Source organism: Esox lucius, chromosome 11 (genome assembly GCF_011004845.1).
Source record: "Esox lucius isolate fEsoLuc1 chromosome 11, fEsoLuc1.pri, whole genome shotgun sequence".
NCBI lineage: Eukaryota > Metazoa > Chordata > Actinopteri > Esociformes > Esocidae > Esox > Esox lucius.
In genome coordinates, this window is record NC_047579.1 from 32,874,711 (window position 1) to 33,110,436 (window position 235,726).

The 235,726-nt window shown below is 41.3% G+C and overlaps 4 protein-coding genes across 7 annotated transcripts; 2 read left to right on the forward strand and 2 right to left on the reverse strand.

Annotated features, from left to right (window-relative positions):
• The first annotated feature begins 2,521 nt into the window (after positions 1 to 2,521).
• Positions 2,522 to 41,843, forward strand: cyth3b (cytohesin 3b). The gene is made up of 13 exons (XM_010897392.4): positions 2,522 to 2,896; positions 23,368 to 23,450; positions 23,640 to 23,704; positions 24,530 to 24,596; positions 24,981 to 25,099; positions 25,971 to 26,051; positions 26,196 to 26,308; positions 31,742 to 31,890; positions 32,912 to 33,023; positions 37,208 to 37,284; positions 37,593 to 37,664; positions 40,066 to 40,220; positions 41,394 to 41,843. Exons 1-13 carry the CDS (start codon positions 2,878 to 2,880, stop codon positions 41,464 to 41,466), a joined length of 1,185 nt encoding a protein of 394 aa, XP_010895694.1. The 5' UTR covers positions 2,522 to 2,877; the 3' UTR covers positions 41,467 to 41,843.
• Positions 41,844 to 52,069: 10,226 nt separating this feature from the next.
• cacng5b (calcium channel, voltage-dependent, gamma subunit 5b) lies at positions 52,070 to 64,823 on the reverse strand. Of its 3 annotated transcripts, XM_020050689.2 has the most exons (9): positions 64,540 to 64,823; positions 64,216 to 64,300; positions 60,523 to 60,670; positions 59,069 to 59,335; positions 56,581 to 56,667; positions 55,628 to 55,768; positions 55,093 to 55,238; positions 52,831 to 53,130; positions 52,070 to 52,717 (listed from the first exon to the last, which is right to left on the reverse strand). In XM_020050689.2, exons 4-8 carry the CDS (start codon positions 59,289 to 59,291, stop codon positions 52,870 to 52,872), a joined length of 858 nt encoding a protein of 285 aa, XP_019906248.1. In that variant the 5' UTR covers positions 59,292 to 59,335; positions 60,523 to 60,670; positions 64,216 to 64,300; positions 64,540 to 64,823; the 3' UTR covers positions 52,070 to 52,717; positions 52,831 to 52,869. The 3 variants fall into 3 exon arrangements, with proteins under 3 accessions (XP_019906248.1, XP_019906249.1, XP_012991283.1); XM_020050690.2 differs by lacking the exon at positions 64,216 to 64,300 and having other exon boundaries at positions 60,627 to 60,670; XM_013135829.3 differs by lacking the exon at positions 64,216 to 64,300.
• Positions 64,824 to 66,422: 1,599 nt separating this feature from the next.
• Positions 66,423 to 230,089, reverse strand: si:ch73-374l24.1 (protein kinase C alpha type). Of its 2 annotated transcripts, XM_010897389.4 has the most exons (18): positions 229,778 to 230,089; positions 228,754 to 228,785; positions 167,747 to 167,829; positions 116,325 to 116,436; positions 108,749 to 108,877; positions 95,108 to 95,264; positions 94,886 to 95,020; positions 92,572 to 92,665; positions 91,049 to 91,075; positions 83,536 to 83,682; positions 82,917 to 83,090; positions 78,824 to 78,915; positions 78,471 to 78,533; positions 76,257 to 76,395; positions 72,452 to 72,532; positions 72,104 to 72,211; positions 71,270 to 71,410; positions 66,423 to 69,453 (listed from the first exon to the last, which is right to left on the reverse strand). In XM_010897389.4, the coding sequence occupies exons 1-18, from the start codon at positions 229,942 to 229,944 to the stop codon at positions 69,286 to 69,288; spliced, it is 2,049 nt and encodes a 682-aa protein (XP_010895691.1). In that variant the 5' UTR covers positions 229,945 to 230,089; the 3' UTR covers positions 66,423 to 69,285. The 2 variants fall into 2 exon arrangements, with proteins under 2 accessions (XP_010895691.1, XP_010895692.1); XM_010897390.4 differs by lacking the exon at positions 91,049 to 91,075.
• LOC105026132 (golgin subfamily A member 6-like protein 6) lies at positions 221,049 to 223,326 on the forward strand. The gene is made up of 3 exons (XM_013135857.4): positions 221,049 to 221,156; positions 221,240 to 221,298; positions 221,446 to 223,326. The coding sequence occupies exons 1-3, from the start codon at positions 221,134 to 221,136 to the stop codon at positions 223,011 to 223,013; spliced, it is 1,650 nt and encodes a 549-aa protein (XP_012991311.3). The 5' UTR covers positions 221,049 to 221,133; the 3' UTR covers positions 223,014 to 223,326.
• Positions 230,090 to 235,726: the final 5,637 nt, after the last annotated feature.

The window sequence follows — 235,726 nt, forward strand, 5'->3', positions numbered from 1 at the left end:
TACTTTGTGTCAGGCAGGTGTTCTGTTTATTCCAGGTTGTAACTTCATGGTCCTGATAAAACTCTCTAAGCCTATTTCCGGTTTCAGTGGCTGAGGTGTTAAAAGTTTAATACAGAGTGTTTTAGTATAGCTGACTGACTTAACTGTAGAAAATAAACAACTTGAGAAATACGTAATAAGAATCAAAGACTATGTTGATTGTGTATATATCAGCAGAATTTAGGTTGACTTCCTGGGTAAGCAAAGCGTTAAGTGTCTGCTATGAGATCCAAAGAAACCATCCCAACCAGAATTTACGGGACCTCACTGGATCATTCTAGATTGATCATTTTCTGGTTTAGGTAGTATTCTCATGATAACCAAGTAATGTCATGCTGATATATGTTTGGACAGCAAAGGAATTCTAGTAGAAAGATGGTTTCTGAGTAAAAGATATATTCCCTACTCTCTTGCACTTTCACACACAGTAGTATTTATTCCCTTACATTTCCATGTTCAAAAATAAATAACACTATGTAGGCTATTGAAAAATCTGCTGGGTGTTTTATGAATCCTATTCATTTCAGTTTACTGAAAGATTTTTCATTAGAGCTTGAATATGAGTTTGTTTATATAATTGCCTCTGTGCAAATAAAGTGGCATTACATCCTGGAACGTTTTTGTAAGAGATGTCAATGAATAAACAAATAAAAGAATGAATGAATACATTAAAACATCTGTTCATTTTTGACCCCTGGAGTAATGTGTACAGGAAGTGAGACCCCCTTTTTTCTCTGAAGAGGCCGGAATGCTATAATTGAAACCGTGTGTTTTTTAGAATCACAGGCACAGAATGTACGCATGTTTGAGAGAGAGTGTGTGATTTGTGTTTGCGTGTGCCTTTTCCTGCCGTCAGCCTACACGTCGGCTAATACTCGCTGCTTATGTGTTTGTTTTTCGTCTTGGCATCGGATACCAATTGACTTGTACATACTGTAGCACTATTGCATGGCTGCTGTCTCCATGGCATACTTATTTACTGTTTTGTTGTTCCTTGATGAAGCAGAGATACTGCAATATAGCCTAAATTGGAGAGGATAACATGCAAGCTACACACACACGCACACCCGCACATACACACACACACACACACACACACACACACACACACACACACACAACCAGCATTGGGTGTGTTGGGTCTATTGTCGAGAAACTGGCACACTGACTGCTTCTAGACAGGCAGCTTCATTCAAATCAGTTTTTCTGTCATTGATGTATTGACCAATAATACCAGCTCTGAAAAACGTTATAGCTAGGAGGCCTTTTCCAGTGTGCAGAATATGCACTGCAGATGGTAGACAGCCTACAAGGCCATTAAATGACAATTTACATCATCATATCCCAGTCTACTCATGAGTGCACTTGCCCTTTCTTTTATTAGACCAGAACTTAAAATAGAAATCCAGTTTTGACGGGGATTCTACCGAAGGAAAGTGTATGGGGCAAAAACGATGTAATTGGACTGCAGCCATAAACTTGTGTCTCTTGAGTGAGACTAGCTGTTATAACATGAGCTGTAATATTAATTAATGTGACATCCAGATGGTTCAATATATCAAGTCATTTATGCCTCACCTATCAAAGTGTTAGATCATGATTCATGATTTTATGTCACTATTTTTTGTGCCTGGCTTTTGTTTCCAGCTAGTTATCACCCATTTAGCCATGACACAGCCTCCTCAACTCAGAGAGAACGTAATCTTGGAAGATGTTGGAATTTCCATAAACGGACAATAAGAACATCAAGACTGATCAGGACCATTACTGAAACATATCTAGACGCAGACGTAAGTACACAAGTTTCAAAAACAATGTATGTGAACGTGTCTATAAAGGACGAGTGAAAACCACATAACTACTGGATTTAACTGATGAATTAGGTCCCCTTAATCCTTTTTTACTCACCAAAGGCTTTTACAAAGAAAACGCAGGCCTGCTTCCAAAAATTGTCTGAAAATATATAGTCCTGTGATTATTTTTCATGTTTTTATTGCTATTGGATCGGCTAAGCTGTGCGTGATAATGTGCGATTTTACTGGAGGTGTGCGTAGGCCATAAATAGTAGAAACATTTTATTGAGATTTTTCTCTCGTAACGTAAGTAGACTAATGTCGATAGTTCATCTGCGCAACTTCATACTTTTGTGAGAAACAATGTACTTAGAAAAGAAAAATGTTTCTATAGCTGGATAATGGTGAATTATAATGGGAGAACCACACATGTAGAATAGAATAGTCATATAAAACTCAGGTAGACTCCAAAAGGAGAAGCGGCAGGGAATGGATACAACTGTAGACAATGTAGACATTATTTCATATTTAGGCCTCTATTCAACTTTACCTAATCACTGAACTGGGGATTTTACTGAATAGTTAAATAGATTCATTTCTCCAAACATACAAACGCAAACCATCACTGGGACAACCCTCTTGTGTCACGTGAGTACAGGGAGGGACCGAGAATTATGACGTACAGTGAATCCTGCCTGTCGGTCTAGCGAAGACGCGGTGCTCGGATGGGATAGCCTACTCTACAGATACTAGTGGAGCGAAGGCAGGCGTATTTGCCGGATAATACAGCCCCTGATCACTACAGTGGAAAAAAAGACGTCGGCGGTTTGTATGAAATACGCAGATGACGGATGTTCAACCTTTTGATTCCAGCATTGATGTGCAGAATATGCTGCAAAACAATTTGCGGCATTTGAGACAACCTGTCTAAAGAGGCACCCTACAAATGAAAACGCACATTGCCATCATTTAGTCCATATTCATACAAGACGTTTCCGCTATTTTAACTCGTGTTTTTTGGACATTTGTGTTTCCCCCTACAGCCATGGACGAAGACAATCAAGGTAGGGGTTATCCATTTTACACGTAGGCTATGCATGTGTAATATTTCAAGTGTCGATATGTTGTGTGCAATGTGATCATTTCTGGGGTAGGCTACAGCAGGACCTAAAGCCGGTTTAGATGAAAACAGTCTGGTTAACACTGCATGCCAATAATTATCGCTGCATATTGTGATATTTTACACTCTAAATATAGTCATGATGTTGCTACTTGCTGTTGAAATTAATAAGGGTTGACATTAGAGGATAGAGAAGAAACTGAAAAGACACGTTAAATCACAGAGAATTAGAGACATTTAGAATGCATATAATTTTTGTCCTTTCCTTATTATAACCTTTTATCAGTCTGTATTAAAAGATACAGTGTTATGTTTACCTACACTTGTGGATGGTGTACAGTGGCTCCGTTCTGAGCATGTTTCATGGTTGCATGAAAAGTAGGCTAAAACACAACCGTCAGTCATCACATAGCTGAGGTGTATTGTGTTAATGCAGAATGTATGGATATGGATTGACCTATATTCCGGGTAATGAAACAAATGTAACTGGACTGTTCATGTCCAGTGCATGGTGCCTTTATAAATGTTTAAGACCACAGTCACAAGGCCAGGCTCCACACTCACTAATTCCAAGCAAGTGCAACAGGTAATTCCATAGTTAGGGGATGTAAAATATGCCTTCAGGATAGTCTGTGAGGCAAATCTCTCTATAAAAAGTTCTGACATGGTGGAACAGTTCTATGACTAGCTTGTTTCATGCATGTGGATACACACGCACCTGTAAGCACAACAGGCTCGGTGGACTTCCATTGTAAAGACCTGTGGTCCTAGTCCACACTCCCGTCCCATCCTTTGAGAAACACTGATCTGCATCTCTTGCTTGGCCCCTCTGCTGGGTGATTAGATGGTGTGTGTGGTAGTGCAAAGTGTGGGAAGAGGGGGCACAGTACTCTCTTTGTGCAACTTTAAAAGTGCCTCCCCTCCAGTGGTGGGTTGCAGACGTCAGCAGCACCGACACATCACAGACATACAAATGGTCCTGTGATGCCAACCAGAGATAACTGACTGTTACACCCCCCACAACCCTCCATCCCCTTTTCCCCTCCTGTCCGGCTGTCTGCCCTGACTGAGATACACACCACGGATGGACAGATAGATCATGATCAGGAATGATAAGAGAGAGGTGTGTTTGTGTGTGTGTGTGTGTGAGATGCAGGCTATGCTGCTGAATAATCTGGAATAGCACATGAATATGTCCTGGAAGGGTACAGGCAGCAGCAGCACATGCCAGTCAAACCAGACAGTTGATGAGAGCGGGGGAGAGGACAGAAACCATAAGGCTTATTCCCCTGCATGCTGTGAGCTTGGCTTGAGTTAGGACACATGCAGGGAGACATCATTGTTTCGTGTCATCAGCGGTCTTCTCACCCAAGACCCACAGTGTAGACGCCCGACAGAACAAGAGCTCACCAGCGTCACCAAGGAGCGAGAGCCCAGAGGGGCAGTGATCAGGCTGGGTAGCGGAGCTGGGACACTTGTCTATGGCACGCTGGGCCTTGGGCCTTGTACAGGAGTCCCACTGGGCCACTGTGATCAATGCTGCTGGCGTCAGAGAGAGAAAGACTTGGAGAGGAAAGGATGGAAAGAGATAATAACAATGAATTCATACTTAGACATTGTTTTAACACTGTATTTAGCTAATCATTTGATATTTGAAATGCTTTTATCATTTGAAACCTTTGTTAGATTTTTCTAAGCATTTCAATAGATGTCCTTTGTTGTTGATATTTTGGGCATTTTCTGCTTTACTGAAAGAGAAATGAGGAGAGAATGGGCTGAAATGGCAGTGGTATACTATGTGTACGAAAGGCAGCAACTTCGACCAATGGAGCACCCGAGACCACATGTTGGCTCAGACTTTTTAATTATTTTCCTCCCCATTTGAATAATTATTTTTTAAATGTAACTAATATTTCCGATGCCAATATGGACTTTTGAATGGAAATTGAATAGAATTTCCTAGGAGGAGGCCAAAGAGAAGCATTAAGGGATGGTATGGAATCAGTGAAAGAGAGGAAGAGGGTTTTGTAAGGAGACGTGGAGCGTGCAGAGGAACACATATCGCTGCTGAATCAATTCCTAACTGTTCTGTGAAGATTAGCTGTTAGTGGATAGTAGCAGTGATGAGCTGTTCTCCTGTCTCACAAATCATTCTCCATCCTAGGATTCATATTTTCTTTTTCTGTCACACATATATTAAACGTATTCAATTAAATAATACATAAAACAGATTCTCATGGATATTGCCTATAACCTATTAAGTCAAAATACCTGTAAAATTTTCAAAGATTGGTTAATTGAAAGATGTATTGGAGAAAAACATTTTTAGTCTTTATTATCAGTGTCGTATCTACTAATTTAACACAGTTTGGGTGTGTGTGCATGTTTGTGTGTGTAAACACAGATTTGTCATTGGATGTGCCCATGTGCCAGGTCAGTTACGGCATGCAGGTCTCAGCTGAGGAGAGGAGAGACACTATCCATCTCTGAGACATATTTCATTAAGCTGAGATGGCTTCCTGTGTTTGTGTCCCTAGCTCATTGTTTACTATCCTTCATCAGCACTAACGAATAATTGGACATTGAGCATATGCTAAACTCAGCCATTATGAATCAGCCAGTATTAATTTGACCTTGCAAACTGTGCCCTCTGATCAAAGCACATTCAGGATGGAAGCCAAGTAGAGGAAGCAACAACAGACTATTGAAATGCACGCCCCTTCCGTCCCAGACCAATTTTTTGTCTGCTTCTATACATGGCAGAATGGTTTCAGGCACAGAATGTGATCGTTGTTTGGTTACGTTTGGTCTTTGTCAGAAATGGTGCGTCTCTGGACCTCCAGTGTTTATTAAAGACCCGCCCTCTGTGAAGTGGCTGATAAAAGCACAACTGGAGTTTTCATGGGTTATGGTTAAATGACTATACGAGCTCTCCACATTTTCGAGCAGCTCATGCTTAGCTGGCCATACGGAGCACAGAGCTTACATTGTACTAATCTGCCGTTCATTCAGATGTGCACTGCACTGAAGAAGTATACCACGCTAGTGTGGCTCCAAGTTACCAGAGCAGTCTTATCCTAAAAAGTTTATGGATTTCAATGGGACAGTCTTAATTCACGCTAGTAGACACAACACCTTATAGGCTGAGGCATTCAAACCAGCAAACGTTTACCGGCCTACCACTCTAACCTCTAATGTTATTTTCTATGGGTCGGACTACGCTGGGCAATATGGGCAAACCTGATATAAACCTGATATATTCTAATTTATTTCCTTAACACAATACTAATAATAATACAATAAAAATAAGCTTTCCACCAGTTACATTGGAATTCATAACATTCTGTTGACTTAGTTTGGGGTGTTTATATTCTCTCTTACTCCTTCTGCCTCTTTCTCTCTGTCACCTTCTATTTCTTTTAGTTTGGCTGTCATTTCCATTCACTGATGTATACATCAATATATATCTCATACATTGATTGGAGGACAGGAACATTCCAATATCAGTGCCCGTTGATTTATATCTCCATCTCTGCTGGTTTTTTGGCTCTCAAGCTCTCCTTCTTGTGTGATTCAGCCCAGAATGAGTCAACTCTGACAGGGGGATTTTGCTCTGAGTTGTAACTGATGTATTTTTCTCACCATCTCAATGCCCTGTTGGCTATATAACACACACTAGCCTGTTTGGGACTTGCTCTGTCTGATCATACTGTTGAAGTGGAAACAGCGCATAGTGAAGAGGAATTGGGAATCAGGAAGGGATTGAACTGAGGGAGGGAATGGAATGAGAGAAGTGGCCACAGAGCCATTAAGTCTAATAATAGGTCCACACACTGGTCATGTAACACCCACAAGTCCTGTAACACAAACTGGCCCCTGTAAAACCTGCTGGTCCAGTGAAACCCACTGGTCTCGTAACACCCTCTGGTTCAGTTACACCCACTTGTCCTATAACACCCATTGGACTGGTAACACCCACTGGTCCCATATCACACACTGGCTCCTTTAACACCTCCTGGTCCAGTAAAACCCACTAGTCTCGTAACACCCTCTGGTTCAGTTTCACCCACTTGTCCTGTAATACCCACTGGTCCGGTAACACCCACTGGACCCGTAACACACACTGGCCCCTGTAACACCTCCTGGTCCACTAAAGCCCACTGGTCTCGTAACACCTTCTGGTTCAGTTACACCTGCTTGTCCTGTAACACCCACTGGTCCCGTAACACACACTGGTCCCGAAAATCCACTGTTCCCATTACAAACACTGAACCCGTAAAACCCACTTGTTCCGTAACACCCAATTGTCCCGTAACCCAAACCGATCCTGAAACACGCACTGGTCCCATACTACCATCGCCAAAATAACTGACAAAAAATAAAATATAATGGAGTGCGACGGTAACCATAAAAGCTTTATTCAACAGATCAATCTAGTTGAAATTAGCAGGATGTTTCTAACAAAATCAATCAGTTAATATACTGCCTTTTTCAACAGAGGCTAAATGTTATCCACTTCACAATACTGATGGAAGGTGCTAATTACTGTTGTTTGATACGTCTGTGGCCCTTTACTCCCTTGTTGTTCAGTTACACTACATGGGAGTTGGAGTTTTTGGACTGTTTGATGGAAGCTGTCTCAGTTCCTGCCTGTAAGGAATGAAGAGAGTTTGGAGGGTGCATGTTGCTGCATAAATACACCCTGAATTCTGGGGTGCCTGGGAGACTGCAGACGGCACATGGGTTTCATTTTCAAATCCTCCTGGACCTCTGCACTGTTTTCTCAGCCTTAAAAATGTATAAAAAATGGTCTGACAACTGGTTCCAAGTGAGTGGGACGTGCATGGCAGGAACTGTTGCATCCCAGTGTTAAAGCACGCAGAGGTTCTCAATAACAGCTATGATTGGTCTCCTCTCTCAGGTCCCTTTTCCTGCCTGGTTGATCGACGGGGCTGTGTAGCCAAGGCTCACACATGAAAGTGGGACTGCATAGATTAGAAACAGACACAAGCCGTCCTCCATAGGTACGGGGATGAGGGTGCTCAGTGTGTGTGGCAGTGGGATGCTGGAGGCCTGATGGGATTTTTCTCCTCCCGTGCCAAAAGCCAAAGTGAGAGCGTGATAGGACTCCCAGGAGTCCCGGGTCATGTGTTCAGAATCATTTTCGGTGGAAAAGAACAGGCCCGGGTCTAGTCTCGGCTTTGTCTGCCCTCAAGTTCAAGGTTTTGTGCATGTGTGTTTGTGTGTGTGTGTGTGTGTGTGTGAGTGAGTGCATTTGTCTGTGTGTGAACGGGGACGCAACTGTGCTAGCGTGTGCTGTCTGTCTGTGTGCTCATAAGGCATATGCGTTTGTGTGCTGAGGAGAGGGCAGGAAAGGCAGGGCTGGATTGGTAATGGAAGGGAGCGTGGAGCTGCTGTCGCTGCTGAAGATGCAGGAAAAAGGTGCATCCCCCCTCAGCCACTACAGCCAGCCTCCCTCCAAACACACGGGATCCTATAACCCCTTGGTTTCCTCCTGCTAAATTTGTCCTTCATAAAGACTGGAGGGGGTGGCCAGAGCTTGAGGTCGATTTCAATCCGTCACGCAGCTCTAGCCTTCTGACCGAGGTCTTTAATAAGTGTTGCTCTTACAGAGAGGCCGGTGTTGGGTGGAACAGACAGTAAGACTTTGCTTCTTTCTGTAAAACGCTAATGGCCTGTTTCTTCTCATACAGCGTTTTATATACCGACCGTTGGTTTTGAGCTTACAGCATAGATGAAAGACATTTGGGCGCGACAGATGACATTGGACGTTTCTGGAGACCTGGACCCTTCTGTCTCTTGGGCCCTATGCCGTCACAGATCTGCGCACACTGCTTTCCTGTTGTACTGTAAGGCGCATTAGTCGTGAGGGATCCGAAGTGTCAGCCGGTGCTGTCTAACTGTTGTAGGGGCCCCAGTCATATTACAGTAGCTTTGCTGACACGTGGCTGGGTCTGTCACACCGATGGGCTTCACGGTACCCATATAACAAACAAGAGATACTCCGGATGACCTGCTTGTCTGTGTGTGAGGGTTCTGTATAAATACTGATTGTGTTTGTGTGTTCAGAGCAAAGGGAATGCCGCAGTCACAGTGTTATGCTCAGCCAAAGTTGTCCGGTGGTAGAGGGCCAAGCCCAGCTGTGGGAATCTCACACTTTCCCACTTCCGCGAACCGGGATGAGATTGTGGTTATCGTGTGTGTGTGTGTGTGTCTGTGTATTAGTGTGCTCGCCATGTGTTGTGGAGACAGAGAGGATTCATCTCTGTTTAGGCAAGTGGAGGAGTTCCGCTCTGGAGGGATATGTGACAGTTAAGGGTCAGGGGCCAGAGCCGCTGGCTATTACTTGGCTATATCCCACTGGGGTTGTGGCCGGAACTGACACACCAGCATACAGGATACAGACATGACAAAAGAGATGCACACGAGACGAAGGAGAAATTGCTAATACATGCCCAGATTATGGTTGTTTATCAATTCCAAGTACGCTAAGAACGTACTTGTGTCCTTGAGAAGAACGTTCTTGCCAAGCGTCCTTGCGAGAATGGTCTTGCAAGATTGCGAGGACAGAAAACGAGCCTATCTGGATTAAGATGTATATGTATTTGCCTATTGCGCAATACCCCTCCACTCTGAGGGCTGTAACCTCCTCAGTGGTCCCTGAATAAAATATGAATGTAAAGATGAACGGCAGAAGTTTGTATGGAGACTATAGCCATAATCATATGATGCTTGACATTTGTATATGACATTTTCTGGAGAGTGAAAATCAACTGCAATTCTAAAAAAGCAATTGCGCAATAGTTCACATGCATCTCAATCCAGATAGGCGCGTTCTCTGTCTTCGCAATCTTGCAAGACCGTTCTCTCAAGGACGCTTGGCTAGAACGTTCTTCTCAAGGACACAAGTACGTTCTTAGCGTGGACTTTTAAATAAAATCTCTTGAATACAAATACAAACAGGAAAAACATATTATAAATATGTATATTTATTTATATATTAAATTAACCAACTGAATTTGATCATCCACGTTCCACAAAGTACTTTTATTTTAAAGGCATATTTCTTAATCTTTCCCTTTATATCTCCATAGAAATGTTGCTATTTATTAATTGCGTTTACAGCCCTAGACTGCCAATAACCTGTAGATGAAAGTGACGTGGGTATCAGGTGGATTTAGATTTGTACAGCCAGTGGAAACATCTAAAAAAACACCTATCAGTGCCAAATAGGTTAAGATACTGCTGCGTCTACCATAGTAAACTACAGTAAGATGCTGGGGCACACTACACCGTCTGCTCTACAAAGGCACCCTACAACATGCACCGCTGATCAGAAAACAGCGTGGCCACTGGATCCAGGCTCTTCAAGAGGTCATAAAACAGCTCTGGGGTCAGTGACTGTGGATTTGAATGCGAACTGCTGCTGAACCACCAATGAAGGGGTAGAGGTTGTCATTTACTACCAATCCTCAAGTCACTTAGGGCCAGACTTAAGAGGGGCGGGGGGAGACAGAAAACAACTCCATTGTGGTTGAAACAAGTAGATGGAAGTAGAAATGCACTACAATCTCTGGTACAATCTCAGTCTTTGCTCTCCACTTAAGGTGGGTTATGATGGAGTTAGCAATACAGTGGTGGATGACTGTCCCCATGGGAGAATGTAGTCATCTGTTGTAAGGTTCAGAAACCTCATCCAACCACTTTTATTAGGGGTTAGTATTACCGGAGTAAAGAGCTAAGAGAGCCCCCACAAATGTTAGCAGGGCCTCTCTTAGAACCCTTTTTAAGAAGCCCCGCAGTCCTCTAGGGTGAGTCACTCAGGAAATAACTGGAGTGTCTCTTGCACTGGCCGGCTTTCTGATACGAAGGCCCTGATGAGGCAAACAGGACAGAGCTGATGGCTGAGGAGGCCGCACTGAAAGACTGAGCTGTTTATATTGGGTTCTGGTAGTCCAGACAGCGCATCTGGAAAAGAGCAGGACGTAGGGAGAGATACACTAGCTGCCAAGTAGGACTCCACTGCTGTTGCCTGCTCTCTTGTTCAGGGAGAGAGGAGTGGGCAGACATAGGACAGATGAAGGAAGTAGAGCTGGGATGACTTTATCACAGGGAATATGTGGCTGTTTGAGTTCACAGTCTGGCATTTCTTTGGATTTGTTTATATAAAAGGTTTTCAAAATTGGCCTTTATTAATTTCTCTGGAAAATTCTCTGGAATATGTGAAGGCTTGGAGGAGTGTACTCGCAATATCTTTATCAGGCAGTGCAGCCAAACACTGATTTAGTTGGAGTGGCATTTAATAAACGCGGCTACAGTTGTGAGGCTGTTGGTAATCCTTGTGTTGTCTGACGATATTAAAAATAAACATTGAACCACAGACTTTGAGAAAATCACCATCTAATCCAATTGATGCCATTTTCAGATTTCAGAATATTTAATATAAATGTTACATGGATTAAATCTGCCGAAGAGATAATGAAGAGGACCCTACGACCATAACCTTACATTATCCATGTACAAATACATCTATTAATGAAGTTCTTCTATTGCATTCAAATATCCTAAACTCATGTCACATCCAGCTGCAAGTGACCCAGTTTGAGCTAAATATTGGGGTGGCCAGATGTTGAAGAGAGACTGTCCCTGTCCTTGTCCATCTGGTCATGCTTCTGACCTGGACTAGGTTTAATATATTCTGGACTCAGCCTACATTTAATTATTATAACTTGTACTCTTAATGTTCACCTGGCACAGCCAGAAGAGTACTGGTCACCCCTCTGAGCCAGGTTCCTCTGTAGTTTTCTTCATACATTTCGGCCTTCTTAGGGAGTTTTTCTTAGCCACTGAAATTCAACACTGTTGTTGTTTGCTCCTTGGGGTTACATGCTGACTGTTTTGTAAAAGCACTTTGTGACAACTGCTGTTGTAAAAAGGGCTTTATAAATACATTTGATTAATTGACTAATTGACATTCATGCAAAATACCATAGGATGCTGGAAACAAAAAGAAACATCTTGTTTGAAAATATCTAAATGGGCGGAACTATCAAATGGCTGATGTTTAGTTCAGTAATACTGGACACATTTATTACATAAACAGTATCTATGATTTGAAAATGAACTGCCTGGTTTTTCTGACTGATTCACTAAGCTAGGAGGGTGAAAGGAACAAGTGTTCAAATACGTGGTGGTTTTGTGGCACTCAGTTCAAGACTTTAAGGTGTGACTGTTCTCCGTAAGGCTCTTATGATAATTTGCAGGCATTTAGGGTACAATTTATGTCTTGTTTTTTTTTTTAACAATGAAGTGGTTGAAATAGTGTAGACAGTTTTTTTCCAGGGTCTGAACAAACACTTTTATTGTTAATGTCTTTCAAGGATTTATATCCATTCAAAGTTTGTCAAAACTGCTGTTAACTGCAATATTATATTTGCAGTTTATTTCTCCTTCTGCCTGATGATATCTTTGGAGGCAGAAAATCTAGTGGAAACAATTTACAGCGGCTAGAAAAAATATATTTTTCCTAGCAAAGCCCAGATGTTGATAATTACCATTTTCTATTCACCTTGGAAACAACTGTACCTCCATATTTCTTAAAAATGTGTATTTTATTATTGCTGTAATATCAGGCTCAACTGTTAAAGGTTGCAGTTGAGCCCTCTCAGTGTAATTCTCCTGTATATACAGCTCCAGAAAAAATTAAGAGTCCACTGCAACTTTTTCTTTCCTTTCTAAAAAAGTCGATAAGGAAGGTTTTGAGTGAGGAACAGAAGGGTTCAAATTAAGAGACCACTGCAAATTGAACACTTCTGTTCCTCACTCAAAACTTTCCTTTTCCAATTTTTTGGAAAGGAAAGAAAAGGGTGCATTTTTTTCCGGAGCTGTATATATAAAATAATTATCTAATTTTCACTTCAGTTAATACTTCACCAGTCCATCTCACCAATACACCTGGCACTACCAAATCAATCTGCAGTATTTTCACACTGAGCTGTAAATGATCCAGCCATAAAAACTCTTATGAAACATTTGCAATGATATTTGCTTCTCTACAGCCACTCCAATATAATAATAATAGTAATAATAATGGTAATAATAATATTAACAGTAATATAGTGACCTTTTGAACCTGACCACGGTTTCTCTGGTAAACGTGGGCATGTTCATCGATGTCTGTAGAATCTCATTCACATAATGGCTTTTCCAAGCCGGTGACCCTTCGGGGGGAGGGGCTGAGGCTTGATTCTGTGTGAGTGTATTCCAGCCTGAGAGATGATATGGAGTGACAGAAGTTAAAGTGGAGATTAAAAGAGAGCCTGCTTCTCTGTCCACACACCCTGAGGCGCTCTTCACCCTGTGTGTAATTCCCAGGACAGCATTTTGATGTAGCAATGAGTCCAGACGCTATTGTCCTTGTGAGAAGATCTCGCTATCGCTGCGTTCCTCGGACATCAGCTGGTCCATTTTTTCGAGCTGTCAGGCTGGCATAGTCCAGAAAACCCAAGTAGACCATCCTGTCATAGACGCCATTCATATTTCATTTCGCCCTTTCCTTCATGGAAAACCATTAGTCATTCTTAAATTCTTGCAAATCCCCAAACAATGCAATGGAGATGCTTCAACAGTCAATCTAATGCATTAGGGACCTAAACCAGAGAGATGAGCGGAACACATCCAGGCTGAACTCTGTCATGGCTCAGGTGACTGGGCTAGTGGCCGATCTGTGTTTGGATCAGGATTAGGACACAGAGCTGATAGGTTGTTCAATGCTCTTCGATTTAGTAAAAAAAAACAGGGCAGCACAATGAGGTACTAAAATGTACCTCAAAACATAGTTCTTTGTCCTATATACTTATCAATTACAAATAATATGTTTGATTAAGTTCTTTTGTTGTTACTTTTGCCAGTTTTGACTGAGCTGCTCTTGGTTGTATCTGTAGTGTCTTGTGGTAAATGCTGCAGTATTTTTAATCAAGGGTGATGTAGCTGATGATGTTGACCTTGGGATCTCCGTTAGGGAACTGAGGTTCTTTCCCCTTCCTGTCCTTGCTCAGCCAAAATCACATATCGTTTGGTCTGACACAGACAAAAGTTTTATTTTATTTAGACTAAGACAAATATTAAGTATTGTATATTTTGTATTATTTTGTATATAAACACAAGTAATTTTAGCAGACGTCTAAACTGTGTTTTGAACAGGTAATGGTAGTAGACATCTATACTATGTTTTGAACAGGTAACAGTAGTAGACATCTAAACTGTGTTTTGAAAAGGTAATGGTAGTAGACATCTAAACTGTGTTTTGAACAGGTAATGGTAGTAGACATCTAAACTGTGTTTTGAACAGGTAATGGTAGTAGACATCTAAACTGTGTTTTGAACAGGTAATGGTAGTAGACATCTAAACTGTGTTTTGAACAGGTAATGGTAGTAGACATCTAAACTGTGTTTTGAACAGGTAATGGTAGTAGACATCTAAACTGTGTTTTGAACAGGTAATGGTAGTAGACATCAAAACTGTTTTTGAACAGGTAACAGTAGTAGTCCTATAAACTGTGTTTTGTAGAGAATGGTAGTACATATCTCAACTGTGTTTTGTAGAGAATGGTAGTACATATCTCAACTGTGTTTTGTAGAGAATGGTTGTAGATGTGCTGGTGTCCCTTTAAGTCAATGCAGTGTGTAGTGAAGAAGGGGCCCAAGTTGTGATCATGTCCTGCCAGGCAGCTTCCCTTCTGGAAGTTTTTCCTTGGGAAATGGGACTTGGGCCCAGCAGGGTGGTGCATTCATGATAAGATACGATGGCCCCTTAATGGGAGACAGATGGCAAGGGTATTTTAAAGGAGAATGCATTTGTCACAACTGGAAAAAATGTAAACTCTTGCAAATGTGCAATAAATACAAAATTGACTGGGAGGGATACATTCACAACATACATGATTGGGTGATTTCCCCATTCATTAAGTAGGAAGTGAGACGTGAAAGGAAGATCAAGAATAATCTAAGGCAACCCTACTGCAGTCAGCAACAGTTCTTAAGAAGAGATAAAGAAACAAGGGTCTCTGCTGCCAAAACAACCAATCTAACACATTTTGTAGGAAGACAGTTACACATGACAACAAATTACAGCTGTGTATTCATCTCCACAATGGAAGGGAATATTTTTTTTGCATTAAAGAGGCCTATTTCTTATAGTTTGATATCAATAAGTAATTGTGGCTGGTGCAGTTTGCTGTCAAGGTAGGTTTAGGCTTACAGGGGGAGTGATTGTGTTTCCAGCATCTGATGTTTTTTGATAATGAAACAGCTATGTTGTGATTTATTCGTTTTGATGTTGAAATCGCTGTTCATTTGGGACAGTTTGGATCACAGAAATCTCGGAAATGACAGCAAACATTCTAAGTAAGAGACTTGTGTTGATGCAATCAGACATTTTCATCCAAGATGAAAGCAAGAATGACATTTCACAAAACATGAAATGTATAGTATATTGTATTTTTATGAATAGCAACAAATCATAATAACCAGGTCCATCTAATAAAGTACATTTTTATAAGTAAATTATTTGAAATCAACCTTATTATGGCTAGCATCTGCATAATGTATTCATATGTGAACCATGGTAATGACATCTTGATTCCTATTGTTAGCAAAATCACATCAAGGGCAGAATTTCTAATTAAATATTAATTTAAAACAGACTTCCCTTGAAAGAGTGGGTTTCATGCAATTTGTTTTGGTATTTGACAGCCTATCTTTGCAACCTACACTACCGTTCAAAAGTTTGGGGTCAAATTTAAATTAAAATTGATCAGCTATACAGACTGACCATTGTACCTGAAAATGGCAGATTTTCAAAGGAATATCTACATAGGCCTGCTATCAGCAACTGTCAGTCCTGTGTTCCAATGGCCAAGTGTGTTTGCTAATCCATGTTTGTTATTTTAAAAGGCAAATTGATCATTAGAAAACCCTTTTCCAATGATGTTAGTACAGTTGAAAACTGTTGTGCTGATTAAAGAAGCAATAAAATTGGCCTTCAGATTAGTTGAGTATCTGGAGCATCCGCAATTGGGGTTTCGATTACAGGCTCAAAATGGCAAGAAACAAAGAACTTTCTTCTTAAACATGTCAGTCTATTCTTGTTCTGTGAAATAAAGGCTATTCCATGAGAGAAATTTTACAACTGTGCATGAGGGCAAATACATTAGCGTGTCTGGTTTGAGAAACCGATGCCAGACAGGTCTTCAACTGGTATGGACAGACAAATCTAAGTTTGAGGTGTTCAGATCACAAAGAAAAACATTTGTGAGATGCAGACCAAATGAAAAGAAGCTGGAGGAGTGTTTGACGCCATCTGTCAAGCATGGTGGAGGCAGTGTGATGGTCTGGGGGTGCTTTGCTGATGGTAAAGTGGGAGATTTGTGCAGGGTAAACAGGATCTTGAAGAAAGAAGGCTATCACTCCATATTGCAACACCATGCCCTCTGGACGGCGCTTGAGTGGAGCCAATTTCCTCCTACAATAGAACAATGACCAAAAGCACAGCTCCAAACAATTAAATAACTATTTAGGAAAGAAGCAGTCAGCTGATATTCTGTCTATAATGGACTGGCAAGCACAGTCACCAGATCTCAACCCCGTTGAGCTGTTGTGGGTGCAGCTTGACTGTATGGTACGTAAGTGACCATCAAGCCAATCCAACCTGTGGGAGGTGCTTCAGGAAGCATGGGCTGAAATATATTCAGATTACCAAAACAAATTGACAACTCGAATGCCAAAGGTCTGTTGTAATTGCTTCAAAGGAAGGATTTATGATTGAAAATAATTATTTCTGACCAATTACAATGTTTCCTTTTCATTTTGCTTTATTTCCTATTCAAACTCATTTCATGTATGTTTTCATGGAAAACAAGGAAATTTGATCCCAAACTTTTGAACTTTGATGTGTATTGCAAGTCCCGTAAAATTAGCTACAGTGCAATTTACAATTACAATTTGCATTTCCTTAATCTGAGAGCTGTAACCCACTTGGGAAAGAGAAATTCAGGAAAAAGGTCAAATGACTTTAGGTTGTCTCGTGGGTGAGACAATAGACTTTTAAGTTTTTTCCCCAGTAATGAGACCCACTACAACAACATGTTTTTCAGGTCAGATGACTTTAGCAGACTGGCTGATAGGCTTTGCAGGTCCAGTTTCCCCTGAGGGGAAACTAGTGAGAAGTTGTTGTCTTCATTCAAACAGTTGAGAGGGCAAATAAGTGAAAGAATTAAAGAGGTGCACCAATGCAGGAAAGAAGGAGGGAGGGAGAGAGCAAGAGGGAGAGGAAGGACGACCAAGCAGTTGAGCGACAGAGTGAGATAGAGGTCACACTCACAAGGAGAATAAACAAGTTGTTTATCTTAGAGTCTGTTGAAATACATCTGCATCATACGCTTTGTGATGATGATGGAAATTCCCTTTAGCCATTTGTCTAAACAGTAGAATGCTTACGAGAAAGAGTCATGAATGCTTCATGACTGGCATTAAATGGAGCCAATGGCAATATCAGAGAGATGCGAACGTGCTAATGAGAGATACTGTGGCTATGGTTAGCGCATGATTTTATCACCTAAAGTATTTCTGTAGTATGCTTTGGCGAGGGTGGGGTCTGAGTATACAAGTATTTAGAGGTATAATAGACAAAGTGAAACAACTTCCAACCTCCTTTGATCAGACAACCGTGCTGGAGAGGGTTATGTTCTAAACTCTGGTTTCTGATAGTGGAACCATTTAGCTTTCTTTTGCATCAATACAGTATTTACTAGGTCTAATTGTGAAACATTTTGGCATCTGATTATTCTGTAAATTATAATTCTACGTATTTAAATTTAAATTGAAGCAGGCATGCAGCAGACAGATTCAAGCTGCTCAGGTCCTAAGAGTCTGACTAGTAGAAGTCATAGTAGCAGTCGTAGAAGTTGTAATAATCTTATAGGTGACATCCACCGGATGCTTCAGCCCTTTTGTTTGGTTGGGCTGGGGGATTTAGTCTTAAGGACTATTTAACCGTGAGGGTTTAAAACTGTAGTGCAGTATGGCCTCCAGTAGAACCTCCCGAAAGAACGCAAAGTCTTTCAAAGTTTCAGAAAATGGAAGGGGTGAGAGAATGAAAGGTTGAAAAACAAAGAAAGAAAAGTAATGATTTATAAAAGAATAATAATATGTTGAAGAGGGAGAGAACAAAATAAAGAGAGGAATACAGGGAGGGGAGTAGAATGAAAGAGAGTATGAGAGATATCTGGCTAGACTGCCTAGACTGGCTGGTTTGGGCCAGAGGAATGTGGCTTATTTCCTACAGTGATCTGTCAGGAGGCAATGACTGACTTAGAGAGGCTGTTAAGTGTGTGTGTGTGTGTGTGTGTGTGTGTGTGTGCGTGTGCGATCATCTGTGATGTATTTAAAGAGGGAATACACCACATTGTACCTGTACCTGCGATTGAAACACAAGCCAGCTACAAACAGTGAACATTATCATTTTTGTCAATAGGTCATTCTTTTACTCAAAGAATGACATACAGTGCCTTTGGAAATTATTCAGATCCTTTCATCTTCTGGACAATTTCTTATAGACTTAATTTATAATTGATTAAATATTTTTAATATTTTCTTTTGCCATCACTCTAAACAAAGTACCCCATATTGACATAAATGGGGAACCCATAAGCGAAAACACTGTAAAAAAAAATTGTGCTAATGTATGAAAAAAATAAAAATGTATTCAGACTCTGCCATGACACCAAGAAGATCCCTGGGTAGGGAGATCCTCAAGAACCTAACTGCCACTTCAGGGTTTTTCTCCAGAGATGCGAGAATCTGCCAGAACGACAACCATATCTGCAGAACTTCATCAACCAGGCCTTTGTTAGCGTGGCTAGAAGGAAACCACTCCGGAGTAAAAGGCAAATTACAATGCTGCCTGATGAACAAACGACAAAGGAAAAATATTCTCTGGTCTGACTAAAATCAAACAGTTTCACTTGAATGCAAGCCCTGCATCAGGTGAAAAGAAGATATTGCTCATAATTTGGGTAATACCATCACAATGGTGAAGCCTGATGGTGAAAGCATCTTCTTAGTAGCAACAACTGGGAAACTGGTCCTGATTGTGGGAAAGATAAACAGAGCAAAAAACACATCTGCCATTGAAGAGAACCTGAACCAGAGCGCACAGGACCTTGGGCAAAGATTCAGGCAAAGATTCAGGCAAAGATTCAGGCAAGGATTCAGTTTGAGTGGCCCAGCCAAAGACTGGATTTCTGATCCCCCATTGTGCAGTTGTGGGGGTTCTGAAGATTGCAGTTCACCGACACTCCCCATCCAATCTGATAGGGCAGAACTGACCCTGGTGAGGGCCCTTAAGCATCCACAACAGTCTCTGGGGCCCTGCTGAAAATGTCATGAAATGTCTTAACCAACAGGGTACAGTTCACATTGGCACGTACAGCTCTGGAAAGAAAGAGACCACTGCACCTTTTTCTTTGCTTTTCAAAAAAGTTGAAAAGGAAAGTTTTGAGTGAGGAACAGAAGCCATCAATTTGCAGTGGTCTCTTAATTTTAACTCTTCTGTTCCTCACTCAAAACCTTCCTTTTCGACTTTTTCGGAAAGGACAGAAAAAGGTGCAGTGGTCTCTTAATTTTTTCCGGAGCTGTGTATTTCAGGCTTTGTCTTCCTTGACAGACTTATATAACTTACATCATTTACCAATGATCAGCTGTGTTGTTACATGTCTCTCTGTGATTATAATAACACCATGAAGTAACTATGGACCGGGCTGGTGGAAGTGGCCCTAAATTACTTGTGAGAGAACTTCATTCAACCCAGCCCATGTTTGTGTGGTTACTGTTGTTACGGGTGGACCACAGTCAATGGGCCTAATCAGTGCCGACATCCTCTCTCTATTGTCACAGTGCAGATCTGGAGAAAACCAGGAAATGGTTTTGCTGGCCTTATTTGTCAGTTGTTCCCATGCCTTTCTGTCACAGTGTCCAGTAGATCGCCCGTGATGGAATGGACAACTTTGGTTATTGGTAGAGTTTACATTACTCTTTATCTCTCTTACCCTTAATCGAGAGTTAGGATTAAAGTTAAGGTCATTTGTGTAGGTAAGGTTGGTAGTTTACAGGCTGTTTGTGTTAATCCTTGGAATTTTTATGTTCAAGTGCGATTCCACTGTGATTCCATTGTTGTTGTCATAGTCAGTTACTATAGACTCCATATGTCTATATTTGGCCTCAGAGCAATGAAATCATGTTACAATCCAACATGTCTGCCCCTCTCATCGATCTCTGTCTGTGGTCAGGTGAAGGGATCATTATGCATGGGCAGCTTTTGTATTCCCACACGCTGCCAAAGAGACTTGAAATGAGTTACACTCAATTGAGTTAGAGCTCTAAATTAGGGATTTTGTCAATAATGGTCTGTTTTCGTGCCTTATTCTGATCTCTGTCTCTTCCGCTGTCCATGTCAGTAACTGTCTAAGAGAAAACCTAAGGACTTGTTTTCATTACCAGAGAGAGAATAAAATGCTTGATAGATTTGTCTTGGTTTGCATAATAATTTCGTTAGCGTTTGAATTTATACCGCATGTTCGAGATGTTCTATGCAGGATTATGGCTGTCAATCGCAGGAAAATCAAGCAATATACGTGAGCACTGCACAGAAACTTGATACTGTGCTGACACAATTGTCTTCACACTTGCAAACCGCTGGGTGGACTCTATCGAAATTGTCTTGAGCTATTGATATCTGTTTATTTACAAAACAAAATACTTTTGCATCTCGAGTCTTCATCGATATTGCTTGTAAAATGTAGCATAATGTAAACAATGTAAATACCCTTTTATGTGTAAGAGCTCAGATCTTCACCGATTGCGATAAAGACTTAATAACCGGTAAACACTGTAAAAAGCATTTCAGGTCAAGAGGAATTCGTTGCTCAAATTGGGTTGAAATAAATATTTTTCAACATGGCTGAAAGCATTGAAGCTGAAATCTCCTGCTGACATTTGGAGTTAGAAGCTGAATGCATGTAAGTGATTATTTTCCAAGTGAAGAGAATGTCCCACGATGGTGTGTGGCTACTGGTCAGTGTAAGTGTTTACAATGCAGCAGTAAGTTCCTTAGTGACCACTTTGTTGCAGTAGTACTCTGACTATGGTCAGACAGGGGTGTCTAACCTCTCCTACCAGAGACCTCCAGGTTGACCCCTTAAGGTTATGTTATTCTGGCTGGTCGTAGCAGGGAGGAAGCCAGACCCACATGCTGGAGGGCACAAATCCAATGTCATCCTGTTACGAGGCGTGTCTGTTTGTATGCGTTTGTGTGTGTGCAGACATGCATTGCCGTGTGTTTTCTCAACTGTAGTATTTGCAGTATGTTGTAAAGTACCTGTAGGTACAGGTACCTTTAGATTGATTAAATGGAGCTATATGAATACAATCCATTATCATACATAGAAGTAAGACCATAAGCAGTCCAATTCCCCACATCCTTTCCTTCTTCTCTTAATAACATGAACAAATAGAGTGGTATTGGTAATCCATAGTGGTATTGGTATCCCTCCGCCTAATATGGATTTCTCAACTCCGTTTCTACAACTCAAACTCAGTAGTTGACTCCAGTCTCCGCTGTCCTGCCCTTTGTGCTCCCACCCAGCCACGCACGCACGCATGCACAAACATGCACATGTACCTGCGCAAACATGCTGTATAGCCTACACTGGCAGTTCATCCACAATGAGGATATCAGATTACCCAGTGTTTCCATATGCCCAAGCGGATGCATAGCCACACTGCAGGGGCGATTGTCACTGAAGGCGGCAGCCATCAATCCCAGACAATTTGTCTCTTTCTTTTGGGTGAGTGGGCTCTTTGACGCAGAGTGTGTGGGAGGACACTCTGCTTTCTGCATTTGAGAAGGAAGTAGCCTGCAGTGTCGATCTGTCCTACAGTAACAGGCTTTATAGGCCTTGTTAAAGAGCCAGAGAACAGAATGAAACACTCTCCCTCTCTTTGCTCTCGCTCTCTCTGATTGTCTTGCGGTCATGGTATCATCTTGTGTTTCTGTCTTCCTCTTCCCCTCTAGAACTCTCCTCTCCGCTCTCTTTCTTCCCTCTATCTTCATTCGTCTCTCTGAACGGGTCCACACCGGATGCTCGTTTGGCTCTGGTCGGCTGTCGGTTGGCGATACGTGTGACACGCCGTGATGCCGTCCCCTCTTAATGGTGTGTCTCCACCAGGGGCTAGTCTACCACTGTTGACAGCTGAAGGAAGGGGAGTGAGTGACAGACAGGGCCAAGAGAGAAGAAGCTGTATCGTAAAGCTGCTTAGCTCTATGATTCAGTTGGGATTTGATTACCCCCCCCCCCCCCCCCCAAGCTGTAGGATAGATTGCTAGAGCTGGCGAGGCGAACAGGCGTAGAAAAGCACAATCTGCCACGGCTCTGAATGGGAATATGACCTATTTCCTGTGAGCCCGAGCCTCGGCGCCTGCCTGTTTTTCAGACGCGTAGTTGTCGGCTGGTTTGTCGGTGGCGGTGTGATGTAAGGGGGCAGGGGGGCGGCCCACAGAGAGTGGTCTGGTTTGAAAGGTGGACGTACGTGATGCAAATAAACCGAGAGATAAGTGGCAGGGACCTTTGAGCTTCCTTATTGAATAGAATATGTTTGATTTATGACTGTGGGCTCAGTTCATACAGGACATTAAAACATGTCTGTTATGTGTTACGTGTGTGTGTGTGTGTGTGCGTGTGTGTGTGCGTGGGTGTGTGTGCGCGTTTGTGTGTGCGATTGGATGTGAAGGCAGTTGGCGTACGGCCCGAGTATCTGTGGTACTTATTTCCAAATGAGGAAGCAGACTTTATTTTAGTAAAATATTTGACGATACTCGTTTCACCAGATGTTCAGTGATGGTGTGGGTGTTCACATGCTTTATTGTGTTTGTCATTTTGTGTGTGTGTGTGTGTGTATGTGTGTCTGTGTGTGTGTGTGTATGTGTGTGTTGTAATAAATGGAGGAGTTTTCTAGTGAAAGTCATGCATGTGAATATTAGGGACCTAACCACTGATAAAGGGCCAGATAAACAAAATTAAGAGACCACTGCACCTTTTTCTTTCCTAGTTTTCCAAATTTTTTCCAGTGCTATATGTTCCCTAATGGTTTGGGTTAGGATTGGAGCTAGTGTAATCTGTACCAAGATCTCTGGTATATATCTATGTTATGTTAAAATGAATGAGGTATGCAGACGTTGGTCATTCTAACTAGTTGTTTATGGGAGTGTCTGACTGGCTATGTGACCGAGGGGATGTTTATCCCATACATACATCTCTCAGTACATCTTTCTGTTTGCAGTACCTGAAGACATCTCCTTGGACGAAAGAGATGAGCTGTCAAACATACGACGCAGGAAAAAAGAACTCCTGGATGACATTGAGGTGAGCGTGAATCAGTTCAAAAGATGGATTTGATCTATGGACATCGAGCAGCCTTTATACTTTTGTTGACGTGACATTATCTTGTTAACAATTTGATTGGACTCTGACCACTGGAATTGAATCATTGTAAGTGCAATAATGTACTGGCACATTTAACCCAGTGAATTCTCCCTCTGAACCTCTTGGCAGCGGTTGAAGTTTGAGATTGCAGAAGTGATGACTGAGATCGAGCAGCTAACCTGTGTGGGGGAGAGGTGAGTCATACTCTTCTCCTCTCTCCTCCATCCAGTGTATGTTAATCCATCTTTGTTTGTAAAGCACATCCCCGCCCACTCAGCCAAACATTTGCTAAACGTTTCAGTAACGGTCATATTCAGGGTCTGACACCTGATTGGCTGTTCAGGGCTGGTTGCTGATAGTGTGGAGAGCTTGTGTTTGTGTGGATTTAGTGGTTGTGTCTCACGTGCAGCTGGGTAGGGCGGGTCTGTCTATTTTGGGCACACCTGGAGAGAACACACAGCATAGTATACACACAGAAATTGGTATGGTATTTGTTCACCATAACACCAATCTGGTTTGGATTAAATAAGAGTTGACTTTCTCACTATTAATCAGTTAGTAGGTGCACAACACAACAAAGTTTATTTTGCAAATCCAATTGGAAAGATATGGCTAAATAATGGTTTTCTGTAACCCCATCGTGAAACTGCATTTCACACATTCAGTGTCCTGGACTAACACATTCAGTGTCCTGGACTAACACATTCAGTGTCCTGGACTAACACATTCAGTGTCCTGGACTAACACATTTAGTATCCTGGACTAACACATTTAGTATCCTGGACTAACACATTCAGTATCCTGGACTAACACATTCAGTGTCCTGGACTAACACATTCAGTGTCCTGGACTAACACATTCAGTGTCCTGGACTAACACATTCAGTGTCCTGGACTAACAGTCTAGAATTACACAAACCTGACAGTTGACCTGATGAACAAATACAGGCGTGAGTTGTTGATAATGCCACACCTGTTCCAGGGAAATGATGGACACATCTCTGCTCTGTGCAATTACAGTAAAACAACCCAGAGAAACAAACAGATCGCCATGGGAAGAAAGAAGTTCAACATGGACCCCAAAAAGGTTTGTCGAAATCCATGCTAAATACATCAATCCACTTGCACTGATGTTAATTAGGGGTTAGTTGCTCTTTATTTTTAATGTTTTAGGATAACAATGAAAAACATATATATCTTTTTTTTTTATACAATAACAGATATAAACTTAAGCCTCTGGCAGTGAGAAATAGGTAATACTATAAACTCTGGCCACCACATGAAACATCTGATCTGCCCATGATATCTGTAGAAATAAGTTATTGGATGGCTCTCAGCCCTCTTTCAGAAATAGTTGCAAATCCCCCCCCAAAAAAACGGTGCAACCTGCAGATGAAAATAGTCGCATGTGTATATTTGTGAGAATCTGTGTAGCTAGAAGAGCCAACAAAACAGCTTGCGTGTCTTCTAGGGGATCCAGTTCCTGTTGGAGAATGACCTTCTCCAGCACACTCCCGAGGACATAGCCCAGTTCCTTTACAAAGGGGAGGGCCTCAACAAAACTGTCATAGGAGACTACTTAGGAGAGAGGTAACACACTTGTCTTTCTGACCTTCTTTCTCTGACCCCTTTTCTGCCTCTCTCTCACTGTCTGTCCGTCTGTCTCTCTGTCTGTCTCTCACTTTCCTGTTTCTTTCCCTACTGTATCTGTCTCTTTCTTCAAGTCTCACTGTCTTCCTCTTTCCCTCTTCTGCCTCTTTCTGTTCCCCTCCTGTTTTCTCCTCTACTCAGTCCATCTGAGTGAGGTTTTCTCTGTGCATCTGTGTAAGCCTCAGGAAATTGATTGTCTGGATTTTCAGAGTAAAGCGGTGACAGTAGACATGGTGAGACATGGTGCCATGCAGATAAAACACAGACCAATTGTTAAATGGGCCACTTTGCAGGGATGTGACTGAAAAACAGCACTTGTGGTTTGTAACTCCACATAGCAACGGACATTGCAGATAAACATTTAGACTAGCTTGGCTGGAGCTTTCTTCCACATTCTTGAAGGATGTTGTGGTATTCACATTTTTGTTAACAGAGAAGGCATTATTATTCACTGAACCTTTCTATGCAATAACGGTTTGAAAATGTCATCTAAAGAAAAAGGGCGGAAGATGGCTTAAAAGGTGGTCATTCCTGATATACATTTACAAGTAATTCTGTTGGCGCTCCTATCCAGAACAAATTAGTGAATACGTTTTCATACTGGCCCGCTGTGGGAATCGAACCCAGGGCCCAGGTGTTATGACCATCGTGCTCTCATCATATGAAAACTCACCTCACAATTACTAAAGAGATTTAAAGAAACGTTGCTTTACCTTTAATATTTCCATTTTGGAAGTGCCTGAATGTACTTGTACTGAGCATTTCCTGGCATGAATATGTAAAGGTGACATAAGTTCCTAATCTTTCCAAGGGATGACTTCAATCTCAAAGTTCTGCAGGCGTTTGTAGACCTTCATGAGTTTGCAGATCTCAACCTCGTACAAGCTTTAAGGTGATTACTACACTTCCCGCTGTTCAATTGAACATTTATCATTGAGTTCATGTACAGTTAACTCATTTCATGATGCCTGGTTTTACTGTGTTCTCTCTTTCACTCTCTCTATTTTGCTATTTCTCTCGTTCTCTGCTGCTGTAGGCAGTTTCTGTGGAGCTTCAGACTACCTGGCGAGGCACAGAAGATTGATCGTATGATGGAGGCCTTTGCCTCGCGGTACTGCTCGTGCAACCCTGGCGTCTTCCAGTCCACAGGTACACACACGTACTGTACACGCACACACGTGTTCACAGTACATATTGATGTCCCCCATTTAAATAACGTAGCTTTTTAAATGGGGACATCAAATGTATTCCCCTTAGAAATCAATCAACATAAATCAAACCATAACCCCAAAAACCTAACCATAAACCTAACCCTAAACCTAACTCCTAAAGTCAAATTTCTAACCGCAATATATTTTACGTCTAACACTTAAAGATGCATTCTTTGAATTCTGGCCACTGGTGGTAAAAGTGGTGCTGTTGAGCAAAATAAAGTCTAAAGAATTGGGTTACATTTTATTGCCCGATTTCATTAAAACTGCATGCTTTTAAGCTAATAATTTCATGGCTGGTGTATGATTTTGATTGCACATACAATGGATATAAAAAGTCTACACACCCCTGTTAAAATGCCAGGTTTTTGTGAAAAGAATGAAACAAAGATAAATCATGTCAGAAAATTTTCCACTTTTAATGTGACCACAAATAAAGTCCAGCTGTTCTAGTAGGATTTTCTTGACATTTTCTTAGTTGCATCTCAGAGCAAAAGCCATGGTCCGCAGATACCTTCCAAAGCATCTGAGGGATCTCATTGTTGACAGATAAAAAGACAAAATAATTTCCAAAGCATTAGATATACCATGAAACACAGTGAAGACCGTCATCATCAAGTTGAGAAAATATGGCACAACAGAGACATTACCACGGACTGGACGTCCCTCCAAAATTGATGAAAAGACAAGAAGAAAACTGGTCTGGGAGGCTTCCAAGAGGCCTACAGCAACATTAAAGGAACTTCAGGAATTTCTGGCAAGTACCAACTGTGTGCTACATGTGACAACAATCTCCCGTATTCTTCATATGAATGGACTATGGGGTAAGGTGGCAAGACAGAAGCCTTTTCTTACAAGCCCGGCTGAAGTTTGCAAAAACAAACATCAAATCCCCAAAAAGCACGTGGGAAAATGTTTTATGGTCTGATGAAACCAAGGTTGAACCTTTTGGCCATAATTCCAAAAGGCATGTTTGGCAAAAAAACAACACTGCGCATCAGCCAAAGAACACCATACCCACCGTGAAGCATGGTGGTGGCAGCATCATGCTTTGGGGCTGTTTTACTTCAGCTGGAACCAGGGCCTTAGTCAGGGTGGAGGGAATTATGATCAGTTCCAAATACCAGGCAATTTTGGCACAAAATGTTAGACATATTAAACATCCAACCCAAAATGAGGGAAAACAATTAAGGGAGCACTTAATCATCACAGTATAACACCAAGTCACTTTAACTTCAGGAATATCAATCTGTCCAGTTAGGAATCATTAGCGATTGTGAGTCAATGTCCCCTGTTTTGGGGCAAATGAAAGTGACAACAGGTGCACTGGAGAGGCAACAGCAAGACAACTCCCAAAAAAGGAATTGTTTTGCAGGTGGTGGCCTCAGACAATTGCTCTCTTCTTGTCCTTCCTGACTTATTCTTTAGTTTTTTATTTTGATAGTGTCCTTGTCACTACTGGTAGCATGAATCTGCAGCTCATTCCGGATGCACAGGTAGTCCAGCTCCTCCTGGATGGCACATCCATATGTGCCGTCGCAAGAAGGTTTGTTGTGTCTCCCAGTACAGTCTCAAGAGCATGGAGGAGAGGAGATACCAGGAGACAGAACTTTACACAAGGAGAGCTGTACAGGGCCGTAGAAGGGCCTCAACCCAGCATCAGGACCGGTATCTTTTCCTTTATGCGAGGAGGAACAGGAGGAGCACTGCCAAACCCCTACAAAATGACCTCTACTGGTGTGCTTGTTTCTGACCAAACTCTCAGAAACAGGCTGCATGATGGTGGCATGTGGGCCCGACGTCCTCTAGTGGGACCTGTGCTCACAGGCCAGCACCATGCAGCTTGATTGGCATTGGCCAGAGAACACCTGAATTTGCAGGTCCGCCACTGGTGCCCCATTCCCTTCACAGATGAGAGCAGGTTTACACTGAGCACATGTGACAGACATGAAAGAGTCTTTAGATGCCGTGGTGAACGTTATGTTATGTTTAGTCATTCTATAAGACCTTCATTGTATCCAAATCAACAATTTCTAGAAAAGGAAGTCATTTAAATACTGAAATGTGTAATCACTGTTAATCTGAACTTGACTTCGTCTGATGTTGCTGACAGACCTGCCGTTAACTGTTGCCTTGTCATCACTTGCATGGCTCCACTGATAATTAGATTGATTGCTGGTCAGTAACAAAGGGTTGTGAATGCTCTGTTAACACCTTGTCTGTCCCCTACCATGATAATATCCCCTACCTGTCAAGAGATTAATCAGCATTTTCTGCTAAGTTTGTCTAAATTCTGTCACCTTCACCCATGTCTTCCTTCTGTAAAAGGACCAGTTAAAGATACAGATAGACTTTTGCATTGAATAGAACAGAAACAATATTGTCTGTTATATAATATAGGGAGACATGTCAGCTTTCTGTTCTATGTGCAGCGCTGTGTGCCATGTCCCAGTAACCGGTGGGGAGTTGATCACCGATGGGTGGGCTTGGCCTCATGAATATGGATGTGTTGCAGTGGTGACACACCCATAGTTAGTTGTAGCAGTTCTGCTGGGTGCCTCTGGGGACTTGTCCTGACGTACAGGGTTCAAAAGGTCAGGAATTACAAGGCACATTGTGTGTGTGTGCGTGTGTATGTGTATGTGTGTGCATGTGCGTGAGGTCAGTGGAGGTAGTGGGTAGTAGAGAAATCATTTCAAAGTCATAGCACCATAGATGGGACTTGTGTGTCTTCAGGGAGACAGAGACAGATTTCTCATTAACTAGGCAGAGTAATACAAGTCCCTTCAACTAGACTGAGAAACAAAACCCCCACAAAGCTGCGGGGCGTGATGGTGTCTCCCCATCCACCCTAAAGCACTATGCACATCAGCTTTCTGCTGTGTTTACTAAGATGTTTAACACCTCACCGGAGACATGCTGCGTTCTGGCCTGCTACAAGTCCTCCATCATCATCCCAGTCCACTAGAAATCAAGGATCACAGGACTTAATGACTACAGATCCGTCGCCCTGACCTCTGTGGTTAGGAAGTCATTTGAGGTCCTGTCCCACCTCAAGACCATCACTGACCCTCTACTAGACCCACTGCAGTTTGCCTACAGAGCCAACGGGTCTGCGGACGATACGGTCAACATGGCTCTTCACTTCATCCTCCAGCATCTGGACTCCCCTGGAACTTATGCCAGAATCCTGTTTGTGGACTTCCGTTCCGCATTCAACACCATAATTCCCGCTCTTCTCCAAGACAAGCTCTCCCAACTGGGAGTGCCCGAGTCCACATGCAGGAGGATCACAACCTTCCTGTCCAACAGGAGGCAGCACTTGAGGCTCGGGAAGCACCTGTCTGACCCCCTGAGCACTGGCTCCCCTCAAGGCTGCGTCCTGTCCCCCCTACTCTTCTCCCTGTACACCAACAGCTGCACCTTCAGTCACCACTCTTGTTTTTGGATGACACCACCCTAATAGGACCTTTTTCTGATGGAGACAAGTCCGCCTACAGGTGGGAGACTGCCCATCTGGTGCACTGGTGCAGTCAGGACAATTTGGAGTTCAACGCCCTTAAGAAAGTGCAGATGATAGTGGACTTCAGTAGAAACACGGCTGCCCCCATTCACTCTGCATCATTCACTCTGCAGAGAGGGTGATTGGCTACAATCTGCCGTCTCTACACGACCTACACACCTCCAGGACAAGGAGCCGAGCGGCAATGATTGGTGCTGATCACTCTCACCCTGGAAATGGACTATTCAGAGCTCTCCCCTCTGGCAGAAGGCAGAGGTCTATCAGGATCAAAACTTCTCATCCCAAGAACAGTTTCTTTCCTACAGCAGTAGGCCTCATTAACATGCCCCTGGAACCAAACTGACTATAGCCCGCTCCCCTCATACACACACAACCCTCAACAGGACAAATCTATAACACCTTCCCACATTTCTTTTATTTCTTTTGTATAAATTGTTGCACCAAGGGCCAGAACAAATTCCTTGTTTGTTGTGAAACTCTTTCTGATTCTGTCATCCTATCAAACTATGCAGAGTAACACATACCTTCAACCTGACAGAGTAACACACATCCTATCACACTAGGCAGAGTAACATATGTCCCTTCAACTAAACTGAGCAACGCATGTCTGTTTAACTAGACAGAGTAACATACATCCCTTTAACTAGGCAGAGTAACATATGAACCCTTTAGCTAGACTGAGTAACACATAACCCTTCAACTAGACAGAGTAACACATTTCCCTTTAACTTGACAAAGTAACACACATCCTATCAAACTAGGCAGAGTAACACAGAGATAGAGAATTGTTACAATCTGACATCTTTGCCGGACTGCGTAAGTGGAGCTAGTCAAGAAGAGTGAATGTGTTTTACTGAGTGAGTGAGTACCTGACTGACTGAGTGACTGACTGTTAAATAGCGTAGTAGTTAGCGACACAGACTTCCACGTAGGCGACCGGCGTTCAAACCTTGCCATGGACAAAACCACTGCATAGATTTTAGCTAGCCATCTACAGTATTCTCTTTCTAATTTAAAGTGTTGAATGTAGTGTAGCGACCATGTTATACCTGTTGTTGGTTTGGATGTCAGGTAATGTAGGGAACTAGTTAAAAGAAAACTTGGAGTTTCAACTAATTGGTTTGACAATGCAGAAGTAAACAGACACCACATCTCTACACACGTATCATGAGCAACAACACCCGCTGTATAAATAGGGTACTGTCTGCCACATAGGAAACCATGGATCGAATCCAGCCCCATGCAACAACATCCTTTTCTTGTTTTACTTGTTTTGTGCTATCTGTGATCGTACCTAAACTATATGTCTTGTTTTGTCTGTAACTTTTCTGTTTGTTTTAATCATTGAAACAGAACTGTGTGTGTAGACATGTACACACAGGGCCCAGCTATAAAAGAGACCTTGGTCTCTGTCTGTGTTCCTTGTTGAAATAAAGGTTTAATAACACATGTCCCAGAGTAACACATGCAACACGTGCATTGCTTGGTTGGAGCTCCAAAAGGTCCTCACAAATCATAGAAACATAGATAGCTAGACACAAGACATCCCCCCCACCCCACAGAGCTGCAACGACATTCACATCCATTTCTCTGCTTTCAATATCAGTACATCACAGACTCTCAGCCATGCGTGGTGAACGTAGCTTTTACATTAGCATGTAGGTAGATCTGCCCAAATGTCTCATTACAGTACAGTGTTTTAAGCAAAGGATACTAGATCAGAACAAGTTTTTTATCCCGTCGGAAAACAATACTGAACACAGTACTGGCCACGCCTTCAATGGACGTGAGGTTTCTTGAAATGCAACATCCAGTAAAAAACTAACTGGTTTCTGCTTTCTTCCTCAGACACATGTTATGTCCTCTCCTTCGCCATCATCATGTTGAACACCAGCCTCCACAACCCCAACGTAAGAGACAAGCCTCCCGTAGAGAGATTCATCTCTATGAACAGAGGCATCAACGAGGGAGGAGACCTACCAGAGGAACTACTCAGGGTGTGTGTGTGTTTGGCCTGTGTAAATTAAAAGCTCTGCTCTCCAGTATTAAAGGTTATAGTGTAGCAACATGCTAGCTCATCTAAAATGTCTGTTCTCTCAGGCCATTTATGCTAATGATAACCATACAATCTGAAGAGTTTGTAGAGATAATCACACAGCCCTCAGCACAACCTGAGGACACATGTAGAAGCCTGCTTGCAGTTGGCTTGTTGTAAATTTTTCCCTTCAACAGTTCTAACAAATCTGATAGTCAAATCTGGAAGACTGTTTAGCACACAGTTTCAGCCCCAACGAATGAGCCCACCATCCATTTCTGAAGAAATCCTAAATAGAACCTTGTTCCTTAATGTTTTATGCACTGTTAATTTAAGGAGTGGGATGAATATTTGAAGATGCAGGTTTGTGTCATGAGCTGAACACTAACACTTTCCCTCCCCCTTTTTCCTATTACTGTTACCAACTCTCCCACACCCCCCTCTCTTTTTCTTTCTCTCTCTCTCTCCCCCACTCACTCTTCTCACTCCTCTTCTCTCTCCCTGTTTCTCTTCCACCTTTCTTTCTCACTTCCTCTCTCACTCTCTTACTCTCTTCTCTCTTTTCACCATTGTCTCTTCCTCTCCCCCCACTCCGGCTCTGTTTCTCCTCCTCTGTCTCTCCCCTCCCCTCACTCTGGCTCTCTACCTCCTCCTCTGTCTCTCCCCTCCACTCACTCTGGCTCTGTCTCTCTCCTTCCCCCTCTGTCTCACCTCTCCCCCCACTCTGGCTCTGTCTCTCCTCCTCTGTCTTTCTCCTCCTCTGTCTCTCCCCTCCCCTCACTCTGGCCGTCTCCCTCCTCCTCTGTCTCTCCTCTCCCCCCACTGTGGCTCTGTCTCTCCTCTTCTGTCTCTCTCCCTCCTCCTCTGTCTCTCCTCTCCCCCCACTGTGGCTCTGTCTCTACTCCTCTGTCTCTCTCTCTCCTCCTCTGTCTCTCCTCTCCCCTCACCCTGGCACTGTCTCTCTCCGTTTTTCTCCACTCCAGAATCTCTATGAGAGCATTAAGAGTGAACCTTTCAAGATCCCAGAGGATGATGGGAATGACCTGACACACACGTTCTTTAACCCAGACAGAGAGGGATGGCTGCTGAAATTAGGTTAGTGGAAATGACATCCCAATCCTAAAAAAACAATGCTTGCTTGACTCCAGTTCTTATGTATAGGTTCTCTTATTTGGACTGACCCATGCGTCTCCCCTTCCTGGAGTATACTATACTGCATATACTACACTGTCACTCAAGCAACAGGTTTTGCTTCATGACTCATGTCTCGAATGTGAATAGGGTTCTGTGTACTCAGGCAGTGGGCATGCAAAGTGTTGTGTTAATACCCTTTCTGCCTTTTTGTTTTCCGTTTATACATTCGAGAAGATATTGGAGTAGGATTTTCTTTTCCCTGTAGATTGTATGTGATGAGGTACATGTGAGGTCACTGTGAACTGATAATAACACTAAACGGAATGTCTTGGAGAGGGGTAGCCATGTGTCTATACACACAGTCGAACTGACCTGTTACCATGGTTGCAGCGTCACGTGAGTGAGCAGTGATCATCAGCTCTTGTGTTAAAACAACAGAAGCTGTGGAACTGACGGCGTGTCATAGCAACACTCAAAGACACTCCATTTTGGAATATTATATTGAACTCTCTCCTCTCCAAATGCAGTGGTTAAGTTTTCATTAATTCTACCATCTTCTTGCACTTGATGACAGTATCGTTTCCATGTTTTTTTCATGTGTGTTGTATTTGTTTCCATGTGTTTTTCATTGTTGTCCAGTTCCTCTGCCTCCCTACATTAACTCTGTGTGACGTGTTTCTAGGGGTTGTGTTTTGGGTTTGCCCGCTCACAGGCTACAGAGTAACATAACCATTTTTGATTGTTGTGCTTAATTCCTCACCTATGTGTCCATAATATACACAGTATCTCACAGAACTGAGTACACCCCTCACAGTTTTGTAAATATCTGATTATATCTATATATATATATGTATGTATGTATATATATATATATATATATATATATATATATATATATATATATATATATATATATATATATACACAGACACACGCACACACAGATGAATGAAGGCAGGCAACACACATGTAAACATATGCACGCACTCCATTCACACACATTCCACTTGAGCTAAGTAACGTCTCTGCAGTCTCACCAAACAGTGTATATGAATGCAAATAGCCTGTGTGCCTTATGAGCTAACAGTGATTATATTATAGTGCTCTTTGTCCTCCGGGCAGCTGAAGTTTTCTTGTAATAATTGTAAGTAGGCCACTAAAATAAAAGCTGAAGGGTATGAAAGAATAAGTGCCATTTATAGAGGATCACTCTGTGCATTAGGGACATTTTTAGAAAGGATTTTAAGGATTTAACCTCATGTACATTTCATTTTTGACTGTGCCACATGCTGCCCTTTGGCCGGGATTCCCATGCGTATTGGCAGAATCATCGTTGGGGTGGGGCAAGGCATCATTGGCAGCGATATCCCTGACTCATTGTGCTGTAGCAGTGTGGAGTTTATAGTATAGAGTTTGTGTTTCTCCGCTATGAGCTAGCCAATGAGATGGTCAGTGATGAGCCAGGTAGGAATGTGTGGACAAAACTCTCCCTAAAGAATGTTGTTAAGACAAAGCCAACTCACACACACCCAGGAAACCACTGGATACACAGTCAGCCACACATCATCCCGAGACATGTCTCACGTAGAGGGAACCTAAAACAACAAAAGGAATATTACTTGTGGTGAAGTTGTAAATATGAATTGGATGAAAGAACTCTGGTGATCACTCTGGTGCTTTTTATAGCGCCACCATTTGGCCAATAATTTCGTTCTGGGTGATACCCAGAGAATACTGAACATAATTATATAGGATCAATAATATAGGTTTCCAATGTATGAAGCCTTAGCGTGACGCTCTAAAGATTCCCCTCGTCCAGATCCACGTAAATAAATCCACAGGACCACCAACTATTTACTTTGACATAAGCAGTAATTAATACACACATATGGCCAATTTCTTAATCATTAATATTAGGGAGAATCACGAGAGAGGTTAAAAAACTGTGTGGCTCCACTCTCTTCTTGTCAGACTGCCCGCACATCACATCCCCCAAAAACCCACCTCGCGAGAGTATCAAAGAAAATTGAAGGTGAGTACTAGGACACAACAATAGCAATATCCTATTCCCAGAAGTAACAAATGTAAGATAAATGAGATTATAGGCATTCTAAATTATCCACATATTTTAGTGTGAGGAATAAAACAATTAAGTTACTACATACTGTAAACATGAACTGCAAATACATTAACCTGTAAATACTGTAAATATTCCTTCCGATTCCGAATAAACAAATTAACAGTGTAGTTACTATTGTTTAACTTACATAATTGAATCACAGTATTCACATTCTAGTTGGAGACTGCATTTAGGCCCCTACAATTACCTTATTTCATAGATGGACAATCTCTTAACATGCACCCATTGAAATGAAGCAATTTAATAATTCCATGGGAGACTGTATTTCTTTTTTTGTTTATTGTTTAAAAAAGTTAAATTCTATGTATTTTAAAATGAAGTAACCACATTTCACATCATGTTGGGGCACTTACTAGCTTTACTGTGGTTGTTGGCTTAGCAGTGCGGTCTCCTCTAGCAATTGTATGCTGGAGAAAACATCCTGATTGAGTGAAGCATTGTGATAAGAAGCAAAACGGCTTGGCAAGATAAGTCTCGGAAGACAATTGAACTGGGACTTGAGCAAACCTGCAACGTAGTTGTTTTGACAAGGCACAGCTGTCACAGTGAATTTGACGTGGGATTGGAGTAGTGGGCTCTCGCGTGTTACCTCTCTTTTCCATCTCTACTATTTCTACCTTGCACCTCTGTGCTTGTCTTTTTAGCTGAACCTCTGTATTGAGTTGCAATGGCCTGGGGGGTAACATCTTTGAAAATGATTTGAGCTGTGTGTTGACCCCCCCCCTCCCCTCCTTAGATGTGGTGCTTCTAAATGTAAGAACATTCTGCATGATTGCAGTGTGTGTGAATGAGTGTGTTTGTGTGCGTGTGTGTTTTTGTGTGTGTGTGTGTGTGTGTGTGTGTGTGCTGGTGTGCATGCTGTTTGTAGTATTCCTCCAAGGGTGCTTTAGGTGCCATGTTAGGTTCATATCAAGTGTGGTGTGTACCTTCCTCAGGAGTTCCAATGTTGTTTTACCCTGTTGCCTTTAAAAAAGGAATAAGCAAAGTTAGTAATAATTCAGGAGTTGTGTGTCATAATTTCCATAATATGAACTTTGAGGTAACTGTGAGAGATTGTGTAAATGTAACCAATCACATTGCTGAACCAATCTCATGATATAATTGCATCACCTCTCAACCAGTGCTGCTAAGTGCCAAAAGCACAGTTCTTAGGCCTTTGATCTATCTGTGTTTGTGTTGCTCTTTTCAATCGCACACGCAGGATTGACTGTTCTAGATGAAGTGTAACAACATATCTTTTTTATTTCAATAATTTGTTATATACATGGTACTTTGCAAAAGTCTTGGGCAGACTGATCCAATCACTTGAACCATTCTAAAAGCATTAATGCAATGAAACTAATGCAATGAAAACATTTCCTGTGTAACTCGTATCTTGTGAGACGGCTAGAAGAAATGTCATATACAAATTTGACGGTGCAAAAACCAGTCTGCATCTGATGAACAGTACTTAAAAATCAATTCCTTGAGGAACAGAAAGAACTCCAGTGAAGTGCTTGCTCACCATCGAGGTCACCTGGCACCAAAGTACTTCAGTAGGTTTTAACCATGAGAAGTGTCGTTGTCATCCAAAACATGGCCATCTTCGAAATAGACATATTTGCCATCTTCTGGTCTTGTTGGAGTGTCTCTGCTGTTCTTCATACAGTAGTATGGGGGTGGAGTTATTCCAAGACAGCCCACAACATGCCATTTTCAATGGGTGCTCAGAGATGCTGAGTGGGCAGAGCCAAGCATAAGCTAGCCAGATCCTATGGGAAACATTGGCACGTTTCAGGATGTTTCCATTTGAAAATGCCTGCTCTGAAGTGCGTGTGTAAAATGCCTTCATTTGCAACAATGCCATTCCAGTGCCCACCTCTTCCTGACGGGAGTGGAAATGATGATCTGATTCTTCAGATTCATACATCCGACGGGCCGTTTGTCTTCCTGTCAATCTGTGCTGTCATTCTGTAATACCATTGTGTCATCACTTCCTGTTTTCTCTTCCTATTTGCCTTCTCAGGGGGAAGAGTGAAGACCTGGAAGAGAAGGTGGTTCATCTTGACTGATAACTGCCTTTACTACTTTGAGTACACAACAGTAAGTGTGTGTGTGTGTGTGTGTGTGTTAGTGTTACTAAGAGCTCTTTATCATAGTACAATGTCTCTCCTCTCTAGTGGCTTTATTAGCAATCTGTCCTCTCCTACTCTTGTGTATCCCTACTGGACCATGTCATTATCTGTCTGTCCTCCTCGTTGGCTGATGGACACACTGTATGGTTACCTCAGAGAGAACCACACAGAGGAGACTGAATGTTATTAGTCGCTGTTACAGCCAATGAAACCATGTCTGTTTTTCTCTCTCCCTCTTTCTATTTCTCTCTGTGTCTCTGCCCCACACCCCTTCAGGATAAGGAGCCACGTGGGATCATCCCTTTAGAGAACCTCAGTATCAGAGAGGTGGAGGAACCCAGGAAACCAGTGAGAGATTCTCCATGAATAATCCATTATACTGCATCATATTCTTTCTTAATTACCCTATTATATTCCTTTTAGTGTGTGGTAATTAATACATCCCCAAGCAGAAAAAACAAGAGAAAGTCAAACGAAGGCCAGCAGTTTGTGACCTAATTGGGGTTAGAGTTGGGGTTACTGTTGGCCCGAACTAGAACTCGCTATCGTAATACCCACAGTCCTCTGCAAATACTACAGTACTACCCACTGTCTTCTACTAATACTACAGTACTACCCACTGTCTTCTACTAATACTACAGTACTACCTACTGTCTTCTACTAATACTGCAGTACTACCCACTGTCCTCTGCTAATACTACAGTACTATCCATTGTCCTCTGCTAATACTACAGTACTACCCACTGTCTTCTACTAATACTACAGTACTACCCACTGTCCTCTGCTAATACTACAGTACTACCCACTGTCTTCTACTAATACTACAGTACTACCCACTGTCTTCTACTAATACTACAGTACTACCCACTGTCTTCTACTAATACTACAGTACTACCTACTGTCTTCTACTAATACTGCAGTACTACCCACTGTCCTCTGCTAATACTACAGTACTATCCATTGTCCTCTGCTAATACTACAGTACTACCCACTGTCTTCTACTAATACTACAGTACTACCCACTGTCCTCTGCTAATACTACAGTACTACCCACTGTCTTCTACTAATACTACAGTACTACCCACTGTCTTCTACTAATACTACAGTACTACCCACTGTCCTCTGCTAATACTACAGTACTACCCACTGTCTTCTACTAATACTACAGTACTACCCACTGTCTTCTACTAATACTACAGTACTACCCACTGTCCTCTGCTAATACTACAGTACTACCCACTGTCTTCTACTAATACTACAGTACTACCCACTGTCTTCTACTAATACTACAGTACTACCCACTGTCCTCTGCTAATACTACAGTACTACCCACTGTCTTCTACTAATACTGCAATATTACCCGCAGACTTCTACTAATACTAAAATACTACCCACTGACATCTACTAATACTACTATACTACCCACTGACCTCTACTAATACTACAAAAATACTGACCTCTATTATTACTACAATACCACCCACTGAGCTCTGATATTACAACCCCATTTCCAAAAAATTTGGGATGCTGGGAAAAATGGAAATAAAAACAGAGTACAAATCATTTAAACCCTATATTCAATAGAAAGTAGTACAAAGACAACACATGATGCCAGCAACACATTTTAAAAAAGGTGGGACAGAGGCAACAAAAGACTGGAAAAGAAAACAAACATTGTGGAACATCTCAAAACTAATTGGCAACAAGTCAGTAACATAATTAGGTATATAGAAACAAGAAGTCTTTCAGAAGTAGAAATGAGGAGGGGTTCATCACTTTGTGGAAGACTGCTTGGGCAAATCGTGCAGCCATTTAAGAATAACGTTAAAATTGCAAAGAGTTTCATCTGGCCTCCACAAATGCAAGTTAAAACTCAGGCATGCAAAGAAGAAACCACACATAAACAACACCCTAAAACACAGGCGACTTCCCTAGGGTACGAGTTCATTTTGGATGGACTGAGGTTAATTGGAAAACCGTCCTGTAGTCTGACAAATCAAAATCAGGAATCAAAAGCTGAGATTCTTTTTGGAAATCATGGACGCCACGTCCTCCGGGCTAAAGAGGAGAGGGACCCCTTCTGGCTTGTTATCAGCAGAAAGTTCAAAAGCCATCATCCGGAATGGTATGGGGGTGCATGAGTGCACATGGCATTGGGTGACTTGCACATCGGTGAAGGCACAATAAATGCTGAACAATATATACAGGTTTTGGAGCAGCATATGCTGCCATCCAGATGACGTCTTTTTCAGGGAAGGCCTTGCTAGTTTTAGCACGACAATTCCAAACCACATTCTGCACGTATTACAACAGCACGGCTCTGTTATAACTTTTTTTAAACATGTTGCTGGTGTCAAATTCAAAATGGGCATGTATTTATCTCAAAACAGTAAAATGTCTCAGTTTCAGCATTTGCTATGTTGTCTTTTGTACTATTGTCTATTCAAAATATGGATTAAATTATTTGCACATCGTTGCATTCTGTTTTATTACATTTTACGAAGTGTCCCAGGGATGTACTACAATACCATGCACTGGCCCTGACCTGTACTGATATGCAATACAATCCACTGACTCTCTCACTCCTCCCCTGTTTTGAGCTCTTTGTACCCAACCCAGGGCATTCTAGGTTGTACTATAGACATAAGACTATCCTGATACATCTGATGACATTGATTATGACATTGATTGTTTCTCAGGCAGCTGGACCACCCTCTCACCACCATCTTGTCTCTTCCTACTTACTCAGAACTGCTTTGAGCTCTACAACCCCAACCACAAGGGTCAGGTGATCAAGGCGTGTAAGACTGAGGCGGATGGCCGGGTAGTTGAGGGCAACCACACAGTGTACAGGATATCAGCACCGACAACTGAGGAGAAAGAGGAGTGGATCAAATCTATCAAGTAAGAATCCATACTGCATACAAAGGGAGCCCAGCTGGATTCAAAACTGGTCCAGAGCCCTAGCACCTCCCCCCTGTAGCCACGGAGGCTAACCAGCACCGTACAGTGTGTGTGTGTGCGTGTGTCTGTGTCTGTTTTTGTGTGTGTGATTTTGTGTGTTATCTTCTCAAGAGAGAGGCAAGGAGGATTCAGCCAAGATGAAAGGGTTCTATGTAAATTGAATTTTCTCAGTAAAATAGGGATGGCCATACAGTATAGTCACGCTCCTTATCCTCTTATCTCTACGAAAGACTGACTTAGTTATTCATTTACTATAACAAAAAACTACTTTCAGGGCATTCTGTGTGCTTGTTGAATGCGATAGGAAATAATCAACATATAATTTAACTCAACATATCATAAAATTAAATTAGCTTTGCTCTAGCAAAATTTTACTAGTTGGTAGCGTGCATTACATTTTTTCTCTTGTTCCCGTTTAATTCTCTGATGAACTAATTTCAAATACGCAACCCCTGCATTTCTTTGGTTTTTCAGAAAATTAGGTTGAGTTAAATATCCAAAACTTAAAAAAGAAGAGAGGAATAGCTGTCATAGCTCAGAGACATAGTCATATATGGGCCACGATGTAAAGGGAAGGAGAGAGACTTCTCAGTGGGGGGTGGAGTCATTTTTGGTTTTGTGCTGGTGTTAACAGGATTTTACATCCGTGAAACAGAAACTGGGCTCTGTGGCGGAGCCAGAATGTCTTTCTGACTCATTTCGCTTTGTAGAGCATATCTTCTCTCCCAAAAAACGAGGGCTGAAGTGTTAATAATTCACAGTGCAATTGTTTTCCCAACACTCTATAAACCTGGAAAACTGCATCGAGGATGTGAGTATATGCTAGAATGAGAACACTTGGCAGAGTGCTTAAACAGGGAATCAGGGAAATGACATTCCACAGAATCTCAGGAAGAGATAGAACCGGAGGAAAGAAGAAAAAAGGGGGTAGGTAGGTTTTCTTCAGAAACCATGGAAACCGAACTAGGTCACTGAACAAACTTTTAGTTTTTTTTTGACGTGGTTAGTTATTAAGGCAGGGGTTGGTTGAAATGTGGCCACATCATTTACATATCAATGATGCCGACTCTTCCCTGGAGTATTATCATTTATCTTTTGTCCTTGGTGTTCCAGGGCGAGTATCAGCAGGGATCCCTTCTACGACATGTTGGCTACCAGGAAGAGACGGATTGCCAATAAGAAGTAAGAGGGGACATTCCTACCTGCCAAAATCCACACGCAAAAAAAACCCCACATCCCAGGACATCCCAAATTAGGAGAGCTGCCTCCCTGTGCGTATGAGTCCTCTTCCTCAGGTGGACTTTTGTCATGAAGTTAGGCAACCTGCCACCTACCCCTCCCTTCTCCTCTCCCCCCTGACTTCACTCCAATCCCATTGTTATCACCATTACGGACAGACTCCTGATGCTCCCACTCTACAGTCCATCTCACCCTGTACCAACCCGTTACTATGGAGACGGATGGTAGCCATAAAAGACAGCCGCCTGCCTCTTCAGGCGTTGGTAGAACTGACCCTCGGTGCTGGAGGTATTGAGGACAGGCTCCAGTCTTGACGACCCCCCCCCCCCCCCCCCCCCCCGCCCATGCTGGACGCATCCCCCAGCCCTGGCTGCACGAGCCGGCAGTGACAGAGTGATTCTACATGATGTCCCATGGACCAACACTGGACCAGCAGCACTAGAGACTACCAAGGGAAGCCAGTGGGATGAGGGAAACATTAAAACGCATTGGCCCTCTTTCTTTCTATCCACACACATTTGTTTTAGTATTTTTGTTGGGGTCCAGCCTGGGTGACCTGCATGTCTCACAGTGCAGGGAGAGTCCGTGTCTCACTGCCCGGGACAGGAGCCTATTTCAACCGCAACATGTGCAAATGTTTGGATTTTTATTTACTAGCTGTTTGCAAGCTTCCTCCTCAATTTTGGAAGTAAACCTGAAAGTTTGGCGGTGCTTTAGTTTGGTGAGGACTCGCGTCTCTTCTAGTCCTCAAAAGTGTTGTAAAACATGTGTGTTCGTGTGTGTGCATATGTGTCTAAGTATAAACATTCAGTGGCTTTGGAAAGTATTCCAAACCCTTCTCTTTCTCCATGTTTTGTTCTGTTACAGACTAACTTTATAATTGTTTTGCTTTATTTTTTGCCATCAATCCCCAAACAATAACCTGTAATGATAAAGTGAAATTTGTGCCGGTTAATTGAAAATGGAAAAACTGAAATATGTATTTACACATTTTGCCATGACACTTAAAATTGAGCTCAGATACATCCTGTGTCCTTGGATCAGCCTTGTGATGTCTTTAGAGCTTGATTGAAGTCCATCTGTGGGACATTAAATTGATTGGACCTGATTTAGAAAGGCATTACACTTCACAATGCATGTCAGAGCAGAAACCAATCCAGGAAGTCCTAGAAACTCCCTTAGCGTAGATATGGGGACGGTTATAAAAATGTACAAAAAATGTAAAAAAAAAAAAGTATAGAAGTTCCCAAGAGCACAGCAGGCTCCATCATTTGACATTCAAGATGTTTGGAACCACCAAAACTTTACATCCAGCAGTCTGGCCCGACCCAGAACCCAAAAAGACTATGCTTTTCTACCTGAGAGCATGAAGGAAAGAATTTCACATTTCTAAAAACAATGTTTAACTTTCTTGTTATTGTGTCGATTGGTGACCAGTGATATAAATTGAATTCATTAATTAAGTGTGGAGAAAGTGAAGGAGTCTGAATAACTATAATTCTCCAGACAAAAATTGTTGTTGTCCTCACAAGTCCCAGTAATATGTAGTAATGTGTTCAAACATCCACTTTCTTTTTTTCTCTCTTTGTGCCATTGCACTGCTATCTCTTCTTACCATCCCACTGGCTTTGATTAAATCAATGTATTTCTAGGAATATTTTGCATTTGCACGACCTGAAATGCACAACTGCCATTTTTCAGAACGTACCATATATATCTGTCTGTATAAACACTACAACGTTTGCGATGGCTTTTGTGTTTGCGTGCACAATTTCTATGCGCGTACATGTACACACGTTCGTGTGCGAAGTGAGGGGATATAATGCCATTCTAAGAGCAGATGCTTAACAGAGTGCGTGTCTCTGACATCCAATTTACCGACTGTTTTGTTTTATATTCATGTGGATAGAGAGATATGGCAGAAGGAGGAGAAAGGATTTGCGAGAGATGAAAGTGTTTAAGTGAGGAATACAGAGAGAGGAATGCAGTAATCTTAAATGAGTAGGACCAGGAGTTATTTTCACCATGTGACCTGACCCGGAAAACTCAGGGCCCTACACTCAGGGCCCTAAACATGATCAATGTCATCATCTCACAATGGTGCTGAACTCTTTTTCCAAGGTGCCATTGCAGCAATTCTGCTGCATCCGTCAAATACAAAGCTATAGGTTAAACTGAAATTAGGAAGAAAAAAACCTAGAACAACAACTGCGTTACAGTCTTGAGTCAGCTGGACTGATTTCATACATTGTGTGGAGCGCAGAATATTAAAATGTGCATACTTTTTATTTTGGTTGTGAATTATGTACATTACCAGTCCTAAGTTTGGACACATTGACCCATTCAAGTGAATTGCTAAGTGTGTCCGAGCTTTTGACTGGTACTGTAAGTGGCTATGCATACCTATATTAGGCCTACTTCTGGATTAAAAGTAACTTTTAACTGAATGTTTGTAATGCAACTGAACATACTTTGACCATGCTCTGTAGTCCAAAGTTAGGCTTGAATATACATTTGTGAAACAGCTCTATAGGGTACCAGTCATTTTAAGCTTTTCCTTCAGTGTCTCGAGGTCCAAATGTAGCGTGAGTTAGGGTCAGTTTAGTGATGTGACCCATATGATTTTTGTTACTACCTAAAACTCTTGCTTGATTTTTGTGTTCTCCTTTAATCTACCATCTTTTTTGTATTTATTTTCTTTGTGAAATAAATTCTATCCTTAACTGTTAAAACTATAGACTTAAGTTATGTATATGTAAATAATGTATAGGTATTTTTTGTTGTTGTATGCATACTCTGTAATTTGTTAAGCCTTTACTTTGCATCAGTTTGGGGTCTTCTGGACCCAAGCCTTCAACATTATCATTATCAGTGTAAAACCTGATGTCAGGAAAATTATATTTCCAGCAGGTATGTGGATGATGATGGTGAATTAGATGATAATGTTTATGATCAGCATACCAGTGGTAGTACTATTGATTATGTGAAGGACGATGTGGATAATGATGATAATCAAAGCGGTTTTGTCAAAAGGGTGACGTTGACCAATGAAGTATAATCCAGTGATTGTAAGATATGACTCCTGATCTCAGGGCAGAATATGACCTACTACTGCCCCACCATGGGGCTATATGTAGCTACGAAAACGTTTTCTATTTCTGTAAAAGCTTTTGTTCACATTGTACATAACATAAAACTGCATAAAGTATACATAAAGACTACAGACCTTTTGTGGCACATTCATTTATTATTTATTGAGCTTGACCTAGATATTTGCATATGGAATTTATTCTTCTTTGCATCAATAGATAATATCTTAAAATGTATATTTTATTAACTTTAGTGGGTCATGTAGCATATAGGTCATTTAATTCTTAGTTTGTGTTAATCATCTAAGTACCAACTGACTATGTGCATTTGTTTTTTTATTATGTTTTGAAAACGCATTGCATAGTACTGATAACTGAGAGAATACTGAGTGAATTACATCAATTTAAATAAGGTTTTTGTTAATTAAAAAACTGACAGGGATAATCTGCAGTTGGCGCAATTACAAGTGTTTTCCCAGCCAATATTTTTGTGTAAATAAAATAAGGAATATGAGAGTGGAGAGGATGAAAAGCTTCAAGTTTCTTGTCTTAAGTAGATACAGTGGATATAAAAAGTCTACACACCCCTGTTATAATGCCAGGTTCTTGGGATGTAAAAGAATGAGACAAAGATAAATCATGTCATAACGTTTTCCACCTTTAATGTGACCTATAACTTGAACCATTCAATTGAAAAACAAACTGAAATCTTTGACGGAGAAAAATAAAGGTAGGAGTCTATTAGCATGACACATCTTGACGTGGCAATATTTGCGCACTCTTCTTTGCAAAAGCGCTCCAAATCTGTCAGATTGCGAGGACATCTCCTGTGCACAGCCCTCTTATTGTGAAGCCATGCTTTTGTGGATTTGGATGTGTGCTTTGGGTCATTGTCATGCTGAAAGGTGAATTTCATCTTCAGCTTTCTATTGGACGCCGGAAGGTTTTGTGCCAAAATTGCCTGGTATTTGGAACTGATCATAATTCCCTCCACCCTGACTAAGGCCCCGGTTCCAGCTGAAGAAAAACAACCCCAAAGCATGATGCTGCCACCACCATGCTTCACGGTGGGTATGGTGTTCCTTGACTGATGCACAGTGTTGTTTTTTTGCCAAACATACCTTTTGGAATTATGGCCAAAAGGTTCAACCTTGGTTTCATCAGACCATAAAACATTTCCCACGTGCTTTTTGGGGATGTTTGTTTTTGCAAATTTCAGCCGGGCTTGTATGTTTTTCTTTGTAAGAAAATACTTCGGTCTTGCCACCTTACCCCATAGCCCATTCATATGAAGAATACAGGATATTGTTGTCACATGCAGCACACAGCCAGTACTTGCCAGAAATTCCTGCAGTTCCTTTAATGTTGCAGAAGGCCTCTTGGAAGCCTCCCTGACCAGTTTTCTTCTCGTCTTTTCATAAATTTTGGAGGGACGTCCAGTTCTTGGTAATGTCACTGTTGTGCCATATTTTCTCCACTTGGTGATGACTGTCTTCACTCTGTTCCATTGTATATCTAATGCTTTGGAAATTATTTTGTACCATTGTCATGACTGTCCTGATTGATAAGGGTACCATACCATACCATCTTCTTCCGCTTATCCGGGGCCGGGTCGCGGGGGCAGCAGTCTAAGCAGGGATGCCCAGACTTCCCTCTCCCCAGACACTTCCTCCAGCTCTTCCGGGGGGACACCGAGGCGTTCCCAGGCCAGCCGGGAGACATAGTCCCTCCAGCGTGTCCTAGGTCTTCCCCGGGGTCTCCTCCCGGTGGGACGGGACCAGAACACCCTCCCAGGAAGGCGTTCCGGAGGCATCCGAAACAGATGCCCAAGCCACCTCAGCTGACCCCTCTCGATGTGGAGGAGCAGCGGCTCTACTCTGAGCTCCTCCCGGGTGCCCGAGCTTCTTACCCTATCTCTAAGGGATCGCCCAGCCACCCTGCGGAGAAAGCTCATTTCGGCCGCCTGTATCCGGGATCTTGTCCTTTCAGTCATGACCCAAAGCTCATGACCATAGGTGAGAGTAGGAACGTAGATTGACCGGTAAATCGAGAGCTTCGCCTTGCGGCTCAGCTCTTTCTTCACCACGACAGAACGATACATCGACCGCATTACTGCAGAAGCTGCACCGATCCGTCTGTCAATCTCCCGTTCCTTCCTTCCCTCACTTGTGAACAGGACCCCTAGATACTTAAACTCCTCCACTTGAGGCAGGCACTCTCCACCAACCTGAAGTGGGCAAGCCACCCTTTTCCGACTGAGGACCATGGCCTCGGATTTGGAGGTACTGATTTTCATCCCCACCGCTTCACACTCGGCTGCAAACCGTCCAAGTGCATGCTAAAGGTCCTGGCTTGAAGGGGCCAACACGACAACATCATCCGCAAAGAGCAGAGACGAAATCGTGTGGTCCCCAAACCTGACACCCTCCGGCCCCTGGCTGTGCCTAGAAATTCTGTCCATAAAAATTACGAACAGAACCGGTGACAAAGGGCAGCCCTGCCGGAGTCCAACATGCACAGGGAACAAGTCTGACTTACTGCCGGCAATGCGGACCAAGCTCCTGCTTCGGTCGTACAGGGACCTGACAGCCCTTAGCAAGGGACCCAGGACCCCATATTCCCGAAGCACCCTCCACAGGATGCCGCGAGGGACACAGTCGAATGCCTTCTCCAAATCCACAAAACACATGTGGATTGGTTGGGCAAACTCCCATGAACCCTCCATCACCCTGTAGAGGGTATAGAGCTGGTCCAGTGTTCCACGGCCTGGACGAAAACCACACTGTTCCTCCTGAATCCGAGGTTCTACTATCGGCCGTATTCTCCTCTCCAGAACCCTGGCATAGACTTTCCCGGGGAGGCTGAGAAGTGTGATCCCCCTATAGTTGGAACACACCCTCCGGTCCCCCTTCTTAAAAAGAGGGACCACCACCCCGGTCTGCCATCCCAGAGGCACTGTCCCCGACTGCCACGCGATGTTGCACAGGCGTGTCAGCCAAGACAGCCCCACAACATCCAGAGACTTGAGGTACTCAGGGCGGATCTCATCCACCCCCGGTGCCTTGCCACCGAGGAGTTTCTTAACCACCTCTGTGACTTCAGCCCGGGTGATGGACGAGTCCACCTCTGAACCCTCATCCTCTGCTTCCTCAATGGAAGACGTGACGGCGGGATTGAGGAGATCCTCGAAGTACTCCTTCCACTGCCCGACGACATCCCCAGTTGAGGTCAACAGCTGCCCACCTCTACTGTAAACAGCGTTGGTAGGGCACTGTTTCCCTCTCCTGAGGCGCCGGATGGTTTGCCAGAATCTCTTCGAGGCCAGCCGATAGTCCTTCTCCATGGCCTCACCGAACTCCTCCCAGGCCCGAGTTTTTGCCTCCACAACCACCCGGGCTGCAGTCCGCTTGGCCTGTCGGTACCCGTCAGCTGCCTCAGGAGTCCCACAAGCCAACCAGGCCTGATAGGACTCCTTCTTCAGCTTGACGGCATCCCTTACTTCCGGTGTCCACCACCGGGTTCGGGGATTGCCGCCTCGACAGGCACCGGAGACCTTACGGCCACAGCTCCGAGCGGCCGCTTCGACAATGGCGGTGGAGAACATGGTCCACTCGGACTCAATATCTCCAGCCTCCCTCGGGATCCAGTCGAAGCTCTGCCGGAGGTGGGAGTTAAAGATCTCTCTGACAGGAGACTCTGCCAGACGTTCCCAGCAGACCCTTACAGTACGCTTGGGCCTGCCGAGTCTGTCCAGCTTCCTCCCCCGCCATCGGATCCAACTCACAACCAGGTGGTGATCAGTTGACAGCTCCGCCCCTCTCTTTACCCGAGTGTCCAAGACATACGGCCGCAGGTCAGATGAGACGACAACAAAGTCGATCATCGACCTGCGGCCTAGGGTGTCCTGGTGCCACGTGCACTGATGGACACCCTTATGCTTGAACATGGTGTTCGTTATGGACAAACTGTGACTAGCACAGAAGTCCAAGAACTGAACACCGCTCGGGTTCAGATCAGGGGGGCCGTTCCTCCCAATCACGCCTCTCCAGGTGTCACTGTCGTTGCCCACGTGGGCGTTGAAGTCCCCCAGTAGAACGATAGAGTCCCCAGTCGGAGCACTTTCCAGCACCCCTCCCAGAGACTCCAAGAAGGTAGGGTGTGCACACTTATGCAACCGGGTTATTGTAACTGGGTTATTGTATTTAAAATGTTTCCCCCTCGAAGATTTCAGTTTGTTTTTCAATTACATAGATCACATTATAGGTCACATTAAAAGTAGAAGTTCTGACATGATTTATCTTTGTCTCATTCTTTTACATCACAAAAACCTGGCATTTTAACAGGGGTGTATAGACTTTTTATATCCACTGTAGATAGTTGCACCACATTAAACTGAGTTTATTTCATTTAACCTTACAATTAGGAACAAATTGAAAGGAATAAATTTCACATTAAATGAATCAGAAATAACTTAATAATAAGACAATAACTAGGACATTAAAATTATGGTGATGGATTGAACGCTGATGCTAAATGTTGTAACGTTAGCAAGACTTTACATTGTACTTAAACCATAGTTTATTGACTATATGGCTTGTATTAAAGGGGCAATTAATTTAATAAAACTAACTTTCAAAATTCTGCATAGGTGAACAATTTCTGCCTAAAATGTCTTTGCCGTGCAAACAGTCAGCTCTGCTGAACTGTGTGTATACTACTAATAAACTGCTCAAACAGTTTTGTTACTATTTACAGTATTGACCGACCACTTTCTTATGATTTATTTCTAATGTATGCATTTCATTATACCGTTTATATCTGCTGTATCATGTGCATGTAAGTAATATATTTTATTTTGACTCTATAACCTTTTGCCCTGACGTTTTCTACTTTACAGTATGTAATGCAACACCGCCTCCCAATGTATTCTGACACGACGGTGAACGAGTGGGGACCCAAATGCGGACACAGAGGCAGAGGAGGGCGGTCCAAAGTGTTTATTGAACAAACAGGTAGTGGGCAGGCTCGTAGTGGTGGACAGGCAGGGGTCGTTATTGGAAGATCAGATGGTCGAAGGTACAGGAGAGGGCAGGCAGGCTCGTAGTGGGGGACAGGCAGTGTTCGTTGTCGGGCGGTCAGATGGTTGAAGGTACAGGAGAGGGCAGGCAGGCTCGTGGTGGGGGACAGGCAGTGTTTGTTGTCGGGCGGTCAGATGGTTGAAGGTACAGGAGAGGGCAGGCAGGCTCGTGGTGGGGGACAGGCAGTGTTTGTTGTCGGGCGGTCAGATGGTTGAAGGTACAGGAGAGGGCAGGCAGGCTCGTGGTGGGGGACAGGCAGTGTTCGTTGTCGGGCGGTCAGATGGTTGAAGGTACAGGAGAGGGCAGGCAGGCTCGTGGTGGGGGACAGGCAGTGTTCGTTGTCGGGTGGTCAGATGGTCGAAGGTACAGGAGAGGGCAGGCAGGCTCGTAATCCGAAAAACAGGCAAGGGTCATAATCCGGGGAATGGAAGGACAGGTAGAATGGATGATGCACACACAGAACGCTGGAAACGACTGAACAAGACAAGACGATCTGGCTGAACAGAGAACAGAGTTTAAATACACAGGGCTAATAGGGAACCGGGAACACCTGGTGAGGGGCGGGGACAAGACAACAGGTGAAACGCATCAGGGCGTGACATATTCACGCAAAATATATCGGACAATACATATGAAAACAGCTAATTCAAGTCTATCATGTCTAGAACTTGACCGTAGACAACATTTTCTATGGTCCACTTTTCAGTGGGAATTACCTTTTTGTTGCGTTGTTCCCTAGTTCAGAGAACCGGGGGTTAAACACACGAGCTCGAGAGGTGTTAACTCAACCCTACGGAAACATCTTGACATAGTCTCCTAGGACAACACGGAATACACGTTACCTATTCAGCCATCCCTGCTCCAGCCGAATGCCTACTGTGCGCTAGGTTGGAAGCTGTGACGTCAAGGCAATTAGACCTCACAAATGTTTTAGTGGGTGCCTACAGTAGCTCTCCACAGTGGGGATGTCAGCCACGGTCAGCCTTTCAGACATTACCCAGGACACTGCTACATCTCTGGAGGAAGGGTGCACTCTGCCAGGCACACGGCATGAAGACAGCCTCTGTAACTAAGTGAGCGTCCCTGTTTAGATAGCATCATAGCTTGAGATGATTTGGCAAAGGAGACAAAGCTGGTGGCACAAACGAGACCTTTGGGTTCGGGCCGTGAATGTGCGCAGGGACCACAAAGGCCCCGAGATATGTGACCTCTGTTGAACAAAAAAGGCAAAAAGTTTGACGGCTAGACATCTGTGAGACATGGACATTAGTTGCACTAGAGTGCGAAGTAGTTTGGAATCGCAGAGGCCAAATTCACTGCTGGAGGGGATGTACCAAAAAACTAGTGGCTGTGGTTGGAGACTTAGATGACCCCAAGATTCAACCAATTCTGCAATTGTCCAAATGTGATCACGGTCAGATTCGTTTTTTACCTTGTGGACCGTGAAGGTGGGGCAAAATACGTATAATTGTCTGGGAAAAATACGCTTTCTTTCATCACAGCTCCATTTGAATTGAACATATGAATCATTGCCCTAATGGTGGTGATGGGAATTTTCTGGCATGTCGTTTTTGTTTCATAAATAATGCCTAAAGTTCAACAATATTTTGTTTTATTTCACCCCACTGAAACTGGAAGCGAAGTATGACCACTGAAGAGTGCCCAATGACTCAAATTAACTTGAAAAATATATATCAGTGGTAAGATACTTCTAATAGAATTGGTTCATAATTTCTACAGATGTCAATAATCATGACAAATGATGGAACTTCGTTACCATTACCTTTGTTATTGTAAGATCAAGCTGATAAACAACAATGCCAATGCATTTTTACCAGGGGGCAAAACATTCTGAATGCACTAACTGTAAGTCACTCTGGATTAGAGATATAACAATAAATGTTATGTTATTGGTTAGCACAGGAATACAGTTTCAATATTATAATAGAAGTCAGCTTCTTTTACCAAAAAAAGAGCAAAACATATAAATATTACATGTACATTGAAATAAAAGATGGTAATCAAACCAATATAAAAAAAGGTGATATCAAAACCCTTTCAGGGACCACAGAACAAAAAATGCTTTTAAGCCTTGGTCAACCTCCAGTATTTGTTAACTGGTATCTTAAAAAACATTATTTTAAATTGAAGAGCATAGTCATGCAAATTATGAAAAAGACTAAATCTCCAGATCAATGTGCCCGCTGATAATTAGTCAAAAGGGAGAGAGATCTCTGAAGACATCCAGTCTGTGTAAGACCTGACATGTTATCAGATATTGCTTGGAGTTTTCTGAACAGACAGGGCTGTACTCCAAACTCACAAGTGTATTCATCTTCCAATCTTAATATTCTACATATATTGTTTAGTACAGTCTGTGTGAAGCTGCTCCTATGACACAGAAACAATGCATTTACAAGCCAAAGCACTAATTTACAATAGTTTGCTTTATTCATCCAATATACAACAGTTATAATGATGCAAGTAAAATAATCTGTCTCTAATTGCAAATACCATTGACTTTTCATGTTATTCATTTGGATACTTAAATATTAAATTTAATTTGGGGGTAGATTCTGTAAAACATGACATAAATAACCCCTTTATTGGCAGGTCCATGAGCCAGGCAAGGACACATATACACACTCAAAATATAAAATATACAAATGGTTTACATATACACATACACATTTAACAAACAATTTCAAACACTTGTAAATAGAGACCAGTGAAATAGTTCCAGTGAAGATCATCCAGTGAAGTATCCTGATTAGAGGACATTTGAATATAGTGAATACACCAGCACTTTACTGCCATCTGCAGGTAAGGTGTGGCACAGTAGCATCTACTGCATTGAGCAATCGTTGGTTGTAGTAGAAAAACATTGTCCGGGACACAACATTACAACGGGAGCAAACAACAAATAAATAGGTACACAGGTAAAGCTCCATTCATGAGGCCTTTAATCTCCAAAATAAATTTTACAAGGGAGGCTCTATCCATACCAAGAATGTTGCCCACGGGATCAGATCTAGGATCAGAACAGCATTCACCAAATGTCAGCTAAATCAACAACCACAAAAATACACACCGCTGACCTCAGTATCTAAAAGCAACATTATTCAACTTCCAATGATCACTTACCATTGACCCCTGACAACCTCCCCTGACCTGATGACCCCCTCAGCAGGGCGAGGAGGAGACTTGGTCGTAGTCAGGACACTGGAGCAGAGTGGGGTAGCTGGCACTCATCTGGAAGGAGGCTTCGCTGGAGATGTCGGAGGGGCTGCGTCCACGAGCCCAGGCCTCAGGGTGCAGAAACTGACTGGAGTGGTCAGAACCGTTACTGAGTCGTGGCCGGTAGAAACCAGGGCGATGAGGCTGGTACATCTCTTCGGCTGTGTAGCGTTTCATAAACAGGTAGACAGACATCACGCCAGCACTCTGGAGAGGGAGACACATACACACAAAGGAGAAAGACATGCAGACAGAGAGATTACAATTAATTTGAAATTCAGAGAGAGAAAGAGAAAAGCCTTATATGCAGCTGGTTCCAAAATGTAGCCTTTCTCCTGATCTTGTCCCCATTGTGATTGTTGACACATCTTTAGATGGATGTACAATGGCTTTCAAATGTCCTTTGGACTTTTTCACATTTTATTTTGTGAAAACATAAAATCCAAAAAGATTTAATCAGTGGGATTTTTGCCACTGATCAACACAAAAGAATCCATATTGTCAAAGTGAAAATAAAATCAGCAAATTGTTCTATATTAACAACCAATAATTGATTGCATCGTTATTCACCACCTTTTGCTATGGCACACCCAAATGAGCTGTGATGCAACCAACTGTCTTTAGAAGTAACATCATTATTTGAATGGAGTCCACAGCATTCAATGTAGGTGTTTCACATAATTACAGTTTAAATACATGTCTCTAGGTCCCACAGTTAGTACATTCTTAACAAAAACTACGTCAAGAAGATATAGATTCAAATGTAAATTCAAAGTACATTTGGATTAAGTATCTATAAAAGCACAATGTAGGCAGTGAATATCGCATAGAGCACAATAATGTTCTTTCTTAAGAAATTAAAAGAATATGGTACAAGTGTGAATCTGTCTGGAACAGGCTGTCCTCCTAAACTGAGTATCTGGGTGAACAGGCTGTCCTCCTAAACTGAGTATCTGGGTGAACAGGCCGTCCTCCTAAACTGAGTATCTGGGTGAACAGGCCGTCCTCCTAAACTGAGTATCTGGGTGAACAGGCTGTCCTCCTAAACTGAGTATCTGGGTGAACAGGCCGTCCTCCTAAACTGAGTATCTGGGTGAACAGGCTGTCCTCCTAAACTGAGTATCTGGGTGAACAGGCTGTCCTCATTAACTGAATATTTGAGCATCAGTCATGATGCCTTCGGCAACTCTAAAGGAGTTCTAGTCTTCCATGGATGAGCTGGGAGACACTGTGCATGCTGCAACAATAGCCTTGGCTATGGTCTTTATGGGATGGTAGCAAAATGAAATAAAATCACATCAAATCTCGGCTAGGGTTTGCAAGAAGGCATGCAGAGACTCAGGGACCAAGTGGTAGAACGTTCTATGGTCAGATGAGACCACAGTATAGCTTTTTGTGCTATGTGCTGTTTGGCATAAGGTTAACACCAAACATAACCCTGGAAACACCCTACCATGCATGGTGGTGGCAGCAGCATGCTATGGGGATGCTTCGCTGCATCAAGGTTTGGAAAGCTTGTGAAGGTAGAGGGGCTAAATGAATGCAGTCAAAGACTTCAGTCCAAATGAGAATACATGGAAAGTGTTGAAAATGTATGTTCACCAAAGGTCCCAATTCAACTTAACGGAGTTTGAGCAACTTTGCTGTGTCCAGTTGCACAAATCTGGTAGAGATTTATCCAAATAGTGTCATGGCTGTCATTGCTGCCAAACATACCTCTACCAAATATTGTTAGACCTTCAATACTCATTCTGCTGTTACATCTCTATTACTCATACAGCAGTTACACCTCCAATACTCATGCAGCAGTTACACCTATATTACTCAAACTTCAGTTACACCTCAATTAGTCAAACTGCAGTTACACCTCCAATACTCAAACTGCAGTTACACCTACAATAATTACGCTGCAGTTACACCTCCAGTACTCATACCTCCAATACCATGCAAAAATGTTGACAGTTGTAGATGATGAAAATACGCTTTATGATTTGATTGTGATTAGATCTTACAAGTGTCAACAGACAAAATCAGGATGAAGTTGGCATTATTGAGGATGAAGTTGGCATGTTTGAGGCAACAGGATGTGTGGGGAACCAGATATAGTACATAGAAAGATGTGATGGATCCAATTGTCAGTGTATACATTAACCTGACAGACATGTTTACCTCTGTCAGAAGGAAAGAGATTGCAGCAAAAGCGAAGGACCAGCCGTAACGATAGCTGAAGTGGGACCCACTGCTCTTTGTCCGGTTCAACATCTCATCATTAATACTGGAGATATACAACACCAGACCTACCACTAGAGCCAGGCCTGGCAGAGAAAGAGATTGGACAAAACTTTGGAGCATGAACACGGGTGAGAAAGACTGACTGAAAACTTAGTAAAACAGAGCTGAGAAACAAAGGGACAGTGAGTTGACAGACAGACATACTTGAAAGATAGAAGGACAGAATTGAAAGATAGAGAGAGTTAAGAATTTGAAGAACAAATAGACAGACATTCAACACAATCAGTTAAGAGTTAAAGGGACAAACAGGCTGAGTCGAGAGAAAAAGAGACATACAGAGAGAAAAAGAGACAGACACATAGTTAAGGAATAGCTGTACAGGTTTACAACAGCTGAAGCAGCATAGAAGCAGAGAGGGAAGGGGTAAGAATGAAAACTAGGAAGAGAAGGAAGAATTCTGTTAGAAGACTACCTGAGAGGATAAAGAAAATTCCAGAGACAAAGGCTAAGATGGTGCGTTGAGGTCGCACGTGCCCAATGTTGTTCAGCACAAAGCCAATGAACATGAAGAAAAGACTGACCATAGGGAAAGGAGTAGCTGAGCGAATCATCTCTGAAAAGGAAGAAGAAAGACAGAGAAAGAGGAGTATGTAGTAAGAGAACCAAAGAAAGAAAATGCAACACATACATTTCAGATTTTCACACTCTCTGCCTATGCTCTTATATAACTTCTTTACACTAAAAACAATCTTCTTTCCCACCAAAAGGCATCAACTATTATTATCTTAATATGAAAGATTTTCTGTAATGGAGTCTGTGTGCCCCATGATAAAGTGGGTTAGAGAACACGTCTTAGAAGAATTAAACCAAAAGGTCCAGGATCGTCAAATTTCAGGGAACACTTGCAATGCAGACTCAAAACAGCAGACCCGGATTTGGGGGATACACAAGTTAATGGATATACTGAAAAAATATCCGTTGGCTGTTAACTTTTACAGACCACGTTACAGAAGGATAGAATGATCTGGTCATTGACTGCTCCCTCCTGATAGGGTCATGTGAAAGGAACTCTGAAGACAGCAGTACTTAAACTTTTAGCATATAGAACTCTAATATATATATATATATATATATATATATTCATTTCTTCTCTTTCCCCCCCAAACAGCTTCCACTACAGGATTAAGAATGTTCAGGTAAGAAACCAGGAGAGGGCGCCAAATTGTGGCAGTGTATTCATTCTCAGTATAATGATCACCCACCCAGAACCGGGTGAATCACATACTCACAAAAAACAACGGTCATTACAACAAAAAGGCTGCACACTGAACCACTGTGTTGAGAAAAGAGAGAGAGGGAGGGAAATGCAGAGTCAAATGCAAAGTCCAACAGGAGGAAAATGCAAGGAGTTAAAGTAGAACTTACTGAGGACACTGACTGTGGACTCGGAGCTCAGTTGCACGTTCATGGGCATGACATATTCTATGGTGAAACAGCTACCTGCTTCTTCACCTATAAAAATAGAAGGGTTGGCGTGGTTGGATATAAAGAGAAAACTGTGGTTACAGAGAGGTCACAGACTAGCAGGTTCACAAAGTACTGGAACAATAAGGCATCTCAAAATCCATAGAGGTAACAGAGGATTTAAATAAATTATATAGGGAAATAAAGAGAAAGAAAAGCATTTATAAATGCACCTAAAATATGACATCGTTTCATATTTTCCTAGTTTCATATTTCAGTAAAAAGTATTTTATTTTCAAGAATTTCTCCCAAAACCATGTGTATCTCTCTAAAATGTAAATAGGGTGATAATATAAGCTTCATGTTTTTCAGTGCTTTCAAACTTAATGTAATCAAATGTGCACAGCTGTGTCCACAGAAGTTGACGATGACTATTGCATTAGTTAGGTTATGAACTGTGTATAATTAAGTAATAAGGCATGAGAGTGTGTGGTATATGGCCAATACACCACACAGAAGAACTGTTCTTACGCACAGCGCACCGCTCAGTAGTTTTCCTTCGGCTCTCCTTGCATTATGCACGTGGGTTTCATTGGCCAGACTAATTATGGAGTGTCTGAGCAACATACCAATTCTTTTTTAAACACATATTGACATTTCCACATTTTTTGACCCACTCTGGAAAACCCTAATGAATGGGGTTGATCATGATATTTAACCTAATTCAGCCTTCTGCAGAACACATTAGACAGATCCAATAATAAAGTGCTCTCTGACATCAGCAGCATTTGAGGCATGGTCGGAGTCACACTTGAACTGAGATATATGAGAGGAGCGCAAACTGACACTTACGTAAATCACACTGACTCACTATCACATCACTAACTCTCCATCTCAATACAGTATCTCTTACATTAAGTCCATACCCTCTCCTCTCTCCTCATCAACAAGCCCGTTCTCGGTCACTATCGCTTTCTATCTTTCTATCTCCCTCTTTCTCAGTTCATTTTCCATAAAACTCAAAGGGCTTATTTGGCATAAGAAAACAGATGTCGCCATTGCCCACAACAAGTTGCTGTCTTTCTGTATCTGTCTGTCCCTGTGTCAGTCTCTGCATCTGCTCTGACAGATTTAACGGCAAATTAGATCATCACCCAGTGGTAAGAGTTTGCCAGTGAATTGTGTGTACACTGTATTGTATGTGTGTGCATTTTTGTATTGTCAAGTTTTCAAATGCATGTGTGCGCATATAAAACAACTTTATGTAAGCCTAGGAAAAGACAGGGACCTAATACATGTTGTAAATGTAGCCATACCATGACACTGCTTTTAGATGTACCCTTAGCCATCTTGCACATCCACAAAGACAGGGACCTAATACATGTTGTAAATGTAGCCATACCATGACACTGCTTTTAGATGTTCCCTTAGCCATCTTGCACATCCACAAAGACAGGGACCTAATACATGTTGTAAATGTAGCCATACCATGACACTGCTTCTAAATGTACCCTTAGCCATCTTGCACATCCACAAAGACAGGGACCTAATACATGTTGTAAATGTAGCCATACCATGACACTGCTTCTAAATGTACCCTTAGCCATCTTGCACATCCACATCTTCACATCCCTACAGCCACAATAAGTAGCTAAAACTGTAGAGGTACAGAGAGGCACAGGAATTTATGTGCTTTGCCATCCAACTGTGTTGTTTTGCTAAAGTAAATTTAAATAGCAACAACAATATGTAATATTTTGAGATATGATTGATTATTGTGATCCAATGATCCAGTATTCTTTTATTCTTTTTTCATTACTTTCACCTTGTAACATACAGATTTCTTTTTTTTTTAAATATAGATATCCAATATATAGTACCAGTCAAATGTTGGACACACCCAATAACTTGAATGGGTTGTCCAAACATTTGACTGGTACAGTATCATTAAAGCGCTGCTTCATCGCAGAAACTCCAAACCTGCAACAGTTAATGTTGAGATATACGTCTTCCGAAGCCCATCCGATGCAGCACAGTCTAACCAGAGTCCTTACATACTGGAGAGAACGCACTCTACAGCCTTCTACCTTGATTGAGCTCCTATGTGCCCAGAGTGAAACATAGACAAAGCAAGGAAGCCATATTCGATTACTAACTAAGTAGGTTCCTGCTGATATCACAGAAAAGGTCCCTGACCCCAAAATGTTGTTGTTATTCATTGAATCATTTACCCTAAAATATGAAGAATAATTTGTGGCAATGGGACTTTTCCTAAAATATTTTTCTATTAATACTATTTACTATTATAATAATTTTTCAGCTTGAAAAAAAGTCACTTAATTGATACATGGGGCATGGCGAGGATGGATATCATTTAACCTCTGTTACAGGTACAGCTACTCTTTGTATGAAATTATGTGGCCCTGGATCAGTTGGAGACGCTGTTGACCTGCCAAGAAGCAGACTCTCCAGAGTCCAGAGTGCAGGGAGGTCCGTATGTCAGTGCTCTGGTTTTGGGGCAAGATGACCCCTTCCTCCATGTACAGCCAGTAGTCCGTAGAGACTGCAACTCCCAGAAGCCCAAGCCCACTCATCGCAAAAATACTGCTCATCAATGTCAGGGCCTTCCTGCCGCAAACACTCATGCTGGTAAGGTCTGAGGAGACCAGCATTAGCTGGGGGCGTTGCGTTTGAGGTTAGAGTTCAGGAGTCAGATCTGTGAAAAATATGACATACATACAGAGACTGGTGGCTACTGTCAATGAGGTGAAACAGATCTACTTAGTGCAACTGGTATTTACTGTCAATGGAGTGATACAGACCTACATAGTGAGACTGGTTTTTACTGTCAATGGGGTGACACAGACCTACATAGTGAGACTGGTTTTTACTGTCAATGGGGTGACACAAACATACATTGTGAGACCGGTTGTTATGGTCAATGAGGTGACACAGACCTACATAGTGAGACTTGTTGTTACTGTCAATGGGGTGACACAGACCTACATAGTGAGACTGGTTTTTACTGTCAATGGGGTGACAGACCTACATAGTGAGACTGGATTTTACTGTCAATGGGGTGAGACGGACCTACATAGTGAGACTTGTTTTCACTGTCAATGGGGTGACACGGACCTATATAGTGAGACATGTTTTCACTGTCAATGGGGTGACACAGACCTATATAGTGAGACTTGTTTTCACTGTCATTGGGGTGACACAGACCTAAAAAGTGAGACTTGTTGTTACTGTCAATGGGGTGACACAGACCTACATAGTGAGACTGGTTTTTACTGTCAATGGGGTAAAACAGATTTGTACAGAGGCTAACTAAACCCTCTAGAGGCCATTCCAACTGATGGTGCAACGATTGCCAGACGCTAGTGAAGTGGAATCCCATAAGGAACCACGTTACTTCTAAGCTTGTGGAATTTCACACAAAAAATTGATAGGCTTTGCATATGTTTACATCTGACTTTGAGACTAAACATTTACAAAACAAAATATGTCCTAAATGAAATTGATATTTATTTATTCTTAAACAATAGGAGGGATTTCTAAACTAGACAGTCATGCATGTTTTATTCATTAAAATTAGACTATTAAGTGCATAGTTCAAGTTGATGCATTTATTATACCCCAAACCACTCTGTGACATTGCCATCCCAACTCAAAGCCATAAATGTGTTTCCAAGACTTTACTTGTTGGTAGCTCAAATGTATAGGGTCCAACAGATTATTTGGTGATTTTTATCTATTTATCTATTTTTATCTACTTACTCTGATCCAACACCGCATTCCCCAAATACAAGTGTTTTCAAATGATGTTTCAAATTCTTTTTAATGGCATTTAAACATGACGTCCAGGGATGAATAGGGAAGGGTTTACTGTAGTGTCAGCACCTGCCCCAAAGAAGTTTTCCTTCTAATCCTCAGCCTCTCTCTTTCACCAGCCCCCGTCTCTCCCAGTAAAAACACAGATGATCACAATGCGAGACATCTTGCACCTGTCATGAAGAGGCGGCTGCGTGCTTCATGGAACTGGTATTCACTGTAAAGAGAAAGGCAGAACAAGGGAGAGGGTTGGGATTCAAATACAGACGCAAACCCATAAAGCAAGAAGAGCATCATGCTTTCACAAGACACGACAGATTATGTGCGGGTGGAAGAAAATAACTGTTTGAATAGTCAAAGGTAGACCCTGGGCGGCATCAAAGTGTTGAAGGTACACAGTGATATAAACAGTGGCCAGACACACATACAGACACCTACTGAACACAGATACTGACACCTTCTGAACACAGATATACACATAACTGCTGAACACAGACACTGACACCTAGTGAACACAGATATACACACAACAGCTGAACACAGATACTGACACCTTCTGAACACACATATACACATAACTGCTGAACACAGACACTGACACATACTGAACACAGATATACACACAACAGCTGAACACAGATACTGACACATACTGAACACAGATATACACACAACTGCTGAACATAGATAGACATCTGATGAACACTGAAATATATTCACATACTTAACACAGATACTTAAACCTGCTGAACACAGACTTTCAGACAGTGACTGAACACAGCCAGACATCTGCTGAACACAAACATAAAGACAAGTTCTTAACACAGACTCTTAAACCTGCTGAACACAGACCTGCAGACAGCGGCTGAACAAATGACAAACTATATAAAATAGATGATAAAATATTCAGAATAAGTCATGAATGTCCCTACAACTTTAGCTTGAAATAAACATACCTTTTAGGGTGCACAGTCTATTTAACAGATGCATTTCCCTATTTAGATTCCAAATCTCCCTGTCTATCTTCCTTGTAGACGTAAAGCTGCCTAAAAAAAAGCTACACTATCGGTTTTACTGTTTTATAAACTCATAGAACTACAAAATACGTTTTTCTCATCCACTGGAATGTTGAGGGGTGTTTCTTTAAAAATATACATCCAATCCCTTGATTTCTTACATAACTAAATATTTAATGTTTCCACTGTTCACAGTGCTGTGTCAAACTTGTTTGTCTGTTCAGTGCTTTTAACGGCTATGCTCAATGCACTGGCAGAGTACAAATAAGCAAACTTTGTGAACTGCAACATTTGAATCCTGAATGTTGATTGGCTGATAGCCATGGTTCATGAGACGGTATAATAAAGGTATGACATCACATCACTTTTTACTGCTCTAAGCAAAGCGCTGTGTCCAGGCACTCCAAATTACTTTGTGGTATATTGGTCATATACCACATCCCTTTGTGCCTTAATTTATACCTGGTTGCTTTGAATCATGAGCACTGATTAGCTGATAGCCATGGTATGCCATGGGTATAACATCACAGCATTTTTTACAGCTGTAATTGCATTACTGACCAGATTTGCTTGGGGTTTATTGTAAATTATCAAAATACCACAGTTAAGCGCTTTGTCCAGAGAATACCACAGCTAACAGCGCCTATGAACAGCTGTTAGCCTTGGTATGTTGGACATATACCAGAACCTGTTGTGCCTTATCTTAGAAAACATCTGTTTTAAACTCTTCTTTACAATCATGTGACACCTGGGTCACCTTAGCAAGAGTTCACAGTGACAATTTGAAATATTGGGGCAGTGAAGCTAGTTGCTAATTAAGCACTTTTACAGTAAACTATATAGGTTTAAACTAAATATCACATAGGCTTACTGAAAAACATTAACAATTAAAGGAATTGGTCACCTTTATATAGCCTACTTGGGATGTGGAAAGGCAATGTATTTTAAAATGGTAATCCTTCTATTTTACTAAAAGCTCAACTATCTTACTATTTAAGTTTCTTTCAGACTCTTGACCCAGTTACAGTCCAAAAAAACGGTCTTAAAATACATTTGAAATCTTAACACCTATTCCATCCTATATTCCCTCTCCAAATGCTCTCAGAGGCTACCTTCCAGAGCAGCCTATATTTATTCCTACCACATCTACACTCACCTAAAGAATTATTAGGAAAACCTGTTCAATTTCTCATTAATGCAATTATCCAATCAACCAATCACATGGCAGTTGCTTCAATGCATTTAGGTTTGTGGTCCTGGTTAAGACAATCTCCTGAACTCCAAACTGAATGTCAGAATGGGAAAGAAAGGTGATTTAAGCAATTTTGAGCGTGGCATGGTTGGAGTATTTCACAATCTGCTCAGTTACTGGGATTTTCACGCACAACCATTTCTAGGGTTTACAAAGAATGGTGTGAAAAGGGAAAAACATCCAGTATGCGTCAGTCCTGTGGGCGAAAATGCCTTGTTGATGCTAGAGGTCAGAGGAGAACGGGCCGACTGATTCAAGTTGATAGAAGAGCAACTTTGACTGAAATAACCACTCGTTACAACCAAGGTATGCAGCAAAGCATTTGTGAAGTCACAACACGCACAACCTTGAGACGGATGGGCTACAACAGCAGAAGACCCCACCGGGTACCACTCATCTCCACTACAAATAGGAAAAAGAGGCTACAATTTGCACGAGTTCACCAAAATTGGACAGTTGAAGACTGGAAGTTGTTGCCTGGTCTGATGAGTCTCGATTTCTGTTGAGACATTTAGATGGTAGAGTCAGAATTTGGCGTAAACAGAATGAGAACATGGATCCATCATGCCTTGTTATCACTGTGCAGGCTGCTGGTGGTGGTGTGGGGGATGTTTTCTTGGCACACTTTAGTGCCAATTGGGCATCATTTAAATGCCACGGCCTATCTAAGCATTGTTTCTGACCATGTCCATCCCTTTATGACCACCATGTACCCATCCTCTGCTGGCTACTTCCAGGAGGATAATGCACCATGTCACAAAGCTCAAATAATTTCAAATTGGTTTCTTGAACATGACAATGAGTTCACTGTACTGAAATGGCCCCCACAGTCACCAGATCTCAACCCAATAGAGCATCTTTGGGATGTGGTGGAACGGGAGCTTCGTGCCCTGGATGTGCATCCCACAAATCTCCATCAACTGCAAGATGCTATCCTATCAACATGGGCCAACATTTCTAAAGAATGCTTTCAGCACCTTGTTGAATCAATGCCACATAGAATTAAGGCAGTTCTGAAGGCGAAAGGGGGTCAAACACAGTATTAGTATGGTGTTCCTAATAATCCTTTAGGTGAGTGTATTCCTGAATTTTAACTCGACTTATTTTGAAGTCAACCTTGCAGTTCTATCGGAAGGAAGGACATCTGGATCTCCTTGACATTTCGCTCGTCCTTAGTTGGTTATGTTTAGGACTATACACGCAATCCAGAAAGTGTTTGTCCGCACAGCAGCATATAATATACATATTGTGCAGTTAGTTTAAAGTTGACGCGGCGAAAAGCAGCAGTAATATTCAAATTTCTCTCGCTCAATTTCTCTCTCTCTCTCTCTTTCTCTCTCTCACACACACAAACACAAATACACCCAGAAACGAAAAGAAAAAACTTCAAATTATACTGATCAGTGAAAATACAACGACCAGAAACAACGATTATATAAAACCGACCCACAAACAGTCCAATCAACTTTCAACAACACAATTGATATAGGCTACCAAATGATAATACCACTTAGTTAAAGCTGTATATCGAATGGTATTTCAGTCGTAGAGACAGCAAGAACAATAACTATCCATGGTCCTGAAATGAAATAAACATGCAATGTACTGGTCAACAATTCTTGCCACTATGATACATTTAGGCTATTACAGCTAAATTAATAATCTATGACTAGAAACATAGTCTGCGTACTCATACTGCGTACTCAATCAAAATATCTTTCATAAAATGCTTTATCAAATTCGAAGGGTAAAGAAAACGAAACTTAATGGTTAACTGGTTATTTCTAAACGAACCAAATAAACACACAGATCGCCTACCTTCAATCTGGGTGCGTTCGATGAGTCGTTGCCCACACTAGTTAGTTTTTCCAGTTGTGCCTTCAAGTGCGTTAACACCACAGGTTACACAGACATGTCAGACGCCGTAGCCCATATGCGCAGTCTTGCGCGGCATTGCACAGGCACTCGCTTGGAATGTAAGCTTGTCCAGAGCACAAGTAGGCTACCTCACTCACTCTCGACACTCCCGACAACAATGAAATCCCTAATCCACACCAGATTGTACTGTAGCTGCCATGCTCAGCTCAGAGGCTTTGGGCCATGGTGACTGATCTCACCCGTGGAATGCTCAGTTCCGCGCTTAAAAAGGTTGACAGAGACAGACAGACAGATAGAGATAGCGAGAGCATGAACCAATAACAAAGTATTTATAAAAGGGTGATGTAAATTAGCCACATGAATGTGCTCAGTTGCCTTGGTGAATTATAGACGCACTCCTATAGATGGCTAAGCGCAAATGTATAATGTTGTGTGTGACCATCAGACATAAGCCAAACATACACCAGCCTCAAAGTCAACAGTTAACGAGACTGGTGTTTTGCAGGTTAATGAAGCTGCCATGACCTGTCTGTTTCTCAAACTAGTGTGCAAAAAACCATAATCACAAAAGTGTTTTCTAATGATCAATTGGCCTTTTAAAATGATAACGTTGGATTAGCAAACACAACATGCTGATAATGGGCCTCTGAACCTATGTAGATATTCCATTGATTACCAGCCGTTTCCATTGACAACAGTCATTTACATTAACAATGTCAACACTGTATTTCTGATCAATTTGGTGTTATTTAAAAAAAGAAAAAAATCGAAAACGAGATTTCTAAGCGACCCCAAACTTTGGAAAAATTGTTTAATTAAATAATCATTCAAAAAAGCTACATTAAAATAATTTTTATTACACTTCATGCATTTTTTAAGATATTAGAACATTTCTGAAAACGAGTATGGTTTCTGCAAAAATTTATCAACCAATCAATCAAATTTGTAATGTCAAAGTGCTTATCCAGATACACAGCCTAAAGCCTAAAGATCAAGCCACAAAAAGAAACTGATGCAAAATGTAACTTCATCAGGAAGCTGTGTACAATATTTTTGTGTCAGCGCAGGCTGGGCATATGAATTATGATGCTTTCAGTGATACAAAGACTTCTACCATATCAATAACTGCCACACAAAAATGAGTTCCAAAGCAAGAGGCAGGGGTGGCAGCATAGCCTAGTGGTCAAGAGTGTTGATTCAGTGAATGAATGGTCACTAATTTCAATCCCTGAGTCAGCAAGATTAAAAACCTGGTTGTTTGGTTCCTTAAGCCTAATTGCTCCTAGGTCTTTGCTGTAACTATGAATGTATTAGTATACTGATCAGACCAAATTAGAAAAAATGACCCATAACAATTGAGGCCTACAGTTAAAAAGTGTTATGATGGCAGTAGTGATGAAGACATGCTGGTTTTCAGGTGTTTGTATAATGATTTTAAGGTTTAACAGGCAGATGACTGGGGCTGTGATAATACAGAAAACAACCTCAGGAATGGTAGCAGCCCAGTCAGAACAAACTGACTGTTGAAACGGTTAACAATTTTTGTTTTGTCAGTGGTGACTGTTTTCTCAAATTCCGGATGATTAAGAGGATTCATTTTAATATTTTAAAGATATGACAGCATTCCAGAACATTTCTGGGGTCAAAATCATTGGTAACAATTTGTCATTTGTAAAATCCTTCCCTTCCTGATAGACTGAAGAGTCATAGGGCCTTTTGGAAACAATAACAGATAGTTCTATTGGATTAGCTCAGATAAATAAACCTACAACAAAACAAATGTGCTTTCTACAGAAATGTAAACAAAGGCAACATAGGCAACAGACTGCATTTTTATAAGTTTATTCATACACAGTATCCTTCATACACAGGTAACAGAGAAACAAAGGAGAACTTGGCAAAGAAAAGCAAGGAGAGTGAAATTAAAAGAAACCACACCAAAACATGAATGTGTTGTGGGCCCTTTTGTGTCATGGTGATTAAAGTAAGGACTGTATGTTAAGATCATTCTTAAGAAACTTTCCAGATGATTTGCATACGTTTTTAGCCAGTTGTTCTGAAAGTAGCATTCAAAAGACAAAACCAGTTCCCTGTTAGCTGGAAGTAGAATTGGTAGGTGGCTGGCACATCGCTCATGCTTGAACTATATATTGATATCTCCAGACCAAAGTGGGAAGGTTTTAAATATGTTTATGAAATCAACAAAGTTCAGGAATGTCTCTTTAAATTACATTATTTGCAGGGTTTCTGCCCAAATCCCAGACATAGATTCTCAACATGAGACATGTCATTCACAGGGCTGACAAAGTAACTGGTTGGACTGCGTTTTCCACTATAATCTATGTAGAAAAGACAGTGCTATGTATATTCATCCAAAGCTTTGAAATAAGACAATATGTGTTCTGAAAATACTACGTAGCCTTTCTCATCTCAAATATTCTGTAAACATGAATTTCCTCTCACTTCTAGTTCCATTTGGTCCATACGAGACAATTTAAAAGTAGGATTAAATCAATGTAACAAATGAAACAGTAGTTATCCCCCATTTAACATTTACAGTAATTTCTAAACACTTGCTACAAATGCATTTGCTTTCCAAAAATAGGGTTATAGAAAGTCTTACAAAAGTGTGTCTAACAGATACTGAGTATGCGCAAGAATGTTTGTAATAGCCCAAAAAATCTGTCTGAGCAGGTTGAACCAGAATGACAATTCTGATGGCTCTGTCCATGCCTTTGACGTGAGTTCTGACTGAATATATGTCTTTCAGTGAACAGGGTTGAGACAGCAGACTGAACTTTAAGATAAACCAATGAAAAAGGGGAGAAGAGGACAACAGAAAAACATGTACATGGAGACAGGCGGTGTGTCTCATCTTGCGATGGTTGCTGGCATATGAATGTCATGCTCTATATCATGCCTTCTCTCATGCATCATGCCTTCTCTCATGCATCATGCCTTCTCTCATGCTTAGATCAGGCCGAACCCTCACATGCACAAAGTGAAAGCCAGAAAACACACTATAGCCGCTGAGAGAAGAGGAACCAATTCTAGGAATAAAATTAGGTGTAGGAGTGCATTCAATTAGGCACCACACACCACAGTCACACACATGTAGATACTGCATATTTCAATTGTAAAAAAAAACAGACGGTGGATAAATAGAGGAAATACATATCACAAGGTTTTGCTGATAACAAATCTACCAAAGATTCAGCCAAATGTTGTCTGTTTTTGGGATACCGATAGTCATCTAAACATATACATGTTTAACCAGTGGTAGTAAAAGCACATTCAGTGTGTTATAAAACCCGCAAATAATCACTTATTTGAAACAGCTCTTTCCATATTTACAAAATTGTCGACATATAGGGTAAACAAAACATTTCTCTGGACAGAAACATTAAAAACCAAACATACAGTATGTTTACTATGTAACAATCAAAAATAATTCATCTGAATTGTAGGACGTTCAAACAGAGAAATTACATAATAAACACATTTCCTAATACTTGGTTTTAGAATGATAAATATCATATCCCCTAGAAAATCAGCTAGCGCGTATTCATAGTCAGAAAATAACCATGCAACGAGTACTGCATTGTGCATATGGAAATAGTATTTTAAGTAGAACATTTGAGAAAGATTCCTTCATAAATATCAGTTCTAGATTTCTCACCCTCTGAAGAAGTCCAGAATACAAGTTGTTGCAAAACCCCATGCGGAACAGAACCCTCTACTCAATGTAGCTTTGCTTGTAGATTCTCCAACATCCTAGGTTAGACAGGTATATGAGTATTATGACGTTTTTGTAGACAATTGCTAACGGTTTGGCAAAAATGAATAACACTTCCAGAGAAACACTGTGTTGAGCTTAGTTTAGCATGCTGACACCATCAGAAGGGTTCACACATATTGCTACACCGAAAAAACATTATAGTTGACTATAGGAATTCAGATATAAACAGATACTGTAGATAATATATTTTCATATAGATATGCACTGTAATAAAATTTTATTTAATCTATTTTGGCACTCGTGTAATGGTAGACAATTTTATATCTCTAGGTACAGTATATAAATATAATATATAATGTGTGGCAGACAGTTTAGAAATGGCAGTACAGTATAGTAGGTACATTACAGAGAGAAAAGGAGAGACAGGACAGTAATACAAAGTGCCTCCCATAATGCATCATAGCTCATCATCACATGGCGACTGGAGGGAGTTCTCTATCAGAAGCAACACACTGAGGAATCCCACAGAAAACTTTCAGACAGGACTGCTGGGGGAGGTTATAGCGTAACCCAGTGGGACTAAAAAAGTACCATCTGTAACAATCAGTAAGTTCTGGAACTGTGGAAACCATGAAACCCAGTGGGTTATGGAAATAAGGAGTCCCATGTGGAAGAGTGCAGTTTATTTCACCCCTCACTGTAATGTAGCAGGCTTACTTCTAAAATCTATACGCCCGTAATTACTGCCATCGACAGCCTCCTTCCCTCACTCGGGTCAGTCATATTTCCAACCAAGATCGTTTGTTGTTTCCACAATTTTGCCAACTCAAGTCCATAGAATAAATGAAGTTAATATTAGCCTCTTCTACAAAGGGACAATGAGGGATGGATGGTTGATCCGGAAGGTTCCAGTCCCAGTCCACGTGGCTCTCGGTCTCCTCCTCTCCTCATACCACACTGTGCAGGAGGGAAGGGTGGACAAACTGTGTGTTGATGTAGGAGAAGCCAGCAAAGTCGCTCTGGTCGATGTTGGAGATCACTAGCTGGTCTGGGGGAGTCAACATGGGCTGGGTGCGCGTGAAGAACTTGTCAAAGTTTTCTGCCCCTTTGCCACCCTGTGTGTAAGGGTGGGACGGAACGGGAGAGACAGAACGGGAGGCAAAGAACGGGAGGGAAAGAACGGGAGGGAAAGAACGGGAGGGAAAGAACGGGAGAGACAGAACGGGAGGCAAAGAACGTGTTACTGTCATGTTTTGTGGGTTGATGTCTTTAACCCTAATGAGACCGTGCATCACTTGTGTTTCAATCTATTTAGTATACTATTATTTGATATTATTCAAATTACAAAAAAAGGATAGGAAGCATTTGTTTCAGCAACATTATACAGTAACAACACAGTTTTTACTGAAAATGTGTTAACTGAAATTTTCAAATAGCTTTGGATCTATCCAAACGCACTTTTCATGGCATGAAGGACACAGAGTATACCAACACAAGCTGGTCAGAGATTATTTTGCCTTGAAAATATAAGTTTACTTGCGGCTCAATTTTCTATTGCATCAATACATTTACATGCTAATTGTCAATGTGTTGAGTCATAGAGAGCGAAACTAAAAGTATTAGGTAGCAGGCTAGATGCATGTGACTGAAAAGTGTAACTTTGCACTAGGACATTTTCTTCATAAACTTTAGCAAATCCAAATATGGTTATGCTAAAAATTAACTACCCTTAATAAAAGAATCATGGGACAGGCAGACATACAATTCTGTGATGGCTATGATCTAATTCCCAAATTATTCTTCACAATACCCTCAGAACATATTGAAGTAGCTCCGTATCTACAGATGTAACCACTATCTAATCATACATTTGATGAACGTTCTGTTTGGTGTGATGGCTCTGACTCTTTTAGAGGGCTATTTTTAAAACTCTGTGACTATGCTGCACTGCTGGAGGCAGTGGGCAGTGAGAGAGGGCATGGCGGTGGGGTAACTAAGCCCCCTACGCCTGCTTACTCTTTGTAGCAACAGGAGGAGGCAGTGATGCTGGTGCAGAGGGAGGGACAGAGAAGGCTACATGGTGTCCGCAGCTGGGCTCTGGCAGTCTTTTAACCTCCCACACTGTGACAGGGCTGCTGGCTCTCAGAGCCACAAAGGGCAGTAGATAAATCGGAGACGTACACAAATGCAGACGCAATCAGACTGCTGTGTACCATCCAACCACCTACACTGACTCTGCTTAAAGGGCACTGACACCACACACGGACACACACTCAACCATACAGTCACACCACACACGGACACACACTCAACCATACAGTCACACCACACACGGACACACACTCAACCATACAGTCACACCACACGGACACACACTCAACCATACAGTCACACCACACACGGACACACACTCAACCATACAGTCACACCACACACGGACACACACTCAACCATACAGTCACACCACATGGACACACACTCAACCATACAGTCACACCACACACGGACACACACTCAACCATACAGTCACACCACACACGGACACACACTCAACCATACAGTCACACCACACGGACACACACTCAACCATACAGTCACACCACACACGGACACACACTCAACCATACAGTCACACCACACACGGACACACACTCAACCATACAGTCACACCACACGGACACACACTCAACCATACAGTCACACCACACGGACACACACTCAACCATACAGTCACACCACACACGGACACACACTCAACCATACGGTCACACCACACACGGACACACACTCCTACTGTGTTCTGTTGTTGTTATTACTTGTATCGTTGCAAATAACACTTCAAAAGTATTCATACAACCCCCACTCATGACTGAAAGTACACCTGTAGCACAGGCCTTTTATTCTGTTTATCACATACAGACACACACACACCGTTTTAGGCTTGAATGGCGGCTGGATTTCTCTGTTTGCTAGGCGGTCCCAGTCGATGCGTCTGAAGAAGGCCTGTTCCCGAATGTCTCTTTCACCCTCCGGACCACAGCCCAGACGCTTGGATGGATGCTTGGTCATCAACTGCAGGGCGTGAGGGAGAGAAAGATCCAGAAATGAGCATTAATACATTGTAAAAGGCTTGAAAACAGCTCATCTTTATAAGTAGTGGTCTCCAATGCAGGCAACACTGAAAGACACTAATAACCTTAAAATCTTTTTAAACAAGCACAAGTGGTTTTCCTTTGTGTTGATGTATTTCACTTTGAAATTATTCATTTTGTTTTGAAGAAATTAAGGAAAGAAATAGGTTAATGAAGTCAGCTGATCAATAAAGAGTAGAACTACACATGTAATACTCTAAATGGTTAGATTTACAGTATGTGCACAAAAGAAAAGCAATACAATGTTTATTTAATTGCAGTTACTGTAACTATTATTCAGTTGCCAATATTATGAATTTAGGATATTGCCATTACGAGTATCTAAATGAAATCTAGCCTTGGTAAATAGCAGTGTAACGAAGACATAACAGTGACCCCAAATACACCAATTCATAGCCATAGTTTAATTAACTGACAAAACTTAAACCTCTACGAATTTTGCTGTAACAAGCTAGTTCAAAATCACTGATGTTCAAAAGCACCTGACGTATCACAAGAATTGTGCCAAATGCTCTGCCCAACAGTTGAAAAACCAGTACAGAGGACCACTGACGGTCGTCAAGGTACCCAACCCACACCGCCAAGCGTGTTTTACAGTATGAGAGCTCCTTACTCCCTTGCAGATTACGACGGCTTCTTTAGACATGGCTTTGGGGTAGGACACATTGTGCTCCATGATCGACTGGAACAACTCATCCTCATCCTCGCCATCGAACGGTGGCTAGAAGAAGACAGAGGTAGGTTATTAGGTTACTTTATTTACAGGCTTGGGGTGTGTGTGTGTGTGTGTGCGCTTGACACATCTGGAGAGGTCTTAAAACACCGTCCCGTGAGTGTGTGTGCCAGCATGTGTACTGTATATGTGTCCCGAGGTTTCGAAATACTGTCGCGAGTGGGATCAACAGGTTATCATGTAGAACAGCATCTGTGTACGTTTCTGAAGAGGTGCTACAGCACATACCTGTCCTGCTAGCATCTCATACAGGAGAACACCATAGGCCCACCAATCCACTGATTTCCCATAGGGCTGATAAGCAATGATCTGTCAGGAAAGTTGAGAAAATGTGAGGAGCCATGTCACAATTATAACATAGGCAACACAAATGGTTTCCTCTGCCTACAGTGGCAGACACGGGCAGGCCCTCTGCACTGAGCTGGGTTAGCAGCAGTAATAGCACATAGCAACTCATAGCAACACCCAGAATTCTTTTTTTAAAACCTCAACCCCAACGTTATCACGGCGGGTTATTTCTGTCTGACATGAGAAAGGACTATTTTCCAACCCTCTCATTTATCAGCCCACAGCTTCCCCCACACCCATTGTATTTGAAAACACACATTGTACGGAAATGCCCATTGCACCTTATCATGTACGCGCACACAAGCGCACGCACGCTCAAATGCATGACCGCTCTCACGCATGGAATTGCATGAGCTGTGATGGCCTTTACCTCGGATGAGAAATTGGAAGCAATTCTCATAGGTAATGATGGTATTAGATAGAGGATGGATCAGTTGCTGCTAGTCAACCATCAATTTGACTGTTTTGTATTTCATTGAGTGAGAGGAGGTGGAAAAAAAAGAGTTGGGGGAGAAAGAGGGTCCTACTTGGACTCGAACACGGGTCCTCAGGATGGAAGTCGGGCGCTCTAGCAAGGCGTCAGGGAGTAAGGTTTTTCTCTCATCGTGCAGCACTGTACTGGCTGGCCTCTGTTAAACCAGCCTACCAGTCGAGGAAAATGCCTCAGTATTTAGCTCAGCATTCAACACCATAAAAAGCTCCGCCCTGTGCCCTTAAAGCTCCGCCCTATGCTCGGGTCCCCTGCGAGTAAACACCTAATTGGCTGACCACAGGAGGTGAGGATGGGAAACAACCCACCTAACCCTGAACATGGAGGCCCCTCAGGGCGCATTCCCAGACTCCTCCTGTATCTGTTCACTCTCGACTACTTGTCAATGCGTGACTCCAGCGCTATTGACAGTGCATGACTCCAGCGTAGGGGTGTAACGATCCATCTACTACATCGATATATCGATTTATATTCCTATGATCCAACTATATCGATCTGTGCTCAGCAAATTGGCCTTCCGGACGACATATATCGATCTAACATTGTTTTAAAATGTAATCAATCGATTGTATCGATACTAGGAAATAACCCATTGGATTTAAGCCTGTCAGACTTTATATGAATGTTTTTTCTTAGCACTTTTAATGATAAAGGCGATAAACGTTACTCGATTCAGTCTGCCTTTCCGTGACGTAATCGCCCCGCGCCAGCAGCAGCGCAAAGACAACAAAACATAGCATGGCAGATGGCAGAGGAGAAGCCGACGAGCAAGAAATTATCAAGCCACCATTGCGGTCCAGTGTGTGGAAACATTTTGGCTTTTGCAAAGACGGGGATGTTCTAAATAAGTCGCTCTCTGTTTGTAGGATATGTAAAGGTCAAGTAAAGTACAAATCACGACAAATCTCTCTATACACCTACTAAGGTGCCATGGGATTTCACACAACACCGGTTGCACTTTATTCAAATAAAATGTGAATGCATTTGCCATTAATTGTTGTTTACTTGTTTGTTTATATCCATAATTAATTGATACCTGATTCCCTTACAAGAAACAACAGGAATCTAGGAAACTTCACCTGCACTGTCCAGTATCCAGGTATTTATTTCAGTCACATTGGTTGAATTTTTGGCTAAAAAGTTGCTGAATCGATTTCAAGTCACTGAATCGTTTCGGATCATATCGTTCTAAATGAACCAATATCGGCCTTGAATTGTATCGACAACCACGAATCGTGATACGAATCAAATCGTTGTTAAAATGAATCGTTACACCCCTACTCCAGCGCTATTGACAGTGCATGACTCCAGCGCTATTGACAGTGCATGACTCCAGCGCTATTGACAGTGCGTGACTCCAGCGCTATTGACAGTGCATGACTCCAGCGCTATTGACAGTGCATGACTCCAGCGATATTGACAGTGCATGACTCCAGCGCTATTGACAGTGCATGACTCCAGCACTATTGACAGTGCATGACTCCAGCGCTATTGACAGTGCATGACTCCAGCTCTAGTGACAGTGCATGACTCCAGCTCTAGTGACAGTGCATGACTCCAGCTCTAGTGACAGTGCATGACTCCAGCATTATTGACAGTGCATGACTCCAGCATTATTGACAGTGCATGACTCCAGCATTATTGACAGTGCATGACTCCAGCATTATTGACAGTGCATGACTCCAGCATTATTGACAGTGCATGACTCCAGCATTATTGACAGTGCATGACTCCAGCATTATTGACAGTGCATGACTCCAGCATTATTGACAGTGCATGACCCCAGCATTATTGACAGTGCATGACCCCAGCATTATTGACAGTGCATGACCCCAGCATTATTGACAGTGCATGACCCCAGCATTATTGACAGTGCATGACCCCAGCATTATTGACAGTGCATGACCCCAGCATTATTGACAGTGCATGACTCCAGCATTATTGACAGTGCATGACTCCAGCGCTATTAACAGTGCATGACTCCAGCGCTATTGTCAAATTTGCTAATGGGACCCCTTGAGTGTAGGGGCGACTGTCAATAGAGCTTGTTGTCAACAGAATGAACTGCAACAAAATTATGTTCTGCCTAGTAGGCCATAGGCTAAGTGTGAATTTGGGGCTAGCCCCTCTCTCACAATGCAATGTATAATGTGTTGGATCGATTGATATAGATGGTGACGAGTGTCAGTGTGTACATACTTATCTATTAAGGTTGTTGTCATAGAATGGATCTGTATCCCTAAAAAGTATTTCCGCTTCGTTGTGGCCTTCAGTGGTGTTGAGCTCATTGCTGTTCGCATATGGCCCTGTAGGCACATTGGTTCTGAGCTTGGTTGAATTCCTAATTAAGGTTTGTAAATTTGACAGTGGTAATTTTACATTTGTGTGAGAGAGAAGGAGAGCAATTACACATCCACGAACACTACACTACACTGATGGTGCACACACACACAAACAGACTCACGCTACTGTTACTGTTTCCCATTTATCCTGTTAGCTACAGGAGTCACTTTTCCCATTACCCATGTACATTATCCTCATCATCCTCAATGACCTCGTTGCCATGAACACTGACTTGTTACTGGTACTCCCTGAATATAGTCCCGTTATTGACAACAGCATTCTTTTAAATGTTCCTTCTCTTTATTTACTCTGCATTACTGCTGTCAGTCTGAACCTGTTGACTGCGAGGCATTTGAACAAAGAACATTTGACATGGCACCCACACACACCAGGTTTACTGTCTCATGCTTTAAGCAGTGTAGAGGGACATCAGCATTACATTGGCCTGGGAGTGTGCTGTGGGTTCCAGAATGCACATACGAATGCATTCATCTCAACTGACTGTCAATCAATGGAATCCAAAATAGCTCTTCGCTACGAACAGACACAGATGTACTAGGAGGCAATGAAGCAAAAATTAGACCATACCTAAAATCTTATTTCACATGGCTTCTCACCCACAGTATTTCTGAATGGTTTAGAAAAAAAAAACAAAAAAAAACGTAGGCCTATCACAGACATTTCAATGTAAACGAGAACATTTTTTTAAATGTAAATGAGAAACAGGAATCATCCCCAAAGGTGTACATTAAGCGGATCCAGTGGAACAACGTAGATCAAAACACCCTTTACATGTTCCCTCTCCTCCCTCCCTTATACTCAGTCTCCAGTCCTTCTCCACCTGGTCCTCACCTCTGGAGCAATGTAGTCAGGGGTCCCACAGAAGGTACGTGTGACCATGCCTTCATACATGTTCTCCTTACACATGCCAAAGTCGGCAATCTTAATGTGGCCCTCAGAGTCCAGCATCACATTGTCCAGTTTCAGGTCCCTGTGAACGAGTCGGAGACAAACAGGAAAGGGATTACAGGGAGACGGAGACAAACAGGAAAGGGATTACAGGGAGACGGAGACAAACAGGAAAGGGATTACAGGGAGACGGAGACAAACAGGAAAGGGATTACAGGGAGACGGAGACAAACAGGAAAGGGATTACAGGGAGACGGAGACAAACAGGAAAGGGATTACAGGGAGACGGAGACAGAAAGGGGGATTAGCATAGAGGTGTAGAAGAAAGGCCTTTGACGGTTCAGGTCAGCTGTCACTTTATCATGTAACTGGAGTGCGCATGCCTTGCACGCCTTACTGTGTGTGCTTTCTGAAAGACGCAGAAGATCAGAAGGAAGCAGAACATTTTCTGTAATGTACATGTCACGAAGCTGTTGAAGCCCCAAAACACCGAACAGACTGATGAGGGATGTGTTAAATGGAAACAACTTTCAAGTCCTCAGAAGGAGGTGGTAACCTCAGCCTCTCTTGTTAAACTTTTTTTTATTTTTCTCTCTGTGAAGGAGTCAGATGATTAATGTGAGATGAGCGCTACTCTCCTCTTGGCATCCAGACACAACAGTAACCCTCTAAATTATGGAGATATAATCCAATCTCTCACACACAAGCACTGAGGTTCCCTCCTTCATAGTCACTCGTTACCTATCTCTCTCAGATGGAAAATAAATGCAATCATTAATAAAAAAGAAATGTAAGCTGGCAATGTTCCTCATTTGCAAACAGCAAGTACTCCCTATTTAGTGGTAAACCATTAACAGGGTCTCTATTTTTCAGTTATGAAAATGTGTGATGGTGGCCTCATCTCCCAATTTAGAAACCAGGGTATTATATACAGTATTATATACTCATCTCCCAATTTAGAAACCAGGGTATTATATATATTTATATATATACACAGTATTATATAAAGTATTATATACTCATCTCCCTATTTAGTTTCCCCAGTATCCTGTGTGTTGGTTGGTTAATTGTTCTATGTTACCTCTGTGTTTCATGTTCATTTATTTTGTAAGTATGGAAACATCTTGTTGTTGAGTTTTGTTGTAAGTTTATCTGCTCTGCACCTGCGTCCTGCTCTCCAGTGAAGACATTACACAGATATTGGAAATACGCTGCAAAACAAAACTTCTAAAGTACATTTATCCATGTTACGTACTGCATGTGTTTTACAATGCAATGTTTCTATGTACAATGTCAGTAGAGGCCAATTTGACTGTAATTTGAAATCATAAAAAAATATTCCTGGGCTGGGGGGTTAACTAAACAGTTTTGAGAACTCCAATTGAAACCGCTACATGATCAGCCGTGTCTCCATCTTGAAACAATGTTATATGTTAGCGGAGGAGAAATTATACATTATTTAGAAAAGGGGGATGAAATAGGTATTCTATGAAGTATGATGTTTTTCTTAAAAAAAAAAACAAGCATCATGCAACTCTGACATAGTATTGTATTATATAATATGAACAAATGATGGTGATAAGCACTGCAGTTATGGGCATTTACTACCAGTATGAAGCTATTTAGCCTAATTGTTTTATTCAGCATTGCTACAGCATTCTACCTAATGTGATAATCAGGAAAAGGGCAGGTGACGGCTGAGAGAGAGGAGACAAGTGCTCTAGGAAGAGGAGGATAAAGAAGAGCCCTCTCAGCATCATATGGGAGTTATTTGAAAAAGACACAAAGTTCAATTGCAATTTGTATTATTTACAAAAGAGTAATTGAGCGTTTGGGATGGAACACAAGCAGCCAAAGAAATAGTTGTTTGCCATTATTAATAAGGGATTGAATGTAACACTTAAAAAATCTGAATAGTAAAAATAGCAGAAAACTGCAAAGTTTTTTTGTTTTTTGGTTCAAATAAACCTCACAAAGCATTTGCAGGGCAGTTGTACTTGGTGCGCCACAACAGTTTCTCAAAAGCACTCTGTAATTGGATCCCTGGTGTATTTTTCAGTCTCCAACTGATTCCTACACAACACCTGATAATGAAATCCATCACCCCAGTGTAATAGTAAACACGTTTCTCCCACAGAGACCTTCATTCACACCCACCTGTACACAATGCCCTTCCTGTGCAAGAAGAAAAGGCCCACAGCAATTTCTGCAGCGTAGAACCTGCAAGGCAACATGATTTAGACATCTGCAGAGGTGTGAGGATGGCTGAAAACATGTACAGTACACTGTATGTTGCAGAGGTGGTATGCTGCAGGCTGACTATATATGACATCAATTTGAAAAGAGATGAATTTGAGGATAAAGATGCAGTCTTTATGTGGTAATAGTACACTGTATGTTGCAGAAGAGGTATGCTGCAGGCTGATCATATATGACATCAATTTGAAAAGAGGTGAATTTGAGGATAAAGATGCAGTCTTCATGTGGTAACAGGCATGCCAGGTACTCACACTGCCTGTGGCTCCTTGAATTTGCCCACACGTTGGATGTGGTACATAAGATCCCCTCCGTTAATATACTCCATCACAAAGTACAGACGATCCTAGGACAGATGGAAAGGGAGTGAAAGAAGGACATAAGGAGAACAACGCCCCAAAAATAAGTCAATTGGAAGGCTGCCTAGCCGTGAACAGAGTGCACAGTGGCAAATTAACTGGATCACTGTGACGGATCCAAAACACAGAAAGACCTTGACTCTAATCAGACTAAGTAAGCATGACCCTTGCAATCAAAAGGCCTGGCTTTGAGAGAGAAGACAGACCCCACGGGTGAAAACAGAGCAACACTTCATGACCTTAACAGTGGTCAGCTAAGGGACCCAATTGTGCCTTACTCTTTTTAAAGCACTTTCAGAAAAACGAATACAGAAATATTGAACGGACTGTATGACTACATTAGAGACAAATTTCACACAGATTACAGACCAACAGATATTTTGAAATGAAAACCAACATAATTAAACAACGGTGTCTGTTTTGGCAATGCGCAATCAAATCAGCAATATTCACGAGGACCTTCTGCATGAGGAAAAGGCAACAAGTAGTGGAGAAACAAGATAGTGAACAAAAACCCATATCCATGTCTTGTCCCTGATTCTCATTCTCCAATTGTAACTATTAGCACAGTAGAATATAAAATTAAAAGTGCTGTCACCCTTCTGATATTCCACTTACTTTGTTTCACATCCTGTACCAAGAAATGCAGTGTGTAATATTAGAGCATGAATTCTACATGAACTGACCCAGGCCCTCAATATAGAGTTAATTTCAAGCTAAACCCACAGGAAATAGAATGTTCACTGACTAATGTCAACTAAATAAACAAAACAAATGACATGTTTTACCTTGATTAGTACCCCATTGATGTACATAACATAAAAAGCATAAAAACGCAACACGTGTCCGGTACTTTCAGACCCGACTGTTTTGTAGTTGCATGCAAGGCTTTACAAGTCAAATGAGTCATAGTTCAGTCAGAGCAGAGCTCTCCACAGGGCTGTGAAAACCAATCTGTTCTCTCTCGGCTCTAGATGTAGTTAATATGCTGCCGATGTTTGGAGTAGATCAGCGCCCTCAGCGGGCTACTGTGACGATGGATGCTGTGTACACCCACAAATACAAAGACACAAAATAAACCCACACGCACACACTAAATACACAGTCTTACCCTCACACACCCTCTGTGTCACATCCTCATGTGACTGACTCCCCTGAAGTGTCTCTACGGGTTGTGCCCGTCAAACAGATAGCAAGTCAGTGGAGCAAGAGCAGACCCTTCAGGCTGAGGAGTTTGTTTAACATGTGCCACACACACACACACAGATTTGTTTTTCTATTCTTGTGCGGACCCAGAAATTCATGTTTCTTAACCTAACCCTAAACCTAACCTTAACTTGGATTACCCAACATTATCGCATAAACTTGCAAACTATCCCTTCTGCCTAACCCCATGTAAAGGCCATAGTGAGTAGTGAAGAGCTCTGTGTAAAGGCCATAGTGAGTAGCGGAGGGTTCTGTGTAAAGGCCACAGTGAGTAGCGGAGGGCTCTGTGTAAAGGCCACAGTGAGTAGCGGAGGGCTCTGTGTAAAGGCCACAGTGAGTAGCGGAGGGCTCTGTGTAAAGGCCACAGTGAGTAGCGGAGGGCTCTGTGTAAAGGCCACAGTGAGTAGCGGAGGGCTCTGTGTAAAGGCCACAGTGAGTAGCGGAGGGCTCTGTGTAAAGGCCACAGTGAGTAGCGGAGGGCTCTGTGTAAAGGCCACAGTGAGTAGCGGAGGGCTCTGTGTAAAGGCCACAGTGAGTAGCGGAGGTCTCTGTGTAAATGCCATAGTGATGGACCAGCTTGTTATCAGCACACAGTTCAAAAGCAAGCATCCGTTACGGCATGGGGGTGCATTAGTGCACATGGCACTGTTTTGTAAAAGCACTTAGTGACAACTGCTGATGTAAAAAGGGCTTTATAAATACATTTGATTGATTGATTGATGGCATGTGTAACTAGCACATCTGTGAAGATACCATTACTGCTGAAAAATATATACATGTTTTGGAGCAACATATGTTGCCATCCAGAGGATGTCTTTTTCAGGGAAGGCCTTGCTTATTTCAGCAAGAAAATACCAAACCACATTCTGCACATATTACAACAGCATGGCTCCGTAGTAAATGAGTCCCTGTGCTAAACTGGCCTGCCTGCAAACTAGACAGATCACCCATTGAAAACATTTGGCGCATTATGAAATGAAAAATACGAGAAATGAGACCCCGAACTGATGAGCAGCTGAAATCTGATATCAAGCAAGAATGGGAAAACATTTCACTTTCAAAAGTACAGCATTTGGCCTCCTCAGTTCCCAAACTCTTACACAGTATTGTTAAAAGAAGAGGTGATGGAACACAGTGGTTAACAAGCCCAGGACCAAACTTTTTTGAAACTTGTTGCTGGCATTAAATTCAAAATGGGCATGTATTTTTGCCAAAACAATAATATTTCTCATTTTCAACATTTGACATGTTGCCTTTGTACTTTTTTCAATAAAATATAGGGATTAAATGATTTGCACATCATTGCATTCTGTTTATACACCTTGTTAAATTTGTATTGGTTAGAGAAGTGGACCTGTAAACTATAGCTCCCGAATTTGTATCTCCTCGCAGGTGAAGCGAAGTACGCATTATGAATTATTCCGTACAGACGAAAACTTTGCTTGTTAGATCCTTCAGTATCTACATTATCGTAAGACTGAAATAAACAGTTTACGGTAATATTGTGACTGTTTCTGGTGGATTTTCTGGTGAATGCGTTTTGGGTCAGGATAGACAAACACATTTGCTGGCTTAACATACAGTAGTTACGTTACAGTGAGCCTTAACTAAAACTGTATATGGTTATGTTGCGACTGTTCCTGGCATGGAAAAGTTCATCTTCAGTCTCACTAGCAATTGCTTAATTCTTGCTCAAAAGCAATAAAGTTCAATGACGCTTTTGTGGTGGAGGTAAACTTAATAAGAAACATTAGTCAGTTTAACACAATCCTCAATGCAGTCTGGCGACTGCTGAAACGTGTAATGCCGTGGCGTAGTGATTAAAGACAGTGCCTCTCATGTGGAAGACCTAAGTTTGAATCTATTAAGAGTAACCACATTTATTAATTATTTCTGGTAGATTCCATGATTCTCTCGTCTTTTCACTTGATGAAAAAGTTAGTTATCGTTGCCTTTATTTATAGTTATTGTATACATGTCATTCACTAATGAAAGAAAAAAGTATGGGTTTTTTTGCCATGAAAAAAAGAAGTTCTTATGCCATGAAATGAAATAGCTTTCATTTCATGGCATTGCTAGCAACTTGCTAGCAATTTCTCAATTCTTATGACTATTCCAGTAAGTTAGTAGATACCGGTAAAGCTTATTACTGGCAAACGCCATACATAGACGCTATTTGTGGTGGAGGTAAACTTAGTGAGAACGTTAGTCAGTTTAAGTGTATCAATGTCATTCACGAATGGCCAATTAACTGTTAAAACGGCCAGTGGCAAAAGAGAATTTGTTCAGGATAGAGACAAGAGGCTATACTGACATCTGGCAAATGGACATCTCTGTGGTGTAGTGGTTAACGACACAGCCTTTCACCTATGTGACCCGGGTTTGAATCTCGAGGTGACAACACTTTCTATTGCGGGCCAGCTGAACTAGCTTGCCTGTTTTCTTGTTAATAAAGCACTAGTGTTTGCTGTGTCATCGTGTGATAGTCTGTGCATACTGATGCCAAAATATTTATGTAATCAATTAAAAAAGAAGTCCATAAGACAAGAAAATATGTAGAAAGGGAAGAGGTCTGAATACTGTACCTCCCAAAGACACTATATAGTACTGCAATGCTTGAATGGCCAACAGCCTTTGTCATTAGTGGCAACTTTTAATACTGATATTCTGGGCGATGTGTGCATGTGTGTGTGTGTGTGTGTACATGTGTGTGCAGCTATCTTCGCCGCAATGTGTGTGAATGCATGCTCATGTGCAGGTGTGGGTGTGTGTGTTTGCATACCACGGTCTGGAAGCAGGAGTGAAGCGCTGTCAGGAAGGGTGGTTTGTCTCTTTGAGCCAGGACCCTCTTCTCCACCATGGTACACTCTACATCATCATCCTGGATCACCACGTCCTTCTTCAGGATCTTGATGGCGTACAGCTCCTCTGTGGACTTCATCTCTGCCAGCATCACCTGCACAAAGACAGCGGGGTTTAAGGTGCGTTCTCTAACTAAACAAAATGCCCTGTTGTTTCTACGATATCATTCTGACTTACAACTACATAGAATCTGATGAGGGAAACAGTTTTCCTTCAAAATGATTTTAATTAGTTATGTTAAAAATAAGCTTTTGGGTAGGAATATTGTGGGCAAATTCATTTTGTTCATAAAAGTAGACAGATGTGGTTGGCCAGCCCATCCTTCTCGGGAGCACGACATCACTTTGTGATACTATTTTGAGGTCGATTTTTTCTCCATTTAAGATTTGTCTACAAATACATGATAACATGAGTACAAAAAAAATGGGTGTATGAGTATATGACAACAGAAAATAATATTATAAAGTTTTTAAAAGCACACCTCTTCCTCATTCATTCATTTATGTCCATTAAACAAGTTCCCTGTCTAATTGTCTCACCTTGCCGAAGCTGCCCTTCCCTAGGAGAGCCAGAAAGTGGAAGTCACTGAGCCGGACTCGGTCTGTCCCGGGAGTTGTCCTGTCTGAACTGAACCGCCTGTGGTCCGAGGGCGTGATCACTTTCTTTCCGTGACCCAACTTGGCTTTCTACAATGCAGAGCAGACACACACACACAGGCATGCACACATGCAGCCACGCACATACACACACACGCAGACACACACACGCAGACACACACACGCAGACACACACACGCAGACACACACACGCAGACACACACACGCAGACACACACACGCAGACACACACACGCAGACACACAAACATTCATACACGCATTATTGTAATAAACCATTTATGACACACATACATTAAAAAGCCTACTCCATGCTACAAGACATGTTAGTATTTCTCTTCTGTGTAACTACAAGCAACAGGCGTACAGTAGTAGCTCAGAAATCCAACACAAAACAACCAGCATTCTCATGACGTGCTCAGTGAATGATCTGTCTTTGAATTATTGCCTGAAATGGCCTTCTATTCCCTTAGTAGTGCACTACTTTTGACAAGTACCATATAGGAATAGTGTGTCATTTGGTATACAGACAGATTCTTAGTAGTGCACTGCTTTTGACCAGTACCATATAGGAATAGTGAGCCATTTGGGATACAGTCAGATTCTTAGTAGTGCACTACTTTTGACCAGTACCATATAGGAATAGTGAGCCATTTGGTATACAGACAGATTCTTAGTGGTGCACTACTTTTGACCAGTACCATATAGGAATAGTGTGCCATTTGGGATACAGTCAGATTCTTAGTAGTGCACTACTTTTGACCAGTACCATATAGGAATAGTGTGCCATTTGGTATACAGACAGATTTTTCTTTAACACAAACATCATAATGAAAACCCAATTTTGTGATTCTGATAGCATTAAATGCAACCCAGTTATCAGATCTGCTGCATCCAATCCAGTGTTTACTGACATGGGACAAGGTGGTATCAGACGGACAGAGTCTCTCAGAGTATAGCCTAGAGCACCAGGCCGGTAGGACTGGTGGGAAATGGTGGGAGATGATAGGATAGGGTTGGAGATGTGGGAGATGATGGGGCTGGGGAGAGATGGTGAGGTTGGGGGGATACTGTAGTGGAATAGATGTCATGGTAATATACTAGAATAGATGTCATGGTAATATACTAGAATAGATGTCATGGTAATATACTAGAATACATGTCATGGTAATATACTAGAATACATGTCATGGTAATATACTAGAATACATGTCATGGTAATATACTAGAATAGATGACATGGTAATATACTAGAATAGATGTCATGGTAATATACTAAAATAGATGTCATGGTAATATACTAGAAGCACTACTGGTGCATTGTTTTAATATAGAATTTGTCAGGACGGCATGTATGGATAAAAGGCTAAATAAGAGGTATGTTTTTCAAGGCTTCAGAAAACCGCAGGATGAAGATACTTTACAGCTAGTATGGAAGTGGAACTAGTTCTCATGGAGCCTTAGAACCAAGTTATTCTACAAAAACAAAGTCTGAAAAAGCAGGAACACAAAGTCAAAAAAGACCAAGATTGGTAATAATAGACATTTTCAGAAGTTTCATTATTTAATGGAATTATTATTGTTTCATTATTGACTGGAAACCACAAAGATCTGTTATCTTTTTATTGACGGGTCTCTGAAGACATATTTGTGCAGTACTGTAAGGCGCGGTTCAGGAAGGTTGCCTCTGCACCAAGTTGTGATGATGATTGGACTGCCGTGTCCCCAACACAGAGGGCAATTAAACCCACCAGCCTCCACTGCTCTGTTCAATAACCAGAGAAAGGAAAAGTAATAGCCAACAGCAGACAACAGTTGCCAGGCCAACTGCCTCTACGGGGCTTCTCATACACTGAACCTTTGAACCAGACTCTATATCATGTCTTGAATCTGCTATGGTTCTGGTGAGGAATGTACACCTGACTATCCACAGGGTGCAGGTGAGTTAATACTATCTCTGGAAAAGGATCTAATGGAGCCAGAATTAACATGTAGAAGTGTTGCACAGCGTATTCATTTTCAACTGGTTATGGTGATGGTCCCCTGTAATAATCCCAGCAGCTGTAGTAGGAATTCAGATAATTAACATGGCTCCTCTCTGTGGGATCCCAGAAATGTTGACTAAGGCTGGACTAGCTTACGGTTATTGCTCAGAGACACGAGAGCATTCAGAATACGGGGACACACGGGGCCAGCCATTCACACATTGGTCATTGTATATCCAGTGCAGTTAGTTGAATAAGAAAGGATGAGAAGTTAGACAATGTATGTATATAAATACACGTAAATATATAGTTGACATTCTTCAATAGCAGTGGGTAAGATGAGTGTCCAGCATGCGTATACAAGTGAATCCAATCCAGTGCTGCCACCTAGTGGAGAGAGTGTGTACACAGCAAGGTGGGCATGTGCAGAACATCATCAGGCATACAGTGGGGAGAACAAGTATTTGATACACTGCAGATTTTGCAGGTTTTCCTACTTACAAAGCATATAGAGGTCTGAAATTTTTATCATAGGTACACTTAAACAGTGAGACGGAAACTAAAACAAAAATCCAGAAAAACACATTGTATAATTTCTAAATAATTAATTAGCATTTTATTGCATGACATAAGTATTTGATCACCTACCAACCAGTAAGAATTCCGTCTCTCACAGACCTGTTAGTTTGTCTTTAAGAAGCCCTCCTGTTCTCCACTCATTACCTGTATTAACTGCACCTGTTTGAACTTGTTACCTGTATAAAAGACACCTGTCCACACACTCAATCAAACAGACTCCAACCTCTCCACAATGGCCAAGACCAGAGAGCTGTGTAAGGACAACAGGGATAAAATTGTATGCACAAGGCTGGGATGGCCTACAAGACAATAGGCAAGCAGCTTGGTGAGAAGGCAACAACTGTTGGTGCAATTAATAGAAAATGGTTCAAGATGACGGTCAATCTCCCTCGGTATGGGGCTCCATGCAAGATATCACCTCGTGGGGCATCAATGATCAAGGTGAGGGATCAGCCCAGAACTGCAGGACATGGTCAATGACCTGAAGAGAGCTGGGACCACAGTCTCAAAGAAAACCATTAGTAACACACTACGCCGTCATCCTGCAGCGCATGCAAGGTCCCCCTGCTCAAGCCAGCACATGTCCAGGCCCGTCAGTTTGCCAATGACCATCTGGATGATCCAGAGGAGGAACGGGAGAAGGTCATGTGGTCTGATGAGAAAAAAATAGAGCTTTTTGGTCTAAACTCCACTCGCCGTGTTTGGAGGAAGAAGAAGGATGAGTACAACCCCAAGAACACCATCCCAACTGTGAAGCATGGAGTTGGAAACATCATTCTTTGGGGATGCTTTTCTGTAAAGGGGACAGGATGATTGCACCGTATTGAGGGGAGGATGGATGGGGCCATGTATCGCGAGATCTTGGCCAACAACCTCCTTCCCTCAGTAAGAGCATTGAAAATGGGCTGTGGCTGGGTCTTCCAGCATGACAACGACCAGAAACACACAGCCAGGGCAACTAAGGAGTAAGAAGCATCTCAAGGTCCTGGAGTGGCCTAGCCAGTCTCCAGACCTGAACCCAATAGAAAATCTTTGGAGCAAGCTGAAAGTCTGTATTGCCCAGCGACAGCCCCGAAACATGAAGGATCTGGAGAAGGTCTGTATGGAGGAGTGGGCCAAAATCCCTGCTGCAGTGTGTGCAAACCTGGTCAAGAACTACAGGAAACGTATGATCTCTGTAATTGCAAAAAAAGGTTTCTGTACCAAATATTAAGTTCTGCTTTGTGGAGAACAGGAGGGCTTCTTAAAGAAAAACTAACAGGTCTGTGAGAGCCGGAATTCTTACTGCTTGGTAGGTGATCAAATACTTATGTCATGCAATAAAATGCAAATTAATTATTGAAAAATCATACAATGTAATTTTCAGGATTTTTGTTTTAGATTCCATCACTCACAGTTGAAGTGTACCTATGATAAAAATTACAGACTTCTACATGCTTTGTAAGTGGGAAAACCTGCAAAATCAGCAGTGTATCAAATACTTGTTCTACCTACTATATTCAACTCAGTGTGTCTGCACAGACTCGAAAAATGGATGAACTGCCATGCTTAACTGCTTTCAGCCTTTTATAGCCCTGGCTTGCGACGGACTATTAGAAGGCAGTTTGCAGACCACACTACAGGCCAACTGGGACGGGTCAGTCATGGTCAGTCTTAGCCAATAACAAGCGAGGTTAATATGGTGAAGATGAGGACGCTTCCAGAGGAATATTTGGTCCAAACATTTACTAACATCAATGCTGTCTGTGTGTGGGTATGTGTGTGTGTGCATATACAGTATCTCACAAAAGTGAGTACACCCCTCACATTTTTGTAAATATTTGATTATATCTTTTCATGTGACAACACTGAAGAAATTAAACTTTGCTACAATGTAAAGTAGTGATTGTACAGCTTGTATAACAGTGTAAATTTGCTGTCCCCTCAAAATAACTCAACACACAGCAATTAATGTCTAAACCTCTGGCAACAAAAGTGAGTAAACCCCTAAGTGAAAATGTCCAAATTGGGCCCCAAGTGTGAATATTTTGTGTGGCCACCATTTTCCAACCTCTTGGGCATGGAGTTCACCAGAGCTTCACAGGTTGCTACTGGAGTCCACTTCCACATGACGACATCACTGAGCTGGTGGATGTTAGAGACCATGCGCTCCTCCACCTTCCATTTGAGGATGCCCCACTGATGCTCAATAGGGTTTAGGTCTGAAGACATGCTAGGCCACCTTTAACATCAGCTTCTTTAGCAAGGCAGTGGTCATCTTGGAGGTGTGTTTGGGGTTGTTATCATGTTGGAATACTGCCCTGCGGCCCAGTCTCCGAAGCGAGGGGATCATGCTCTGCTTCAGTATGTCACAGTAAATGTTGGCATTCTTGGTTCCCTCAATGAACTGTAGCTCCCCAGGGCCAGCAGCACTCATGCAGCCCCAGACCATGACACTCTCCCCCACAAGCTCGACTGTAGGCAAAACACTTGTCTTTGTACTCCTCACCTGGTTGCCGCCACACATGCTTGACCCCATCTGAACCAAATACGTTTATCTTGGTCTCATCAGACCACAGGACATGGTTCCAGTAATCCATGTCCTGGTCTTATTGCCTTCAGCAAAGTGTTTGTGGGCTTTGTTGTGCATCATCTTTAGAAGAGGCTTCCTTCTGGGACGACAGCCATGCAGACCAATTTGATGCAGTGTGCGGTGTATGGTCTGAGCACTGACAGGCTGACCCCCCACCCCTTCAACCTCTGTAGCAATGCTGGCAGCACTCATACGTCTATTTCCCAAAGACAACCTGTTGATATGATGCTGAGCATGTGCACTCAACTTCTTTGGTCGACCATGGCGAGGCCTGTTCTGAGTGTAACCTGTCCTGTTAAAGCGCTGTATGGTCAGTTTCAGAGTCTTGGCAATCTTTTTATAGCTTAGGCCAGACCCGGCCCGTTGAGTCATTCTATCCGGCCCGCGATACATCCAAAACTTTTAAAATAATAAAAAATAAAAAATACCTGACAAGGTCCGCAGATTACATTACTTTATTTACTGTTCCATATTTATTTATTTTCAAATTAAAAGTCCCGTGGCACTCCCAGTAATAGGTACAGCAGTGTCATACTGTCTGTTTAAAATACTTTTACATTGAAACAAGGTATTTACATTGCTATGATACGTAGGGACCAGCACCACAAGTTATTTGTACGTACTATACGCAGACATCCCAACCTGCAAAAAGTCTTTTCAGGGAGGTATTCCGGGATATTTTAACTCATTTGCGGGCATTAGGGAGCCGCTATCAATATGGGGGACACTCCCGGAACTTCTGGAAGACTTGGGATGTCTGTATACGCAATTGATGGCTAGTGATCTCTGGAAATGAGCCTAAGAAAAGTTGATAACGAAAGCAGGGTATTTAAAAAACTATTGACAGGAAAATATTTATTTGCAGATATCGCAGGAAAAGCAACTTGCTTAATATGTTAAGCTAACGTCACAGTTTTTAAAGAGTACAATTTGCAGAGGCACTTCCAGAGCAAGCATGCAGCGAAATACAGAAATGCTACAATCACCCGATGCTACAATTCAACAAGTCCAAGCACAGATGCAGCCTCACTGATGAGCATCTTGCAGCAGTACCGCACACTGCTTCAACAGAACCGCACACTGCTTCTCCTGACTTTACCTCACTTGTCAACGCCCATACGAGGCTCTCCTGTTCATATTGAGTGAGTAGCCCTAAAAGTTGATTTCTTGGGTCTGGGCTGCTGGCATCGCTGTCGTTAAAAGCTTAAAAGCAACTAGTACAAAAAATATACTTTATGAAGTTAGATGATGGAAATTATACCAACATTTGCTTTGAGTGAAAAGCTTCAGAAGCGATTTCATAGACTTATGTCTGCCCTAATAACTATTATGCCTATAAAACTGTTATACACTATACCTTATGTAATGCAGCTTACTCTGTTGAGTTGAAAGTTAAGTTTTAAGGCAAATATGTGTTGTAACATTTCTGTTGAGTAATAACCCTAAAAAGGGATTTTTTTAGGCCTTTGCCTGCCATAATAACAATTGTTAACAGAAAATAATAATAAAAAAATTTTGTTAAAGTAAATTAAGATCAATTATGAAAACGGTGTTGTATGGAAAATAAAAATGCATAAATATAATATACAAGTTAAGAGTTAGCTATGTTGTGTGTTTTTTAGGCATGTTGGTTAAAAAAGTAATCTGGCCCACGATACTCCCTGGCATTTACAGTGTGGCCCCCCAGTGAAAAATATTGCCCACCCACTCACTTTTGTTGCCAGCGGTTTAGACATTAATGGCTGTGTGTTGAGTTATTTTGATGGGACAGCAAATTTACACTGTTATACAAGCTGTACACTCACTACTTTACAATGTAGCAAAGTGTCATTTCTTCAGTGTTGTCACATGAAAAGATATAATCAAATATTTACAAAAATGTGAGGGGTGTACTCACTTTTGTGAAATTCTGTATGTGTGTGTATACTGTGTGTTCAAGATGAATGCACTTTAGGTCACTGTTGACTGAAATCTAGTGTACAGATTTTCTAGTGCCATGTAACTGTGAATGACATTCAGTCTGCTTAGCAGACATGTACAGCTTGGAAATGCTCCTGACTATATGACTTGACTTGTATAAACTCCTACCTCACATTGTCAGGAACAACTCCAGGCCCTACCAGGTGAACAGCTTGCTGCATCTTTGTTAGTAAATCAGATGTGTTTTCAGAAGCTGAGCGCTACTCAAACCATCAGAGGATAATTAAGGGAGGTCAATGGAAGACAGGGGTGACTGCTGAGCCCATAGTTAGGAGGTGGTAGGAGGGGAGGTTAGAGAAGATTTAGGGACAGAGGGACTACCTTGAGGTAGTGGTTTAATTGGCAGGCCTAGAAGAGACAGGAAAGAGAAGCTACAATGTTAGTAAAACAGCGCTGGTACTGATTGGTAGTGGATGTAAAAAGCCACCTTTCGATATCCATGGCTATCATATGGTTATTTTTTTTTAAATAAAAGATGGCTTTATCTGCACATACAGAGAGTCTTACAGATAATCTACTCTGACGATATTCAACAGAGACCACTGTCAAGAATTTGATTCTAACAGCACTACACTCCTGTAAAGGCATTTCTCCTTTCCTGGTGAGGATCTACTGGTTTCCCAGGCAACCCACAGAGACTTGTGCACACCCGACCTCAGAGAAAGGCTGTGGCGAAGAAAGAATTAAAAACAACCAACCTACATGCAGGTCTCAGGAGACTTTGTTTCAGGACAGTAGACAAGGTGAAGAGAAAAGGTCATGTGGTTTCACTGTGTGATGCTGGGTGTAGGACTGTAGAGTAGTTTGCATGCATTAATGAGGCTGAAGGAAGGCAAAAAACAAAAAGGCTATTGGATCACGAACCCGTAGCATCTGCTAGCAAGATCCTAATCGACAACACGGTTGCCATGGTGACATGGAGCAAGCAACTATATCTCAGGGCACTCTGGTACTGAAATTTCGAGATGTAGATACGTAAACAGGAAATAATCAATTTGTTAAGGGAGGGTTTTCAGAAGTGTGTGTGTTTGTAGGTATGTGTGTGAGACAGTGAAAAGACAGCTTGGTAGGAGGCGAGAGTGTTATTCAACAGAAACCAGATATTATTCCATCCAGAGATTCAAACAAGGGAAAGTTCCTATCTAGACTGTCACAGGCACACAAACACGTTTGTTTTTCTATCCTTATGGGGACTAGAAACCTCCAAATCCATGTTCCTCACACCCTTACCATAAACAACAACAGATTGAACCAGCAACCAACACTAACCACAAGGCCAGGGTTTCTTAACAAACTCAATGAATCAACTCATCATCAAGCTTAGATTGCTACTGTCTGTGGTAGTAGCTGTAGTGCCAGGGGTGATACTAAAATATCTGTACTGTAGTATTAGTATTGCTAGGGTAATACTAAAATGTCTGTAGTTGTAGTTATATTGCCAGGATAATAAAAAACATTCTGTAGTGGTTGTAGTTATATTGCTAGGATAATGGTAAAATTTATGTAGTATTAGTATCGCCAGGGTAGTACTAAAAAATCTGTAGTATTAGTATTGCCAGGGTAATACTAACATGTCTGTAGTTCAAATTGTAGTACTAGGGTAATAGTTAAATGTCTGTAGTATTTTTTTTGCCAGTGTAATACTAAAATGTCTGAAGTAAAAGTTGTAGTGCTAGGGGTAATACTAAAATGTCTGTAGTAGTTGTTATATGACTAGGGTAATAGTAAAATGCCTGTAGTATTAGTATCGCCAGGGTAGCACTAAAATGTGTTGCCCTGGGAGACCACAGGACAAGGTTGGTGAAACCCTGCCATGGTAACAGGCCGCCCCATGTTCTCCTCACCTCAAACTTCTGCCTGAGCTCCAAGTTGACGTCGTCCATCTCAGGGATGGGAACGTTGTAGTACTCCCCTTCTTCCTGGCACAGCATCTTGTACCTACCGAGTGGACCATAGTAGCAATGGCAGAATGAATCAATGAATCAGTCCATCAGTTCATAAAGGCATCAGTCAAAACATCAATGAAGGAATCAATCAATAAGGTTAAACCCTCACAGTTATTGATACCATTACCTTGGACCAGGCGTCATACATTTGAGTGGAAGTGATTCTCCCTAGCCGTGTGCAGTTCAGTGCCCTGTATTGATGGATGTGTTTACAGTAAGTCTAGACTGAATACTGTAATGCCAACAGAAGTGCATTTCAGTTTACAGTTGGCTGCTTTGATGTGCTCTCTGCTTTCTGTCAATGGCATTTATTTTTTTGGCATGGTCTTCAGTGTGCCTGTTTAGGCACAACACAGACAGACACACACACACACACACACACACACACACCTCATAACAAGCATTAGGGACGTTCTGTATGCACTCATTGAAACAGCTATAAAGTCCAAGTGTTTAACTACTAGATGACTATGTGTTTATTTAATAATAAGAACTGCAGAAATAAATATTTTATTATTCTGGGGGGCACTGTATTTATGTACATATAGCTTCTCTTTTGTGGTGCCTGCATTTTCGTTTTTTCTATTGACACACACGCCGGATTCCTTTCACCCTATGTTTGTGAGTCTTTTGAGAACATAGTTACATACACTGATCTGAGTGGCTGAAAGATAGTGGCTGAATAGAAGGGTCTCGAGCCCAACCTCTTAGCCAGATGAATTATCCTTGGTCTCTATATTAATTAGATTAGTTATTGGCCAAAAAAAAAACATCCCAAACAAACAAGCAGAAATTCCAGACATATTAGACTTTTAGAAGTGTCATAATCATAAGAACATCAGGTAAATCTTTTTGACTGCACAGCCAAACAAACACAGCGTTAGCATCAACACCATCATCCCCACTCCCCAATGATGATGTGCACAGGGCAGCTATGTTCCCATGCATTTCCAGGAAGCATTAGCCCGTTTCCCAGTCAAAGGTCCTCTCCACATCTCATAACAGTCCTGTAAACCTGGCACGCAAGCTAAGGAGCACCAGAGGACTTAGTTATGAATATGGGTTGATATATCATTGCTAACTCCAAAGGAGAATGTTTACATTTACACATTCACGCTTGGTAGAGCAGCATACAGAATCCAGAATGTCTACTGGTTGTCCACAGTTGGGGACAGTGTCTTTCTATCTGATTAGAGCTGGCATTGTAGAACAGTCTCTATTTAACTGATTAGTGTTGTCACCACAGTAGAATGCTGACTTTGATCACAATATTCAGTACCAAAGAAATTCCAAAATTCCAAATGTTCTGCAATGAAAACTGTCCAAATACCGGCTGGGTGACATAGCGACTATTTCAGACAGACCAGGCACTTGAAAAAGCTAACACAGATTGTCAGATTGCCCTGATCTGAATGACTTCCTGGTTGGACACTCAGTGTGGAAATAAAGCAGAGGAAGATATTCAAATCTCCTAAACCCAATGACAAAATTGGGGAAGGGAAAAAAGGGAGGGATATCTGGGTGACGACCATATCCCTTCATCTATGGTATATGTGGCCCTTCCAGGACTCTGTGCTGATCACCCTTCAACATAGCTTCAATACATCACAACAAGCATTCTTCGATCTAGAACTATTCTTCAAATCCAGGAAAACAAAAAGCATGCCCTTCCACAGGAAATTACCTCTGCCTGTCTGACACACAAACATTCTCAACGGAGCTGGATCTGACTTAGAGTATCTTGATAGCTACAAGTTTCTTGCCATTTGTTTGGATCATTTACTTTGCTTCGCAGGCCTCTTTCCCTATGTGCAATGAAGCATCCTTCACCAAACCTGACAAGCATGTCACCAGAGCCGCCACAACAGTCATCACTGTGAACTACACTCTACTAAAATGGTCAAAACTGTACACACTTGCTTTGGCAGTCAAAGGTTGGTTCTAAATTGACTAAGCTGGTTAAATACATAAAACATATGTGTATACTGTATATTTACATGCACAGTTGCATCAAAGACTTGTGTTGTGCGCAGATGTGTTTTGTGCGCAGATGTGTTTTGTGTGCAGATGTGTTTTGTGTGCAGATGTGTTTTGTGTGCAGATGTGTTTTGTGTGCAGATGTGTTTTGTGTGAGAGTGTGCATGCATGACAACGTTTGCGGGTGTGGGTGCGTGTCAGTGTGTCTGTGAGAGGGAGACGGGGAATCACTGACCAGCCGCAGACAGGGGACTTGATGAGTTCAGACACACCAAAAGACATGGAACCCATGAAGTCATTCCTGGTGGTCCGGTCCCAGTCCCACACCTCTATGGACAGACGACGGTCCTTATCCATGGCCTTCAGTTTACTGGGAGGAAAAGGGGACAAAGGTGAACACAGATGCAGACACACACATAACTACACACGCACTCACACAAACATGCACACAACTCACAAGCTGAAGGATTCGTTCCAAGTGGGGTTGAGCGAAGAACGTATGGTCCTGGTCTTCTGTTTGGTCTCGTTCTTGGGGTCCGGAATGAGTTTGAGCTTCACGTAGGGGTCGGACAGACCATTAGGGTCCATGGGGATTAGATTTCTGGCTTCACCCACTGGACAGGAAGAGAACAGAGGGAGCAACAGAGAGCAAGAGAGAGAGAAAGGGCAGAAGTTCCAAGATAATCTTTTCAGTTCTTTTCATTTTAAATTCAAGTAAATGTTTTTGTAATATTTTGTTTATCAACCACCAAAGTAAAACGCTATTATGGGACGAAAATCTAATCTCCAAAAATACAAACTACAAACTTTTAGCATTAACAATCATTGTAGTGATACCATGCATGCCCCTTTGGCCTCATTGTGCATGCTGGACTGTGTACTGTGGGGCGCTGAGGTTCGGAACCAGAACTCTCCCATCACTGTGGTTTGGCCTTCACTGTCTCTATGAAGATTAAACCATTGGTACATTTTCATTCATGAGGCCATACAGCTCCCATTTTACTTATGTTATTACATCGTTCAACAGACTAATGATAAACATTGCCTGCACTCCCAAAAACAGTATTTCTTTAAGGTAATGAAGGCCTGTCATGAACAAGGTAAAAAAAATAATCATTCCTCTAATTGGAATGAGCTAAAATATATTTTAAAATTTAAAAAAAGTAGTGACATTGACTGAAATGGGGGCTGTAAATGTTTTGACCTTTAATATGCACTGTACCTCCAACAATTTAGGTTTAATTAACAACTGTATGTAAACTGTTTTGATATTGTGATTGGGTGTAACTTCTGTGTGCTGCTATTTTTGGCCAGGTCCCTCTTGGAAAACAGATCTTTATTCTCAGTAAGACTCAACCTGGTTAAATAAAGGTACAAAAGAAACCTAACATTTTGAATCTTCAGGAGCTATACATTAATTTAATTGTATACCCCTCTCACAGTACATTAAGGTGAATTACTTATTTTTGCAAAGATTTAGTTGCAAGGCTTTTATATAGTGATGAAACATAAATAGTAGTCTACAACTTCCTTTGTGGAGGGAAAAGGACAATAGTGAGTGATGGTAACAGGATGAACACAACCAGGCCAAACTGAGAGGAGAACGGTTTCATTTACGGAAACAGACCATCCCATACTCTTACTTTCATCCATTCATCTCTACTTCTCTGCTATTGGTTGACAAGAAACATAAAGCAAACCTCAGAGTCAGAGCCAATGAAACACAGCAAACCTCAGAGTCAGAGCTAATGAAACACACAGCAAACCTCAGACAGAGATAAAGGAACACACATCAAACCTCAGAGTCAGAGTCAAAGAAACACACAGCGAAAATCAGATTCAATGAAACACAGAGTCCAAGATAAATCTGGGCTCCAGTACATAGCAACAGAGACCCAACATGTCAAATTCACCATGGAGACAAGCCCTAAAGTTCAGGAATGAGGCGTCCTTAAAATGGAAAGAGTAGCGATGTCCTAGGTCATTTTGATCATACAACAAAACTGTTGAAACCAAACAAAGAACACTACTGAAACAATGACAAAATTATAACAATCTATTACAGCATCCAGCCATGGCACTGGGCTACAGTAGTGTATATGTTACAAAGGCCCTCTGGGTGTCATGGTAACTTTAAACACTGCCATCATCACCACGGCAATCTTTCCATCTCCAAGCATGCCTGATACATTATGCAAGGATAAGGAGACAGGAGCTCGTAAAGGGAAATGATAGACCGACACATTGTATGTGGATGCTTAGAAGAGGGTCATGGCGCCCAGTGTGTGATATTGTGCCAGAGAAAGAAGCTATGGCTTTGGTTTCACCCTCATGAGAGAGGGAGAACACGAGGTGAGGAGGGAGAGAGAGAAAGGAGACATGAAAAGGAGACAGAAAGGAGAGAGAGGGGAGAGAGGAGCTAGAGGGAGAGAAGGAGAAAGGAGACTGAAAGAGGAGACAGAGAAAAGAGAGAGAGGGGAGAGAGTATTTGGAGCAAGAAGGAGAGAAAGATGTTGATCAATTGTTTTCTTTGAACACTTGAACTGGGTGGAATTTTATATTACTTAACAAAATAGATAATCACCAGAAATTCTCAGAAACGGACTCATACAGTAGTACATTAATTATTTCCTAATTCATATCAAGGAATTGAAAGCTTTTTATGGTTCCATCCTAGACATAAATATTTCGGTGGTTGAGGTTGGCTGATCATGCACCGAACAGATGCCTGACTTTTGTGTTGACATGTCAACTGATCAAAGGGAAAGTTCAGGATTATTTCAAAAAAGCCCAGTAAAATTAGGCAGGCCAACTCAAACACTATTTGGAAACGCCCTTCTTAGATGTAAAGGTGCCTGAAAGATGTTACTTTTTCTTGCCCCATCAGATAGTAAAGCGTGGCTTTCCACCCATTTGAACTAATGAAATTCCCATTTATCAATATATATTTGTGACTTACAATATCCTCAAATACACATGCATAGTAAATAATAATGAGGGGGGATGCTTATATTTGTCCTGTTCCACTCACACGTACAAGTGTGTTGGTGTGAAATGGAGATGACAAAACTACACAACAGATTATCAGGAATGACATTTTGTTCTACACTAAGATGTATCACTAAGCCGTGCCTCCACTCCAGGGTTCCTCTAGAAATCTGTTGCTTCATTGAACTGCTCCCCTAAAAAGATCTCAATTACTTGTAACCGCCTTTTTAAACACAGTCAATAAGCTATATTATGTGATACTATAATTTAGAACAAGTAAAGTTCAGAACTGAAAGTAATAGGTTTTTGCTTAAAACGTGGCAAGGAGTAAAACATTTTTAATCTACATTACCAATACGTTTTTAAGTACATCTTAGTCCTAATTATGTATGGCCTTCCATGACTTCTTGTTTCACTTGGATATATAAATGAGGTAACATTAATGTAAAGTCCATTCATTATGGTGGCACCATGGGAAAAGGAAAATAACTTACAAAGGAAAAGAAACAAATGGTTGTTGACCAACAGAGACAAGGCAATGGCTACAGAAAAAAATATTAGAACTATCTTGCCAAATTGTTGGGTTCACCAAGCCTCCAAATCTACAAATCAGACACCACATTCATGTCAATAGCCTATTTGAAAAGGTTGCCATGAGAAAAGTCTATATTGAGACCAACCACAACTTGTAAGCTCCTGGAGTTTACTAAATCGAATTGGTACTTGTATGTCAATCTGGTTCTATGCTATAATGGAGTCAAATGTGTACTGTACTGTATGCAGAAATTAATGTCATACTATAAAATACTGAGGTGGATCTTTTATGTTATGGGACTGTTTTGTTTTCACAGATCCTCTTGGGTTCCCTTTGTAAGATCTACAACAGTATTAACTCTACCAAGTAGTACCACAACATTTTAGCAAAACATCTGTCTGCATCTGACAGGAAGCTGAAACCTGCCGGTAAGTAGCTCTATCAGCAAAACTGTGACCACAAGCACCCTCCGGAATCCTCAAAATGAACATTTTGTCGTAGCCATTTTGTGTCAGGACTTGTGGAATCTCAGGAATCTCATTGAAAACCTGTGGTCTGAATTAAAGAGGGCAATATATCCATATGCACAGACCACAATATCTAGAGAAGCTAGAAATATTCTATATGGAGAAATTGTTTAAGATAATTGTGTGTTCTCTAAGATTATTCTGTTCTCAAAAAATATATAAGAAAAGGCTCAGTGCCAATATCTCTAGAGTGTGCAAAGCACTGAAGTGGGTGCCAAATGTTTTAAGAAACATTAGAGGAACAGTACATGACAAATGATCTGTAGTCAAAATTAAGCAGCGCACTGTCTCATGTTGTGCTTCATGTGACCAATAGAGGGAGCCCCAGCTCTCTATTACAGACTGGATTTCATGTCTGATTCAGTGTAACACATAATGTTGAGTCCTGTCCATATGTTCCTGGAGTGCTCATTAAAAACAAACACACACAGACACCATCAAAAATAAGTCTAAGGACTCATTTCAATCCACATAGAAGTTCAGAGTTAGTGCATGATTGATATCAACATTAATACACAGGCACTCTCCAGACAGACATACAGGGATCAAAGACTCTCTGGTCGGCTTGCTGTACTGTCGTTGCTTGGATACACCAACCCAGAGCTGCATTCTGCCTTCTTTGCCTGGATTATAGTAGAGAACAGACTGTTTGACACCGGCATGTATACATATGTGTGTGTGTGTGTGTGTGTGTGTGTCTGTGTGAGAGACTCCATACAAATTCCATGACGTCTGTCACTCAGGTCTGCCCTACACACCTAATGTCTTCATTTCCATAATCTTCAATCATCTACCCGCTCAGCTTCAAAAGTAGATCATGATTGATGTTACACGGAGCAGTATTACATTGTTGGTATGTATCGTTACAGTATCTGTGAAATAACCCCATTGTTGTAAGGGTTACACACAACTACACAACCATGGTAACTATTGTTATAGTATCTGTAAAATAACCACATTGTTGTAAGGGTTACACACAACTACACAACCATGGTAACTATTTTAATAGTATCTGTAAAACAACCCCATTGTTGTAAGGGTTACACAACTATACAACCATGATAACTATTGTTATAGTATCTGTAAAATAACCACATTGTTGTAATGGTTACACACAACCACACAACCATGGTAACTATTGTTATAGTATCTGTAAAACAACCCCATTGTTGTAAGAGTTACACACAACTACACAACCATTATAACTATTGTTATAGTATCTGTAAAACAACCCCATTGTTGTAAGAGTTACACACAACTACACAACCATGGTAACTATTGTTATAGTATCTGTAAAATAACCACATTGTTGTAAGGGTTACACACAACTACACAACCATGGTAACTATTGTTATAGTATCTGTAAAATAACCACATTGTTGTAAGGGTTACACACAACTACACAACCATGGTAACTATTGTTATAGTATCTGTAAAATAACCACATTGTTGTAAGGGTTACACACAACTACACAACCATGGTAACTATTGTTATAGTATCTGTAAAATAACCACATTGTTGTAAGAGTTACACACAACTACACAACCATGGTAACTATTGTTATATTATCTGGAAAATAACCACATTGTTGTAAGGGTTACACACAACTACACAACCATGGTAACTATTGTTATAGTATCTGTAAAACAACCCCATTGTTTTTAGAGATATTAAATGCGAAACTAGGAAACTGTCACTATTATACTGTTTCAGTAACAGAATGACATTTTAGAGAGGTAGACTAATCACACTGGTGATGTTTTCCATACCATGTTAGGATTGAATGAATCTTGAAATCATTTTCATCATCTTCAACGTTAATAATTTATCCAGAAAATCCTTTCACACCAAAACCTTTGATAGTGTTGGCAAGCTTACATACTAAAGTAGCTCAAAGACCGTTTTCTCCAGGCATCTCAGATTAGGAGCACTGATGAAGGATCAGTTCCCCCCACTTTATTCATTATAATTTAAAAAGCAAAACTGTTCCCAGATCAGCACAACTCTAAGATCTGCTTCGTGAATATAGGCCCAAGTTAGTGGTGAGGTCAGGTTTGTTCATATAAACTGGACATGGCATTTCCCTCACTCAACCATCTGCCTCCTGGCAGCATAATCTTCTATGATCCTCAACTGGCTGCACATTTCCCACATTACAATCCATTCCTAAAATCATATTACAGAATATACTACTTTCTAAAAATTAAATGAAATTTAGAGAAATCTGTCCGGAACGCAGAGCAAGCAATCCTCTTTTAAAATCCTTTGAGATACAAATGTCATGTTACGTAACAAAACCATGCAGCAGCACTGTGGTAGTAATGCATGTCTGGTAATCTGTTAATGCCCCCCAAATGAGCTGGGCGGATTCTCACTCTTCATTGGTATACTGCAATTATTCCTGTGTTGAATCAACATAACATTCAATTTAACATTAGTCCAATGTCTATATGGCTTCTATACTTTTCAGTGTTAAACTGTCTCAGTGTAAAATAGGGCTATTTGACATTTTAGGTCATTTTTCTATAGTTTTAATTAAACATGTTGCAATCAGTTTTAAACTAGCCATTACAAACTTCAGTTAGAAAAACTATTGGATGTAGCAAAAGCGTGTGTGAGCATTTTTAGAAAATCCATATTTGTTTTGATTATATTTAAAGTTTATTTGGCCTAAAAAATTAAAACCTGCAAAAACATTCCTATTGCTTCCATTTATTTTTACCAACAGGGGCTAAAGCAAGATGACATTTTAAATTACTTTAAAGACAACTATACTTTGGATTAAGTTGTTCTATGCCCTTAGTCTAATTTCAAGGTGAGGACCAATGTAACATGAAGTTATATAGTAAAATTCTACTTTAAATAGAAGCTTCACCAATTGCAATTACTTTCAGAATGTCATGTGATTAATGAAGATTGAACTCTACAAGTATCTGGATAGTGAAACATTATTTAAAAAAGTATGCATTCCAGCACTTTGGAATTTGAAATTATACATTGCTATGGTTACTATAGTATGATACAAAGAATATCATGCTTGTTTCAGGGCCGCTTCAGTTTTCTCTTCAGAGTGTGGAAGGTAGGCCCGGTCAAGAACTTCACTATTATTGGTCCTTAACATTAGCAATTGAAAATGAAAAATGACTTAACGGTTAAGGTTAACTGAGGGTTAAGGTTAGGCATGACAGTACTGGTGTTAGGAATAAGTTATGGTTAAGGTTAGTCATCACTGTACTGAGGGTAGGGTTAGGAAGAAGGTTAAGTTATGGTTAAGGTTAGTCATCACAGTACTGAGGTTAGGGTTAGGAAAAAGGTTAAGGGTTAAGATATGGTTACGGTTAGTTATCACAGTACTGAGGATAGGGTTAGGAAGAAGGTTAAGGGTTAGGTTATGGTTAGTCATCACAGTACTGAGGTTATGGTTAGGAAGAAGGTGAAGGGTTAAGTTATGGTTACGGTTAGTTATCACAGTACTGAGGTTAGGGTTAGGTAATGGTTGCATTTAGTCATCACAGTACTGAGGTTAGGGTTAGGAAGAAGGTTAAGGGTTAAGTTATGGTTATGGTTAGTTATCATAGTACTGAGGTTAGGGTTAGGTAATGGTTGCAGTTAGTCATCACAGTACTGAGGTTAGGGTTAGGAAAAAGGTTTAGGGTTAGGTTATGGTTAGTCATCACAGTACTGAGGTTAGGAAGAAGGTTAAGGGTTAGGTTACAAAAACAGAAAACGCCTGTCTGAACAACACAATTCTACAATAAAACAAGGTCTTGCCTCTCGCTGGAATCAAACTCGCAATCATGAAAGAGGGTTGCGAAAACGCCCGCCCCCCATCGCCGACTACAATGCCCTTGGAAACAGACGCTCTATTTAACTATTAATACATTCATAAATGCTCCCGGTGGCCAGTTTCCAACGGTAAGGAAATGGAACTTCTCATATGTTAATACTGAACATAATCATGAGTCATTAAGGACCAATAGCACTGGGATATGTTGATATTGAACGTAACAGCAATGCTAATATATTCGTGTTGAATGTAACCGCAGTTTACAAGTTAGTTACATATTAAGGTAAGACCTGCGATGGAGGCTTGCTATGTTTATGTACTTGTGGTCATTGACCCTCCTCATGACGAAGCACCATCAAATGACTCTAGAGGCATTTTGGTTCTATTTTAGCAGACATAGCAAATATTTCTGAAAATGTTAGTATTTCTCCTGCTACTGCTGTCAGTAGTACATCACACCCGCTCAACCTTATTTCACAGATGACACGGTATGTCCTTTTATTAATATTTACTCCCTATAATTTTGATATCACTAAGAAAACCAAAATAAATTGCCACTGACCAAATACCTTTGGAGTTCACAGTATATGCAAAAGAGATAATAATCAATGCTAATCAATAATTCTACCTGCAGTTACGCATGCTAAACTATGAACCTGATGGCCATAGTTTTGAAGGGAACGTTTTACTGCATGGAATAAAACTGACAAAAATCACACTCTCAGACTAACATAAACACTGGGGTTATTTCACACTACTGATTTTGTTCACATAACTTGTGAATCAACACTAGAATGCTACACTGACAAGTCAACACTAGATAATACTGGCCTGTGTAGCATAATCTGTAGTGAGAGTCTGCTGCATCAACATTTCTCAGGGATTCCTGAGGCTTTTGGGACTGTTTCTACACTCAAGGGATGAATCAGAAAAACATTCGGGACCACGAGAATTCATGTTAAAAGGAATTCAGAACATTCACATCATTTTTCAATACAATACTACTAATCCTAAAGGAACAATTGCCCTGTGCCAAGCATTCCTCCCCTTACAGAGCTGGGTGAATGTAATGTTGGTCTGGCCTCTGAACCTCAAGTCAGCATGTCAGGTTGTATTAACTCTATGTCCTTATCTAATGTCTAGTTTCTCAGTTCAGTGGTTCGGGGGAAGTGTGTGTGTTCCCTGGCTGGGTCCTCAGATGCCCTGGTGAGGCCCTGTGGATGCTTCTGTGGGTCTGTGTTAGTGTCTGTACAGGTAGAACTGTAACTCCTCAGATGCCCTGGTGAGGCCCTGTGGATGCTTCTGTGGGTCTGTGTTACTGTCTGTACAGGTAGAACTGTAATTCCTCAGATGCCCTGGTGAGGCCCTGTGGATGCTTCTGTGGGTCTGTGTTAGTGTCTGTACAGGTAGAACTGTAATTCCTCAGATGCCCTGGTGAGGCCCTGTGGATGCTTCTGTGGGTCTGTGTTAGTGTCTGTACAGGTAGAACTGTAACTCCTCAGATGCCCTGGTGAGGCCCTGTGGATGCTTCTGTGGGTCTGTGTTAGTGTCTGTACAGGTAGAACTGTAACTCCTCAGATGCCCTGGTGAGGCCCTGTGGATGCTTCTGTGGGTCTGTGTTAGTGTCTGTACAGGTAGAACTGTAACTCCTCAGATGCCCTGGTGAGGCCCTGTGGATGCTTCTGTGGGTCTGTGTTAGTGTCTGTACAGGTAGAACTGTAATTCCTCAGATGCCCTGGTGAGGCCCTGTGGATGCTTCTGTGGGTCTGTGTTACTGTCTGTACAGGTAGAACTGTAATTCCTCAGATGCCCTGGTGAGGCCCTGTGGATGCTTCTGTGGGTCTGTGTTACTGTCTGTACAGGTAGAACTGTAATTCCTCAGATGCCCTGGTGAGGCCCTGTGGATGCTTCTGTGGGTCTGTGTTACTGTCTGTACAGGTAGAACTGTAACTCCTCAGATGCCCTGGTGAGGCCCTGTGGATGCTTCTGTGGGTCTGTGTTAGTGTCTGTACAGGTAGAACTGTAATTCCTCAGATGCCCTGGTGAGGCCCTGTGGATGCTTCTGTGGGTCTGTGTTAGTGTCTGTACAGGTAGAACTGTAACTCCTCAGATGCCCTGGTGAGGCCCTGTGGATGCTTCTGTGGGTCTGTGTTAGTGTCTGTACAGGTAGAACTGTAACTCCTCAGATGCCCTGGTGAGGCCCTGTGGATGCTTCTGTGGGTCTGTGTTAGTGTCTGTACAGGTAGAACTGTAATTCCTCAGATGCCCTGGTGAGGCCCTGTGGATGCTTCTGTGGGTCTGTGTTAGTGTCTGTACAGGTAGAACTGTAATTCCTCAGATGCCCTGGTGAGGCCCTGTGGATGCTTCTGTGGGTCTGTGTTAGTGTCTGTACAGGTAGAACTGTAATTCCTCAGATGCCCTGGTGAGGCCCTGTGGATGCTTCTGTGGGTCTGTGTTAGTGTCTGTACAGGTAGAACTGTAATTCCTCAGATGCCCTGGTGAGGCCCTGTGGATGCTTCTGTGGGTCTGTGTTAGTGTCTGTACAGGTAGAACTGTAATTCCTCAGATGCCCTGGTGAGGCCCTGTGGATGCTTCTGTGGGTCTGTGTTAGTGTCTGTACAGGTAGAACTGTAATTCCTCAGGATCAGAAATCCCGGCATGTTGTTAAAACAAGGAGCATTTGACCATGTTAGGACATTTTGAGAGTCATTTAGAGCAAAAGAGCAATTTTAGCCTTAGGGGTTACATTGAGAGTAAAAATTACAATTGGGATTGGGTCATTTTTGGGGATTATTGCTGTTAATGGATTGGGTGGCTCTATCGTAGTTTCTGTAGGGCACTACCAATACCCTACAGTATGTATGGAGAATGGGAGCTTAACAGGGGCAGATATTCACCTGTCAAATCAATGGAGGCCAATAGCTCATCCAATGCAATTCAACTGGAGCCCCAGACAGAGGGAGATTGACCGTCATCTTGAACTTCTTCCATTTTCTAATAATTGCACCAACAGTTGTTGCCTTCTCACCAAGCTGCTTGCCTATTGTCCTGTAGCCCATCCCAGCCTTGTGCAGGTCTACAATTTTATCCCTGATGTCCTTACACAACTCTCTGGTCTTGGCCATTGGGGAGAGGTTGGAGTCTGTTTGATTGAGTGTGTGGACAGATGTATTTTATACAGGTAACGAGTTCAAACAGGTGCAGTTAATACAGGTAATGAGTGGAGAACAGGAGGGCTTCTTAAAGACAAACCAACATGTCTGTGAGACCAGGAATTCTTACTGGTTGGTAGGTGATCAAATATTTATGTCATGCAATAAAATCATACAATGTGATTTTCTGGATTTTCTGGAAAATTACAGACCTCTACATGCTTTGTAAGTAGGAAAACCTGCAAAATCAGCAGTGTATCAAATACTTTGTATATATCCCCACTGTATATATCCGTCCCACACAGACTTGGCATGTTCATCACACATATGTCTATCTGTATTTAGTGTAATTTCATGTGACTCAGACGAGTACCAAAGAAATGTATTCCTTGATTCTAAACTAAGACAGAACACGAAAATACTCTTAGGGATCTGACTCAGATTTTTTATTATGGTTAAGGTTGGGTTTAGGCATAAACACAAGGTGATTCTGGTTACAGTTAAGGGTTAAGTTTTGATGTTTGGAAAAATATATTTTTGAATGGAATTACAAAATGTTTTCTGAACACGTGGTGTATTTGTGTGTGTGTTTGTGTTCTGACGTGAAGTTGGAGAGCAGAATTAATGTTTTTGGGTCCGCGTGTTTGTGGTGTTTAAATTCAATAGGTAACTGGAAATTCTTATTGGCCCCAGGATATTTCGGTCTTAAACAGAGTCAGAGGAGTAGAGGAATGAAAGAATGAGGTATGTTTTTGGGGGCAGAGAGAAAGGGGGGTGATGCATAACTAGTGAGAGGGGAGAACACCAGCGAAAGAGAGAGAGGAACAGGGATATTCAAGGAGAGATAGAGAAAGACAGAGATTTTCAAGGACAGCGAGAGAGCAGAAGAGGGAAATTGGTTAAAATAAGGAAAGGATGAATATATGAGAGGTTAATAAAATGTAGGAACCACAGCCAGGGCTGGGAAATAGGAGAAAGGGATGGGTGTTGATGAGAAGAAGTGTGTCCGTGTGTTTACTTGGATGGACAAATGTAATCAAGTTCACATCAGAGTGCTGAACCAGAAAGGCCTCAGCTTGTCAGTGGAAGCCACAGGGAACCTACACATTCTGATGCCAACGTTCAGTCCTCTGCCTGGCACACCCTCTGGATGAACAATAGAACCTACACATTCTGATGCCAACGTTCAGTTCTCTGCCAGGGACACCTTCTGGATGAACAGTACAACCTACACATTCTGATGCCAACGTTCAGTCCTCTGCCTGGCACACCTTCTGGATGAACAGTAGAACCTACACATTCTGATGCCTAACGTTCAGTCCTCTGCCTGGCACACCTTCTGGATGAACAGTAGAACCTACACATTCTGATGCCAACGTTCAGTCCTCTGCCTGGCACACCTTCTGGATGAACAGTAGAACCTACACATTCTGATGCCAACGTTCAGTCCTCTGCCTGGCACACCTTCTGGATGAACAGTAGAACCTACACATTCTGATGCCTAACGTTCAGTCCTCTGCCTGGCACACCTTCTGGATGAACAGTAGAACCTACACATTCTGATGCCAACGTTCAGTCCTCTGCCTGGCACACCTTCTGGATGAACAGTAGAACCTACACATTCTGATGCCAACGTTCAGTCCTCTGCCTGGCACACCTTCTGGATGAACAGTAGAACCTACACATTCTGATGCCAACGTTCAGTCCTCTGCCTGGCACACCTTCTGGATGGACAGTAGAACCTACACATTCTGATGCCAACGTTCAGTCCTCTGCCTGGCACACCTTCTGGATGAACAGTAGAACCTACACATTCTGATGCCAACGTTCAGTCCTCTGCCTGGCACACCTTCTGGATGGACAGTAGCCCTCTTTTTGTAGAGTTTCTCTCCTTCTCTCACTCTGTTATGCTAACATTTTCTCTACTTTGTCTTTCACATTCTTTCAGTTTCTTTTTTGTTTGACCCCAACGTTCTTTTTCTCTCTCTCTCTCTCTCTCTCTCTTCCACTCTGGGAAATGTCTTTGTCTCTCTCTCTTCCACTTTGGGAAATGTCTTTGTCTCCCTCTCCATAAACCCCATTGTCCTTGGTGGTTACATTACAATGGAGGGCAGAGGCAAAGAGGCCACTGGTGGGCAGAGTGACCAAACGGTGGGTTTGGGGTTTCAGATAAGGCCACTGACAACTCTCCTTGCTGTCACAGGTCCATATCACCCTGGTTATCCACACAGGACGTGCTGCTCCACTCCTCTCCCCTCCAGAACCCTCCTGGTACTAGGAGAACCAGCTAAATCAACTGATAAACTGCCAGGTGTCCCCCCTGTCCATGAGAGTGGCAATGGCTGATAAAGAGATAGAGAGACAGGACATAGGCACACATTGGGGCGTCCGTCAAATGCAGCGTGAATGTGTCTCCCTCTGACACGTAGACTGCAGTGCCCCTCATGACAGAAACTCTTTGAATCTCTTTGAAAAGCGTGACAAAAGTTTTTTAAAAGCAATTACAAAATGTGTTCTCAAAAAGTTATGAAAACATGGTGCGTGGGTGTGTGTGCGCGCGTTTGACAGGAGTGTTTGTGTTCTGACAGGAGCTTAGAGAGCAGAATTGATGTGTGTGTATCCATGTGTCTGTTGTGGTTAAACTCCATAGATAACTGGAGATCCTTATTGGCCCCAGGATATTTTGGTCTTAGAGAGAGAGAGAGAGGGGAATAAAAGAACAAGAAAATAGGTGGGTTTTGTAGGGCAGAGAGGGAGTATGACATGCAGGAGATAATCAGACAGAGGTATGTGTGTAGCTGGCATGTAATATTCAGTCCTTAAGCCCTAACCCTTGTAGCGCGCCTCACCTGTGACATGTAGTCTAACCCTTGTAGCGCGCCTCACCTGTGACATGTAGTCTAACCCTTGTAGCGCGCCTGACCTGTGACATGTAGTCTAACCCTTGTAGCGCGCCTCACCTGTGACATGTAGTCTAACCCTTGTAGCGCGCCTCACCTGTGACATGTAGTCTAACCCTTGTAGCGCGCCTCACCTGTGACATGTAGTCTAACCCTTGTAGCGCGCCTCACCTGTGACATGTAGTCTAACCCTTGTAGCGCGCCTCACCTGTGACATGTAGTCGATCTCCGCTGACTTCTATCTTGAGGAAGATGCGTCCTCGGCGCTCGGTGTGGTCCGTCCCACACAGACTCGGCACGTTCATCACACACTGATTGTGCACGTTCATGTCGCAGGCTGGACAAACACACAAACACACTGAGTTCATACAGAGGTTCAAAACTGTGGTTCATAGCTTGTTCAGGCGGAGATCACAGGTCAGCCTGGTCTGTATTGTGCACCACCTTACAAAAGTCTGTAAATCTTCAACAGGCAATTTAGGTATCTGGAAGGAGCCTGCTCTTTCTCTCTCTATATTGGCTACCTCTCCCTTTATGCCCCTGTTTCTTCCTCTTGCAACCCCCCCGCCCCAAACATACAAACAGTCTTTTTCCATCTCTCCCCTCCCCCACCCTCTTATTCCATAAGGGTTATAGAGGAGAAAACATTGAGTGTTTATATAAGGAGCTAACGAAGCTAATGAAGACAAACAGGAGAGGGACTAGAGGCTGTAGTGCTTTCCCCTCCTCAATCATTTATTCCCATCGTCCCTCGCTCTTCTTTCTCTCACTTTTCCTTCCCATTTTTCCTTACCCTACATCTTTCCTGTACTCTCCACCTGAAACGATTTCTCGACCTAACTACAGTATCCAGCCCAAACCCTGCTCATTCATGCTCTGAACTCTTCCTTTACTCCTTCAAACCTCGGCCTCCTCCTCTTTTCCTCTCCATGTCCCAGGTCCTCCCCCTTGCCTTGCCTCTTTTTAGAGTCAGAAAAACCATCCTGAACTAACTTTCACTTGTGAAGACAATACTTATTTGTTAGAATCAACTAAACGCTCATACTATTACGGTATTACCTACTACATTTTATATCTAGCTAAGTCAGGGAGTTCCAGACAATATAAATGCATAATAGACAATGATGTGTATGAATGTTCACACCAGTAATAAAGCACAGAGCTGCATGATTTCTGTATTCAGGTTTCAACACTGAAGTGGAAACATTCATCTATATCACACCACGATTATCAGACATTGACATATAGGTTTCATCAAAAACATTGGGACAGGGGCATGTTTACCACTGTGTTGCATCACCTATTCTTTTAACAATACTCTGTAAGTGTTTGGGAACTGAGGCGACCAATTGCTGTAGTTTTGAATGTGAAATGTTTTCCCATTCTTGCTTTATATAGGATTTTATTTGCTCAACAATTCAGTCTCTCCTTTGTCGTATTTCTTGTTTCATAATGTGCCAATTGTTTTCAATGGGTGGCAGGTCTGGACTGCAGGCAGGCCAATTTAGCTAGGTTTACTATGGAGCCATGCTGTTGTAATACGTTCAGAATGTGGTTTGGCATTTTATTTTTTGAAAAAGACATTGTCGGGATTGCAGCATATGTTGCTCCAAAACCTGTATATATTGTTCAGCATTAATGATGCCTTCACAGATGTGCAAGTCACCCATCCCATGTGCACAAATGCACCCCCACACCATCACGGATGCTGGCTTTTGAACTGTGCACTGATAAGCCGGGTGGTCCCTCTTCTCTTTAGCCTGGAGGACCATGCATCCATGTTTCCCCAAAATAATGTTTTATTCATCAGACCACAGGACAGTTTTCCAATTCACCTCAGTCCATCTTAAATGAGCTCAGGCCCAAAGAAGGCAGCAGCGTTTCTGGATCTTGTTTATATCTGTTTTCTTCTTTGCATGCTAGAGTTTTAACTTGCATTTGTGGATGTTGTGATGTACTGTGTTCACAGACATTGGAGTCCATGCAGTGATGTCCACAACAGAATTGTTTTAAATGCAGATTCTCTGAATCTTTTAATGATATTATGTGCCATAGATGATGAGATCCCCAAACTCTTTGCAATTTAATGTTGAGAAACATTATTCTTAAATTGTTTCAATATTTGCCTGCGTGGTCTTTCCCGGTGTGTTGAACCCATCCCCATCTTTCCTTCTGAAAGAATCGTCCCCTCTGAGATGCTGTTTTCACACTCAATCATGTTACTGACCCATTGCCAATTCACCTAAATAGTTGTGAGATGTTCCACCATGTTTTTTTTTCAGCACTACACAACTTTTCCAGCCTTTTGTTGCCCATGTCCCAGTGTTTTTGAAACGCGTTGCTGGCATCAAATTCAACATGTACATATCTTTTTCAAAGAACATTTCTCTGTTTCCACATTTGATATGTTGTCTTTGTACAATTGTCTATCGAATATAGGGTTTAAATGAAAAATAGAATAATCCTTGCATTCTGATTTTCTTTACATTTTACACAGCATCCCAACTTTTATGGAAAAAGGGTTATATAAAATAAACACATTTTAACCTTAACCAGCTTGCCACCTAACCAGATTCCAAGGAATTTCTAAAAGGGAACACATTCTATGACACACCCATCCATGGTAATACTTAAACTACATTTTGGAACCTTGAGTATAGTATATTGTTAAATTCATGTGCATTTGGCTCCAATCTAAGATCTACTAGGGAATTTCGTAGGAATTGGAAATCAGACTGTGTGTACAGACTGAACAGTAACAGACCTAAAATTGAACCCTGGGGAACTCCTTTGTCAACTACAAGGTATTCTGATTAGACCTCATCTGTTATAATAGCCTGAGATAATTCTGAAACCTCAAACAAGTGGCCAATGCCAGGTCCAATGAGGTCAATTTATTTTGCAAGATGGAATGATCAACTGCATCAAAAGATAGATGAAATGATGAACTGCATCAAAAGAAAAATGGAATAATCAACTGCATTAAAAGAGAGACGGAATGATCAACTGCATCAAAAGATAGATGAAATGATCAACTGCATCAAAAGATAGATGAAATGATCAACTGCATCAAAAGATAGATGAAATGATCAACTGCATCAAAAGATAGATGGAATGATCAACTGCATCAAAAGATAGATGGAATGATCAACTGCATCAAAAGATAGATGGAATGATCAACTGCACCAAAAGCTAATAAATGAAGCAAAAAAATTCATCTTTCATCCAAGGCATTGGCAATGTCATTAACAACAAATGTAGTTGTGGTAATAGAACTATGTCCTGATCTAAAACCAAACTGATATCTGTCCAAAATGCAAATGTCAAGATAAGATTGAGCGCAAATGTATGTTTACTAAAGACTACAAGATGTTAACAAGGCAAGACAGTTAGATCAAGGACAATAATGACCTGGGTCTGTAATATAACACTCCTGTGTAGTGACAGCACATGGGTGGTTTCCAAACATAAGAAATGACCCCAGAAATTACTGTAAGGTTGAAAATGTGTTAGAGCTCTAGAGATAAAAGGAGCAGCACTAGCCAGCAGACCAGGATCAAGTTTATCTGCCCCTGTGGATTTCGTAATGTTGATAACTTTTAATTGTACCTAGAATTTCTAAACAAACAGCTGGCGGCAGGGCCTTTTCTCATAGAGCTCCACTACTGTGGAATGATCTGCCAATTAAGGTTAGAAATGCAAACTCAGTGCAAACTTTCAAGTGTCTACTAAAAACTCATCTCTACAGCACGGTTTATAATTAGGTGTAGCCTGGCCCGGGGGCGTGAAGGTGACCAGTAGGATTGATACTGTCCACCCTTGCTGTCTTGCCAGGTAGGCTCTCGTCACCACTGGGATGCCCTCCCTCCAATGCCTTTCGGGGGAAGAGTCACTGGCTTGTTGTTGACTCTCTGTTGCGCACTTGTGCAATTGGGCTGTACGCTGCTGGCAATACTCTGCCCTCATTCAGGGGGGTTGTGGTTGGTGGGTGTCCCTTTGGTTGGTGCCTGGCAATGTGGGTGGATTGATTTCCTGCCTGTTGGGCCCTGTCCGGGGCCTCCCCCGGGTAGGGCCACAGTGTCGCCGGACCCCCCCCGTCTCAGTTCCAAGGTGTTACGCTGCTATATTATTGTGCTGGGGGATATGAGGAATGCACTTCTAACATTTCTCAGTTTCTTCCAGTTTTACATTTTAGGAGGAGATGAGGTCCTGGTCCACACCTGCAGATTACCTGGTTTGGGGGGCCCGTAGTTGTCCCTGTCCTTATCCACCTGGTCATACTTTTGACCTAGTCTAAAATCAAATAGACTCTGGATTTAGCCCAGAGAAATGTATTAATTATTTCAATTGGACTCTTAATATCTCACCCGGCACAGCCAGAAGAGGACTGGTCACCCCTCTGAGCCTTCTAAAAATTCGGCCTTCTTAGGGAGTTTTTCCTAGCCACTGAAATTCAACACTACTGTTGTTTGCTCCTTGGGGTTTAAGGCCGGGTGTCTCTGTAAAGCACTTTGTGACAACTGCTGTTGTAAAAAGGGCTTTATAAATAAATTTGATAACTAGCAAGGCATCTTCAACTTCCTTTTCTGAGAACAGGCTCAGCGAAAAATGTTGGCAATTTTCAACAAAGCATTCTCTACGGATTTCCCTATTTTTGGTTACTGCATTCTTTCATTGGAATTAGGCAATTACTTCTGATAATAAAAAATATATGTTTGTTCATTGGATCTGATTCAACACACCTTTCTTAGCAGAGGGTGGACAATATACAACAATAATGGTAACAAGACAGTTTCCTAACTTAAGAGTCAATGCAAGAAATTAAAATTCTTCAGGAGAATTTAACTCAGAGACTGAGATTTGTTTTTCATTGAAACTATCAAGTTTGACTGCATCAGTTGTTTTCTTTGATAACCATGTTTCAGGTCAGACAAAGCTGCCTGGATTTGACTGAGGTTCCTAAATCTTAATAATAACAAACTTGACAAAAGCAGACTACATAGAAAATCAAAACAAACCACTGTTAGGTCCCGGTACAATGAAAACTGTTACGCGGTCCCATCCCAAATGTTAACTGGGGTTGTGGGAATAATGTGGGAATAGATATCACTAATTATCAACCGGTTCAACAACCGGTTCAGCCAATAACCCGCCAGGTCATCAAGGGGGATCAGCCAATAACCCACCAGGTCATCAGGAGAGATCAACCAATAACCCACAAGGTCATCAGGAGGGATCAGCCAATAACCAAGTCATCAGGATGGATTAGCTCTCCATGCTTTCACCTCAATTTTATTATTATTCTTTTTTTCACAACATCCCAAAATGTTAGAATAATGCAGAAGCACTCAATGCATGTGCACCAGATATTATTTTATACTGATGATAATCATTTCCATTATGTAATAATTTTTTTATCATATGTAATCTCATCAAGAATGTTATTTTTTTCTATTTTAAGTAGAATAATTAACATCTCACCCCATTTTGCCATTTTTGTCATCTATCTCTCCGAACCCAACCAGCACTATGAACCAGGCGAAGACAGGACTGTTTCTATGAACCTAGTCTGGACAGGGCTGTTTCTATGAACCTAGTCTGGACAGGGCTGTTTTTATGAACCTAGTCTGGACAGGGCTGTTTTTATGAACCTAGTCTGGACAGGGCTGTTTCTATGAACCTAGTCTGGACAGGGCTGTTTCTATGAACCTAGTCTGGACAGGGCTGTTTCTATGAACCTAGTCTGGACAGGGCTGTTTCTATGAACCTAGTCTGGACAGGGCTGTTTTTATGAACCTAGTCTGGACAGGGCTGTTTCTATGAACCTAGTCTGGACAGGGCTGTTTCAGTGGCAGTCAGATTAGGAGGCAGGGATGTAATGACTAATTGAAATCAGGCATCAGGCCTCCCCACATCAATTTATATCAATCTGCTCTAGTTAACATCTGTGATACCACTACTACCAGAGTCACAAGAGAGGGACTGAAAGATGGAGAGGGGGAGGGAGATACATAGGGTAGAGATAGTAGGGTGTGGGGAGGGAATGGGTGTGGGGGAACGGAAGAAAAGAGATGAAGGATAGAAAGAAGATGGATGTTGGCCATCTTTAGACACATGAAGAGAAAGATGGAGAGCAGGGGGAAGATGTATGTGAGAGAGATGGAGAGCAGGGGGAAGAGGGGGTTAGTAGATGTATTGAGAGAGAGTAGGGGGAAGAGGGGGTTAGTAGATGTATAGAGAGATGAAGAGCAAAGGGAAGTGAGATATTAGTAAATGTAAGTGAGACAGGAGAGATGGATAGCAGGGGAAAGTGAGGGGATTAGTAAATGTAGGAGGGAGAGGAGAGAGAGATGGAGTGCGATGGAAAGCAGGCGGAAGTGGGGGATTAGTAGATGTAAAGGAGAGAGGAGAGAGAGATGAGAGCAGGTGGGAAGTGGGGGATTAGTAGATGTAGGAGAGTGGAGAGAGAAATGGAGAGCAGGGGGGAAGTGGGGGATTAGTAGATGTAGGAGAGGGAGGAGAGAGAGGTGAGAGCAGGGGGGAAGTGGGGGATTAGTAGATGTAAAGGAGAGATGAGAGAGAGATGGAGAGCAGGGGGAAGTGGGGGATTAGTAGATGTAAAGGAGAGAGGAGAGAGAGATGAGAGCAGGGGGGAAGTGGGGGATTAGTAGATGTATTGAGAGAGAGCAGGGGGAAGAGGGGGTTAGTAAATGTAGGAGAGAGGAGAGAGAAATGGAGAGCAGGGGGGAAGTGGGGGATTAGTAGATGTAAGAGAGAGAGAGGAGAGGGAGATGGAGAGCGATGGAGAGTGGGGGGAGGGGAGGGGGGTTAGTAGATGTAGGAGAGAGAGGAGAGGGGACGTGAATGAGAGAAGAATGAGTCACAGGGACAGTGTGGGGGCAGCTCCAGTATGGCAAATAGAGAATCCTCTAGCTGCCCTGAATTACATGTGCATCCCCGTGAACAGTAAAGCTATTCCCATTTGGCCTCATTACTAGCCATCTCTAGAACAGAACCAGCAGTCAATAATTCCACATGCAAGCATGTCCTCTTAATGCACGCACGCACGCATTTGCATTTCTATCCATGTGGGGACCTGAGATTTAACCCTGACCCACAAATCCATGTTCCCTGTTGATGGCCCTAAACCTAACCCGGATCCTTAACAGTTATCTAATCCTAAAATCAACTTCCACAACCTGAGTTTCACCCCAAATAACAACCTAGCTCTAACGTGCTACTTGCTTAAGTTACTCCTATTCTAATATTATGCCTAATTATTATCCCTTATTTAGCCGGAAAGTGAATTTTCCCTAGTGGGACCTGCCCAAAAAGGTTGTGGGTGATAATCTCTCAGGTTTTAAGATCCGCAGGGACACACTGACATGGATCACACACGCAAACACACACCGACGGATACAGACACAAACACACACTCAAACACGCACAAACATACAACTGTTACGTGGCAGATTGGTGCAAACAAAGACAATGGACAGAAAGGCCAGCAAAAGAAACACACTGAAAGTCACAGGGAATCAATATAATGACTATGGCCAAGCTGAGACCCAAGGGGAGGCGGGACCCACTGTGTGAGGCTGTGTAGGACCTGCGGCAGCACGCTGATTTCCCACACCTGTCAAAAGGCTGGAGGGAGAGAGGCCCAAGGCCTGTATGGAGGGGCGCAGCGATTCCCCAGAGGCGGTTAACGGGGTTCCTTAGAAAGACGGGGCAGTATTAGCGAGTAATGACTGACACAGGTGTAGTGAAAAAGGTGGACTCACTGTCGCACTTCATCCCCTGGTGGATGAGTCCGTAGAGCAGGGAGCCACAGTGGTCGCAGAATGTCGGACTGCCGTACGTGTGGATCTTAAACTTGTGTTTGCTTCTCGGGTCCTGAAACGCATGCAAACAGAGGCACTAATAAATACCGTGGATCAGTTGCAGAGCAGAAAGGAAGAGAAACTTGAAACCGTCAAAAGGATCAATCAAGGCAGACCACTGTTTGTGTTGATACTGGCAGCCACTCTGATTCTGTAATTAGAGCACTTCTACTTCACATTCATTAGGGCACACAGCAGGAAACCGCTTTGCACTGGAATAGTTTCTTATTGGACAAATTCATGTAATCCATAATTCAACACCCTGTTGCTCCATCTCCATCCACATCAGCTAGGAAGTTGATGGTGGAAGTCCTCCCCATAACAAAGAGGACACTTTTGTGGATGTGGGGAAATGGTGTTCTCTGCTGAGTGTGTGCGTGTGTGTGTGTGTGTGTGTATTTATGTACAGAATACATTGCATATGTGTGTAGATTTTGAGTAAAAGCGAGGTATCAAAACTTATTAGGTATTGAGAGATTTTGGGAATAGAACACAAGATGTGCAAACGAGGCAAATTACGGAGTACTCTTGTAGGGTAGCATGAGCAACTATGATGCAGAGACAGCAGCACTAAGGTCATTGAGGTAGACGTGTGTGTAACAACTGTAAAAAAGTGGTTAGTGTGGTTAGTGATCGGTCACAGAGTTGAGCAGGGTTAAAATAGATGGGAAGAAAATGTTCCATAGCCTGTTGGTGTGGGACCGAAGAGACCTGTACCAACTGCCTGATGGTAGGAGGGCAAACGGTTTGTGTCATGGGTGTGAAGTGTCCCTGATGATCCCGCACGCCCTGTGTGGACACCGTTGGCACTGGAGGTCTGTGATGGCAGGAAGCTGGGCACCAGTGATGTGCTGGGCACCAGTGATGTGCTGGGCACCAGTGATGTGCTGGGCACCAGTGATGTGCTGGGCACCAGTGATGTGCTGGGCACCAGTGATGTGCTGGGCACCAGTGATGTGCTGGGTAGTTTTCATCGGCAACAGAGCAGCTGCTAAACCACACGGTGTCCCAGTTTGTCAGAATGCACCACCTCACACTGGTTGAAAGTGTTGTCATGTAATAAGCGCTCCCATGTTCCTGTTATGTTGGACAGAACCACTGGCAGTGACACTGGGTTGGAATGAGATAATGAGATAACGTTAGACGAATGCTAGACCGCAAATCCCACTGAATATGCTTCATGTTCTCACCAGCCTCAAAGCCTGGAAACCCATCACCCCCACTCAGCACCGACTCCACTGGCTCCGCGTTAAATTCCACATCACCAACAATAGCATACCGATACCTCATCTTCTGTACTATGGTTTTATTTCTATTTCAATACTGTTTTTGTATCTTTCCTTTGACGCCCTTTGCTCCGCTAGGGTTTTTGAATCCCATGTAGTTATGACACCTATTAAATAAAGGTTGAGAGTCGGAGTGAAGTGGAAGATGACATGATGCAATCCAGCGTATAGGCTGTTGCCATTGCCATTCTAGAATGTTTCGTTTTGCACTTCTTCCATTCTGGCCAGCCTGCAAGCCTCGGCTGCCTCAGAATAACATAAACAGGAGAATGGTCACGTTCCTCTCCATTTTGGCCATGGGGGGTATGTGATCTTGTGGGACTAGGATTCTTCCATGCTTTTGGGTCTGATGCCTGACAGCTAAAATGTGGCATTAGCTGGACGAGTGATCTCCAAGGGCCTTGGTTCCCTGGCTCTGTCTGTGTTCTCTCTCCATCTCCTCTTCTGTCTTTCTCCCACATTTTCCACCACCCTCTCAGCCTTTCTTGTACTCTCCTGTCATTCTCTGTCTCCATGTTGCCATGGGTAGAATAGCAGAGCTGGGCCATGTTGTGAAGCTGTGAACAGACACAGCATAACCCATTCCAGAGAGCGACTGGAAGAAGAGGTGTATAAAGGGATTATCTCTGCGCTGGTCGGAGCCCTGGAAACAGCTCCCTCTCACTTTTTTTCTCTCTTTCTTTGTATGTGTATGTGCCCTCTGGTATGTGTGCATGCATGCATGTGTGTGTATGTGCATGTATTTGAAACTGTCGGTATGTGTGTGTGTGTGTGTGTGCCTGGCTGTCTCCTGCTGCACCTAGAGCTGTGAGAAGGGCAAAGACCCAGAACAGCACAGACACATTACATACCTTCTAGAACCTCACCAACGACTCAGACCATTATTCATTCCCTTCCTCCAGTTCCTGCCTGTGGATGTATGTGTGCTCTGTGCTGTTCAAAAGACTCGCTAAGGCAATTTTCTGACAAAGGTAAGAAGCGGCACATCCTTTCACTTTTCCTCTCCTCCCTGTGGCATGGACTGAGAATGCAAAAAGTCAGTACCAAATGAGGGGAAGAAAGAACTATCTTGTATCACACACTCTAAGGGCTTCCCTGTAAGTTGCCGAATGGCTGGCCCTTTGCTGTTGGTGTGTGTGTGTGTATAAGAGAAAAAGAGATCTGCCTGGGCAGGGGTCCATGTTTGAGGCCGGTGTCTGCTTTCCTTCATGTTTATAGTTTAACATTGTTTGACAGAGAGTCTGTGAAAGATAAAAGAGAGTTTTGCTGACACCTAGGTGGCAATAGCATCTCCGATTAGCTGTCTGACATCTTTGCTCCACCCACCAGCTCAAGCTCAACCTCAACAAGACGGATCTCCAGAGCTGCTCTAAACCCTTGCAACTCATCTAGAGTGCCGCAGCCCGACTATTTATGAGTTTCCCTAGTTCCTTCATGTCACCCTGCTTCTACACTCACTCAATTGGCTCCAGTTAAAGCCTGCATCCGTTCCAAAACCATGGAACTTACAGAGCATCAAGGGGAATCTTTAATTTGCCACTTGTGGGCACCAATGGTGGAACCAGCTTCCCCTTGAAACTATTACAGCAGAGCCTATGCCCATTTTCAGAAACCCGGAAAACCATAAAACCATACCTGTTCAAAGAATAATTTTAATAATATATGCCTGCTCCATGAAGCCTTCGTTACCCAAGGCTTCTGATGTTTATTTGTATTATCTCCCTTACAGCACAATTTTTTTACTCCTAACAAATGTATTGACAAGAATGTATTTACTGCTACTGAGTTGGGTGGTGGTGTGACCTTAAAGAGATTAAAAGTAACATTGCAATTCTCTTTTAAATTGTCACTTCAGTACTTTGATAGGTACAATTACCTCCAAAAAAAGTGTTATTATAAATATGCACTGCCTGCTATTTTGATAAACCAATGAAAGGTTTTGCTCACTGAAAAGGCATATTATTTCCTTGTACATAATCCAGCAAAATTTTGTTTACATCTGTATTACCGGCGTTGTCACACTGGGCATGGCAGTGGTACGCTACTCTGGTTCTCGGGTACCCCCAACAGACACATTTTCAATCTAGTCCCAGCCAAGCACTGCTGATTCAACTTGGCAACTTATTATCAGGCTCTCATTGAGTTGAATTGGGTATGCTTGGCCAGGGCTACAACAAATGTGTGCGGTTGGGACCCACAGTCATGGAGCCTCATGCAAGTTACCTTTACTTAGATCCACAAAAAACCCAGGAGAGGGGCAGAAATTGACTTATTTGAGAGTCAAGGCAAGCATGAAAAAAAAAGGTTGAAGTGAAGAGCCAGGTGTGCACTGAAAATTTCTCACATTTTCACCAGGCAGCCATTGGATTAGCCAGATTCACCCCAGCTGTTTGAGCTATAATGTCTCACCATCAAAAAACCTAGGCAGGTCTGCAGAGCCTGATTTTACATCTAAGTAGTTTGTGCTAATCTCAAAGCACTCACTCACATTAGCTACAAATGTAGCCAGCTATACATTCCCACTGATCCAGGGATTGTTGGGCCATGTTTTGTACCTCCCTGGATTCACTGCAGTCAATAACATCGGTGGCAATGTGTTCATAAGCAATTGTTCGTGTTCAATGTGAATTATATTAATAAAAGAGGCAATAATAAAATCAAAAAAGCTGCATTGTCCTATAGTTATTAGCCGATATTGGGATTCATATCTTGGTGTGTGATTAAGACGATAGTTAACCTACATATCATGTGAACTTACTAATTAAGACCGGATGTCAAGTTTATGGGCACCTTAAAATGTAAAAGTGCCAGATTCAAAGCCACGCTGCAGGGGTAGACGAGCACCAGAGGCAGTGGACTGGACCACACACCAAGCACAATGTTTGTCCTTGTCTGTTTTAATGACTAGACTGACTATGGCCTTTGCATGGTTGCTATTTTTCTAAGACTCACCCAAGACTACCGCACAAGGTTTCATTAGTCGTGGAAACCACTACAGAGAGTAAACTGCACAATCTAGACATACATCAGAATAGAATGCATTACACTTACGTACTCTTCAGCATCTGCCAACAGAATGGAAACCAGGAAAATAGAGCTCACACTGGTGATTCCTAAAGTCATTCCTTTCTGTTCTCTGCCCCAAACTATATGAACAAACAATATGCAATCGATTCTCAAACATAATTTATTGATTTATCCCCCCCCCTTTCCTTGTGCATACATGTGCATATATGAAAATGTTTTGCTACCATTTGCTGTGCCCTTCAGAGGTTCCGGTCCCATTAATAAAGATGCACATAAAAAGTATTATAAAAAATGGCATTGCTATCAGCTTGATCTAACAATCAATATAGATTTACCAATTAATTGTGGAAAATCTAGGAAATCTATATTTTCTCAAAAAGGTATGATACAGGTATTGGCACCCTCACCAAATAATTTTAAATAAAAATCACCATAAGTATCTGCCCATTGACCCTTGTTACAAACCCTGTGGCTCTAGCAGCCTAGGGTGGATGGTACAGAGACCCCTAACATAAAACTCATAACAGTGAGAACAAACGAGAGACAACCAAAGCTACTAACAAACATAAAACGTTTATTATAAACACACGGTAAAGAGGTTAGGGAAAAGGGGCTAAGCTGGACCCAAAAAATGAAAGAATATAGTCCAAACACCCCTTGCCTGCCTCAGGAATCACTTAGCTGACTGCTAACCAATAGAAAAATACAGTGGCCTAAGGGCGACTTGCTAAAAAAAAAAAAAAGGGACACAGGGACAAACAAAAACACAGGTTGAACAAGGACTAAACCGCAAACAGCAATCAATTGACTAGACAACACCACACAAAACACCACAGCAATACATACACACATGAAACAGGACAAAGTGAGATGTATGTGCTAAACTAGGGGATGTATGAATGAACAAAGTTTCTGTCTCTCAAAAGGGTGTGTATCTCAAGAGCGTCTATGTCCATGTGGGGTAAAGCAAAAGATTCTCTCTGGGAGAACCAACCCAGTCAGAGTTTTTTAACCGGGGGATGTGTGATGTGATTGGGTACAGGAAAAAAGTAACAGGTGGTGCAATTAGGAGAAGTGTCCACTGATTGGTTCACCTCGGCAGTCAGGCGATGCACTCATGACTGCCAGGTGGGAAACACCAACGAGCACAATCAGGAACATAAAGGACACCTGGGGAAATGACAGGAGGGGAAAAACATAAACGCACATACAGGGTACCTGCATGCGTAACACCCTTCTTAAGTTTAGTCATAAGGAAATCTTAAATGTTCATCCATGACTTCCTGTTTCATTGGGGTGAGAATATGATGTGACACACATGCCATGAGATGACACACTCCTTTAATCATCAATGAACAAAGGGAAGATCAAACAACACACAAACAAAGACAAAAGGTTGTTTTTCTTTACAAACGAAGCAATTTCAAAAAAATAAATAACAACATGGCTTCCACTATTGTTAATTATGAAGTTTAAAAGCGTATGCTGCGATAAAATAAGTAAAAACAAAGTTGGAGAATTGCAGAAGTTGGGTGAATCTTGGGGTTATTAAGTCTCCAAAATTACAATTATATGCCATATGCAGGCCAACAAGGTATTTGGACGCAAAACCATCTCTCCTCGTCTGTCTTAACCTCATCTGGTCTTTTGATTTGAAATTGCACATTGATTGATGCACTGGTTATTATGATATCTATATACTTAAAATATGGAAAAAGATGTGGATAAAGGTTTATTTTGTTAGCATGAACAAATCGATTTTTAATATGGTGAATGAAACCAGATAAGCATGCGTTTCAGACATTAGGAAGTGGATGACAGAGAATTTCTTGCTCTTAAACTCAAATAAAACAGAAATGCTCCTTTTAGGACCCAAAAAACAAATAGCGTTGTTAGCAGATCTCACTGTGAACCTCGACGGCTGCATGGTCGTATCCCAAAAAACTGTAAAAAACCTTGGCGTTACCCTTGACCCTGACCTCTCATTTGAAGAACATATAAAATATGTCTCAAGAGTTGCTTATTTTCATCTTCGAAACATCGCAAAAATTAGAAACTTCCTATCAAAAACTGATGCAGAAAAATTAATCCATGCTTTCGTTACTTCTAGATTAGATTACTGCAATGCTCTTATCTCTGGTTATCCAGACAAATTAATAAATAAACTTCAATTAGTGCTGCACACAGCTGCTAGAATCCTAACTAGAACAAAAAAATTTGAACACATTACTCCTGTCCTGGCATCCTTACATTGGCTGCCTGTTAGGGTTAGGGCTGATTTTAAGGTTTTACTCTTAACCTATAAATCAATACATGGACTTGCTCCTACTTACCTTGCTGAAATGATCCAGCCATATATACCTACACGTAACCTTAGATCGCAAGACGCAGGCCTTTTAATTGTACCTAGAATTTCTAAACAAACAATTGGCGGCAGGGCCTTTTCTCATAGAGCTCCACTCCTGTGGAATGATCTGCCAATTAAGGTTAGAAATGCAAACTCAGTGCAAACTTTCAAGTGTCTACTAAAAACTCATCTCTACAGCACGGTTTATAATTAGGTGTAGCCTGGCCCGGGGGCGTGAAGGTGACCAGTAGGCTTGATACTGTCCACCCTTGCTGTCTTGCCAGGTGGGCTCTCGTCGCCACTGGGATGCCCTCCCTCCAATGCCCTTCGGGGGAAGAGTCACTGGCTTGTTGTTGACTCTCTACTTGCGCACTTGTGCAGTTGGGCTGTACGCTACTAGCAATACTCGGCCCTCATTCAGGGGGGTTGCGGTTGGTGGGTGTCCCTTTGGTTGATGCCTGGCAATGTGGTTGGATTGATTTCCTGCCTGTTGGGCCCTGTCCGGGGCCTCCCCCGGGTAGGGCCACAGTGTCACCGGACCCCCCCGTCTCAGTTTCCAAGGTGTTACGCTGCTATATTATTGTGCTGGGGGACATGAGGGATGTACTACTAACTTTTCTCAGTTTCCTCCAATTTTAAATTTTAGAAGGAGATGAGGTCCTGGTCCACACCTGCGGATTACCTGGTTTGGGGGGACCGTTGCTGTTCCTGTCCTTGTCCACTTGGTCATACTTCTGACCTAGTCTAAAATCAAATATACTCTGGATTTAGCCAAGAGAAATTTATTTATTATTCCAATTGGACTCTTAATATCTCACCCGGCACAGCCAGAAGAGGACTGGTCACCCCTCTGAGCCTGGGTCCTCTCTAGGTTTCTTCCTAAAATTCGACCTTCTTAGGGAGTTTTTCCTAGCCACTGAAATTCAACACTACTGTTGTTTGCTCCTTGGGGTTTAAGGCCGGGTGTCTCTGTAAAGCACTTTGTGACAACTGCTGTTGTAAAAAGCGCTTTATAAATAAATTTTGATTGATTGATTGATTGATAATGGACCTCCAAACATCATGCCAAGTTCAAAACAAAATTGCTGTATGACAATGTGTAGTCTATAACAAGTTAAAACACTTTGGCACTAACCCCATCTCCCTTGTGTGCAGAGACAGAGTGATCCATTCAGGATGCCACCCAAGTGATCACTGAGATAAATGACCAAACATCAGTCTGTCACATGCCATTAGGTCTCAGCTTCATCCCACACATGCCGACCTAATCAAAGTATGCTACTGTGTTACAAGGTGCCAGAAGGAAGCTGGTGTTTTTGAGGTGAGATGATGATGTAATGATGTACTCCTCCAAGTGTAAGGACCTGATCATGCAGAAGAAGTTAAAAACACCCTCTGCTAATTAAAAGTGTAGTTATTGCTTTTGTAAGCCATAATGTGATAAACAGAGGGAAGCTGTTTCCTGATCTCAGAGATTAAAAGTTAAAGTTTAAAATAGGGTTTGAATTACAGTTGAGGTCAGCCATTAGGGGGTATGACATTTTATTTTTGGTCCTCATAAAGAAAAACATCTATATGTGGGTGTGTTGGTATAATGTGATTCAAGTCTCTGACTGATTGACGCTTGGCTACAGCCCAGATTGTTTGTAAGTCAGGTCATGTAGGGAAAACCCCTTTGCCCAAGCACAGACCCAATCAAGGAGCTGATAATGACTTAAGTCACCATGTTTCCCTACTCCTGACCTCAGGCCAGTTGGGTAGCCAGAGAGGAAAAAACTCTGGGAGGTGTGGTTAGATGGCTCTTTGCACACACACTGTGGATGTCTATTTCAGGATTTTTCACCAGCAGGTCGTAGCGGTGGGGTTCTGGCAGTGGATGAATGCACGTTTCTAAGCCAGAGTCTGTGGTCTGCACTGAGGCCCATTGTCCACTGTCCTTGGTTAATCACAACAACGTGGTGCTACACAATACATTAAACGTCAATGGGGATTTAATGCTAGAGTGAACACCACCAATAGTTACATGCAGAGTTCCGTTTAAAATCGACAGGACAACAGTCAATAATTCCTCTTGTTGCTTTCATACATTGCACCTGCACAATCTATTTCTGTCCTGTATCATAACTACAACAGTCCCAAAAAGCACATCACATGTAAATCAGACCTGTAAAATTACATAAATGCAAAGTGGAACATTGCTAGGAAAAAAAAAATCCTCAATTATAGTGTGAGTGTGTGTATATGTGTGTGTGTGTGGTGTACTGTTAACAACTCTAGTTGCCATGGTGATGGCTCTCAGAGATTATTCAGCAGGAGATGGAAATGGAGAAGAGAAAGAGGTGAAGAAAGAGAAAAGGAGAAATAATGTTTTCATGTTTTACCTATCCATGCAGTACAGTTTCCTGCAACATTATTGCCCCCTTGGTAAAAGTGAGCAGAGAAGGGGCCAATCATCATGGAGTACACTGTAGGTTCTGGTACTGTATTTCATACAAACAAAAGGGACTAAAATAATGACTATTCCTACCCGAGGTCACTCACACATCCAGTGTACACAAACTGGAGCTCCCGCTTTCAGGAACCTCCTATGTGTGTGTGTGTGTGTGTGTGTGTGTGTGCGCGAGTGAATCTATGTATTACTGGTTTCAGATAGGAATATGGGTATCTGGGTATGTTGCGGTATTGTAGCTAAAACGAATTCAGTAATGTATGGTCATTGTTTATAGAAATGTTTTCTTAAATGTTGGACATTGTGTTTGAGGCACAATCTGAGAGGTGCATTTACCACTACCCATTCAGGGATGCAGAACACTGTTTGTCAGCTAATCTTCGCTGTCTTGCTAAAATAATGTATTACTATACCATTTCGTCTGAGCAAATAAATAGTTAGCCAGCTATGCCAGAATGAGGAACACTGATTGGCTTTGGTCAGTGCATAGACATTTAATGTTAAGTTTAGAGCCTAGATGCTTCGGTGAACGGTCTACTGTACTACAGTAGCTACCGAAACACTGGCTTAATAACGAGTACAGTTTAATCAATGAAACATTAATTATTACACACTTTGCCAATATATGACTTTTATGGAGCTCTGATTCAACTGGTCAACTCAACTTCAAGTGCTTGATTGTATTTTGTTAGTAATGCTTTTTTTTGGTAATGCGTTTCTTACATACCATACGGTCAAGCTGCTCCCACAACAGCTCGACAGGGTGACTGTGCTGGCCACTCCAATACAGACAAAGTACCAGCTGACTGCTTCTTCCCTAAATAATACATGCATAGTTTGGAGCTGTGCTTTGGGTCATTGTCCTGTTGGAGGAAAATATATCCAATCAAGCACCATCCACAGGGTATGGCATGGCATTGCAAAATGGAGTGATTGCCTTCCTTCTTCAAGATCCCTTTTATCCTGTACAAATCTCCCACTTCACCACCACCAAAACACCCCCAGACCATCATATTGACTCCACAAAGCTTGACAGATGTTGTCAAGCACCCCTCCAGCATAATTTCATTTGGTCTTTGTCCCAGAACACCTCAAAATCCGAACACCTCAAAATCTGTCTGCCTATAACACTTTTTTCCAGTCTTCCTCTGTCCAGTGTCTGTGTTCTGTTGCCTATCTTAATCTTTTCTTTTTGTTTGCCAGTCTGAGATAGAGCTTAAACTCTGTTTAAAAAAAGACCAGTATCCTAGTCACCTCTTCACAGTTGACGTCGGGACTGGTGTTTTGTGGGTATTCATGAAGCTGCCAGTTGAGGACCTGTGAGGTGTCTGTTTCTCAAACTTCACTAGGTTGTGATGAGAACTGCTGTGCAAGAATGAGGAACACTAATCGGCTTTTGCGTGTGCAAAAACTTTTAACGTTACATTTAGAGCCTCTTTGGTTTTGCTTGGCAAATTTTCTACTTGTTGCTAACAAAAGCCCATTCTTAATAACTATGATATATTTAGGGACAGAATGCATGGCTGCACTATAATTCCCGGTGTGGTCAAATTGGCTGTGTTTAGGCTGTGTGTGAATGGGATGGATGTGTGTGTGTGTCTGTCTGTCTGCCTGTCTGTCTGTACAAAAGGGTTAGAAGAAAACCAAGATATTATCCAAGATGTACTGGGAAAGGGCTACCCTGAATGCCAGGAACATTTACAGCGCATACACTGAAGAGTAGTAGCAATGGAGAGAGAGAGGTGAAATAATGATATAACTACAGATAATAGTCACTGTAATTGCTAGACCATCTTGAAGAGATGAAGCCATACAATCTAGACATACAATACTCTCCTCCTTATGACATAATCACTTCAATTACAGCCGGATAAAGCTTTACTACACTCCACAGAAGCCTACAGTATGATAAACTGCTGCAGGAAAGAAACTACTGCAGTCGACTGTAACAGAGAATGTGTGTGTTTGTGTTTTTGTGTGCGTGTACTCGCCACAAGCAGCTAGCCCTAAAAGTCCTCCCTCAGTGTAATACGGGGAAAGAAAAACTGAGGGTATTGATGCCAAAGCAAGTGGAAATATAAGAAAGATACAACTCATGAAGAAAAAAAACATGAACACAACCAAAGGGTATAAGAACATTTCCAGGGTAGTAAATATCCCTGGAGCACAGTATTGAGAACTGGAGAGAATATGATACAGCTGTGAATTGGTCTATAACAGGCCATCCTCAAGAACTAGCATTTGGGCAAAAAGGGCACAAGTCAGGGTGGCCGCCAAGGAGTTACAGCCTTCCACGGCTGAGCTGGAAACAACAACAGCCCAGGTGCTTCACAAAAATTGCAAAACAAAAAACTCACATCAAAACATAGCTATAGTTTGCTAGAAGGCCTGTGTGAGACCCTGAGTCCAAGTGGAAGAAAATCATATGTGAAGCATCCTACAGTGAAGCACAGTGGTGGCAGCAACATGCTATGGGGATGTTTCTCAGTGGCAGGGACTAGGAGACTGATCAGGATTGATGAAAGGATGAATGGAGAAAAAAGTACAGACAAGTCCTTGAGGAAAACCTGATTCAGAGCCCACAGGACCTCAGACTGGGGTGAAGATTAATCTTTTAATCTTCAGGAACCACAGGAAACACACATCCAAGACAACACTGGAGTGGTTCAGGCACAAGTCTGTGAATGTCTTGGAGTGTCACAGACAAAACCTGTTGAGAATATGTGAAGAGGTGAGAATTGCTGTTCACCAAAGGTGCCCATACAATTTGGAGATAGTTGGAGCTGATTTGAGAAATTGCTGTGTCCAGATGTGCAAAGCTGGTAGAAACGTATACCCAAATAGACTCATGGTGGTTATTACTGCCAAATGTGCCATAACCACATGCTGACAAAAGGGTGAATACTTACGTAATGAATTATTTGTTATGTATTTGTAATTCCTTTAGAACAATTTGTAGATGTTATTTTTCACTTCAACAGTATGGATTTTTTTTTTGTGGCAAAAGCTCCTAATTAAATCAATTTTGATTTAATGTTGTGGAAACGTCCAAGGGGACTATTGAGAGGCATTGTACATATATTTACACACACCGTAATGGATCTGAGTGAGTCACAGTCTCCCTGGATCTCTGTCTTGTAAATCGATCAGATGTGTTGTGCTTGCCTCTGTTTGCACATCTCACAAGCCTTGTTAATGAATTAAACATCAGAAGGCATTAGGATATCAAACACACACACAAATGCACACCAGCACTTGATCTTGGCGACCTCATTAGCTTTCAGCAATCTCAGAGAAAACCAACAGTAAGAATGGGAATATAGGATAAATGCTACACAGACACACAGTCAAATTCACACACAAACACAGCCACACATCAAACCCCCACATCAACATAAACAGGAAGGTGAGCTGGCCCTATCCTGTGACTGTACCTGACTACCTCACACAACAATATTTGAATACAACTCTCCTTTCACCCTCTGAACACAACAACACTACTGTACCTGACTACCTCACACAACAATATTTGAATACAACTCTCCTTTCACCCTCTGAACACAACAACACTACTGTACCTGACTACCTCACACAACAATATTTAAATACAACTCTCCTTTCACCCTCTGAACACAACAACACTACTGTACCTGACTACCTCACACAACAATATTTGAATACAACTCTCCTTTCACCCTCTGAACACAACAACACTACTGTACCTGACTACCTCACACAACAATATTTAAATACAACTCTCCTTTCACCCTCTGAACACAACAGAGCCTTTCATCAGCACTGCTTTCATCATCAAACAATATAACTCTCATGAGATTAATAAGGGTGTCTTAATTAATCTAGACCCTATCCAGTGAGGGTGTGTGTTTATTTATGTTTCTGTGTGTATAGAAAGATTGTGTCCACCGGCAGAGACCACAGTCATCTAATAAAGAGCCCCATGTAACTGATACACAGGCTGGGATATTCCTACTGATCTACAGTGTGACAAGAGAGAAAAGCTGTGAGGAATCACTCCAAATAAACCCAACAGTGTGTCCATTTTAAAAGATACAACCTCCATATCACTGAGAGGCTTGTGGAAGCATGGGTCTGGGTCCGAGGGTTAGGGATTTAATTGGGTAAGAGTATTTTCATACTCGTCATTCCTTTCAAGCATGGCCATAGCAGTGACAGCCCCCTTGATTTGTCATCACTCCCTGGCAGAAGGTTGCCATGGCTACAGCTGTCAGAGCTCATCGGAACACACCTGTGGTGATACATGGATTTTGCTATTGGGGACTTCACCACACCGAAGTAGTCAACTGGGTGGGACTTGTAAGTTCATTGTTTGATTCCTTCAGATGACCCTAGCGAAGTGATGTCAAACTTTTTAAGGAAGTCTGGACCTGTCAGTTGTGTAGAGAGAAATTGACTAGTTCAAAATGATAATTGTCTTGATGGCACAATTTTGAGTTTGCGACCATGCCCGAGTTGGCCGACTCCCACACACAGACGTGAACATGCACGCACAAATACACACACACGCAAACACACGCAAACACACGCAAACACACGCAAACACACGCACACACACGCACACACACGCACACACACGCAAACACACGCACACACACGCACACACACGCACACACACTCTGTCCACACAGTCAGTAGTGAGAAGCAAACAATCCTATAAGATTACATCACTGATGTTTACTGTTCCTTACCCTTCACATCTGGTGGCATCTCATTTATCCCTTACAAAAGAGATAGCTTAAGACTGACAGACCAGAAGAAATGTAGAGATTGCTGTCTTAAACTCCACCATGCACACACACACACACACACACACACACACACACGCACACACCAACCTCAATCTGTCCAATCCGTATCTCCTGGAGGGCTGCAAGGTGGTGGCCATGGAGTGGAGCAGCAGATCTGCTGAGTATCAGTATCAGTAAGTGCTTCTAGCCTCCGTGACGTCAACAGGGACATCCACACAGGACATATACACAGGACATGACCACACAGGACATGACCACACAGGACACACGCACAGGACATGACCACACAGGACACACGCACAGGACATGACCACACAGGACACATACACAGGACATGACCACACAGGACATGACCACACAAGACACACACACAGGACACACACACAGGACATGACCACACAGGACACACACACAGGACATGACCACACAGGACACACACACAGGACACACACAGGACATGACCACACAGGACATGATCACACAGGACATGACCACACAGGACACACTCACAGGACATGACCACACAAGACACACACACAGGACATGACCACACAGGCCACACACACAGGACATGACCACACAGGACACATACACAGGTCATGACCACACAAGACACACACACAGGACACACACACACAGGACATGACCACACAGGACACACACACAGGACATGACCACACAGGACACACACACAGGACACACACAGGACATGACCACACAGGACACACACACAGGACATGACCACACAGGACATGACCACACAGGACACACTCACAGGACATGACCACACAGGACATGACCACACAGGACACACTCACAGGACATGACCACACAAGACACACACACAGGACATGACCACACAGGCCACACACACAGGACATGACCACACAGGACACATACACAGGACATGACCAAACAGGACACACACACAGGACATGACCACACAGGACACACACACAGGACACATACACAGGACATGACCACACAGGACACATACACAGGACATGACCACACAGTACACACACACAGGACATGACCACAGAGGACACATACACAGGACATGACCACACAGGACACACACACAGGACATGACCACAGAGGACACATACACAGGACAGGACCACAGAGGACACACACACACAGGACATGACCACAAAGGACACACACACAGGACATGACCACACAGGACACACACACACAGGACATAACCACACAACACACACACACAGGGCATGACCACACAAGACACACACAGGACATGACCACACAGGACACACACACAGGACATGACCACACAGGACATGACTACACAGGACACATACACAGGACATGACCACACAGGACATGACTACACAGGACACATACACAGGATAGGACCACACAGGCAGACCTAAGTCAAGGAGGACTGTGGGAGATTGCTACTGGTTTAATTATACACTGGTGAAATCTTTACACTTAGGTCTACCATCTGTGTGCATCACGTCTGATATTGTTTGTGTGCTTGTGTGATTATGTCAGATGCTCCGATGTCCTGTACAGTGTGGGGTTGGGTGAGGGCGGGAGAGGGCTGGGGGTGGTGGGGGGGTTAGGGGGTGGACGCGGGTACAGCAGGAGAAGGATTACTGCCCCCCCTCCTTATATCATCCCCTCATCCCCTGCCCTCCTTCACTCTTCCCATCCACTTACACAACCCAAACAGCTGCGTCTCACTTCCCAAAACAAGCGCTGAATGTGCACTCTATCAGAAAAACTGGAGAATCTTTAATGTCCGTCCCGCCATCTTATGCTTCACCCTGACAAATTATGCTTTTGTATAATAATATCCTTAAACACTTTGACCATGAATTAGAAAAACACACACACACGCACACGCACGCACACAACAACAACAACTTTAGGTCAAGGGTCAACATCTGGGCTTTCAGTCTATTGGTAATCCAGGAGCAGGTGTGGAAGAGAGATGGACCTCTGATCCCTTCCCCTTCATTCTCCTTTAATCCCTCTCTACAAACAGGAAAAAAACCTACAAACTGGTGAACTATGATATAACTCAACTATAATGGCCAAACATTAGACCCAATATATCTTAGGATCAACACATTAAACCCATTACTATAGACCCTCCTCCTTAAGAGGGGTGTGATGAGTTTGCACCCATTAAGAGTGAAAGAAGGCATCACACCCACACAGCAATACATTTACTTGTTGCTGATTGGCTAAAGTGAGTTCAGGAATACACATTAATTCCTGATATGCAGGACAGTTGGATGTCTTCAGGACAGATATGCAGGACAGTTGGATGTTTTCAGGACAGATATGCAGGACAGTTGGATGTCTTCAGGTCAGATATGCAGGACAGTTGGATGTCTTCAGGACAGATATGCAGGACAGTTGGATGTCTTCAGGACAGATATGCAGGACAGTTGGATGTCTTCAGGACAGATATGCAGGACAGCTAATCATGATGCAAAAGGCCACTGCATTTAGAAAGCAATAAACGCCAACGTTTATGGAGGACTTCATCCTAGTCATACCACAGTTGCCAACAACAACATCAGTGTTGTTTCTACTACAATGTTTCTACATGTTTTATTAGTGTATAACGCTTTCTCAGGTTTTTCCACTAGTACATTTTTGTTTATGTGGTTGTTTGTTGGCAACTATGGTATAAGCACGATAATCACCTCCATTTGGTGCATTACCTCAGCTATGCCTTGTCCCATTGCCTTGTCCATTATTTCCAATGTGACCTACAAAACTTTGGCCCATTTTTTCAGTGGTTAATTCCAGCATCTCAATAAACATCATTATCATCATCATTACACTAGACAATAGGCCTAATGGCTTAATAACCTCCATCGTGGCCCAATTCACCTTCCTACTACCCGCCCTAAAATAACTAGTACGGCCCCTTTGTCTTTCAACCAATAGCCAATACAGGATGTTAAGGCTAAAAGTCCCAGATAGGGCTACAACAAATTCCAGAGGATGAGACTCTTTGGGATTTGAGGAGATGTCTCTGATTTGGTTGTTCTTGTTAGATTCATGTCTCTGTAGCGTTCACATATCCTGTTCCACTGCACAGGGGGTCTGTGAAAAATTTTATGAATATCAGGGCAGGCACACTGGTAATTTCAATCACAGACCTAGTTGGTGTGCTGATATGTTTCATGTGGTTTAGCTATGATATATTGAGAATATACAGTATAATTACTTATTTATTCAGTTTCAAGTACCAGCTCAGTGTATTCTCCCACTAACCCACCACACCCACGCTAATCCCCCACACCCACGCTAATCCCCCACACCCACACTAACCCGCCACACCCACACTAAACCCCCAAAGCCACGTCAACCCACCACACCCACACTAACCCACCACACCCATGCTAACCCCCCACACCCACAATAACCCGCCACACCCACACTAACCCCCCAAAGCCACGTCAACCCACCACACCCACACTAACCCACCACACCCACACTAACCCCCCAAAGCCACGTCAACCCACCACACCCACGCTAACCCCCCACACCCATGCTAACCCCCCACACCCACACTAACCCGCCACACCCACACTAAACCCCCAAAGCCACGTCAACCCACCACACCCACGCTAATCCCCCACACCCACACTAACCCACCACACCCACACTAACCCACCACACCCACACTAACCCCCCAAAGCCACGTCAACCCACCACACCCACGCTAACCCCCCACACCCATGCTAACCCCCCACACCCACACTAACCCGCCACACCCACACTAAACCCCCAAAGCCACATCAACCCACCACACCCACACTAATCCCCCACACCCACGCTAACCCCCACACCCACGCTAACCCCCCACAACCACGCTAACACCCCAAAGCTATGTCAACCCACCACACCCATGCTAATCCCCCACACCCACACCAACCCCCCCCACCCACGCTAACCCCCACACCCACGCTAAATCCCTACAGCCACACAAACCCACACCCACGCTCTCCATACACACGCTAACGCCCCACACCTGCGCTAACATCCCATACACCCAAAACTCGTGCTTCCCCCACCACCACCCTAAGCTCCCGCCCCCTACAACACCAGGCCAGTGGAACACTTTCTGGGTAGTGAGTCACCTCTCTTGCTTTTAATGACCCTCCACACACACACAAACACATGCACACAAACTGCACCATCTTCAGAAGACGGGCTATCTCATGCCTAGCACATGGGTCTTTTAGGCAGACAGGGTGCAACCTAACCTTCAAAGGCTTCGACTTCCAGACACGGGGGAGGAAGGGAACTATAGAAGAAGAGGGGAAAAGGTTGGTAAAGGAGAAGAGAGGAGGAGGAAAATATGAAGACATCCTTAAGAGTCACTAAGCGGCATGGTGGAAAAAACTGAGAGAAACAGAGAAGGACAGACAGAAGGTGGTGACAGCTCCTCGCTGGGCAGCTAAATACCCTGTCCCATTTTACCACAACGGACATAGGGAAAGGAATATATTTATACATAATGGTTGTATGAATATGCTCCTGTCTCGCCTGTAAGCCTGAACTCACAAACAGTTTACACTGCCAGGACCTGTAACATACGTGCCATACTGTCATGAATGAAAACAAAACCCAGTTTCCGAAAACGTCGGGAAATCATTTATCACTCCATTTTATTGAAAATAGTACAAAGACAACATATCTAATGTTGAAACTGAGAATATTTATTGTTTTGGGAAAAATACATGCCAATTTTGAATTTGATGGCAGCAACACGTTTCAAAAAAGTTGGGACGGGAGCATGTTTACCACTGTGTTGCATCACCTCTTCTGAGGAGACCAATTGTAGTTTTCAAAGGGAAATGTTTTCCCATTCATGCTTGATACAGGATTTCATCTGCTCAACAGTTTGGGTCTCCTTTATCGTATTTTTCATTTCATAATGCGACAAATGCAGGCACCAAATTTAGCATGCGGACTCTTTCGTTACGGAGCCATGCTGTTGTTATACGTGCAGAATGTGGTTTGGCAATATGGTGAAATAAGCAAGGCCTTCCCTGAAAAATACATTGTCTGGATGGCAGCATTGGTTGCTCCAAAACATGTATATATTGTTCAGCAGTAATGGTGCCTTCACAGATGTGCAAGTCAACCAAGTGCACCAATGCACCCAAATAAATCACAGATGCTGGCCTTTGTACTGTATGCTGATAAAGAGCTGGACGGTCCCTCTCCTATTTAGCTTGGAAGATGCAGCATCTATGTATAAAAATAATTTGTCAGATCACAGGACAGTTTTCCTTTTTTGGAAACAGGGTTGTGCATGACACGCAGCCAATCAACTGATCACAATTGAAAATACACGTCACTGAGGTCATTTCATTTCAAACTACATTACACTAACGTTACCAACATAAAAACACAAGGAGAACATCCATTTATGTGTGCAGTACCGCAATACACAGACCGGGTACATGTGCAGGAATGCATCATTGAGAGTTTCCCACATTCTAGTACAATGTCGCAGATGACATTTTGAATGACCCAGTTAAGTTTCAACATCTGCACCATTCACCTGCAGCTTGTAAAAATATGTGGAGCCTTTGTTTCTGTTTTATTTGCCCTGAATATCTCTCTTCATCCTTCAATATTTTTTGCATTTAAATAATAAAAAAAAATCTAATTACAGTGGATATAAAATGTCTACACACCCCTGTTAAAATGCCAGGTTTTTGTGATATAAAAGAATGTGAAAAAGATAAATCATGTCAGAACCTTTTCCGCTCTTAATGTGACCTATAATGTGAACAATTCATTGAAAAACAAATTGAAATCTTCGAGGGGGAAAAACAAAAAATAAAAACCTTACAATAACCTGTTTGCACAAGTGTGCACACCCTCTTATAACTGGGGATGTGGCTGTGTTCAGAATTAACCAATCACATTCAAACTTAAATAGGAGTCATCATTTAAAGTGACTCTGATAATCACAAATAAAGTTCAGCTGTTCTAGTAGGATTTTCCTGACATTTTCTTAGTTGCATCTCAGAGCAAAAGCCATTGTTCCGCAGAGAGCTTCCAAAGCATCAGAGGGATCTCATTGTTGAAAGATATCAGTCAGGAGAAGGGTATAAAATAATTTCCAAAGCATTAGATATACCATGGAACACAGTGAAGACAGTCATCATCAAGTGGAAAAATCACAACAGAGACATGGCTCAATTGGACGTCCCTCCAAAATGTATGAAAAGATGAGAAGAAAACTGGACAAGGAGGGTTCCAAGAGGCCTACAGCAACATTAAAGGAATGGCAGGAATTTCTGGCAATTACTGGCTGTGTGCTATATGTGACAACAATCTCCCGTATTCTTTATATGAATGAGCTATGGGGTAGGGTGGCATGACAGAAGCCTTTTTCTTACAAAGAAAAACATCCAAGCCTGGCTGAAGTTTGCAAAAACAAACATGAAGTCTCCCAAAAGCATGTGGGAAAATGTGTTATGGTCTGAAGAAACCAAGGTTGAACTTTTTGTCCATAATTCCAAAAGGTATGTTTGGCGCAAAACCAACGCTGCACATCACCCAAAGAACACCATACCCACATTGAAGCATAGTGGTGGCAGCATCATGCTTTGGGGCTGTTTTTCTTCAGCTGGAACCGGGGCCGTAGTCAGGGTGGAGGGAATTATGAACAGTTTCAAATATCAGGCAATTGTGACACAAAACATTCAAAGAGTTCAATTGAATTCTTTATGTTATAGGTCACATTAAAGGTGGAAAACGTTCTGACGATTGATCTTTGTCACATTATTTTACATCACACGAACCTGGCATTTTAACATTGGTGTGTAGAGTTTTTATATCCACTGTAGATCCTAAATACTGACATTTTCTTTTGTGACCACAGAATCTTTTTTAGAATCATTTTTAGCTATTTAATTTAGTGGGTAGTCGGGGGGGGACTCGTGGTCCTCCCTGCCCCCTTCTCCTCTGTCAGCCAGCCCATGATCCCAGTCCCTGGTGGTGACTTTTCACACTCGGCTGTCTGCGCCTCCAGTCTGCGAATAGGTCAGGTCCCTCTCGCCTGTCGGCGCCAGACCCTCTCTGTCTTTGTGCAGACATGTACGCATTCCCAAGCACACACATACACACGCACACAGACCCACACACACGCAGACACAATAACCTCTTCTTATCACATTACATACGCCAGTGCACCTGAAAGATATCCCTATATATTATGTAGTGCTGTTCTTTTCAGCCTGTATCAGTGGCTGTATTCATCATACCACTGACCTGGCGTTCCTGATGCTGTTGAATGGACAGAAAAGTTCCATGGAAAAGTAATGGTTTAACCTCCCAACAGGATTACATGGGAATGCTAACACTTCTATTTCCTAGTCCATATAAGGTAGCTGACCAAACATCTCAGACCAGGGTTTAATAGCCATGGATTAATACTGGGCATAGGTCTACAACTCTCACTTTCTCTCTCTATTTCAATTCAATTTCATTCAAATGTTCTCTCTCTCCCTCTGCTCTGTCTCTCATTTCTTGTTCGCTTTCTATGCTTCCTGTCTCCCTCTCCCTCCCTCTTGCTTTGTCTCTGCCGCTCTCTCTCGCTCTCCCTTCTCCCTCTTTCTTTCTACCGTTTGCACTCTGTTACTCTCACCTCAGAATGGAAGATTTCCTACACCGAAGCATCTTTCCAATCCCTGGTTGGTTGTTGTATTTTTGATGACAAGGAAAAAGTTCAAATATCGCAGAAAACACCAAAAATAAATGATAAACATTTTGATTAATGAACAATAAGTCTGTTTCTACAAAACTCATTCCACGCTTCTGCGGGAAAAACATCTGTCCACAACCTGTCCCGTGTTGCTACATGTCAAGCTGTTTGTGTTGCTATAATTACACTTGGACTTAATTTCTCCAAATGGAAACATAATTGATGATATAAGGCTGTCTAAAAACAATACAGCACATTTACTAAAGGGCAAGTAAGTGTCATGTATATTGCATGATATAAAAAGAAAATAACAGCCTGTTTAACCAAATGTGAACTCCTAGTTGTTCTTTATTGCTTACACACAGATTTAATGGCTCGGTGTGTGTATATTTGAGTGTGTGTTTGTCTGACACACTCATCTCTCCGTCTGATCCAAATAACTAGTCCTAGAGTCCAGATGTCTGGGTGAAGAATAATGATAAAGAATGACAACTGCATTCTTTAATGTGAAAAGACATGTGTCTTTAATGTGAATGTGGATTAAAGTGAAAGTGTACCTTAAAAAAGACCGGCATCTGTGAATTCTGCCCCTAATCACTTGAGTAAAAGGTATATTTTCTGTTACCATAGAAATGGAGACATGTTTAATTGTGGGTACATGCTAGGCACATACAATAAAACAGGTATCAACCTAGGCATATTTTTCAACTACACTGACTACTACTGCAACTGCTACTTTGAATTTTGTACAGAAGCTATTAAATAATACTAAATGTCTCTTGTTCTACACATCATTTATGGTAATTAGAGCTATCATGGTACGTGTGTAATGGCTGTGAAATGGTTAGTCAATTAGTTGCTGGTGCTGATCTCATTTCAATCAGTTACGTCATTCACTCAGAGTCCTTGAAGCAGTTTTCCCCAAAGCTTTTGTGAGGAGATGTGAAAGATTAAGTTCTTTAAGTTCAGAGGATGGCTGGTTCAAGTCCTGCGTGGGCAGTCGGAGTGAAACTGTTGCATGTTTTATTTCCTTTTGTTGTTCTAGTTAGCTATATTACCAAACACAGCAAATAGGAAACGTACAGTTAGTATATCAGGTAGTTTTTCAACGATTGATCGATTCAGTTACCTACTGTGATATTAGGTCTGACAAATGATCCTACTTCTTTCCATTGTATGGTATTGTTTTGACAATATCATTATTTTTGTCTTAGTTGGCTGTACTTGCAGCAAAACTCTAGGATGTATAGCTTGTTCAGCTTCTCATTATAACTCAAAACTGTCTCTTTCCAACTGTAGCAGACGTTTGGCGAGCAGTATGTTTGTTGCATTAAATTGTAATCGAATTACAGTATCAAATAGCAGTAAATCTAAAATTGTGAAAAAGTACTGGGACAAGATCATATCAGGAGGCCCTTGAAATTCCACACCCATTTTATAAGCATAGTCAGTGAAAAGCCTACAAAACAAAGCCAGTGCAAAAGAACTGGTCACAACAAGTGGTCTACAGAAAAGAAAGAAAAACATCAGGTATCCAGACTCAGACATGCCTTGGTTTATTAAACATCTCTACTTTTCTTCAATAACAACAGAAGGACAAACACTTAGTCACACTGACGTTTCTGGGGCAGGTGGTCTTGTGTGTCTTTGTGTGTGTGTGTGTGTGTGTGTATTGGGGTGTCACTGGGTGAACCTGTCTCTTTTCCCCTCTCTCTCTAGTCACACAGTCAACAGGGGAGAAAAGGTACCTGTCTGAGACCACCATCTCATTTGGTTTAATGGTGCTGCATGGTTGACAGATCCAGCCAATTAAGCCATGAGGGCAGGCTAGAGAACAGAGGAAATGGTGGACCAGATCTATATTACTAATGATTTAGCATGATAAAGTACAGAATATCTAGCTCACTTTGAATTCACTTTGTGCTGCCTTTTTTCTTTTCATTTTAAGTACAGTAATTGAGAAAATGCATTTATCTAGATTGACTTCCAAAATTTTCCCGACAGAACAACAGATTGTTATTTGCCAGATCAGGCATTTGAGCTGGAAACTTCTCAGTTACTGCCAGTCATTATCATACCAAACAAAGAGATCAGTAACCCCTTTAAGCATTGGTGAGAAAACATAATGGAATTTAGCTTTTTATAGCCTACTCATCCAACTCTCAACCATTAGCTTTGCTGTTTATTACTGAGTCAATAATGTGTGATTAAAGATTAACATGCATTTGAGCTTTGCAATAAACATAAAGGTGGCGTTAATGCTACAAGGGTAATGGCTATTTTTGAGAGGAGCCAGAAGAAAGGTAGTGATTATTTGAGTATGCAAATGTTGGGAGCTTGTTGACCAGGCAGAGCAGATGCGAGGAGCGGGCTAGGGTAAGAAGAAGGCCAGGTTGCCCACATGCTCTGTACCCGCACACCATACGGCCGAGCAGAAGGCGGGCACTGGGCACACACAGACATCCCACCCACTGGACCCCCAACACACACCCTCAACCTGGTAGAGACATTCAGGATTAGAAACCCACACATTGGAGATAGGGGCTATTCATTTCAACCCTAGGGTGGAGTAATTACTCCCAACTCACTTTGCTCTGATTAGAGCTACCGTGTCTTAGGCCTGGGGGAATAGCACTGTGTCCCCTTAAACAGGCAGACACACAAACACACAGACACACAAACACACAGACACACAAACACACACATACACCAATCAGCCATAACATTATGACCGCCTGCCTAATATTGTCTAGCTCCCCCTGTTGCCGTCGAGGCATGGACTCCATTAGACCTCTAAAGGTGCGCTGTGGTATCTGGCACCAAGACGTTAGCAGAAGATCCTTGAAGCCCTGTAAGTTGTGAGGTGGGGCCTCCATGGATCGGACATGTTTGTCCAGCACATCCCACAGATGCTCGATTGGATTGAGATCTGGGGAATTTGGAGGCCAAATCAACACTTTGAACTCGTTGTTGTGATCCTCAAACCATTCCTGAACCATTTTTGCTTTGTGGCAGGGTGCATTATCCTGCTTGAAATAGGCCAATGCCATCAGGGAATACCGTTGCCATACAGCCTGGCAAATCTCAACTACGTTACCCAGTCAAAGGTGCTTGAGCTGTGAACATCAGACCAGGCCACCTTCTTTCATTGCTCTTTGGTCCAGTTCTGATGCTCACGTGGCCACTGTAGGCGCTTTCGGCAGTGGTACAGGGGTCAGCATGGGCAACCTGAATGGTCTGCGGCTACGCAGTCCCATACACAACAAACTCTGATGCACTGTGTATTCTGACATCTTTCCATCAGTACCAGCATTTACTTTTTCAGCTTGGATACTTGGATCAGACCACACAAGCCAGCCTTTGCTCCCCACGTGCATTAATGAGCCTTGGCCGCCCATGACCCTGTCACCAGTTCACTGCTTTCCCTTCCTTGGACCACTTTTGATAGGTACTGACCACTGCAGACCGGGAACAACCCACAAGGGCTGCAGCTTTGGAGATGCTCTGACCCAGTTGTTTAGCCATCATAATTTGGCCTTTCTCAAAACCACTCAGATCCTCATGCTTGCCTATTTTTCCTGCTTCTAACACATCAACTTTGAGGACAGAATGTTCACTTGCTGCTTAATATATCCCACCCAATGACAGGTGCCACAATGACGAGACTATCAGTGTTATTCCCTTCACCTGTCAGCAATTGTAATATTTATGGCTGATTGGTGTACATGCATGCAGACACCCCACAGGTTTCAGGCAGATGATGGGTCACTTATTAAATATAGGAATCAGTAACAGTGTCCCTTGGATCATTAAACCTGCTGAAAATTAATGATTACCTAGCACAATGAACAGAAAAACATACCCCAAACATACTATTAGCATTCCAGTCATTTCTAAATGGATAACCAGTGTGTGTGAACATTCAATGTAATTCATATTCAATATTCTTTCTCCGACTCATAATCTCACCAATACAAAAAAAATTATAGTAATAGCACCCATCCAAACTCATTTTGCCAGATAATTCAAACCAGATGGGAATCCACAAGTGGGTATCAGAAGTTAAAGCAATGCAAAAGCATATTCCTGTAGGATGAAGGATAGGGCTGGAGAAATGTAATCACATGAAATCCAGCTAAAGATGAAAGGATTGATTGCAAGCTTTCAAGAATTTTTCCCACAATAAGGAATTTTTGCGCAATAACTCAGAGGAACTGTACAGTCAAAACCACAGATTGACTAGTAAACCAGACGTTTTAGAATGTTATTAATTAACTTGTTTGAATAGAAAAGAAGTAACCTACATATGTTAATGGTTGATCAGCATGACAATATCAGTTTTTTGTGTTTTGTTGAATGTTATTCAAATCTTAATACATATGGTAATCCCAAATGTAATCAGCTGGATACAATAACGTAACCGTAATCCCAGTTATTTTTACATCTATTACATATAATCTGTTACTACCCAACACATGGACACACACACACAAAAACAAACACACACACACACACAGAATCTTCTGGTTGTTAGATATCAAATCATGGGACCTTCAAGTTCAGCATTAATGCTCAGGTTGCAATGCCTTATTTATTACAGGATGGAACTGAGACACAACGCGCTATTCCCACAAGGCCTCAACCTCTTCCTCAGGCATATTTCTCTCTTCCCCTCTGTCAGATTCATATGCCTAATACTTTCACAAAACTTAGCTGCCTCTATAACATATTTCTCATGCCACTAATGCTCCCAAAATGTCAACCATCAAAACAAAAGTTTGATGGCAAGAAGCTCTCTCATTAAATCGCTGTCTAAGAAAATGAAACACGCATCCAAATAGACTGACCTCATAATAAGAATCAACATTTAATGAGCAACAGATATAGGAAGCCAATCTGAATGTTGACGGGAGAGATAAGAATCTCTCCTATGACTATAATCATATAACATTCATTACCATGCATAGTATTGGTTGTGTTTTTTTGTAAAGTCAGGAAAGTTTTTAAATTAATAGAAAATATTTTACATTTTATTTGTGTTTTTAATGAGCTGCACAGTTGATAAGACAAGAGAGATCATTAGAAAACCACTCTCATCACGCTCATAATAAATACACACACACACACACACGCACACATAACAGTGTTACATAATTATGACTCGAGTGTTTTCTACACAATGGCACGCAGGAGAAGTGTGGGTGTAGGTTGTTGCTACCCTTTCATGTTATCATCAGGGCCATATTATTTTGTGTTGTTCTCTTTGTTTGAAGTCAATGAACATCGTCAAACAGAAACCCAGCACAATGGATGGATGGATTCACAATTCAATCTGTTTTCATTGGTTTGTAGGAGTGAATAATAAATAATGTCTCAAAACCAAAAGTGGGTTCAAATACATATTTGATTATTTGTTCTTTAAATACCTATGTCCAATGTATTTCAGTATTTGCAAATAATGTGGCCCAAATCAACATGTTCTGTTGAAAGCATTTACATTTTTTACAATATTTTTTATAAATAATGAATGCATATGAGTGTTTTTGAATAAGTATGTTTCAATGCATTCCAGTATTCAAATAGGCGTACTTGTCTCTTCAAGTAAAATAATTCAAATCATTGTTATAGAGGTTACCTCAAGCAAAGGAATGCATTTCACAGAGTACACAGCCTGGCAAATCTCAACTACGTTACCCAGTCAAAGGTATTGTACAAAAATGCTTGAGCTGTGAACAGTGCTTGAGTTAGGATGAAAGAGCTGTAAAAGGTGTCTTTTAACAAGTCGGTCCATTAAATCAAGGTGTCACAACTTCATGACATCTTACTTGTGATTAAGGCCCTACTACATCGCAACAAGTCCTAGCAACTTGGGACAGTCGATGGCAAAAAATTCAAATGGATGAGTGTTCTAACATGTGAACAGTAGGTTACCACAAATGTTTATATACAAACATTTATTAGAGAACAAATGCAGTATACTGTATGCACAGCACACACAGACACACACACACACACAGGGAGGATTTCAGTTGTGCGTTCCTCAATCCTTGTCTTTTATTCACGACCCATTGCATGAGAAGAGATACACCCTATCTTTTACAGGAATCCTTACCTGAATGCCCACTCTACATTGCATCTTCACTTTTCATCAGCAAATCATGCTCTTATTCACCCTTTCCCCAAAGTGTTCATCTAGGCTGGTAACAGGTCAGGCTATTTGTTTAAAGAAAGGATCTGGTGTCCTACGCGTTCCATTAAAAATGTGCTGGTCCAGTGCTCTGGACAGCTCTGTCAAGCATTAACAAAGTTTCTGGCTTGCTGGTTTTCAAAAATGTGAAGTGCTGGTTTGGCACTCCATATAGCTATGGACTCTATCAGGCACCGGCTGTCAATATTTTGTAGGAGATCCAGGAGAAGACAATCAGGCCGGACTTTCAATGATGAAACCGCTTCATCCTGGAGGGCAATGCCGAGGTCACTTCCAATCAGAGCAAGAGGAAAACCATGAACAACTACAGAGGAATAAGGCAACATAACCCATCAACCATCATCACGGTTAACTCAATGTTGAGGCATGTGTCTGTGTTGCACTGGAGCTCAGGTGAAATAGACAACTGGGCAGCTTCTTCGTGTTTTCAGCCAGATAGTGAAAGTCGACACAGTCATAGTCAATGTGGGCTCAAACGATAAACTGGCTAGCCTGGAACAGCTGAAAGAGGACTACAATATATGCATTAAAAAACACTATCAGAAGCTACTCTCAGAAGCTACTAATTGTCTCGCCACAGTGTCATCGCTTGAACACAGCAGCAAAAGATTCTGATGGCTACCAGATCTGCACAGCTGAAGAAATTTTACAGAACATAATTTTTTTTGGACTAAAATTATAGTTTAATCGGACTGATCAGACAAACCCAGCAGATGACAAGAGGTAAATGATAGATAAGTAATTGTCTAGCAAAAATCTAATCACATTTGTCTGGAATGTGACATGATGGTATTATTTAAGTAAAACAGTTTTTAGGGTTGGCTTGGTTGAAGCCATCGGCCACTAGGAAAGCCAAGTTGGGTGGCCACCTTTCTGCCTGTTAATGGCCCTGTACAGATCTTTAAGAACAAGTTGAACATTGGCTGCTAGTTTAACGTTGGCTAACATGTTTTACATGGTGGAATGTATGCTGCAAGGATGATGAGCGCTGTGAAGGTCATAAGTGGAATATTACAGGTGCTGGTCATATAATTAGAATATCATCAAAAAGTTGATTTATTTCAGTAATCCCATTCAAAAAGTGAAACTTGTATAATGTATACATTCATTCCACACAGACTGATATATTTCAAGTGTTTATTTCTTTTAATTTTGATGATTATTACTGACAACTAATGAAAACCCCAAATTCAGTACCTCAGAAAATGTGAATATTGTGAAAAGGTTCAATATTGAAGACACCTGGTGCCACACTCTAATCAGCAGATTAACCCAAAACACCTGCAAGGCCTTTAAATGGTCTCTCAGTCTAGTTTTATAGGCTACACAATCATGGGGAAGATTGCTGACTTGACAGCTGTCCAAAAGACGACTATTGACACCTTGCACAAGGAGGGAAAGACACAAAAGGTCATAGCTAAAGAGGCTGGCTGTTCAAAGAGCTCTGTGTCCAAGCACATTAATAGAGAGGCGAAGGGAAGGATAAGATGTGGTAGAAAAAAGTGTACAAGCAATAAGGATAACCACACCCTGGAGAGGATTGTGAAACAAAACCCATTCAAAAATGTGGGGGAGATTCACAAAGAGTGGACTGTAGCTGAGGTCAGTGCTTCAAGAACCCCCACGCACAGACGTATGTAAGACATGGGTTTCAGCTGTCGCATTCCTTGTGTCAAGCCACTCTTGAACAAGACACAGCGTCAGAAGCGTCTCGCCTGGGCTAAAGACAAAAAGGACTGGACTGCGGCTGAGTGGTCCAAAGTTATGTTCTCTGATGAAAGTACATTTTGCATTTCCTTTGGAAATCAAGGTCCCAGAGTCTAGAGGAAGAGAGGAGAGGCACATAATCCACGTTGCTTGAAGTCCAGTGTAAAGTTTCCACAGTCAGTGATGGTTTGGGGTGCCATGTCATCTGCTGGTGTTGGTCCACTGTGTTTTCTGAGGTCCAAGGTCAACGAAGCTGTCTACCAGGAAGTTTTAGAGCACTTCATGCTTCCTGCTGCTGACCATCTTTAAGGAGATTCAGATTTCATTTTCCAACAGGACTTGGCACCTGCACACAGTGCCAAAGCTACCAGTACCTGGTTTAAGGACCATGGTATCCCTGTTCTTAATTGGCCAGCAAACTCGCCTGACATTAACCCTATAGAAAATCTATGGGGTATTGTGAAGAGGAAGATCCGATACACCAGACCCAACAATGCAGAAAAGCTGAAGGCCACTATCAGAGCAACCTGGGCTCTCATAACACCTGAGCAGTGCCACAGACTGATCGACTCCATGCCACGCCGCATTGCTGCAGTAATTCAGGCAAAAGGAGCCCCAACTAAGTATTGAGTGCTGTACATGCTCATACTTTTCATGTTCATACACTTCAGTTGGCCAACATTTCTAAAAAATCATTTTCTTGTATTGGTCTTAAGTAATATTCAAATTTTTCGGAGATACTGAATTTGGGATAATCATTAGTTGTCAGTTATAATCATCACAATTAAAAAAAATAAACATTTGAAATATGTCAGTCTTGTGTAATGAATGAATATAATATACAAGTTTCACTTTTTGAATGGAATTACTGACATAAATCAACATTTGATGATATTCTAATTCTATGACCAGCACCTGTATATTATCAGATATTCAAAATCTGTAGTAGTGGATATACATGTTCCATCTGATGACCCAAAAATCCAAGTTGAGAGCAGAGACATTATGTACAAGTAACTGAGACAATAATAACAATAATAAAATATACAAAATGCGCAGCCAAGTTACCGTAATTTAGCGCATATAATGCGCACGCTATACGCATTTTCACAAACCGCACTCCCATACTACACGTTATCTGGTTCACGTTATACATTATGTTTTTTACACATAAACAATGTGAAACAACACCATGGACGAAACTGTCCGGCAGGCGGAATATAAAGCAACTCTCCTATGAAAAATGGCATTATAAGGGCGCCACCGATTTCCTGCTGCATTGTAACGGCGACACTGATTCATCTTTTACAATATCCCATGTTTTATTACTTGCAACTAGAAATCAGCAGTGTACGACATGCGTTTAGGCATGTTGAAAACAAATATGATTTTGATCGCTTGGCGTCACGTGCGCGTTATGTAAAAGTACGCGTTATACTGTTTTTTATACAAAACTGCGCTATGCAAGGGTTCCCCTTTTTTTACGCTGTTTCGCGCATTATGTGCTAAAATACGGTAAGAATCACGTAAAGTACAAAATAAGCTAATTATTGCTCAAGACACTGCAGCCTTCCTAAGCACCATCTTGGTTCTGCTTGAGGTAGCCTCCTCCACATATTTTAATGTGAAGAGGAATGTATCAAATAAACCTTTGACAATTAAAAATATACACTCCTAAAGGATTATTAGGAACACCATACTAATACTGTGTTTGACCCCCTTTCGCCTTCAGAACTGCCTTAATTCTACATGGCATTGATTCAACAAGGTGCTGAAAGCATTCCTTAGAAATGTTGGTCCATATTGATAGGATAGCATCTTGCAGTTGATGGAGATTTGTGGGATGCACATCCAGGGCACGAAGCTCCCGTTCCACCACATCCCAAAGATGCTCTATTGGGTTGAGATCTGGTGACTGTGGGGGCCATTTCAGTACAGTGAACTCATTGTCATGTTCAAGAAACCAATTTGAAATTATTCGAGCTTTGTGACATGGTGCATTATCCTGCTGGAAGTAGCCATCAGAGGATGGGTACATGGTGGTCATAAAGGGATGGACATGGTCAGAAACAATGCTCAGGTAGGCCGTGGCATTTAAACAATGCCCAATTGGCACTAAGGGGCCTAAAGTGTGCCAAGAAAACATCCCCCACACCATTACACCACTACCACCAGCCTGCACAGTGGTAACAAGGCATGATGGATCCATGTTCTCATTCTGTTTACGCCAATTTCTGACTCTACCATCTGAATGTCTCAACAGAAATCGAGACTCATCAGACCAGGCAACATTCTTCCAGTCTTCAACTGTCCAATTTTGGTGCGCTCGTGCAAATTGTAGCCTCTTTTTCTTATTTGTAGTGGAGATGAGTGGTACCCGGTGGGGTCTTCTGCTGTTGTAGCCCATCCGCCTCAAGGCTGTGCGTGTTGTGGCTTCACAAATGCTTTGCTGCATAACTCGGTTGTAACGAGTGGTTATTTCAGTCAAAGTTGGGCATTTTCACCCACAGGACTGCCGCATACTGGATGTTTTTCCCTTTTCACACCATTCTTTGTAAACCCTAGAAATGGTTGTGCATGAAAATCCCAGTAACTGAGCAGATTGTGAAATACTCAGACCGGCCCGTCTGGCACCAACAACCATGCCACGCTCCAAATTGCTTAAATCAACTTTCTTTCCCATTCTGACATTCAGTTTGGAGTTCAGGAGATTGTCTTGACCAGGACCACACCCCTAAATGCATTGAAGCAACTGCCATGTGATTGGTTGATTAGATAATTGCATTCATGAGAAATTGAACAGGTGTTCCAAATAATCCTTTAGGTGAGTGTAAGGTGACCACATTTATGAAATGCAAAATAGGATTTTTTTACATTTACTTTCAAAAAGAAGTTCCTTCTTTTCTCATGTGTCTTGTTATTATTTCAGTATTTGGATTAAATTCCGGTGTAGGGTTGTTCTGTTTTCATGTGTGGTTTTAATTTCTGTTGTCTAGATTGTTTTAGTTATGCTATGTATCATTCCCCTGTTCTCCCTGAGACTGTGTCCAGCCTCCTTCCTGCAACATTACACATACAAATCCTGAACTATGTGTAGTGGAATACTACACCATTCTCCACAAAGAAAAAGCCTCCCGTTCTTTGAGCTATGAAGAAGATGTACGCCTTCATCACACTCTGCGCTCCAGAACTTCCCATAAAGGTCATATGATGTTCAAATCTGGTGATTGAGTTTGACATCGTCTTGGTGTCCGTTTAGCATGGTGTATGGGGGCCTCCAATGGAGGCATTCTCATCCTGGAATATTAGAACATCATTAGGGAACACCTGGGAGCACCTGGTCCTGTAAAATGCCCTCACATTCATTGGCCAATAAGTGAACACCCAGAGCAATCATCAGACCCAATGACTCCCACAACATTACAACAGACATTGAGAGCTGAAGGAATACCTTGGATTTGTCCAAACCTTACCGGTCCGGACATAGGAAACATGGTGAAAGACCATATTACTTGGTCTACAGGGGTGATGTGCTCCTTACACTAAGTTATGTGACTTTATGCATTGGACTTGAATATAAGCGGTTGCCCAATGGCAGCCCTGCCATTTGAATTCCCCTGCCATCTTAATTCCAGCTTTGTGAAGCTAATAACAATGAGGGCTGCGTTTTTTTGGCTGGGTCACAGAGGTTCTGATTAAATTCTGTGGTCATTTTTGTTGCAGTGCTTTTGGGGTATTGAGCAACTATCCTGTTAAGTGTACATCTATCCCTGTCGGGCAGCTTCAACATTTAATCTCCTGTACCTTTTGACATTTTGACTTTTTGAGAATGTTCCCATTGAATAACTTTGCAGTTTTCATGACAGATGCACTTGCCATTCAGGCATCAACTATTTGGCCTTTTTTCAAAATCTGGTATTTGCCTCATTTTGCTGTGAAAAGTCAAATATCACTGTGTTAATTGTCAGACCTCTTACATAGCTGACACTGCTAATTGGCAATCAACCAAATCAAAATTCTGCTTCTGCAATTGTAATTGTAATGTATTTACTTCAAAGTAACAATCCTTTGCAATGTGGAGTTTCCGTTATTTTGTCCAGCCCTGGTAAGATAGGTAAGATAGGTGAAAGGCAGATCAAAATGCAACATTGCAGAATAAGTGGTAATATATACTGAAGAATATAAGGACAGCATGGCTAAAACAAGCTAAATGAAACAAGCTAAGCAAGCTGTTTATGTCTGAGGATCTTGAATTAGCTAGCTAGTCTACTTCCAAACAAGTTATAGAATATTGACAATGTTGTAGCTGTAATTCACTGTGTGATAAACATGTTTTACCTCAATAGCTATCATCTACTGTGTAAAGGGAGGAACCAGTTTACATTAAACTTAATTTCACTTTAACAATTGCTCCATGTATAAAGCCAGTCTTCATTCTATACACTACACTTTTTGTACCTTTTACAATAAATAATCAATATAAATTACACTTAATAATCAATAGTGATGCTGTCTGGTACAGACCGCACTGTGTGTTCCTTGATTATTGCAATATATGTGAATTCTCTATCCACTAGCCTAGTCTTGAAACTCATAAGCTTCACAAAACAGTGCAGCACCGTCACAAGAATAAACAATGCCAACAATGGCAGTAAAGCATTGGTTAAATGAATAAACTGCTTTCTAGCTAGCTGTTCACCAACAAACACATTTTAGTTTCAGCTCTTTCAAATAACAAATTATAGATTTAATCACAATACAATTTAAAGATAAATCTACACATTTACTGAATCGGCCTTCTATCATCCTGATTCGCTTTCAAATCTCTCCGGCGCTATACCGTTACCATGACAACGGTTTTGCTGCCAACCGCTGAGCTGCCAGGCTCATGCAGGCACATCGACATGAATAGTGAAAAGACAAACTCTGTGTTTAACATGAATACATTTAAAGGGTTATCATTTAGACTCTTTGCATTACATAAGAAAATGTCCATAATATATGTGCTGTAAGGTTAGGGTTTCACAACATTTACCAAAAAATCTTTTGGATGCATACAAAAACACATCCTGAAATATATTATTTCCATTGCTGAACAGAAAGCACACCAGCTTCTGTTGTCAAATCAAACACAAAGGTGACGTAGCTGTTCTCTATTAATTTATCCTATCTATAGAAATGCTGCGGCTATCTGCTCCAAAGTATCATCTACTGTACATCATCTTTGGCCTTATCTAGAAGCAACAATGTACCAAAGGTTGGGCCCGAAAACAGCATATACATTTCAAGAGATCATATAAGAGATTCTGTAATATTTTATAGTTAGATCCAGAAATATTTGGACATGGACACAATTTTCATAATTTTCGCTCTGTAGGCCACAACAATGGATTTGAAATGAAACAACCGAGATGCAATTAAATGCAGACTTACAGCTTTAATTCAAGGGGTTGAAAAAAATATTGTATGAAATGTTTAGGAATTGCAACCATTTTCATACACTGTCCCCTTATATCATTTATAATTAACACAATTATAAATAAAATGTTTTTTAATACTTTGTTGAGAATCCTTTGCAGGCAATGACTGCTTGAAGTTTGGAACGCATGAACATCACCAAACGTTGGGTTTCCTCCTTTGTGATGCTTTGCCAGGCTTTACTGCAGCTGTCTTCAGTTGTTGTTTGTTCGTGGCTCTTTATGCCTTAAGTTTTGTCTTCAGCAAGTGAAATGCATGCTTGATCGGTTTGAGATCATGTGATTGACTCAGCCATTGCAGAATATTCCAGTTCTCTGCCTTAAAATACGCCTGGGTTGCTTTGGGTCATTGTCAATCTGTAAAGTGAAGCGCCATCCAATCAACTTCGCTGAATTTGGCTAAATCTGAGCAGACAATATATCTCTATAAACATCAGTATTAATCCAGCTGCTTCTGTCTTCTGTCACATTATCAATACACACTAGTAACCCAGTGCCATTGGAAGCCATGCATGCCCATGCCATCGCACTGCCTCCAGATGATGCTTTGGATCATGAGCCATTCCAAGCCTTCTCCATACTTGTTTCTACCCATCATTCAAGTAAAAGTTGATCTTAGTTTAATCGGTCCAAAGAATGCTGTTCCAGAACTGGGCTGGCATATTTAGAAGTTTTTTGGTAATCAAATCTGGCCTTTCTTTTCTAGAGGCCTTGTGGTGAACCCTCTGTATTCGCTCTCGTGAAGTCTTCTCTTTATAATAGACATGGATAATGATATGCCTACCTCCTGGAGAGTGTTCTTCACTTGGCTGGGTGTTGTGAATGTTTTTTTCTTTACCATGGAAAGGATTCTATTATCATCCACCACTGTGGTCTTCCATGGACGTCCAGGCCTTTTGGTGTTGCAGAGCTCACCAGTGCGTAATTTTTTTTCACAATGTACCAAACTGTTGATTTGGCAACTCCTAATGTTCCTGATATCTTTGACGGATTGTTCTTTTGCAGCCTAAGGATGGCCTATTTCACTTGCATTGAGAGTTCCTTTGACCGTATGTTGTGGGTTCACAGCAACAGCTTCCAAATGCGAATGCCACACCTGGAATAAACTCCAGACCTTTTACCTGCTTAACTGATTAAGAAACAATCAATCAATCAAATGTATTTATAAAGCCCTTTTTACATCAGCAGATGTCACAAAGTGCTTTTACAAAACACCTGGCCTTAAACCCCAAAGAGCAAACAACAGTAGTGTTGAATTTCAGTTGCTAGGAAAAACTCCCTAAGAATGCCAAAGTTTTTGAAGAAACTTAGAGAGGAACCAGGCTCAGAGGGGTGACCAGTCCTCTTCTGGCTGTGCCAGGTGAACATATTAAGATTACAATTATAATAATTAATAAATAGGTGTTGGCTGAGTTTAGAGTCTATTTAAATCATGTCCAGGTTGGAAGCATGACCAGATGGACAAGGACAGGGACAACACAGGGGAGAGGGAGGTGTCAGCACAGTGGCAGCTGAAATCGTCAGGCATCATCTCGATCTGCAACACAACCAGGAGGACTCTGGAAAGGGAAAGCAATGGGTCCCCCAAGCTTGGTACTCCGCAGATGTGGGCCAGGACCTCATGCCCTTCTTAGTTCAAAACAGGAGGAGACTGGGAAAATTCAGGAAATGCATTCCTCATATCAACAAGGATTTATAGTGGAGAAGGAGAACTTAGTGGAGAAGGAGAACTGACCCTACTCCCCCAGCACAATAGTATAGCAGCGTAAGATCTTGGGACTGAGACAGGGGGGTCCGGCGACAGGGCCCAACAGGCAGGAAATCAATCTACCCACATTGCCAAGCATCAACCAAAAGGACAACCACCAACCGCAACCACCCTGAATGAGGGCCAAGTCCATGTATTGATTTATAGGTTAACAATTAAAATCAGCCCTAACCCTAACAGAATCTATTTGCAGTCCGAGAATTTATAGTACGGCTTTTGAAACTCATTGTTTGCGGAGCAAGTGGATTTCTTGTTTGATCATTAAATGTAATAAGACAGTGATCCAATAATCTAGGATTTTTGGGGGAAATTATTAGATCTATAATATCTATTCCTTGTGACAGGACTAAATCTAAGGTATGATTGTGGCAGTGTGTTGGCCCTGAGAAATGTAGAATAAAACCCACTGAGTCAATTATGGCTTCAAAGGCTTTTTTAAGAGAATCATTGGACTTTTCCATATGAACATTGAAATCAACAAAAATGTGAATACTATCTGCCTTGACTACAAGGTTAGACAAGAATTCTGGAAACTCATTGGGGAACATTGGGTATGGCCCGGGAAACCTGTAAATAGTAGCTATGTAAAACGATTCATCAGCCTGGTTAACTTTCATGAGTGAAACTTCAAAAGAATGAAAATCAGTGATGTGTTTGACAGTAAATTTATATTTACTGTTAGAAATATTAGCAACACCTCCTCCTTTTCGGGATGCACGAGGGATATGATTACTAGTATAACCAGGTGGAGAGGCCTCATTTAGGGCAGTGAATTCATCCTCCTGTTTCCTTAGGGTTCATTTTCTGTTTACTTTTTGGTTTACTTTTTGACTGTATTTTATTCAGTAAAGTAAGAAAAAGCCACGTTTAGACATGTTTCACACAAGCCAATAACATCTAGTTTATGATCAGATTAATTAATTCACTGCAACTGCCTTTGGAGCAAGGGATTTAACATTTAGGAGTCCCATTTTGAGATGCGAGGTGATACAGTCATTTTTATTTGTGACCGAGGTGGAGGAAAGCTTTATCTTAATAAGGTTTCTATTGTTAGCACTACCTTGTTTAACTTTTTGTCAGCCTGGAACGAGAGAAACAACAAAGGAATAGCACACACTGGTCTATGAAACAGCTTTTGAGTCAATAGTCCAATTACTTTTGGTCCCTTGAAAAAGAGTGAGCTACATATTAAAAGGCCTGTAATTCCTAAACCCTTCCTTCAATTTGGATGTGAATGTGCACAAATTAAAGCTGAGAGACTTTGAGAGGCAATTTAAGCCCATATTCATTATTTGACTGTAACTGCCAAAATAACAAAACGTGTGTCACAGTCCAATTATTTCTGGACGTAACTGTATGGTAAGGATGTGAAAGATGTTTGCTGGATTGTGTATAGCGACAAGCAACCTAACATTGCTCTGAAAGCATTTATAAAATATTCTCTTTTAGTGATAACCATGCACCCATTAAAACCTGCCTGTGAGAACCGTCAAATCCCATTGAATGGGGGATTGGCACTATAAAGATGCCAATAAGTCTGGCTTCACAGACGAACAAAAAAACTGTATTACAAAACAGAGATTAATGATGGAAAGGATCATATTAAAATGCACTGCAGTACTTTAAATGAAATTGAAAAAGAAAGAAAATAGCTAACTCCTTTCACTCAGAGTTATAGTGTGCAGAAATGAATGGCTTAATTAATGAACAAATGTCTCTTGCTGGATAAATTGCAGGTTTATTGGCAAAACCTCTCATCCACCAGACCTTGAGTAATGCCCCCTGCCAACATGGTGTGCTCAATCACAGAAAATAAGTAGACTACAGGTACCCACAGTATGTGTGTTTGTGTGTGAGTGTGTGTGGGTGTGTGTGTGCCCACTGTCAGTGTGTTTGAGCATTGGAGTGATCTCCTGCCGGGGGGTTGATAATAGACAATGACGGTAAAAAGACTGGGAGACAGGTAGCACTTAACATGCTGGAGTCCCACAGGGGCACTCCAACACAAACGGAGATTGAATACAGTAGCCAGGGGTACTCACAGAGAGCAACTCATATTGTAATCATAGAGAGAATGAGGCTTGGTAGAACCATAGAGTGGAGAAAGACTAACAAACACACAGAGAGAGTGAGTCTTGGGAATGACTAGTGGAGAGGGATGTAGAGGAGGATATATCCGACAAAAAGGAAGGAGGACTCTACTCAAAGGAGACTGGCGGCTCTAAAAGTAGGAATTGTAATGTGTTGAACAGTTTTGTACAGAACCTAGGTGTGTGTGTGTTTGTACACAACCTAGGTGTGTGTGTGTGTCTATACACAACCTAGGTGTGTGTATGGTGTGTGTGTGTGTTTGTACAGAACCTAGGTGTGTGTATGGTGTGTGTGTTTGTACAGAACTTAGATGTGTGTATGGTGGGTGTGTTTGTATGGAACCTAAATGTGTATATGGTGTGTGCGTTTGTACGGAACCTAAGTGTGTATATGGTGTGTGTGTGCATTTGTGTGTCATGTGTATGTCCGGTGCATCTGTTTTGTGAGACCGTACCTTCTCTGCCCTTTCAGTGCTCACACATAAGGTGAAGAATGTGTTCCCCTGTTTCCTTAGGGTTCATTTTCTGTCACAAATGTCTGTTCCTTGGTTTACTTTCTGACTGTATTTTATTCAGTAAAGTAAGAAAAAGGGAGAAACACAATCTCTGTATGATTCCAAGTGCCTCTGTATTTGTGCTGGCACAGTAAAATAATGTTTGAGTGGCCGAGGCTGATCTAGAGTGGACTAAACCTCTGGGTTTGAATCCGTCCCACGGGTCTTTCACCACTTTCCTGTCCAATAAAGCACAACATGCTGCAAAAAATACCTTAGAAATATATGTACATTTTGAAACAAGGACCAGAGATCACGTGGCAATGAGGCAGCAAACTCCCAGAAAGAAGTTACAACCAGGTTTAAATCCCAACCCTCAGGAACTCATTTCCTATTTTTGACTTCCTCTGCCAGCCGAATCCAGACGGCCAGATGTTGTACCTTTGACAACTCACTTAAAATCTGGCACTGATGTCAAATGCAGTATGGCCAATCTCATAAACACACAGAGATCGGTGTCTATCCGCAGCTTCGTGATACTGATCAGCTGATGCAGAATAGAACAAATCAGCAAACTGGAAACCCCCAATCCCCCAGATTCATTAATGCACCAACACTCTGAGTTGCATTATCACAGATGAGGCTTATGACAGGAGCAGATTTAAAAGTGATATCAGTAATTAAATCAACCAGCATATTACATAAGCCTTAATATTCACACAGCAGCTGCTCGGTTGTGTTGGCTGAGGCACCTGTACTCATTTTTAATTGCTTTATTGCAATGATAGAATGTGATCAGTTCTGGAAATTCTCTCTCATCTAATTGCCAATATTATAACCATATGATCAAAATGGCTATTTGTAGGTTCCGTGTTCAATTTTCTTGTCATCTTTCCATTGATATTTTACACAAACTTAAATGTGAATAAATAATTAGTTTTTCAGAAGATGCTCATTTGGATCATTGTTAATGTTTGCTTCCGTTTGGGTCACCATTTCCCCTCATATCCATGTGAACACAAGAACCCGGTGCCAGTGTTATGGAGCAGCCATGGTTGGCTGACAGTAATCTAAGCAATAGCCTGCATGTGCTGATGACACACAGAGACACACAACATAGAGAAGGAGATTATCAACAAAGACTACACCCTAAACTGACATCTGTGACAGCAACCTAAAAAAACCACTTCAATTCCTATGTTTGTGCTCGGCCCAGTTTTATATACTGTATTGATATTGGTAACTGTGGGTGACTGTATCTGCTGTTTTAGAGAACAATTATTTTTTATTTTTTTTGGTAAGTTTAAAACATCTGTCAGTGGTTTGAGAACATTTTATTAGACACACATTCTGAAAATACAGTAAGCTATAGTTTTATTCTGAACTGACTGAAATCTGAACAAACATGATATTCAGGTTTTCAGACTTCTAAATCATATTTTCTGGTTTACAGTTGTGTCCCAATGAGATTTACTGCAGCAGACCTGTGCAGTAAAATGTTGTGGAGCAAATCCTGCTGTACACAATTTAGGGTCTCGTCAGAGTTGGCATTTAGGGGCTTCCAGGAGAGCAGCTTGAGGTGAATGCCAGCATAAAATGTTTTGTATAAGGCAAGACTGCACCAAGGAAAAGGATGGCCAAGAAATGTAGGGTCCACCAAAATTACAACGGCCAGCACCCAACGGCAGCCCACACCAGAGATAAAGCCTCATAAAAGGGGTTTGTCCTTTAAATTTGATCTCTCCCTAACCACCTCCCCTCTGCCCTCTCCCTTCTATTGTTGTTAATAAAACACTGTCCAGGGCCATGAACAGACCCTCTGTGTCAGTTCCCTGGGTCTCTCCTCATTACAGCATATAAAACAGATCAGAGTTGATTTGATTGCCTCCCTGCAAATTCTACAGACCCCATGAAAACATCTCTCCAACATAGTCATTGTCTGTAGAGAAATAAATAAAAGGCACAGGCAAAAGCTATTAGCTCCAGCTCCCAATTTACAATTGAAATACAGGAGGTACAGTAGCTGTTACTGTGGATCAGCATAGTCGGGAGCCACTAGCAAGGTAATGACCTGTGACTGGCAGGGTAATGGTGCAGGACACAGCCATTACTGTCAGATAGAGATGTACTGTACACTAGAAACAAAATTATCAGTGGGAAAATCAGCTCAGCAGAGAATCGGTTTAAGTCAAAAGAAGTCAAAGAAGGAGCATAAAATAAAATGTCAATGATATTGAAACTCTGAAAAAAGAGAGCAAAACGTTAGCCAACTATAGAAGCATAAAGCAATGGTTTATTATGACACCTGTGCTAGAACTGGGACTTTTCATTTGTATTACCAAAGCTACCGGAGGGAGGGGGAAACAGGGATTTTCTCTCTCCACCTATCAGTGTAACAAAGACAAGATGCCTGTCCTTTGTCTCACTTCTCTGTCACTTTCAATTTCATAGTGATTATTTCAAAAGGTCAGGTAGCTACAGTAGAATACAACTGTATAAAAACACCATTGGTAACTGTCCCTGGTTGTAACCTGGATCACAATGTCATGGATACATGGAAACCGCTTAGTTAAAACACTTTGAAACATCTGTCCTGTGTGCCTCAGTTGATTGTTGCATGGAAGGTCCATACTCATAGCAGACCTCTGTTCTGTTCTCTCTCTATATCTGTAACATCTGCTCCGCGTGGCACGGCGGCTCTCCCTCCTCTCCAACGCTCCGCCTCGCCAGCGTACTAACCACCGGCTAGACACTGATGGCAGCAGCGCACCCCGAGGACACACCTGCTCCCCATAACTAATCAGTTGTTTAAGTGCTTGTTTCAACACTGCACCCCATGGAATATTTATTGTCACTACTGACCGTGAGGCGCAGATTTGTCTGATTATTACCACAAGTAAAATCGCCTTTTCATGCACTCGCATTACTCGCACGTCACAATATTAGATTAAATTGAACATTATTGTCATTGAACAAGTACAGTACAATGAAATGCAGTTAGCATCTAACCAGAAGTGCAAATTGAGGGCAGAAAATTTACAAGCATTTACAAGTATTTAGTATACATTACAAGTGGAATGTGTAGATGTGCAATGAAGGCAAACGCAGTACAAATGGCAATACTAAATGTGCAATTAAGGCAAATAGAGGAGGGCAGAAAGTTTACAAGTTTTAGGTATAGTGAATGTTACAATAATCGAGATAATAGTTGTTTGGGTACAAATGGCAATTTCTAAATGGCATTCTAGATGTGCAAACGAGGCCCTGCACCAAAGAAACCACAGAGGAAAAGACAAATTGTAAACATTTGCTGATGTATTACCCAGGGAGACAGATCGACATAATGTTGCATTTATCTACACTAAGGTAGAATCAATCTGATTTTATACAATCAACTAACCCACAAACTTTCATTTGTAATTCATGGATACAGGAGCGGAACCAATGGGGGGGGCATGGAGGATCACTTGCCCCCATGAAATATGCTTTCCCTCCCAATTCTCATTGGCAGAGAGCACTGTCAATCTGGTTTAGGGTAAAACAGGTGTGCGTATGTTCTGAGTCGCTTTGTGCCCTGGGATGTTTTTTGGGGACGAACATCCAGTTTAACGGGATAAAAACACAGCGGGTGATGAACAGTAATCCCCAAGCAGGTTAAATTAAACACAATAAAACAAGTGCAAATGCAGTCGTTTTCTTCGTTCTGTAGCAGTAATTTAAAAACACATTTTGTAACACTTTCTTGTATAAGTCATTATACAAGTTATGTTCATATTCACATATTTAAAAAAGATAGCGTGGAATAAGCATGGGGTAAGCGAACTCCAGTTTAATTTAGCCAAATGGTTCTGTAGGGCTAACCAGCTAGCTGGCCGACTTTGGTAGACTAAGCTATAATTACAGCACAGAATCTAGCTAGTTTAAAAGAAAGAAAGCCACCAAACATCAATACAAATTTGTTTGCTAGCTAGTTTTTTGCTATATTCACTATTGTCATCTTAATTTCACATTACAGAATATGCTTTTGAAAATAATTTCTGTGTAACGTTAGTAGTTAGGACAATTTCATTGAGCAAAGTCAATCCAGGGCATGTTTAGCTAACCTGACATGTTAGCTACTCTACCTTAAATTGACCTTACTACTAAATGTCAGCTAGCTAACTGTGTATCTAGTAGGGATGTTAATGATTAATCAAAGATCAATTTAGTGTCGATAAGTATTTGAACGACGGCCATTTATTTGATTGATGTAGGCAATTTCAGTTTAGTATTAATTGAGCCTTGTAACTAGTTGGGCTGGGAATCTTCTGAATAATTTACAGTGGTATAATCCAATGACAGATTAAGCCAGCAAAAATAAGCATGGCTTGTGATCATTTCGTTTTAAAAAATGATCATGTTAACTGCAAATACTGTGTTAAAATAACACAACAACTAGCCAATGATGTATTACTTGACAAACAAACTTCGTCCCCCTCTCAAACGACCATTACATCGATGTTTGCTAGAAATACAGTGGATATAAAGTCTACACAATGTTGTTGTGATGTAGTGAGGCAGTGAGACAAAGATAAATCATAACAGAACTTTTTCCACTTTTAATATGACCTATAATGTTCACAATTCAATTGAAAAACAAACTGAAAAATGAAAAATAAAAACCTTACAATAACATGGTTGCATAAGTGTACACACTCTCTTATAACTGGGGATGTGGTTGTGTTCAGAATTAACCAATCACGTTCAAACTTATGTTAAATAGAAGTCATTACACACCTGCAATAATTGTAAGTGACTCTGATTAATCACAAATAAAGTTCAGCTGTCCTTAGTTGCATCTCAGAGCAAAAGCCATGGTCCGCAGAGAGCTTCCAAAGTATTAGAGGGATCTTATTGTTGAAAGATATCAGTCAGGAGAAAGGTACAAAATAATTTCCAAAGTATTAGATATACCATGGAACACAGTGAAGACAGTCATCATCAAGTGGAGAAAATATGGCACAACAGAGACATTACCAAGAACTGGATGGGGAGGCTTCCAAGAGGCCTTTCAGCATGACAACGACCCAAAGCACACATCCAAATCCACAAAAGCATGGCTTCACCAGAAGAATATTAATATTTTGGAATGGCCCAGCCAGAGCCCAGACCTGAATCCAACTGAACATCTGTGGGGTGATCTGAAGAGGGCTGTGCACAGGAGATGTCCTCGCAATCCGACAGATTTGGAGCGCTTTTGCAAAGAAGAGTGGGCAAATAATGCCATGTCAAGATGTGCCATGCTAATAGACTCCTACCCAAAAGAGTGCTGTAATAAAATCAAAAGGTGCTTCAACAATGTATTAGTTTAAGGGTGTGTACACTTATGCAACCAGGTTATTGTGAGTTTTTTATTTATTTATTTTTGTTTTTCAATTGAATTGTTCACGTTATAGGTCACATTAAAGGTGGAAAAAGTTCTGACATGATTTATCTTTGTCTCACTCTTTTACATCACAAGAACATGGCATTTTAACAGGGGTGTGTAGACTTTATATCCACTGGAACTGTAATCAACATGAGGATAACTCAAACGATTTGCCAGGTAATAGAGAAAGATATGATGCCAATAAATATTACTGACAGTTAAGGATTTTTGCAGTTAACTAATTAAGTGGGACCAGGATATAACATTGCATTCTGAGGCATAGTCACCGGGAGAATTGAAAGGCGCTGCTGAGATAAAGTAACTTTCTGCTGATATTCTTCCACGGCTGGATGGAAATCCAATGGACTGGTGGAAGGTAGGCTAAATGAAGGAAGATTTCCCACGGCAATACAGGTGCATCCCCGCTACCTCAGTGCCATACAAGTGGGTGTTTTCAACTTCTGGACTAACCATACCCCCATGCGCTCGTGACTCACCCCTCAGCATTTATAAAATCTATAGGCCTGCTTGGAAATCAGATCAACTTGCTGTAGTTTAGTAATCGGAGTCCAAAGACACTTCATTTTAAATTAACAGAAAAAGTTTCTTGTTCTTGTGGATCGTTTATTTATATTTGATGTTGTATAAACTATTCATGGTTGTGACGGTGAGGTGACGGATGGCTCCGTCATCTCCCACTTTTCCCGGTTTTCCATTTGTTCACGAACTCACCCCGGACTCCTTCATTGTCTTTTCTCCATTTGTCACTCACACCAGGTCCCAATTAAGTAATCCGTATTTGTTTAAATGTTTCTCCTCTACTCCCCTCATTTGTCGGCCATTGTTCCCTGTATGTTCACATCAGTAGTGAGTGTCGGTTTGCTGCAAACCCAGCCATTTGTTTTCATTTTGTTTTTATTTAAGGGCTCAGTGTTATTTTTCATTGGAGATTTTTTGTCATAGACTTTTTTTTTTATTATATTAATCGATTGATTGATGTTTTACGATGTCGACCATCGATTATGGATTTTTTTTTTTGCAACCATAGTATCTAGCTAACTATAATCTAGTTATACTGTACCATTTTTAATGTATTAAATGGCTATACATAAATGCAGCATCATTTGGAATGTACAGCATTATAATAATAAATTACTTGTATTTCTCATTAAGGGAGAAGTTAGGAAAAAGAGAACATGGAAAGGAAACCACTGTGTAGTGTATGAGTCTGCTTTTGTATAAAACACTTTCAAGAGGGTATAAGAGATGAGATGGTGAATAAACACTCAAACTCACAAACAGAACTAATAATAAATAATTCATTAATAGATTCAAGTTTCTATGACATCCACTACTGTGAACCCCTGTATGTTTCAAAGAGAAGATCTGTGTTTTATTGCCCATCTGATTTGAATTGGTGAAGACTGTTGGTTCCCATTTTCACACCTCATCGCTTGAGGACAGTAGCAATATAATTTAAAATCAAACTTAAATATTTGCAATAACTGTGCATTTACAACTTGATCTGTTTAATAGATTTGGGACAGATATAAGTTTAGTAGTCAGTACAAGGCATTGATTTTAAGTTTAAGCACATTTTCTATGTTATTTTGTGATAAAATTAGCTCATTTTACATGGCCACCCCTGACTGGTGCCTAGTTCCCTCTTCTGCCCCCCCAATTAAAAAATCCTAGAAACGCCCCTGGATGGATATATTACACACAAGTAACTAACTCCTGCACTCCAGCAGTGCTAACTTAATCTCTGGATCCCAGTGAGCCACCGATTATCACCCTCAGACTGCTGTTTTCAATTCCAACTCAATTCATGGCTTCATGCATGGGTTCATTAAACGGCTTCCCTTTCTGATAGGTCTCTTAATGTCTCCCCGGCCTGCCTCTCCACAGTCTGATCCTCTCTTCGCCAACAGCTGGCTGTCACAAATGGCACCCTATTACCTATTGTAGAGTACTTTGGAGCTAAACCATATGGGGCCTTGTCTAATATACTGCGCTAGATGATGAATTGGGTTCTATATGGGTTACAGGCTCAGTGTTCCCACAGAGACACTTGGTGAATGATATTACTAGTGGAGCTTGTCACAGCAATTAAGGACCTATGCTGCAGTGTTGCCTACACTTCAGTGGGGTCACAAAGCCCACAGGGCCACATTTAAAGAACATCATATAATGACTTTCAAGGTAACTTGTAATGTTCAGACACAAACGCATAGATCTTAAAATCAGCATTAATTGAATTAAAGACAAGGCGTCCAGATAAGGTGTCCTTTCTAATAATTTATCAGGGAGGAATTTTTATAATGCACATGCATAATGTAGGTATCTGACTCCAGTTACTGTGAATCCTTACCAGAGTGATTCACCCACACCTCTGAGGACCCCCATACATGTCACATTCCTGTTGAAGCCCTAAACAAGCTAAGCTGCATTAATTAGTCATTGGCTTATTAATGTGTAGGCAAATGTATTCAGGTGTGCTAACACTGGAATACATTTAAAACATGGAATGGCAGGGGGTTCCCAGTAGGGGTTTGAGAACTACTGCCTTACCAGACTTAGATTTAGATACATTGTTCACTTTAACACAGAAATGCCATGCAGTGTCAACAAGGCCAGCACACATATTATACTTGTAATAAGAAATTTCCTAATAACAAATACCCAGGGGTTACTCCTACACTCACGGCAATAAACAGGGCAGTGGATTGATTACTAGAGAAGGCGGGAGATACAAGAAAATAAATAGCAAATCTTTGGCAAGGTGGCAGGTCATTCATCTCTACTGATTGTGGGGAAAAAATGAATTGAATACCAAACACATATCGTTCCTGCAGCTGTAACCCATTGATTTTATTACCAAATGCAGGTTGATCCTACAGCCATAACCTATTGATTTTAATACGAAAGCCATGTCTGTGTTTACAACCAAACAAGAAACACACACAGCCACAATCACTACCAACAGAAAAATCGGAAAAGGTATAACTAACATGAATAGTCCAATGACAGATCAGAAGAGGATTTGCCAAGGACCCGCAGCAACACCAATCAAATCAATAATAATGATAAAAATAATCTCAATCTTGCAACCTGCAACTGTAACAACAATACAGCAACGGTGCCCAAGCTAAACATCCTTACACAGCCTGACTTCAAAAGTGCCTTGAGTGATCTTTGTCATAATCTGTCTACACAAGGGTGCATGACTTGGAGTGCAACGTTTCCAGTGGGTGACCGAGTCATCATCCCTTCACTGGTTACCCTTTAGAGTGATCGTTGGCAGGCAACAGAGCAGCGAATGTCACCGCTCCGTCACATGAAATGAGTGGCGACTAGAAAGAAAGAGAGAACCACGTCACCGACGCGTATTTCAACCAACTGACATCTCGCTCGACAGCAGTGTTTCCCAATCCTGGTCCCCGGGACCCCAAGGGGTGCACATTTTTGTTTTTGCCCAAGCACTCACACACCGGATTCAAACTAAAGGCTTGATGATAGGTTGATTACATCAATCATGTGTGTAAGTGGTAGGGGAACATATGAAACAAGTGTGTGAGTGCTTGGGCAAAAACAAAAACGTGCACCCCTTTGGGTCCCCAGGACCAGGATTGGGAAACACTGCTTCTATAGTACACTATTTGTGTATTTACTGCGCCCTGTGTTTCTCGTTCAATTAGCATGTGTGTGCTTGCATATGTACCTGCATGACTGTGTCTGTGCGCCAGGTCCAGAGGAAGAGGGGGGGACCAGAAGGACAGAGCCCTGACACCCCACAGAGTCCAGAGCAGCTGGGCAGGGATGGAGGGATACTGGAGGGGTTGTGGTGACTCATTCACACTGAGGTGCGATGAGACAACCTAACACCTCCATACGGTGGATAATGGCAGTTTGTTTGTCCATCTCTGTGATTCCTTTCTCTCCTACGTTTTCTTCCTATCCTTCCTTCGATCCCTCTGCCTGTTTCAGCAGCTCGAGTGGCGGTGAGACCAAACAGGCACCATCTAGTAACATTTCTGAATCCAGATAAGGCTGTCAACAGTGCAACACTAGGTCACCTGTACTGTTTGAACAGTGCCAACTGAATGTCTTCAGGCTGGACTGGTCAAACAGAGCCACCTGAACACAGGCAGGATGACCTAAACACACATGACAGGAATGCTTATGTTGGCTTACGTGTACGGTTTAGGGTTAAGGTTAAAGCTAGGAAAAGGTATACATTTTATGCTATTGAGGTCAAGTTCAAATTAAGATAAAGTTTAGGGTGAGGGTTATAGGTTTGGAAGCCTTTATATATGTCCTGAAAAGTCAGGAAAGAATGGTGTGTGCGCTCTGGTTTCATGTCATGTCAAAGTGGCACATGCTAAACAGACATCATCATGATCACTGTGAATCCACACAGAATTAGGCAGCCAGGCTGGGCAGTGTTGTGGGTATGCTTGCCCTCCACAGGCCAAAGCCATTTATCTAATCAAGGACATGCACAGGCCTGAGTTGAGTAGAGGAGATGAGAACTGACTGTCACAGGGTTACACACACACACACACACACATGCACACACACCCAACAGAGATGCCCTCTATTAAGAAAGTCAGATCCAAGCACTGACAACACTATGGCCTAACAGGCTTAGGAAGGGGATGTGTGGTGAGTACAGGTTTAATTATCCTGGGGGGAACCAAAAATCAATGGAAGGATAGGAAAACGAGAAACATTTGACATCTGTTGGTCATTTCGCCAGTCCTGATGTAATAGGCTATTTTCAGGCATAGGGATTAGTTTAGTGTAGAAGTTACATTGTGGTTAAGATTAATATTTGTGGTTAGAGTTAGTATTAGAGTTATGGGCTGGGTTTTGAGTTTTAGGTTAGGGGTTAACATTAAAGTTGACCTTAACAATAACGCCACCTAACCTTAAACTCACTGGTTTTAATTGGAGTCAGACAACAAGCAGGTTCAGAGAATATCAACTTCTATATTGAGAGGTGTTTTCGAATCAGTTTCTGGTTTCAGAGAACATCAAAGACAACATTAATCATGAGGCTGTCGACATGTTACTGGCATTACCGACGCCAGAGAAACTGACACTGGGTTTGGAGTCATGTCTGTGTGCCATGTGTTTACAAAAAATGACATGGTTTATCCAAGGAAAGGGAAGAAAAGGTCTGTATGGGGTGAGAAACCAGTGTAAACCAGGGCATGTTGAATCACAGTTGAATTGAAGGCACACTTCATTGCACTTTAGTTAGTGAAAACACTGTAAATCACAGCATAAAAGCATTGTCCTTTCTCCACTAGCACTTCAAAGACTCCGAAGTGGAAAACTGGTGGAATGGAATGCAGTCATGGGCTCCGTAGCGACGGCTACAGTATGGAACAAAACACTGGCCCATGCGTGTGTATGGCAACCAATATGAAATGCAACACCTTGACTGCCTAACAACCACCATATTTTAAAACATTTCAGAGGATTAATATAGTTTAGTGATCAGATGACTTTTATCTGTGGACAATGCAACTTTGGACAGTACAGCTCGCAATATTAAATGGGACTAGTTTGTTTTTGCCCACTAAGTGTTAAATGTACACAATCTTGTATTTTATTCCCCTTCTCCATCTACTATAATGTCTCTCCTGATAAATATATTGACATAAATATGTATACCTTGGGAATAACAGTAACCAGAATTCGTATTCTCATGGGTGTGTCACATCCATTAACCCGTATTGGTGAATAGAGGGGAGTTTTCATTGATTCACCCATTCAGGGACTTCAGACATTGGACATTTCTGGATTCTGCGGCAAACTACCTCAAGACAAGATTCATGAAGAAAAAGCCAAACAAACCAGAATGATTGCAGAGAGATGCTAGGAAGATCAATGTCAGTGTGTGGGTGTTTGTTGTGTCATTTAACCTGTTTGATTCCTCATTGGTTACACAAGTTAAGGTGAGTGTTAGTGTGAGAGAACAAGAGAGATGCAGAGGGAGAGGAAGAAAGAAATGAAGACCGAATAGAGACAATGAGATAGAGGGAGGCAAAGATAGAGAGATGAAGATAAAAAGATACAGCGCCTTTATTCAGACTTTCCCACATTTCATTGGGTTACAAAGTGAAATCCAAATGGATTTATTTAGGCTTTTTGGATGGTGACCAATGGTTCACCAACAGTTACCATCCAAAGTGAAGGTGCTTGAGCAATTAACAAAAATTGCAGTTTTCAGATGTGCAAAGCTGGTACAGACTTATCCAAATAGACTCATGGCTGTATATGCTGCTAAGGAACCGCTACCAAATAGTGACTAAAGGCAGTGAAGATTATTTTCTGTTTTATAAACAATTCTGAAGAATTAGCTGATTTATTTTTCGCTTTGATATCATGGACTTTTTTTGTGTTGATCAGGAAAGTACTAAAGAGAGATAGAGGAAGAGAGAGGATGAGTTTAAACACAGAGATAGAGAAAAGCATTAGTAGTGAGAGACAGGAAGGAGGATGAAGACAGAGAGATGGAGGATGAAGAGGAAGGGGGGCGATAACTCACATCCGTATCAGGGCCTTTGTCGGCTCCAGGGCAGGAGAAGGTGACGAACTCATGGCACCTTTTGTGGACCACAAAACAGCACACTGTGGGAAGAAACGTGACAGATCATCAGTAATCACAATCACATCAGTAATCCCCTCCACTTCCCGCTCTCGTCCTGTGCAAGCACATGTAAACGTATGCACGCACGCACCCACTCACACACACCCACACACACCCCTTCACCAACCACCCTCTCCCTGCTACCCTCTAGAAGAGCATCACAATGAGTCATAAATCAAGGCTAGGTCATTCACAAACTGCCTGCCAAAGAAATGTGTCACATGTTAAAACATTGCAGACCATTCAAGAGATGCGACACCTGTTAAAACATTACAGACCATTTAAGAGATGCGACACCTGTTAAAACATTACAGACCATTCAAGAAATGTGTCACATGTTAAAACATTACAGACCATTCAAGAGATGCGACACCTGTTAAAACATTACAGACCATTCAAGAGTTGTGTCACCTGTTAAAACATTACAGACCATTCAAAAGATGTGTCACATGTTAAAACATTACAGACCATTCAAAAGATGTGTCACGTGTTAAAAAAGTACAGACCATTCAAGAAATGTGTCACATGTTAAAACATTACAGACCATTCAAGAGATGTGTCCCATGTTAAAACACTACGGACCATAAAAAAAAATAAACGCTCTATCCTTAAGATTCAGATCAGGAAATGCACAACACGTATTGTTGTATGCATCCAATTAAAATACTACAGTACATACAACCTCATCTCCCAAAATCACATTGGAGGATTTCTTTATGAATTTATTGGTAAATTATGGTGGGAAAAAAGTATTTGGTCAATTACAAAAGTTAATCTCAATACTTTGTTGTATACCCTTTGTTGGCAATGACAGAGGTCAAACTTTTTCTGTAAGTCTTCACACGGTTTTCACACACTGTTGCTGGTATTTTGGCCCATTCCTCCAGGCAGATCTCCTCTAGAGCAGTGATGTTTTGGGGCTGTAGCTGGTCAACACAGACTTTCAACTCCCTCCAAAGATTTTCTATGGGGTTGAGATCTGGTGACTGGCTAAGCCACTCCAGGACCTTGAGATGCTTCTTACGAAGCCACTTCTTCGTTGCCCGGGCGGTGTGTTTGGGATCATTGTCATGCTGAAAGACCCAGCCACGTTTCATCTTCAATGCCCTTGCTGATGGAAGGAGGTTTTCACTCAAAACCTCACGATACATCCCCCATTCACCCTTTCCTTTACACGGATCAGCCGTCCTGGTCCCTTTGCAGAAAAACAGCCCCAAAGGATGATGTTTCCACCCCCATGCTTCACAGTAGGTATGGTGTTCTTTGGATGCAACTCAGCATTCTTTCTCCTCCAAACACGACAAGTTGAGTTTTTACCAAAAAGTTCTATTTTGGTTTCATCTGACCATATGACATTCTCCCAATCCTCTTCTGGACCATCCAAATGCTCTCTAGACAACCTCAGACAGGCCTGGACATGTACTGGCTTAAGCAGGGGGACACGTCTGTCACTGCAGGATTTGAGTCCCTGGCAGCGTAGTGTGTTACTGATGGTAGCCTTTGTTACTTTGGTCCCAGCTCTGTGCAGGTCATTCACTAGGTCCCCCCTTGTGGTTCTGGGATTTTTGCTCACCGTTCTTGTGATAATTTTGACCCCACGGGGTGAGATCTTGGGTGGAGCCCCGGATCGAGGGAGATTATCAGTGTTCTTGTATGTCTTCCATTTTCTCATAATTGCTCTTACAGTTGATTTCTTCACACCAAGCTGCTTACCTATTGCAGATTCAGTCTTCCCAGCCTGGTGCAGGTCTACAATTTAGCTTCTTGTGTCCTTTGACAGCTCGTTGGTCTTGGCCATAGTGGAGTTTGGAGTGTGACTGTTTGAGGTTGTGGACAGGTGTCTTTTATACTGATAACAAGTTCAAACAGGTGTCATTAATACAGGTAATGAGTGGAGGACAGAAGAGCCTCTTAAAGAAGAAGTTACAGGTCTGTGAGAGCCAGAAATCTTGCTTGTTTGTAGGTGACCAAATACTTATTTTACAGAGGAATTTACCAATAAATTCAATAAAAAAATGTATTTCTGAAGTGTACCTATGATGAAAATTACAGGCCTCTCTCATCTTTTTAAGTGGGAGAACTTGCACAATTGGTGGCTGACTAAATACTTTTTTGCCCCACTGTATATGACCACACTGAATTTAATGCCAGCAACACTTTTCAAAAAAGCTGAGACAGGGGCAACAAAAGACTGGAAAAGTAATACAAAAAAAGAATGTAAACTTTTGTATAAAAAATCTGAACAATTAGGAGACGCAGTCTTTCCGGTCAGGACAGTGGTCAGCTGGAGCTGCTGCGTTAGGACAAAAACATGCCCTATGCCAGGTTGCGGCCAAGACGAAACATTAGAATCTTCTGATTAACTGTAATAGATCAGTGGATCTCAAATGCACTTGAATCTGTTGGATCTCATGCACGTACGAGATATTTACAGAGAACTTAACAATGGTTAAACTATTGTATTGGCTAATTATGTGTATAGTAAATAGCTGTGGAAAACAAAGCATTACGGAAATTAATCAAACGGTGATAAATGAAAAACGGTTTTTGACTAATTGTAAGAGTTAAAAAGAAGGAAAACAATAGACAGTAAACTTAAAAAGGGAACGCCATGGCACCTCCTAAAACTATAAGCATCAGATAGTGTCAAAAGATGTAATAATTTAATTATAAATATGTATGCTTTCTTTCCTTGTATGGGTATTTTTGGCTAGAGTATATATTATGTTTAGTAAATGAGTAAGTGTGTATACATAATTGATTATTTTATAGTATATGAATTAATGGGTATATATATATATGTTGAAGTGTACATATATATTTATTAATTAATACTTATCCCTTCTGGTTTGCTAGCTTGTGTAATTATTCACCTGAAAATGTAAGCTTTGGTTTGTTCAATGTTGTTTATCTTTTTTATATACTATCAACTGTATTTGTGTAAATCTTTCAATAAAATCCAAAAAAAACGAACTAAAAATAACAAAATAATGGATCCACACAATGAACATCAACAGGTTTGCCATTGAGACAATGATTATCAATCCCACCTGGTTTATTGTGTGTTTGTGTGTGTGTGCGTTCAGACAGGCCTTTGTGTGTGTAAATGTTTGTTTTTGTTTGTGCACACAGGTGTTCAAGTGAGCAGACATCCCTCGGCAGTCAAACCCTCCACAATGATGATGATTAACAGACCTAGCCGAGAACAGAAAAAGTGCTAAAATAAATTATTCTTGTTTTGGGACTGCATCCCAGAAGAAGAGGGGTAGTACTGTTTACAGCAGTCACTGGAGTGCCCATGCCACCAGCTCATCCCTGGCAGTTAGCACGGTAGATCTAGCATGCCTGTAGGCTGTTGTGTAATTGGATAGCAAGGTGCTATTACTATTAATTGGCTGGTCCTCACACAGACACAGGCATACACACTCATGCAGAATGAAACAGGTTTATGGCAAATGTCCAATAAGAATTTAGCCCAGTGTTTTAAGGATCAAGCTTTTGTGTTTCTACCTCTTGCAATTAATAATGTAAGTTTTACATTACCCAAACTCAGCAACATAATCTGATTCATTTTAAGTACAAATATTTTCTTATTGCAAGGCTGTAGATCTACAGTATGTTAGAAAGGAAAATCAAACATGCAAGGTGTAAACGTATTTTAAAAGTATCTGTAATCCAATTACAATATATTTTTGCTGTTAACGCAATTAATTACATTTAACATTTCTCCTGTCATCATCATTATCAAGATCACCCTAACATCATCACCATCATTATAGCCACCCTATCATCATCACCATTATCATCATCACCACCCCATCATGATCGCCACCATAACCATCATAATTATCAACATCACCATAATTATCCCCATCCCATCATCATCACCACAACCCCATCATCATCACCATTATTATCACCATCCCATCATCATTACTATTATTATCACCACCCCATCATAATCACCATTATTATCACCACCCTTTCATCATCACCATTATTATCACAACCCCTTCATCATCACCACCCCATCATCATCCCCATTATTATCACAACCCCTTCATCATCACCACCCCATCATCATCTCCATTATTATAACAACCCCATCATCATCACCACCCCATCATCATCATCACCATTATTATCACAACCCCATCAGGATTTGTCGGCTGAGCTGGGGGAAAAAATAATAAAGGTACAGTTTAAATCCTCCAAAAAGACGGCTGAAATAAATAAGTCAGCCAATATTACTCAGGGCTTTCAATTTCTGCTGCCACTTCAACCCCATGTTACATGTCCACAGCAGGTCAACACAGAGATGAATACACACATCCTGCTACTGTCATGAGCATAACACACATACAGTATACAGCACATTCATGCATCCACACACAAGCTCTCTAACACATACAGACACCCTGCTACTGTGATAGAGATCTTAACTAAGATATGCATGCAGGTAGTGTGTGTGTTGGCTGGGAGTCTGTACAAGCACTTTGTGACAACTACCGATGTAAAAAAGGGCTTCATTAAATACATTTGATTGATTTCAGATAAGCATGCATGCTCACATACAAAGACACACATACATACATACATACATGCATACATACATACATATTGTACAAACAAATATTCACACTCTCTCTACTTCAAGCATACAGAACATTTTCCATCAGGTTGTCATTCATTCTCCCATATTTTATCATCCCAAAAGCAATGTTCCTTGCTTGTGCTGAAAACAGGTGTCGATGGACTAATTAACTGACAAGTTCTTCTAGTCAGACAGCTTCAGGGCAAACTGGAATGTTCTCTTGGGTGATGTTTGCAGGGTAAATATCAGTGGATATGGTTGCAACCTACAGTAGCTACTGTGGAGATAAGAAAACACTCTGAAACAGTCTGTAGGAAAACCCAGTAGCTTCAAAAACGGGTCTCAAAACTGATCTAAGCTCAACAAGAAAGTCAACAGTCACAGCTTCCAAGGCTAATAAACAAGTTTTTTGTCTGGAATGTTCACATAAAATTTCCTTTGGGACCTTGATTTACACACATGTCAGTTATGTGGCAAAAGTTGCACGTGCTGCATGGAACAGTAATGGAAAAGGATGAAAGTTGAGAATGTTCATTAGAAAAGTTGAAGGATAAACCTCAGCCAGATCAGCTTGGGTCTGTGTGATACCTCAGGGATCATCCTGTCATACAGACAATGTCGGACTGAAGAGACACATGCACAGAAGCATAAACACACACACACACACATTGCAATTTCTAGAAATAAATGACCACAAAAACAGCCACGATATTTGCACAATAAACAAAGCCGTCAATCACTCATTAGAAATGTATTACATGCAGTCAACTTAAAAATAATTTCACCTGTATTCTTTATTAAACCTGTAACGTTATTTAACCCACCAGCTCCCCATTCATACCTGAGACCTTGTAACACTAACGAGTGACATGATACCAGGGAGGGAAAATGGCTAATTGGGCAATCTTCTTATAGCCTAGGCCATTATATGTAGAGCAACAATTCGTTTTTTTCAGATCCTCAGAGAGTTCTTTGCCATGAGATGCTATGGGAGGGAAAATGGCTACTTGGGCACAATTTGGACATTTTCACTTAGGGGTGTACTCACTTTTATTGCCAGCAGTTTAGACATTAATGGCTGTTTGTTGAGTTATTTTGAGGGGACAGCAAATTTACACTGTTATACAAGCTGTACACTCAGTACTTTACATTGTAGCAAAGTGTCATTTCTTCAGTGTTCACATGAAAAGATCTAATCAAATATTTACAAAAATGTGAGGGGTGTATTCACTTCTGTGAGATACTGTGTGTGTATATATATATATATATATATATATATATATATATATATATATATATATATATATATATATATATATATACGGAAATACTCAGTTCTCTTCAATGAGGGAATTAGATACTTTATAGCCCTGGCACCTGTGTAGGCATGTTTTAAACCAGGTGAAAGTCCCAAAAAAATATTGGCCTTCTCCTGGGCATGTGCCTGTGTCCTGTTAAAAGCCCATGTGTAAAGCTCATATCCTTTCTTTGTTCTCGTTCTTCCCCTCGATCAGAGCTAGCACCTAGCACAGTGCATCTCCACACAGGAAGCCCTAAATACATTGTCACAAGTCACTTGTTCACTTTCATTTCACATTTCCAAACTCATAAAAAAGGATATTCGGTAGCTAGCTAGCTACTAACTCTATGAAATGGAATGTTTGTCTATGAAATAAGTTTGTGAAATTGCGTCCATTATCCTTATTTACATTCTAGGGGAATATGCATGTACTCAGTAATAATGTTTGCACTCTGGTAGATGCCCAGTGGACACTGTTGTTTCTATACGTGTGCCAAAAATGTCACAAAACATAATTGGATGGGGTGATGAAAAGAAAATGTGGATACAGCCCAAACTAACTGTTAGGAAAATGAGTCCAGTCATTTACCTAGTTATGATAATCATGGCTGAATTAGTAACCAGACATGCACATCTTTGACCCTTACGTTCATTCAAATTTTAAATAAACATGGCCATAAGTCAAAATGTGTATAATTGCGGGAAATGTACTTTAGAACTGCCAATGTCTTCTCTTTCCGTTCCATAGCAAACTCTGTAGCATTTCAGAACATTAACTTTAAGGCTGAAAATGTTTCCTTTACATCGCCAATATGACATGTCTTGAACCCTGAATATCTCTTGCATAGAGGAGGGCCCTATATATACAGGATGACATTTCTCCAACACACACAAACACAGACAGGTTAAGAAGTTTAGACTTTGTGGGTGAGCAGGAGGATGATTCATGGGCATTATGCCTGTGACCTACCACTCCTATTCTTCCCCGGTAGCTCAGACACTGACACAGTCACAGAGCTCAGTTACACACACTCTACTGGATAGTAGAGAAAGTTTTCCTCTAATGGGCTGGAGCAAACCACCTCATTGATCCACATCTCTGTGCACACACACAGGGGGGGGGGGGGTTGGGGTTCATTAGTGTTGATACAGATACAAAATGTTTTGCATGTTAGCAGTGTAATGTAGTCCTCTCATCTCAGACTGTAATGTAGTCCTCTCACCTGAAATTGTGGGAGATGATTTTCCCTATGAATTTGAATGAAAGTTCAGCCAAACCTCTACATCAGCTGATCTCTCAATATCAGTGCGAGCAAATCAATCACAGCCTCCACAATTTTGACTCTGTTAAGATCAAAAGTATATTCAGATTTCACCAGGCCATCAGCCAGTCGATCTCTCCCTCACACATGGACTCATCGGCATCAGTGACAGAGACAAAAATGCTCTCATCAAAAAACTGGAGACTTGATAAATGCATTTCTGGAGGTACAGCCGTGGTGTTAAGGGAGTAAAGAGCATGCATCTTGGCAGTTCTCCAGTGCTGAGGAATAAGGGACTCCAAAATGCCAGTCTTAACATGTTGGGTCCTCTTGGTCACAAAGTCATTGACCAGCTGACAGATGGAGCTGGAAACGTTCAGCTTGTTAGAATATAGTGCTTATGTATTGTGTTTAAATAACAGAGAAACCCACAAATCAAGGGAGAAAATACATTCTGTATTTTTTGGAATAATGCAGCAGAGTGGTCCCATTTCAGTAAATGTCCAGAATTTTCACACTATAAAGCTGGTTACAAGCTGATATATATAGTGGATATAAAAAGTCTACACACCCCTGTTAAAATCCCAGGTTATTGTGATATAAAAGAATGAGACAAAGATAAATCATGTCCGAACTTTTTCGTGACCTATAACGTGAACAATTCAACTGAAAAACAAACTGAAAACTTTGAGGGGACATTTTTTTTAAATAGAAAAATCACAATAACCTGGTTATTGTCCACACCCTTAAACTAATACTTTGTTGAAGCACCTTTTGATTTTATTACAGCACTCAGTCTTTTTGGGTAGGAGTCTATTAGCATGGCACATCTTGATGTGGCAATATTTGCCCACTCTTCTTTGCAAAAGCGCTCCAAATCTGTCAGATTGCGAGGACATCTCCTGTGCACAGCCCTCTTCAGATCACCCCACAGATGTTCAGTTGGATTCAGGTCTGGGCTCTGGCTGGGCCATTCCAAAATGTTAATCTTCTTCTGGTGAAACAATGCTTTTGTGGATTTGGATGTGTGCTTTGGGTTGTTGTCGTGCTGAAAGGTGAACTGGTATTTGGAACTGTTCATAATTCCCTCCACACTGACTAAGGCCCTGGTTCCAGCTGAAGAAAAACAGCCCAAAGGATGATGCAGTCACCACCATGCTTCACTGTGGGTATGGTGTTCTTTGGGTGATGTGCAGTGTTGTTTTTGTGCCAAACATACCATTTGGAATTATGGCCAGAAAGTTCAACCTTGGTTTCATCAGACCATAACACATTTTCCCAAGTGCTTTTGGGAGACTTGATGTTTGTTTTTGCCAACTTCAGCCGGGCTTGGATGTCTTTGTAAGAAAAGGCTTCCATCTTGCCACCCTACCCCATTGCCCATTCATATGAAGAATACAGGAGATTGTTGTCACATGTAGCACACAGCCAGCACTTGCCAGAAATTCCTGCAGTTCCTTTAATGTTGCTGTAGGCCTCTTGGAAGCCTCCCTAACCAGTTTTCATCTCGTCTTTTCATCAATTTTGGAGGGACGTTCTTGGTAATGTCTCTGTTGTGCCATATTTTCTCCACTTGATGATGACTGTCTTCACTGTATTCCATGGTATATCTAATGCTTTGGAAATTCTTTTGTACCCTTCTCCTGACAGATATCTTTTAACAATGAGATCACTCTAATGCTTTGAAAGCTCCCTGCAGACCATGGCTTTTCTCTGAGATGCAACCAGGTTATTGTAAGGTTTTTATTTTTCATCTTTTCCCCTAGAAGATTTCAGTTTCTTTTTCAGTTGAATTGTTCACATGATAGGTCACATAAAAAGTTCTGAAATGATTTATCTCTATGGCATTTTAACAGTGTGTAGACTTTTTATATCCACTGTACATAGAAGGGCGTGTCTACCTGGTAAAGATCATGTTTCCAAGATGATAACCCCCATGCCAAATGGTCAATGTAAACATTCCTATGGTTATCAGAGCACAACCTACTGAAAGATAGAATCTAAACAGAGATGTTCCTATTGCTCTCTTACCAGGCACATATAACTTTCAATGAAACATACCTTCATGATACATTTAAAATACTAAATTATTACACAGATTCCGCAAGCTGGTAGAGTTTTTCTTGTAGTTTGTTCTGGAATGACGGTGTTGAACGCAGTGGTAAAGTGCACAAACAGGATCCTTGTATAGTTTTTGGGGTCATGGAGATGAGGAGGCCCATATCTCCAAGATGAGGAGGCCCATATCTCCAAGATGAGGAGGCCCATATCTCCAAGATGAGGCCCGTAGTGAGAGGAGGTCGTTACTCACCTAATGACTGAAAGGTCTTCGTGAGTCAATGCCCCTGGTTGAACTGGCCACATTGGCGTGGAGCGAAGAGGCCTAAGGGTTTCCTCCTTGACAGTGGAGACCCCTAAGCTAAACAGTAAACCAGCTGGCTTAGTGTTGTTGTGTTATACAAAGGTCTTTGACGTGATTCGGCTGCCCTGACATACACTGACATCAGGATTCAGCACTGCCGTCCTTGAAATGGCTCAATTTAATCACTAGTTACTGTAGTGTGATGCACAAATACACGGTGCGATGTATCCTATTTAAAAACATAATTTTGTATGATTTTTTGATGCAGAAAGCAGATGTAAGGGACGTATTTGATAGGAGTCCTGAGGAGTTGTTTACCGCTCTTCCATTTTGTTTGCAAATGACCATACATATTAAAGGAAACAACTTAAAAGAACAGCATGAAGAGCTTTGATTCTGGTGCAAAATAGGAACCTTGGCTAAACTTCCCTTTACCTCCACTTTCCAGTCCCTGAGACATGGGTTAAAATCAGTCGCATAGACAGGGTCGTCTATATTTGGATAATAATAAAATGTCTGGATATAATCCAGCTGGAGTGGCCGAGGATGGTCACTGCCTCTCGTGCACATGTCCCAGAGTAGCATGGGTTTGAGCACTTTCCAGAAAAATGTCTGTCCTCTATTATTCCTCGCCTTTCCAGCAATGCCTGAAATTGCATGAAAATATACATTACAATGCGTCTCTAATATTCGGTAGAATTTCAAAATGTAACAAACATACACGTGAACCCACAAGCAGTGTCCACTACACTGAGGCTGCCTCACTGATGCCAAATTCCATCCGGTGCCAACCAGGCAGACAGAGGTGGTGTTACAGAGTCACAGGCATCAGCTGTGTATTCTACGGTGTTATGATTAATTACTATGGGCTTTGTTTCCTCACGCTGATTGCTAATTGCATTCGGGTTTTCAGTAGCACAAAGCGGCTTACAAAATCCTTGTACTGTGTGTGTGTGTACCTCTCTCCCTATATATATATGCATTAATCCACCTCTGTGTGTGGGACGTTGTGTTTGTCTCTGAATATGTTTGTGTTTATTTAAACGTGTCAGACTCTAGGGCAGTATTATTAACACTTGTCCCTCCTCAGATCTTATCTCATTCCTGTGAATCATGGGGGCATGTTTTTGAAGTGTGGATTATCCAGACAAATCTGGAGACATTGTAAATCTGCTTGAATCACTTTGCAGAAAATATATCGCCCTCTGTGTCTCACAGGCACAGATAAGAGGACACCTGCAGTGCTGGACTGACTCCTCCAAGCCTCCAGACAGTTCCCATCCATCTTGATCCCACACTGACAGGCAGCAGATCACAACCAGCCAAGCTTTAACATCCCTTTGATCTGAGCTGAAGATGAGGAATGAAACCAAGACATAGTGAATGGAGAATGAATGTCAGGGTGTCCGCCTGTTCTGTAGAGGCAGAACTAATACACAGTGACTGTCGAGAAAATAGAGAAAAATGACTTTTCTGTGTATAGTGAACTATGCTGTATAGATCAGAATGTGCGCAAGTGATGAACTCGGCCAAGTAGATTTCCTGGTTAATACGTTATTAAAAGTTTTTTTCAACATCTATTGGTGGACTATGAACACAATCCCGTTATTGGCCTGGATATAGAATATAAGACACCCCCTGACACTCCTAACTCAAATAGACTAACCGAGAGACAGAGAGCATTTTAAAGGAAAGGTTACGGATTTTGGCAAGGCAGCCAGTCTACTATCCCAGAGTCCGATGAACTTCTGGATAAAATCTTTCTTTCTTGCATGGATTTGTCTTTTTATGCATGCATTTAGATTCACAATTGCCTCAAGAATGAAAACAGCAATTAATGTATTACTGACAAAATTCCACTCTCATTGACCATAAACTCTTCATCTGCATATTAATATGTGACTGCTTAGTGTGGACAGATTGAGGGTAGAGTTTACCCCTTTTACCCCTTTACCCCCTGACAAAAAAAGTTACTGAAATCAGGCTAAGGCATCAGATGATGTCAACATCTACAGAGTTACATGTAAGCTAAACTGCTAGATACCATTTTACCTGTCTGGTCCAGTGAAAATCAGAAAACACTTGACATCTGCCTCCCACATCTCTTCAAAAGTTCAAATACAGCGTGAAAACGATGCTGTAAAACGCAACATGAAGCCCAGTGTAAACTAGACTGTGAACTACACTGTAAATTACACCAGACCATAGGTTCCCAATTTACGGCCCCAACGGTTCATTAGGGGGTCCTTCTCTGATTTAAAGGATTAAAAAAAGTTGTATTATTCAAGCAATATGTAGCCACGGCAATCCATTCAAATGGTTTGTCTAATACAACGACGAAGGCGTTATGAACAGAAAACAAATTGACAGACACTTCAAATGAAACTCCACTGGTTCAATCTGAAGTTTCTTATTATGTTTTCTGTCAAAAGTGTCTGGTAAATATGCTGTGTGTGACTGTGTACTCTGTGTTGACAGTCCTTCTCACCACCACTGTACCAATGTAAGGCCTGACTGACAGGAAGGGACCATTGACCTCTACCAGTGGTCTGAATGAAGGATGAGGACATCCAGGTGTCATGCACTAAGTGACCTAGAACTGTTCCTCTGTTTTCCCAAGATTTAGCAGATGGATGGCTAGTAACCTCCATGCTCCCTGAGTGGGACTGAGTCTTTTGGTGTCCTTGTCTAATAAACCATAATCATATCTCCTCTATACATAATTTGATCTGATCAGACAGAAGAGCTGAGAGCCATCCATCCATCTATTCTCCAGTAGGTTTTCTAATGAAAGATTACAGTACACTGTAAAAACAAATCATAGTAAGATAAACACAAAACATTGATGAAACAATGAAAAAAGCTGGACTAAAGCTAGGCTCTGATGTTTAGAAGGTGGTTGAAAATAAAAAGTGTTTTGATTAGAGCTGTCATATAAAATAAATGTAAGCAAGTAATCACATTACATTCTATTGTTAAAAGAGATAAATGGCATTTTTTTAGATGCTCAGATTTTGCAGAAAATACGAACTTCTTTTTATTTTTTTTTAAGTACAATAAGCCAATGCTTATGGTACACCTACAGTATTTTGTTGCAGTGTGGGTTTGAATCCCACCTACAGCTCATTCAAGAGAAACACTCTTCTACCACTTTTCTGTCCAATAAAGCATAGCATAAAAAATTTAACCTGGTGCACTGAGTTACAGACATACTATGAAAGGGAAAGAAAATTATCTTTATAAGAATGTTTTTTCCAAAACAACACAAATGTCACTGAACATAATGCTCTTCATAATCTTGAATAACATTCTAATCTGGAATAATGCGCATCATAACCTTTAACAACCTTCTAAGCCAGGAATCAGAAACAGGGAACCTACATTACATACTTTTCACCATTGCAACTTAAAGATGACAACATCAGTTTTCAACAAGTACATTGAGAATAAAAATATATCCTTAGCAGAGGCATTTTGGACTCAGGAGACAAAACAACATTTGGGACTGAATAAAGAGGGGAAAAGGCGAAAAATCAATAGGCACCTTCACAATTTTGAGCAAAACATCAGGCAAATGTTTGTTGAATAAATGAATATATTGAACAAGGCATCTGTAATTGTGCCCTGGAGAGCCCTACAAGGGTGAAGGAGGTTGGCGTAGCTAATATCAGTGCTACACAGCGGGCCTCATACTTGGAGTCATTTGCAAATAGCAGAAAAAGCGAGCAGGGATTAAAAGGTTGGTAACCGGCGGTAAATGTTGTTCATCAGAGAAATCCTGACAAAAAAGATTTTTAGCATTTTTTGTGCAAGTGATAAATTGCACTGGACAAACTACAACCCCCGTTTGTAAAAGAGTTGGGACACTGTTAAAATGTTTAATTGGTAACACCCTATTTCAACAGAAAATAGTACCAAGACAAGATATCCAATGTTGAAACTGATTTTATTTTATTTTTTCTTGGAAAATACATGCTCACTTTGGAATTTGATGATGGAATGCTCACATTTGAAAAAAGCTGGGACAGAGGAACCAAAAGTCTGGAAACATTGTGTAATGCTAGAAAACTAAACCTGGTAGAATAACACACAACTAATTTGATCTATTGGAAACAGGTTAGTAACATGATTGGGCATTAAAAGATCATTCCAGAGAGGATGGACTTGTCTGAAGTGAGCTTGGGGAGGAGTTCACCACTCTGTCGAAGACTGTGCGGACAAATAACACCACAATTCAAGAATAACATATCACAATGTAAATTTGCAGAGTTTGGTATCTCATAATCTACGGTACACAATATAATTAAAATATTCAGAGAAACTGGAGTCATCTCTGTACTCAAGGGTCAAGGCCAAAATCCCATATTGGATGGCCATGATCTTTGGGCCCTCAGGCAGCTCTGCATTAAAAACAAACATGACTCTGTGGACATGATTCTGTGGATAGTGGACATCACTGCATGGGCTCAGGAACACTTTTGAAAATCATTGTCTGTGAACACAATACATCGCAGCATCCACAAATATAAGTTAAAACTCAACCATGCAAACAAGAAACCATAAATAAACAACATCCAGAAACGCCAGTGCCTTCTATAGGCCTGAGCTCATTTTAGATGAACGGAGGCGAAGCTGAAAACTGTCCTGTGGTCTGGCAAATAAAAATTTTAGATCCTTTTTCGGGAATCATGGATGCTGAATCCTCCGGACTAAAGGGGAGAGGGACCATCCGGCTTGTTATCAGCACACAGTTCAAAAACCAGCATCCGTTATGGTATGGGGGTGCATTAGTGCAGATAGCATGGGTGACAAAAACATAGGTTTTGGAGTAACATATGCTGCCATCCAGAGAATGTCTTTTTCAGGGAAGGCCTTGCTTGCTGCCAGACAAGACTGACAATTAGCTGAACATATCTTGACTAGTCAGTATGTCATTCTTGATTTCATGTTTAACCAGTAACACTTAGCCTACATTTTGATTTGAATATCTTTATTTCAAAATGGCAACATGACACATCACCAGAATTGTTTTTTTCCAGCAGGACAATGCCCCATGCCACAAAGCTTTTCTTTTCAACTCTTTTGTCATGCTGAATAGTAATTTCTTTATTCAAATTACCTTTGAGGTACTACTTGCACAGTTTTTGCCAACCAGGTGGTCCTATTGTGAGAGGATAGTGATGACCACAGCAGTGTTTTTTATACTTTTCCTCGTTAAATTAGATTTGGTTCAGGTAATCACCTAATCAGTACCTCATTAAGTTTAATGAGGTGTGTCAGTGTTGGAATTTAACAGACCCTGGAATGGAATGGCTGCCATACATGTAGAGATAATGATTTAAGAAAAATTAGGAGTGGTCTCTTAATATTTTCCAAAAATATATATGACATGTATATATATATATATATATATATATATATATATATATATATTTCATAAACATATTCAGGGCACATGTGTGAATTAATGTTGAGAAATCCTCTACATATATGTACATATATGTTCTGCATGTGTTTTCCGTGTGGGACATTAAGACTCTTCCAATATATTTTATATTTTAATAAAAAATATTTTATTATTTTTTGTGACATTGACACTAAAATGGCTACTTTAGACAAGCAGTGTCAAAGACAACAATATTTAGATCCCAACCCCTTAATCCCTGAAATAGTCACACCATATTTTACAAGAAACCAGGCATACCTACAGTTGTTCAGCCGGCCCGCAATATAAAATATTGAGATAAAAACCAGGGTCACCAAAGTGGAAGGCTGTGTCACTAACCATTACACCATAGAGCTGCATGGGCGACAGGTGTCAGTATAGCCTCGTGTCTATCCTAAACAAATGTTATTTTGCTACTGGCTGTTTTAACAGCTAATTGGCCATTCGTGAATGATATTGATACAGATAAACTGACAAACATTTCCTACTAAGTCTACCTCCACCACAAATAGCATCTATGAACTTTTAGCTTTTGCCACTGGCCGTTTGAACAGCTAATTAGCCAGTAACAGGCTTACTATTATCTACTAACTTCCAAGGAATAATCATTAGAATTGAGCAATTGCTAGAGAGACTGAAGATGAACTTTTCCATGCCAGAAACAGTCGCAATATAACCATATACAGTTTTTGTTAAGGCTTACTATAACATAACTACTGTATGTTGTAGCCAGCAAATGTGTTTGTCTATCCTGACCCAAAACGCATGCACGGATGGGTACTTAAAAAATCCACCAGAAACAGTTGCAATATAACCGTAAAGTGTTTCAGGCTTACTATGATGTAGACAGCAACGTTTTTGTCTATACGGAATAATTCACAATGAGTACTTCGCTTTGCCTGTGAGGAGGTAAAAACGCGGGACCTATAGTTTACAGGTCCGCTTCTCTAACCACTACGCTATTTAACAAGGGGTACTCAGTCAGTCAGTCAGTCAGTCTGTAAGAGATATTCGCTCTTCTTGGCTGGCTCCGCTCACACAATCTGGCAAAAATCTCAGGATTGGATGTTTCAAAATGGCAGCATGTTTTCTTCCCCTTACAGCTGCATGTCAATTATGCTTACATGTCATGATTTTGTAAAATCAATATGTATTGTAAAGTTTGTTTGCCTGTAATATATTTTTGAAAACAAAGCCGGTTACGGATACAGCCTCCTCACAGACAGATCAGTGTGGCAGCTGCTTTTACATTTTTCAGAAAGAATAAACAGCAATAACCATTGAAACATTCCTCGTTTTGCCTTTTTGGAGAACCAAATGTATCGTATATTTTCAAACGCTACCTCGGTCGCTCTGTTCAGTTCCATTTTAGTCCAATGAGTGACTGCAGGAAAAATCTGAGAAATTCAAAACTTTTTATGTTAAAAAAATCTAAAATGTTTATGAAAAATAATGTCTCTATGAACTAGGATCATGCTAGATAAATTATTCTGTAAATAGGCCCCAGGTTATTTCAAATAGCAAACTAGCTTTCACCAGTGTGTCATTAAATGGGGATTCAAATGCAAATGAACAGTGAACTTAACAATACAAACACACAGAAAAAGTGAAACCATCCACCCCTAATTCAGCGGGAGAATCGAATCATGACAGGCATGTTTTTTTTTTACAATAGAAAACTTTACATCCAGGTGTACTAAATCATAGGACACCATAATAAGCAGGTTTTTGACAACCCATGGAATAAACACATACGCCACATAGCAATTACCATGACTGCATGCGACAAAGATTACATACAAAACAGAAACCCAGCCAACCCCACCACAATACTTACCTTCAGAGTGCAATAAAGCAGTTTTCCAACACTCCTGAATTAGACTATAACGAACACCCTGCACTGAACAGGAATGAACCCAGAAATAAAAGGAGAGGAAAGCTCATATTAAGTGTACATGTCTGTCAACAAAAAATTTGTACACACTCACTAAAATGAGTGTACATACACACAAACAAACCCCATTTCTGCCAAAACGGGTTGAACACCTGGACAAAATGATTAGCCCCCTGAAGAACTCTAAATAATTAGGCAAGAGGCAGGTTATCCTTGTTTACTGGGTTAGGTATCTCACCAGCTGCAAGTTTATGATGCCTACAGGGCATAAATTGTCACTTAATAGGGACTGAGAAATGTTTGCTCCCTGTAACACTGTCAAGATGGTAAAGAGCAAAGAATTGTCTCAGCATGTCAGAAACAAAGTAACATCTCCTGGGAACTGTGGTCAACCACCTAGGACATGGTCGCTAGAGGATTCTCAAACTAAACTTGTTTGTTTGTTTTGTCTCACACTTTGAAGCACTTCCCAGCCCAATACAATGCTTAAATCACATGAAGATAATACTTTGTAAATAACTAAAACATATACACTCACCTAAAGCATTATTGGGAACACCTGGTCAATTTCTCATTAATGCAATTATCTAATCAACCAATCACATGGCAGTTGCTTCAATGCATTTAGGGGTGTGGTCCTGGTCAAGACAATCTCCTGAACTCCAAACTGAATGTCAGAATGGGAAAGAAAGTTGATTTAAGCAATTTTGAGCGTGGCATGGTTGTTGGTGCCAGACGGGCCGGTCTGAGTATTTCACGATCTGCTCAGTTACTGGGATTTTCATGCACAAGCATTTCTAGGGTTTACAAAGAATGGTGTGAAAAGGGAAAAACATCCAGTATGCGGCAGTCCTGTGTGTGAAAATGCCCAACTTTGACTGAAATAACCACTCGTTACAACCGAGTTATGCAGCAAAGCATTTGTGAAGCCACAACACGCACAGCCTTGAGGCGGATGGGCTACAACAGTAGAAGACCCCACCGGGTACCACTCATCTCCACTACAAATAAGAAAAAGATGCTACAATTTGCACGAGTGCACCAAAATTGGACAGTTGAATACTGGAAGAATGTTGCCTGGTCTGATGAGTCTCGATTTCTGTTGAGACATTCAGATGGTAGAGTCAGAAATTGGCGTAAACAGAATGAGAACATGGATCCATCATGCCTTGTTACCACTGTGCAGGCTGGTGGTAGTGGTGTAATGGTGTGGGGGATGTTTTCTTAGCACACTTTAGGCCCCTTAGTGCCAATTGGGCATTGTTTAAATGCCACGGCCTACCTGAGCATTGTTTCTGACCATGTCCATCCCTTTATGACCACCATGTACCCATCCTCTGATGGCTACTTCCAGCAGGATAATGCACCATGTCACAAAGCTCGAATCATTTCAAATTGGTTTCTTGAACATGACAATGAGTTCACTGTACTGAAATGGCCCCCACAGTCACCAGATCTCAACCCAATAGAGCATCTTTGGGATGTGGTGGAACGGGAGCTTCGTGCCCTGGATGTGCATCCCACAAATCTCCATCAACTGCAAGATGCTATCCTATCAATATGGGCTAACATTTCTAAAGAATGCTTTCAGCACCTTGTTGAATCAATGCCCCGTAGAATTAAGGCAGTTCTGAAGGCGAAAGGGGGTCAAACAGTATTAGTATGGTGTTCCTAATAATCCTTTAGGTGAGTGTAGTTTGCTTGTAAATGCCATTTAATTCAAGTGCACACCAGCAAGACACTAGGTAGTTGGAGTGTTTGGTGCCAATACTTACAGTTTGATATACAAATTACAATCGGATTGACGATCATCAAATTATGCTTTAATTCAGCCAGGTAGGCGGAAATTGCTTTTAATTTGACGTTAAATTGAGAAAGTTTCTGAAAAGCCTTTTGTCTACCAGAAGACAGATATCATTAGTTTAACAGCCAATGGCCACACAAAATACTTGACAAACACCCACGCAGACGGTGCATTCCCCCTTCAAAAAGTTGAAGGAACATATGAATCTATTGCATTTGATCATGTCAGTGACGGCACGAGTGCAAAGTGTGCGAAAAAAGGAGGCAAAAGGGAAAGAAAAACAAAAACCTGAGTGATTACGGTATTCTCTTGTTGTATTCTTCTTTTTACATAAGGCAAACAGCACCTCAAATACATACAACAGGAAACAATAATCCGTGCTGAACTGTGACTAACAAAACCAACATATACTGAACTAATGACTAAGTGCTGCCATCACACTCCAGCCGATGGTTAGTACACTGGCGAAGTGGACCGCCGCATAGGAAGAAGAGCTCCTGAGCTATCCTCGGAGCTATCCTCGGAGCTATCCTCGGAGCTATCCTCGGAGCTATCCTCGGAGCTATCCTCTGAGCTATCCTCTGAGCTATCCTCTGAGCTATCCTCTGAGCTATCTTCGGAGCTATCTTCGGAGCTATACTCGGAGCTATACGCCGAGCCGACTTCACAGTCACAGGAGTCAGTATTTAATATATTTCATCCTAGCTTTCATTAAAGCTTTCTGGACTCCGGATCTGTCTGCGTTTTACACATTTCAGATTTTAAAAAGCCTGTTTGACATGAGCATAGGATACAAAATGAGCAGTATCGTGATAACACCCTAATTTATTTTATCACTATGAAATTACAATAAAATGTATATAATGATAATGGCTTTTAATTTCTAGCCCTGCTGACAATGTCATTAACACCCCATACAGACAACAAGAATCTTCCCTAAAGAAAATGCCTCATGTTTACACAACATATCTGTACATTTAAGTGCATTGGAATAGGCAAACTTAACCTGGCCCCTGACTGACATGTGATTTCATTGTTGAGAATGGGCACGAGCCAAGGTGAAGGTGAAGGCCCATCTCACCTTGTCAGACCACATCCCGGCAACCCTGCACTGACTGACCAAAACCCCTCCCACACTGTGATTCAAGTTGGCAGGTGATGCCAAAGCAGGGAAATCATAGAGTGCTGCGGTCTCCCTAGCTGTCTACAGAGATCTGTGGTAGTTAATGCATATCCTTGTGCCTTGTTATATCAAACACCAAAGGTGGATACACACACTAACGAGCATGCGCACATACACAGATACTGAACACACAGAGCCATCCTCATATCAAAGCATAAAGCCGACCAATACAAAGCAATCCAAAAACGCATCAATCTGATTACGATTCAACCCCTTCTATCTGTCTGATCCAGATTCATCCCTTCTATCTGTCTGATCCAGATTCATCCCTTTATCAGTCTGATCCAGATTCATCCCTTATATCAGTCTGATCCAGATTCATCCCTTATATCAGTCTGATCCAGATTCATCCCTTCTATCTGTCTGATCCAGATTTGGACCCTTTTATTACTCTGATCCGGATTCAAACCCTCCTATTAGTCTGATCCAGATTCAGACCCTCCTATTAGTCTGATACAGATCAAGAACCTTCTATTAGTCTGATCCAGATTAAGAACCTTCTATTAGGCTGATCCAGATTCAGACCGCTCTATTAGTCTGATCCAGATTCAGACCGCTCTATTAGTCTGATCCAGATTCAGACCGCTCTATTAGTCTGATCCAGATTCAGACTGCTCTATTAGTCTGATCCAGATTCAGACCGCTCTATTAGTCTGATCCAGATTCAGACTGCTCTATTAGTCTGATCCAGATTCAGACCGGTCTATTAGTCTGATCAAGGTTCAACCCCTTCTTTCAGTCCCTTCTAACAGTCTGAGACAGATGCAGCCCTGTGTGGGTTACTACTGTACTTGGGGCTTTAATACGTACAATTCTAAACGACACAAACATACCCACACAGCTTTCGTTTCAGTTTCTGTGCATGTGCACACATTGTATTTTAGCAACACAATTTGTGTGATGATAGCTGAATGTTGGTTTATTCCAGTGGAGAAGCCTTCATTTCCATGTGACCCAGATACAGAGCCACCTCTACCTCTGTCTCTTCTCCCTTGACACTGAAGCACATGCAGCATCAGCCGTGCACGTGTCAGATTGTTCCTACAACAATACCATCAAATAAAGATCCATTATTATATTATCATTATATACATTCCCTATACATTTTTACAAAACAATACATACCGAATTTGTACTGTAAGGCAATGGGCAGGTCACAGCTTTGATTTTCTCCAGGGGATGTATTAATTATTCACCAAAAAGGGAGGGACTATACTGAACGTTCTAATAAGTTAAAAAATAAAAATAAAAGAAAGAAAATTCACTTTCCAACATTTGACTATGTCAATACAACCCAGCCATGTGCTGTGAACACACTGTGGAATGTACCGCCAAACGGTATCTTTCACGCAAATAATGTATGACCACTAACAACTTCAGCAACACAGTCTATCTGAACATAACATTTTCTGAACACAACTGCCACATTGAAGATAAACAGTCAACTATTTTCTAAGTCCTATCGCATTGAAAATGACAAAGGAATCCAACAATAAACTGAATTCCTCAATTCAAGCTTTATTTAATGATAAGAATATCCTATAGAATAATGGGATACATCAAACTTGGCAAGCAGAATCTAAAGTGAATGACATTAACTTAAAAAGGAGTATTCCATTAACCCAGGTCATGTATTCAATTACTTCTGTATCAGGTGTTGGCTCTATATTCACTGGTATAGCTGAAAGTTATGTTCCAATAGCAACACAATCACATCCAAGGGTAAGAAGCTTAAGTAAATAGGATAAGTTATCATGACATACTGAGAAAGATTTGGGCAGATTTGATGGTTGAATTACTATTAGTGAGTCCCTGTGGCACATATGTTTTGCATTCTCTGTGTGTTTGTCTTTTACGTGTGATTTTGAAGTCAATTTGTGGTGATCCCTCTGGTTCATCAAACATACAGTGAACAGCTTTTTGCAAAGGACAGATATAGGCTGTGTATGGACTGACTCTGAGTCAGTAAATAGGGTCTAGGGGAGCAGAGAGCAGACGGATCCCAACAGCAACTTGTTCAGCTGGGCAGATCAAGGGTCAGACTACGAGAGAAGAGGAGAGTGGACAACAGCCGCCACAGGGGCTGTACTCATACACAGTAGACACACACACACATGCACACAATCAGCAACCCACACAAACACCCACACACATATAAACAGATACCCATACAGATACACTGGTACAGCAATCCATCACTCACTTCACAGCTTTTGGCATTACAATCAAAGAGGTAAAACAACTACAGCCTGCACTTAGTAGGTGAACATGACTTTGGATCACTACGTACAAACAAACCATTAACCTAAACATACAGGTAACACCGCTCAGTGCTGCGATTGGGCTGAGTGCAGCTGCGTACATTAAAGCCTCTTTATCACTGATTAATGGCACTCTTCTGAGTGAGGGAGGGTGACCACCTGGACTCCCACATTCAGCCCCTGCCTACAGACATTAGTCAGCCGGGTGTCGGGGATACGGTTTCTGTCAGCAAGAGAGGAGGCACAAACTAAAGAACAAAAGGAGAAAAACAAGAGGGAAATGTTGTTGTCCAGTTGGGAGAGATCAATTAGCATCTCCCTCCTGCCCACACTCTCCCTCTGTTGGTCTCGGTTTTCTACAGCTCCGCACTGTCTCTGTTTTCCACACTGTTTTCTACAGCTCGGTTATCTCGCTGTTTTCTACAGCCCTGTTCTCTGTTTTCTTCAGCTCTGTTCTCTGTTTTCTTCAGCTCTGTTCTGTCTGTTGTCTACAGCTCTGTTCTGTCTGTTGTCTACAGCTCTGTTCGGTCTTGTCTACAGCTCTGTTCGGTCTTGTCTACAGCTCTGTTCTCTCAGTTTTTCTTCAGCTCTGTTCGGTCGGTTGTCTACAGCTCTGTTCTGTCGGTTGTCTACAGCTCTGTTCTGTCGGTTGTCTACAGCTCTGTTCTGTCGGTTGTCTACAGCTCTGTTCTGTCGGTTGTCTACAGCTCTGTTCTCTCTGTATTCTCTACAGCTCTGTCATCTGTTTGTTTTCTTCTACAGCTCTGGTCTCTCTGTTTCTTTTTTAAAGCCCTCGCTGGGTTATTTTCTAAACCTCGCTGAGTTTTCTACAGCTCTGTTCTCTTTCTCTGTTTTCTACAAAACTGCTCTCTCTTGGTGTGTGTTTTCTACACCTCTGTTCTCTCTTGGTATGTGTTTTCTACAGCTCTGATCTCTCTGTGTTTTCTACAACTCCTGTCTGTCACTCCTTCACTTCTTTTTACTTCGCTCTCCCTTTCTCTGTAGTTAATTTGTATCGTTGTTTATCACACACTCACAACACATGCATCCTTATTTGAACACATGCTCACGCCCAAACAGACACACACACACAAACACACACACACACACAAACATGCGAACATCCGGATCCACATGCTTTCAGATGAAGTACCTACTGTACATTAGTGATTTATGATGCTGTCTGCCTATACAGCACACGGCAACACAGAACATCACTAATGCACCAGGCAGAGGAGGGACATACAAAGACTTAATCAGGACGTAGCAGTTCCACTGGATAACATTACAGGCCTACTTCACGGAGACCAACAGGCTTTATTTCCCTGACTGAGACAAAAAATACTAACAGTGAAATTGCCTTTGATATAAATACCTATAATATAGAAAGCCAGTGGAATCTGCACTTATAGTAACCACATTTTTGTTCATGGTTTAAGAGCATTCCCAGGATAGTACAATGTTTTGGGTGGGAAATTGTGAATAAATGCAATCAAAAAGTCTTATTTTAATTATTTTTAGCGAAGTAATGTTTAAACAAAGACACAAAGAGACAACACATTAAATCATTGTTTGTCAAAAATGAATTAATTGTATAAACCATGCATGATGGAGAACAACAAGTGAGTAATTTCTGCTCTCTCTTTCCTCTCCAACGCATCTAGCCACCTCTTCACAGCCAGTTCAGTTGCTGAGTGCTGAATATGTGCATGGATAACCTTCCTTTCAGATACAATTACACCCCCTCTCGCTCCATTCCCTCCATCCTGCTCTCCTTCACTCTCTCGCTATCTATCTGAAGAGGTGCTCTCACAAATAGAGCTCTACCCTTTCTCGTTCTTCCCCTCTTTAATTCAACCAGATGCCACCAGTCAATGGCATAACCCTGGCATTAGTAACAATTTACTTTCACATTAAAACACCATTCACTTAAGTAACTGGTCATATGGTAGTGCACGGTGCAAAGGTTATGTGTTTTATTCCAGCTGTGACCATCAATTCATGAAATATGTCAAATGTACACATGGATTCGGATGAAGGTGCACACTGAATTGCAAAATGGCTACAATGACCTGACAGGGTCAGCATTACAATATTCAGTGTACTTTCTAAACCTTTGCTAATTGCTATACAAACCACTGATTGCTAGAAGGCCCAAAACTTAATTTGTAACAAATATTTTATGTGTGTGTGTGTGTGTGTGTGTGTGTGTGTGCGTGCATGCAAGCTGTAGCACCTGTATTATCTAGCCACGCGGGACCATAATGATGTATGGCCATTCTATTTCTGCGTTGCGGTGAGTAAAAGACCCACATAGGACTTTTCTTCACAGCAGCAAAATGCCAACACCTGCTATCAGCTCTACATAACCCCAATACAAACACGCAGACACACACACACACACACACACACACACACACACAGAAACAGGACACATTCAGACTGGACAAGACAGGACACAGAAAGAGAGACAATAGTGAGCTACTGAATAATTCACAGCAGATGACATTTAGTCTTGAGGAGAGGTGTAGGAAAAAATCTTAGTCATGTGAAGATGGTGTGCCTCAGGCCAAGGGTAGTCAACCCTCCTCCCAAAGAACTCCCCTCACGCAGGTTTATTCATGTGTTTGTCCCAGGCAGCAGCACTAGATCCACACCAGTTAGCATAACTCATTATACACCTCATGCCAGAAGCAAACCCATAACCCATTTTATGTACTACATTTATAATAAAAAAATTAAAATTAAAATTAACTAATGATGCAATTGTCAATACAAATCCCATGAAGTGACATTTTAGTATGTGCCAAAAGCAAGTGCCAATCTGTGATATTACGTTCATGAAAATGAATTAATGAAAGTAATCTTAACACATGTATAAGAGTATTGACTGAAACCTCACATCAATGATAGGGCCTCACAAATTCATATTTGTGTGTGTGTGTGTGTGTGTGTGTGTGTGTGTGTGTGTGTGTGTGTGTGTGTGTGTGTAGAGCCAAGGACACTAAACCAGCATGAGACTCTCATAAGACCTGTGGATAGACTGGGTGGACACTATGTTCAAAACATAAAATGCACATGTGTGATTTAAAGAAGAACTGGTATCAGTGCTTGGCTAAATGACACTTGTTTGGCTGCCTCCTCTGTATTCTGGCATAAAATACTGCGTACCGTTTTCCCCACGGAGAACGCAGTAACATTTTCCTGAGAAAGAAAAGGTTATGATGAACGGGCAGTGTTCATACACAACATTAGTGAGGATGGCTTGCTTCATGAGTGCTAGAAATGTTAATCAATGAATTATAGACATTTAAAATAAAGGAAATAATGAGGTTGGTTGGCCGTAACTGCTGTATTGATTTACATTACAGGATATCATGAGATGCTCCAGTGGAGAAAGTTACAAGACAGACAGATAACTGACACTCTTCCAGACTGCAAAGACAGAACCTCACATTATTGCAAAAGGTGCACACTGCTAATTAAGCACTGATTTAGGGAGTTTGGACTGTCTCCCTTCTCACACACACACACACACATACACTGGAGAGGTGTAGCATATCTGGCATACTGTAAGCAGGCAGGATTTCTGTGTACAATAATTAGAGGTAAGAGTGAAGGATAATTCCTCAAATCTTTCTGTCGGCACATATACTTATCACAAAGAGAATCTTGACAGGACAACAATGTTGGTGGTAGCGACCCTGATTAACTTAATTAAACATCACATTATACTGGAAGAAGTTATAGCTCCTGAATGATCATTGAATGCAAGCTAATTGTAAAGAGAACCGTTATACAATTGAATAAAAAAAGACAGTGATAATACTTTTAAGGGACATCAGTAAGCAGACATTATACCCTTTTCAGAATCAGTATTCTTTTAATATATTTACACATACTCAGAATTTCCCTTGTGGTAAAAACATTTTAATATTTAGTCATGAAGGCTGCTGACAGAAAGATGCTACTGTACAATGACTGATACATATCAATTAGTGCTGCACACGGCTACTAGAATCCTAACTACAACAAAAAAATTTAACACATTACTCCTGTCCTAGCGTCCTTACACTGGCTGCCTGTTAGGGTTAGGGCTGATTTTAAGGTTTTACTCTTAACCTATAAATCAATACATGGACTTGCTCCTACTTACCTTGCTGAAATGATCCAGCCATACATACCTACACGTAACCTATGATCGCAAGATGCAGGCCTTTTAATTGTACCTAGAATTTCTAAACAAACAGCTGGCTGCAGGGCCTTTTCTCATAGAGCTCCACTACTGTGGAATGATCTGCCAATTAAGGTTAGAAATGCAAACTCAGTGCAAACTTTCAAGTGTCTACTAAAAACTCATCTCTACAGCACGGTTTATAATTAGGTGCAACCTGGCCCGGGGGCGTGAAGGTGACCAGTAGGCTTGATACTGTCCACCCTTGCTGTCTTGCCAGGTAGGCTCTCGTCGCCACTGGGATGCCCTCCCTCCAATGCCTTTTGGGGGAAGAGTCACTGGCTTGTTGTTGACTCTCTGTTGCGCACTTGTGCAATTGGGCTGTACGCTGCTGGCAATACTCGGCCCTCATTCAGGGGGGTTGGGTTGGTGGGTGTCCCTTTGGCCTCCTGTAGGGCCGCAGTGTCGCCGGACCCCCCCGTCTCAGTTCCAAGGTGTTACTTTGCTATATTATTGTGCTGGGGGATATGAGGAATGCACTTCTAACATTTCTCAGTCTCCTCCAGTTTTACATTTTAGGAGGAGATGAGGTCCTGGTCCACACCTGCGGAGTACCTGGTTTGGGGGGCCCGTTGCTGTCCCTGCCCTTGTCCATCTGGTCATACTTTTGACCTAGTCTAGAATCAAATAGACTCTGGATTTAGCCCAGAGACATTTATTTATGATTCCAATTGGACTCTTAATATCTCACCCAGCACAGCCAGAAGAGGACTGGTCACCCCTCTGAGCCTGGGTCCTCTCTAGGTTTCTTCCTAAAATTCGGCCTTCTTAGGGAGTTTTTCCTAGCCACTGAAATCCAACACTACTGTTGTTTGCTCCTTGGGGTGTAATTCCAGGTGTCTCTGTAAAGCACTTTGTGACAACTGCTGTTGTAAAAAGGGCTTTATAAATACATTTGATTTATTGATTGATCAAACTGGCTACTGGCAGGCTGACAATACATATAACTTTCATGGAACTGACTAGCTTAACCAGTGGCGTTTTTATATGTACAAGATTGGTGGGGCACAAACCATTTCAAAATATAGGATACATACCAGTAAAGCTACAAAACTCCCTCTTGCTACTGATGTGTTTATTTAACACATCAACAAACAGCGTGGCTTCACAAAACACTTAACGACAGAGCGGCTTGCTTCTACCAGGTGTTGTAGTACACATACTGGAGACAGAGAGAGAGAAAGAGAGACCTTCTTGTGTAACTGCTCTCCTTCTCTCTCACACATGTAAAATTACCACTGTCACATTTACAAACCTAAATAAGGAATGCAACCAAGCTCAGAACCAATGTGCCTACAGGGCCATATGCGAACAGCAATGAGCTCAACACCACTGAAGGCCACAACGAAGCGGAAAGACAACCTTTTAGGGATACAGATCCATTTTATGACAACAACCTTAATAGATAAGCATGGACACATTGAAACTCGCCAACAAAAATATGACAAAATTATGACAAATGCACAGACCAGCACCACAAAGGCAGGATGATTAAATATTATTTCACTCACCAAGGCTGAGGGCTCACTTGAATAGGAAGGTGGCACAGCGATTTTTCCTCTGGGCAAACTTTGATGACTTTGGGAATTAAGTCATGTAGCTGCTGAATCAGCTGGCTTTCGATGGACAACATGGACAATGCGTTGAGTCGCGGCTGTCCCGTGGAATTGCGAGTGAAGGTTTTTACGTGAACGGTGGCAGCCCATTCATCAGTTCATATTCATAAGGCTTTGTCCCAGAGTTTTTTTGACAGGCCGTATGCCTCACTTATGGTGACCTCATCACATCCTGGTAGTATGAGTATGTCCTTCCATACACAGGAGCAGCACAGCGCAGTTTTCCCAAACTGTATTGACAGTTCTACTTTTAAAGCTCCATTGTACAGCGGGTGGCCTTGGAATGCGTCTCTGTGTTGCCTCAGCAATTGCCGCAACACGTTTTGGAGCACCAGAGAAAAAGGTGGCAAAAGCAGTTAAATATGCAAAAAACACATTCAGGATGCTGATCCTTGCTGAACAAAGTTGCTGCAAGGTCAGGTTCAGCTGGTGAGCATAGCAGTGCACAAACTGGGCATGTCTCTTTCATTAGCAACTGTACCCCTCTGATGTTCATGACACTCATTACAGCCACACCATCATAAGTCTGAGCAATCAGCTTTTCTCCCAGCTTCAGTGGTTCCAATACACCCTTGATGCTATTAGAGTCCAGTATTATCTTTGACTTCCACAAACTCCAAAAACCTCTCTGTCACTTTTTGTAAGGCAACATGTATCACAACAAAACCACCAGTATCTCGTCCACTTTCTTGGCTATCTCCACCCTGTACAATTCATACATACAGTCTAACAGTTTGTTTGTACAGTGCTAGATGTCCCTTTGAAGATGGGTTGAGCATCATAGTGCCTCTGAAGTCTCTAATAGCCCTCACACATAGTCTCGAAAATGCATCTGAATATTCCAGGATTCAGGGACTTCACGACTCGTCGTGCCCCTGCAGTGCGGTTTCACATTATCCACACTGTTTAATACATGTTATGATCTGACTGAGAACATACCTGTTTTCATCCACCTGTTTTACCCTTCCAAGTAAGCCCAATTCCACAGCATTGTCCAGATGACTCCCGCTGCTCTCGTTTTGCAATCCTCTCAGAAAGATGTTTCAAATCTTTGTAACCTGTCCTCGACCAAGTACCATCTCCACCAAATAGCAGACATGGAAAACAGAAGAGTGCCTTCTTTTGTATGCTAACCGTTAGCCACTTTTTCTTAAAATACCACTCCACGCTAAACCCGTGGTTACTTTTACCAGCAGTTTGAGTGATGACAATATCCTGTGGCTGATGGGTACCAAGTCGCTTTACTTCATGTTTCTCCTCCAAATAAAGGGTTTCAAACCGTTGCTCGAGTATGAAGCTAGCTAAGACAATCTAGCCTCCTCGCTCTTCTTGCCGATTAATGTTGACGCCAGACAGACAGCCAGCCAATCAGGTCTGAAACACGACATGACGCTGTAGTGGGGCTACCGGCTGTCAGCCCCATTTGGCATCAAATGTGTGATCTACATTGATCACACTAACATTCTGAGCATGCGTATTAATATTTTCATACGTACAATGTACATTGCATTGTGAGAGAGGGGCTAGCCCCACATTCATGCTTAGTCTATGGCCTACTCCTGTCTGAAGCAACAAGGCAGGGACCAATGAACATGAAATAAACACAAATGATATGCAATTTAGGAAGATGCTATATTCATAGATAATAAATTATAGGAAGTAATCTTCGAGTTCTTTGTTGCAGTTCTTTCTGTTGACAACAGGTGGGGCTATGCCCCAGCTGCCCCTAATGACCAGTCGCCCCTGAGTTTTACACAAATATATAATTCTGGTGAAAAAAGTCACAGGCAATTTCACAAGTTTTGGAAAAACATTTATCTACACGTCTAATCTCTGATTTAGCAAGTTAAATACTATTTGTTTTTCATGAATACTTAGACAAGAGGCAACAATTTCAGAATTCTGATTCGATAGTCTTAAAAAATAAAAATAAAACATATACTTATCCAAAAGGGTTGCCAACCGCTGTTCTATGCAGTCCATATCTCTTTGGTATGCACAATATTGCACGGATACGCAATATTCCATAACAAGACCTAGTCTTGTTATGATATTGTTAGAAATATCTAACGCAACAATACTGTAACATATTGCATGTTATTAATCATCTCTTCTGATTAAAATACAGTAGCTGTCTTGGCTGCATCTTATCAGGAGAAGTTAATTAAGCTTGCTAGCTAACATTAGCTAGAGTAATTGAGAATAAAGAATGTGTAACTGTGGAGAATGTTTCTCCCCTCCATCTTCATTAAAATGATTAGCTAAATAGCAGATCTAATCGTTGTGTTATTCAGTGGCCTGTCCTCCATTTATCTTAAAGTTCTGTCATTTTAATTCTTCCATTGATTGGCCAGTTTTCTCCTATTAACTTTAAGTTAAATTGCCCATTTGTCACATCCTACTTGTCACAGTGCTTGTGCAGATAGTTGGTAAGATCAAGGAGGCGGTGGGTGGTGGTTCCCACAATGACCGTCATAGATCTGGGGAAGGAAGTCTCCTACTGCACAATGGGAGATTTAGATCTTGACTGCCTTGACTAGAATGAAAATAAGAGACAGGGGTCTGATTTCACCAAGGCTGGGCAAATGCATCTTCAGCTTTCCACCCTTTGGTTTAGGGAAGCACTTCAGATGTTGGCCATGGGTCCACGTAGTTTGTAAGCATGATCATAAATTACAAACCCGATTCCAAAAAAGTTGGGACACTGTACAATTGTGAATAAAAACAGAATGCAATGATGTGGAAGTTTCAAATTTCAATATTTTATTCAGAATACAACATAGATGACATATCAAATGTTTAAATTGAGAAAATGTATCACTTCAAGGGAAAAATAAGTTGATTTTAAATTTCATGGCATCAACACATCTCAAAAAAGTTGGGACAAGGCCATGTTTACCACTGTGTGGCATCCCCTCTTCTTTTTGTAACAGACTGCAAACGTCTGGTGACTGAGGAGAAAAGTTGCTCAAGTTTATGAATAGGAATGTTGTCCCAATCTTGTCTAATACAGGCTTCTAGTTGCTCAACTGTCTTAGGTCTTCTTTGTCACACCTTCCTCTTTATGATGCGCCCAAATGTTTTCCATGGGTGAAAGATCTGGACTGAAGGCTAGCCATTTCAGTACCCGGATCCTTCTTCTATGCAGCCATGACATTGTAATTGATGCCATATGTGGTCTGGCATTGTCATGTTGAAAAATACAAGGTCTTCCCTGAAAGAGATGATGTCTGGATGGGAGCATATGTTGTTCTAGAACTTGGATATAACTGTCAGCATTGATGGTGCCTTTCCAGATGTGTAGGCTGCCCATGCCACACGCACTCATGCAACCCCATACCATCAGAGATGCAGGCTTCTGAACTGAGTGCTGATAACAACTTGGGTTGTCCTTGTCCTCTTTAGTCCAGATGACATGGCATCCCAGTTTTCCAAAATAAACTTCAAATGTTGATTAGTCTAACCACAGAACACTTTTCCACTTTGCCACAGTCCATTTTAAATTATCCTTGGCCCAGAGAAAACGCCTGCGCTTCTGGATCCTGTTTAGATACAGCTTCTTTTATGACCTATAGAGTTTTAGCCTGCAACGGCGAATGGCATGGTGGATTGTGTTCACCGAAAATGTTTTCTGGAAGTATTCCTGAGCCCATGTGTTGATTTCCATTACAGTATCATTCCTCTATGTGATGCAGTGCCGTGTGAGGGCCCGAAGATCACGGGCATCCAGTATGGTTTTCCGGCCTTGACCCATACGCACAGAGATTGTTCCAGATTCTCTGAATCATTACAAAATGTCTCACTTTCAACATTCGATATGTTATCTATATTCTATTGTGAATTAAATATAAGTTTGAGATTTGTAAATTATTCAATTCTTTTTTTACCCACAATTTGTACAGTGTCCCAACTTTTTGGGAATCGGGTTTGTATAATGTTCAGCAACTTAGGGCATAGTCCTTTTTGATTTTTCTCTCAAATTATTCTCAAAGTATAAACTTTCATAACTGAAATAGAAAAATATTAAGCACTTTTGGGTTGAATACACTGGAAAAAACATGCCCTATTTTCACTCCTTACCTTTTCCTGTTAGACTTTAGACAAGCAATGTTTATAATTGATGGTGTGTTGCCTGTTGCTCCATGAGGTAAACTGGGCACTTAAACTGTGCAAGCATACACAGTGCCTTCGGGAAGGTATTCAGATCCCTTCACTTTCCCCACATGTTGTTGTGTTCTAGAGTTAATCCATAACTGCCAATGATATATTATACATTTGGCCAATTTATATTCAAAGCATGCTAGGGGCGATATATGTCAAAGCAAGATATGGGTATCGGTTATCGCGGGAACAATGTTTAAAAGATAAACTCGCTGTTGACATCTGATGCAAACACATTCCACGTGTTTTTTCTATCCCTCCTTAACAACAAAATCCATGAACCAACGGAAATAACGGATTTAAAACTGACACTTAATGAGACTGGTTATAAGGATCATTATTACTAGTGTGATTCATTTCTGAGGTTTTGTCAATGATCAGAATGTTTCTGTATGGTGTGCAATAGCATACATTGTTATCATAATTTATTTGTTTGAAAGCATCAAAGGTAGAAAATCTATACAGCTAAATTGTACAGCATTCCAAGATTACGGCCTGGCACTTTCCCAAATCGCTGGGGAAAGTGGAAGACAGAAGTGTCCTCTAGTGCTCCTCTTGCCAAGCTTATCTACATATTAATACACTACAGGCTGAACCAGTAAGTATTCGATTGTACCTACATGCTCGGAGGAAAACAAGTCCATTTAGCTTACAATAACCCCAGTCTCCACATAAATTCACCAAAACACAATGAGACAAGGCAAACCTCTCCAGCATCCATTCCACCAACCCCAGACAATGCTGAGCCAATCAGCACCACCCTATGTGACACCAATGGCAACTGCCCCCTTAAAAAAAGGAAAGCCATATAGCACAAAACCTCACAATAAATCTGAGTGCCAAATTACTACGTACATTCTTGAAAATTGAGAAGAATGCCGTGTGTGGTGTCATTTTCTCATTTTCTCTCTTGATCTCTCTCCTCTCTCGCTCATTCCCTTCCTCTCTCTTTCCTTTCTGACTCCCCTCTCTCTGCCTGGGCTTTGTTGTAAAAACAGAGCATGAGAAAGCAATGTGTCATCTAATTATACTGTAACAATGTGGCTCAGCAAAAACACGGGCAGCTCCCTGATAATTTACCGCACATACGCGCACATACACGCACACACAACTGATGTCACAAATCTGTACTGCTTCAAGTGACCATTTATAATGCGGCAATGCCATGTCCACAATGCTGATATATTTTGACATATCTGTAGAGACAGATTTAGAGGTTTTGACAGTGGTTAACATGGAGGGATGCCTCCAAAATGGCATCCTAGTCCCTATAAATTATACTTTTTTGTCCCAGAGCCCAATGGAATAGGTTGATGTTGGGATGCAATTAAGGAATCTGGATAAGATTTTTTTTTTTACAAAGGCCTCCTCTCTTCCTCTTTCTCCTCCACAAAAAATGTGGTCCAAGCTTTTGCCTGTATAGCTGGTGGTGTTATCATGTGTGACCCTTTTCTTGCAATTTCACAAATCCAGTCATGATCCAAAGAAGGAGCCAATCAGAAAGACTCATTTGAATCTGAAAAAAATATTTGTTAGGATATTGCATCTCAGACTGACTGGGGCATGTTAATCTGATGATAAACACAGTTTATCCAGAGTGATTACATTTTACATTTACATAATTTATCCAGAGCAGCATTACCGTGGTAAAAGCATTCCTTTTTCATACTTCTTTCATCCCGGCCCCCTGTGTGAATCAAACAAACCACCCTAGAATTGCCAAATGCTATTCCATGAGCTACATACACTGTTAAACAGTGCATAAATGATTACATACATTTATGTATCGGCAGTGTACAAGTATTTGATACACTGCCGATGTTGCAGGTTTTCCTACTTACAAAGCATGTAGAGGTCTGTAATTTCTATAATAGGTACACTTCAACTGTGAGAGACGGAACCTAAAACAAAAATCCAGAAAATCGCATTGTATGATTTCTAAATGATTAATTTGCATTTTATTGTATGACATAAGTATTTGATCACCTACCAACCAGTAAGAATTCCGGCTCTTACAGACCTGTTAGTTTTTCTTTAAGAAGCCCTCCTGTTCTCCACTCATTACCTGTATTAACTGCACCAGTTTGAACTCGTTAACTTTATAAAAGACACCTGTCCACACACTCAATCAAACAGACTCCAACCTCTCCACAATGGCCAAGACCAGAGAGCTGTGTAAGGACATCAGGGATAAAATTGTAGACCTGCACAAGGCTGGGATGGGCTACAGGACAATAAGCAAGAAGCTTGGTGAGAAGGCAACAACTGCTGGCACAATTATAAGAAAATGGAAGAAGTTCAAGATGACGGTCAATCTCCCTCGGTCTGGGCCTCCATGCAAGATCTCACCTTGTGGGGCATCAATGATCATGAGGAAGGTGAGGGATCAGCCCAGAACTACACGGCAGGACCTGGTCAATGACCTGAAGAGAGCTGGGACCACAGTCTCAAAGAAAACCATTAGTAACACACTACACCGTCATTGATCAAAATCCTGCAGCGCACGCAAGGTCCCCCTGCTCAAGCCAGCACAAGTCCAGGCACGTCTGAAGTTTGCCAATGACCAACTGGATGATCCAAAGGAGGAATGGGAGAAAGTCATGTGGTCTGATGAGACAAAAATATAGCTTTTTTGTATAAACTCCACTCGCTGTGTTTGGAGGAAGAAGAAGGATGAGTACTACCCCAAGAACACCATCCCAACCGTGAAGCATGGAGGTGGAAAATTCATTCTTTGTGGATGCTTTTCGGCAAAGGGGACAGGACAACTGCACCGTATTGAGGGGAGGATGGATGGGGCCATGTACCGTGAGATCTTGGCCAACAATATCCTTCCCTCAGTAAGAGCATTGAAGATGGGTTGTGGCTGGGTTTTCCATCATGACAACGACCCAAAACACACAGCCAGGGCAACTAAGGAGTGGCTCCGTAAGAAGCATCTCAAGCTCCTGGAGTGGCTTAGCCAGTCTCCAGACCTGAACCAAATAGAAAATCTTTGGAGGGAGCTCAAAGTCCATATTGCCCAGCGACAGCCCCAAAACCTGAAGGATCTGGAGAAGGTCTGTATCAAATTCTTGTTCTCCCCACTGTATATTTTTTTAAGTAAAAAAAAAGGGATATACTACGGTAAATTAAAAATGTCTTCAATGATAATAATGTTTTTAGAAGAGTTGTGATGCATTTAAGGGGGTATTCAGTGCATTTTCAACAAGGCCGTACCTAGAACTCCAGTAATACTGAGGTAATGAGTTGCAGCAACACTCCCAATGTTTAATTGAAGCCCAGAGGATAAACTGGGTTTCAGTTTTGCTCCTTTCTCATTTGAATCAATACATAAAGCTCCTTAGATACATGGGTGTACTCACTTTTGTGAGATACTGTAAATACTGAAAATTACAAGAGACAGTAAATGTATCTATGGGCCTGTCAAACATCTAACTTATAACCTCAATGCCAACTGAATAACTTTTGACACTTAAAAATGTGTTAGGAACACGGTGAATAGCTATGTAATTATTATCTGTTCTATCAAAATACCAACATTCTCAAAATGTTTAAATTCTTTCAACACACACGCATATTGACATTTCACAACCATTGCACTTTCAATCTATAAAACCCGAATTCACAATAACCTTTTTATTAACAAAGGAGTTTCTATGTGGTCCCTTTACTTTCCACTGAGCTGGGAAAGTTTGAGCATGATTGAAATGTCTAAGCTATATCTATAACATTGTCTCTTCCTTGGCAAAACTGCTTTCTCTCTCCTTAAATCACCTCACCGCTCTCTCATATCTGTTTCACTCCTCCATCACCTCACATTCTCTATTTTTCTGGGTCTCCTTGCTTACCCAAAAGTGTGTCTCCAATTGGCTGTAACTTTCCATTTTTCTATGTGTCAGTCAAGAAAGGAAACTCAGAGTCAATCCCTGAATTGATAAAATATATTTTCATAAAATATGTCAACCCACTCTCTTCTCTTTGCGTACATATAACACGGGTTAACACTTCACAATTTCGTGCTATGCATGCGCCAAAGTAATTTTTTGCGTGCAGTTCAGACGCGATCTCCTCCAACTAAGAACAATGGTGAATAAATGCGATATTAAAGTTTTACCTTTACCCTTTTACGTTCTTTCAAGAAAGAAGTTAATCTACGGCTTTTAAACGATTAGTCACTCTTCGGGAAATCCGTGCCTCGATGATGGTGACGTCAAATAGGTTTCAGTTGGTGCGTGTCAATGAAACGATTTTATTGACCACCATTATTATTAATGGGAAGAGATCGCGTCTCATCTGCACGCAAAAAAGGACTTTGGCGTATGCATGACATTGTGTGAATCCGTGTTATATGTACGCAAAAGGAAGAGAGTGGGTTGAATTCAATACTTGGAATTCACTGGCTTACACTCAACACTCAAGATTTCACATAGAGGCACAATAAATGTAGCTAGATTACACTAAAATGTAGTGGTTTCATTATCACTTTTTATCACTAGTTAGATTTTTGTAGCTTTGATATTAACCAGGATCCTAAGAATTTTAAAATTAGGAAAAGAAGGTGACAATGATGATAGCAATTAGGTTAATAGCTTAAGCTATTGTAAGCTTGTCAACCAGCCAGCCAGCCCAAGTAGCTTATATAAAACAAAAAATAACCAGAGGTCAGACGATCACTAGAGATTAATGACATTGAGCTGGTTATAAAACAGTTATTATCAACAACAAAAAAATCTGTGCTTTTTCTAGCTACCTGTTTTGCATGGTTACTTTGTTTGTCTTTGACTAAAATTGCAAAAACTCCTGCTATGACTCATTGTCATCCCGAGCAACACTTTCAAAGGACCTGTGCACAATTGTCTTTGCTCAAGTAAATATTTTAGGAAACCAAGACCATTACCTACCAGAATAACCAAAATATACAGTTAGTTGAGTGATTTAACTTCATATCTTGCCATGTGTTTCTGGGAGGAAAGAACAGGACAATTACTAAAAGCACAACTTCAGACCTTGAGGTACTGCTGTTGGATTGAGTACAGGAATCAACAATAACGGTCAAGAAGGGTTAAGCAGGCAACATAAATCAAGTGTTCAGGAGCATTAGCAAGACTAAAAGAAGGCATTTAAGTCTACACAAAACGGAACTCGAAACACCATAAACGAACATGCTCAACACAACCTGATTATTATTTTTCTTTTTTGATGTAGCCAAAAGTTTGTAATGGAAGGTTAAAGAAAACTGAGCCACAGATTACAGTCTTAGAATCATATAATTATTGCAGTATGATCTTCAACACTACTGTTGTTTGCTCCTTGTGGTTTAAGGCCAGGTTTTTTGTAAAAGCACTTTGTGACATCTGCTGATGTAAAAAGGGCTTTATAAATACATTTGATTGTATTTCTACAATCTACAGTCACCACTAGATTTAATGTTACAAAATGCTTTTTTCATTTTAACAAAAGCACTACAGAAGCCCTGAAGGTGAAATATTTTTTTGAATGGAATACAACCATCCACTTTCTGAAAATAAAGACAAATGTATCAATGAATTAGATAATTTGAATCAGATAATAATCTTGAAATAAAAACAAAAATTTTTGCAACTGCATCTCTAGTTTAATCTCATTATAATAGGACAGTTATCTCGTTATAACGAGAAACTATCGCAAAATTACGAGAAACACTTAGAGATGCAGCACCAAAACCTTTTTTTTCACTTTCTGATTCAGGGCTTGCCTTCAGGGCTTGCCTTCCGTATGGTATAAATGTTTACTGATATCAAATACTTTAGAGACTCTTCAATGACATTGGACATTCAAACAAGTAGGAAGAAGTGTGTTTCCTATTATGTGTTATTCACTAGAGATGAGGGCACAGTCTCACTGCGGTCCTGACAGTGTGGGCAAAGTTGGGACGGTAACTGCAGTGTTGGCATGGTTACCCTGGCAACGCACAGAGCCTTGCCTTTGGGCTCCAGCACCAACCTGGCAGATTTTTTATGTCTGAAGACATTGAAGTACATCGTAGTAGCCATATCACTAAGGGGTACATTGTTTGTGTGTTAAAAGTGTGTCCTCAGGTGTTTATCATTACATCACTATGGTAGTTCACAGTGCTACATTTCAATGCTGTTATATACCAAACAAAAAGGCATTAATCCAACCCCAGCCATTCCTGAGCTCTAGTGATTACCACTTCACAAACATTAGCCTCTCTCTCTCTCTCTCTCTCTCCATCCCTTTCTCGCTCACCCTCTGTCACACATTCTCTTTCCATACATCCCTCTTTCTCACTCACGCTCTCTTTCATCTCTGTTGGTAAAGCTTCCCATTCATATCAATTAAATATCAATCTCTCCCTCTATGTCTCGTTTTCTCTTGTTCTCTCTCACTCCTATTGTCTCTATCCTCTCTCTCAGGGGGGCTTTCAAGCAGTGTGCCTTTGTATCTTTCCTGGGCCTGAATGGTAAACTGTTCATATCAGGACGAGCAACCAAAGCCTACATGTCTACTGGGGTTGATAGCTGGTACAGTATGGACATGGCACCCTATTGCAGTGACAGAGAGCAGCTCTGTGGGCTAGCATTGGCAGCGAGTTCTACAAAACCAGCTGATTGACAAGAGACTGCAGGGAACGACTAGATTGAAATTTGCTTCCTGACATCCACATATTAACATTTTGTTTTACTGAACTTTCCCGTATGAGAAAGATAGTTGAATGTGTAAATGTGTGCATTACAGTTGCATATTCTAACAGCAGATATTTTTACCTCAGCCATGAAATCCCTAGTTTTTCCCCCCAAATTCCATCCAAGTAGTCCAGCGCTCTTACCAATTCAAGTTGCAGCCAATGAGTTTCAGTGCCAATGTTAATTACAGCCTAACAGGAGTACACAGTGTTTCACCTAACGCTGAATTTACAGTTTAAGGTACTGCAAACTCATCTCTAGCAGGTGATAGGCAGGCAGACAGACGCTTTCCCTTTTAGAAATTAAGATTAGCTAAAACTTGTACGATGGGTGATATTGATGGACCTTTCTAAATGGATAACAGGGTATAATTTTCTGAATACAGAGCTGTGATACATTTAGAAAATGTTTAACATATCATTCATTCCTTTAGAAAAAAATCATAACATCTTGCTGGTCAGTTTGGAGAGAGAAAGGGGATGAAGAAAGAGAGAAGAAAGTAACATGAATGAGATTATGAAATAGTTACACTGTGATAAAGCACATCACTTGACAGTCAGGGAAAATCTGAGAGCAGAGGAACAAGGAGAGTTACATATAATTATCTTGGTTGGCTAAGCTCTGACTGTTGCTGTAATTAATGCTACAGGAGTTGGCTGGAAGTAGAAGAGAGCTCTGCGAGGCTGAATGACATTGACTAGCATTTCAATGTTTTTAATCCAAGTGCTCAAAGAGGTAAATGAAACTGCAGCAGCCAAGGTGATTGCTGGAGTAATTCTTGCTTGGTTTTGCTCTTCTCGTAACACAATTCTAAAATTGATAATGTGTGTAGAAATACGGTAAATGCATTTTCTGAACATGAATTGGTAAATAAAAACTACTGAAGTTACCATTGAACATTTATCTATCTTATCTTAAATAGGTTCACTATCTTCAATTGGAAATTTAATTATTAAAGTAAATTATGAGCAATGGGTGATTTTTTACATTTTATTTTTCATATCTTTTTAAGAATTGTGTAAATGTATTTTGTTAACAATTATATTTTTGTTCACTGAAACACCAAGTGATACATGTTGATCAATGTATAAAATTGTCCAAAGATGTATGACATAGTGAGATGTACAGTATCTCACAAAAGTGAGTACACCCCTCACATTTTTGTAAATACTTGATTATATCTTTTCATGTGACAACACTGAAGAAATGTTGCTATAATGTAAAGTAGAGAGTGTACAGCTTGTATAACAGTGTACTTTTGCTGTCCCCTCAAAATAACACAACACACAGCCATTAATGTCTAAACTGCTGGCAACAAATGTGAGTACACCCCTAAGTGAACATTTCCAAAGTAAAAGTGTCAATATTTTGTGTGGCCACCATTATTTTCCAGCACTGCCTTAACCCTCGTGGGGCATGGAATTCACCAGAGCTTCACAGATTGCCACTGGAATCTTCTTCCACTGCTCCATGAAGACATCACAGAGCTGGTGGATGTAAGAGACCTTGCGCTCCTCCACCTTCCATTTGAGGATGCCCCACAGATGCTCATTAGGGTTTAGGTCTGGAGACATGCTTGGCCAGTCCATCACCTTTACCCTCAGCTTCTTTAGCAAGGCAGTGGTCGTCTTGGAGGTGTCTTTGGGGTCGTTATCATGTTGGAACACTGCCCTGCGGCCAAGTTTCTGAAGGGAGGGGTTCATGCTCTGCTTCAGTATGTCACAGTACATGTTGGCATTCACGGTTCCCTCAATATACTGTAGCTCCCCAGTGCCGGCAGCACTCATGCAGCCCCAGACCATGACACTCCCACCACCATGCTTGACTGTAAGCAAGACACACTTGTCTTTGTGCTCCTCACCTGGTGGCCGCCACATACGCTTGACACCAACTGAACAAAATACGTTTATCTTGGTCTCATCAGACCACAGGACATGGTTCCAACAATCCTGTCCTGTTAAACCGCTGTATGGTCTTGGCCTCCGTTCTGCAGCTCAGTTTCAGGGTCTAGGCAATCTTCTTATAGCCTAGGCCATCTTTATGTAGAGCAACAATTCTTGTTTTCAGATCCTCAGAGTTCTTTGCCATGTTGAACTTCCAGTGACCAGTATGAGAACGATAACACCAAATGTAATACACCTGCTCCCCATTCACACCTGAGAACTTGTAACACTAACGAGTCACATGACACCGGGGAGGGAAAATGGCGAATTGGGCCCAATTTGGACACTTTCACTAAGGGGTGTACTCACTTTTGTTGCCAGCGGTTTAGACATTAATTGCTGTGTGTTGAGTTATTTTGAAGAGACACCAAATGTACACTGTTATACAAGCTGTACACTCACTACTTTACATTGTAGCAAAGTGTCATTTCTTCATTGTTGTCACATGAAAATATATACTGAAATATTTACAAAAATATATGAGGGGTGTAGTCACTTTTGTGAGATACTGTATGTTTGACCATGAGGGACCCCTGATCCAATAACAGTGGGTATGTTTGTTATATTTATTATGGGAAATGTTGGCCCAAACACCTTTCCTCATACCCAGCTTTACAGCATGCTTTTCTATAGCATATTAGACTAATGCCGTAGTGTCATAATCTACTGTCTCAAAGTGTAGGCCTATTGCATATGTCTGATTCACAACCCTGTTTCCAAAAAAAGTTGGGACACCATGTAAAATGCTAATAAAAACAGAATGCAATGATGCGCAAATCCGTTATCCCTATATATAATTGGAAATAGTACAAAGACTACACATCAAATGTTGAAATTGAGAAATGTTATTGTTTTTGGAAAAATACGTGCCCTTTTTGAATTTGATGCCAGAAACACATTTAAAAAAAATTTTATGTAATGCGACAAATGTTGTTTTCAATGGGTGACAGGTCTGGACTGCAGGCAGGCCAGTTTAGCACCCGGACTCATTTACTACGGAGCCATGCTGTTGTAATATGTGCAGAATGTTGTTTCGCATTGTCTTGCTGAAATAGATAAGGCCTTCCCTGAAAAATATGTTGTCTGGATGGCAGCATTTGTTGCTCTAAAGCCTGTATATATGGTTCAGCATTAAATGGTGACTTCACAGATGTGCAAGGAAGCATTGCTGGACCCATGCAGTGATGTCCACTACAGAATCATGTTTTTAATGCAGTGTCGCCTGAGGGCCGAAGATCAAAACCATCCAATATTGGTTTTTAGCCTTATCCCTTGCATACAGTTTTCTCCAGATTCTCTGAATCTTTTAATTATATTATGTACCGTAGATGATGAGATCCCCAAACTCTTTGCAATTTTAAATTGAGAAACATTATTCTTAAATTGTTGCCCACGCAGTCTTTCCCAGAGTTGTGAACTCCTCGCCATCTTTACTTCTGAAAGACTCCTCTTCTCTGAGATGCTCTTTTAATACCCAATCATGTAAGTTACTTTTTGCCAATTGACCTAATTAGCTGTGAGATGTTCCACCAGGTTTAGTTTTTCAGCATTACACAACTTTTCCAATCTTTTGTTGCCCCTGTCTCAACTCTTTTGAAACATGCTACTGACATCAAATTAAAAGTGTGTATATATTTTTCAAGAAACAAAATGTCTCAGTTTCAACATTTGATATGTTGTCTTTTTACTATTGGATATAGGGTTTCAATTATTTGCTAAATCATTTTTTTTTTTTAAACAGGGTTGTACTTCAAAACCTCTATGCATCACTTCAGGTTTTCTTCTGTGTCAGATATTCCACTGTCAACCATATTGTCAACCATATTTAAATAAGTAAGAATGTAGTTGTTGAACTTTGGTTATAGGTGAGTAATGGCTGATGTCAATATACATCAATCATTGTGGTTAGCTAAAAAGAAAGTAGAGGCACTGTTACATTCTATTACATATTTTTTAACAACTGGCTTTAAAGAGAAGCATTGCAGAGAAACTGGCATAATATGTAGTGCTTGATCAACTGAAACAGTCTGAGGGTTCAATTAAACAGAAAGTCTACACAATGAAAAATCACAATGTGCTCACACACAAAAACACTGTAACCAGTAGCTTTATCATTAGGCTCAGGTATTTCCCCTCTCCCTGAGCCATTCTCCGGGCCTTAGTAATGAGAGTAGAAATGGTGGAACTTTGTTGTAACAATCCAAGAAACTTCAAACCAACACACTCAAACCAACAAAGACCAGCTGTCTTCAAACGAGTTGTTCCGTTTCACAAGGATTCAGAGAGTCAGAGTATCTACTGGAAGAAGACAAGCAGCATGGATGAGACAGACTTTGGTTGTGTAAGATGTTTATTGTCTCATGTGTCTCCTTCAGAAGAAAGTTTCTGTAGCAATTCTTTCACTCTTTCACTCACATGACAACGTCACTCTCAGGGGAAAGAGTGTCCTAGACTGCCGACCAAAGCAACACAGGCAGACTGAATGCAATTTATTGTAATCTATTTATGGTTCACTCCACTAGGTGTTGAGAAAGATGTGATCAGTGTTACTTAGGTTTGGAAATACTATATGCCTTGTCTGTGGCCACACATGTCCATAAAGGTCTCCTTAGAGTTTGACATGACAATGTATACCAAAGAAACAGCATAAACTCTTTACAGTTTATGTAACATCATGGTGACTACCTTTACTGTGAACATGGCAGTGAGATCTGTGTAGTACAAACAACTAACATCCCATTTCCAAACTCTCGGTTCTCCCCGAAGTCCCTGAAACTATTCAGTGTTTTATTTTGTTCTGGTTTAGGAAAGAGACATGGCCATCATGAAAGTTAGAAAAGGTATATATTTTGTACATTTATTTACAGAATTACATCAGCAGTCACTTTAGAAAACAAGCCAATATTAGGTCCTCTTAACTTCATGGTCTGTCTTTTATGCTTGAAATTCAACGCCTTACTCAAAGACAGAAAATGCTATATTGCAAACCCTTTGTGTGTGTGTGTGTGTGTGTGTGGGGGGGGGGGGGGGGGGGGGGTTATGGTGAGCTTCTTCACACTGCAGACATCATGCTGCTCATTTTTAACAAACACAAGGTCTCAGCAACACTGAAGGTCCTCAGCAACATCATCTCTGACAAACACGAGATCTCAGCAACCCTGAAGGTCCTCAACAACATCATGCCTGACAAACACAAGGTCTCAGCAACACCGAAGGTCCTCAACAACATCATGTCTGCTACAGACAACAAGCAGTACAGTGCAGATTGTTTTAATGATACAGCCAAATCCTTGGACTCAGTCAATCATCTTATCATAAATGTGAATGGTTGGGGGGAAACCGAATAAAAGGAAATAGGGCACTAGTAGTAAATAAACAAGACAATAGGCAGAGAGGCATTTTCGGGTGTCGTTACATCAGGTAAAGCAAACTGCCAAGAGACAGTACTGTCACTTGTCATAAAACACAAACAGAAAGAAAATGGTCTAGCTTAAGTCCATAGAAAACATCAAGAATTCCCAAAACTCTGCAAAAGCTTAACAGCTATAACTGAGACAAACATAATGTTCAGGGGCTTACAGAGAGAATAAATCCATAGGGTGTTAACTCCAATTGTACCAACTCAGGAGCTGACCATCCATGGCATTCACTGGAAAGAGGCGAATGTGGGCTGACATGGCAGTCCTTTGGGAATCTGGAGCTCTCACTCTGTCCCCACATTTAAACGTGTCCTTTGTTACTCAAGGTCTGTAAATTGTACAGGTTTACTCCTTGAATACAGAGCCTAGCCTGGTTTAATGGGTAGAGACAAGCGCAGTTATTAGAAACAGGTTTGTCGGAAGGGGCTCTATTCATACTCAACCAGACTGGGGTTGTCTGCGGGGTCCAGAATCCGTCAGACTGCCCACATAATCAATAAACTCAACAAACTCGGGACCTCAGAGAACAATCGAGCCTTGTTTGAAACAATTTCTCTGACCATGTACAGTGTGTAAAATATGAGGAAATCTACATCTGGAGAACCACAGTGAAACACATTTGTATCTTACTCTGTTTTGTATCTTATCCTAACATTTCTGTTTTCATTCATGCGCCCTTTTTTATCTGTTTATTTTACATCTGCCAACACTCCCCTAGCTTGCAGATAATACTTCAAAAGGCTCTTGAACTTCGACAAACTTTCACACACTCCAGACCTTGACAAACCCTGTCCAGCAAGTCTCTCTCTCATTCCTTTTTCCTATTTTAGTTTTTCATCTCTCACATTGGAAGATTTTTAACTCAGTCTCCTTCTCAATGGCCTCTCACCTCCTTTATGTCTCTCTCGATCAATGGTAAAAGTTGTCCATGTATAGCATAAATGTGTCTCTATACACAACTCTTTCATGCATCTCTCTTCCCTCTCTGACTCTTTAGACCCTGTCCAGACACATTTTTACGCTCCTGCTCTCTTCCTGCCATGGACTAAGTTCTCCAGATGGTACTGCCAGACCCACAGCCACTCTACATCAAAGAGCTACAGGGCTGAGAGGAGATCCCTGTCACTGTGGCCATGGCGAATCCGAAGTTTAAACACACACGTAAAACTCTCACCTCATACACGCGCACTCACACAAATCCACACTGCGTTGTTTTACTCTCCTTATGGGAACCTAAACTATACTTTTCCATAATCTAAGTGTTATCCTAAACCTAAGTCAAAACAAGGGATACCAGCAAAATGTCACTACAATGTACACTTTTCTGGTTTAATTATTCTTGAATTTTAGGTTCCCCCAAGCTGAATTATGCCTATACTCACCACACTGTCACACATTTAAAAACCATTTAATAGATGACAAATATTTTACACTCCAATAGAATGACAAACCACCTTCCTTAAAGCCAACCTGGAATGGTATGTGCTCCAGCCTTATATATAATGTTTTCTATAGCCTTGGGAGGTGGTTACCTAAGAACTTACCCTTACTCTAACCCTCAAAACATAACCCTAACCCATAATATAACCCTAAACATAACCCAAATTCAAATCCTAATCCCAATTTGACCTTTTACCCTAACAGTACCCCTAATCAAGAAATGGCCTGGCTTAATGTTTACATAAACACAAATATTCTTGTGGGGATTTGTGATCCCCACCAGGTCAATACAACCTGTACATACCCAACATTATGGATGGATACACTGGTGTAAAAGACTACCACATTTGGGAATCCTTTAGTAGACCTATTACTTCAATTAATAAATGTTTCATCCACTTGATATGACATCTTGTTTGCACCCTGTTTGGCTTCACTTACAAATTGTCTTCTGGACAAAATAAATCCTACAACCACACTTCATGAGGATGTGAGGAACGAGGAGAGATAGAAAAAGAGATGGAAAGAGAAAGACTGAGAAAGAGCAGAAGAGAGAGGAGAGAGGGTGAAAAAGAGAGATACTGGGAGATGGTCAGTGAGAGCAGGGGTAGGTGAGATCAGATTCAATAATAACCACACAATGCCTACAAAATAACACTTAAAAGTACTTTTCAGTCTTTTGAAACTGTGTGCAAGTAACAGATTATTTCTCTTTACTGTTCTTCCTTTTATATTTTTCCACTCGACTTAGCAATGTAAACCAATTAAAATAAGCCCTTTTGAAATTGTAATGGAGAGGGAGAGAGGGGAAGAGAGAGAGAGAGGCAAGTGAAGAGAGGGATACAAAGAGAGGGAGAGAAAGAAGAGAGAGAGAAAACAACAGTATGTGTATGGGCCACTCTCAGCATGGCCATATGACAGGATGAATCAGTGATAGAGTATCTCCACAGTGGACTGGGGATCACAGCCAATGACCTTAACAAGTTACACCAGAACCAGATAAAAATAGACCGGCCAATAACAAGGCATTGTTATGAAACCAAGAAAGAAAAGTATCCATCTTCTGAAATCTGAAACTAATGTTATGTTTACTCACACAAACATACAGTATGTCCGAATGCATATGAGCGTGTGTAGCTCCGATCAATCTAACTTGCGAACACACACACACCAACACAAACATTCCCCTACACACACTCCCTGAGTAATTCCAACAGAATGGTTCCAAGTGAGTGGGGGACACAGCCCCATACAAGCTGCATGGGTTTCAGCAGTCCAGCTTTCCAGCCATACGCCCACGCAAATGTATCGTACAATGAAGACGTCTCATCGCCTCGCCACTCGTCTCCGCGGTGGAGGTGGCCAGTCATCAGTGGAGAAGGAAAAACCTGCCGTCAGGCCTATTTTCTGCACAGTGGGATCCCTGCCGCATCCCTTTATCTGCCCACGGCCCAGCAACCATCAACTCCTACCAGCGCTGCTGTAAAACTGATATAAATCTACAGTATGATTACAGAGAGAGGCACTTAAACTTGCCATTAATGATTTTATAGGTAAAATGCATACGAGAGCCTGCTTGTCATAGCTTTACCAAACAGTAAAGCAGATGATTTAAACGTAATGATGACATACTGACTTGTATAGCAGAAGCGAATATCTAGTGTACTTTAAATAAATTTACTGCTACAAAAGCATATAGTGTTTCACTGTGTGTTAGAAAAAAGCACAGGGTTTATGATCCATGTCATACTGAAGACGTAAAAATACATTAACCCTAAAATAAAAGTGGCAACTAACAGCAGTCATTTATAAGATGTGTATATGACAAACTACTCCTTAAGGTCCTTAATGTTAATAGTGTTTACTGTACATTTGACCTGTGACCCAAGGGTTGAGTCATCTTATAGCTACTGTATATCTGTTCAGTGCTGTACTGTAATCAGTAAGGTTGGGAGCAGTAAAAGAGGTGACTGGAGCATGGTCATGTTCTAAAACAAAGGGAAAATAGATGTTGCCTGTACAACAGATCAGAGGTCAAACACAAATGTCTTTGCCTGGAGCTAGTAACCCATTGGTTTTGTCCTACTCAGCCGCTCAGGTCTGATACCTGTTTAGCTACATTTTAACCATAAAGTCCATGCTGAAGTTTCTATTCCATATTTTCCACTTGTTTTATTCAGTTCAGGGGAGTTCAAGAGTTTCTTATTGACTGTGGTGATGGTACATTCCTTTTCACAATTAGCCTCACACATAGGGACAATGTATCACACACACACACTTAGCAGAAAAAATGTAAGTAATTATCGGTTCATCCCATGCAGTTCAGAGAGAAATAACAGTCACTTCTCCTGGGACAGAGAATCCAACTGGCAGACGGTAGCCATGGAAATGCTTTTCAGATCCAATATCTTTCCAAGCACAAGCACTGTACGTATCCAAGAACACGCATCTGTTCTCCCATCATCTCACTTTTACTGGCTGTTGGTGGGCATGCATTTGCAAAGAGCCCCCATTAGAGAGAGGATTTCACCAAAGAAACAGTCCTACCCATAGCCCACCATAACTTATAAGTTCCCATCAGAGTTATGGACACTAGGCTTTCCTCGTTTCATGAGTAGAATCTTGCATATTACATTTGATGTTTGCCACAACACAGGACAGGCTAATACATTCTCTAAATTGTTTGTCATATTGCTTTTATCATGTGTTAATTAAAGTGAATTCATATTAAGGCGAGTATTCACGTTTCTATATGTTTGCAAAAGTGATTATAAACACTTTTGCAAACATATAGAAAAGTTTGCAAAAGTTTCTATACCAGCATTTTTAATACATTTGCATGCAAATTCAAAACTTTTGGGCAGGGATAGACTGAGACCAAGAAGCAGCAATGGACATTAACCCAAAACAGCCCACAACAACCGGCCCGAGGATACTCCACCCCCGCCTTCCCAAAACACACCGCTAGCTCACATACCAACTGCTTATAGCAGCCATTAGACAATAATGCAGTACTGTTTCCAGACACACACACACACAGTTCGTACAGTGTAATAAGATTTCTACATAATACATGCTAAGTTGTAATGATTCAACAACGTCCCATCATGTTCAGCCTAGAATCAAACATAGAATGTATAACAGCTAGAATACTCACTGAGACATTGAACACAGCTTGACTGTCAAAGTAGTCGCATAGTAAATTAGTAGACAGCACGACAACAGACAGCTCAGTGAATTGGTGGCATCTAATTAAATATATAGCCTTCTGCATCACTTTTATAGGCATACGTTTGGGGTTAAAAATTGAAATTAATAAATAGGCCTAAACTAAAGGAAAGGTTGCACCATTTGGTTACATTTAAAAATAGTTTTGTAAGCCTATATCAATAATACATAAATATATTAAGCGAAATAAACTTTTAATGTACAATTTGTCTTAACTGTTCTATTCTCCTCTGTTTATATTTAGATTTACTAAAAGGTCTTTAAAAAAAAGCTATATTTTCTGTGAGAATGAATACACTGTGGATAAAGTGTTGAATTAGAAAATTACTTAAATATGATTTTTTTCAAAAAGGTCCTTTCCAAAAGAGCAGCACATAACCGTTACATAAAATAACAGTGATTATAAGCCGTTAGATAATATAGTGATATACATTCCTTTATTGAAAATTCAGCTTTTGTTGATGTTAAGACTCAAATCAAGAGAAATCCGGCCATTTTTAACCTCCAATTATATATTGTAACCAACACAATTTAAGTGATGAATAAATTGATAATTTAAAGAGATAATATACTTAGCATTACTCGGTAGACCATGAAACTTTAATGTGTGCTTTTATATTTTCCACTGTATAAACCCCAAAAATTATTAATGTGTCAATTAAACTAAGGCCAGAACATGGATTTCTGCTGTGAATTAAAGATTCGGCTGAAAACCAAAACTTTAATTCTGAGAATTTAGAATGCTTTATTAATACTTCAGAGAGGATAATTGATAGTCATTTATATTTGTTGTTTAGAGTTCATGTATCGTTTGAGCGCACATACAGTACCAGTTAAAAGTTTAGACACATTCATTTATTTCTTTTTACTATTTCCCACGGAGTTGTTTGTTGTTTTTAGCACCACATAGTGGCCAAATTGTATAAACTACTGTATTGTATACTGGGAGGTCATGTGACAATTGCTTACGGCAAGTGACTGTTGGTTTATCATGTGCAATTTAGCAAGATTTGCCTGTGCCCGTGCTGACTTAATCAAAAAGAAGGCTGAAGTCATGATTGAAAAAGCTCAACTTAAAAAGTGACAGAAGCTTGCATGGGAGCCCCAACAAAGCCCTTTGGCATCAAAGTGAATTCGCTGAAGCCATTGCAGAGTCCAAAGACCCAGAAGCAGCTGCACAGAGCAAACAAGGAGAAAGGAATTCATACAGGTGTCCAATCACAGTCACGAATGTATGTAACACCATTTTCAGCTAATCAAATCGTCGCCTCCAAGCGTCAAACAATACGGTTCACCTCTGCAGCCAATCTTGAGACCTGAGACACCAGCCTAACTTGTAGAACAACTTGGTACAAACTTCATAAAACATCATAAGAGTTTTGCACAAGGAAAATGTTGACATTATTACAGCACAGCAGACTATGACTATGCCAACAGAAGCACCGTTGCCCTCATCTGCCAACCACATCTTCACCAGTCAAGACCACACTACAGTCACCGCTCAATGACAAAACCAACTGGAGTGAGGTTGCAAGACACTTAATGTCATCTCCAGGTTCATTAGGTCTGACCACCATCCAGAAAGCAACTGGTCATGGAAATCATTGTTCAAGAACGCCATTGAAGGGCTAGAACTGATGGCCAGACAAAAGCTAGACCTCCGGTCAAAGTGACCAGAAAAAAAAGTATACTCGGCACATGAGGAGGATTAGAGCAGTACATATAGGTAATCCTACGATAAAGAAATGCCTAGAAGAGTTATATGGAGCTCCAATTGTCATAGAAAAGTCTCCCATCAACAGGATTGACAACGTCCCGGAAATTGGCATTAAAGATCCAATTGAGCAAACAGCTTGTGGATTGTGCTAAATGTAAAGGACAAAAAAGTTTTTTAATTCTATGAACTTTTTATGAACTTTAATATGAATTTCTCACAGGGCTGTTTTCAACTACTATATAAATTTCAAATCTATGAACTTGAATATAAATATTATAAATAATGAATATATTTTCACAGGGGTACACTTTCCTCAAGAGAGCTTTTGAAAACCTCATGAAAACACATATACACATGAGTGTATGATGCTGCAGGAACTTAAACATGTTACCGTGCTCTCACTGAGGGGCTAACCTGGTGCAGAATAGCAAATAAACAATAAGAAACCACTTGTAAAACCCAGTCGGGATTAGCAGCAGGTACAGTATAAAATACAGTATAAAATTAGGAAAAAGATCATATCTGCTTTCTCAGGCAGGATGCGTGAGCGTTCTGGACAGATAGTATTTCATGCTGTGGAGAAAACACGTTGGCTGGGTGTAGAAGAAGCTTGAACGCAATAAATCGGAGAAAGCGAGATTTTAATTATACTTTAAGAGTTTACCAACACCATAGTTTTCCTCTGTAGACCTCTTACCCAACTTTACTACACCGGGACTCTTTATGGACATAATTAACAGAACTGCTCACTCCTGAACACCCGACGCTAAGTATAATTAAAATGCCTTATCATTGTAATTATTGTAGCTACAACACGGAGGAGAATTATCGTTCGGAGGGGAATGATCGGCAGGCATGTTCTACCGGTGGCCTTGAAAAACTAAAAACTTTAGTCATCGGCGATTCCAATACCCGCAGTATTAGACTAAAGAATCAGCCGGCGATCGTACACTGTTTACCGGGGGGCAGAGCCACCGACGTAGCCGCAAATCTGGGGCTGGTGCTAGCGAAGTCTAAAACTGGCAAGTATAGAGAGTGAGGAGATATTGTTATTCACGTTGGAACCAACGACTCTAGGATGAAACAGTCAGAGGTTACGAAGTTCTGTTTAGAAAAGCGAAACCACACTTTGGTGGACGCTTCTTCATTGGTGTTCAGCGGTTTCTTCTTCCGGTCGGCGGACTGTGAATCGAAACTAGGAATCGAAATGTAAACCTTTGAACGATACCGGGAAAATCGCAAAGCTAGTCCCGGTTCCAATCAATACTCGATACCCAAGCCTACTTCCCAATCCATGTGAATGGATTTCAACAATTTTGATGACGAATTGGATCGTTTCAGTTTTCTTTTCGAGTGTCCATGTGCAAAAAAAAATCATAGAAGCAATCAAGCAAAGTCTATGCACTTTTTTTAGTGGTTGGTTAATTTCGGTAGAGATGTGATTTTCTTCCTCTTGGTAAACAAAAAGTCAACAATGTGTATTCATTCAACTTCAGCAATTTTGGAAACCAAAGACCCAAACTGAGTTCCATAATTGATAGCTTTAATATTTTGTGCTTTAATATTTATGCTTCACAAAAGTGGCCTTATTGGTTTAGTGTCAAAAACAAAAGAGATTCTGAGACCAAGTGGAAGAAGATTCTATGGTCCTTTGAGACAAATATTGAGGGTTTTTTATGCACTATATTTGGCACAAGCCTAACACTGGACCTCAATCATACTGAGAACACGCATCCATAGGGGGAAGCATGGCAGTGCTACCATGTTACTAGGCGATCTGTCTACAGATAAATAATGAAAACTTTAAACGAACATGTTGAATAACTGAATAATACATACTGCAACAACAGTAGAGATTGGAAAGATGGCATGATTCTGGTACAAAATATGATTGAGCTGTTATACAAGGAAATGTATAAATCAGAAAGATATAAACCTTAAGACTTTTAATGTAACCTTTAGTTATTCTTTAACAAAATCTGGGTTTTTAATGCCTTTCTGTAATACATGTACTAATAATGTCTTAAAAAAATATAAAATCAAAATTTGCAGAACAAACTTCATTGTGTCAATTCATATCTTGCACTAAAACTGTAAATAAACTTTTCAGAGGCACTTCAAATAGGGGGGATTCCTAATTTTTTATTATTTATGTCAAAATCTCAAATCCTTTAAATATTTCATTTAATTGCAAGTAATCTAGGAGACGGTTGTGTAGAAGGAGGTTGTGTAGAACAGGCATGTGTTTCCTTCTGTAATAAGAAATCAAGAAGACCATTTTACCCTGAGAACATACTTGCACTTACAGCAACAATTTTGGAACAATTAGGGTTAACTGTTTACGCTCAAGCACACGAATGACAGATTTTTCTTTTACCTTGATGGCTCTGGGATTTCATCTACCAACCTTTAATTTGATGGTATTACACCACTGATAAAGAGATTCCTTTTACATAGACTGCAGTTAGTTGCAAAGTCCAATTCAGAACAAGTAATATCTATCAGACATCTGCAACCTCTGCGTTAGAGGAGCTCACCATTTGAGTGATCAGGTCACTGATTGCCACCAGCTGTTTCTAATTGTCTAAATATAGTCTAAAGGAGTCAAGGTGATAGTATAAGGAGAGAGCAACACTCTCAATTAAATTTGAAAGGCTCTAGCAGGCTGATTCCTCAGCCACTTCATAGCTAACAGGGTGTTCTACTGGGTACTATCATTGACTTGATACGCTATGATGCTTGTGCTCTTTTTAAGGTAAGAAACATGAGTTATGTTCAATATGTTGTTAAGTTAAAGGTGTGCTGGCTCTTTAATGATTAGTAGCCCTTACTTTTCAGGGTCAATTTGCTCTGTTGTTTACTGTTTGGAGGCTATAGTGGTTATGCTGCCCAAGTTGGTAAGCTATCAGCTCATGTTCTGCTTTTTCAATATTTGACTCTAACAGCATGTTTTATTCAATGTGTTTATTTAATGCTCTTTTGAAAAGGTCATGATTTAAAATGGCCTATATTCTTAATGTGCCTCAACTTATTTTTGCCTTTAGGTTATGGATATCCTCATGGAGCTCCTAACGGCTATAATGGAGTGATTTTCCCTCGCGTCAGTTCTTCTGGTCAGTATAGTCATGTCCTTAGACACACAGGCTATAAGCCCAGTGAAGGACCACCTGAGATTGAACAGCAAGAACTGGTCCCATGGATCAGTCAGCAACAGTATGTCCCGTGGATTAAGCAGAACAACTGGTTAACCAACCTACAAGACCAGGTCCCTGTGATCAAGCAGCAAGAACCAGTACCTATGATCAGCCGCCAAGAAGAGGTCCCCTGGACAGAGCAGCAAAAATGGGTCCCTGTGATCAGACGGCAAGAAAAGGTCCCCTGGATAGAGCATCAAAAACGAGCCACTGTGAACAAGCAACGAGTAAAGGTCCCCTGGATAAAGCAGCAAAAACGGGTCCCGGAGACAAAGCCACAAGAAATGGTCCCCTGGATAGAGCAGCAAAAACAGGTCCCGGAGACCAAGTCGCAAGAAACGACATCCTGGAAAGAGCTGCAAAAACAGGTCCCAGTACTCAAGCAGCAAGAAATGGTCCCCTGGAAAGAGCTGCAAAAACATGTCCCGGTACTCAAGCAGCAAGAAATGGTCCCCTGGATAGGGCAGCAAAAACTGGTCCCGGTACTCAAGCAGCAAGAAATTGACCCCTGGATAGAGCAGCAAAAACTGGTCCCGGTGCTCAAGCGGCAAGAAAAGCTCCCCTGGACAGGGCAGCAAAAACTGGTCCCGGTGCTCAAGCGGCAAGAAAAGCTCCCCTGGACAGAGCAGCAAAAACAGGTCCCGGTGCTCAAGCGGCAAGAAAAGCTCCCCTGGATAGAGCAGCAAAAACAGGTCCCGGTGCTCAAGCGGCAAGAAAAGCTCCCCTGGATAGAGCAGCAAAAACAGGTCCCGGTGCTCAAGCGGCAAGAAAAGCTCCCCTGGATAGAGCAGCAAAAACAGGTCCCGGTGCTCAAGCGGCAAGAAAAGCTCCCCTGGATAGAGCAGCAAAAACAGGTCCCGGTGCTCAAGCGGCAAGAAAAGCTCCCCTGGATAGAGCAGCAAAAACAGGTCCCGGTGCTCAAGCGGCAAGAAAAGCTCCCCTGGATAGAGCAGCAAAAACTGGTCCCGGTGCTCAAGCGGCAAGAAAAGCTACCCTGGATAGAGCAGCAAAAACTGGTCCCGGTGATTACCCGGCAAGAAAAGCTCCCCTGGATAGAGCAGCAAAAACTGGTCCCGGTGATTACCCGGCAAGAAAAGATTCCTGGGATCAAGCAGCAAAAGCATATCAAGGCTGAACTGGAAGAACCGATCCCAATGACTGATAAGCCAGAAGGTAATGCTGTTAAGCTGAGTGTTGGCACCTCTTTCTCAAATCAATATCTACCTTCATCTAGCATTATTCAGACTTACAACAACTATGAACGAGCAAGCGTGGTCTTTTCCAATACGCACTACTCTCCAAGAGACACCTCTCAGCCCTCTTTCAGTTGGATCCCAGACAAATTCAGTAGACCTTTGCCAAACCAGCACCTCTTTAGACCCAGTGCAGGTTCCATACATGTAAAGTATATTTTCTGATATGTCTGATTCTATTGGCTTTACATTTATAATGGCTTTAACGTAAGTTTCAAATCGTTGCATTAAACCTGGTTTTGCTGTGATTATTTAGAACTAACAGTAGAAGTGGCATGAAGTTCAAGTCCTGTCAATCTGTGAGAACATCTCAGCTTATGCTTATGCTTAGTAAGGGAGTTGCTTTTCTGTGCTTTGGGACAGGGCAGAGATTATACGGTCATACAACACCTCTGGTATTAAATCATGCGTTTCTAAATCTATAGGTTATACTTGGATGCTCTAAAATGACAATGTCCAATAAAACAACTTGAATATTTGACTGACCTTATCAATGGTTTTTAAAATGTTCTAATACCTAAAGTCTGGTGTCCTTCAAAGTTCTACATCGCTCCAATCTGACAACTGAATAGCTATACAAATATTAAAAATGTTGCCGGACCGTGTAAGCAGAGTCGGCCTAGAAAAGTGAATGTCACTGACTGACCCTTGTTAAATAGCATAGTGGTTAGAGACGGAACATCAGGTCACGCTTTCGCCTCCCATCACTGTTAAAACATTATGCCTCAGGATGTGTTCAGGACAGACAAGCTTTGCTAGCTACAATGTTCTGTAGCTACATAATTGGATGCCTAAAATAAAAGTTTTGGTGGTTATTAAGATTTGTTCAGGATAGACAAACACTATTTTCTCTTTTTGTTGAAATGTAGAAGGCAATATAGTTAACAATCTAGTCTTTGAAAAAGAACAGAGAAGATAACATTGGAATGGCCATTAAACATAAAATGTACAGATGACATTATAATACCTTGTATATTTCAATGATGGATTTTAATTTGAAAAATAAAATCTAAGTTAGCGCTGCTAGCATAATATCCTGCTGCTAGAGGAACGGTAATGAAGTCTCGAATGGCCATAACAATTGTCACCTATATTGATATAGATACTGTATCAATGTCATTCACGAATGGCTAATTAGCTGTTAAAACAGCCAGTGGCAAAAGAGGATTTGTTCAGGATGGACAAAAACATTGCTGGCTACAACCTTCAGTAGCTACGTTATATAGAACCCTAAAATGAAACCGTTTACTGTTATATTGTGACTATTTCTGGTGGATTTTCAAATGATTTCTTAGGATTTGTTCAGGATAGACAAACACTTTGCTGACTACATGATTCTCATCTTTTCACTTGACGAAAAAGTAAGTTACATTATTGCATAAATGTCATTCACGAATGGCTAATAAGCTGTTAAAACCACTTTGGCCAGTGGCAAAAGCCATAAAGGTCATAGATGCTCCCCAGGAGAGGTTTGAGAAGCAATGAGCTAGCTAACTCTTCTGTTTCATAACATTGAAACATACTGCCCCTTAAAAAAATATTTTTTTTCCCCCAAATAACAGCCTTTGTCATGTTGTCCAGTTTAATTTGATCAGCTTTACACGGTCAACAGCAGTTGACAGAAGTGGATACAGCAGACACCTGCTTTGTGAAGTCCTGTTAGCTAGCTAGTCACCTCAAACATACATTCTGGTAGTTTAGTTTCATATGCCGTGACTGGCTGACTTAGCTCTATCCTTTATCATTGCTTTTCTTCACACCGCAGGCCTCTCAAAATGTTGTTCTTCAAATCCTTTTTTGACAGATGACTGTGCATACAGCAAGTTACAAATGACTAAATCAGATGTGTGTTCAGATAGAAGTAATTTGCAGACATGAAAATGATAGTTGTCATAGCAACAACATGTATGTGTGTTTATGTACACCCAATGTTGCCACAAAGATAGTAAAACCTGAGAAATCTACTACTACTTTTGGCTTGGGTACCTGTGAACTCAATCAAGCATGATAAGAACCAGAATGGCATCAGATGTGCTTTAGGAACATCAACTTTCCAGAGGTTTCTGTGAGATTTTACAGTGCTTTCATCACAAATTGGTTGCTTTCAGCACAAACTTAAAAATTTTGTATGTGTAATTTCCCAGACTGTCTATTCACTATTATAGTCTATGTAATTTGTTAACGCTATCCCACAAAAGTGCATTACATTACATCATGTCAGGCTTTTCACTGGGTTGAGTAACAAACGAGATCTTTCTGTTTAGTTTGCACACCCTTTAGGGGGTCCGGGGCTATGATGGGACTATGCTGGGGCTATGCTTGGGTTGTGTGTGTGGAGCCATTTCCTGCCTGATTGCCCCAGTTTGATGGTATCTCTGGAGGGGCAACAGTGTCGCTGAGCACAGCCCACCTCCTCACAATTTTTTTTAATTGAACATATCTTTAATAACAATGTGATTTTAAAAGGTCCTGTGCTCTTATAATCTACACACGGCAGAGCCAGAAGAGGCCTAAGCAAAGTGTGTGAATACTTCTGCAACAATCTACACTCACCTAAAGGATTATTAGGAACACCTGTTCAATTTCACATTAATGCAATTATCTAATCAACCAATCACATGGCAGTTGCTTCAATGCATTTAGGGGTGTGGTCCTGGTCAAGACAATCTCCTGAACTCCAAACTGAATGTCAGAATGGGAAAGAAAGGTGATTTAAGCAATTTTGAGCGTGGCATGGTTGTTGGTGCCAGATGGGCCGGTCTGAGTATTTCACAATCTGCTCAGTTACTGGGATTTTCACGCACAACCATTTCTAGGGTTCACAAAGAGGGAAAAACATCCAGTATGCGGCAGTCCTGTGGGCGAAAATCCCTTGTTGATGCTAGAGGTCAGAGGAGAATGGGCCGACTGATTCAAGCTGATTGAAGAGCAACTTTGACTGAAATAACCACTCGTTACAACCGCGGTATGCAGCAAAGCATTTGTGAAGCCACAACACACACAACCTTGAGGCGGATGGGCTACAACAGCAGAGGACCCCACCGGGTACCACTCATCTCCACTACAAATAGGAAAAAGAGGCTAAAATTTGCACAAGCTCACCAAAATTGGACAGTTGAAGAGTGGAAGAATATTGCCTGGTTCAATTTCTGTTGAGACATTCAGATGGTAGAGTCAGAATTTGGCGTAAACAGAATGAGAACATGCATCCATCATGCCTTGTTACCACTGTGCAGGCTGGTGGTGGTGGTGTAATGGTGTGGGGGATGTTTTCTTGGCACACTTTAGGCCCCTTAGTGCCAATTGGGCATTGTTTAAATGCCACGGCCTACCTGAGCATTGTTTCTGACCATGTCCATCCCTTTATGACCACCATGTACCCATCCTCTGGTGGCTACTTCCAGCAGGATAATGCACCATGTCACAAAGCTCGAATAATTTCAAATTGGTTTCTTGAACATGACAATGAGTTCACTGTACTGAAATGGCCCCCACAGTCACCAGATCTCAACCCAATAGAGCATCTTTGGGATGTGGTGGAACGGGAGCTTTGTGCCCTGGATGTGCATCCCACAAATCTCCATCAACTACAAGATGCTATCCTATCAATATGGGCCAACATTTCTAAAGAATGCTTTCAGCACCTTGTTAAATCAATGCCACCTAGAATTAAGGCAGTTCTGAAGGCGAAAGGGGGTCAAACACAGTATTAGTATGGTGTTCCTAATAATCCTTTAGGTGAGTGTATACTCTAGTTATGAAAATATTATTCATTTGAACTATAAACTTTGATACAGTATATCGTATTATTTTGTTAAGATCAGTTGCAAAAAATCATAATGAAATGCCTTTTAATACCACTTAGTGAAGCAAGAAAATACAATATTGAAAAACTCCAGATGAAGTGAATACTTAATATCAACTATAGGTATACTGGAAGTGTCAAGTGCAGAGACAGCCTGATACTAAGGGTCTTCAGCCAGATTAAGTGGTACCACATTATTTATTAATCAAACTGAGATTGTGAATGTTTTCCCAAGGAGTAACAGTTTACTGTACTTAAAGGGGCGGTAAACCAGGAATTGCAATTTTCTTAAAAATCTGTTATTTCTGAACTTTGTTAGCTACAATAATCCCCTAACATCTGTTATCATCAATGTGCTTTCATATTTTGATGAATGTTGCTCTATGCATTTCCCCCTCATACAATTCTGGGACTTACACGGTGGGATTGAATCTATCTACATAGATTGATTTTGCTCAGCAGTTAATGTTTTGCTGAGTTAATGAATTGACATCTATCTTACAAGCATTGATATGTCAGTCATAGAGCCTGTAGCAATGTATCTTTGTTAATTTTCCCCAAAAACACAGGAGTCAGGCAGACATTGATGACTTTTGTAGAGAGCCATGGAAAGCATGGGGAAAAAAGGTTAAGGTGAGGAGCCAGGTCTGCAGCGACCATTTCTCTACTGACAGTTTTACACATTTCCATCAAGTAGCCACTGGAATAGCCAGACTGATCCTAGATGTTATGCCTCTTCATCGAACTACCTCGGCAATAGGATCCACCGGTCCAGACATGCCTGATTATACAGGTAAGTAGTTTGTGTTAAAGTTCAGTACATTTGTCTTTTTTTAGCTTGTTAGTGCTATTATCTGCTAAACAAATATGTAACATTAACTTGCATAAGCTAAAAATATAGCCACCTATACAGTCACACACTACATTGGCTGGATGATAATATGTTTGCCAGTGCAGTTCTGAACGGGAAAAGATTATTTAACTTGGTGCCATGTTTTGCACTGCATGTGGATTCACTGCTGTTGGTAACGTCTGTGGCAACATGTCTTTTGATAGTTGCCATGTGCGACTGTTTACGTGTGAAATCAATGTATTATTCGTAGATAAATATAGGATAATGTGTACACATTGGCTGAACTGTATGAGGCAATAATCCCAAAAACATTATCAACATTTTCCAATAGTTACTGTCAGTTATTGGGATTCATATCATGTTGGAGGATTAAAATAACACTTAACTAATATCATACGAACATTACTAAGGCAGAACATTTGTTTGCAAATGCCAAAGTTGGGAGAAGCCAAAACAAAATTCAGATTTTCTGAATTAGAAGAAGCTAAAGGTAATGGTGTGAATGGCTATAGTAAAAAAAGACAATGCATATTATGTTTGAACACTAGTGAGAAGAGAATAATATCAGCATTGGTTTACACTCTGCTCTGGCCCTTTTCCGCAGAGCTTACAAAATATGCTAAAACATGTCATCCAACTAGCGAGTAAAGCCAGTCAACACCTCACTCTCTTGCTCTTTCTGTATACTCAAAAGCATGCATGTACTAAGCCTTGTTGTTTTACAGTGATATTAAATTAAACCTGTTAAAAAGGTAGCTATACATATTGATGTTGGAGAGAGTACAGAATTCTTCACTTTTGTTTATCCTTGCTCATCAATGAATAGTTGTCACAGCTGCACTGCTGAATACACGTTTGAGATGTACATTAACCACGCAGAGGAACAAGCAGTTGTCACCCATGTGCAGTAAATCCCTAACAGATACTCAACTATACGTCAGGAAACTCAATCAACCATCCTTACTGGTGGAACTGTCCACATTGTGTTCACCGGTATGAATATAATTATGACACTGTAGATACAATTACCATTTTCACAGGGCAACAACATCTACACAATCCCCATAAATACATATACACAACATCTCCACAATCCTATAATAAATACATACAACATCTACACAATCCACATAACAAATACACACACACCAAATCTACACAATCCCCATAATAAATACATACACACCAAATCTACACAATCCCCATAATAAATACATACACACCAACTCGCAGACAACACTAGTTACCTTGGCACTGGAATCCCTGCTTCCCAAATCCCCTGTGAAAAGCAGAGAGGAGCACACTCAGTGGGAGCACAGGTGGAATTAACTGACACTTTAATGACCCACTCTCATACAGTCGGGTAACTCTGGTCCAGTTTATTAATGCGCTGCCCTCTACTAGCAAAATAGTGCCAAGGGCCAAAGGGCAGGTAACCTGGAGGTTACGGCTTTGAGGTAGCAACCAAATGGCTGCTGGTTTGAATCCCAGAGCTGACCATTTGTCTCTCTGACCTTGAGCAGGGCACTTAATTGCTACAGGTTGTCGTCAATATTGGCTGAACCCTGGCTGCAACCCCACTCACCGATGGTGTCGCTGGGAGTTGGGATATGCACACATTTCCATTTCCAGAATCTAGTAACCTCTCAGTTACTCATTATCTGCTCTAACTGATCGCCTACCTGCTGCCCCCGAAGGCAATACTTGTCTGTGGAAATTAGAATAGAAATGTTCACCTGTTTGGTAGATGTGAAATAACAAAGCAATAACCTACTAAAAGAGAAAAAGTGACAGAGTGCCAAATAAACAAAAACCAAATCTGGAACACTTCTTTGATTATCAAAGACATAAGCTATCTTTCTAGGCTGTCATAAGATATTGTGGGGCGACTTTGTACAGCTTACTTGGCAAACAGTTGGCACACAATTTGATCCATACCCAATTCGGTAGTAATTAGTTATGTTGCTAAATTCTAACTAGTAAACATAAACAGTGCACAGAAGGGTATTTGTAAACTGAGGGCGAGCGCCATGATTTCAAAAGAATTACACGTGCTCTTCATAACCGTTCATTCACAACTAAAAAATGTTTCGAGTTGAAAACAGAAGGAATCGAAGTAACACATAAAATATTGATGTTTATGAGGACAACCGATTTATAATCGGTGAATATAGGCACATTACATGGAAATTCACTAACGCAATGCGATTCCACCAACTTTTATTCTCCCGTTTCCCTCAATGACTGGTGCGCAAGAAAAATTATGCTTACCATATAAAGTCTGTGCAATGACTGCAGAATGTCGGTTGCTTGAAAAACCTGGCAGTAAATTTGTGATTTTTGACTTCATGCACGTTTTTCTGCCGCAGAGCACCTTTGCGGGCGAAACGGTTCCCAAGCGCAGCTGAATCGTTATAATATAAATGATAATCAGCCATTGCAGAAAAAGTAGGCTACACGAACGTTGGTTTAAGTTGTATTCCAGTGTAGACCTATGTCCACTTGTTTTTCCTCCACGCTCACTATCTGTGCTGATTCTACTCTACTGGACACCCGCACCTGCAAGAGTCACTGGACAACGGGTTTCCCTTTTTGTTAGGGCAACTGATGAGCGCTTCTTTTTCATTCTAAGTGACGTCAATATAATGATCTCCCCACGCCAGACTTGAACTGCTTCTGTTAATCTGTTTCAGGGAGGCAGGATCGCCATCATGTGGATAAAGTACATTACAGCGACAGGGGTTTCTCGGGAAATAATCTGTAGCCTGTTTGGGTTATTCTACGAAAAGGGTGCCCTTTCATATATTTTTATTTTATTTGGCTTTTAGAATTTTGTTGGACACAGGTCATCCTGTATAGAAAATATATCGTGCCACTTCAGGATGTCTTTTTTAATTATTATTAGAGGTTATTGACACAATGGTGCACCTGATGTCAACACAGTTACCTTACTTTGAATAAATATTTCAAAATGTCTATTATAGATTTTAAATAAGTATAACATTTTATTGACTTTGAAATGCCTTTTTGTGCATAAGGGCTACTTTGATTTTTTTTCGGTGTAGCATATGATTCATATCATTTTCAAACCATTCAGTGACCCTTTAGGCCTTTTCACACTGCATTGTTCCAAGCCCTGGTCTGTCTTAGCCCCAGGCTAAGACTCGTCCCAGGTTAGCTTAGCCTGTGTTCACACTAGGCTAAGGATTCACACTTGTATTCCTAAGCCCTGGGCTAACAGACAAATACGACACAATATCATTTCACGTTCTATAATAAGCTACAAATGTTACATTCTCTCTGGCATGCAAATAATGTTACAGTACATCACTGACATGCGATCAACGTAGGCTGCCATGTCTCAATTAACAACTTCATGACATCAGTTGATGCCCACCCTGTCGTTATTTGCTTTGACAACGTTGTTAAAACTATGCAAAGAAAGAGAAAATAGTTTGTCAACCTTTATTCTTTCGACATATGTGCTAGATTTACGTCCAAAGCAAGCTGCAATAACTACTTGGCTAAGATTTGGCAGGTATAATGAAAAGACAAACGTTTGCAGAGTGAAAGGACCGAAATAGAAATACAGAGCTGTTGGTAACAGCCCGCGTCAAGAGCGTATGTAAATTAGGTGAAAAGGCAGGTTTTGTGATTGGTCAATAAACATTCTGATATTTTGTCCTGGACCCCATTTCCCACTGGTTATTTTGTCACCGTGTTTCTGGGACAAGCCCTGAAAAGTAATTGCTAACCCTACCCCAGAGCTGGGCCAGCTAGCGCTAGGCTAAGGGTGGTGCTTGCCCACTTCACAATATGCAAATGTGTGAACACTTGCTTAGCCCTGGGCTTAGGAGGCTCTTAGCCCTAGGCTAAGGTGCAGTGTGAACATGCCTTTTGTTTCCTATGGATGGAGGCATTGTCATCCCAGAAGACCCAACAATGAACCCTCTTTCAAAGTAATTTAAATCCTTTCCTCTTGCCATCTGGATCCAAAATCAAGGTCAACTGGGCCTGCTCAACATTTTTATACATGCCACAGAGCATGACAGGTTGCAAATTGCTTAATTGTATCATGCTGTACACCTGTATGGAAGGATATTCATTTGTTTTGTTCCTCTACTCATTTATTCAGGTTATATCTTTAATATGACATCCATTTGTATGTACAGTATAACATAAAATGAAAATTCAAAAATGTTAATATTTGTCATGCACCCTCAACCTCTCCTTCTCTTCCATGGTCATGTAATATTAAATACCATATAACAGTAGAAATGTCATTAACTATAAATTAAATAACATAACGTCATAAACAATAATGTATTATATCAGGTAGGCCTATCTCAAGAAGTATTACTTCATGTAGTTTTATTGGCAAATTATATTGATGTTACCCGTCAAATGGCTGACTGCCTTTTTAAAAATGCAATATCACTAAACACCTGTGTGCCAATTGTCTACCCAAACTTGCTTAGTCTTTTATTTTACCCAACAAGTTTTGCCCATATATTGTTTAGAATTTCTATGTGATGCTTGATCAGTAACTGTTCAGGTAGCAGGGATTAATCTGATATTGTCATCAAAAAGGTATCAAATCATAACATCCCGAGCTTACCTGAAGAATCTGTTCAAGGGCCAAAATGTTACCGGGGTAGAGATCGTCCTCTGGGTAGAGATCGTCACACCATTTCTCCCAATTACCTAACTACCTAACAGTGATTAAACTATATGGTAATGTTAAGGGCATATTAACTACAACGTAACTAAACTGTAATATTGTTGGGGATTATATGTATTTATGTCAACCCTGTGACCAATATGTCAACGCTGTTACCACTGAAAATGATCGACGGTAACAGGGTTGTGTCAGGTCCTGGCTGGGGGCTTCTAGGCATCTCTATGTGCCTAGGGGCCATAGTCAGGACCTGACAGCAGAGGTACCCCTAGGCATCTCTGCGCTGCAGTTTTGGTTGTCCCCAATTAGAGGCAGATGTCCTGCATTTCCTCTAATTGGGGACCTTATATAAGTTGATATGTTTTTTCCACAGTTTGTCAGTAATTGTTTACACCAGTTGTGTTTGCTTTTTTATGGTGTGTGATGCCTTTTTGTTGTTTTCTGTGCCTTGACCTGGGGAATAGTTACATGAGAGAGAAGAGAAGAGGAATGAGCCAATTGGAAGCTGGAGATGATTAGGCAGCAATGCTGTTATGATATTACATTTTGCCATCACACACCCCTTCTCTTACAATCAGTGCCATGGGACCCATGGTGACCACAAACCAATTTAACATATTATCCAAAAGACACCCTGTGCAAGACAAAATCACATTCAAGGCCTGACCCTGCTCAACTTCAATTGCAAGCCAACGGTGGGATGCACAGAATGTCCATAGACAAAGACAGAACTTCTTCCATACGCCATGCTTGTCTATCTCACTAATATTCATGCAATCATATATCCTACAGAGACAGGTAAAGGAGAATCCAAGACAATGACATTTTTACTTCTGTCTTACCTGTACTTAGAGGAATTTGAGTCTGACCTAACATCCTGATCTCTCCCACATATGCGGTGCATAGATTTTATGTAAATGAAGCTTATATGGTCAGCATACATATCTTATACTGATGGATCGGTGGTTAGGCCACTTGCTCAGCTATTGCTTGTCGCACCTCCAATGATGCAGGTAGACCATTTAAAGATGATCATCAGTTAGCGGCCACTGGTTCTTCATGCTCCTTATCCTGATAAATCTCCTTAAGGAGTACATAAAATGTGTCATCGGTATATTAGTCAGTATTTAAGTAATCAGCTAACCAAGAATCATGGCAAATTCATCCACTTACGTTATATCAGTGTTTGAAACAAGTACTGAATATACATACTGGTAGGCTGTACTGTACTTGTATTTAGAAAGTTGCAAAAAGCTTATTATGCCTCATGGAACACCCAGGTTCTTAACAAACCAGTTAAAAGAACAAAGGTCCTAGCTTATTTGAAGTCTTAGTCCTCAGATATTATATTCTTACAAGAAACCCATTTGAAGAAAAGCTCCCTATGCAAGGCTTGAATGTAAACTCGTTGGGCCAAATGTATCAATCTACCTTGTCTGCCAGGGTCGAGAGGGGTAGCAGTTCTGAAATGGTGGGGACCTCCTAGCAAAGAGCAACTATTGTTATATGCATATTCTTATCACAAAAGAGCACTCCCACCTTCTCCGGGTTAAATGGTTATTCTTTTTTTTAAGGGAGAGAATGGCAAGAGGTTGGTTCACAGAGGCCAATTTCTTTCCTCAGAACTGATCATAAGTCAGAGCGACAAAAACATCTAATTTTACTGAATTACAAAAGGTACATTAACACTTTGTTCTGTTTGATATTGTATTTTAAAAAACTCACACTCAATCAACTACTTTAATGTAATATTGGTATTATGGTGGGAAATCTTTGTAATAAAGAAAATAAATATGTTATTGTCAGCAGCATCCATTAACTCTGCTTTAACATCTATAGCTGTTGATTTCCACAAGTACTGTAGCCTGGCAAAATGAGTAGAAAAAAGCAACACTTGATCTCTTGTAGCTAGCTTGCGCCAGCTACAGTAGCTGATGGTCCCAAAATTACAGATTTGTTTTCAAATGTATTTTTTCTAATGAGAGGAGGAGCAAATTCATGACTAGCTTAGCTATCCCTATCACAACAAACCACACAGTGGCAGCAACAAACGTGTGTACAGTGGTCTACCAGATTAGATCGACGTATGATTCATTCCCTGGGCAAGATTTTTTAATATATATCTCATTGGAGTGTTTCTTGTAAATTAAGATGGTTTTGTTCTCATGCTTGTTGTTTTAGTTCAAGTTTAAACTGCAACTGCTAGTGAATACAGCAAGTGCTGTTTTTTCTGTAAACGTCTTAAATGGGCAGGTAAAACCTTTGTCTCATCTGTGACATTAGCTTAAACTCAGGTCACAAGATTTGTCAAAATTTTGAAAAGAAGCCTATTCATTCATTCATTACTAGAAGCACATGCATTATTTTGAAACATTACACTGCATCCTCATTCGTTGTATGTGTTTAGCAGTGAAATGCATTGTAAGCTAAACTAATTTTGTCTGATAAAAAAATATAAAAGTGGCTAGATTTTCATTCTACTTGCCAGGCTGGCTGATAAACTAAAGGTTAGTTTGTATCTAGCTAGAATATATGAAACGGCTCTTAGTGCAACAGTTTATTATACAATGAGGAAAGACATTTCCCCTGACGCCCCCAAGGACAATAGGTGCCCCTGCTGCTAATAAAGATTAATGTAGGAAACACTGACTGTATCACTCATGTGCTGACGTGTACCAAATGTCAACAAATCCATCCCAGAACGGAAGGTTTAAAAAGTGTATAATTCTCTAAAGGTCGGAAATGCATCTTTCAACTTCATGTTTATGTAATTCATAGTTAAAGTCGGTTTTGTTTTACCTGACCCTTATCTGACTGGCATTCACACAATGTGGAGTTCTACCCAGAGTATACAGTGCGGCTCAGTGACAAGGTAAGGGCTGCATAACCAATTAATTACTACAATAGGGTTGTTTTGGCTAATACGTCTCCCCTAAGATAAATGTCTATATACTGACACAAACATTTTTTTTGTATGTTGAAGATGGCTATGCTTAGGGTTATGGATTATAAAGTAATATAAATGGCTACAGTCGACAGATTCATTTGTATTTAATAAATGTAATTTTTTAGGAAAGGGGCATTTTTTCCAGCTACTGGGGTAACATGCCCCTGATGGGGTAAGTTCTTATTCCAATAGAAGTTAATGTCTAAGGTTTTTAAACAATTGGCCCTGTGTTTTTACCCCACTTACCTTTTCCTTACACACAATTCCATACAGTTAAACTAAATTCATTATTGTTTAAATAAGGCAAGATTTTAAATCCCAGAAGTATTTATAATGTTATTCAGAAGAAAACGTTTTTTAATAGTTGGCTGAGAGGGTGTGATGGTACAGAGTTGATTAAGTAATTCAATTCTTCTCCTTCCGGTCATCTCATATGCCTAACGATTTAATGTTTTGTAAACAATAACAAAATCATCACTGAGCTGGAGCCAGCTTAAACTTCTGATTGCGCAATCGCTATTGATTGACAGTTTCTATGACAACAATAACGCTCATTCTAGAGCGTCGTTGTTGTCATAGAAACTGAGGTGACACT

What these genes read in the sequence shown, in the direction of transcription:
- cyth3b (XM_010897392.4), top strand. An exon ending in CTAACCTGTGTGGGGGAGAG is followed by an intron (nt 23,705 to 24,529) that starts GTGAGTCATACT and finishes GTGCAATTACAG; the next exon opens with TAAAACAACCCAGAGAAACA. An exon ending in ACTACTTTGAGTACACAACA is followed by an intron (nt 37,285 to 37,592) that starts GTAAGTGTGTGT and finishes ACACCCCTTCAG; the next exon opens with GATAAGGAGCCACGTGGGAT.
- cacng5b (XM_020050690.2), bottom strand. Translation starts at nt 59,291, where the DNA reads ATGCTGGTCTCCTCAGACCTTACCAGCATGAGTGTTTGCGGCAGGAAG. An exon ending in GAGAGTCTGCTTCTTGGCAG is followed by an intron (nt 56,668 to 59,068) that starts GTCAACAGCGTC and finishes CTATTTTTATAG; the next exon opens with GTGAAGAAGCAGGTAGCTGT. An exon ending in AATTTTCTTTATCCTCTCAG is followed by an intron (nt 55,239 to 55,627) that starts GTAGTCTTCTAA and finishes TTTCTCTGCCAG; the next exon opens with GCCTGGCTCTAGTGGTAGGT.
- LOC105026132 (XM_013135857.4), top strand. Translation starts at nt 221,134, where the DNA reads ATGATGCTTGTGCTCTTTTTAAG. An exon ending in ATGCTTGTGCTCTTTTTAAG is followed by an intron (nt 221,157 to 221,239) that starts GTAAGAAACATG and finishes CTTACTTTTCAG; the next exon opens with GGTCAATTTGCTCTGTTGTT. An exon ending in TGGTTATGCTGCCCAAGTTG is followed by an intron (nt 221,299 to 221,445) that starts GTAAGCTATCAG and finishes TTTTGCCTTTAG; the next exon opens with GTTATGGATATCCTCATGGA.
- si:ch73-374l24.1 (XM_010897389.4), bottom strand. Translation starts at nt 229,944, where the DNA reads ATGGCTGATTATCATTTATATTATAACGATTCAGCTGCGCTTGGGAAC. An exon ending in ATGAGATGCTAGCAGGACAG is followed by an intron (nt 72,212 to 72,451) that starts GTATGTGCTGTA and finishes GTCTTCTTCTAG; the next exon opens with CCACCGTTCGATGGCGAGGA. An exon ending in CCGTCGTAATCTGCAAGGGA is followed by an intron (nt 71,411 to 72,103) that starts GTAAGGAGCTCT and finishes CACGCCCTGCAG; the next exon opens with TTGATGACCAAGCATCCATC.